Here is a 247,342-nt window from a genome sequence, read left to right as displayed (position 1 = left end):
CAGAAAAAATCACAAACTAGAAATACATGAATATTCATGCATAAAAATGAAAGTTAGCAGAACGATAGTGAAAAGAACTACCCCATTATTAGGGCTGGAAATCCTGCTCTACACAGGCTTTGTATGAATTTAGCCTTTGTGAACAAGAGACTAAGTATGCTTCCTTGTTTTGTAAAGCATGGATACTTGATTACTTCACAGCACTCTGAGGATAAACGATTTAAAGATTAAGATCCTTGTAATGCTGAAATACAAATCTACATAACCATGTAAACGGATGAACTAGGAAACAAATGTAAAAGCTTTGTAGAGTGACTAACCTCACATTCTTCATTAGAACCTTTAGTGATTTAAAAGACTATGTACACTTATAAGCGTAACTCTTGGGGTAGGGTGGGAACAGAAGAAGTAATGACTTATCACAGGAGTCCAGTTTTAAATACCCTTTTCCTTTTTAGCAGCTGCAAAGTGGAGAACATAAGTTCTCAGTTAATACTTTTAGCTCATCAAAAATGTTAATCCATGCTTCTACTTCTATGAATCTTTCACAGAAAGTCTTCAGTACACTGGGAGGATCTCAGTAGTACTACATTAGGCAGACACTGGCAATTGCGCTTTGTTATTGATTCAGGGTTTTGTTTTTAAAAAAAGCACCTCTGTTACTCATTTTTCTTTCCTAAGAGGTTTTCTTTTAAGAGCTTGTGGTAGTTAGAGAAGCTAAAATGATCATAGAGCCATAGCATGCATGTTTATATAAAATACATGTACATGGCTTAATTGCTAAGTATCAAATATAACAAAGCTTCCTTGCTAAATTGTAGAATTCTGACTTCTAAAACCTATGTGTAAGCTCAGTCGTCTTTTTGGGGAAGGAATCCAGCTGCTAAAAAACCTCTCTCCTCACCCCAATATGCTCTAGAGGTTTGTCTCTTCCTTGTGCTGAAGTGCTGTTTGTGGAAATTGCTAATGATTTTTCCACTCAAAAAAAAGTGGCCTGGACAGCAGAGGCTGCTGGGGAAAAAAAACAGGTTGAAGGAAGCTGGATGGTTTGGATTTAATAATGTTCTGATCACATTCTGCCATCTCAGTCATGTAAAAACCTGCCCCATTCTTCAAAGTAAAATTCAGTACTCTGTCAGCCAACCCTAATTAGCTTTTGTACTTTAAATAATCTATGTACTCCTCTCTCTACATCTGCAACCAAACAGTAGTGACAGAGATATTTAGCGAATGAGTTTTGGTTTATCTGTGAATATTTTTGTCCAAGGAGCAATCCTACTTTCAAACCTAAAAGCCTCTCTTACTGACTCTAAACGAATCAAAATTGCAACTACAACCGTCAGACTAATTTTCACAGTGCTTCTAAAAAACTGTTTTTACTGCAGCAGGATGGCATGTTCTGTGTTAGTGCTATGGCACGATGGAAAGAGACCCAGCAAAATAAGCTGCTGCATGGGCAAAATAGAATTTTTTTTTTCCTGTTGCAGTTTGAAAGTCCTTGGCAATGATGAATGTAGTTATTTAAGAATATAAGTACCATTTTTCTTTGAGTTTTCTGAAATATCTGACTGATCAACATAGAAAGAAGTTTGAATAAACCCTAAATAATTCTGAATGCCAGAGCTGTTCAAAGTCCCAATCAGCATTTGATGGCATTGGCTTTTTACTGATAAATTCAGTTCTGTTCACACAGCAGCAAAAGACCTACTGGGGCAGTGAAGGGTGGTGCCTCCTGGAATACTGAAATCTTGAGACCACTGTTCCCACTGCCTACCGTTGGCGGGAGAGGGCAGAAACTCTTGTTTCTCCTTTGGCAAACCCATTACGTCTTTGCTTACAAATTGTTCTTTATAAAAATGCAAGCTCTGTAAAACTGGGAAGAAATATCTGTTCTCACAAGTAGTAAAACAAGTGATCCTCTGTAAAACTCAAGCTGGATAGCCTACCAGACCTCAGATATCAAGCAAAGGAAGGAGTGAACTATGTGCCACACACTGAAAATTAACAGTTCCATCCGCCCCTACTTTCATAGCTGACTTCATGACTGATGGTACCTGTCACTTGAGACTGACTGCAGGTACAGAAGTGCACTTTAGGAGGAAAACAAGATCTCAAATTACACATGGGGGGAAAGCAGCAGCAGTCAATCTAAATTGGCATTTTTTTTCCCAAACTTTGCACAGTTTAAACAAAAAAAATCATTACTTCATCATGCAAGACCATCTTTAGATCTGCCAAGTTAGCTGCCGCCACTGCTCTGTGGCAGAGCGGTGGCTGGTACCAAACAATGCCCATAAAGGAGCAGGAACCCTTCTAATGGGCAATGGCAGGACGAGGTGCAGGCTGTGCTCAGGAGGGGTCGTCGTCACCTGCTGATGTGCTCCTCCTGAACCCTCGGCTCTGCTACTGAAGGACTTGGTGCAGACCAGCTCGTGACAAGAAGGGCCTCGCTTTTCAGTTCGTACAGCAGCAAAAAAAGCCCCTGCCTCATCTCTGACCGTGCACGGGTTCTGGAGAGCTCTCCTGAGGGTGCCGTCTCTCTAATGGCCATTAAGTGTCTACGAAAGACGTAAAGCTGTGATATAAAGGGAAAATCCTTCTACGCTAAATGGTGAGCGAATGTTTATCTAGCCTATTAAGTGACGTCCAGCAGACTTATTGGTGTCAAAGCTTTGCCCATGAAAACAGTCTTTCATATTACCGATAAAAATAGTTCTGTTGAAAGAATCCCTGCACCATATACATCAGCTACTGCTGAAGGATCTTTAAAATAAAATAGAAATACTTATTTGACACAAAGCTGCCCCGGAAGTGCGAAGGCACATGTGGCAAGGAACATTCCCACCAAATAATTTGGTTATTAATATTAAACATGAAAGAACAAACTATGATTTTAATTATTTTCTTCCTATTTTCCACAAAGGTTGCACTTAATGCATTAATCTTCTAAGCGAAGTTTTTACGACCGATTGCCTGCACACTATGAGAAGTTTCTCCATCCATTACTTGCAGGGAAACGGGCCCTGCTGTGTAGGAAAATATTTGTTACATCTTATCAGGGTGACACATAATCTAACAACAATTACAGCAAGCCCATATTTTGTACTATTTCAGTTTCAACGTGAAAAATAGTTCTAATATTAAACCTGGGGTGGGTGGGGGTTATAGTAACCAGTTGAATATTATAAGCTGTGATTTCGTTTCGATGCGGAGCAGTGCCACACTTGGATCCTGCTTTGAGACAGTGGATACACATAAATCCAGTGTACGTGCCTCCTATGCAGATGCCACGGTGTGGTAGCAACTGAAAGCTGATTCCCCGTCTTTATACATACTGAGGTGAGAAATCGCCATGTCTTAGTTCTCATGTGGCCAAAAGCATCTAAAAGGCAATTAACCTTTCTGAGAAAAGTGGGAGATACTCTGAAAACTGACCCAGCTAGGAGACCACTGATGTCAAGAAAACACAAGGTCACCCCCATCCTAAAAACTTGCCATCTCAAAAAACAGTCCAAATCCCCTCTCGCATTGGCCTTTACTGTTTAAAAGCAGGCTACCCGCAAAGAACAGCACCGGGGCGTGCGCAGCAGCTCACAGCAGGGTACGGGCTATGCGGAAGGACAGCAGGCACAAGACAAGCGTGTAACCTTGCTCTAGGGATGCAGGACAGATGGAGGGTGTGCTGGTGTTACATCAGTGGCCTGTTTCAGACCCTGCATCCTCAGCACCATGGCAAGGCCAGCAAAGCGCTCATTTGGGAAACCCTTCCTCTGTGCTGATGCCTGCGCACACACTCGGGGCGTGAGATACGTCAGCGTTCCTCAGGGAACTTCACTCCAGAGAGTGAAGGTGACGATGCTTTTTTCTTGTTTTGGCAGAGGATACCCTGGTAATCAAAAGTCACTACCAGCAGTTTATTTTAAAATAAACTCCACTGTACTCATTCAGCCTCAGAACGCCCAGAAGGAGACATGAGCTTCTCCTGCCTAACATTTTGTTACCTTAAAAAGGAACAAATGCGAGTGCTCAGCTCTGTGTCATTTCTGGGAGCTGGGTATAAATACACTTTAGGCTCTCAGTTCACCGTCCATATATCCTCCGCTGATTAATAGCTTCTGAGCCTGAGCACCATTGTACATATTTTAATTGTGCACTGCAAACAAGTCATTAACAGCAGGCAAAGAGACAGCACCGATATCCCGGGAGTAGGCAAGGTTACAATGGCAGAATTTATTTAGTGGGAAGACTTTGAGAAAGCAAGCAGGCCAGGGAATGAGCAGATTTTTTTCCTTTAAACAATAAAAATTAAGAACCAATTTATTTTTATTACAAACAAAATTTTCAATAACCATGTCTTGGGGTTTTTTGGGGTTCAATTAAAGATCTACGAAGAGGAAAGGACCTAACACTGCTCACTTGACTTTGTAACTGTGCAGCCTGCACGGCTCTGCTGGGGTCCCAGCCCCAGCCCTGGTTTCCAAACCAGGCGCCAGACCCCCAACTCTGCCACTGCCCCTCTCCGCTGGCTGACAGTCCTGTGACTCTGCCAGCAGCCAGCAAAGCTTGTGACAGTTTTCTGGTGTAAAACCAGGGAAAAAGGAAGAAAGAGGGAGGCTTGAGCACGTTTCAGATAGGAAACCAGGCATAGGAAGGGGTGTGGGGATGGCAAGGAAGCAAAGAGCACGCTCACGTCTGCCTCTCGGCATCTGCAGCTGACGCTTTCTTTTTCTTTCCCAAAGAAAGAAATCTCACATTCCTGAGTCTGCAGTGAAAAGCGGGAAATGGCACAACCTGAGATTTTATTGCCCGCTCGCCACGGCCTCTGATCCCATAGCTCTGTCATGGATCCCCTCTCCTGTGGGACGGTGAAGCCACAGGCTGTCGAAGGCAGCTGTGGTAAAGACACATTAGCACCCCAACTTCCAGACGAAGCTCATGCAGCGTGGGAGACCGTCAGCGAGGCTGGCTGTGGGCTCCTATGCTTTGGGCTGAGGGGAGACAGGGCAAGGCAGGAGGTCTGCCCTCATCCACCGCCGGCTGAGCACTGAGCTCCTGGCAGGGGCTGCTGCTGTGTAAGCAGGGAGAGGGAGGTGGCTCTGCCCTCTCTGGCAGCAAAGGCCATTTGCCTATTAAGGACCTTTGTCAAGCGAGCATCGGCAAGGACAAAAGCAACATTCCCAGCACATGCCTGATCCCCTAGACTTGGAGCTCTGTCCCTGCAACTGGCAATTCCCCATTGCACTGAACTCACCTGGCAACAACAAGCTCTGCCTGACTGGGTGCTCAACATGCTTGTGACTGTAATACTTGCATTCTGGGTCAATAATTCATTCACTTGATGCCTAACTTGCCATTTTCTGTCCTGGGCTATTATTGCCCCTCAAAAACAATGGTGGTAACTGGCAGGTATTGAGTGCATTGTTGTCTCAGAAGTCAAAATGGATTTTATTTCCAGGGAAACCTGCAGCTTCCCAGGGACCCCAACTGAATCCACCACTGCAGTCAACAACTGCAAGACCAGAACCACCAGATCACAAAGTACTCCAGGCTCCCTTGCAAAAGCAAAGGCATTGCCCAAGGACAGCAGCAGCTGCCTGTGAAACCACAACATGTAATTATGGGGCTCACACATAAGCATACAGTGCCGCTACAGATGCTGCTTCGTATGTCACAGCTGCCAACCCCATGGAGGCCCAGTGGCAGATGCCTCACCTCAAGGCCCATATTCAGGCAGCTGAACTGAGCCCCAGAGCACTGCAACAAAGATGAAGCATATGAGAAAAGATTTTTAAGGCTGTCTAGTAACCTTGTGTTTGGCCCAAATCGGACATCTGCCAAGCACATGCTGTTTCCTTGATTTGTTTCTTTGCTGTGGCTCCGTTGCCTGGGATGCTGTGTACCCACACAGCAAGGGATGATTTCTGTCCTGGAAAGCTTCCAATCTTTACAGTGAAGTTGGGCAGTGTATTGGTGTCAAATGCAGCTCTTCGCAGGGGACATTCCTGGGGACTGGCTATCACAGCTCCTGAAATGGACCTTCTGAGACTAGAAAATACATTGCATTCTTTGGGGGAAGAAAAAAAACAACTTTGTAGGCTGAAGTATCTTGTTAAAAAAACCCTGTGGTTTCCATGATCTAGTGTCATGCTGACTTCTGCAATAGGCTTCTAGTTCTGACCTCCACCAACCATCCCATGCGGACCGCAAGGAGGTGTGGGAGGTGCTGCTAAGACACTTCCAGTGGGTCTGTGCTGACCTTTGCTGGGGAGGGAAAGCAGGCAAGAGCTCTGGCCAGCTGAATTATTTCAGGTTGGGCCAGCAAAATTCACCCATGGTGAAATTATTTCCCATTGTCTCACGGGGAACTACAGCCCCTCTCCAGCAAGGAGGGAGCAAGAACGGGATCAAGAACACCCCATGGGGCAAATGTGAACACAGGAGTGGTAGTAGCAACCTGCACACAGTTCAGCTACCGCCATGTCAAGAGCCAGAGAGGAGCAAAGATGATCACTTTGGGGTCTCTCATCCCTACCAATGTCCAGGAGATGTGGCAGGGTTCAAGGCGTCCTACTTGCTGCTGGGGAGCAGAGGAAGAATGCTAGTCAGTGCGAGGCAAGGGTGGAGAGGGGCTTGCTATTCTGTGACCTTCAGTGCTTTAAGAAGTTGTAAGAGCCAGAAGATGAGTGTTGTCTATTGGTAAGAGCAGGAGACCAAAGCCTGAGTCATTTCTACACTGTAAATTTAACTACGTTGAGCAGTTTTCCCATTTCATTAAGACGTTTGTGGACAGGACCAAATTGTTCATAATCGTCTTAGTGGAATGGTGCTACAGCAGCCTGCTCGTAACCTGATTTCTTTAAAGTGATTAAAGGACAATTTGATTCCATCAGCAAAAGCAATCAAAATACTGCAATGTATCTGTGCTCTGCCATAACCATAAATATGATGCAAATGTGACCTCATCTCATGTTTAAATGCATCTTGCCCAAGGTGACAACCTCTCTGGTTAGACTTCATGCAGTGTCTAGCTCTTTGGTGCAATACTTCAGAGTTAGAATTAGTAAGAGATTAACCACACGCCAAAAAAAGCACTTTGTTTCATAATTCACCAGGTTTACATTATAAATGGAGTCCTGGCTCCACTTACGTCATTACCAACCTGCACTGATTGCAGTGAGGCTACTGGGGACCTAGACTATGAGGATGGACTTTGTGTAATGTCATCTTGGCCATTTTTGGCTGAGGCCTGGCTCTGCCTCCCACACTCTGTACCTGCCCAAGCAGTGTGGTACAGTATTAAATAACAGCTTCTGAGCATGCAGGTGGCACTGCATGTGTTGCACATCAGCATGATCATATATCCTAGGACTGTAGTTCTGAGACTCGTTCATAACGAGTATCTAGAAGGAGCCCCAGCCTCAGTGAAGCTCAGGCTTTGGTTGTTCAGTTTTCTAACTCAAATGCTTAGGATGAATTTGAGGTCCCTGTTCTTACAGTTCCAGGCCATGGACACACCAGCCTACAGACTGCAGAAAATGTTGCCAGGCAAAAGCATTATTTCCTCATTTTAGCACCAGCTAACTGCATCTGTATCATCTTTGTAGAGGATATATGAAAGGTTTGTCTTTGAGCACCTCCTGATGCTCCTGGCTGGACAGGCCAAGCCAACTGTCCACAACCCATTTCCTCTTCTGTGTGTTTTTGCTAAGCAGGTCTGCACAGAGACCAAAGCTCTGCTTCCCTGCATGAGCTGTGCTTATCCATTCTGGATTCAACTATTCTGTATGGATGAGGGAAATGTTCCTCAAGGACTGTTTTCACCACTACTTATTACCAACACTTATCCCAGCTATATCGTTCACACACCCACCAACTATTGTCTGCAGAAGTTATTGGCTTTCATGGAGAAGGCAGAAAGTAGTCACTGCTCGATTTTTGGAAAGCCTATAGAACAAACTACTACTTTCAGAGATACTGCCTAACCCCCCTTGCTTTCCTTCTGATCCTCCGGGATTTGAGATGATGGACCACAGAGACCAGCAACCCCAGCTTTTACAGAAAAACCTGTTTGATCCAGATCTGTGTATAATCCCTACTTTTATTAGGATAAAGACAAAAAGAGACGCAGATTAGCAAATTGGTTGTAGGTACAAGAGAGCCAATACACAAAATGAAAGAAACAACTGCCAAATGCTAATGCTAAAGAATTCAAGCTCAAGGGCTTCCTCCCAGGGAGGGACTGACAACTGCAGAGCAGAGCCAGGCAGCCTGGAAAGCTACTATAAACCAGAGGACATAACTGCATTTGGGGATATTGCTGCTTATACCTTAAATTAAAATATACATGTTCCTTAAATACACAAGCCCGCTCTGTGCCTCCCACCTGCTGCTCTCCCCAGCCCACTGGTGCAGGGCTACCAGCATCTCTTTTATGCCAGAGGTGGAATATACTCCCCCCAAACTTCCCCAGCTGACCCCCACAGACACAATTGCTCAGAGGGGCTGATGGGTGTGCACAGCACTGGGCAGCTGCAGCGGGAGCCCTCGGGCACCTCCTCTGATGGCCCCAGGCACAGCGATGCAGGACTGGGTGCTGATACACACATGAACAGTGTTTCTGAGCAATGCAATGCTATGACTCGGACCATAACTCAGGGCTTTGGGGAAGTTTCAGGGTTTGAGCTAACACACAAGCATCTTCCATGCAGGGGAACCATCAGAGCGTGATGAGCCAGGGGCTACCCACACCACAGCCTGGAGACAAGGGCATCATGCCCTAGAAGGCAAAACTCCTCCTTTGGGGAAATAGGGCAGTTTCCACACAGCACTGCTGAGGGTGGGGTTGGGGATAGAGTCTGGCTGGGTTCAAAGGATGGAGCCCCAATGACCCAGAGCAGGACACAAGTAGGTCCCCGTTGCAGGGAAACTCACAGGACTGGTAAATAAACACATATTTCTTTCTCCAGGCTGCAGAGGCAAAAAGAGGTGTCTGTCCAATGTAAATCCATTGCACACAACAGAGTTGTGCTGGTTTACACCAAGGACTCCCCGTGCACAGGGCTACTCCCTGGTCCCTCCCACCACAACCAGCTCTGCTGTGCAGGAGGATGGTGGCTTTCAAAGTTGCTGCTCTCTGAGGGTGGGCGAATGATCCCTCTCCCTCCATAGCACTGCAGGCCAGGGAACAAGACAGGAGCTTCAAACCCAACGCTGGCTCCCCACTGGAGGCACATGCGCTTCGAGCAGCCAGCATCACCTCCAGCTTCACTTTTTGATTAATGTTCTTCCAAACTTTCCTTGGCTCCCCGCGCTCCCACTTTCTGTCACCCTTCTCATTACAGATGTATCTTTGCATCAAGGAAAGCAAGAGGAAAAATTGTTCTTTCAGGGTGACAGCTGAGCGAGGGCTATATTATTAAAGGTACCAATCATAGGTGCTGAGCTATCATCGCACGATGAATGCACTTGTCAGGAGTCCATGGCGGCCGGGGGAGAGAGGGAGGGAGAGAGGTGGTGGGACGGCGGCACTCGCTTCCTCGCTCCTCTCCTCCCGCCCCCCACTCTCCCTCTCCTTTAATGTTGGCCACCTCTGCTCGCCTGAACTTGGACCTTCAGTGGCGACAATTTCTCTGGCCTCGACAGCACGATTAATTTCTCCTGCCCTCGGCGGGGCCTCCGAGTGCGGTGGAAGTCCAGCTGGCCTGCTGCTGATAAGATGTACCTTTTGATTTGTTTTGTCTTTGATTGCCTTTTCTGTCACCTACAATGGCTGGCCGCCTGGAGACCTCCACATCGCCTGACTGACGGATCTATTTATCTATAGGCTGCTCCCCAGCTTCTCCTCCCCCTCGCTCCCCTCCTCCCCCAAACCACCACCTTGTACCACTGAAGTCCCAGTCTAATAGAAGCCGTGAAGGCTCATCCACCATAAAACACATCTGCCATCCTCCTTCTCTCCAAGATAAAAGCCTGTCAGTGTTACTTTCCAATTCCAGGCAGCTTGATTAATGGTGAAAAGCCACTGCAAGATCGACTTCTGGTTTTTACAAGCGCTGTCAGCCAGCCCAGGGTTATGCGAAACACACACCCATAGAAAACAAAACAAAATGAGAAAAGGTTGGGTGGGGAGGGAGGAGAGGGATGAGAAGGAGGGGGCGAGGGTAACCAAATCATATTAGGCTCAAGACTAAATAAAATAGGAACCTGGAGCCATCAAATCCCTGTCAACCGGGTACAGAAATACGCTCTGCAGCTCATTGTACCAAGGCAAATTATGGCAATAATAAATCATTGTTGAAGGAAGATTGTTGATAATTTTTTTTTTTTGATGGTGGCATTCAATAGGGGCGCTGGGACACCTGCCACTGGGCTTGGAGCGAGAGCCGGAGCAGGTTATTAGCCTGTCACTCAGCCCTCCTCCCCTCACCCCGCAGGGATCGCAGGCAGCAGGGCTGGAATAAAGAGTCTGGAAAGAGAGATATTAAAATAAAAATAATAAATAGCAGAAATATTCCTACAGAAAAAAAAAGGGGAGGGGGTCAAAAGAATTACAGCACTCTTTGCAATGCTCATTTTTGATAAAAAATAGTTTACAGTGGCCCAGCCTAGTAGTGCTTCAACCATTCCACTTCATCTGTCACTGAGAGGTAGCCATCTCGGGGGTGAGATGCGACTGTCTGATGGAGCAGAGTAGTGCTGCGCACTCTGGAAAAGTCTGGAAAAAACATACAGCCCAGAAAAGAAAGCAGGGAATATTCCTCAGCTACCAGGGCTGGACTTGAATGGTCAGGAACAGGGCTTAGTCCTGTGACAAGCAACACCAGGATATGTGGGGCTGTGAGCGCTGTGATGTTGGATCCCAGCTGACCCACAGCACCTCCCACAGCGCAGGACCCTTACTGCTGTATTGTCCACTTCCAAAAAGAAGGAGGACTGCCCTCAGCTAAATCACTTGCTGCAGCATCTCTGCATCTGCAGCAAGCTTCCTGTCTGAGTTCCTTAACCCCAACATTTCTTGGGTGACAAGGTCTGACTGGATCATGGGAGAAGGTGCAGACTGCCTAACAAAATAAAACCACGTCCCCACTTTCACCACACCAGCGTGGGAAGGGCTCAACTTAGTTTCTTCCAAATGGGAAGATCAGGGTGATTGGCAGATACCATCTTACCTCCAGCAGTGCAAGGAGAAAGCTGGCAAGGTATATATAATTTCCAGTGCGCTCGCACAGGTAACTATTCTGTCATTTGTAGGGGTGGTGTGAAGATTAACACATGGTATTGTGTTAATACCATTTAGAGCATATGAAGTTGCCAACCCAGTTCTCAGAGCCCAGCCCCACGCTATTTGCCCATGACACTGGGCAGCACCTCTGGCCTGGCCATGGTACTGTCATGTGCCTCTGTTTCCTATTAAGAGACCAGCCACAAGGACTAATTTGAATATCATCTGAATCCTTTGATTCATACCTGCAAGCCAACCAGCCAGTATCTGACAGGATAACAGAAGCCAACACCTTATCTTACACAAAGGCAATACCTCAGCTGGATGAGTTTGGCAGGACGATGCTATTTAAGTGGGCAGGAGGGCTCTCTCATGTGCCCCAACCCCGTTCTCCACTATTGCACTGGCTGCTAGGGGTTGTGCAAGTGGAGATTTGCCCTGCAGAGAAATCAACACCCAACTTCTCTAGCCTCTGGTAATGACTCCACAAAGGACCACCGCACTCCTGTCATGTGGGTGGGTCGCTGAATGAGCGAGCAGAGAGCCTGCTGCTCAGCTGCTGCCGAGGAGGAGCCCAAGCAGAGGAGGTCCACAATGGGACAACACGGCAAACCTGTTTGCAGCTTGCTGTCCCCTGAGCTGGGCCATCTCACTTCAGAGATACAGCACTGGGGGGATAAGGAAGTGGCAGAAGGGACTGAAGGAAAGGGGCTGATAAGCAAGGAGCAGACATTGCAAGGGACGTTGGCAAGTCAGCAAGGTAAGAAGAAGAGACCAGAAAGGAAAATTCCCCAAAACAGGAGAAGAAAGAATGAGGAAGAAAATTTAGACAATGGGGAAGAAAACTGGAAAGACAGAGGTATGCTAACAAAAGGCAAGAGAAAGCACAAACAGAGAGGAGGAATGAACCCTCTGTTCAGCAATCCCAGAGAAAGCAAGAGGAGAAGCAAAAGAGAGACGGGGTGTTTGAAAGAAGGCTGTGCATTACAAGGGAACAGAGAAGGGAAAAAGACAGAGGAAGAGCAGAGAGGTGAAATGGAGGAGGCAAAAGAAAGAAAGGACCCCTGAGAGGACACAGCAGGCTCCCTGGCAACGCTCTTCCTGGGAAGCTGATGTCAGTAAAAGAAAAGAAAGAATTGAGTGTTGAATACAGAAGAATATCCACCAAAACCCCAGGCAGAGGTTTTATTCAAGTTATGAATTAAATAATGTATTCATTTTGTAGTAGAGGGATCTCCACAGCCCCACACTTTCCAAATCAGTGTGCACAGCGGACCTCAAATCCTGCACCCCCTTTTATTGTATTGTTTACTCAGACAACTTTGCTCCCCTCAATTATCTTACTAGCCAAAAGCTGTCACAATTCACTCCCACCAAAGCCTCTTTCTGACACCTCATCCGCACATCTGCGGCATCAGACTTGTGACATCCAGCCAACCGACCACTAGGTAGCGGGGATACAGGGCTCTCACTACGGGGAGGCAGGCTTGCTTCCCCAGCCAGGGTGCAGAAATGTGGGTATAATGTCCCCATTGTCAGAGTGCTCCTTGATCTTCCCGATGCACGTATCAACGATGAGAGTGCCTCAGCGAGAGCCGTCAGCAGGGCCTGCGCCCGACCCCGCGCTGCGCAGATGTGAGGGATCGCAAATGAGAGATGACAGAAGAGACATGCAGAGTAGGGCAGAGCGCAGACAGGAGGAAGGAGCCAGAAGGTCGGTGAGCGGCAGCAGGTAGGGCCACCAACATGTGTGTTTGTCATGCAGAGGAAGCCATCGCAGACTCCCTTTGGAGTGGGAGGGAGCACAGGACAATTTTTCCATCTGGGTGAAGTTAATGACTTCCACACTTAACAGACTAGCTGATGAGACTAGCTTATGTGGACATAATCAAAGCCTACAGAGATCACAGGGAGGCACGGGTTCCCGTTCCCACTCCAGTTCTACCTGTAACCAGACACGGGGACTGCACCCAGGCAGCAGCTCTTCCCTGTGCCCAGGTTGGGAGCTCTGCCTTGGCATTGCTCAGGCAACTCCTACCTGCCCACGCTCAGTGGGCAACACTCGCACCCCTATTTCCAAAGCTATCTAGACCCAGCACAGCTGGAGCTTCTGCACCACCAAGTGCAGGGCTGAGTCCCTGGATTCGTCCGGATGACCCCCACACCCATCTTCCTCAATGGCAGGATTGGGAACGGGAGGTGTCAGAAACAGGGCAGACCCAATTTAAAAAAAAAAAAAATTAGGAAAACACCATAACGTCCTTTTGTACATGTTAATTTTCAAAGTGAAAATGTTACTTCTGTAATCTATTACCTGAAAAGAAGAAAAGCTTTCTCTAAAATGAGTAAGTATTTCAATTTGAGTTACTTTAAACAGTAGGTAACTACAATTCCCATTTATTGCTGGCCAATTTTACTGTTAGTCCTTAATATTGCACTCTATTAACCACATTATAATGAATCTATACTGAAATCTCAAATCCTTTCCCCCCCCAGCTAGTTCTTTAAAAGAGAAGTTTCTTGTGTATTTGCATTATTATGTCTGGGTTTAAATTCTACTTCAGAGCCACAAGATCTAGCCTTCTTTGCTGCATGCACGCTAGCAATATTGATGCTTTTTATTTTCAGTATCATATTCCCTCCTATTTTAGGGATGAAAGTATTCTATTTCTCTGTCAGTGCAAGAATCTTTGCATGCAAAACAATTTCATTTCTAACATGGGCTGTATTTTGAATGACACAGTAAAAGAAATAACATGTTTTTAATAAATATTACTAGTTTCCGTACACTCACAATTGTACCAAACGCCATTTTTCATCATTAGAAAAGCAGACGAAGTTTAGCTCAAACAACTACTACGGGAGACGTTTCACTTCTAGGAAACTCAGGGTCTTTCTTCCGGAAAGAAGACGCTCTCCACTCTTTAGTTGCCTCCATTTTAAAAAAAAAATTATAAAATTCAGCATCTTTGTCCATGACGATCTCCCACGCAGGGCTTGAATGCCACGCGCATTCAAACCTGGCAGACTGTTCCCTGCTAAACCAGAACATGGGAGCAAGTTTACCATTGGCTTTGAATTTGGCATAAAATGAGTCAGCCAAGTCTGTCACACTTCACACCATATTCACACAGCAATTCACGTATTCATGCAGCGAGAAAGGAAAAAGGATCTGCCAAGTCTGTACTTGCTACTATTGCACCTTTCTTCCTCCCAGTGCGCGCAACTTGTTGTGCCAGCCTGATGTAGTGCAGCGGCTTTGCAGCGTCACTGCAGCCACAGACTCACTGTCTTGAGAGGCAGACAGAGATGGATGGCAAGAACTGCCTGATCAATGGACCTTTTGTCCAACCCTTTATCACAAACAATAGGAGCTGTAACAATCCAAAATATATTTCGGTAAATACTGGGAACTAGCAAGCCAAACGCTGCCACAGAGGCCAAAGACAACCCTCCGGCACCAGAGAAACATCTCTTCTGAGTCCCAAATGGTGACTGTCAGGACCCCCAGCCCTGCTTCAGCATGTCCCTTCTTTTATTATCCCGAATGCTCTCTGGGTCTGAGAGCTGCATGTAGTTTTCCAGACCATTGACTGCAGAAGTGATGCGCTGAAGCTCAGTATTAATGTAAAGAACTATAGCAGCAGCTTTATTGAATGGCTCCAGCCCCTCTGGACATCTATATTGTACAGCTTGGATACAGGTGATAGGCACCTAAGATTAGAGAGACTGATAACTATATATTCCTAAAGAGTCCTGTCCTTCTGGATAGATTTTTTTCAGAGGATGAATTTGCTTTGTCCAATCCAGAAGGCAGGATCTTGCCAGGAGTATCCACACATATCATCACTTGTCTTCAGAAACACCAGCCACCCTCCCTCACCCAGAACCAGAGCAGGGTAACCCCATCCCACCCAGGCTGGCACAGGAAGTAAGCACTCATCAAATGGCAATTAAAGATCATGGAATATATATGTAGGAGAAAGTGAGAAAATTAAAATCATACATCCAGGAATTGTTAAGCGTTTTAGACAGAAATAAAGCGAAATAGTTTTACATAAAGTCAAGCGCTCTTGCTGCTGTTGTAAGACGAAAACAAATTGTGTGAAGCTCATCTCATGCCCTTTAGAAGGTCACATTGGACAAGCTCACAAAGTTCTTGTGCCCCTGATATGGAGCCAAGGCCATCAGGCTCTTGTGCCTTCCAACAGACATCTGCGTGAGCACAAGACTCATACACAGTGAAGAATGACCATCTCTAACCTCCACTGCCCACCCCTCTGGGCACTCATCCTGCTCTTGAAACCCCTTGGGTCTTCCTACCACTTACAGAGGTATTTGGCAAGAATCACACCACACTCCTGCCAGAGGATTTACAAGAGAAAGGCAGAGCCACCCTGTCAGATCTGCACTATATTGCTGCAGTAATAGCTCTGCTGGGTAATGGAGCAAAGCAGTGTCTTTCTGGATGATAGAAGTACCTGCTGGGAGGGCTCCGGGCTGGGCGATGCCCACTTGAAGCACCTGCATGTGCAGGAAAGCACCAGCCTTATGTGTGAATCCTGGTGGGCAGGGGGAAGAGATGACTTTTTGAGGTCTTTAACATTTAACATGCTTGTGCTTGGCTCTAACAGACTTACAGGCTGTACAATATTCACATACTTTCTGAAAACAACCTGGTAGGCTGCATGTGCTAGCTTAGCTTCCTGTACCTTATGCTTCAGGGCTGTGCTTAGCACAGGCAGTTTTGATCTTGTTGGGTCTCCTCAATGCATTTGTGAGACAGATTACACAGGAAACCCGCAGGCCAGCAGGATGCTATCCACCATTTGAGGTAGCAGGTAACTTAAGTGTTATTAGTAACAGAAACACTCAATGGAAGGAGCTGCAAAATCCATAGAAGTGATTCATTATACACTGCACAGCTCTTCTGTGAATGCCTTTCCCCATACAAATGCTTCAGAGCATTTAACAAATCCTGATATGAGAAAGATGAAATCTAACAGGTAGCCAGAGGGAGATTAACTGATACCCAGCCATAAGGTTGCACAGCGACTCTGCAGCAGGCATAGAACGTGTCCTTGCTCACACTTTTCCCCTCATAACAGCATCTTTCTGTTACTGTAGAAACACCAGGGAACATCAGATGCAGATGGAAATCCCCCAGGCACAAACAGATATCCAGCCAGGTACTTTAAGTCCATCAGTACCTGTCACCCAGAGTCTCACTGCCCCCCCACCCCAAGCAGGGACCAGAGCACAGCCGAGCTCCTCAGGACCAGAGAGATACACCCGTCAGTGTGCTGCATGCAGATGAGAGGGTTTCCCTTCTTATCTCCCCTCCCTCAGTCTCCCATTCAAATGCTAGAAGATGCTAGCTACACCTCAACTCATATCAGGGGTGTCCTGGCAAACTACAATTACAGGAACAAATTCAGTTTTGTCCTATTTAATCCCTCCTTCCTCCCCTGCTTCCCCATCCTCATGGATACAGAGTCCTCTTCAATGTGTTTACCTTTGCTACAGCACATTATCAGGGGGAAATGTGAGGTGTGGATAGTCTAAGGGTCACTTCCACAGAGGGACTGAAGCTCTGACATGAGCAATACCTGTTTAGTGCAAGAACCTCCCAGTACAGACCCACCCATAGAACACAAGAAAGTAGGATGGAGGCTTTTACTCAGATCTTTCAAGTTGTGAGCTGGAGCCCAGGCTAAATTATGATCCTTTCTCCCGATTTGTGGAGGGTGCTTCTCCTTCATTATACTCATTCAAAGCTCCCTGGGTTGCAGCAACGTAGCAGCCTTCAGGCAATTTCATTATTTCTCCAATAACACCTTCTAGAACCCTGACAGCATCAATCTGTCACCTCTGCTTAGGGAGATGATCCAGATTTGAGTTGATTCTATAGCAATTATTTTTAACAACCAAAAACTGAGAAATGGTTTTGTCTTCTCTTATAGTAAATGTAAAGTGTTAAACTTGATGAATTGCAGGCACTCAAAGCTCTGACCATCACCTAATGGACTATGCATAAAGGAAACACTCGCTGGAGAAGTAGAGATATTCTACAAAGATGAAATAACATCAAGGCTGTGATCTCTCAGCAATTCTGCAAGAACAAAGGAAAACATGACCACTCTGGCACATGGACCACTCAATTCTCTGACCCTCTTTTTCCTACAGAAAGCTGACACGTTGATTTTGGGATTAAGGACAGAACGAAGTATACTACTTCATGAATAAGCGGCTCATAGTTACGTTTTAAAGACACCTTCTTTATATCCATGCATGTGTGCAGTTAGGATCTGCATTTCAATTTCTACAGAGTTAATATTTCTTTCTGGCGCTTCAAGAACAGGCAGCATCAATGGAAGAGGTAAGTACAGAGGTGGCATGGTACAGACCCTGTATTTGAGTCAGGACTCTTGCAATGACCAGCCATATAACCAGGGACAAGTCCTGTCCTTCTCTACAGCATTTCCTTTGTTTTTTTTTTAATAAAAAGTTGTTTGTTTTGGTCTTTTATTAATTCAGACTATACAATCTTTGGAGCCAGAAGTGTCTCTCGTGTTGTAATTACAGCCAGTACCCACCAAAAAGGGGGCTCTTATGCAAAACAAGCAACTCCTGCAATAGAAGTTACAGCTGAGAATCCACTCCAGAAAAAATGGAAACCCTTCTAGTTTATTTGCTCTACAACTAGGGCTCTTCTATTTTCACACCTGAGATACCCGATCACCATTCCAGTTTAAAGGATCATGCAAGCTTCCAGCTATCCACTACAAAAAGGTAGATACAAGTGTTTAAAGCTAAAAAAAAGTGACAGCAATGTTGGCTTGCTTCCACTAGCCTGCACTGCTCAAGAAATGGGAGACACTGAGATAACAGGCAGCTCTTTTCCACCTTTCTAAAGTTAAACCCCACCCCCCCAATCTCTCCTTTCAAGAGTTACCTAAAGCAAGAGAGGCCAGGTTAAGAAAAAAAAAAAAATGCTGCTCTTATAACTTGAAGATCACCTGTTCAAGCCCCATCCTCAAACATCTGAGATAAATTAATTCCTTTCCTAAGTGCTTTTAACAAACACAATTCCCTGTTTTACAAGTTTCTACATCTGCAGAATACAAAGAAAGCTTTGCATATTGGAAAGGGAACACCAAGTCAGGCTGTGATACCAAGGCTAAACAAAACATCAGTTTCTATGGTACACACATATTCCGGGCTTTCTTTTACTGGGGAGATCTTGTAGGCGGGTACCCCTTTGCAATTTTAGTCACCATCCCCATCAGCACAACGCACTCACGATTTGTTGTCAGCAGTCATCAAAATCCTGGAGCCCAAGAACATTCTTATATGTGCTCATCTTAACTATAGGCATATCATACCACCACATTCCAGCTTCACAAGGACCCACCCTCTCCCTACCTTGGCTCCTACATTACTTCTTCCCACGCTTCCCTCACAGCCCTATGTCACCACACACCCACCTGTTACTCTCTGCAGCTGAGCTCAGCGATCCCAAATCAGTGTATAAATGATGACATTTGTGGTCATGGTGAGGTCTTGCTCTAGATGCATTAGGCATAGTTCTGCAGCCCTTGGGAATCCAGCAGCAGCAACAATTCCTTGTTCTTGCATTGCCAAAAGATAAAGCTATTTAAACAAAAATAAAATTCACACTTACAAAGTGTTCTGCTCACTGTTTCCTGCTCCCATATGCCTGGAACTGTCTTTTTCTTTTATAAAGCTTCACACCTCAGGTATACAGAAGAGACACATCAGAGCTGTAAGAACTTCAAATGCCTAAAGACACACTGAAGATTAAAGTCGATAATAGTCATCTGAAATTTCAGATAGCTAATATTGCCCCAACAGTGCTCATGCCATTTTTGGAGCCATCTACTTTAGCCTTAATCCATAAAGAAAATCTCGGATTTCATATGTGCCATGTGTCCTGATTTTCTCCAAAGCAATAAAAACCAACTTTCTAAAAATTTATATCCTAACTGTTCTTCTATTTTATTTGTTCCCTCTATTTCAAGCTCTCAGGTATTCATATTGCTGGAAAATTGACTGGCCCAGTCTTCTTGAAATGTCTCAGAGCAGGCACCCCATCTCTGACCTTGACAGCCCACTCTGCGATGACAAAGTATATCATGTCTGCTCTCATTCAGTCTCCAGCCCCTCTGATAGCACTGCCAAAGGAGGTGCCAGTCACCAGGGTATTTCCTTTCTGCCAAGCGCTGCCAGCTTGGCTACCGTCACATTAGCAATAGCCAGAGGACTGCTAGAACCTGGCCCGCAGAAGAGTTTCAATTTTAGCAGATCCATCCAGTAGCATATTAAGAACCAGCAGCTTAAAGTCTAGCTGACTAATTAGGTCCCCATCTTAGAATATTGATTTTGTTTTTAAATACTTTTTTGTCTTCTTTCCAATCCCACAGACTGTCTCAGTCTGGGCTTAAATTGCACAGCAATATCAGCAGACTAAGTGGCTGTAACAGCAACTGCCCCTTGGCACCTAGTGTGCTTGAAAAATATTATAAAGTATTATAAACTCTCTAAAGAGAGAAGATGATAATTTCAAGCATTTCCACTTAAAACAACCTCAATCCTGGCCCTGATTCTAGGAAGTACAAACAAATATTGGCGAACTCTGTTCCCAACTTGTTACACTGGATGACACCCATCAGCGTAGCAGCAAAGGAAAAGAAAGAACACACATTGGAACAGATTTAATACACATTTCACTGATCCAAATTGCCTTGAACCTGGTGCCTTGAATCGCAGTGTAACATTGCCACCAGGCGGGCAAACGCTCTCCTTCGGCGTGCCAGCATCCATCCTTCGAGGGGGGGGCTTGGTGAAGCTGGAGGGCCCCATGTTTCACAGATCCAGGCCCCCCAAAACAAGCGGGCATTGTCTGCACACCTGCACATCTCCCTGCGCAGCCAGGCGGGTGCCCACAGTGCCGCTGGCCGCAGTTCAAACAGTGACCTTTTTAGGCAGGAAGCTGGGGAAGGCTGGGATTTCGTGTCAGAAAGCTGGCAGCGGGAGCAGCAAGAGAAAGGGAGATGGCAGGCTGTCCAAGCCACGTACCAAGGAAAACAGTTTCAGAAATGTCACTGGTCTCCCTCCCCTGCACACTTTTTCTGAAAGCACTCTTCTTTACTGTTGATAACACCCTGCAGCCATCACGTACTTGGAAAGACGTGCACTTGCTGTGGGAAAGACTCGGACGCTCATTCAGCACGCGACAACACATCAGGAAGCAGCTTTAGCATTCCAGGCAGCAAGGGCTGATTGAGGACCTGCCAGCTGTGTCACGCCACATCGGTAAGCACACAACAGCTTACAAAAACCTGTGTGAAACTCCCCAAAGCCATGATAAAATTGAAGGCCTCCTAAAGCTTATTATTCCTTGCTGGAGGAGAGAACAATTAGGAAAAGCAGTTATGAGGCCGCTCGGCTTCCTCCTTTACCAAAAACTGGCCAGGAAATCTATTTCACAAATCAGTCTGTCTAGAGCACAGGGACAGGGCTATCCCTAGAAGAAATCAAGGCAGCACAGCCATGAAACATTTCACAGAGAAAAGCAACAACCTTTATAGTTGCAGCCAAAAGGAATTTTTTTAAAAATAAAAACAAAAAAACCCCCAAGAACAAACAAAATGTTTGATGAACTAGGAAAAAAGGTCCCTTTGTTTGCCATCTCAAACTTACATAGAGATAGGAATAAGTGAACTAGAATAAACCAAATGATTTTTAAGGCTTCCTGAATAATGGCAACAGGGACAAAATCGGACCCGCAGCGCTGAAGTGCTACAGCACAAGCTCCCATAGGAGATGTACAGGGCAGAGAAGGCTACGTGAAGAATTCTGCCCTTAAAATATACCAGCAGAAAGAGGACCTCAGACGTTGCCTCAGTGTTGGTATTTGACCTGGCTGTCTTGCTGATAACTCATCACATCTACAGTGATTTCAATTACTTCTGTGATTGTATGTGTGATGATATGATATTCCTACAGCAACTACAGTACAGTTATCACTGCAAAGTTTCCTGTGGAGGAATAAAAACAGCAAGGGAGAAATCAAGCTGTTGCTTAAAACAACTTCATACACGACCAAAATCTTGGCCGAACTCCTTGCATCCAGTACCAGTACTTTAAAGCAAATTTACTTAAAGTACTAGTATGTTTCTGTTCAAGAGGAAGATAAAATTTTTCCTTACTCCAAGTTACTTTTAAAAACTCAATGTTGCTTTGCCCTCTGAGAATGTTGTTACTATCACGCTACAGAAAAGACTGGCACTTGTATTTCATATGGAAATAGTGTTTTTGTTAAATGGGTAAGTTGTTGCTTCGCTTTCCCACTATTTACTTGTGCAGCACCTTTTCAGTTGCTGCTCTTCTGGAACAGAAAAGCCCAGAAGAATGGTTAAGGTTGTGTTTATTTAGCAACCTATTGTTGAGAGAAGACCTTGAAGCAATTACAATTTGTGTTTTACTCTGACACTAAACAGCTGTTTTGAGAGGGATCACTTTCACAGTCTCGTAGGCAGGTAATTATTCTGCAAGCGTTAGAAATGTAACACTATTCAATGCACCAGAAGCCAAGCATTAGCTCCAAAGATGTACTTTATTTCATTATAAAGCAGACTGTTTCGGCATTATTTCTTTCTGTGAACATCCACTGTATGATCAGCAGGTCCTGCTTTGAGGACATAGCTGCTTGATAATAGACAAAGATTTCACCACTAGACAACAAAAATACAGATGCATAGAACAAGTGCTGCTTAGACGCTGATGAGCTAATGGTCTAAACTGCAACCGGTTCAAAAAGATGATATGACTGAAAATACAAGTACAGCTCCAGCCCAGCCAGAGCTGCGTGCCCAAAAGTGGAGTCCTTTTGATTTCAAAACAAAATTTTTACTGGGCTTCCTGCAAAACCAACAACAAAAAAATCCCCAAAGCAGGACTACCACACCACGTTCCTTCCCTCTCCTTTTAAAGTCATTTTTTAACTGTCCCTCATTTCACATCCAAATTGTGCTGTGGCACACCAGTACTTTATGAAAGACAAAAAAAAAAAAAAATCACTGAACGTAGTGTGAAGTAATAGTGGTGGTTGGTAGTGAGCATTTCATGGATACTTTATCCCAATACTTTTGCTCCTTTTCCAATTATGATCCTCACCCCAGGAGTTTCGCTTTTATTAAGAGGTGTATCTCCTTCCAACTTTGCAGATTTCCCACGCATTTGGTATTTGAGCTCAGTGCATTAACAAGGGCTTCTGAGTGTCATCTGTGCTCCTTGGGTACATAACAGAGTCCCATCACTCCAAGCAGAAACAGTAATTCATATACTGTCAGCCCAACAATCAAAAATGCACAAAAGGCATGCTGACGCAGTGTAGAGAAACATTCCAACATTATAACTCCTCATTCTGGTTTCCACATTGTCCAATACTGATTGAGGAAAAGTGTATTTACAAGACTCATACAAAAATATCTGCATTTGGTCCGAGGCACCTGATTAGTACTGAGAATCTAAATTGAAATGGAAAATCATGCATTATCCTGGTGATTAAAGCCTTTTACTGTAACTTCTCCAATTTGAAGGTGCTATCTTCAAAAAAACAAGGAGGAGTCCCAATACTTTCTGAAAAAGTACTTTTCTACACACCATTCAAGTCAGTGAGGTTATAGGGCGGAAAAGCCTTCTGCATAAGCAACTTACAAGAGTTATCTGACATGGGTCCCATATCTAGATCTATTGAAATAGCCAAGTGACACATACTCTTTTCACACTCCTTTGTGGTAATGAAACTCAAAATTCACTAGATATGAGAAGTCAGATAACATCCTGATTGCTACAAGACCAGCATTTATTATCAATGACAGAAACTTAGCTTTAGCAAAAAAGCACAAGCAGATTTGTGTCTAAGCAGCCATAACATCCGTTTCTTTCAGTGGGCATCAGAACTAGAAGTACTACCACTAATGGCATTGAAAACTAATTAGAAGGTTTTACAAAGCTGCCAGTATGACCAAGTTTCAAAGTTGCAACTCTTAGGCACAGACTGGCAGCATCTAGATTGACCTGAGTTTTCTGCCTATGAAGGAGGGGTGGTTGGAAACAATGCATTCATATCTTGCACAGAAACTTGACAGCTCTCAAGCCAATATTCAACATCTGACAAAGTCTAGCATAGTAATCACAAGACAAAAACGTTTGGAATTAGAGATATCATTTAGTAAAAAGAAACAACTGCCTTCCAAATCTGCCATACTGAAAAAACACAAAACTGAACACATTAAACACTGTTTGTGCTTACAACCATAATTATGGAACTTGAGCATTAGAGGGAGAGATTTTTCTCACCACTACTGCAAAGCAGCTACAAAAACAAGTTAAATGGAAAAAAATCCCTTCCAAACATTCACTTAACAAGCATTTATTAAAACCTGTAAAGGCTTCAGGAATACTAAATTTGAAAGGGGCTCAAAATAATTTCAAGAGTCATTGAACTAAATCCAATTCAGAAAGCTGATTCTCCTAACATATAGTTAAAAAACAATATTCTTAAAAAATTTTTTTTTGCACATTTTTCCTCATCAATTTATAAAATGCAAACAGTATGCTAGAAAAGTTTGAACATAAGGGAATGCGCTTTGGAAACATTATTAAAATATGTGTTCCTGTAGAATGACATTATCAAGTTTACATAACTTCTTTTCACCTGACTGGCTATATTCTGAGAATGTTCCTCCCCTCTTTCCTGGGTCCGTGAGAAGCTAGGTTTAGAAAAGAAGAGCTCCCATACTGCCAACTTCACTCTGTTCCTTTACAAAAATTTCAAAGTACTGATAAATGATAGTGACAGCGAGCAAAATTCCAGTTCCAGACCCAATTGCCCCAAGGAAGTCTGCCAACACAGAGAGGGCACCAATACAGAGACCACCGAATGCAGCAGCTGTAGGGATGTACCTGTAAATCACAAAATGAGAATGGAAGAGGTGCCATTAGAGTTTGCCCAAGATATTAACAAATTTACTAGGGTTAGGGGTATATGGGATCTATGGAAACTATCTAAATCAGAGGCAGTTTTTTATTCTCCTAGAAAACCAATCCAATCGAGAACAGAAAGAATATTACAGAGATAATCCGACCATGTGGTTAAGAAAACAAGAATAAAATGACATGAATGGAAAAAAGTCAGTGGCAGAATGCTCTCTTCTCTCATAGGTCTACAATCCAAGGTAAGGAATGTGCAATAGTGCCAGCTATGCTAGGTAAGGAAACAAAAAGCGCAACCTGACTGGAGGGAAAAAAATATGCTATGCTAAGAAGAGAGGGTATTAGTCTACCATGCAATTAAGCACAAAGATTAAGCTTATGGCTACTAGCTCTTCAAGTCATTTGCAGATAATGGAAATCTAAAATTACGATAACATTTCTGTAATGTGAAGGGTACATAGGTCCTACCCTGTAATTAGAAGACCTAGAGAGACCAATGCCTCTGCACCTAGCAAATTTAAGTAACTACTTGTTTTAGAAGCAAGGTCTGCATGAAAACAGTACTCAAGACATAACACATTAAAAATTACATTAAGAAAATGTTTGTGCATCAGTTTGAAGTAGTAAAGTAGACTCAAATGCTCATTATTAGCTATCCTATAAAAAGTATAAAAGTAAAAAAATATGTAACAGGAAAACAGAAGCTTCAGTATTTAAGGCACATTCTCTGTCAGGCAAGAATATGCTGTGCTGTACTGTACAAGTCTTCCACTAACGAGACAATATTCTATCTCTCAGACATGTAACACAAACTGAAAGAATCTGTGTTCTAGGATCTAGAAAATGGAAGTCAAAGCAAAATTTGCCATGTGTTTCCCCATAACACTTTGCATAAATAGCCTGTGAACTGTGTAGCTCACCTGTTTAGTTCATGTACCATTGAAGTTTCTCTGTGGCCTCGCATTACCATTTGTTGTTCTTTCAATTGTTTGGCAACCTGTATTGAATGAAGGAATGGAAGAAGTAAGTTTAGCGTCATTTGCCAAGGCCACAGAACTTAGTACTACAGGAAAACAGAAGGCAAGATGTTTCAAGTGAATGGTGGTGGGTTTGAGGTTTTGTTTTTTATATTATTAATCTGAGTTTAAAATATCCAATATTTTAACTTCAGATAGATTGCAGTCACAGGCACTTTTCCACACTGTCAATCATGTGAAGCTTTTTGGATAATTCTAGTTCTATTGAAAAAAGGAAAATCTGGAAGTTGGCAGGCTCTCATACACATAATTCAATTCCTGTTTTTCCACCTACCCTTCTCCTGGTTGGGGCTTAGAAGGTGTTAGCAAAACCACCCTATCAAGCATCCGGCCCATTTCAGTTTTCCACATTCAGTTGAGCTAACGCTTTATTTGCGGGGATATATTAGAAACTATAGAACTCGGAAAGAATACCTTATTGAACATTATTCCTAAATTGGATTTCTGCAATTGCATAGGGTTACAGTAGAGCCCTGCAAACACTTTACTAACAACAGAGGGGAACTTCTAGAAGTGCTTGTCACTGAATCTAATGTACTGAGAAAACACACTTTCAGATAATTAAGCTACCAGTTTTTCTACTATATACTGAACATTTAAATAATGATTTATCAATTCCTACTTCTGACTGAACTTAATTTTATTCAGTATCAGTATCAGGAAAGTATATTAAAGTGTTAAAAGCTGTATGTTGGTTTATGCTGAAATACAAATCTAGCTATATGTGGCTGTGAGCGCCTCCCTGCATGCCTGACAACAAGCAGCTAGATGCAAGTCCAAAACAAGAGTGTGCTCATGCTGTTACAGTAACTGTGTAACTATTACATATTTGTTAAAGAACTGATTAAACCATTCCATATGGCTCCCAAACTTTATTTCCTACCCGAAACCACACAATACAAACATACTACAATGACAACTATTTTCCATCTTGTTTTCCAATATCGGAACGATATAGTTGCTGAATATCAAATACCCTGTAGCAAATGGAAATTCTGAGAAGCCAGGCTCAAGTACATTAATGCACTGCACTATATTCTCTGTTTTGAGCGCTGTCAAGTTAAAAAAGTAACAACCTCTAGTTAATCTTCCCCAAAATGAAGTTCAGAACTCTCTGCCAGGCATGGGTGTTCATGCTTTACCTGCAAGCTCTTAAGTGGCAACTGTCCTGCACAAGGTGCATCTGTCATTTGGCTCTGTAAGAGTTTCTGCCTGTCTTGTTACCTTGCCTGCCCTCACACTGATCAGACGTTACACAGCAAATGTTCAAAGTTTCCTAATGCCAATGAAAGCAAATACTTGAGTTATTGATGTTTTTGAAAAATAAGAAAACAGGGAAAAAGCTACTCCCATTCTGTCCTCCTCCTCCCCACTTACAAAAGAGACAGTCACTGTTTATACAAATAATAAACATTACCAAATAAATAGCTATTTCTGAAGAAAGTGTCTCTTATTCTGAAAACAGCCCATCTGTTTTCATCATGTAACGTCACATAATTTATCATCTTCAACTTACATCTTTGGCAGAAGAGCCAGAGACTTCAATCCATGTCTTGGAGAAGAAAGCACAGGAGCCCAACATAAATACAATATATACAACTGCATGTACAGGGTCTTCTAACACTGAAGAAAAGGACTCTGGAGGTGACAGATAATAACAAAGTCCACCAACTGGATAAGCACGAGCAGGGCCTCCAGATGATGTGTCCTAGAAGAAGGAAGCAAGCAGTCACCAACCTTTTCACTATTTCTTAGCCATTAAGCTAATCCTGTGTTTATATCGCCTCCATGTCACTGTTTATCATTACTATTACAGCATCACAGAGATTCAAACTTACTATCACAAGCCATTTCTGAAGTGGAAATGGCATAAAATAAGGAACAGAAAAATACCTAGGGCAGCAAAGAACAGCCCAAGGTAAAAGGTAAATGGAGACATTTAGCATCAACACATCACAGTAGGTCTCATACTCCACCATTAATTTAAACACATTACTAATTTAGGAGTTTCAGTGTACCTGACTGCCTGTAGAAGTATGTGCCTTAATGTTAAAGAGACCATCTCTTCAGCCATTCATTTTAATGGTGCTCTCATCTTGCATACAGCTTTAAGAAGGAATACTCACAGACCAAGTGCCCAGCAGGCTAACCAGTAAGTTGCCACTGAATCGAGCAGAAAGCATCTGGGAGATGACGTACAAGTTTGATACCAGGGCAGACTGAAGAATAATGGGAATGTTGGAAGTATAGAACAGCTTGATAGGGTAGGTGTTGTACTGGCCACGGTAGCGAGCAGATTTGATAGGAAGATCCACTCTGAAGCCCTGAAAAGTTTTCAGAAGAAAGTCCCCCATTACATTTGGACACAAACCCATACCACAGGTCATAAATTGCAAGTACAAGGCCTTAACAGCAACAGAAAAAAAAACCCTCCAATCATTTCGTGCAAGTACATGTACTCTACACAGAGGCCTATCCCCAGGAACATTTTTGCAAAGGGCCTGCAGGGTTGCCTACACTCACACATGTCTACGTTTTTCACACCTACTTACATCAGAAGCAACCTGAAGTTTCAAGAAGACTGAACATAGTGTCTAGGAAAAGAAACATTCAAACTTTCCATATGCTTCAGTTGGCTGCAACAAACAGTTAGAGACATACAGGCTTAAAGACCTCGAAGTATTCTCCAGCAAAAAGCAACAGCATTTGGGTTAGGCAATATTACATGTACACATTCATCTGGTTTTTTGTTTGGGGTTTTTTTTGTGGGTTTTTTTTTTTTCAGAGACCAAAGTAGCTCTCAAGCCTTTTGTGTGGCTACAGTAAGTGTGGAAACTGATTAAAAGAAGCTCTTGTTAACTGAACACCCACATGTTGCAGGTACAAAAGTCTTCTGAAGGGACTAGAAAGTGAAAATATAGTTTCCTGTAGAAGGAGATTAAAGATCTACTTACATACAAACAGTTTTACAGTCCTCTTTATTCCAACTGACCTGGAAATAAATTACAATAGCAAAGACAAAGACGGTGGCAATCAGATTCATAAGGTTGGGGAGATTCTGACGGTAAAAGGCCTCACGAAGAGCTCTGACTTTGTCTGTACGAGTAGCCAGAAGATGGAACAGAGCAATGATGGCTCCCTCAAATTCCATGCCTTGGAAAGGAAAAAACGAAGTTAGGTGTGCTGTAATTACTTCCAAACTTCAGTGTTTTGTCTCATTAGGCATACTTCTGAATTACAAGATTCAGAATGGGACTTCTCCAAGTCTTTTTCATCTTGAGCGTGCTCTCAGATTTTTACTACTGTCACCCTTTTATCAGCTATGTTATTTCGAAGATTTTTTAAAAAAATCTCCCTGTAGTACTGTAAAAACTAAATCACAACCCATAATTGAATGGGATAAATTTATTGGCCTCTAGAAACATTGATGTTCAGCAAGTTCTTTCCCAATTTAATAAAATTAAATGAGGGAGGCAGGATGCTTTCTATTCTCATCCATGGTGAGACACTAGTTATTGTTTGTATTACAGCAAACGTGATAACCTCACTTATGTTTTCTACTATACAACACCAAACAAGGCCACCTCCTGTCAGGTTTGAAGAATAAGGTCTTTGGAGCAAAAAGACAGACATTCAAGGAGCAGAAACAGATAGATGATATTTGTCAGTAAGATGGGCAGCAGCCATAATATAACAGGAGTTGACCATTATTGAGTTCTAATGGAGACACTGTAAGAAATTCAAGTTGAGGAAATATCTTGCAAGATACTACAAAATTAAACAGAAATGTACTTGCACCTTGCACAGGAGCACTTGCTCTATTAGCAAATTCACCACATGGCAACTGCATAGCTAAGATGCTAGTAACAGCATTTGCCACTGAACTTCACATACTGAAAAATAAAAAGATTTTGCCTTTTTGTACAAAATTCAGACTTTTCTGCCACTGACATTTTTATATTTTAAATGACAACTGTACTATTCTATGTAAGAATCTAAAGAACTGTAATTTTAAACTAACATGGGGGGAAGCTACTTGGTTTTTTATGTTCCATCTGATGAATAATTCATCCTAATGCAAGTAAAGAAAAGGAACTATGCCATATTACCTCTCCCTGTATTCACTGTGGTGGGGCTGAATGCCTTCCACACAATAGTCTCACAGATATTGGTAGCAATGAAGAGAGAGATGCCAGAACCAAGACCGTATCCTTTCTGTAGGAGCTCGTCCAACAGCAGAACTATCAATCCAGCAACAAAAAGCTACAGTAAAAAAAAGTACAGCATCAGTCCCATCCCTTTTTAATTTCTGTTGAAAAATTGACTTTTACTAAAACATAAGGAAAATCTATATACATGAGGAAGCAGGCACACTTTGATTTTTTTTCTTTGCATGTGGGGCAGGCAGTCCATAAGGCTGATTTTTTGATTCTTTCAGAGGGGGAATAAGTAGAGAGGACTACAAATTACCTGAATCGTGATAAGCAAGCAGATACCAGCCCCCATCTCAGATGGGTCTCCATACATTCCAGTCATTACATAAACAATAGACTGTCCAATAGTAATGATCATTCCAAACACTGTAGAATACAAAAAAAAAAAGTATGTATTTGTTCTGGAGATTTATGTCAGTAGGCAATTAGAGAAATATAAATCACTCCTTTGTAGAGAGAGTTGGGGAAGAATACATAAATAATGGGATGTTTAAATTCAAGTACAAGTTAAGTTTGTTGTCTGAAATCTGGCACTGAAAATACAAATACACACAGACATTTCAGAAACAAATACACTTAGAAGCAACGGTTTTGATTACCAAAGATTGCTTTAGATATTGAAAACTCTGAGGGCATTAAGATATTACCATAGCAATTTATGATTCTTTTTTTCCAGTAAAAACATCAGTAAGTAGTGTGGTATAGCACAAAATAGCTAAATAGTCAAATTTTTCTAAAAGCCATTTATCAAGTGAGCACAGAGATGTCTTATTGCTGAGAAAGAACCATGCTTGAAACTGCAAGATGAAAACAACTACAACAAACATCTTAATCAGCTTTTTTAGGTTAACACTGACCAGCACAGTTCAAAGGTTGGGTCCCCACAGTCTACATATTGCTTAGTTTATCCGATGAGGTTACAGCAGCAATGCCAATTGCCGATACTTTTCCTTTACAAACCTATCTGAAGCTTAACTTCTAACAAGCCAGAGAGCAGTCAGAAAAAGACTAATGAAGTACAGACACCTGTAGCACAACACAAACACACAGCATGACAAACTCAGATATCTGATTCCAATATTCATCACATGGTAAGTTTACACTTCCTATTGTTAGGGTTAGATATGCTAAAACATCAGCCTTTCATATAAACTGTTACTTACATTTCTGTGCTCCGTTGAAGAGAGCTCTGTCCTTCGGTGTGTCACCAACTTCAATTATCTTGGCACCTGCCAGGAGCTGCATGATGAGCCCAGAAGTGACAATAGGTGAAATACCCAGCTCCATCAACGTACCTGCCAGGCACAGGAAGAAAATGAAAGAAAATAATGGGGTGTGCCATACCAGGCACCTTTGGAGGGCAAAGTTTGTTTTTTCCACCCCTTGCATCATGATGGAGAAGATATAACACTCCAGAATCCCATAAATGCAAAAGGTTTCAATGATAACAGAAGCTTTTTAAAAGCCTGGTAAGTAGTGCAGAACTTCTCAATACCTCAAAAACTACATTTGCTGAAAAAGATCTTTGCTGTCAGGAACAGATTTACTCTGCATAAAACAATGTAGGAATTTGTTTTCTGCCTTTAACAATCAGTCACTTTATTATTTGTAATTCTAAGCAGGAAAACCCAAACTTTTTTCAGGAGTGCACCAAGTTGCATGCCTGCATATATGCACATCTCATTATGAGACAAACTGATAGATAGTCCAAATTATATATATCGACAAAGTGAATTCAGGAAACTGTCACATTCTTAATTCATAGCTGCATTATAAAGCCTCAACAAGAAACTGAAATTTATACAAGCTATCATGAATTTTAATCTTCTGTGAGACAAAGATATCACCGAGAAAACCACAACACACGTATAATATGGTTTGAAACATGAATCAAAAAGCTTGAAATATATACAGAAGATTACAACAGCAGTGATGCAGGTAATTAGGAACTGTCTCTTCCCTAACCCTTTTCCCTCCAAAATGCTGCTTATAGTTTTTGCACCTATAATAGATCGCACACAGCCAACCATAAGCTCATTTTGCCCACAAAGTTGTGGCTTTCCCAATGCCACACTGGTTTATAATTTTACATAATATATAAAAATCACTTTTCCTCCTCTACTGCAGTTTTTACCTTCATTAAAATACATGCAATGTATGAACAAGTCCAAAAATGTTTTGATCCAAGCTAAAAACATTCTCTCCTGAAAAGCCATACCTCTATTTGATGCCAAAATCACTCTCATCCAGTAGAAAGGATCTGCTGAGTCTGATGACATGATACCAAACAAGGGAATCTGCATTTCCAACCAACAGAGGAAAAAAGGGTTAAATTAGAGACTTCATAACATCCTTTAAACATTTCAGCTCTTAAAAACAAGGGAAAGAAACATACCTGACAGCATACTAAAAAGATGAAGAGTGTGATAGCTGTCCATAGTACCTTTTCTTTAAACTGAATCTAAAGGGGGAAAAAACACAAACCACAAAAACAACAAAAGATGATACTGTTGTCAAGATAATAAGATCTAGTCAATCAGGAAAACTTTTACAGTAGCTAAAGCACACTTGATCTTCTTGCAAAGAGACAAAGCACAGGACATCCTAAAGACAATAACTCACTCTTCATCCTTTTCATACTGTATAAGGCCGAAGAAAGTGACAAAGCTTTATTGAAATCTGAATCCAGATAAATAAGCTTACACCAATGGAAGGTAATTCCAGTACTTGCACAGAAATGAATCTTACATTTTCACAAGAAAAAGCTTCTAGTGTTAAAAAAGAAAAATAGAGAAGCTTATCTTAGCAAGTAACCTTAGATTAGAACTTGAGAAGCAAAGATTTTTCAAGTTGCTGTTTTAAACTACTCTAGCTTACACTCCAGTATTTACTTCTTTCAGCTTCTCACGACTCACTGCTGTGGCATAACCATACCTGCACCAGCAAATACGTTCTTGTACAACTACATCTAGGGTACAGGATGTACTAGACAAGCACTCCACTAAAAGCAGATGAGCCTAAAACCTGCCATTCTCCCAACGGGAAAAAAACCCCAAATCCTATAAATGCAAACTAAGCTGTAAACATTCAATACTACACAAATACAGACCTATGAAGAGAATTTTATTAACTTACCTTCCGTTCTGGTTTTTGGATTTCAGGCAAGATAACACAGAAGGGCTTGATTACTTCAAGAAATTTTACTGTATGGAAATTAGTTAAAAGATAAAGTGAACACACAGATGCAAAGAACACTGGGAAAAGCTCAAGTAAAATTGAATTTGGACACATAGTTTATATGTTAAAAGTTCCAGTTAAGGTCAAAGGTTTGGGTTGTTTTTTTTTTTAATTGCATCAAACTCGTATCTGTTCTAAGTATATCTTACTAGCTGAACCTCTCTATAAGTACAATATGGACTGGAAATAAGGGGAAAAAAAGTCAGGAGTTTTCTCCTTCTACCAAGTAGGCTGACAGCACAAAAAACCCTTATAATTGTTTTGTATGATTTTATCGATACACTTGAACATTTATTTAATAATAGATTCTCCCCTATCCTGATATTTCAGAAATGCAACACCCAAGGTAGTTTTAACTCAGGGGTTACTTTTCGGCCATACAGCTTAAGAATCCCCACATAAGCAACAATTCAAGTTACTTTACAGAACACCTCACGCAATGATCACCTAGTCAAAAGGCCACATCCTTAGATCAGAAGAGTGAAAGTTGTCTCAGTCTTAACAAAAAAGCATACAAAAGAAGAGATCTGCAAAGTCACAAGTTCTCCTATGAGCAGAGAGATCTGATTTTGAACAGTTAATGCTAAACTTATGACAAATTTAAGACTGCACGCGTATTTTGGACTGATTTGAACTAAAAGGCATACAACAACGTAGAAGAATTGAAACTACAGGTGGCTTTCTACTTCTTTACAGAAGGCAACAACTTTAGCATCAATTTTGTAACACTTTAAGACCAGCCCATAAAAGCTACTTATTTAACTTCGAACTATTAATTACCTGAAAAGTTACTCTACATAGTAGAGTAGAAAAGTATGTAGAAAAGTATGTCTACAAAACCACACAGACTAAGACGCTTTCCAAGCAGCCCTTCCTCTAGGTAGCAGACTGTCCTCACTCGGATTAATTCTAGACTGCAGATCACTGTCTATGGCTTATTCTGACAGTGTAATTAATTTTTTTTGCTTAAGGCGTTATGGCAAACGACCTCCCCCTGCCTCGCACCGCACCGGGAACACCCCAGTCTAGGACGGCTGGGTTCGGGAGTGCCGGCCCGGGCACCACAGAGCAAGATCTGCCATAACCAGGAAACGGGACCTTTAACAGCGAGAGGGAAAAAAAGAAAAAAATCCAGACGGAGCCTCCAAAGGAGAGGAAGGTGAACCGGCCGCGGAAGGAGCAACGCCGGCGGCGAGCAGCCCCAAGGGTCGCGGGCCCAGCCTAGGGGGTCCTCAGAGCGGCCCCTCAGAGCGGCTCCCCGCCGCCCTGGCCGCCAGCAGCCATGGGGCGGGCGGCGGCGGGAGCGGGCCGCCACACCGCCCGTGAGGAGGGCCCACCCCAAGGTGCCTGTGGGGGGGAGCCGGTGGCCCAGCCGCGGCCCCTCGGCCGTCACACACCCCGCGGGAACCCCCCAGCCGAGACGCCCCGGTACTCACTGCCCATGGCGGCCGCCGGACGGGAGCGAAGAGCGAACGGCAGCGGCGGCCTCCGATGGACACGTCAGGGATTGATCCCGGCCGCCCCCTTCCGCTTCCTGCCACGCGCCGCGTTCGCCGGCCGCCGCCGCGCAGGCGTCATCGCTCGAGCCGTCCCCAAGCGACCACCGCCGGGACCGCAAGGTGCCTACAACTCCCGTCATGCACCACCAGTACAAACCACCCCCCCTCCAAGAAAGGCGGAAAGCCTCTGATGTTTATTGGCTTCCCGCGGGCCTATGCAACCAATCAGAAGGCGAGATGGCGCGCGGCTTGCTGGGAGTTGTGGTCTTGGGTCCCTCGACGGCCATCTTAACGCGATGTAGAGCCGTGCAGGTCCTCCGAGAGGGGCTGTGGCGAGGTGTTGAGGTCGTAGATTATTTTGAGGAACGCATGTTTTATTTACCAGAAATTGTAACGTTGGTTTAAGAGATTTCAGCAGTTAAATACATAAACATTTAAAATTTATTTTCTTCTTTTGTGTTTTTATAATGGAATGTTTCAGGCCTTTCTCTGCAGTGAGAAGCTCCCTGCGCCACCCCCCCCCCCCCCCAAAATGGCAGCCGGTGGTGTCACACGGTCACTGCATGCCTGAGGCTGGGTTTAACACACCCGGATCGAGCTGGGCTTCTAATAAAATTCGAAACGTTGGTGAAAATTAGAAATGTTGTGCCACGTGTCAAAGGAGTTATGGTACATGAACATGTCACTGTATCACCCAGGAGCACCAACAAGTGAAATATGCTCACGCTGGCGTGTTGCTGAAGGTGTTTCTTTCTGAGAGTCACATAATGTCCTGTATGCTTTCCATGCCTTTATCCTCTATCCTCCGGTCTGAAAACAAAAGGTATACAGAAGTTAGAGGAAAGAGAAAAGCAAATAGAAGCATTAATACAAACCAGCTAGAGTCAGCATATTGGCACTATGAAACCCATAACGACGTCTGCAAATCTCTCTGCTATTTTCTAGGTACTTAGGTTCTTTATTTGATTATTTGATCCCCTCTTCTCTGAGATTAACTTTAAAAGACTAGTCCTAATTCCCATTTCCTGTTGTTCTCTTTTTTTTTTTTTTTTTTGATTGGTGGACAGTATATTTGCCCTTCTCCAGGCTTCTGAAACCATGCATCTCCTCTAGGAGTTGTTGAAGACATCTACTAATGGGCCTGAGAATGTTTTAGTCAGTTCTTGTCCAGAGCAGCTTATCTCAAAACATCCAGTTTATCAAAACTGGTTTTAACGCACCAATTTCTAATTAGAGATAAAGCAACTGCTTTCCAACTGACATGTTGTCTTGCAGAGTTGACTTGATAAGATTGTTGTGACTTACTAATGTGGACACTATGCCTGCTTTACCAGAGCTGATAGGTAAAAAAGAAGGAATAACCAGTGTTTTTGTGGAAGTCTGGGCAAGGAAGTGACAGCAGTGATCCAGGGGATTGATGGTAGAAGCATGCAATGAAATGCCAGAATTTGCTGAATTTATTAAAATGAGACAAACTATTGTGAGGGGTTCTGATTACATCACTATGCCAGATCACTACTATGTTAGAAAGGGTAACATGGCTTTATCCTTATCTAAATGGCTCATCTGCTTTTAGCCCTTTAGAGGTCAGGTTGCTGGTTAGGTGTCTACACTCTCTGTGGTCGATGGAGATACAAGTGGACACCTCTGGAGAAATATTCACTCTACCAATCTTATACATCTGTTTTCAGGTTAGATGAATCACCCCACAGAGGGATCTATCTATATTGATTTTAGAGGGAACTGAGGTGACCACTTCAGACTAGATACCTATATTTTAGACATCTGATGTCAGAAGAGATGAATTCCACCCATGAAGACTAAAAGTGTCTTCTCAAATCAGTTATCTCTGAATCAAGCTCGGGCATTTTTGAAAGAGTCTGAGGGGAAGCTTGTCAATCTAATGTTCCTATTGTAATTGCTCTTTTGACAAATAGCTAATGTCAATCTTCTAGGGTCTCAGTCTATTTCCCCTCCACAGTGATAAGTCTATCCTTAAAAACTGGATTTGTGCTTGTAGCCTTTATCTGTGCCGTAAGAATAGGTAAACATATTTAATAGACTGTTATTCTTTGCATGGCCCACCTGTCAGGCTTCTTGAATGCCTGTTGTTTTTTTAAATAATTTTGGACAATAAGAAAATTTGGTTCCCTACTGTAAAGAAATGAATGTTATAATTGCATAGAATTGTCTACTTAGACGTGGAAGGTAAAAACTCACTAGTTTTTGCTTACATCTCTATTTTGTCCATTCTGGGTCTGAAGAACTTTACATTTAGGGTGAAGAGGGAACAGTTCTACAGCTGAAATTTGCCACTGAGGTTCAATTCTAGGTAGAAAAAAAATGGTTGATGAAATCTAGCTTGCTTAGGACCTTACAGCGAAAAAAAACCTGTTTTGCCAACTGAAGTAAAAAAATAGAGAGGAGCCAAGTTCAGCTCCTTTGTATAATCAACTGTCACTCTGCAGAACAGAAGAGCAAAAGAAACTGAAGTTGCAGACTGAGTGACAAAAAAGGAATTTGATACATTAGGGCTGATTTTTACACTGTGTTTGGGAAGCACCTACTACTGCAAGAGGACTGAGTTTGGAGTGGTGCCAGTTGGTACAACTGGAACGATGATGGTGAGGAGGAGGAGGATAGCATGTAATTAATAAACTGCTCTTCAGAGAACAGCAACATCTGAGAGGCAGACGTAGATTTTAAACAGCTTGTTCTTTTCACGCTTTGCTATTCTTCTCTGAACCCAATCAGTCCCTCTTATACATCCAAGCTAATCCTGCTTTGAAAATAGTGTAATTTAGGGCCACTAAAAACATTAACATTCACTTACTGGCTCTGAAGTTTGTTAGTCAACGTGTTCCAGTGTTTCACACAGTGCAAACGTTCAACATTTACTGCAAAATTTTATCTCTCAATATACCTCTATTGCATTAGTACAGAGATAAAGAAGTCATCATCCCGCTCTACTCAGTGCTTGTCAGGCCACACCTGGAGTACTGTGTGCAGTTCTGGTCCCCTCTATACAAAAAGGATGTGGACAGGCTGGAAGGGGTCCAGAGAGGGGCCACCAAGATGATCAAAGGACTGGGAAGCCTGCCATATGTGGATAGGCTGGGAGAACTGGGTTTGTTCAGCCTTGAGAAAAGGAGGCTCAGGGGGGATCTCATCACCATGTACCAGTACTTAAGGGGTAGCTACAAAGAAGATGGAGACTCCCTTTTTACATGGAGTCACGTGGAGAGGACAAGGGGGAATGGACACAAGTTGCTCTTGGGGAGATTCCGCTTGGACACCAGAGGAAAACTTTTCACAGTGAGGACAGTCAACCATTGAAATAATCTCCCCAGGGAAGTGGTTGACTCGGCCACATTGGACACCTCTAAGAGTTGTCTGGACAGTGTGCTGGACCATCTTGTCTAGACTGTGCTCTTCCCAGAAAGGTTGGACTAGATGATCCCTGAGGTCCCTTCCAACCTGGGGTTCTGTGATTCTGTGAATTACTGCTTCTGAAGTTGGGCTTCACTCTGTGGCAACTGACTACAGACACAAAAGCCAATCGTGCTGAACTGCACCCTGTTGCAAACAACATAGATATAGTCTTCAGTATGATTGCTACAATAGCCAAAGGTGAAAAACAGAAAAAGGGCAGAGTAGAAATGGGGACAGAAGCATAGATGAAATTTTCACTGCCTCCAAATGGTTCCTTTCAGTTCTAGTGTTATTGCTCGCAGAAACTGGCTACAACCTCTATTTGAAGAGATCACATTCACATTTTCCACATGTATGTGACGTGCTCACACTCTGTTCCCACATCAGTACATTTTATCTGTGTGTCAAAGCTTGCATGTTGCATTGAATAAAGGCCTATTTTTACCAAGGAGGTTAAAGGAGACAGTCTAGGTGTTGTTATACAAGGTCTCATAGCATCTGTGGGATGGGATCGCTAGAGGGCATTACAAATCTATTTGTTTGTACACCTGTGTATAAGTAGACACAGGCACCCAAACGTTCAGCCTACAAAATAGGGCTGGCTAATATTTGTAGCATTGGTCTGCAGGAGAGGTCCTGTGCTAGCAATAGCCCCTTGTGCGCTGGGTCTGTTTAACAGCAGTATTTGTGTGCAATCTGTGATTTTTGATGTACAAACTCTGTCAGTAGTAGTCTGTCTAACCACAAGGTGGAAGAACTGCTTTGCTTACGATGCCATCTCAGCTTGCATGAAATGTACACGACTGAGTAGGCAAGTTTTATTACTATCTTTATTTAATTGTTATAGTGCATCAATGTCCAAGCGTCCTATTCAGGACCAGAAGTCCTTGTGCTAAGTGTAATAATAGATACAGTCCACAGCCCTGCAAGGAGCTTCCTGCAGATAGATCCCAGTGCCCCATAGTACGTCTATACTGCTAGAGATCCCTTCATTTCAGTGAGGCTCCCCAAAGAGTCTGGCACATGGGGAGCTCCGTGCAATCATGCTCAGATGTAGCAGCTGTATCTCCAATGCTCTGACAGAGCGTTCCAGGGACCAGCCACAACTATGACATGGTCTACCCCCATGCCGCCTCTCAGGCCGTTTGACAGTTGCTTGTCAGATGTCCTTGCTGATTTATTGACCCAGGTAGATGGGCTCTAGAGGCAGTAGCATGTGTGAAACAATTCAGATCACAAGTGGAAGATCATGGTCTGAATGGCAGGTGAGCATGGACAAAAGAATGACCTTCAGGGAACCCTGAGTAGAAAACATTTCAAAACCAAATTGTTTACTATGCTGCTAACCTAAAAAGTCTTAACTTCTAGCTCCTTTAAGGCCAACAGCCAAAATCTATTGATTTCAACAGAGCTAGAGTTTCCCTTGTGGTCTGTACTCAGGAGATAATCTCCCAGCTTGCCTGAGAAACCAGAAGCAGCATGCTAGAGGGCAGATAGGAATCTTCTGTAGTGGGGAGATGTGAGACCTGCATTTCTAGTTGAAGAATCATGGAATAACATTTTCTTACATGGATTTGAACTTTACTTTATTACAGGGTAATGAGAGGTACAGGGCAATGGGACACACCTTGTGAAAAGGTCTTTCTGTCTAATTGAAACAAAGAAATGAGTGAATTATTTTTTTCTAGTCAATCAAACCCTCTGATTCCTTAATAGAAGGAGCTTTAAAAAATGGAAATTCCTTCTAGCCTAGCTGATTACCAGTTGAAGAAAAGCATTCTAAAAGATGAAACCTGCAATTTCTATAAGGTGTGAAATTAATCTTTCCTAAGTCCAGATGGGTAAGAAATGAAAAATATTATCCTATCCTGAAGATCATAGGGTGTTTCATAACTCTGTGTCTTTGCAAAAAATTTCCAATTTAGATATCTAAAATGAGATACCCAAACCACTGATTAAATATAATTGCCCTAGATACATCAAAAATAAGCTTAGCTTCCCCACCAGGCATAAGTCCAATATTGCAATGCACAAAAGAACTTCCAACATCATTATCAGGACATGAGAGGTTAACTGAATGTCTTTGTACTGCTTTGCATGAAATGTTTTGAATCCTGAACTCCTGTTATGACTCACACCCCTATTTCTCCAATTTGTTCTCCCAGGCGCTCTTAGAACATCACTTTATTCCATGCACTTACGGCATTACTTAATAAGGTGTCTATAATACTTTATAATACTGTAACTTTAAACAGCCATGCTCGTAGCTAGCAGTGTTACAGCAGTGCTTTCTCAATAACTAGGATCTTGATTTCTGGCTCTGATAAGACAGACCTTCTATATAACACGCACTTGTGTAACAAAAAGAACCAGTGGCTAACCCTGATCGTGTCAAAGAACAATAACAGAACTTCAACAGGACCAGCGTTTCATCCCATATTTTCAAGCGAAGCCTCAATATTTCAAGTAAAAACAGAATGTAACATGTAGTTTTGCAATGGTAGCAGTGCTATTGATTCAGAAAAAGCTCTGTAATAAAGCTACCTTCTGTTTGCTAAAATGTGCCAGGAGGGGGACAAATTATGGTAAAATTATGCAGATCAGCAAACAAGGTCAGGCAGATACTTGCCACTGTCAGTGCACGCAATATGGGCAGTTGAAACACATGCAAGAAGAATGAAGAGGTTTTACATCCTTCCCCAAGGGATGCAGTGCTGACTACTGCTGGCCACAGAACTCCAGACTAGATTGATAAAGGCTGGTTCTCAACTGACAGCCTACAAATTAAACCAGTTCATGGTGAACCAACAGGTGAATATTTCAGCAGGACTGAAAGGCCCACAGCTAACACAAGGTTGAAGTCTTTTTTTTAACATCTAAATGCTTCCCACATGTTCTCTTCCTGCCTTTTTAAGGTTTTTGAAATCTCCAACATATTTTTTAATGTAAAAAACCCCTACAGAATGGTTATTTTTCATTCCATACTCATTTCACTGTAATTTATCTAACATGATTCTATAAAAAAATATAATAGAGCTAACCCCAAAATGTTCATATTTGCAGGGATTAAGAACTAGCTTTTGCTTATATGATCTGGTTTTTAAGGATCAAACTATTGACCTGGAACCATTGTTTAGAGAAAAAAAAACACACCCAAACAACAATGTTTGGAACATTAAGGAAAAAAGTTCTTCTCTTGGAAATATTGATGCCAATTTCCCCTAAGTGCCTATAGTCTAGTAACCAGATACATATAGTTCTGATAATGGGCTCATTTACGTAAAAATTACTGCCAGCTTGATTGTAACAGTCACCATGTGGACGTTGGCCAGGACAAGAAACCATCACTATTAACCTTCTGAGACAGCCTTTACACCTTTGTGGAGACAGCTTTTGGCACAGACCATTAATTTCATATAGAATTTTATGAAGCATTAGCAAAAATACCGTCCATGCTAAAAAGACATTGGACCTATACTTGGGAATGGAAAAGTAACAATAAGAGGAGGCTGTCTGGTTTTCAAGTCATCAAATCTTAAATGATGCTGGATCCCTTTAGTTCTGCTGGAATGTTCTGACAGTAGTCAAAAAACCAACAACATGGACATTGGACTTCTGCATCTGCACGGGCTGTTGTTTTTCAAGTCAGTGTTTGGATATTGAATTTGAATAACCTCTTGCACACAATGCCATGGAGTTACACTCGTCATTTGTACATGAACAGGTACTGTCGTCACGCACGCAGTGGGGGTGAGCTTTGCTTGTAACTGCATAACTTTTTCATGAAAATGAAACATGTAATACATTTATTTTTGCATGCAGTAATTATCATATGCATGCTTGAAAAGAAAATGCTGTACATGTAAAATTATGCTTTTGATCCTGGAATAGAACGGAATTTGAATGGATATTTGCAGCTTGCTGAATAATTCTTTGAGTCTTTCACTTTTGATCTCTTGACAACATCAGCATTTAAATCGGAACTGTTTGGAAATTACCTTTTGAGCTATTGTCTTTTTCTCTTTTTTGAATTCTGAGCAGCAGCAGAAATTCATCAAATAAATTCTCTTCCTGGCTTTAAAACCAAAGCTGAAATGTGGACTGTTCTGTTTGGTATACAGTGAAGGAGCTTCGATTTGATTTTTATTGATTTTCATTCGAACTTTATTATAAAACATCTCCCAGGGACACTTGCATGAGAAACACTTTGCAAATAAAACCGGCATTGTGTTTCCAGTCTCCCATTTTTAAAGGTTATTATAACATTTTCATCATGCTTGCCTATCCCCACAACATACCACTGTATGGCAGACAGCTGCAGATGTTAGGTAATAGAGCTAGATGTCTCTGTAGGTTTTTCTAATGGATTTTCTTTTCCCGTAATACAAAAGGGTTAACCGTGTCGTTAACCCAGTGGCCAGCACTTCTGCAGTCTGACTGTGGGCAGTCCCCAGGCCACTATATTTACACTGTTCTTTGACGGCAGTTTTGTCTCAACTGTTTTATGGGCATGAAATTTGGTGTAGATTTTTTAACAAATGCCCCTCAAAAACCTACTATATTTTAAATAGAGCAGATAATCTTTGTGGATGGTTCAACAGTGGGGTTTATGTTATGATTTCTATACTGTTATTCCCAATAGTTGGTTCCAATCATATTTTTCAGTGGAACAAGAGTGACTTTCAGCAGCTGGATAATTCCAGGTTTGTGTTCAGGTTGGGCATACAAAATGTTTTCTTGATAACACTTTCCTTCTCAAAATTGCAGTTTAAATCCAAACTAGATATAAATTGCTTACAAGATATAACTTCTTTTTAATAGACCTTTGATTGCTATTTGTCCCTCGATCTCAAAGGAGGCTTTTGTAAATGCTAACAAGATGACAGGCGTGGTTTGATCCTGCTCCTGTTACAGTCATTGGCCAAAAATCCCGCTGGGTCACATCCTCTGAGTGTATCACATCTCTATGGATCTCCTAATGTACTTTATAAAATGTATCCAGTAATAATAATAATACAATAACAACAGATATATGATTAAATACACAGTGCAGAGGCAGTTCCAAAAAAAGCAAGCTACAGCTTCACTTTGAATATTTGCTTATAAAGATTTACTTTCCGTATAAAAGTAACCCATATAAGTCTTTACCAGTATGTACCTATCTCAGCTAGGAAAATAAAACTACAAGTTCATATGTGCAATATCATAGAAGTACAAGAACATTAAAGTTCTCCTTAAATGCAAGTGAGCAGGACCCCGGCCAACTGGAAAGAGCAAGAGAATAGTTAACACCCCTGAATTTTATAGACATGCCAAGTGGCTTAGCAGTCTTTACTGAACATTTCTGCTACAGCAGCTTGCCTGAAATAAGAAAGAGAGAAATCAGATTAAAGCTTGAGCTGCTTAGGACATTAGTAAAGCAAATTTCCTGGCAAGATAACCATTATTTTGTGCATCAGATGATTGCTCCATGCTGCAGCGCTGAGCAGGGGTGGATTCTTAATCCATTTTGAAAAGTACTTAAAGAAAACCTTTACGAAGGTTTTATCAGCTATGAATACTGGAAGGAGGGTGAACTTCCTATCCCATGGTTTTGTTCACATGCTATTTGGCATCTTTGTATAAGAGCATGAGAAGCCATCAAGCAGTAAGCTATTAATGCAAGGCTTTGCAGCAATTATCGATCTTTGTGTAGTCTTTGACTATTTGTCCCCTCAGAGCACACCAGAGAGCAAGCTTTACAGTGGGCTAGCTTCAGAGCTGAGGTGAATGCTGGTGCATTAAGGCACAGTTTGATGAGTGAATTTTCAAGGGGCAGGGCTGGCACAAGCAGCTGCCATAGCACACACCCATTAACGGGCACTTGTTCCTGTCTCTATGCCTCTCTTTGTGCTGTGCCAGTATAGGCAATTTTGTAGCAACACGGACTACGAAATGATCTGGCTGCAAAAGACTTTTTCAAGTTCTGCAGCTGAACTACATATTTAGTCTTTTTCATACTCGTTTAGGAGTTCTCACTGCAACGTGAGTGAATACCTTAGCTTTAGTTGAGACTGCTAATTAATGAGAGCAGTAAGCACGTAACAACTTGGGCTTCAGCATGGGCTGTCCAGCTAGAGATGACACTGAATCGCTAGGGCAGCTGACACCTGGACTATTGAATCTTCATTGCTAATAATTAAATCTGGCTTGGCCACATCTATTCAGCTTAAAATCATGTCTCACAACGGCAGTATGGCTATAGCTTTGCTATCAACGTACACCTAAGTGCAGGTGTGTCTCAGCTGACGGAAGAGAGGAGCTGGAATCTATCAAACACCTTTAAAGGCTACTTTTCTTCTTACTTTTTTATCTTCTTACCTTTCCCTGTGCACTTTGTGTTGTTGTAGACTGTTTAAATAGTTAAGTGGGGAACACAACCTTAAAAGGCGTCATTACTGGAGGATGCTGCAAGGAATAAGCATGTTAAGAACATTACAGGTTATTTAGACCTTGACCTTTCTACTCAGGGTCCCAGCAGGAAGGCCAGCTATGCTAGTGGCTTTATTTTGTTTGTGTGTTTGGTGGGGTTTTTTTAGCAGTTTGATTCTCTGTCCACTAGATATGGGATTGCTATATAGTAACGTGCTTTGCAGTGGTCAGTAGACAGCCATCTACACAGAGTGACTTTCAGCAGCTCTTGACCTGCACTATATCTGACCTTGTGGCTGGAGAGAAAGGTCTAGCTCTCCCTTACCAGTCTCTCCCATCTCATCTTTCACTTTGTTGCCTTTTCATCCTCACCAGAAGGGTGACATCCTAACACCGTGAGCCTCCCTCTGACCAAAAAGAGATTTTCAGGTAGGTCTTAGGTCTGAGCATCGTCTCACACCTTTGTTTCATCACTGACTTAAAAAAGAGTTATACTTGATTTACACTAGTGTGTGTAAGAGAAGGATCTGTCCTATTTTTTATTTTTATTGTGTAACACTCTGAACTGATTTTTTTAAAGGTTGCCAACTAGCTGATGCACGCAGGGTTTCGGTCTAACATATTAAAAGGAAACAAAGCTTTCTGATCAGCGCTCTCCTGCAAAATAACTGCATTTATTTATCTTGGTGTTTTCTTGGGGCTTTTTAACTGCAGGGAAATGCCAGTATATCTCACTGTCTGCTTAGTAACAAATGTTCTCAACTCTGCAAAACTTGTCTGACCCAAAAGAGTTTTGAATCTCAGGCTTTATGTATTATAAATTACCTGTCAGTAAGTACTATAAATTAGTTGTCAGTTCAACTAAGATTATTTACTCATGCACACTGGTGAGGAAGGCAACACAATCCCTAGTATCAATTCAGCAACCCAGCAAGTAGATGCCACATCGTTTACACTTCAGCAATATCCTAAATAATAATATCCCTCTTATGCAAATTCTGTAGGTGATTCATTGGGTGCAACAGTGCCCTTTGGTGGCTGGTTAAATGCATCACAAATTCGTTCTGGGAATCCCCAAGGAGTTGAAGCTTTCCTGTCAAAGCTGTGGTAGATCTAAATTCAGGTGTCACCCAGGAAATCTGCTACAGTTCTGTAAAGCACCTTCTCTTTTTTGCTTCGTAGCAACTGTGGCTATCTAAGCAGCATAATTTATTAAATCAAATCTGCTTTGAGAAAAATACAGTTCACTCATTCTTCTAATTACAACTGTTGAAATTTAGCCCCAGTTAGTGACTTCTCAATTTGCTGAGATTAGTTCTGCCTGTGTAGAAGTGTGACTAGCTATGAAGGCACATGCAATAAGCCTGACATTTCTTTTTCTACTTAATGTATTACACAATTAGATATGTCGTGTTGCTTTCTGTGAAGGAGTAAACAAAATACCCTTGTTAGCTGCACACATCTAGTCTCTCCTTTCCCATGAAGGCTTAGTTTCTGAATGCTGTGGACAACTGTATTACCAAAAATCGGGGAGATGACAGCAATGAAATGATGTTTTTATTCTACCATTGTATACACTTCTTGGTCTCTGGATCTCAACATAATATTACAGACACCTGTGAGCCACCCCCTCTAAAAACACAGCAAGGCAGACCCACAAAATGAGTAGAGATGTATTATTATAACTATTTTACATGGGTAAACCTAGGCACAGAGACCAGATGCTCAAAACTAGTAAACAGAGTAATTGAACTGGAAACAAACCCCAGAGGTTCAAATTTCCAGTCTGTGCTCTAGTTTAAAGACATCTCCCTGTGATCCTCCTCCTCATACTGGAAAGCCTGGAAAAGCCTATTGAATGGGTATCATAGTTTTTTTTATGTTAGGATTCAGCAGTTGTTTCAGCCACATTTGAAAGGAATGAGTCAGGAATTTGTGTATGTGGGAAGTGGTTTCCTCTCACATTACTGTATGTATGTATGAAATACATTTCCTCTACTATGAAGCGGCTGAGTGAGAAAATAAAGTAGTGCAGCTGACTGGCACTTTAGTGGCTGTACTTCAACCCTGATAATGAGAAGCCACGGCCTCAGGAGGCCAGTTTGGATAATGCATTTCATAGAAAAGCTGGTGAAGTCACTTGAATTCTTATAAAGAATGACTAGAAAAGGACAAAGTGGAGAAAAAATACCAATACTAAAACCTGATAAATTAGCGACCAGGTTCTTTAGTGAAACCTGGCCTGACTGGAACTGCAGGAGAAAATCTGGCTTTAAGACTTGAGCTACAATGCACTAATGAAGACATCTCCCTCTGTGCTTCAGAAAGTTTTTGTCACAAATAGTGTTCAGGAATCAGAGATAATGATAATGGCTTGTGTCTGCAATCATTACAGCTATGGCACGCACAGTATGCAAGGCATTTAATGTCAAACTTACCAGCGTCATGCAGCGAGACAGTGACAAGACTAAGTAGAATGCAGGTCACTTGCCTTCCAACCCCAGTTGTAGCCAGAGGACTAGTGACATTGCAGAGCAGGCAGGTTATATTTGCAATGAAACTGAACAACAGAATTAGGGTTGGGGCCAGAACCTGCTCAAAGATGAGTGTCTTCAAATCCAGGAAGCTGGTATGGTCTTCCTTCTGTCCTTCAAATCTGATTTGTTGCGGGAGCAGTAGGCTTCTGAGAAGTCTGGAGCCTGGTGAACACCCCAAGTGGCTGTTCCCATCTTCTGTAGAACTGAACAGGAAAAGACGTGAGTTTGAGGGGTGGTCAGATGAGTGGGCTGAGGCAGAAATGGGGTTAGGGGAAGAGAAACAGAACAGACTTGCACAAAGCTTTCAAGAGGACTCTCAGCTTCTGAGGGGAGCACTACAGCCAGCAAAAAATTGGAGAAGGAAGGAGACATGGGCGAGGACTAAAAGATCTCCCTGGCTGTTCCTTAGCTCTGCAAGGAATTTAAGGTTCTTTTTGACTTGAAGCCTGGAATAGTTCCATATATTTAAAGATCAGCACTTTTTTTGAAGTGATTTGATGAGCTATGCAGAAGACAGAGTTGCCAGGTATGTGTTAAAAAAAGGATCTTACTACTGTCAGTGAAGAACTTCTAAAAATAATGTTATACATATGTATATAAAACACATAGGAGTATACATCCTGGAATACTTAAATGCATTTTCATTTGAAGGTAGTTTCTTATGGCGAGGCAGACCAGCCTGTCAGGAGCCAAAGCTCTGCACCATGCTGGTTTTCTCTGCTCTGGCAGCACAGACACGTAGCCTCAGCATGGCCTACACTGTGGCTGCAATCACAGGTTATTAGTAAATCATTCCATCAGACACCCAGGCAGGGCAGTAAACACAGAGGAGACATTCACCAAGAAAAGAAGGGAAGTGTACTTCCCGGTACATTCTATGTATATTTTAGCCATTTTCCAATATTTCCTTTGCTTTCAACCTCTACATGTCAAATGGTAGTAAACTGCAAATGTACTAGCTCCAGCTGAGCACAACTGGGGGTGAAATAGCTTTTCTTTGAAGCTGAAGCTAAAATCCACTTGAAAAGCTGTAGTGAGCGCCACAGAAATTTGCAAAAGAGTGTCTGAAATTCTGACCTGGTGATTCAAAGCATTGTGATTCATGAAACAAATTTTCAGAGGAGCTACTTAATCCATTAGGCGAGCAGCCTGTGAAAGAGACCATCACTGTAGCTAAAATAGCAATCACCAGATAAACAGCATATTAAAAGAATGTAATTGTCTTCCAGGTCAGCAGAAAACCATTATAGATCTTCATTAATGTATTTTAACATTAAAAAAATTATATTATTTTAGCATTTTTTCATTCCTTTCAAGTGATCAAGGACATCATTACACGTTTCAAGAAGAATAGAGGAAAAATACAAGATGAAGATCCAGGGCCAAATCCTTGTACATCTGAACCCTCCCTAGGAAGAGCTAGGGAGGATTTTTTCACCCCACCTTGGTTCTGCTGCGTGTTGTAACATTCTGGGAGCAGCTGTCATCTCTGTTACCAGTCTCTCAGTTTTGATGCTCCCTCAGCCTCTTACCTGGAGCATATTTGGGAGTGCTGGTAGAGGAGCTGACAGCTCTGTGTGCCCCAAGGCAATTTTCTGTTGGCAAATCAAGGCTTCCTGAGAGGCACAATACAGCTGAAACACAATAGAGAAACTGCCCCACAAATTTCAATATTGCACACATACAGAACATGTGTGTGTGTTTGCCTGGCACAGGCAGGGACTGAGCCACAGGCAGTTACAGTAGTGGTATGTGAGGGTGTGTAATCAGATGCCTGATGGTTTACATAGGCAGGCAGTTCCTATGACCACATGTATGAAAACAGAGATGAGATCTCTACAGGAATCCTTATGAAATCAGTTATACATGGACAATTTCAAAATAAAACATTAGCTGGGGATAAAAAAAGGAGAGCTTCAATTAGCTTTTTATAGGATTTCATTTTTTGCCTGTGTGCCACATGACCAGCTATCTCTCCAACATTTTTCTTCATACTTGGCAACTAGTGATGTACTTCAGTGTTGCAAGTGAAACTGAAGTGTATGCCTTTGCTTAATAATCCCCCCATTCATTTAAATAGTTGGTAGCTTGCCAGCACTGCTTTGTGTGCATTTCAGAATTATGGATGATGTCAAGACAGCCTTGATTAAATACTCAGCTAACTACTGCTCAGATAGAAAGGGGCTGAAGTAAACAATTATTTCAGTGAAACTCACAAGCTTGGAGAATACATATTCTGTGATATTATTTTTTTGCATCAGGATTTGTAATAGAAGAAATTAAGACTCTTAAGGACTTTCCCAGCAATGTGAGACTACCCATGGACATATCAGACATGTAGTATTCATGTAGTCTCAGAAGGATTTTGGCTGAGATCTCTACCTCTAATAAGCGTGCTTTCTGCTTCTTCCTTCCTTCCTCAGTCAAGCTTTCATTTCCAAGTATTGGTTTAGAAATTGTAGTCGCCCCAAGGGCAAACCATGAACTACATGGGGCCCACACAAAATTAAGAAGTTAGTGCCCCCATTCTAGATGTTTAATCCAAAAGAAAACAATTCCCTGCTTGATATATAATGCTAGACATTCAGACTTGGGCAGAAACTGAGAGATATGGACACACAAGAGTCCCCACTGACAGTCAAACCCTGTGGACAACGGGAAACGTGATGCTCAGTGCATGCAAGGGCAGGTCACTTGCCAGTGGTGCACAAAAAAACCAAACTGTTAACTGCCCACTACAGCTCAAGCTAGCTGATTGCAAGGCCAGTATATTAAACATATGCAATTACTCTTCTCGGTTACCAAGACAGACCTTCTTGGAGTATGTACTTTCCTTCCATCCAGCTCATTAAATATCATTCTAAAAAGCAAAACATATGAAGTGGGAAAGAAACAGCCAGCTCGTGATTGGAATAAAAGTTTAATAGAGGAGTCTCAGCTGTGTTCCACAGATATGTTCAAATATGACTAATGAAAGCCTGCCAAAGTCTCCCTTCTCCCCTTGAAATATTCCAAGTAGACTGTCTTTCAGAGAGTGAAATCCAGTAGTTTAATTCAGGCTGTAAACTGCAGGATTTGAATTGTCAGGAATGGACCACAGAGCAGAGACTGAAGAAAAAAAAAAACCCTTTAAAACATTCTTCCTTAAAACAAAAAAGGTGAAAGAGGCAAAATCAGTAGAGTTGCAGAATTTGGAGTGGAGTTTCACAAGGAAACACTTAACTGATGCTCAAGAGCATTGCTTCCAGCTGCCTTGAGAGCTCTGCAGGGAAACTAGAACAAGATTACCTTCACTTTGCAGTAACAAAGAAAGTTAAAAAAAGAGTTTCCAATATTGGATGGTTAATTGAAAGAACTTTCTACTGATTTTGTTTAAAAACATATTGAAGTAGAGTTTGCTTCCTTGATCCTATACCTACAACTACATTTAGCAACCAGAGTGGTTAAGGCTCTAGGAACAGGTCGCTGATTTGTACCACTGACGTTCATGCTTGTCACAACTCTGTTCGAGACAGATGATGACCTACATATGAACAATGGAAAGAAAAAAGAATGACTGGATGATAAGAAATGATACAAACAAAAGAGTATGTGTTTAGGCTGTGCAACTCATTCTGCTTGGGAAACATAAAGGGAGACAAGAGATTAGCTATAAAGCTGATTTTACTGCTTTTCTACGTGTTTTCCCCACCAACTCCCTTATTGTCTGAGCAGTCCTCAGTGTCCTACTACAGTTATCAGGTAAACTTTAGTGACCTTCTGGCTAATTGTTTTTATATGACAGCTTCATATTCCCACTGGATATTTCAAAGAATATTTCATGAATCAGAAACGTCAGAATTGGGGAAGGGCTTTTGGGTCATTCTCTCCATCTCTCTCTGCCATAAGCATTTCAGGCAAGACCCCCACAAAACCAGCTGGCATTTTTGCATCCTAAAACATGATTGCAAAAGAAAATGGAGATGTTCCAAATCCTGCAAGTAACTATGGATAAACTACCTGATAGATTCCCTCATTTCTTTGCCAGTTATTTCATTTCACTTTTGTTGCTGCTATTGTAGCCATTAAAAGGAACTTCTTGCTGACAATGATCATTCTCATACTATATCATAATTTACTCTTGGTGTTTGCCTCTGGCATTCACTCTGCATTGCAGTGTACTCTCATTTGCAATTTTGGCCCAAGAGCACAATTGAGATATCCAGTCCTCTTGTCCATACTGGGCAGGCAGTAACTGACAGATACACTGTAAGGTAGGCACCACAGAACTGATGAATAGTTCTTGGTAATTCAAATGGGATAGCAGTACTGGTAACAATTTTCTCTCTAACCTGCTGTCTCTCCAAGCCCTGTGAAGGCTAACATTGCCTTAAGAAATACTGTTTGAACTATTCCTCTTCCCTGTGATTACAGCCAATTCTGTTGGTAGAGAATTTACATTATGCTACTTCATTAAAGCTACTTATATAAAACCAGCTACTGTTACATAAACATTTATTGTTTAGCACATCTAGCCTTTCCCTGTAGCTGCAGAGCTGATATGCAGATAATACTGGTCTCGTTAATTTTTAGTTTACATCTCCTTCGCCATCTCTCAAAGGAAGAGGGTTTTCTAACTGAGCTTTTAGGTTCAGGCCACACCAGAACTTGTAACAGGCAGCATCTCTGTAAAAATTTAGGATTCTTCTTGTCTTTGGTACAGACTGCTTACTAACCCTCCTGGAAGACTCGCTTGTGACTTACTGCCAAAAGACTAGTTTTCTACTAGCACAGACTCAGCTCTGTTGGCAAAGACAAGATCTTTTGACTGTCCTGTCTGTGGGTTAGATAACGTTTGCAGTAGCTGGTGTACTTGAGTAATGAACCTTGGCTAAAGTTTTTTTGTTTAAACCAAACAAAGGCTCTTCTCTGTTTTCCCTCTGCTCCTGCATCAGTCAAGTACAGCCTGGCCCTTTGGTACAGCTGGACTGGTTTTCATCAGCTGACAATATATTTCTTAGCCTCCTTGGTAGCTTAGTAGAACCAGGTGGGATGAACAGCAAAAGAGGGATTTCCCTGGCTAGAGCTTTCCTTCATATGTCATGCTGTGCTGTGAAATGAGCCATGGGCTACCACTGTGCCTGTGAGGCAAAGGGTCCCAGAAGCCCAGGCTGCACCCAACACTGGAGCTTGCACAGCCAGGTGGAAGATGAAGAGCCACACACAGAGGCTGGGCAACCTCAGCTTTCAATCACAGAAGTCCAGAGTACCAGTACTAGCAAATTAAGCATCATCTGAGAAGCGCAGCTCGAAGGCAATTTTGTCCTTAAGCATGCATTGCTGACTCCCCTCCGTGGGACTCAGCTGTCATCCAGAGCCAATACAGCATTTTTCTCTCCAAATTCTTCAGTTTCTGCAGAATCTGGAAGCACTGAGAGTCACTGAACTTCTATTGGTCCACTAAATCTGGGGGAGGAGGAATAAGATCCCGTGGGTTCAGCCTAGCAACAAGGCAAACATCATAGCTGTCATGCATGAGGACATTGATGGCCACCACATTCCACTGGTTCTCCCATGTATCCAGCTCAAGGATCTCTTTGGTGATAACTTCATGACGAGCTGAAAAAACAGAAGTAAAAACAACAGGCATCAGAAGTCAAGTCAAACAGGATCAAAGATGCTTGTGCAGTTATTATGACCCTTCTGTAAGATGGCAATGAAAAGGTAATATTTGTGGTACTAACAGCTATGCTGTTCGAAGAGCATGTGATTGTCAATGTATAGCAGATGAAATAGTGCAGATGGAGATCTGCACAGTGTATTCAGTCCTCACACTCTGGGCTCCAGGTGCAGCTGCAGGGACAAAAGCATGAAGTGCTCCATTGTGGTGCAAGTATGCAGGTGGCATTTCATTGTGCAATCAATTGTCAAATGCTCATCTTTCTGAGACAGAATATTGCCTATTGTTAATGAGTATGCCTACACGCAGTGTGTTGTCTTTTCTTTGCCCCAGCTAAAATGCAGCGTTCAGGCTCCTGGAAGCACTCCAATGCTACGGCTCTTCTTGGGTGCAAAGTCTGGACATCCTGTGATTTGGGGAGAAATAAAGACAGAAAGAAAACTCCAGGGTTTTAAATGTACTTTAGCTGTTCTGAAGTGCTGAGGAATTTGTCATGAACAGTCAGGTTAGAGGAATGCCATTAAAATCACAGATGATCTCAAGACTAGAAGCTTTTTACTGAGACTAACAAAACATAATGGAAGAATCACCATGCAACAGAGAACCATACTTGTCAACCAGCAGTGCTATATTAAATTTCTTCTAAGAACGCAAAACCTTTCTTTGCTAACAAAAGTCCTGAACTTCCCAGCAATTGTTACTCAAAGCCAAGTCCTCTCCTAAAAATAAAAAGTGCTTTTCATTGCTGCTGATATTTTCTTTTCATGTTAAAGTTGCTTTCTCACAGCAAGTAACCTTAGTCTAAACTTCTTCCTTTGAGATGAGGACATGCACATGCTTTGCTGTCAGCTTCCTTCTGATTAATTTCTGGATAAATTTATTAGAAGGTTGGTCTCCAAGATTTCCAAGCACAGACACTTCACAGGCACCAGGATAAGTAAGAACCATCATAGAAAGAAACATTGAATACTCCACATTGAGTCTTAAAAGGCTGGTGACAGACTAAATTTTACAGGGTCCAGACTGAGGTTCCCATTCAGCTATCCCTTCTAGAAAGCTTTTTTTTTTTTAAACAAACAAAACAACAAAGAACCCTACCCTTCACATCTATCAACTGCACCTCTTTGGACACTGCCCTTCTGTGGAGCCAGCAGCAAAGGACTGAAGAAGGGGAAAGAGTCAAATACAGAAGAGCTTGCAGAAGCATATATTGTTTCTCATGTTGGAAACAGAGACCACATATTTCTCCAGAGGACAGCAACTCTGGGGGTTTAGCACCCCTGAGATAATGCTGTCGTGGTTTAGATTCCATGAAAAAGTAGTGCTGATGTTATGATTACGTAGTGTCATGTGACTTAAAATACCCCTAGGGCTGCTCTGCAAGTAGCTTCAGGATGTGGGGAGGTCAGATGGAATCAAGGCTTCCGCTCCCAGGAGTGGTTTCCTTGCTGAGCTGATTCAGGACAGTTCTGTTTACTGCAGGTTCTGCACATGTACAGGAGTTGTGGATGTCTCAGCTTCATGGCAATTTCTGCACATTTTTGTCATGATATGGAAGGAAATCACTCACCAAACATTCACCATCTCTGCCCCCTCTCTTATCTGATGAAGGAGTGCGGCACAGTGTTTCTACCCCAGAGTCCACAGCCCGTACTCATTTTCCCCCTCAGTTGTATCATAATTAATTGTGGCATAAGTTTGGTTGGTCCAAACCCAGACCCCTGGGATTTTCATAGATCTCTAGGAGCTTGCTTGGGTAAAATTTGGGCAAGATTTCAGGATTTATCCTTATCTGAATAGTCCTTGTTCCATTCCTTTCTGCTGTTCACAGAAAGTGAAACAATAGTCATGATGGGTTGCTTATTGAACTTGGAGATTAAAGGCAAATAATAATAATAATAATATGTAGGAAAGTTGCACCCATCCAATAGAGAAGACAGCAAACTGCTAACAAACCCAGTTAACATGTGAAGAGGGAAGGCATGACTGACAAACTGCAAACAAATAACATGAGCCAGTACCAGCGAAGTGCTCATTTCTGTATGACCCTGCAAGAGTGAACAGGTTTTTCCTAAGAGGCGAATACAAGACACAAACAGACCTAAGCTGTGACATGGGAGGCTCCAGTCCCTGTATTTATTATTAGATCATCTCCTTTATGCAACAAATTTGTATGCCTGAATTTTCTTTGGAATGAATGATGACAAAAATGAGATAATCAGAGGAAAAATCAAACACTGGAACTGAGACATTCTGTGGGTGACTGCAACACTTCAGAAAAAAAAATCGTAATTAAAACATCAAAGGCAGATTCAGCAACCCCTCCTTACAAGACTTGCTGTGCTTTTTCCTGACCCTGGTGACTCCCAACCTTTAGTGTCCCTTGTTTCCCTTTTCTGTGGGGTGCTGTAACTGAGTTTGTTCCACTCTACAATTCTGCTTTCCAGCACATGGGGTGTTAGTTAACTCCTAACCCTTGGGAGATAAGAGTATGTTATTAGAATAAGGGAAGCAATCATTTCTCTAGTCTTATCTTGTTTAATATGAAAGGAAGCAGCAGCCTTTGGATGAGAAAGTTCATGTGAGGAAAAGCGCTGCTCAAAATACAGTCATACTTCAGAAAAAAAATTACATCCCCCCTTTCTTTTTAAAAGAGAAATGAGTTAAAACACTTCAATCCTTAACACCCACCCCCCCTTTTTTTTTTTTTTTTTTTAAATTTTTCTTGCTTAGGACAATAGAAAAGAGAATAGCACCTTTGATTCCAGGCAGTAACATTGGATTTGAGCTTTAATCTCAATCCACATTTTTAAACCTGAAAATGCAAATAATTCCAGATTCTTCCTGATTGGTTCACCTTATTTATTTGTCTTTTTTTTTTTTTAAAGGCAGTATCTTAGCAGCCAGTTTTGATAACAGAAGAAAAACGGGACATCTAAAAAAAAATTGGCTGTTACACAGATTACCTGCTCAAAAAGCCAACCCACGGAACTCCCTGTCATACACCACATTATACTGCATCACTTACCAGACAGCTACCTTACATAATGAAAGGATTTCACTCCTTTCCAAATGCTATCTTTTTTTTTTTTCTACAAAATGAGGCAGTATTTTTCTGCATATTTTTGTTTAGCCATGAGAAGTTTTAAGGAAATTTCTTTACATTATGTTTTTCTGCATAGGAGTTAAACCCCTTTATATTGGAATTATTCAGGTAGTACAAACCTAACCCTAATGCAGATACTTTTCAAGCAGTAAAACAGTGTTTATAGCAGTATGGTTTATACTTATTCAGGAAAGGAAAAGGCTAAACCAGCACAGGGAACATTAATTCCAGCATAAATTTATCCCCGTGAGAAATTGTGGTATGTTAAAAGAAAGTCAGAGCTCTTTTGATACAGTTGTGGCTTTCTGATGTACAAGTGCAGACTGAAGGCTAACACTAAACCTACAAAACCATCTTTTCCCAGTGAAAGAGCTTGAGTTATACCTGAAAATGTTTAATTCATAAATGCTAAAATAATATTTAATATATGCAGATATTGTAGTCTGAAAGCAAAATTACTCTAATCTTTAAATTCTTTTATAATCTGGTCTGTAAACAAAACACTTTCCCACAATTTTTCATATGAATTTTTTCTCTGAATATGCAGAAAAAAAACCCCCAAAATATTAATTTTCAGTAAGTGATTGCCTGCACTTCATATACACAATCATGTTTTCTGTTTAAAATGATTACTTTCAAGTATGAGTCACTCCCCAAATATGACCAGACTTCATTTTATGCTGTAAGTTTTCTCATGTCATTTGAATCAGGACTGACCATAAATCAGGGTGAAGCATTCTTGAAAACACACCCAGTGTGACTGCAGGCAACATAAATATTTAATCTGCCTTTTTTTTTTTTTTAACTGCATTCCATTTGTGATTTGGAGGTTGGGGGGAGGAACAACTTTTCATGCAAATATAGTATTTATTACCACTTTTGGTCTCTTTTTACCTTGCTCTCTCTTTCCTATTTGGAACTGAACATTCAGACACAATTATTAGGTTTTGGATTGGGAGGGTTAAAGGGAGGCAGATGTAGAAGAATTAAGCAACATGCTTAACAGGTAGAAAATCTGTAGGTCATCCAGGACTATGAACCGTGCAGCTATTATGTTTGTAAGCCAATACAAATAAATTAACTCTATTATAAACTGTTTAGTGTCCAGAGCATTGAACTAAAAAAATTCATGCTGAATTTTAGTTCACTGGAGTAAAATCTGTGGCAGGTTTGCTGAAATGTGGTCATTATTTCTTATAGAAGCCCATTGAGACCAGCTGGTGTATTTGCCTCCATCTTATCAATGAGGAAACAGAATTATGGAGATAGCATGTGCCAAGTCACAAGTCACAAGTCACGATGTCTCTGCCCCAGTGCAGGGCAAAGATATTCGAAGTAGTTTTGGACAAGCTCACCTGCCTACTAGCTGTGGCACAGCTACATTGCCATATTGTGGTTTGGCCGGCAGTACCTAAGCTAGTTTATCCAGGGCAGGGCCAGGTACCTCAGCACAGAACAACATTGTGTAGTGGGGGGTGGTCTCAGTGTCACATCTGTCCTTGCCCATGAGCTCTGTGCCCTGGGACGTCATCACAGAGGCTGCTTGCCTGAACTTCTGCTGATGTCTGTTCTCAGGTTGTACACAGCACCTTTTCCTTTCCAGTTCGCAGTTTCCTAATATGGTCTATCTTCTTTCTCCATAAACCAGTTTATAAAAAAAGACACCATACCTCCAGTGGTGTCTTAACTCTCTGCTCTGCTCTTGCCATGGAAAAGAGCACCTGAACATCACAAGGTGCTTGCCAGTTCCCCACAGTCCCCAAAATATTTACTCAGGTGTTTCTTTCACGGTCTACCCCAGGTCTCTTGTCACCTAACAGACAGCCCAGAGCTGCCTTGAAGCAGCTCAGCCTCCACTGCTGGTTTGTACCTGGCTTTGCATGCCATTATCTGTACCAGAGAATGATTTTAAACATATGGGACTACCCTCTGCTACTTATCTTCCTCGCCACTAATAGCTGCTTTCATAATTACATGATGTGGAGTTAGGTGACTTGGGAATTCACATTTGTGTTGCAATGGGATAAAAGTGCATTTAGATCATTACCACCAGATGTCCTGGCTCCTCATTTGCAGTAGGAAAAAGAATAAGTTCATCGAGTCTGTGGCCTTCAATCCCATTTGTGTATGTGAGCTGCCCCCTGTAACTCTACCAGCCTTGCTAGCATAACACAGTGAACAACCCTGTAGGGTCAAGTACATCCATCATCTATGCCTGTGGGCAGAAGCAGGCAGAGAATACACAGGAGAGGAAACTTGGCTTGGCTGTTTAACATGCTGGCCGGGCTTCGTGACGTTAAGTATCAAGACAGTGTATCCCACTAGACACAGAGAAAGCTGGGATGCAGGTTGGGGCTTGAATTTACAAGTGTGGCAGCTTACTGTTTTCAGAGCACCTGCGTGGAGTAAGGTAAGATATTCACTCTCATAGACAGGACCTCTATCCTCTTTCTCTGTGTAATTCTTCAAGGCCATAGTTTCATGATCCACCCATTCACTCACAAATTAATAACTATTATAATTTAAAAAAATATATATGTAAAGAATGGGATGGTCGGTAGGAAGGAACTTCTAATTCAGTTACTTCAACTGTTTTTCTTGGGGTTGATCCCGCTACTTCAGCTTTTAAAATCTTTCCAGATTTTGCCTGTTGTTCATAGGCAAGACCTCTTTCAGACATAATCTTACAAGCACTGGTCCTGCGTGCGCTGCAGGTGATAGCAGGGTCCCAGATTACAGTGGCAGCAGGATCAGTGCCCTTGAAGTCAATGCACCATTCATAAGTAAAAACTGCAAGATCAGAATAAGAATTACTGGTCTCAGACCATCCTCAGACACTGCTTCTAAATGCCTTACAATGTGTTAATACATTATTAATAGAGGATATAGCGCATGTTTAGACTGTATGCGTGACAGGCAGTTATGAACACAATAGAAGATGTCACGCATGGCTACAAGCCATGTTTCTAAACAACCTATTGACCTCTTTGGCAATTAATTAAAATGCATTAAAATATCTATTAATCATTCATTAACCCTTTATAAACTATAAATGAACCTTAGCAAGAGGCACGGCTGAATTACCAATACTATGCTGTCAGCTATTGGGTCAAATTTAGATCTGAAACAAGCAGTTGCTGCTCCCCAGCAATTCCCGTGACCTGTATTGGCCTTATGTATGGTAGCGAGTTTCTAGCTAATGAGCGGGGGATAAATGGGCAGCCCTCGCTGGGAAGGCAGCAAGCCGAGGAGGTCTCTCCCGCACACCCTTTCCCAACAGCAGCCCGGCAGCTCATGCTGGTGCTGGGGAGAATTAGGCAAAAGGTCAAGTAGCATTTTTCGGGGTGGACCTGGTGCACAGGCGGGAGAGATGCGGCAGTGCCTGCGGTGCAGCGGGCGGCTGCAAGCAGATTGCTATGCTGAGCGAAGTGCAGGGACCCTGAATCCCTTTCATTGGTGGGAATATTTATTCAAATGATAACAACTGTGGGCAGGAGAACTTTAATTATTCATCGCTGCCCAGTAAATTCTAAGAGAGAAAAAAACAGTGCTGCAGATAGGCAGCCCGGGGTTTGCCCCTTACTTTATTTAGCTGGGAACATGGGAAGGTGCTGGAGAAATAGGTTTTGTTCCAATCCCTCAACGCCCAAACTTCACAAGTGCAATATTTACTGGGCCAGACTTCTTAATATGTCTAAATTTAATTTGATTCCAGTAATGTTCCGTAACCGCTATAATAAAAAACAAGCACTAGAATGATTCTCCATCTAAATCACATAATGGAAGAGACTAGGGGGAACAGCCTTTATGGGAGATTAGTCAAAATAAATAACTATTAAGCTAGTCCACTGTCAGGAGAGGATGTCGTGGAGATACAAACTCATTAGCTCAGCTGGAATACAGTAATTACTAGACAGTTCTGCATTGCCGCAAGCAGCGCTGCTTCTATTCCAATGTATGGATTAGAGTTTATGTAAATGAGGAAGAAGAGTCTAGAAAATGAATCTAGGGTAAGCACATATCTTTTTTTAATTTTTTCTTTTTTTTTTTTTTTTAGAATTAGAATTACACATCTGGTAAGACTTGGTGTCACTATTACCTATTTTGGCTAACAGCTGAAAACAAAAAATTGAGATTCTGGCATTCCAAGTTCGTAGATATTTTTTCCCTTTCCCCTTCCTCTGACTGTAACACCACTTAAGTGAAAAATTAATTTCTACTTGGTTACCAGTAAGTAAATAACAGAACTGGGTTGAGCAGTTCTGGTGCTACTCATGATGCTAAACACATTACAGAATTTTTCAACATACATAGTAGGGAAGCAGTACATACATCTTCTCTGCTATGAACTACATTGGAGATGGCAAAACTGCCAGTTCAGAGAAAGACAGTTCTACATCAAGTGTGCTATTAGCTGATGAAATCACAAGACATTTTAAGTTATGTGTGCTGCTAATAGCAGACCTGTTAAACATTTTGTTATTTGCAGTGAGGTGGTTGACCCTTTGCCTTGCACGTGAGCTGATGTCACATGCGTATACAGTAAAGATGGCATTCTAATTAAAATCAAGTTAAAAAATCAACTTTCTTTTAATTTATTAGTTCAAACCTGTGAGACAGGCAGTTGGACCAACATCTATAATCTGAAACTAAAGCTACAATCCCCAGCCCCCAGAAACAGGCTATGAGATCTGTATTTGTGCAGCAACAATGCAAAGTCAACAAACATGTGCCTGCCCGAGCTGACAGTGACAGCAGATATCAGAGTCCCAGCAAACAGGCACTCACACTTGCCTTCATTATTTTCTCCAGAAAAAAAAGTATTTATAATACTCGGCAGCAGTCAGAAAGAAAGGGAGCCCAATCTGGCAGGCATTTTATAAGCACGTAATGCTGCATACCTGAAGAGCTGCTTACCACCTCCTTTGGTGAGGCAGACTAATGAGGCTGCTTCTGCCATGCATGGGCTGACCTTAATAGCTGTCAGCCTGTGCAGGTGGCAGGTTTTAGTTCTATGTAAAGGCAAAGGAATTAAAACATGTCAACAAGAACATTGTACAGTCAAGTTGCAAAGGCTGGTTTAAAATCCAGTAACCAGTAAATGCGGCGACATATTTTAACAATTAGTAGAAAGCCGGCTGGCTAATGCGCATTGAGTCCTTCTCAGTATTCATACTGTGGCTAATGTTTTAACTCTATGCAGAACTATAAACTAATGGACAAAACCAACCATTTTAAACATTTCTGAAAATCTTGAAGAATGCTATAATATTGCTGACGAATGGCAGGCTACATGAGCTGGAGCTGTGTCAGAGACAAGCAGATTAATGGTTCGTATTTGCCATAATAGTTTTAGGAGAAAATGAGCTGATTTGTAAAAACTACTGGCCAACAGATGAATTTTTGCAAATTTTGCTAAGAAGGAAAAATTCAAAACAAGCAGAAGTGATTTTTTTGGGTACTATCATGATCATAAGAACATACAATATTTTTCAGCTAGTGATACAACACTCGGGTCTCAGAGTGGTTTGTACCATCTAACCATAGACACCAAGCCCCTGATGTGCTTGCCTTAGGGAAGCCAGGCTAGAATCCCTCATACCCTGATTGAAACACGGAGCATTAAGAGTCAAGAGAGGTCCTCAGGGTTCTGAATTGCCTTCTGGTCTTTCAGAGCAAATTTAAATCACCAAGGACTTGAATCTCCCTCTGGAAGTGCCTGTGCTTCTCCATATACTGCAGGGAGCCTGAGGTCACTAAGGTCTTACTGTAGGCACTCCACATAAGTGTCTAGGCTTCAGCTGAATTAATCCCCTTTCTCCTTTCATGGCCAGGCCTTGAGCAAGCTTCTACCTAGAGGAAGCGTCAGCAGGGGAAGTCTTACAAGGTGTGTTTACCAACACAGCTCAACACTGAAGGCCATTACTTGCAGTACAGAGGAAGCTTTCTCTTGATGAAGCTTGGACACACTTTGGAGTCCACTGATCCTTTAGAGAGACTGTTCTCTGCATTGTTCAAACTCTACTCTCAGCTGGCCAAGCTGACTCCCCTCTGGAGATTCTAAGTAGATGTAATTTCTCTTCCTCTGCTCCTGGGGATGCTGTTAGGGCTACACCACTTGTCCTCCTTCAAGCAGACAAAGATTTGTGAGAGGCAATACGTATGGGGTGGGAATCCTGCCATCATAAAACTTGGAGTGTCATACGGGACTTAAAAGCCATGATAGCTGATCAGTACTTACCTTTTCTCCAAATTTAAGGCCCTTTGAGCAGTTGACAGCTGCTTTTCAGCTTTGTGTTTGTGTACAACATCTCTGGTCTCTAATTATCCATTTAGGTCAATACTTGTGCAGAAAGGTATACAGAGCATGGCACATACACAAGGGAAAATAAGATGCACCAATGCAACAACATTCTTAGTAGTTCAACTTGCTGAATAAAGAGTGAGTTTAAGGAAATATAAAGACAAGCTGAGGCTAGGGAGTCGGGGACAGATCTATAATATATAGGGAGCTGGTTGCAGCCCCTTATGTACATTGGCTAAGACTTTCCATTGCAGCAGTGCTTTTGGCTTTTCTTTTTTCTGAGAAGCACTTATTCTCAAATGTTGACAGCAGCACTTTAGTGTTCAGCAGGCAGAAAACCCAGAGACTACAGCTGTGCCTCCAGCTTGTTCCAAAAACTCCACTTGGGTTCAACTAAATTACAATGTTTTGTAAAATTGGAATATCCTCTCTTGGTTGCATCCCTCACAAAAATCGAAGTGGCATGCCAAGAAACCCAAAAGACTAAAACCAAACAAGCACATTCTAAAATAACCCTATCTGCTACTAAAGCAGCAGCAGCACATGCTGTTCTGTGAATATCTTGAAGCTGCTGAGCAGCTGTAATTGTGAGGAAGCAGAGTCAAGGCACCCTCTCCATGTTCCCGTATGACAGTAATAACTCCCTTACTCCACCCTTCAACATCAAAGAGCAGATCAGGCAAGAGCTTTTCCCAGCATGCAGAGAAGACAGGGCCAGGGAGAGAGGCCACCTAGAGAAGCTCTTCTGGTCCAGCATATGGACTCCACCCATCTTTTTCTTGATGATGGTAGCTGGAAGTTTTTACTGTTATGAAGATTTAGAAAGCCCTTTGCTTTCAGTATCTTGAAAGTCATATTAAGAAGCTCATCTTTAAGGCACAGCTTCCTCTCAACTCCTCAAACATTTGGATACATCTGATTTACAACTGAGAGCGAGACTCTTATTTTGTCTCTGTTGTTAATAGACATCATAACATCTAACAACACAATCACATACTATTTCTTTGCTGGCATACAAAATGCACTCTTAGGAGGTCAGAATTCAGGTTGTGCAGGTAACTACAAAACTGGCATTTTCTAACTCTGACTTCTTGTTTTCCAATCTAAATAACATTTAGTGCAGGGGAGTTCTATACATAATTATACAGATTGCAACAGTACAGTCAGGAGTTAGGACCCCATTGACCTGGATTATACAAACATACAAAAGACGGCCGCCTTGAAATCCACTGGGGGACCTTCAACCTCTCCCAGTACTACCACTTTTTATACATGACTCACTGACAGAACATGGTGGTATTGTACAGAGGGTGTTTTTTATGGCTCTGAAGCTACCTTATTCAGAAAAAATCATACTCATCTGTTAGTCATCTTGAATGAAATTGATTCATATGCCAGTGCAAATGATGAGCCTTTTGAGATTTGCATCCTCTAACTTCAGGCTTTTTCCTAATACTGCTCAGAAAAAGACAAATATGATGGCACAATGTTTGCTATGGAAACACAGTGATGTATCATAACCTTAACTGCTCTGAGGTCATAGAACTTCCATCATAGATGACAGGAGAACATGCCTGTTAGAGAGCTACCGTATAGTTGTTTTCAGGAAGCAGCTTCCTCAAACAGTAGCAAATGAAGGGAGGGGAAGGTGAGTTGTGAACTAATGATGAAAATCATCATTCTAAAATAACAGCAGCTTTAAGTTTAGAGTTTGTTAAACAAGTAAAAGTTGAAGCAACTAGAGTCAGTGTAATGTGAAGAACATGTCACCCAGTGATACTACATGGCCATTCCTGGGCAACAGTGAGCCTGACATGACATTTATAAGCAGTGGATAATGCATCTGTACTATTGCTTTCTCCTAGAAAGGAAATTGGGGTAGCAGCTGCTGTGTAGCAGGAGAGTTTAAGTGTGCATGTTTTGAGAGACTCTTTGCATTTATAATCAAAAAAATAATGGTTAGCAGTACTGAAGATTTAGATAGAGCACAGTTGGGAGGAGGAAGACTTAAAGGAGAAGGGTGGCCGCAGGGCTAGGATTATTTGAAATCACCAGATCTGGAATTTGAGTCTCTTTGTATGCCATTAGATACTCAAGCTTTTTCAACACTGGTTACAAAAAGCATGTAAATAAATAGGCAGAGCCAGATAGCTTTGCTAAGGACAGATGGATAGTGCCTTAATCTTCAACAAATATGTCCAAGTTCTTTAATGTCCATAACACACTAAGCTACTGATCTCAGTAGCTCTGGATGTAGATTTGGACAGGTTTAGTGCAGATCAGAAATATCCTTAATTTTTCATGTTTTGTTAAGAAAAAAAGCAATGGATAAACAGAACACAATTCATATTGACTTTAGGAGCCAACAGTCCAAAGGGCTGAATCAGCTCTGTGGTTCCAGGCCATGCCAGTGCCATGTGATAAAGTTGGTCGGTCAACAGGTCAGTCTGCGTACAGTGAAACTGATTTCAACTATGTAAAGAATGTCAGACTCATTTTAGTACCTGCTCCACGAAATCCTCCGCAGAGGTACAGCTTCCCTTCCACAGAGCCTGCGCTGGTAGAGTTTGTTCGTAATGAGAGGAGGGGAGAAGGCATGGGAGGTCCATCTCTCCAGAAGTCTCCATCAGGGTTATAGATCTCCACTGCATCAAGACATTTCCGTGTCTGTCCCCTGTCATGACCAAGGCACCCAATTCCTCCTGCAAAAGATATGTAGGACAAATGTAGCAGTCCAATGTTCAGCTGAAAAATGCATCACTGGCTATGTAATTTTTTTGTTTACATGTCCTCATGTCCCTCCCTTTCTTTTCCCTTTTGCAGCTCCAGAAATTTGTTAGATAGTAAACTCAAAGCAGAGGCTACTGCACGTTATCTACAGACACCGAAGCAAGATCCTTTCTGAAGTCTTTTATCAAAGGAAGGACAAGCAGCATGTCTTCAAAACACAAAGGTATTTTGTCTTGTTTTCTGCCTATATAGTAGAAATTGTCATAATTACTTGTTCTGCATGCTGGACAAATTGCTTTATTATTAAGTTGCAATGGATCAAAAGTTATTCTCCAATTAGTGTTAGTGGATTTGACTGTCACACTTGTTAATCAAGGATCAGTTGGATTTTTTGGGCATCTTTTCTAATAAAAGGAATAGATTACACCTATTTCTTAAGGGAAATCCACTTCCAGAAACAAGCCCATCCACTCTGCAGGAATGCCAGTTGAGTTACTTGTGACAAAGCCCTACTGTTGAAGGGTTAATTGGGATGCCTGCAGTTGATGTGCAGGATTGAAATAGATCCTGGTTTTAATTTGCTGGGAAGTCCTGCAACAGGCTTCAGATGTACCTGAGATCTCAATGCATGCTGCAAACACTGTACACTGAAATCACAGTGTAAACACTGCCTTTCCAAATCCTTTCCAGTGATCAAATCCAGATTTTGAATTTGCAGCCTTGAGAATTAATATGCTGACTTACTTGCAGGTTTTCCATCTCTGCCAATGGACACAGTACCCTGCAATGAGCATTGATGGCATGCTGAAGCAGTTCTTTTGTGCATATGTGTGTATGTGACCACTTTTAAATATAAAATGACTGCAATATGTAAGCAATTTCCACATGAAGAATAGCTTTCCAGATACACATGTAGGACTGCTCAGTTGTGCAAATCCAAAATGCATTGTATGGCATGTAATTATGCTCTTGCATATACAAGGGGAAAGAACTGCAAGAATAACATGTGCAAGGTCGATGAGGCTGCTTTTAAAATATATTGCCCCAGTGCTGTTAAGCCGGTCTGCCAGAGAAATGAGCCCCCAGAGCTCAACGTTTTATTTGCATATGGTTTTCCATCTACCTCTTAATATGGACTGTTACTTTTTCAACCTTCTGTGCATTCTCCAAAGGTATTTGCAAGAGGCAGAGACATGTATATGGGAACTGTAATGCTTCAGATTTGCTACCACTGTATTCCTGATCTGTATTTTAGAGTCAGGTAAAGACAAGATGAATTATGCCTGTATCAGAGCAGCAAAATTAGAACCAAATTCAGTGTCCATTATCATCAGCAGGAAGTTTTCCTCCAGCTGAACTTAGCAGCATTTGGCTCAGTTCAATATTTGAATTTGAAAACCTTCACTGGGTTTGATTTTCAGTTCCTTTTCCATGCACAGCAAATCTTTACTAATACCTACAACAAGGTCCTAGAAGTTTGTATCAGGCTCCCCTCAACGTGTGCTTAAAGAAGGCTAGCATCCAAATGTTTTCATTACTAGTTTAACAGCCTCAGCTAAGCAGCGTTTGCTCTGATGGGCTCCTCCCCTGAAGTTCACCTAAGAGAGCTGAGGTAGGGAGTAATTGTGGTCATGGAATTTTGCTAATCATTTCCATGCCAAAGAGGGGGTTGCATGCATCGTCATGCTGAGCCTTTCTCACAGTGGAGTCTCACTGAGCTATTCCTTAGGGCTATTTGGAAGCAAGAATACGTTTCAGAATTTGAACATTTACTATTGTATTGTTTTTTATGCCAGGAGCGTTACCCACTTCTATGCGGTATTCTCCACTATCCTTAATGGCTTATAAGAGAGGTGACACTCTAGGGAGAGGACGCTATTCCCCTAGATTTATAAATAAAAGTTTTAAGGGCTAATAATTTTTTTTTTAACTCATAAAGCTATTTAATTGATAGCCTATCAGTCTTCCTGATTCTATAGCATCCTTCAGTAGAATCAGAGCACAGCATGCAAGACAATTTGGTACCAGGGTATGTACAGCCTACAGAGTGCAGTGTAATGCAGAAAGAGATACTCAAGCCAGTTTCAACTGGGAACCAATAATATTAAAGCTCCCCACAGACTAATCTGATCTGTTCACAAGAAAGCTTTTTGGTGCCAAAGGCAGACTGCTGCTGGTTATCAAGCTATCTTTTTTTAAAATTAGCCCAGGTGTTACTGTACACCACTGAAGAGTATGCACTCACCCAAGGGAAAAAGTCTTCATCAGAAGAATGGAAGAGCATCTTGTTCAATCAGAGGAATGAATGGTACCAGTTAGGGAATGCATGTGGCATGTCAGAGTCTAACAATAGCTTTGCTGATTGCCTCAATATTTCAAGGGGGGCAGTGAACAAAGTGCCCCAGAACTCTTCTAGAAGTGTAATTGCTGTTTATTTCTTAGCGCATATTTATTGTAATTTTCTAATCTGAGTAACTGTAGGGCATGGTATCTTCAGAAAGAACAGAAATAATCAGATACAAAACTGATATAGCACAGTCAGTGACTTTTTGCAAAAAATCACAACCATTACCAGTTAATGAAGACATTCAGCTGCCAATCCATGTGAACCACCTCCAAACATTTTCCTGTAGAGTTATCAGGAAAATAATCTTCCATGACCTATTGGAGCATCTTTTCAAGAGTTTAAAGGCTACCACGTATTTTCAAGGATTTATGAAACCTTCGTTGGATAGTTGAGCAACTTAAATTTAACCTCCTTTACTACTGTCATTATCAGACACAGTCCTGAAGGTATAAAAATATGTCCATTATTTACAGTCTCCACAGCTATTTCAGATAAATTCAATTTGATGTTCAATTTACAACAAGGGCAAAGCTAAGTTCTCAGCAAATAGAAAGTAAGAAGGAAAAATCAGAGGGGAGTAAAAGTTTAATTTTCAAGCTTAGAAGGATAGTATTCTGAAAAACAAGGAATCAAGATTTTCAATCTCCTCTTCTAAAGCAATGCTAACATTGAAATATTGCTAACAAAGGAATCTGAGGATATTAGACTGTACCAGCACTGCTTTGCTGTGTTCCTAGATGTGGTAGTTGAGAAACACTCCTGGGAGGCAATACTCTTTTTCCTCTATGTAGACTGATGTCTCAGGCCTCTTCCAAAGAACTATATACACAAATCAACTAAAAAGGTTCTCAAACTTAAATCAGTTCACATCTGCAACCGAGTGGAGGCATCTCACGTTAACCAGGCTATCCATCATCCACAATGTGTATACCATGCAAGACTTCAAACTGGCAGAAAAAAGAAACTTGCTGTGTCAGGCAATTCAGGCTGCTTTGTGCTCCGCCACTCACGGCTCCAGATCATCATGTCCCACAGTCTTCTTCATTCAGGTTTATTAAAACATTAGGAATATAAGTGCAGACATATGGAATTACAGTTAAGACCATGAAGATTGTCTTTATTTCATGTTCTCTGAGTAGAGCAGCTGAGTAACTGAGTTCCTGCTCTGCTTCTACAGGAGCCTCTACATAAAATAGAGAAAACCTTAAAAAGGCTAAGGGAGAGTGCAGTAAAGAGGGTAGAAAGTTGTAGGTCATTTGGGGGAGTCTCTTGTGCCAAGTGACCCACGACCAGCGCGTGGATCTGTACTTGTCATTGTACCTTAAACACCCAGATTTATAGATGGGGTCATTAAAACACACATGCTGTGGTCACAGCCTCCCCAGAGTCCCAACAGGTGTGCAGAAGGGCAGCAATTGTGATTTCAGTGCCCACAGACTGGAATGGATGCTGAGGAGGATCCTTCATTAACACACATTTACCTATCTCATCACAAGCAAAGCAGGCAAATTCGACACCACCTGGCTTAGTTCTCTGCATAAAGTGCAATTATATGTCCTTTGTGCAGGGAGAGATGGATTTCTCACTGGCAGTTTTGAGTGTTTCTGTCATTTTCACATTCATCACACATTAGGATTTAATCCCAGAATCCAGTCTTTCTCCCACCCCCCCTTACAAATACACCCTTTCAACACATTAGGCTTTTTACAATATGTACTTTCCCTAGGAGATATTTCAGATGCCACTGAAGGACTAAAAAAGCCAGTGAAGCCACCTTTGTGTTCCCAAACCCATTAAAGCTTGAGAGCTTTCCATATCACGCTTGGATGATTCTGCAATCAAACGTACTTTTCAAGGGCACTCCATAAGCAGTGGTTCTAATGGACTTTAAATTTAACATGAAGTTCCATTAGTAAAATAAATATATAAATAAAATACATTATCTTTATTAAGAAATCAGGATAGAGAAGACAAGCCTTTGATGCAAGAAGGCAAAGCAGGCTAGGTGATTAGCAAGTCTTCAGAATTTCAATGAGGTGCAGTTCTGTGCCTTGCTATACCTACACACTGCTCATAGCCAGCTGAAGGCAAAGCATATTCCTTTGGCTGAGGCCAGCTGCCTTCCTCTTACCCTGTGCTCATCTGAGAAGACTGAATGGAATTTCAGTTACATCAGTTGTAATAACAGAACACCCTTCCAGCACTTGAGGGGGAATTTCTGTAACAGCAATGGAGTGGTAGAGTCAATAGTAATAATTAGTTCACCAAGTGCAAAGGAACTAAGTGCCTTAGATATATCTGTGTATTTCTGTAGGAGTGACACGGACATGCAGTTTTGTTTCAAGCGATAGGGAACACTCCTACCTACATGTACCCAGTGACTTCACCCATGTAACTGATACTTGTAAAAGCAGACACTGGTGCAGAGCAATTGCACTTCCAAGTCTTACCCACACCAAACTCTTACGCAGCTAAATTTGCCAGGCAGCTGAGTCCAACATGGACAATTTTTTCCCCCCAGGATAGTCACCCAGATCCAAGTCTAGATTGTTTATTGCACAGACAGGATAGGTGACCAAAATGACACCTACAAGGTGGTTGGTGGTCCAGACAGGACTGAAAAGAGCTTACATACTCCCCTGAGAGTGCCAGGGTGATGGGGACCTCTGAATTTCAGACATCCTACCATTTCATTTGATTCCCCCACTAGCAGACACCTGAAATTAGACATGAACAGCAGTCTCTCAGCCAGGGCAGTATATCAGGGAGCAACAAGAGCAGAGCTGCTTCCAAAGGGAAGATGACCCATGTAATAAACGCACTGTTGGGGGGTGGGGGGGCAGCTCCACAGGTCCAGTGGCAGGTGAATGCAAAAGATCCTACCAGCAGTTGTCAGGCAAAGGCAAAGTGTCAAGAAGGTACTAATGTGCCAGGCCTGTGTTTAAATGATGCTCCTGGGCCTATGGACAGAGGGTGTGGGTGGAGGCCGCAGGTGATGCTGGTCAGGATGATCAAGACCCATTAGTGCCCTCAGCACACTGACACTGTAATTCTTTATCACATAATTAAGTCCTCAGATCACAATACTGAGCAACATATATTCTTACTTGTGCCTCTGAATATTTAACAAAGGGAAATGGGTGACAAAAAAGGAGTAATTCTCCAAAAAGCAAGTGAAATCTAAGCTTTGCCTCCCATAAAATTCACTATTGAATTGATCTCTGGAATGCACAATGGATTTAATAGTGCTAATCTCTTACATAACATTTCCCATCATTACTCTTCAAGAGCTCTAATCTGAGAGTTTCAGCACTTAGGTTTCTCTCTCACTCTGCAAAGCAGGGCTGCATAGTGGTTTCTCAGAGAAATAAGGGATCAAGAAAGCTAGCCCTGGCAGGCACTTCTGAAGATGAAACTGAGGAGCACTGTCACTCTCTTCTAAAACAGAGCAAAGCAGATGACGTAACGCAGGTTGCAGAAGACATGAGGGCAAAAGATTGATTAGAAGCAGGGCTGAAGAAACAGATAATTGTCTTTCTAAACATGGTCAACACTTCAGTTCCAGCTCATTCTTTTCTCCTGTAATGCCTTGTTCGCATTTCCTTTGATAATCCTTAAGTGAATAGGAGGCATTTCTGATCTCATGTATCAGACCAAATTTTGCCTTTTTTGTGCCTCCCGGCGCAGAGGCACTACGGAGGCTGTCGCACAGGTACAACAGAGCAGAATCAGGCCCATAAGCTGCTATTGTCAGAAGTCCAAAGCATATTTATAAATAGACGTGTTTATTTTAGAAGAAGGTGTTATTCAAATGCACAGTTAATACTCCAGCATGAAAGCTAAAATATCTCCTTCCAGCCCCTCCTACACATGCTTTCCTTTCCAGAGAGACCCCAAAGTACATATTCAAATAAGTATTTTATGACCGAGGCATTCAAAGTTTAATTGAACCTCATTCAACTGCTTAAAACTTTTAAAAGAAGCTCTCGGCAAGAACTCGGAGGAAAAAAAACAAATTGTAAGAGGTGGGTTGCCAGGCTAAGGAGGATAAACAAGAATTCTTTGATTCCTAAATCTTCCCTAATAGGATTTCTCATTTAAGCCCTTCTATATGTTCTTATTTATAAAGCAGGAATTATATAACATAAAAGCAACACATGGTTAAAGCTGTCATGGTGATACAACATTTTTTACCAGTGACCTGTACTTCAGAGACAGTTGTTCTACTGAATGTGTTTTAACATAAGCTAATGAATATGGTATTCAAATGGGTTCATTTGGATAAATTTTCCTAATTTGTCTGTTGGCTGTAATGAGTTTTCAGAGACTTAGCTGGAAAGAATATTTTTTTTTTTAAGAAAGAGATTAAAATGCATGACCTTAAATAAAGCCCTCCCATCTGGTCTTCTTCCAAAAGTGTCTCAATTGCCTCTGTCATTAAGAACACAATACTGCTCTTTCTTGGGCTTTCCAATGAATATAGTTATGTTCCTGGGAAAATATGGAGAGAAAGAGCTAAGACCAATCAAATGGGATGAATAGGAGAAAGGATTTTGAGCCTTAGGAAATGCTGTTCATTTACTTTTGAGGATTATGTACACTGTATAAATAGCATAAGATTCTCTAGGAACATTACACAACAAACAGAAAATTACATTACAGGACTGGTGATTAAGGCACATGGTACAGGTTCCTGAACAATGCTATTACTCAGACCAAAAACTCTAATCTATTCCTCATTTTCCTCTCATCAGTGTGACTCTAGAATCATTCCGTTTAAGTCATTAGGGTTTTACATGCTGGAGCTGGCAATTAGGCTGCGAAGAGTTTTTGGACAGTGACTGTGTACTCTCTGTTCTGTGCCAATAGGACTTTTCAGAAATTAACACTTCAAAGGCAAAGCGTCAGAGTCTGATCTGGGTTAGAACAAAATGAGTCTGACACAACATAACTGCGATCAGCAGACTACTTACTACAGATTTACACCTGCATGGTTGAGAGCAAAAATTAGACTTGTATATCAAAGGGTCCGCTACAGCATCTTATTCAAAGATAGTGCTCCATCTATGCTTTTTACTTCATATTTATGATAGAAATTGCATTCACACATCAGAGACATTAGAGAGGATCAACTTTTAGTGCAGTGATTTTTCATTTTTGCTCTAGAGTCCCACCTAATCCCGAATGTGCTGACACCTGTATGAACTGTACAGGAAGTCAGAGATCCTGCCTGAAAGAGCTGACAAACTTACTTTGTTTAAGGACTTTGTTTTCAAGAGTTGCTTGAAAGACGTTTCATCTTTCTGCAACACTACTTTGTATACCCAGCTACAGTTATATATTTCTTTATTTCATGTTTTTATTTCTGGAAGAGGGTCTTGGTTCTCATGGCATACAGAAGAAATCTTACACTTACCTTTTTCCACCTTGCCTCCCTCCCTCCCCTTCCTCTGACCCCAGCAGCCCCCAGTGGATCTTCTTAGATGTGTGCAGACTACAGGAAGCCCATGGAGACAGTGCACCACATAAGGAACAAGTATGATATGAAAAGCGGATGATGCTGTGGGAATCCAAGCACTGACATCAAGCATGCTTTGAATTGCCCCTTCACTGAGTGTCCTATGACTGGGGCTCCATGGGAGCCTGTTAGATGTTCAAGTTCTGTGCACACACACTTCACCATGGGGAACCCCTATTTGAAGTGAGAAGGGTATAAATGGCAATAGTAGAGACTCCACGGAAGTTTCTCTCTTATCTGTAGCACGAAAGCTTAGTCATTATGCCTGAGCATAGATGTCTCCGAGGTCACTACAGGAGGACAACCTACAAGCTGTGATCCTCTTCAGAATGTCGTTTTGCACAAATGGCCCTTGACAGCATAGTTCTAGACTTGCATAGTGCCCCACATTCCTCGTGATGCAGGGTGATGTCTGAGGGATCCATGGCTTTGATCAGCCTTAAGTGGTTTTACTATCCTCATGGCAGTTGCTATTCTTTGGTCTGTCAACATCAGCTTCCATCCTTCCATTCCCATTCTCTCATGAATTTCATCTGCATGATCAAGTACCACATCAGCCAGATTAAGAGTGCTTTCACTGTCTTCCTTTCAATGCCATGAATTGCCCATTCACCCCACCAGGGTTACCATCGCAATTGTTTCCAAAGGAAAACTGTACGCACCTCACAGCCCAACAGCCTAAGAACTCACAAGGTAACAAGAACCTGTCACCACAAATGAACAGTGGAAGGTAGCTTTTCTGTGTGAGGTTTTAATTACAGCTGACAAGTGGGAGTTTACAGCTGGACATGAGGCCACATGTGGTATCAGCAGAATAAGATGCCAATATCAGTGATTGTATCACTGTTTCCAAACAGAACTCCTTTGGAAATTGCTTCATCATTTTGAGAGGTCTTGGAAAATGCTTTGATCTCTTCCACAGAGTTTCGAGACCACGATGATTAACATTTACCAACCACATTGTCTTCTCAATTTTAACAGATAAATCTTCATTTCCACCCATACAGCTAAAGGTGGATTTAAAGCAGCATATTCAAAGATCGAATTTGTTGAAAAATAATTTTTGGCTTAGTGTCAGGTTTTCCTTTCAATTAAAAACAATTAGCTCTAATATTATTTGATTTCCTAAGGAAACAAGACTCATGCAGTTACCCTACCTTCATGTGTGTTCTGTATCTGTGTTTACATTATTTTGTCTGCCTTTCATAGCTTTTGTACCTGTTGGCCAGTTTCAACCAAATTTTACAGATTTATGGACATTAAAGTCCTTGCAAGGTTGGTGAAAATAGGCAATCAGGAGTTTGTGAAAACAGCTCAGACCTAGGTCAAAATGTCTCCCCTGCAACTGATATTCTTCCTACCTGATGGTAATTCATTCATGTCTACACTTGCTGCAGTTACACCTTGAGTGGACTGAACATCAGAAAGGAGGCAGGCTGGGAAACACGATGGTAAAAATAGCACAGTCTTTGTCAAAAATCCCCTCCCTGGAGCAGAGAGTGAGCTTATACCTTTGGTATAAATTACAGGCAAGTTTGTTACAGTGAAATTACCCCAGATTTACACTGTCAAAACTGAGAACAAACATCGCTTTTATGTGTATTCAGTTACGTTTAGTGGCAAGAGTGAAGGGTCCAGTGCAGAAAATTGTTAATCACAGGATTAAGTGTGTTGGTTCCCTCAGGACTGCTTGAATAAGGACTACTCATGGGAAGGTGCGTGGACCAACAAGAGCGATGGAGACAGAGCAAGAGCTTGTTCTGGCCCACACGCTGATCTGATTGTTAACAAAGGTTTTCTCACAAAAAAAGGTTATTGGTACTGGCTGACATGTAAGAAAGAATTCAAGTATTCAGCTCCCTGACTACTGCAGCACTGGCAACTATACATAATAAAATGACGCTTTTTATATTTTAACGTTAGCAAAATCCTTGTGAAGGTCTGTGAGACCATGAACTTTCCTCAATGCCATTTAAACAGGCATTTCTCAGATTTAATACTGTGCTTTCTGTTCAATCTGTACATTTCTCTCCTGTAATCACTGAGATATTCTTTCTTTGTGAGATTTTGAGGGAAGAAAATGGATGCACTTTTCCTTATTAGCCACTCCTTTTCCTTGTCTCGGTGTCAGGCTTGCTGTGAAGAAGACTGTCAATTGGTTTTATCACATACATCCCAAGGCAGCTCCTTTTTTTTTCATCCTGACCCTCTTGTGTCATCGCAGCATTTGTGGTTTTGATCTCGGAATGCTTCTTACCGAAATGTATGAATACAGCTTTCTCTTCCCAACCCTTACAGCTGCTTTTGGTGCCCCATTACATCATCAGTGTCAGTATAAATAATTATATATATATAACCTTTTACAAAGGATGGAGTTTCCACATTTTTGAAGCACCATTGAACCTGGGAGCCAACACTCTTGTTATTTAACAGCATACTGATGTTCTCTATCACTAACCTTTGACAATAATGAAATTATTTCCTGTTTGCAAAACTCTCTTTTCCATATAGGTTTCTTTCCCCCTCTTCTGGTTGTGACTATGAGCCTGTCTCAAGCCACCTTAGAGAAAGAAGTTTCTCTAAAAGAAGACAAATGCAGTGTTAAAGCCATTTTCCTCTTCTACTTTAAAGACACCTTTCTTAAATACACCCCCTGCAAAATGCTTTCTGTATTACATGCCAGGAACAAACGCTCCTTTATCCATGGTATGTAACAACCCATACAAAACCAGAATGACCCTTATACAGGAGATGTATAAGTTGGAAAGACCATACTTTTTTTTTGTGTTCATTTTGATAAGATTGTAAGCAGGAGTATTTTGAAGCAGAAGGGATTGAAAGGTTCTGAGGAACTGATGTGGCTGCTACCTTCTTCTTCTTTGATGCTGCCCACAGGATATTGGGAGCATGGAAGGGCACGGATAACGCACAGCCCACCTGTGGATTAATTGACTGTATGAAATTTTTTCACCACTTCTTCAAGTACTTTCCAGTTATACACCTATCTATAATCCTGCTTTATTTTCATTTGGTCACCTTTCTGGCTCCTATTCTCCTTTCAAGATGCTCCTTCAACATTTTCCCCATATCATTCCCAATGCCAACAATGCTTTTCTTCTCCATCTGCCTTTTCCTGCCTTACATCACCATTTTCTCTTCCAGAAAATCCCTTGCTTGCCACCTTCTGATGTGTTTGCTAGTGTTCAGAAACAGGTGATGTTCTTTCTGTTGGCTTGGACAGAGGTTGGGTTGGGACCATGAATGATGGTCTTTAGGAAGAGTCATGTTACAGATGAACTGTAGAACTGGGGATATGGATGGGGATCATTTTGGGACAGAAGATTTTGGGGTAGGAGATTATTGAACTCTTTCACACAAGTCTTAAAACTTCTGGTCAAAATACTGTTTTGAAACAAAAACCTGAAAAGATTCAATTAAAAAATTACAAAATTAAAAGTTTTGATCTTCAAAAAAATGCACTGTGTTGAGGTGGGTGGAAGAGAATGAATCGTTTAATTTTTTCAGAATCCACAAATAATGTTGGTTTTGACTGGGAGATCCAAATTCTTTTTTCCCTATGCCATTCCTTGATGGTGCTGGGTATGTTCTTTAGCTTTTCACAGCTCACCTGTGAAACGGTGCTAACAAGGCTTCTTTACCCACCTTTTAAAATTCATTATTTATAGCACACTCTGATAATCCAGGAAAAGTAGTTTAAAAAGCAAAGTATCTTTGTTACATAAATCCAGAACACTAAACATTCACTTAATTTAATCTACATAAATTAAGGGAGGAAGAAACGATGCGGGGAAAAAATAATTCTAGAAAAATACTATCCATTTAGTCCGACATACTTTGTCCTGTGTACATAGCAAAGGGTGAGATATTTCACTTCACAGAGGCAAACTACTGTAAAGAAGAAAAAGTCATGGTACTATCTGTTAAAAATCTGTTTCCTCTTACCCAAGACATAAATCTCGCTGTTGACTACGGCTGTGCTGAAGCGGTATTTGGAGTACTTCATTGGTGCGCCTTCTGTCCATTTGTCTTGGCCTGGGTCATACCGAAATGTTCTGTTACTTAATCGATCCGGCTCATCGTCAGGCAGATCCATCTGTATGAAATATGACAGCCATATAATAATACAACATTTGGAGCCCTCTGCACATGCCTGCATGCAATTAATCACAGCAGACAGCTGAGCAGATAAATAACATAAACACATCAATTATAGCTGCAAAGTGATTCGTACTCACTAGGGTTTAACAGCACCCATGACTTGTGGCTGGGAGTACACTGTAGAAGGCAAATGAATAAGAATGTATCTATATTCTGCAGCAATAAAGCTGAGGATTTGGGTAGTAACAATACATTCACAGGCCCAGCTCTGGCAGGCTGTACCTCATTCACAAGGCTGCTGTAAAGTGCTAGTAATAATAGAGAGAAAACCAGTGCCCAGGGCATGCTTTTTCTTCATCATAAGTATGAAACACTGAAAGAGGGATAAGGTGTATTTTTAACACAGAGTAAGCATATACTTAGGAGCAGACAGAATTTGACATACTGTAAATTCACATCCTACCTCATTTTTGTGGTAATGTTCACCTCAGAGTGCACAGTGTGCCCTTTATGTACAGAAAACATAAGATCCAGCAGCCCTTCTATCTGTCTCAAGGGTCTGAAACCTTCCTCTCAGCCTCACCAAATGCTGCCTCCCATTTTAAGAGCCCCCAGTTACCAAGGCTGGAGTTGCTTAGGTTTTTAACTCTTCTAGCATCAGTGAGGCTAGACCAATGCTGAGACTGAGCAATGCTTCTGTGAGTTGAGTCTTTGCCCTCCTAAGATGTCATTTTATGTCCTGGCTTGACTTTGTCTTGCCTTGTTTCAATTGCAAAGCCTGAGTGGGAAGGGAACATGTATTTATCTCTGTTCTGTAATGGACACATACATTTACAGCACTCTATCAATGCTGCGTTGTTAGTATTTGTTCAGGATTGACAGAACATTCAGTGCTGCTTGAGCATAGGGACAACTCCTGGCTTGATGAACTCATTTGCTTTCACAGTGCAGCTGTGGTAGCCCCACATAAACAACCACCACATCTGACAGGTGAGTGTAGGAGTTATATGGTACCAGAAGAATTCAGAACTCTGCAGTGCTGGTCTGAAGGCACTTTTTTGAGAGCTTCAGCTAATTTGCCTTTATCTGTTCAGGTACACCCTAATCTGACAAATCTATGGGTTTTAATCAAGTACTGTTAATCTGCTCATGTCAAGTCTATTTATATGTAAACTCAGACTTCCATATATTGCTACAATAGTACTGGTTGGCAGGTATCTACCTCAGGTGTTTCCAAGGTGCCTGTGTTTTTTTTAAAACCATTCTTGGCTCAATATTCCTGACTTGTGCTTCTAAGCCACAATCTGTTCTGGAGAACTATTAAGAGAGACAAAGCTGGTTGTCTGACTTCAACATCTGTCTTTGTGATATAACATATCTTTCAGTTCAAGTATTTCTAAAGACAGATTGTTTCTACTTTTTTTTCCTATTTTAATTCTTTAAACAGTGAGGTATCCTTGCTCAGTTTTTCAGTATCAGAAATACTCTCCGATTGTTCCGTTGTCTCCTTTGGGGACTCCTGCACTCAAAATACCCAAAAAGGAGGAAATCTTGTTTGGTGAGTGCATCTCACTTTTAAATACTTTAAACAGTAATTTATTTCAGAACACAAACCACTAAGATGTGATGACAGTCTGAACATATTGCTATTGGCAATAAGAATTACAGATGCTCTACTTCATTGTCAAGTAAATGTGGGGCTTTATCTTGAATGCTCAAATTTAAACTGCAGCAAGCAGTAAATAAGAATGGGCTACGCTCCTAAAAAAGATCTTTCGTAGTGGGAGCAACTTGAGAGAGCAAGCACTGTCCCTGACATCCATCTTCCCTATAGCACAGTTCTGTATATTCCCGTACTGCTGAACATGGCATCTGTGGTCATGCTGAAAATTCCCATTAAAACTACATGGCCAAGAAAGGCAACTGAAACATAAATGGATTGATTAAAGGAATTTGTTTTCCATAGAATGCTTTGACTTTTCATTTAAACTATAATTTAATGAAAATCAAAAAAATGAATTTTGGTTAACCAAGAAAGTTTCCTGAGAAATTGAGGTGAACTTTATGTTTCAGATATAAATATGTCCCTTAAATTTACCTGTGTACACACTTTCTGAAGACAGGGCTCAGTTAAGGGCCTGTGTATGATTTAAATACAGCAGTGTGCCCAGGTGGCCAAGAAGGCCAATGGCATCCTGGCGTGTATCAGGAATAGTGTGGCCAGCAGGAGCAGGGAGGTGATCGTGCCCCTGTACTCGGCACTGGTGAGGCCGCACCTCGAGTACTGGGTTCAGTTTTGGGCCCCTCACTACAAGAAGGACATCGAGGTGCTCGAGTGTGTCCAGAGAAGGGCAACGAAGCTGGTGAAGGGTCTGGAGAGCAGGTCATATGAGGAGTGGCTGAGGGAACTGGGGTTGTTTAGTCCAGAGAAGAAGAGGCTGAGGGGAGACCTTATCGCTCTCTACCACTACCTGAAAGGAGGTTGTAGTGAGGTGGGTGTTGGTCTCTTCTCCCAGGTCACTAGTGATAGAACAAGAGGAAACGGCTTCAAGCTGCATCAGGGGAGGTTTAGATTGGATATTAGGAAGAATTTCTTTACTGAGAGAGTGGTCAGTCACTGGAACAGGCTGCTCAGAGAGGTGGTCGAGTCGCCATCCCTGGAGGTGTTAAAAAACGTGTAGACATGGCATTTCAGGTCATGGTTTAGGAGGCCTGGGGGTGTTGGGTTGATAGTTGGACTTGATGATCCCAGAGGTCTTTCCCAACCTTAATAATTCTGTGATTCTATGAGTCTATAAATACCATTATTTACTGATACCTGGAAAAATTAATTGGACAGTATATAAGGGAAAGAAGGCTGAAGTTAATCATAGCCTTTTTTCATAGTGTATGATGACAAAAAAGTGCCAAATAAGTACTAACTATCATCTTAGTTATTTCAACTCAAGGTCTGGGGTTTTTTGTGTGGGTTTTTTTTTTTTTTTAATGAGGTGTTTAACACAGTAGCTATTTCAAATGAACCAATGTTGACACAGGAGATGTATTTTAAACTCCTGCTCACTGTGCACATCTCTATGAAAGAACTGCCTTCCCTAAAGTTGGTATTTTACAGTGAGGATGGCATAAGATGGATATTATTCCTCTTCACCCTGTTTGATTTTCCTACAAAAGATGTTTAATCAGAGGAATGTGAGCATTTTATTCTTCTGTTATCACTGATGTACTTTTCCTATGCAAGAAGCACCATAAAATTACACATCATATGCACCAACAATAGCTCTGCTTGTTAGTAAACAAACAAAACAAAATAACTGGCACATTTCTTAACCTGTGGTGTCCAGCCACCCAGCACATAGAGCTTATTCTTCACTGTCACCACTACATGGCAGGCAAGTGGTACTGGAAGAGGTGCTGTGCTTCTCCAAGTGCCTTGCTCCATGGAATACTTCTCCACACAGTTTGTGACCAGATACTGATTTTTCACTTTCATTTGCCCTCCTATTACATAGAGATCATTATGGATAGTGCCCAATGCATAGAGTTCACGGAACTGAGTGGTGCATAGGCTGTGCCAAAACTGGTTTCCTCGCTGGTGGTATCTGTAGGAAAATGCAAAATGGTAAATGCTCTGGTTCACTGAGGTCCCATCAGCTTGCTTTGAAATGTCACCCCCCTTCACCATCAATGTTTATTCAGACAATGGTATGATGACAAAAGGAGCTTTCTCCTTCACAGAGAAGTTATTAAATTGAGGCCAATATTTGCAATATCAAACATTTTTAGTATGAAGGATCCTAATTTTAGGCATCCTTTCAAAGATATTTGACCCTAATTAAGGTAAGGAATCCCTTATTTTTGCATGTGCTGTTCAATCACAGTTCCCACTGAAGTTAGTGGAAAGATTAAGAGCTCAGCACTGCTGAAAATAAGGCTACTTCATCCGTCTCAGTATGGATTTACTTCCTTAAATTTAGGCATCTATATTTGAAAATGCTGTCACCAGTTTTTAATTTTGTCTTTAATCCAGAAAATGTCTGATTTTCTTTAAAATAGGTGCTTCTGAGAAAGACATTGGTAAAAACAGAATGAGGGTTTAAAGCTATCAATCATTATCCTTTAATATCTGAAGTACTATCATCACCATCAACAGAGGAGAGTGTTATCTCTGTCTTACTGGACTCCTTGGGTTATTTGCTTGACTCATGCCCCCCTGCTAATGACCTACAAAAAACATTTTCCTGGGATGCTCGAGATTTGAGTAAGGAGAATCCACATACATTGATGTAGGATCTAATCAAGCTCATCTACCCAGAGATGCCACTACAGTAATTCTTCCTTCTTTCAGGAGAAAAGGCATCAGGATTTGCTGGTGTATATGTAATTCATTGTGCCATAGAAATCAATTGTGGCAAATTGATTAGAGTAATCGAAACCTCTGGGAAAACTTTCAAGGAAAGAATGCTTTGTTTAATGGTCTTCTTTAGTCCCCAGAACCATTATTTGGATTTTAAAATTTTAAATAATCAGGGATTTTTCCCACAGAGGGTACACACCTATAAATTTCGATGTTCCTGGTCTTTTGTCTAGACATTTTGACAGCACTTGCCTCTCCTGCCACAATAATATCATTATTCTCAGTGACAACACCAGTGCAAACACATCCTAAACCCTCTCCATATTTTGGAGAGGAAATGAAGTAAGTCTTTTGTGTCGCAGGAGCATAACAAAAACTGGCATCTGCATAGCTACCATGTCTTGACCTAATGCCAAGAGAATTGTTGCCGATGCAGAGTAAGAGATCAGTAGTCTCCATGCCGTATCGCAGGCTGAGAGAAGGGTGGCTGGATAGCTTGATAGTTTCCAGTGCTTCCTCAAACATATCATTGCATTCTGAATTGCACAGGATCATGGTGTTCCTTTTCCGGGCTTCCATGAGAAAGGAAGGGCTGACAAGTACCAGTCTCACTTGCTTCAGGAGCTCAATAAGGTGCTCTAGACGTGACTTTCTGCTGTGCTTGACCCATCTAATGACAAGGTCCAGAATGCTCTCCTCCCTGGAAATATTCAGATCATCTGATTTTATGAGAGTCAACAGCTGCTGGAATTCAATCTCTAATATTTCTTCCTGTAAGCTCACCTCAGCAAAATGCTGATATAAGTATTTCCTTGCTTGATCAGATAAATCTTCTGCCCCAATATGGTTTGCAAAGTAGTAGATGCCCACACAGTTGGAAACATCCATATGGCCCATCATGTACTTCTGACACATACTGAAAACTTCTTCCATCTGCATGAAATATGCAGCAAGCGCAACAGTCTGCACATTCTGGTTAGTGAGGTGCAAATCTGCACTGTACATGTAATTGAGTATTACGGACATGCTCTCTGCAGAGATGTCATACAGTACCACTTCCCTTTGTGTGCATTCAACCAAGCCACAGGTGAACATGGCTCTGAAATAGGGACTGAAGGCAGCCAGCACCACCTTATGGCAGGGGAATTTCTCACCTTCTGCAACTAGCACAACATCAATTATCTCTGTTGATTCTTTCATTCTCTTCACTTGTTCCAATAAAGTCAAGCTATGGCACTGCTTTCTTTTGTCCTCAGCCTTATGATCCATGGTTTATTTCCAAACTTCCTGTTTTTAAATCTCCTCAGAATTCAAGGTCTTCATCAGAAATGTTTCTAGAGGTAGAAGCATAACGTTGTCCAATAAGAACAAATTATTGGGCAAATGAGTATTGCTATTAATATCTAAAGCTAGTTATTCTATAGGATGTGATATAAATCAGCAATGCATAAAAAGTACATAAAATTATGGTGAGGTCTCAGGGTCAAGGTCTCCAAGACACAAGAAAATAAAATCAACACTTCAAGTCATCTTCAATATTCAATACCTGCCCCCCCCCCCCCCGCCCCAAGTTTGGTGATTAAACTTGTAATTAAAGAACATTACAGCCTTCCTTTCAAACCAACCTTTTCCAGCTGCCTTCTCCCTCCTTTCCCTGGTCTTGATCCAGAGCCTGTTAAAACTGAGGGAAAGTTTTCCACTGACTTTAATAAACTCCAGGTCAGGCCCTTAGTCCCTTGGCTATTCAAGTTTTGTCTCTCACATGCACCTGAAGGACATTAGTCCTTGCTTAGATGCTGAAAGTACCTTATATTTTCAACAGCCCCTTAGGTTAGACAGCTAGAATGGCAAAGTGCCTTTTCCGTGCTCACAGCTTCTCTCAAACTAGGAGTTATGCCTAAGTAGAGACTTCAGAAAAGGGTTTTACAAGACTAAAAAAGTGGAAAAACATTAGACTTGCTTCTCATTAGTTTTTACAGTGATCTATACCTCCTGCAAAGTGGGTGGGAAATAAAGCCACTAGTACAACCCAGTTCACTGGCATTTTAGAGGCATAAGTGTACTTGTGGATATTTAATACTCTGCCTTACCACCAGACTTGGCTACCAGTTTGCAGAATGGTTTCGATTCAGAAGCCCTGTGCATACACTCTTGCAAAGCAGTTGGGAAGCTGCCATCTTGTCACTCTACCGATGGATTTGTCTCTGCCCCATCTCCCCCCACTTTACCAGTAGCTCTTTCCCCAGGATTCAAGCTGAGAGAGTCAAGACAATGTTGTGGGCAGAGACAGCTTCCACCCCTGAAGTATGGTGGCAGAGCTGGCAGGAAGCTACTTGGTCTAATTGGCCAGATTCTTTACTCTTTCACACCAGAGTGTAGGTCACTTGTTTTTACAGAGTTCCTACTGGTTTGCTTTGGGATAAATAAAGGATTAGTAAGTAGGGGCCAGCTTTCAAACTGTCCTGCCACTTATCAGCAGGATGCTTACGCGCTGCAGATTCACAGAGTTTTGGTTCCACTTACAGTAACTTCAAATGGGATTTTTAATTAATTAGTAATTATTCACATACTCCCTCTACTTTTATTTATGGGGAACAGAGAAGGAACTTCATGGTCCCATTTCTGGGTTTTTTTGGGGGGGCGCCCTTTACAGAACCGCTCAGGCTCTCCGATCAGCAAGCTGCAGAATGTGAGGTACAGCGGTAGAGCTGTCAATGGGAGAGTGACATTTACCCATCGCTTGAAGGATACCAGTCCTTAACACAGTTTTTGTCTCTAATGTGGCACTGAGACAGTTCTTTTGTGGAAGTGCATTAAGGACTCATGTCTTGAATCACCAATACACAGACAAGCTCCTAAAGCTGTGGTATAACCATGTTTGAAACACATTGTAAATATCCTATGAATTGCTTAATGGGACTATTCAAAGAGTAACATTCCTCAGCAGCTTAATTATTTTCAGGATCAGGGTGATGTACAACAGATTGAACTGGTTTTCTCAAATTCTGGAAGCACAAATAGTAGTCTTAGTTTCATTAAAGAAATGTATCAACATAAAAATTGAGTATATTAAATACTTTGAAATCCATCTAAAGGTATTTTCACAAACAGTCCAGATTTCTCTAAAGATCTTGCTAAATGGATTTTTTTAAAAAAATATTATAGTTGTTTCCCAGGTGAAAAGGAAATCTACAGCTATATCAGCAATCTCAGACCTACTCTTTTAGCTGTTCGGTTGTTTTTGGAAGTAGTCATCACTCTGGTTTAGCAAATTACATAGATTCCTCACTTTGGGTGCTAAATTAAAAGCCAGGCATGCTTGAAGACTAGCATTTCCTTGATTTTATCAATTCTTTCCATATTCCAAATCTGGAACTAGAAGCAACACATCTGAGAAATGAATCTGGGTTATTACCAGATTTTAAAAATGGATTTGGAAGACAAAACATTAACTTCATAGTCTGAATGTGAGCCAAGCTCTGAGCTCTTCTTATGGTGCTTCTAAAAATCAATCAAAGGCAGTAAGTTTAGTACAAAAAAAAATAAAGTGATGATATTTCCAAAATCTAGATCTTTTTTTTCTGGCTACATTGAAATGAAATACTGCATTTGAGAAAATGTAGGTCTTAATCCTGCATTGACTGCCTCTGGAGCAGTCTTTCCAGTCAGTAGAAGAGATAGGAATCGTTCTTTTTTTAATCCTGCATGATAATTAGATGGCCAGTTTAATGTTTTCCCCTCGTGCTATTTTATCACCTTGTAATATTTGATCTTCACTGCATTTTGATAAAGGAACCATACAATATCTCAAAGATCATGTATTATAAGCACACATATCTTTAAGCAGATGAGCTGTAGTGTCTGTAACCAGGTTCTTCCCTCTCCAAATGGATGAAAGTGTTAATTACTACCAACAAGACCCCAATCCTGTTAGCAATATGACTAACCAGGGTTTTTCCTCCAAAATTATCAGCTTCTCTCTTCCTCTTTTGTGATGTCAGAGCTTCACACATCCTCCAGCTTTTCCATAATGGACAAAATGTGCATTTTTAATGTGAAGAACAAGTGAGATGATTAATCATCATCATCTTTCCCAGACTTTTGTACAGATCAGGAAGAAGCAGCATGTAGAACTGAGTTATGATTTCACTTCCTTTGCTGGTCACCTTTAAGTTTTCTTTCACTGTTAATTTAGCTTTCTTAAGAGCAACACTTTGTCTTTGATTACATCGTTCATCAGATTTGTGGATTTTATGTGTTCATTCACCAGTGATTAGGATATCTGGCACAACAGGCTCACAGCCGTTTTCTCCTCTCTTTCATCATTAAGACATTAGCAATAGGAATCTTAAAGCACGGTGTAGCTCATGCCATTTATGCACTACTTCAGGCACAAATTATCTGATGGATAACTCCTACACCCACTACCCAGATGTTGAAGGGCACTGCCTATCGGCACCCAGTGCAGGGCGGTCTCCTCTGCCACCCACAAAGCTGGTGGATCATCTCTGGGCATCCTCCCCGGCAGCAACAGCAGAGCTACATACAGCCTGTGAGCGGTGGATGGGGTGGCCTCCTCTTCTGGAGCTGGTCCACACCCAATCATCACATCATCCTTGGGCTGAACTGTGCAAGGAGCCTCCTCCTTGCCATCAGGATCATCTGCAACCCTCCAACCTCCTCTTCACCCACCTCACTGAGCTCTGCAGCCAGAGCTATAGGCAGGCTTGGTTACCTGACACTTTAAAGAAGACAGTATTTGCCTTTCCTCCTAAGAATGCACCTTCTGCACCTCCTTGCTTTCATAGCACACCAAGCTCCTGACTGAACTGTACTCAGTAAAATTGTGCTCTTGATTTGTATTAAGTCTCCTTTCTCCATCCTACAGCTGAGGAAACTGAAGCTAAAAGGTTAAAAAGAAAGCAGGATTAAAACCCACGGGTAAAATCCTTTCATTAACTTCAGAAATTCATCCCTGTGCATTAGCTACAAACTTGTCACTCCATTCCTGGCTTTTAGCAGCGTTTAGGTGAGGTCATTGGAAGGATATTAATATTCTCCTTTATATCGCTGGAAAGACTATTAAAGGGTAATAATGAAATGGTGCTGCTTTGCTTTCCCCTCTGGGTTACGGAGGAAAAAAGATGGCACATTGATATTAAAAGAAAGGATAAATGTGATACAAATATAATTTGCAGTGAGACACTATACTGAGATTGTGCCAGAGGCTGGGCTGTCATTATAAAAACCTCCAGTGCAAGGCTCACATCCTTTGTAATGTCACCACGAGCTGAAATCAGAGTTATTGCCTTATTCAGAGTTCTTGGATATTTTTTTCTTCTGTTGTGAAAAATGGATTCAGGTGCAAATCTTCATTTGATGTTACTTTATTTCAGAGCCATGCTGTTAATTTTCCTCTGGTTGTGGCTGCTACTTTTATTTTTATATCAGCTGTTTTGTTAGTCTAATTTAACTTTTTTTTTTTTTTTTTTGTCTTCCTGTCATGAACCTTATGAAGAGTCATATGTAATTTTATGCAGGAGCTACAGCATACGTTTTGCACGGCAGTAGGGTGCTGCATGAGCAGTTCAAAACATAAATAAGCGCACTGCTGTGAGCTCAGCTCTACAGCTTTTATGAGGCTATCAAACTATAAATAAATGCTGTCCTCAATTCTCAGTTACACTGCAGCCTCTCTGAACTGCCCCAGCGCAAAGGGACTGTAAACCAGATGGAAGTATCTCATCAGGAATTTCCCTTAACCTCTGAAATAAAAAAAGCTACCTTGTAATTAGAGACATTATTTTGTCTGCATTTTTGTCTGGGACAAAGATTTTTCTTGTCTTTTCCCCCAGTCCCAAGGAATCTGCTCTTTCCCGCGCCATGGTGGGAGGGTGGGAGCTGTGGGACCTGGCCCAGAAGAGGTCACAGCACCCAGCGTGGGGCACCCCCTGCATCCTCCTCTTCCTCCTCTGCTTTTTTTTTTTTTTCTCCTCTGCCTTAATGAGGCTGCCCTGACTTCAGGCTGCCTCCCTTCAGGTGCTGAAAGGATCAGGGTTCAGTCACATCAAAGAACCAGTGCCTCTGCCTATGAATTATTTGTGCTTCCTTTGTTATTGGTAAGCTGAGAAGCAAATCTGTTAATTGTATGCATTATGACATTTGGCTGACAGCCACAGCGAGGCAGAAATCAGTATCCAGATGACAATAATGTTATAATCTTGGGGTTTAATGATGAAGGCTGTGCTGGCATTTAAGACCAAGATTTTAAACCGTGCAAAAGATCCCGCAGTGCTTGAGAAGGGCAAATAATAACATTAATCTTGATATAAGGAAAAGATAGAATAAGCTATAGAAAGGAAGCTTCCAGGGAATTATAGATGTTCCTATATGTATAGGATAATAGGAACTATTATCCTAATCCTGATACCTGGAAAGATGCCGGAAGAAATTATTACATGATTGAATTATAAGAATTTAGAGGGCAATAAGGTGATAAAAGAACATATTTGTCAAGAACAAATTGTGTGAATCCAATCTAATTTTCTCAATTTTTTCAAGGATAATAGGGGAAGAATCAGATACTTTATCCAGAATGAAGTTACTGATACGGTCCTACGTTATATCATTAGAAACATATACTGATGAAATCAACTGACAAAATCAACTGTTAGATGCCCAACTAGCTGAAAAAACACATTCAAAGAACAGTTATCAGTGGTCAGGCTGGGAAGCATGTCTAGTCTGTGCCTAGAGATCTGTCCTGAAAATGTCACTCACAGTTTCAGGGAACACTTACCTTCTTGCTTTGACTTAGATATAATTTCTTGAATTAACCTCATGTATTCTGTCCAGATAAAATATACAGACTTGTGGCAGAGCATTGTGTGTGAGAACACCCAATTCTTTTTATGAAATTTAAGTCTATATGGTTTGAGAGGGCATACAGGTAAGTGTCTCTAATAAATGGCTCTCTGTGACAATTAGACATTTAGCTTTTGGATGTGTCGCAAGTTTCACCATAACTACTAGCAGCCAGGGTACCTCTTCTGAAGTTTTCCATATTCTCTCAATTGCCAGTTCCTTAGTGATTTAGGATTTTCAGGCTTTCAAATGCATCTAATTAAGTTAAAACTCCAGGTCCTACTTAAGCTTACTGTGCAATTTAGGAACTGAAGTGTCTGCACCACTTCTAAAGGTAAAACTTCAGCCCCAAATTGTGTAGGCAGTTTTAAAAGGTTTGCCAGATGACGTGGTCTCCTTCCTATTAAAGTCAGAGAAAGAACTCTCCTTACTCAGCCCTATCGATGTCCCACAGCAGGTACATTTCAGGTGATCTGAACTGATTTATTGATGGAAGGGAAGAAGGAATTGTAAGGTTTTGAAACTATGAACACGACGAATCCAAGTATGTCATTGGCCTATATAAGACGAAGTACGACAGTGCTTCTGAGAGACATTTTCACTGTTTTTCTCCCTCAGTCACTGTGGCACCTTGTTTATTTTCACATGCCGTCTAATACTGAGCAGCCTGAGTCAGGGCAGTCTGGGGTCTCATGCCATCCAGGCATGGCCCAGCTGCTGCTGGAACATGTGCTGCTAGGCATGCTCATGGGAGCTTTCTTAGCCAGTTACAGTCTGCAGGTGGTGGGAAAGGAAGCTCTCAGCCTGCTGACCTGCAAGCAGCAAAGGTAACTGTAGATGTAGACAGTTGTGGTAGTGCTGTGTTCCCCTGTGTGTGTCTCTGCACCCCTGCTGCTGTAAGCATTCCACTGCCAGCAGAGACTGGAGTCATCTCCACACAGACTGCTATATAAAACACAGCCTGTCCTTTCTACAGTAGCTTATTTGGCTTTTTAATTTAAAATAAAAATAAAATGGGACTTAACAAGGCTCTTTGGGCTAGGAGAAGCTTGACACCTAACAGTAAGATTTTAAGCAGCCTGCAAAACTTCAGAAGCCATGTTTGGGAGCATGGTTGACCATCGGAGACCTGAAGGTGCTTTGATCAGTTTTCAAAGCCTTTGGGTAGTTTATGATTCTGGAAAGATGTGACAGTTTGAGCTCTGTTTACTGCCAAGACAGAGGCCTAGATGTGGGATTGGATTAATATTGATCCTATCTCAGCAAATACTAGGTATACTCTTTTTTTCTTTAAACTGTTATAGATTCATGAAAAAAATCAAAGAAGCTGAAAATGAAAGACCCTGTGGGCTATCTTTTCAAATATGCCTTCACCTGACCTTAATCTTACTCTGATTCAAAGCTCAGTGAAGTCAGTCAAAGGAACCCCACAATTTAAGTAGAAAATGGATGTGGCTCTGTTCACAAACAAATGCCTATAAACAAATCCCAGTCTGAGCCAATTATGTGCATTAATTGCATCAGCGGAAGCTAAATATATACATACAGAACCCATTTCTTTTACAGTTCACATGTGCAGATCATTTTTCTTACATATCAAAACTAATTGAAATGGCAAAGTGCTCATTCACAGAAGGATGCACAAGTTTTTTACACATCCAACAACAGATGCCAGTGGAAGGAAAATGTATTTCTAAAATGTATATTTCAGTAGCTCTTTAAGCAGCCTGGTAAAGGTCTTAGAGGTTTCTCTTCTTGCATTTTTCTAAACATACTGGTGAAAGGCTTACTTTCTGGAACAATTAAATTGTACAGTGTAAATTGGACTGTAACACAATTAAAAGAAAAGTAATTTAATAACTTGGTGCAAACTAGGATCTATTTGAATTTTTATAACAGATAAGATTGTGAACTCTAATTGCTAATGTTTACATAAAACTGAAGTATATATCCATTTGGTGAGCAAATGTTAGTATGTAAAAGCTTTAACATCCCTGTCATTCAGCAATGAAATTAAAATAAATTGCAAGTTGTAAACCCTTATAACTTGACATCCATGTTCCATTAGTTACTGTTGGAATCCAGCCTCCCCCATAAATTTCTCTAGTTTCCATTTCAATCACTACCACACAAATACCTGGGTATGTCCATACCCACAGAAAAGAAATCTCATAGCAACCCATGGCAACAACACAGCACCACCTCCAAAATGCCCCTGCACTAATACACGTTATTTGATACCTACTAAATCTGCAATCCCTGCTGAATCCTCATATTAAAAATGTTCAGCCTCTCGATGGTAAGGATCAGTCCCAGGCACATATAGATAGCCTGATGGGAGAAGTAAGAGTTTCTCTGAGCTTTCTTGCTGGAAGCAAGTCTAGATGTCTGCAGGCTTGTGGAGGGTGTGGAGCCCCCCCCGTACACAGATCTCAGACACTGAAATTTGTGCATCCACAGGCTCACCCTATTTCCACACTGCTGGCAAACCCCATATAACTGCAAACAGACCCCAGGTTTGATATTGTTTGGGAGTTCCCATCCTAACTTTGTAGTTAATCTCTTACATTTCCTTTATGAACTGAACAGCAGGCACTGTAAAAACCGAGAGGGCTTAAATTTTGGCACTGACCGATATTAAACAAGGGCCCTACAGCCTCTCTGCCACACAGCTGCCTTGCAGCAGACCCTGCATTGCTATGTATAGGCCCCCTCTGCAGCATCTGTAAGGGTTCCCCAAGCCATACATTCAAGTACCCCTGCCCACAAATTTCACATGCACCCAGCAGCAACCCAAAGCAGCCTGGCCCTGGCATTTCCACATTGCCCATCTGTCTCAGCACCAAACTCCCTTCTCTTTCCTGCTCTGAGTGGGGAAAGGATTTAAATGTACCTTTCTGACGCCAGGAGCGGCAGGCGTCTGTGAGAGTGCGTGGGAGAGGGAACCAGAGATCTCATACAGCAGCACAGAGCTTCTGGTGAGCAGCGAGGTGCCAGGGCTATAAATAGCCCATGCTGGGCTCCTGGCTGGGATGAGGAGCTGCTTTAATGTTATGCACAGGGGCATATTAGGACGCAGCCGACTAGCACCAGTGCCGCTCTCCTTTCCCCCTGCCCATATGCTGCCTGGCCCACCACCTGCCAGACTCAGTGCTAGAAAGCAGCAGGCTCCTCTGCGGGGTGGCACAGCCACCGCTTGTGTCAGTGGCCCGCCTGAAGAATTATGTCCCCCTACCAGGCCTTGCCATGGGCACATGACTGGGCACAGCTCAGGCGCAGTAGTTTCTGGGAGGCTGCAGCAGTTCCAGCACAGGTGATGATCAGACTGACTCCCACCTATCACTGAGGGCTGGGTACCAAACCAGAGGAGATGCTGTTGCTCATTGACCCTATCCAAGTCACTCTTGAAACCAAGGCCACAGTCTCGACAGCTGAGAGGAACTTCCCCAAACTGCTTTGCCTGCCCTCACTAGATCACTAAGAGATGAAGTTGTGCATAAAATAAGGATTCCTGACCGAATCCATGTGTTATCTGTATATTTTTAATCAGACTAAGGCCTGACTATGTTCTTGTTTGTGTTGATGTAAATCAGAAACAGATCCACTAAATTGGTCCAGAATAATGGGGCCACACTGATTTACATCTGCTGCAGATCTTGTACTCTGCGAATTAAAGGGGAAGATAGAGGGCCATAATAGACTATTTATATCTCCATATATTTAAGCAAAGATGGAAAAAAGATTAAGCAAAAGTTAGGGTTATAAAATTGATTTATGTTAAGTCTATACTTTCAGTTGAGAAAGATATTAAGGGGGTTTTGGAATGTTATTTTTTAAATGGCATTAATTTATTTATTTGTTGTACTAATTGGCTGATTGATCATAATAGCTTCTGAGAAAATTGAAAATGAAATGTATTTCCTTATCTAGATTTTTAGTTTGATGGTTTTATTACAGAGTTTTTCCAAAAGCCATGGAGGGATTGTTCAGGAATGTTCAACTGCTGATAGTGGTTTGTTGTTTTTAGGGGAAAAATTAAGATGTACATAATTTTAAAAAGCATATTTCATATCATTTGTGAACAAAAGCAGGGGAAAAAAAAAGTGATTAAAGTTTACTCATGTCAGAAAATTCGATAGATCAGATTACAAAGATATATATTGTCTAAACTCCCAGATTGTTCTTATTAAAAGTTCAGCTTTATCTTCGAAATAAAAATACCCGATCTGATACTATAGCTTTCACAGAATCCAAGATGGAACAGTGAACTGATGAAATGCCACAGCTGTCATAAAAATGGACCATATCCCCTAAAGTGGCTTGTTCTCCTGTTATGTGGGACAATTTATAGTATTGTGATGGTTAACATGGGGTGTTTATGTAATACATTTTATTTATATGAAACTGCTTCGCTACGATAATAATAAACATTTCCTTTATGGGTGTGTTTTTTCAGCTAATTTCTATAACGAGCCTGTTTCACAAAACCACTAAGTAATGCTTGTAAAACAAATTCCTTTTTATTGCTCATGAAATTCTGAATATTTTTCTTGCACTTCGCTGAATTAACCAGGACACCCCATCTTGCAGCAGGGCAACCGCTGGGCGGTTCTCAGCTGCACTTAATAATTACACAAATGGAGTAACACCACGGTGAATCAGGCCCACGGTATTTTTGGTAGAATTAAAAGCTTTCTCTGCTGTAAGCCAACCCTGTTTTCACCTTCTTCATGTAATTAAGTCGTAATCCTTTTGTCCTGATATCATTATGTGTTGTCATGGTGATTTTAATTATAAAAATGAATGGCTGAGGAGTGGGTGAAGACAAAAGTTTTTGCTGAACTTCGTTAAGTTAATGGCAAAGGGAAAAATATCTGTCATATACAACAAATGCCTGATATTTTAGCACAGTGTATTTTAAAACTATGATAAGAAGTAGGTGTCAGAGACGGAAGAGACACATTTGATGTGAATATTTCAGTGTTTAGGAAATATGTGTTGAATTTAATGTTTTAGAACAATTTTTGCATGGCTCCGGTCATACAGTCCCTTCTGGCATTGCATGAACAAAGAAATTCCCTTCAAACTTTCAGCTGCTAGTGGTTAACCTGTTAGAAAAACATCCCCTTTTTAGGCAAAAGTCTGATCAGTTTCCAAGAGTATGTTTTTCAGAGTAAAGTCTTGGGGAACAGATATGCAACATTTACAGTTCATCTGAAAGAAGAAAACCCGTTATGCGGGGTGGGTGCATGCAAATTGTCCATAGGTGGAGCTACACCATGGCTTGCAACGAGCAGATCCACAGCCACAGACAGTTACAGCTGAACTTTAGAAGACACCTACATCAGCTCAGTTAAACTCTGGGTGGTGTCAGGACGTGGTTTTTCTTTGCTGCCACTGAAGCATTGCAACCAATCTGCTGAACTCATCTCCTCTGTCACTCTTGCCTGGTTCTGCAGTTTCACATTGTAGCTCAGAGGAGGAGAGCCTCACGCTCAGCTCCATACCCACGGGTGACTCCCCAGCGTGGCCACCGCTCTTCGCTCCTCCCGGCTCAGAAATTCCCCAGGACCCCTCAGCCTCTTTTCCTGGCTAGTGAGGCAGCCTCTGATTTGGGGACTAGTACCTCACATTTGCTTTACCTCCCGCACGTGAGTAATTCCGTGATGTCCGTTCATCCACTTGGCATTGGCTGGGTGTGGAAGCACCTCTAGGCTGGCTGCAGCGGTGATGGCAGTGGCCCTGCTCGCCGCCACAGCTGCTGCCTCCTCCCGGCATGTCCCACGTGGGCAGCTTTGGCATCTTCCTGCTCGAGCAGAGAGCTGGAGCGCATTCAGGCCCTGATGGTGGGTTTGACCACAGTTCACTAGGTGCTCTGCAAATGGTGATTATTCTGTTGGTATTATGTTGGGACCAGTAATGATATTTTGGGTATCATATCCCTATATATAGTGCCAGTTTGGGTACATAGGGAGAGAAAAAACAGAAACAGAGATTTCTAGTTTAATCCTGTCATCGGTTCTCTTATGTCAGTGTAACTACAACATTGATTTTTTTTTTTCTTAGGGTAAGTGTTGACCTTTAGAGCAAACCAAGGGCAATCTTGAGCTCGCCTGTGACCACCAGTCCGGGGGGCAGCACCCCTGCCGTCCCTCTGAATTGAAATCTCTTTCTGGCTCTGTCAACCTGATTCCCAGGTTGCCTGACAGATAATGTGGCATGCCAGCCACCCGCTGCTTTTTCATTTAAATAAATGAGAAAGTTGCAGCTAAATTAACACTGCAGCGGAGGTAATAAGGACCGACTCAGCAGCTGCCATGATGTATGCAAATTGCAGTTTCACACATTAGGAGCTAGATGTTGCTTAATTTGTAGGTCTTTCTGTCTTTTAAATGAAAGAGCCTCCCTCAAATTCAGGCAATCTTAAAACAAAAAGGCAAAAGAAAGCCCCCAAAGTCAACTACTCACCAGTGCTTCTAACTGCACGTACAGTCTTTCTGCTGGGGTTTCCCCCCGATCCTCCGACAAGCAGTTATTACTGAGTTATACTGCACTGCTGGATGCTTTTAGGTGAAATATCTGCTGATTCCAATGAACACAAAGCCTGATTAAGGAGGTACTGCCGACCCTTTGGTATAAACAGAAACCTGGGGTTTTTTGGCAGTGATGCCACAATCCAGGAGCTCAGTATCTATCAGGTTTTTTTTCCTCTGGAAATGAAACTGTAATAGTGCAAAGACAGACCTGTGTTCACCACCAGTTAATCAGACAGAAGGAATGGGCTGATAGGAGAGTACTTTTTCTCCCTGTAGATAAGTAGAGATAGGAGTGGGGATGCAAAGAAGTGTGTAACTCAAAGGGGTTTGTGGAAATGCTGTTCTGTGCATTAGTTTTAGCACTTTTTAATCTCTCTAAGAAAATTCTGGATGTAACTGTGTTAGAGTCAAAAAGATTTCTAAATGAGCACCAAAACTGAAACTCAGGAAGGGAAGCGCATACTCAGAATAGCAGAACTTGGAGCCATTATGGCCACAGAAAGTAGAAATAACTATAATGTCTCTCAGGGTATGTACTGCAAGAGGAAGCAAAACATTTAAAACATTCTAAACCAGATTTTAGCTGGCTCAGAAATGCTGCAGCCAGAGGATATAAGGCTAAAAAATGCTCCAGACTCACCTGATCTTTCCCAGATTCTATTCAGAAAGGCAGAGGTTTCATTCTAAAGTAAATGCCATTCAAATGATTCAATGTTTGCCTATCTTTTTTTGCTGCCCTGTCCTACATGGTCAGCCCTCAAGAGCTATTGCCACAGGTCTTTGAATTCCTTTGGAGGCAATGTTCTTTCCTCCGCTCTGGTCACTAATTTCTCCATGCTCAATTCCTGTTCCTGGATGTCACCTTCTTAGTCTTCACTTAGCCCTTTCATAACCTAGAGATACCGTAGAGACACCCGGCATGCAGTTAGCAAAGAAATAATAGGAACTTGCCCTGTCTAGTCATTATTTGGCTGCATGTGTTGAAACAATCTGTCACACGAAAATGCAAGTGAAAAAGCCACCGTGAATTTGTGGACAAGAAACACTCAGACTATAACCAAAACGCAGGGTCTGAGAGTGCTCCCCAATTCCCAGAAATAAATGCATACCCAGGCTGGTTTCCAGCTCCCTGATGAAGGCAGAGCTGGAATATGCCTCCTCTCCGTTGCTCCTACTCCTCAAAGAAGGGGAACCTGAGCACTTGTGTAGGACAAGAGCTGCAGCCTGCCCTGAACTGAGCTATTGGGAACAAGGATCGAGGGAAAAGCCCCAGAGTACCTCCATCCTGCTGTTCAGATGCAATCTTGGCAAACTTGGGTGATTTACTATTCAGGACACCAAAGAAGATCATAATTCTGGCTGCTGTGACTTTATCTGTCACTCAATACAAGCCCCTGCAACTCTCTTTTGGTTGTTGTCCCTCATCGCTAAACCACAATGATGATGCTTTCCTACTGGTCAGAGATTAATTAGATTTCACTAAGCTGCAGGGCCTGTGTGCCAATTGTGCAAATTAAGAATGGTATACAGGTTTGTGTATTCCAATGAATTCTGCATTTGCTGCAGCCCCCCCAACCTGGCACACAACTGTGTCACAAAAAAATGCATTAAGAAAACCTTTCTTACACAACAGTTATTGTGAATGAATTACCAAATATGAAGCAAACTGTGCATCACTTTTATGACAGAGGCAATAACTCTGAGAGACACGGTCTTCTCCCATCATGGGCATGAAGCATCTGTCCTAGAGTGGTATGAAGATGATGCTGGTTCATACATGTTCAGTGCTGATCATTAAGCTGGAGGTTGCTCCTCTTTCCCATTCCCCTGCTGCCCCAACTGTGGCTGGCATTTGTAGCATAGTGCTGGAGCACAAATCCACACAATGAAACTCTGTCCCAGAGGCAGACAGACATCCTGAACTGTCCATCCATCCATGGGTGTCAAGGTGATGAGGAGACAGATAGTCATAAGGAGCAAGGATGGACCACCTAGCAGGGCCTTATCATCAAAGACCTCAGTAAATGGCACACATCCTGACTCAGGCCAGGCACCAGATAGCCTCTTTCACCCCATGATCTGAGTGACCAGACTGTAGCTTTGTGAGTTCACCTGCGAGGGATGTCATGAATTAGGAGGTAAAAACTTGGAAAGATCTGCAGTACTGTTCATCCTTTTAATTGCCCATCTACAGTTGCCCATAAACATGCAGCTGATTTTGCTCAAACCTTGCAACTGAGCATAGTGGTTTATTCTAGAACAGCAGTATATCATAGCAAATGAACAGGAATTAGGATCCTTAAAAAAAAAAAAAATTGCTTCTACTTCTGTCCACAAAAAAAGGATGAAGAAATGTAGCGTCTTCCAATTTACACCCCATGTGGCAGTCTTCCAAACCTCTTTCCATATGTTCCTAAGTGTCGAAAGCCCAAATGTTCCATATCTTGCTGCCAAATTCTCTGGCTCAGTCCCCACAGCTCTTACAATACAGTTGGGTATTGTCTAGTGAAAAAAATAAATCACCTCAGATTGATAATTAAAAATATATTTGATCATCAGATAGATATGAATGGCCAAGGGATGCTGTGCTGCATGAATCATTCAGGCTCACAGATTTCAAAGCAGCAGAAGGATATCTTTCTGATGTTACTGAAGTTGCCCCAGAAATCTTTGTTTGTTGCAGAACATGTTACTGAAGCAATTTGAAACTGGGGGCAGAGATGGAGGCAGCTGAGCCATGTCAGAGAGCTATACTGCTGGGGTGCAGTGTGGGGTACATGTCTGAAATGGACTGCAGAGGAAGGTTTTGGACTCCAGCAGGCATTGCTGAATTGGTTTCACCCGTCTCATTTCAGAATGAGCCCCACAAAAATCAAAGGCTAGGAGTTTATCCTTGTTTTAAACCAAAGCGTAGATGCTGCTGTAATCCCATCCCTGCAGGTGCTGAGGTGCTGGGCACAGGTCTCTGGATGGGACTGAGGGCACAGGCATTGCTCAGCGTGTCTCACACAGGAAGGGAAGAGATGCTTTGTGCTCTCTGGCTCAGGTGCTGTATGTTGCAGCCTTCCTTCTGCTGTCCTTTTCCTCAAAATCTCCCAAAGTCTGGGAATGATGGAGTTTCATGCAGATATCTACATCCAGGAGCTGAGTGTTTCCTCTTCTGCCTGAAAGGGTAGCATCTCCAAACCTCATATTTCCATTTTAAAAGCTACTGTAACTCCAGAGAAGATTCAGTAATGTGCTAGGAAGTCAACAATTAAAAATAATCAACAGATGCAGGTATCAAAGCATAGTGCTGTGAACTGGAAGGTTCCTATGCACAGGAGTTCAGGAAGCCCCATCAACAGATCTGTAACAGGAATCTGAACTGACATTATCAGGCCACAGCAACTGGGGATGCTCGTGACTCCAAAGCACAAACAAAACCACAGATACCTTTGCTACATGAGAATCAATGGCTGTGGCCAAGATCTAATAGATATCTTGTGTTGGGGGAAACAGGATGAGGGTTGGGCCGTGAACTTTCAGATACCGTAGCTCAGGACATTCTATGGTTCTACGATTTTGATGTTATTAACAGCACATGCTGCTAATTTACAATAATATCAAATACAAAGGGGGTTAAAAGGCCTTGAGGATAGAGGATGTCAATTTCTAAAGCACATGAGGCTCTGGTAACAATCTTCTGTTGTCCTGAGATATAGTATTGTCACCTTATATAGGAAATACTCTAGCCCATGGATGCTTTGTCCCCTTTTTCACTACAATGCTCCTAATTTGACATTGCCTTTATCTAAGTGTACTTCTGGGTTAATTATTACATGCATTAATTCAGCCTAAGATGAAAAACAGGGAGTGTGTTTTCCTGCACTATAAGGTATAAAGTAAATTGTAGCAGATACTGTAAAAATTAAATAACTGGGAGGGAACAGTTATGAACCACATGCAAACAGTAGTGAATGTGGTGCTTAGTACAGAATAAGCCACATGTGAGTTCACGGTATTAGGGTGCAACACTGAGCACAACTGAGCCGTAATTTTGTTGGCCGCTTTGTGCTACCACAGTATATATAAAGGAGTGAGCAGTGTATTTGGTATAAGGTTTCTGTAAGACATGAGGATACTGCCTAACACCTATACCAGGATGGCAGAGTATCTGCTAGAGTTCTTTTGTTGTTCCAAACCATAATTCTTACTTTTTCTCCAATATGCATTTTGCACCACGGATATTCTTTATTTTCTCCAGTACTACTCCTGATTTACCTCAGCGTGGGCAAGAGCAGAATCAGGCCTCCAGTTAAATAACTAATGCAGCTGTTTTGCTGAACCAGCTTCCTGGCTGGGAACGAATCCAGTCAGCTGTGGATAACAAACCCTAGTAATAGAGATTTCAAAGATTTCATTTTTTCTTTTTTTTTTTCTTAATATTTGCAGAGTTACTTTTCTTACAAAATGTGTTAGGCAGATGTTAGGAAGTAATTACTGTACATGAATCAGAAAGAAAATGCACGTCTTATACTGAACGTGTGTGAGTGGATTGAGTAAAGAAGCCAAAGATAAATGAGAAAAAAAGCGCTAAAATATATCTGAGCAGAATCTGCCAGAATTTACCATGAGAAGAAAGACATGGGAAGAAACAGCACCAGGCAAACTGTTCTTATGAGCCATGCGTTCATTGTATATCTAAAACAACAAGCCTGCTACCTTTTCTCACAACAGCAAAATTACACGCACCATTTATGGATAGAAGATGAAGTTTGCGCTGGCTGGGCAGGTGCATCAACATCTAAGAGCCTTTCAGGCAACTACATCAGTAACCAATACGTTCGACAGGACCAAAACGTTGCTACATACACCCTCATGCTCAAATATCCCGAAGTATCCTTGGATCATGGCACACATAGATGTAAATAGGACTGATCATATGAGCTAAAGGTCTTGCCTCCATGTACAGAGTTATTGTAATTTTATACATAAATACAACCAATCTTCAAGTCATGGAGATCCAGGAAATTAGGATAGAGAGCAAAATTGGAGGGAAAATTTTGCCCTGAAGAACGTAGTTATCCAGGCTGTGGGTTTGTCTGGGACACAATATTCCCAATACTTGCAAGTCTGGATAATCTTTAACAACGGAAAAAGTTACTGCTTCAGTTGTTCACAATACTCTGGTGGATAGATTTCAATATGAGATTGGTGTTAGCAACAGTATAACTGGGTAAACAAAATCAGGAACATTAAGAATGGATTTTGCCCTCAGCTTGCCTCCAGCATCAAGACCTACTTTGATTCCCCCCCGTCAGAAATTTTGTCCTTCCTTTCCAAAGTACTTTGAAATTTCAAAGTACTAAATTAGAGTTAAATAAAATATCTCAGTAACTACTAATAAAAATACCATGTGTGTTTTACAGCATTTTCTATCACTAGCAGTTAATGCACTTCGTAGACAGGGTTGGTATAATTACCTTTACACTGCAGTGTGGCTGGACCAAATGAGGCCAAGTAAGGAAATGATTCACCTGTACCACGAAAGCTCCCTTAAGGTACCTTTTAGGAGCATAAAGTAGACCTCCAGATTGTGCTGATTTTCACATATAAAATCAATTTAATTCAAAAAATAAATTGCACATCAGTAACTATGGCCCTCTAAAATTCCATCCCAGTGTTTATGAACCTATAAACACTATAAAAAGAAATGTTACAAAAGAAACCTTTAAAATTACAAACCAGCCAGTATGTTGAATATTTCAAGTCTAAATTACAATATAAAACCTCATTTTGAGAAATGCTATGAAAGCATCGGGGTTGGGCGCATTTTAGAACAGCATTTTTCATAAAAAAGAGCTTGAACATTTGGGTTGCCAAGGCAGAAACAAGCACCACAGACACATTTTACCCTTATGGGGATTCATCAAGGTTGTGCAGTGCAGCTGTTGTCTTAGTAAAAGAAAGTATCGGCCCCTGGCTGGAAGAAACAGAAACATAATTATGTTATGATGAGCTGGAAAACATGCAAAGAAAAATTGGAATGCAAAGCATGATAAATGATGCTTTGTCAATTGCAAAGCAGCAAGAAAACCAGGCGGCACAATAATAACTCTTCCCCAGTCAATGCTTCCAGTTTGGCTACCAAAATAAAGCACCACTCTAACCATGACAGAATAGCTCTATCTTTTGGCTGTATTATTTAGCCCTGATACAATGATGCTGGGTTTGTACAGAGGATTATGCAGCCATCCTTAGTAACAGAAATGAGAATAGGAATGGTCAGGTACTTCTCAAAATTGAGACCATAATTCCATCCAGAAAGAATTTAGAACGTTGTCTTATTCTGATTTTTATGCATATTAAAATTCAAAGCTTAGAACCTTTTCCTTTAAGATGCCTTTTAATTATACCTTCTGCCATAAAAACCCTGTTTCTACCAAGGTGACCAACATTTTATCAATAGTAATATGGCTGCATGTAGTCATATCGCAGTAAAATAGGAAATGCCATCCTGCAACAGACTCGTTACTCTGTCTGTCCTCACAGTGACAAGGACAGGATTTCCCTTCAAGTGCTGCAGCAATGTGCTTGTCCAGCAAATAAACCACTGAAGTTTATTCTCATTATGTGAGTGAAGGAAAATTGGACTAATTATATACCAGCACAGGAAACTTTTATTTAGAAACAATACTGGGCTGTAGAGATAAAAAGAGGCAAATGTTTAAAGAAAACTTTCTCATGATAAAAAGCAAAATTATTTTTAAAGTAATAATAATTCGTGAGGAAGGGGAACTTGGCAGGGCTAACCCGTCCACACGCTGCCAGGGCACGGAGAAGCTGTGGCTGTGCCCTCTAGTGCCCGAGACCTGCAATACTCACCTGCGATGCCTATAAACCAGGGGCTTGTGCACCTGAGAGCACCCACCAGTGAGCTGTTCTCTGCAGCACCCAGTGCGGATCAGCTCCCTTGGCGGGACACCGCTAAGGTTACACAACTCTTATAAAAACCATATTTATTTCCAAGGCAGAGTTATTCTCAAGCAAGAGGGTTGCTAGAATAACTCTATCAACTTCCCCTCTACAGACAAAACTTTAGGGTAGAATCTCCACCTTCCATTTTGAATTTCTCACCTTTGGGGGATGTCTTTTATATATCTCCTACTAAGAATGTCTCAGAATCCGGTATTAATATTCTTGTGCGTTTTTTAAATTAAAAAATCAAATGAACTCCCAAACAAAACGTGTACTGCTTCTGTAATTAAAAACAACCAGCTCTTAAATTAGCATCTATGTAGGATGGGTCATCTTATATACATCAGTTTAAAGGACTGAAACCTATATCCAAAGAGTGTATTTTCAAGTGTGTACTTTTGGTCCTGTCAAATAAGCACAGGCAAGATACTAATCACTTCACTCATATGCTACTGTTTGTAGTCATCGCTTTGTGACTTCTAATGACAGTATGATTTGCAGCATTTTTATTACCTACAAAAAAATTAGGACTATTTTTACCACTAATTATTTTCATTTACATCGTAAAAATACTTTATTACTTGACTGTAGTTTGCATCTAGGGGTATTAAACCACTTGTAGCTTAATTTAATAATTCTATTCCCACTGATTAGGGAAAGTGAAATTACTGATGGGCAACAAATCAGTGGAAGCCTGCGAACAATCTATGTCGTACTCAGATATCCCTGCGCTAACCCTTCAACCTTTCTCCATTTCACTTGGCAATAATTTGTGAAGAGGTACGTGACACTGCAGAATTGCAGACCAATGCCAAGGTAGTTATCATTTCTCCTGATATTGTTAAGCTTAACCTGATCAAAAGAATACTGTCCTTTAACATTTTCTTCCTCAGTCCAGTTTGCCTGACACCAAGTTTATTTTTTGGCTGCAAGGCATTAAAATAGGTATTTTATAGGAAAACGAGAGCAGTTTATCCCAGCCCCCACTCCTGTCTCCTCCCCGTACATGTCTTATTCAGGAATACCAGCAGGTGAGCAAAGGCAGACCACACAAATAGTAAAGCTGAATGCCTGGACTCCAGCTAGGGATAAATAAAAATATAGCCAAAGAGAAGGGTAAATCCAAAATAATGACTCCAAACTGACAGCTTTAGTGGCATTGGTTTCTTTGCTTTTCACTGGATTTTTCCTCTTCATGCTTCATCTCCCACTGTTTCCCATGTGCTCTCTTGCTTGTGCTGTCTGTTGCTCTCCTCCAGCTGCTCCCTGACTACTGTAACTTCAAGCATTTTTCTGTTGGAGCAGATTCTTCCATAACTGCATACTGCTTAAATATTTCATTATTGCATCCTCTTTCTCTATTATTTGTTCCTCCTTCTTGTCGGCAAAAGTTCTCTTTGTGTCCTGGTGAGCAGAGTCCCAAATGGTTTAGCACCCATACCCCATAAAATCCACTTCTCAAATGAAAATACTCCTTATCGATTTTAAGAGTATGGTATCGTCAACCAGAGCAGAAGGATCTCATAATGTCTATTTACCACTGCATGACAAGAGGATATGTTCCATTAAAAATCCATTTTGTGAATGAAAGACTAATGACAAAGAAAACCCTAACTCATTCCCTTACCCCACCATCAGAATTACACACCAGCCTGCCATGCTGCCTCCCATCCGTCCTACTCTCTCCCTTCTTTTCTCTCTAGCCCATTCTCTCTCCCCCCTTCTGTTATAACAAGTTTTCATTATATGTGTTTTGTCTATCATTTCAGCAATTGATTCTTTTCCTAAAATTTACCTTATTTGAGGGCGTAATCCTTTTCTCTATACTCCTGTGGGTATCTTGGGAGTCAATGGAGGCGCTTAAACTAAGCAGGGCTCAGCCTTTAATAAACCAAACACCTTCCCCTACAAGGCTTAAGCAATTACTGAGTTAGTTTAAAGATTCACCAAGTGTATTTCTATTTTTTATTAAGAAGTTGATTTAGCTTAAACTGTATTTCCAAAATGTATTTCACTCCACAGAGACAAGAGAAGATGTTACAGTCTCATAAATACTGCATGTGTAGACGCCCCTTTGATTTCTCACAGGGAGCCAGCATGCAATAATTGCTCTGCGAAAGCCCTGTATATTGTTTGGATATCAGCTAGGTGAATTCTTCAGACCCAATCCAGTTTTCTCAGGTGGCTTTTCATTCACAGCTTAAACTCTACAAAATAATATGGTAACTAGTCAGCTGTTGCTTCTCATTCATTTTCATGATGTTATCATGAGATGGGGGAGGATGTGCTACATAGGAGAAGAAATGTCCTCGAATTCCTGGGGGCTCAGGGAAGCTGGGGAGAGGGGAAGGAGGGGTTGGCTGATCCTCTGCTCCTGTGCAATGGTGAGAATCCAGGCCTGGCAGAGAGCGTAGGTTGGACCAGCGTCCTGCTGCCTCCAATATTAGCTACACGGAGGTTAACAGGGTATCAAGGGAATCATGTATCTGGACTGACCAGGGCAGGCTTGCAAAGATAGGATCTCACCCTTGTGTCCCAACAAAGGTCATTTGCTTTGACACGCTATTTTTATCCTGAATTTTAGAGAGAAATTTTTTTCCTTGTCTCCCCCCACTTCTCTTTGGCCCTGGGAACTCAGATATTTCCAGCGCCACAGCAGGAGAGGACCCTGTTCCTGGCATCAGGTTTCATGGATGGCTGTAGGGAAGCAGTAAAGTGTTCCTGGCAGATAAACTGTGTTAGCAGGGGAAGAGGCTTCTTTCCTTCTTTCTTTTCTTCTTAATCCAGTTATTATCTGATCTGTAGCCTTCAAATAAATATATATGTCCTTGCTTCTTCCAACTCTGAAGCTGGTTTGCGATAGCTCTTTAATTCCACCCATCCGTGCTTAGACAGTAGCTGGCCTAGCAAATAGTACACTTCCAAGTACAGCTCCCAGGGCTCTGGTTAAGACCCCATCTGACCTAAATCTCACTCATTATAAACAACCATGAATGTTGGTTTGGTTTTTTTTTTCCAAACAACAGCAGTTAGAGGAATATGTAATTTTGCTTTTGCCATTTATAACTATACCCCCCACCCCCACAGGCATTTAATATAATTGGCACTGAAAGAGGAAAAAAATCTGTTTTTTATTTTCTTTTTCTTTTTATATGGGTCATCTCTGAGGTTTTGCATTTATTGTTATTATTGTTAGCATATATTTCTTTCCTTCCTGCAGCCTTTGTTCCCAGGTTTGGCCTCAGTGAGCACACTGCCTAGATTTAAAAAAGCATCTAAGTATATGTAGGCATGTAAAAATTGAAGTTTATAATATTATCATAATGAGGCATAAAATGCCTGAATCTGTGCCCTTAATATAAACAATTTAAAAGTGCTCAATAAATGCTAAGCACTTACTATCAGTATTAAATGGCAAAACTCAGCACTGGCATGCCTTAAGGCTGGGAAGCTATTTTAACTTCGGGGAACCTTGCTGTGACAATTGTTATAAGCAAGTATCACATACCATCAAAGAGATCTGAAATTACAGAGATGCAACACATGTATTGCATATAATCTATGGTGATTAGGTGCACTATTAGAGTATGTGCATATAGACTGTATGGTGTATTTATAAATTGTCTCTACTGTGAATGAAGGCGCAAAGGAAAGGGCTTGGGTGCTCCTCTCAACTGAAACTCATACTCTGAAAGGCTCAATCCTTCCGGAGTGGCTTCAAAGTCTGAAGAGCCGCACTTACAAACAGTGAGGTTTGGATTTGGGACTACCAAGAGCGGTTCAGACCTGGGAAGCCCAGAAGGCAGCAGGACTTCAGAGTCTCCCCGCTCTGAATTCGGCGCACAAAAGCCTCCCACGCTCCCGGGCTGTCACTCGTGGCCCCCCGAGCCCGCCCGCAGTCGGCGGAGCGGCCGCTCCCACGGCGAGAGCCCGGTGTTCGGGCTTGCCGGGCAGCGCTGCGGGGAGGCAGCCGGAGCCTCGGCGGGTGGGCACCCACCCGCGGGCACCCACCCACCCGCCGGGGGGAGGGAAGGGGGGCGGTCGCTTGTCCCCCCTCCCCGCAGCCAAGCGGCTCGGGGCGCACCGGGGGGCTCTGCCCGCCGCTCGCTCGGCCCGGCCCGGCCCGGCCCCGCCGGGGGGGCAGCGCCGCCCCCCCCTTCCGCCGCCGCCGCCCCCCCGGGAGCCGCCGGTGCGCAGCGTGCGGCGGAGCCACCCGGTTTCCCCTGCGCTGGGGAGGATGCGTGTGCGGGGCTTGCGACCTGCGAGCGCGGCGGTGCCTGGATCCCTCCTCCTCTTCTTCCTCCTCCCCTCCCTCCCTCCCGCTCCCCGGCTGGCAGCGAGGGGCTGGGGAAGCCGCGCTTACACGCGAGATGGCTTCGCAGCGGGGATCGCTTTGAGAAAAAGGTCTCCCCCTCCCTCGCCTCCCCCCGTCGCCGCGGCCTCCGAACAGTAAGTGGCAGGAAGGAAGTAAAGTTGCAAACAACCTGCAGCGGCAGGAACTTTCAGAGCTGCTCCAGCTGCATGTGTTCAAGGTGCCTTTGATGTGCGTGCAGCAGCTTCTGGAAAGTGGACTGCAGCTTTCCCACTCGGCGGCCCTCCCTCTCCCCCACCCTTCCCAGCCTCCCCTCCCACCACCGCCACTTCAGCCCACACACGCAATTTGTTTGAGAAGGGGGGGGGGGTGGAAAAGTGGTGAAATGAACAAGAAGTGGTGAATTACCCAAGCGACTTTCCTCAAAGAGCGAGCGAGCCGGGGAGAGGAGCGGCGGCGAGCCCCGCGCAGCCCGCCCGCCGCACCGGAGCTGCCCGGGAGGGACCCGCTGGGCACCCACCCGGGGCCGTGGGGGCTGCGTGCTGGGCGGGGTGTGAACGCATCTCCGCAGCGAGATGCAAAAAGCCTTATCTGCTTGCCTTTGACTTGCGATGCCGGCTCCTCACTAGAATGCAAACCCTTGCACAGGATGAAAACAGGTTTGTTGCAAATTCTCCTGGAAATGTTTCGTTCCCCACCGCTGCCACCTTCCCGTTTGAGATGTCAGAGAAGATCCTAATGATGACACGGTGGCAGATACCTCTGCTGTTCTTTGGAGATCTTAAGGCAGACCTAAGTCTTTTATGCAGCTGTCTTTTCATATCGGTAGCTGTTGCTGCACAATCCGCACTTGATTGCAGCTAAAATACTCTTTTTAGGATCCGTTTCACAAAATGATGCAAAATAAACACAGATGGCAGAAGTGGGGGAGAGAAAGCTCTAATGAAGTAGTGATGGTGGATTGATCTCCCCTCCTTCCCCCCCTTCTAATGCCCTCCCCCAAAATGTGACCCTTTTCTGAACGTAAAATGCTACATTTCTGTTTTAAAGCAGTAAACATTTTGGGGGCTTTTTGGCTGAGGTTATGGAGGGAGACTTCCAGCAGCAGTGCTTGCCTTACTGACTGACTTTCTTGAATGCCTGTGGCTACTAAGCCCATCAGCCTCTGTCTTCTCACCTGCTTTAAAGTATGTCTTGTTTCTTCCGACACCTTGCAGGTCATTCTTCCAGAATGCCAGAGGAAAGTTCACCAAAGCGGAGTCCTCAAAACATCCCGTACAAAGACCTGCCCCATATCATCAACGCTGATGGGCAGTATCTCTTCTGCAGGTATTGGAAGCCAGCAGCAGCTCCCAGGTGAGCACTTTCAAGCAAATGTCCTTTTTTACTACCAGTAAATAAGACTCTATTTGTGTAATTCTTATTTGTAGTTTGACTGACGTTACAGGGCTGTGTGCATGGAGCTTTACAGAGCTTTAAGAGGGATTTCTCTCATCTGAGAGAGACCCTTCTGTAAAGACTGTATTCTCCAAACCTTTACTCACTCAAGATGGCCATACAGATGTAAAACATGGAGTTACTGTCATTTCATACACAGCTGGCTTGGTTGGCAATTCACTGTGCTACCAGGTGGCACATGCAGGTGCCTGATGCCTATCAGCAATTAACAACTAACTTCAACTAATAGCACAGGCAATCAGGGAGGGGTGGGATACAGGTTTAGGGATGTCTACTCTTTCCGATCTCCTCAGCGTCAACAAATTAAACATCAGTATCTGACTTCAGTTTCAACAGTAGCAGCTGAAATCTCAGGGCAACAGAGAGAATATGGTTTGACTCCATTGCTTTTTGATTGTTGTTTGGGGTTTTTAAAAATTATTTATAGTTAGTGAATTATTTAGGGAGCTCTTTCATTGGCAACTGCAACTTCAAAACTGACCTCGGTAAAAAACATGGGCAAGGAACAGATAGAGAAATTTCTCTAATGTTTTTGTCATAATTTAAATAATCCTTCTACTGTAATAGTTTTCTGTGCTGATGGTGTGCTGATTATGATCTGCTATAGAAAACTATCTCTGTTCCTTCCATAGTTGTGATCTCTTCTTCTTCCTCCCAGTGTCTGCCGGCTTGGCGTGTATTTATGCTACCACTAGTTATATAGGTATCCACTTCATAAAAACCTGGATATTGTTTTAGTATCTTTTTTTTCCTGCAAGCCAACAGGAAAAGCTATGTTGATTTTATAGAGCTAAATAACAGTCACAGGAAAAGGTTACTCAAGCTGTAGTAGGGAGTTAAACTTCTTCATTGATGACCCAACAGGTTAAACATCATCCTGTGTCCAGATCCGCCTGCAACCGTGCAAAGAGGTGGATGTGGGTCCAAGTTAGCTGGCCTTGGGTTTTATGCCTGCCAAACTAAGGGGTAATGGGAATAAGATAGAGCTGGGAGGTGGGCAAGCACCAAAGTACACTCTCTGCAGAGAGGAGGACAGTGCAGCCACCCCACTATAGCTCCATTGCACTGGTTGGGCTGCAGGACATGGGTCTTGGCTTAAGATCACCTGGTCCACAGAGATTTTGTAGTTGCTTCTGCTCACTGCCTTTCAGAAACAAGGAAAGCTTTTGGCACTGATGCTTTACATAGTCTTTGTGCCAACCTGAAGATTTCCTCTGTAGAAAAAAAATGCTATCAAAAGAAGCTTCTACCGTCTTGTATTCTAACGCTAATTAATCATTAACTGCCCACAAGGTTCTTCACCTATTTGTGGAATTGCTTTCTTTTTTCATGTTTAATTTCTTAGCAAATTAGTAGTGAGTGGATGGGTCTTTGATCCAGAAATGAAAGGATGATAAAGAGCTGAGAGTTAAAACTTGGTGTCTAAGTCCTCTGGGTCATTTAGGGTTTTTTTAGGGCTCTGTGCACCAAGCAGTTAATTGAGAGCGAGCTTGTGTTAGGTAGTTTTGTGACAACAAAAGTGGATGGGATCAGTGTTGCTCATTTACAAGTGGTTCCTAAGTGCGTGCATGTCTATGTGTGTGTTTGCACTTGTGTGTTTGTGTATAAGGAGGGGGCGTACTGTTTATTATTAGCTCTTTTTGCATTGTTATGTATGAGAGAGATGGTGACTGAATAACAAGTTAGTGCCTGGATCCTACAGTCAAGAATGCTCTTGAAGTGCTTTGATAGGCAAATCAAAAATACATACTTTTTTTTTCCCTTCTCGCTTTTCATAAGTAGCTCAGCTTTTTCTGCTTCATATGTAGAGGCTCAGCAACTTTCATCTAATTTTAAATGTTCAGCAAAAGTGATATATATATATATATGTATGTATGGGGAGAGAAAGAGAGACACCTCAGGCGACTTTTACAGGCCTGTTACAATTTATTCTATTTCAAATACTGAAGGCAATTCTTTCTATCTTCTAACTCAATTGTTGATTCAGGTTCAAATCTTAACGCTAATGAATGACGCTATAACCGTTGAACGGTGGGATCTTTCATTGATCCATTATGCATCTAATCCTAGCTAGGGCTATAGAAATACCTCTTCACTGCAGATGCCCAAAGATTATCATTGACTGGTCTTCTATTAGAATAGAACTTATCATCTTGATCCCTCCCCCAGGGAGGGGAAAAAACAGGATAAAAATTAAAAACTAGTCCTAGCCTGGGGTTGAAGAGCAAACAATGGCTAGGCAGCCTCTGAGAGTGGGGCCGACTGACAAGACATTGCCCCTTGGAGCTGGCGCTTCTCTTTTATCTCCTCAAACAGCCCCACAAAGATATATAAAGGCTGTGGCAGATTAATGTGTAGCATATGTTTTATTAAAAAATTATTTGTCAGGAAGATGGGGGAATTTTGTAAGGCTTTTTTGCTTCACGCTCACAAATATGCAGGCTCTGATCCTGTGTGCTGTTGATCTGACTGCTCAGCCCATACTGGTGCACATATGGAAGCTTTGTTAGAAGTGCCACCGAGGCCAAGGTTGTCCTGTGAGTGAAAGGCACCTATTGTGAGTTCCTCAGCAGGGTCCGCTTTGTTTTCAAGGGGGATTTAGGTGATTACTTCACAGGAAGCTGACACACAAAGGCACTCAGATGTCATAATGATTAGATGGGGTAGATAGAGTAGGTAGTAATGGGACTAAGGAAGGAGGGCAACAGTGTTTTCCACTTGGCTTTTGGGTGGGAAGTCACTACCAGCAGCAGAGCTGGGAACTGGAAACCGGGTGTCTTGATGTCCTCCAGCAGCCCAACTTGTTGAGCCAGTTTCATCTTCAGATGTAATTAAGTGGTCTTGTTGAAGGCAGCAGGGAAGAAAAAGCAGTATGTTCTGGTGGTGGTTTCATGTATTATGCCAATAGCAGGATTTGTGGAGCATGAAAACAGGTAACTCTTTGGCCCTGTTTTCAGGACTGTGTAGTGTTGTTTGGAGGAAAAAATTGTTGGTACCAAACTAAACTGACCTTGTGCCCATAGTGTGTCCCAGGAGCTGAGGAAATCCTACTTAATGGGACAGCAGTCTTTGTGAAAACAAAAACAATGGCTCCATGCAAGGTTAAAACCTCTGCCACCACCCTGAGCAGTCTGAGTCAAAATATGAGGTAACAGGAGGTGAGGAATTAAGAAACCATGCTCTGTTCCCAGCTCTTGGACAAAGATACTAAGAATAGAGGTGGGATGAGGAAGGGGAAGGAAAGTTGGGAGGAGAAGTCAAGACATTTCCTTTGAGGCCCCTAAAGGGCCTGGAGAAGTTCAGAGATGACCTTCTTTTCTCTCTGTTCTGTAGCCCTGTAGCCTTTTCTGGATGCTTCAGCTGTTCCTGTCACTGCCTAGATAAGCAGAAACAGTTTGTTCTGGGGCACTTTCAGCCTCTCTGCTTGACCTCAGATAAATCCTGTGAAATTTATTGACCCAGAGTAGTTTTTTCAAAGGTGCTAATAACCTGCAGCCACCATTGACTTCAGATAGAGAAAACTCTCCCTGTAGATCAGCCGCTCTAGGTTGGACGCGTGAAGCTTGAGACACTTGTAGTTAGAGGACGCTTTTGAAAATACAGTTTCCTGAAATCCTTGTGTTTGAGCTTCCTCATCTATCAAACAGGAATCATTATCTGGCTAGTTAGCGTGATGCTTGTGTCTCTCTCCACGTAGTGGTCTCTAGGTGCACTTAAATGATTGCCAGCAACTGAAGTGGTCTGTCTGAGGAGGCTGCCTGAAGCTGAGACACGTGTGGGTCACAGATGCGTTCCTTGTTGATTGTTAATGTACACTAAAATGGGTTGGCTCAACTTTAGACATCATGACCATGGTTTAAGTAATCAGAGTCGCAATTGTCTGAGTAAACAGTGTCTTTGTAGGGGTTCTTTCAGTTCTATACCTGACAAGTGTGATTAAAAATACAAAATTAAACAGAAAGCACCCACTTTTCTATTTACTTTTTAACTTTGTTTTACTCTTTCAAAAATGCCTGTCATTCATTCTGACTTGTCAGCAACAAAAGGCCAAGCCAATAAGGGGAAAATATATTTCTCTCTTCCCCAAGGTCTTTGCAGAAGTGCCTGTGGTGCAGAAATACAAACTGCCTTTATGTTTGAACTGGCCCTTAAATTGTGAATATTGTTTGCTGATTTTGGCACCTCATTACCATAATTTCCATGGCATTTCCAGAAGAACAGCACAGCTCCCAGCATGAGCAGATGACAAAGTTGTATTTGACTTTCAAACCCTTCCAAAATGAATAAATAAATAAATAAACCAAAGTGAAGTCAAAGCAAAGTGAATCAAATCACTAATTATAATGTCTTTAATTATACCGTGTGGTGTTAGTCTCTAGAAATACTTACAGGAATTTCTAATTGTGTCACTCTTGAAGAATACTTTTGTTTGTACTAATGAGGTCAACTTCAAACTAACGCACAGGGCCAGATTTGTATGGTGCAAAGTGACTGATGTCAGCACAGTTTGTCATAAGATGAATTCAGCTCCATCTCTGTGTCTGATCACATTGTACAAAGTGCAAAGGGGAAATAACAATTATCATTGTCGAATCAACATTCCAAGCTTTGCTGTTGCCTGAGTTTCTAAAGCCTCTCTTCTATTAATCAGCCATATATCCATTCCGTTAATGCCCGTGTTCTCTTTGCTCCATGTGACTGCTTTATTCACTGTGAATGGGAGCATCCTTTTATTTCATATCCACTTCAAGAGGATGGGCAGATTAGCAAACCAGCTTCACATGAGAGGGACTCTGACAGACAGGAGAGCAGCTTTGATTCTTGCTGTAGATATTTCCAACAGGCTTTTTTAGTAGGATAATTTTTCTCGGTCCCAAAGGAATGTTCAACAGAAGCAAATCTGCCTTTTATTCCACAGAACCCAAGGAAAAAGGCAAATAACAAGGGGAATAATAATTGTAATTAAACTGTCCCTTTTGCTCACTGCATTGTTAGGATCAACTTCTGAGCACAAGTGTGCAAATTTGTGACATTGGTGTGTGGGAACAAGGTGACTTTAGGAGTTCCCTGGTATGAATCTCAAAGCAGTAAAATTTCATACTGGTCCTGAAACAGCAGCAAAGGAAGCAAAATCAGTGTTGGTTCTCAGTGTGCTACCTGATAAACTCTTGCAAACACTGCTGTCCAACACGGTGAATATCAGAGGCAGAGATAGAAATAAGAGAAAAGAAGAAAAATGGTCTTGAGATTGTGTTGTAAAACTCAGTTTCTGCTCATGACTCTGACAGAGACTGAAGGCTAAGCAAATCTTGCTTCTCTCATGCAAATAGTTGTTTTCCTTTTAATGGGATTACAAGTGTGATGATCAGTATTGGCTTTGTACCATGACCCTGATGGATCCTCTAGCTGGTCACTTAGCAGCTAGAGCCCTGCCTGTCGCTCCAGGTCTCTATCCTGAGCAGGCCCTGCACTGGCTCTCCTCTCAGGCTCTGGCACATAGGTTTTCTTCAGCTCATCAAACTGGGAGCACTCTAAACCTGTTGTTTGTTGACAGCAACACAATAGTTTAAGCAGACAAACTCATCAACTTTATCAGGGTTCCAGATGCAAGAGCACTTTACTTCACTAGCACAAGAAATGTGTAGGTTTAGACAAAATAATAAAACCATCTGCACAGAGTTCCCTGCCTCAATTTCTTCAGCACTCTTGAACATCCCTTGGGAACACACAGCAGCTCTTTTAGATCACCATGAATACATCTGCAGAAGACTTGGCTGGTATAGTCGTACTGGCTAGAAGAGGGTATTTTTTTCTAGATGCCTGTTGGAGAGGAGTTGGCCTGTGTTTCCTTGGAAGTTCCCTTCAAGCTGCTGTGGCTTTGTGCTTTTCAGAGCCAGGATGAACATCTGATCTCTTTGTTCTTCTAGGGAAATTGCACTGTTCTAAGAGCTGTCCCTGCAGATGCATTTGGCTGAGCTGCCTTCCCTAGGTTTAGGCATGCCGTTGTCCTAATGTGCTTCCACTAGAATGGAAGCTATTGGTGTTTAACAACCCTCTATTGTCCCTTATCCAAGACATGTGACACAGCCCTTATAGCAAATGGCTGATTCTCCTAAGTATCCAAGGAGATAGTACTGCATCCTGCCCATTAGACTCCTTAAGATATGCTTAGGCAGGTCTCTTACCTCATCACACCCCAGTTATATCCTTATCTATAACCCTACATCCCTGCCCTGACTCTACCAGTATAGACAGGGCTATACTGGTATCAGTATGGCTTGTTATCTTGTAGGAAGGAAATTAGCAGCACCAGGGTGTTTTTTCAACATCATTAAAACTCTGTCTCTCTCCTAGGGATTCTTCTTGAAGACCAACAAAATCTAACTCATGTTAACTGGAAGAGAAATACTGGTACAACAATCCCAAATACCAACCTTGGGCTAGTCCTGACCACAAACATCATCTAAAGCAACCAGACCTGGAGCAGTTACTGGGTGGTGGTGTCTGGAAGGTGTCTCAAAGCTGTCCAGGTGCACTGTCCAGACAGTGGTATCAAAGTGTGGCCTTGGGACAGGCAGGGAGCAGCCAGTGGGAGCAGTCCTGGTGACCAGAGCTCTGCAGTCAGATTTGTCTGCATCCAAGCAGACTCCTACGGGCTGTCCACAAACAGCTAGGAACAGGAGAGGGGATGTATCTTGGAGTGTGCTCTACTTGGGGATGAGTTAGTTTCTCCTAGACCGATGCAGTATATTTGTGACCAAAGGGATTCATTATTTTTGCAGTAGGAGCCATATAGCCATTTTCAATGTCCCAAGACCTTGAGTAACACCAAACTTCAAGAGTACTTCCACTGGAATGAAAGAGGCTCCCCTTCTGCATGACAGGTGCTTGCTCTCCAGCCAGGAGCTATCTTCACTTCTGCCTGGCAGGTGCTCACGTTGTGATGGGAGCCTTTGAATCCTCCTTTACTAAGTGACAGCAAAAGCAGCTTGCTAGACCTAGAAAATTTAGTTTCAGAAAACAGAATAAAGAAGTCAGTGAGGAGCAGAGAACCGGCAAAACATGTGATCAGGACAGTCATTAGGCAGTGACACGATGACCAGTGATTTACAGAATCGGACCCTTAATTTCTTTGTGCTTTTGTTTCCTCATCTAAAATCGGGTGTAATCATCCAGGCAAGTGATATAAATTGGGTCCTAGATGAAAGTTGCTAGAGAATGTAAGTTTTTCCTTGAGGTTTTGGTGGTTGAAGAGTGCTTGATGTTTGAAGAGAGATTTTTTTAAAGAAGTTTTAAGTGATGCATTAGTTGTTCTCTGCTGTTCAGCTACAATTGTCTCAGCAGCAATCCATTAAAAGAAAGGAGAGAGAAAAAGAAAAAAGGAAACAAAATATTGACACCTGAGCTAAATATAATGAATGATTACAAATAGCACAATAATCATTTGCTCCAGTATTGTGTATGTAGATGGGTCGGGAGAAAATGTACAAACTACTGTAGTTTTGGTAAGCAGGAAAGATCACTGATCTTTTTCAGCCATCTAGCTGACCTATGATAAAAAGGGCTTTCTTTGTGTGTTTTCTTTTTCCCTTGATCAAGCTTGAAGAATGAGGGGATAAAATTTTGGCTTTTTTTTAAGAGCAGAAAGTTCATTTAATTTGCTGTAGGTGTCAGCAGGTTAGCTAGTTCACTGGCTGGCAAGATGAGATTATTTTTATAATTTTTGGACATATTTTAAACTTTTATTTTTCAAAACTATCTCAGGTTTCAAATTCAACTGTAAAATTCCATAAATCTGCAGCGGCTTAATTTGCTGGGCTAAAGTCATGAGGAGTGATGAGGAAGCAGTAATTAAATTGCTGTAAAGATAACACCTAGCTGGCTTAATGGTTAAGCTTTTTCTTCATTTTTCAATTTTGTGTGAGAGCTGGTTTACAATATTTGGAGAATTAAAAACTGTATTCCAAGCATCATTCATAATCTCATTTTATTAAAAGGATATGCAAGCGATCAGCATTCAGTCATCCTCTGGCCCTCTGCAAATGGTGTTAGCAAGGAGCACCAAGCATCTCAGCCCAGGTTGTCCTGAAAATGCACAGATCACCTCTCTGACATTATTAGCTGCCCACAAGTTCATTAGGACAGAGAGCTTTTTAAAAATTGACTACTTTCCAGGTTCACTGTGGCCCCATGCACATAGCACAGGGCTGGAGCTCAGTGTACCCATGGTGACATTTTGACTCTGCTGTTAAACTCCTGCCGATTGCTGTAGGATCAGGTTTTGCCTCACACTGTGTGTCCATCCTTGCCTCTGGCATGCGGTCTTGCCACGCAGAAGGCTTTGTACCTCTTGGGCTTCTGTTTACATGGCAGTGGGGGGAAGGGTAGTGGATCAGAGGACCTCTTGAGGTCCCATTCATCTCTGTGTTATGTGACTCTACAACAAGCCTAGTTGCATCCTTTGTAAAGCATCTTTGTTTTTGTCAATGAGGAGTGTTGTACAAAAGCCAGCTGTTGTTATTATTTATGCTGTTTATTTACTGGTCACATTCCTCGAGCTGGGGAATGGAGAAAAAAATAAATCAGCAGATTCACTTTGTTTATATTTCATTTCACTTTCAGTGTTTGGGGAATGTTGATTTGTTAAACCTGCTCCTTCCCCTAAAGCCTCTAGTTTTACATAGTCGGTAGAAACACTGTGCCATTCTTACATATAGGTATACATTTCTCTTTTGAAGCATCATTTAAGGGTTCTGACAATAAAAGGTTTGCTTCCTGCTGTGCGTGTTTTCCTGTTGCTTTAGGAGAGGTGGTCAGATACCTCAGCACAGCTAAATGTAGCATCAAGGCTTCTTTACATTTTGCTAAGCCCAGGACATTTTCAGATGTCCCTGCTCAAGCCACTCTGTAGCTCTGCAGGCAGTTAGCAAACCTCTCTCTCGCCCTGTACGCCCACACTGGCTCTCGGGCACCACGCAAGGCACAGGCATGGGCACTCCAGTGCTCCCAACCCCATCCCCATCTCACAGCAACAGAACTGAGGTGTCTTTTCCTCCCTGTGTCCCACACAGCATGTGCAATGGTTCAGCCCTCATCTGACACCTCTGTGGCTCCAGTGCTATTAGCAGCCCTGGTGTTGTGCTGTAGAGATAGAGCTGATGAAGCTCTTCCCTTTCCCATTCCTGTTGCAGGCTGTGACAGATGCACCCCTCACATGTGATCCAACAAATGGTGTCTTGTAAGTTGGCAGAAGAGAAACTCAGGAGGAAATAAAAAACATCTTCCCTGCTGCTAGTTCACACATCAGCTCTGACTCTTTCCTTGCCAGCAATCGGAGAAGTCAGAGCCGGCCTGGCAGTGGTGGGGTTAATAATTGTGGTATTGAAAGTATTTGCTCTTGATATTGCTGAGGCTTTTTAAAAATGCTCAGAAATATGTGGTAATTCTCAGTTGCTGATGAAGCGCTCCACATAAAACACAGCGTTCCTGCAGCAGAATAACAGCTTGTGGTTTAAATAAATGCTGTTATTTCTGCTCTGCTGTAGGTGTACATGTATGTTTTGGTTCAGTGACTGCCAGATACTGTAAATGAGTATTGATTTCCTTTTCTATTTCAAGCTTTTCTGCAGAAAAGGCATCCCACATGCCTTTAACTTTCTTTGCCTGTACCTAAAGTGATTGCAGCCAAGGATTTATCTAACTAAATACTCTTTTTATTTTATTGTGACCACTCATCCGTATTCTAGTAGTTGCACCACAAGTTGGTCAGGTCCCCATGCACCTTTTGGAGTTTAAAGCTTTTATGTCTAGCCGATTTTGAGAGCAAATCAAGACAATGTTTAAAATTTGTGGCAAGTTGTTCCTCATTTAGCCTAGCGTGGCAGCCCCCCCGCCATAGGTGAAGCTGCCTTGGTGCTAGAGATGAAAGAACGTTTTAGGAAGCAAGCCTGCCATAGCTAAAGTCTTTGGACAGCCAGACTAGCTCAGTGTGACCAAGAAATAACACAGACCTGGATTTGGCAACCACAGGCAGTCTCTATCCATTTTTTAACTATTAAATCATCTGTAGGTAAATCAGCTGCGGTTCAAATTTACTTTGGTTCAAAACATGAATAAACATTTCAGCCTTTAAAGCACATGTTGCAGTGATCACTATCTTAGCAGGATTCCTGTGCCTCATGTTTAACTGCTCACATTCAACTTTCTCTCCTACCTCAGGTCTACAGCAAACATGGAATAGTAAATTAATTGGAACATGCTCAAAGTCTTGGCAAATGCTTTGCCTGTGACATTACTGATTTCCCAGAGGAATAGCTGCTGATATTGATTTTGACAGAGCCTGTAATGCCTCTCGCTGCAAAGATTCCTCTCATAGCTGGGCAGGGCTGAAGTGCAGCTCTGGGATGTGCAGAGACAGGATTATTCATTGCAAATTAATATGCTTAATCTCAATGTATGTTAAAACATACATAAGTGCTTAATGATTAAGAAATCAATCCCTGAGTTTCTGTCTCTAGGTTTATGGGATAATTCCTCCCTGGCTTTTGGAAAATCACGCAGAAAAAGATTGGCTAATTGGAGACTCATGTTGTCTCAGACATCTAAACTTTTTATCAGTTTGTTAGTTTGTTACAGATAACCAATTAAGATCTCTGCCAACACAGAGGACCGCAGACAAAATTGGATCAGAAAGGTAAAAGTAAGGATGGGTAATGGACTCAGTGCAGGAAGCAATTGAGTTCCACATTACTGGTGGAATTGCCTGCTTACAAACCATACTATCAGATCTAAGTATTTCAAGGAATTAAAGTTTTATGTTTTGCTTTAAAACATTGCCATACAATTGGGAACTGCACAGTCAGTGCTTTATTAAAAACTAATAATATCATACTGCCTTGAGTTCACAGAACAAGTAAAGTGTCATCCCCTTTTTTGCTCCTTACTTATTCCCAACTCTCTTCCAAGCTAGTGAAGATTTGGCCATGTAAGCCCAAAACGCCTGATCAAAGTACTTCAGTTGTGCAGTTTTTATTGCGAGGAATGGCTTGGAAATGCTCTGACCCCCTTGTGCCAGGTGTGCACTTTTCAGCTTCTTCCCTGCTGCTCAGGTGCTGGGGTGATGAGCTCAATTCTTCCTTTAATAACTTTTTCAATATTGCTTGTCATGAGTTGTCTGCATCATCCACTCCCTGAAATAACAGCTTGAGGCTGGAGATGATCAGAGCCATGGCTAGAGTCTAAAACTTGGACAATCCCATTTTTAAGAACATTGATGTTTTGGGAAGAACGCCTGGTGAGCCCAGGTTCAGACCACTAGTGATGTGCAGCTCTTGCATGAAAAATACCTTGTGAAAAAAGCAGAGTCAGAAAAAGTCTGCAAACTTGTCTTAGAGGACTTTAGGAAACACTGCTTAACATTTAGATGTAGTGTCCTCTGGACCAGTTCACGATTTGCCTCAAACTATAAGCACTTCTTAGCAAACACTTGAAAATAACTGAGCAAGCAAGCATGTTAGTAAGGGCTTAGAAGTCACCAAGTACTTGTGTGGATCTAACCAGAGGGGTGGCTTTACTAAGTACAGTAATTTCCATCATTTGAAGCCTATGGAGACACAACTAGTACTCCTCACCTCAACACAGGGACACTGCCGTCTAATTCCAGCCTCTGTGCTATGCAGAGAGGCGAGATTAAATGGTCAAATGGGACCAGGGTGCCATGTAGGGAGCATTCTTGCATGGCTTGAGCTGATCCCTTAATGAAGCATACCTTGTCCCTTTCTAGGAAGCCTGCTCGGTCTTTTAGGGTTGAGTTGGGTTTGTCAAGCTATGAACTTACAGCAGCAATAAGTAGTGACTTGTCCCTGTAACAGGTACCAGTGCTCTGAATATGCCAAGACTGCAAGTGAACTCAGTAAGAAGGGACTGTTTTTGCACAGCTACTTTGAAACAGAGACATACTTTTATAGAAAAAAAAACTTCTTTGTTCAGTGAACACTTTTAGTCTTGAACTAGTGAGCAGTACTGAGTTTAAGCAATAGTAACTGTGCAGAAGAAAGCTTCTGGCCCTTTAATTGCAGCTTTTTCGTGCTTTGAAAGGACAGTCCATCTAATTACACAAGCCTTTCTTCTTCCAAGGCTTTGGCTCACCAGGCAGTGCCTGCATTTTGATTTCAAGAAGAAACTGCTACACGACTGGCTAAACGGTAATTTTTCTCCCCTTGGAAATCATTAGAGGTTCAGTGCCAGTCCATGAAAGAGGAGGGGGAGGTGTGCAAAAACTGCTCTTGGTCTTACTACCCTTCTGCTGGTTCTCCTATGTGAATTGTGGTCTTGCAGCCATCTTATTTCTGTGGTGGCTTTGCTTCCAAGTGTAAATTAATTTTTAATAAAATTGACAAGAAGTATCTTATTTTTTTCTGTTTTTCAAGGGGGTCTACACCAGAAACTCTTCTGCTTCTTCAGATATTCTCCCTCTACACCTTGAAGCTAATCTAAAAATTTTGGGTGTGATTTCAGATCAACTTGAATTTTTCAGCTGATGTCTACTATTTAAATAATGTTTTGCACAGTTTTCTTAGAAAGACACTGACTGTTCTGTGCATTCATCCTTGTAGCTCCCCCTGGGAGATATGACCTCCATTTTATCTCTTTTGTAACCCTTGTACTGAGGAAGGGCTGAAGCAGAGCAAAGTACAGAACTGGGATGTCCAATTCCAGCCTTATTCCCGGCCAGACTGACAGGCAGTTCTGCCCAAGCTCCCTCCACGTCATCCCTTCCTCAGTCCTGTGTGTGTGAGCAATGCCTACACCTTGCCTCTGGAAATACAAGTCATAATTCTTCTTTCAAGGATTCCTGTGCTGTGTAGAAGGGCAGCAGCAAGAGGAAAGTGCGGCTCCAAACCCTGAGCCGCCCATGTCTCCAGAGTGCATGTCTGCCTTGCAGTTTCAGAGCAGCAAGTCTGGCAGTCAGTTCTGCCAAGGAAAATCCCATCTCTGATATCAAAGTGAAGGAGTGTCTCCCCGAGGCAGTCCGTGTAACCCTAGAATCCCTTCTCTTCAGGTTTATCCAAGAGAGGGGTGGGAAGATCTGGCCCATGAATTTTAAGCTACACGCCGCACGTTTCACCTCTGATCTCAGGCATGCGTCCCCTAAAATACTACTTCAAAGCTTCCTTGAAATAAAATGCAGCTGATCTCAAATGTTAACTTTGCAGAGATTTGTCTAGAGCTATGCGGTTGCCAGGTTCCAGTAATTCCTTCCCTCCACCCCCACCTGAAGTTTCCTTCCTCTCTTTTCTCTGTATTAGACCACGCATGAGTTATTCTCAGTGAGGGCTTGCTTTTGGAAGAGCTACAATAAATCAGCATAAGCTGTTTCTCCACATTGTTCTGTGCTGGCTCTAGCTAGATCCTGTTGAACTTTTTGTTTTGAAATATATCTGTACTACCCAGTTCTGTCTCTGCCCCATTGATTTATGGTGTCTACGCTTTCTGATGTTGTTCAATAACCTACCCACGTTACTGCTCTTGGAGGTCATGGCAGTTCTCAAATGTCCTGCTAAATCTATGCCGATGAGGGATTGTTGTCTTTTTAAGATGTATGATGAGACGAAGCTTGCAGACATGTTGCAAGAGAGTTGCGCATGGAAGAAAGTGCAGATTTTAAGACTGAGCCCTAAGTCTCTGTCATGTTAGGCCATAGGATGCTGCCGCTTTGGACAGGCTTGAAAGGGAATTTCAAAGCCTGAGTAAATGGGGGAAGAAAGTAGGAAGCAGAGTTCGCTGGAGGGGTTTATTTTTTAATTGCCAGTTTAGGATCTGGACAGGAATGAAGCTAGTGATTCTACTAGACTAGACCAAACCACATCAAACACAAATGTGCAGAATTCCAAATTCCCACAAGCTCTATAAAATCAAGCAGAAATTAGGTAGTGTGAGCATAGTGCACAGTGTTTTGGCATATTCTGTGGTGCTCAAAGGTTTTTCACAGGCTAAACTACTACAGTCTTGAACTACTACTTACCTCAGTCTATCTGGAAGAGGTGAATTCCTCCAGATTTGGAGCTCTGTGAGACATCCATGCTGATGCTACATGGTCTGTGATATTGAGAGAAAGCAGGCTCTTGCTGCTCTGACTTGCTGCTTCTCCTGAGTTGGGAAAAATAGCCATAGAACTGCTAGTTTAACATACTATTGTTCAACATCAATGACAGCTGAAAACAAGAGGTGGCTACCCAGATCATGGACCTACATGACAAAGCTGAGCATGTATGGGCTAGTAGAGCAGAGGCTAAGAATGCATTTCTCAAAAAATATGAGCAAGAGAGCAAGCAAAGCTCCTTGAAACATGGATTGGAGTTGGGAGCAAAGTCATTGTGCCTTCAGAAGGACATAACTCTGCATGTTTCCTAGAGACAGAAGGGCAGTGTGAAGGGACACACCTGATTCCACCATAAATTTTCCTGTCTGACTGGTCACCAGGCTGAACTCTTGGCTAACTGCATAGGTCATGAGCATGCGCAACATGAGAGGACCATAACTATTTGTATTCCTTGCCCATGGCCCAAGTTTTGTCAGGGTTGTGTCAGGGCACAAATCACCTCAGGAGGAAAAAAAAGTGCAAAAACTGACTCAAAAAACAGATACAGAGACATCCCTCTTGCAAACTTCATGTCTTACACCCAAAACAAAAGGCTCAAGAGCCCTCCAGAGAAAAGGTCACCAACGTCTGTTACAGTCAACAAAACAATTCATTCTTCATTACTTGCTCTTGGAAATGATTAGCTGGAGATTTAAAAAAAAAAAGGTAATCTTTAATCAAATACCAATGGTAGAAAATAGGAATGACAGTTAAAGCCTGACAAAGTTAACAAGCTGCTTAATGCATAATCTTATTATGTGAAAGATAACTAATCTTCATAATCGACAAGGGCCACTAACCCAGCTAACACAATAATGCATACCTTTAATTGATTTTCCATTATAATATACTTTGGACGCAAAATACACATACATGAAATTACGTTCTTAACAAGTTAAAAAGGTTTGTGACCAACTATCCTGTTGCTTGTCCAAAAATGCCACCAGAGAAATGTTTTTGATAATTAAAGGTTAATTGTTCAGACTCAGGCTGATGATAAGACTCAGGCTGATGCCAGCCACAAAGGAACTGATAAATCAGCTCAAACAACACAATAAAATGTAATGCTTAATTTCAGGAAGCCAGTTATTTTTCTGGATGCCTAGCTAGCTCAGAGCTTTCCTGTCAGTTTTTTAAAATTACTTTAGGAATTTAGTGTCATGTATTCAAAACTGCTCAAGTCAGATGTTCTTCATTAAGGTTGATCTGGTTCTGGTAAAAGCATACATAATACCAAATGAAAAGCATAGTTGCCTTACGTAGAATAACATTATATTAGCTTAAGTTGCAAGGGCTTGATTCAGGAAATCACCTCTGCATGTGATTAAATCAGTCCTTATTCAGGACAGCATTTATAAATCCTTTTTTAACTTTTGTCTTGTACTTTGTAAGTCCTATTGACTTTCATGAGTTGAAGAAAGTTTCCTGAGCTTAAGCAAGTACTTAAATATTGTTCTGAAGAGGGATGCTTTTGAATGGAGTGGGAAAAATTGCATTTTTCATATATGCAGTCATAGGAAGCTTGTCTTCAGTTCTTTGGACTAGTCCCAGTGTTTTAGGTTATTTTATGGCAATAAAAGAGTATGCACAGGGGCCCACAGAAGTCCCTCTGTCCCCAGAGGACACAAAATATTAAAATTATACCATCCCATTCACAACCTTTCTCATCTAGTTCAGTTTCAATATGGTTTTTGTTGAAAATAAAGCAAGAACATGGGTCTTACACCCAGCAGGACCCAAGTCTTGAGTTGCACCAGATTTCATAGCACAGCAGATTTCTGAGTGTTGTTTCAAGGTATGTTTCTTCTAATGACAGAGCCCTGGTTTAAGAGGACTCTTGCTCATTTGCATAAGCCCAGTGCTGCAGTTTATTTTCCCTGCAATTCTTCTGCAACTGATTGTGGAATTGCATCTCTAAACAATTGTACTGGCATGGCAGAGGGGGCAGAGGTGGCAGCGATAAAGGTGGGAACCTCTAAAACTGGTTCTGCTCTTACACCTAAAGCTGAATTCCTGCCCTGCAAAGCTGCTCCCCACCCAAGTGAGCTATTAGAGGATGTGAAGTTAGAGTGAGAAATATGGAAGGGTTGCATCAGCTAAAGCTTAGATCAGCTGGTGACCTCTCCGAGAGGCAGGACAGAAAGGCAATGTGTTCATATTTGTGAGGGTGACAGAGCAGTTGAACAGGCTGCCCAGGGAGACATTCAAAACCCACCTGGATACGTCCCTGTGCCTCCTGCTCTAGGTGTCCCTGCTCAAGCAGGGGGGTTGGACAAGATGATCTCCAGAGGTCCCTTCCAACCCCTATCATTCTGTGATTCTGTGATATGGGTTTGTGCACATGGACTTTGCATTGCAGCCTGGCGTCTACCGCTCCCAGCCTCCCTGATTCAGGAAAGGATGTTTGCATATGCCTTATACCAACTGCACATGCAGCGTCGCTGTGCATTGCTTACTTAGCAAGCTACAGCTGCAACACAGGAGGGACTGATGCCAGTCATGGGTGACCAGCACAGTGGAGGTGTGGGAGCAGGGACTGGTCACTGGTCTATACCATCACCTCCTGATGGGAGATAAGTAAACACAGCCAGTAGTTGATTTGAACAGTAAAGACTAATATTGTCCTGCCCTCTTGTTGTAATAAGTAACCGCATCTATTCGCCAAGCTGTGCAGTGCCAGGAGGCAGAAACCTGCAGTGGGGAGGGAGGAGGTGGTGGTGAAGTCTATGGGAAGGGCAAGGATCTGTGAAAACTGTTGCTTTTGCAAACAGCAGTCAAGAAACTGGTTTCCTTTAATAGCCGTAATAGTTGCAGTAGTTAGGTGAGAGCAAGCGCGTGGATGCTTACTCATGCTCAGCTCACACCTTGGCTTTGTGTGGAGACACACCTGCCAAGTGTGGGGAAATCATGCTGTTGTGTGATTAGGTGCTTTCTTGAGCAGATGTCAAAGCAATGCCATTTCAAGATGTTCGGCAATTACAGTTTTACCAGTCAAAGCCAGCTGAAGCATCTGACGATACATGAGGTTTCCCAGCCTGTGGTTAGAGAGACCAGAGTTAGTGTGGGTTCAGGCACAGGTCAGTCTCCACCAGAAAGCTTTGCAGGCTGTGCACAACGTTTTCTACCCGAGATGTGCCCATTTCCAAGGATTTCACCAGTGCAATTGCAAAAGATGGAGGTGAAGAAATTTCTCCCCGGGATCAGTTTGATACATGGTCAGTAAGCAAACCTTGTTTAAACAAAACTTCAATTGAGGTGCACACAGAGGCACTGCAGCCCTACAAAATCTTAAAGCCTGCAAGGGTTTCTGTATTAATTTTAAGCGACTCTGTTGAAAGCAGTCTCTGATATTGTTATTCCAGCCATTACAGTAGGAAAGAGCAGGCTATGATTTGAGAGCAGGGATGTCTGCAAAACTGTTTACATACAGTAAAGAACTGCTGACAGTCAATCTAATCACTCGCTGTATTTTCATGCCAGCTTGCCAGTGAAAATATGTTGCATCATGTATTTGTTATACTGCCTTCAGGTATTATTTGCCAAATCTAAACTTGTTCTGTAATGGAAATGTGAGATTAGGTGAAGGACCCAAATCCTTCAATTCTTGCCCAGATGATACTCATATTAATTTCAAATTTTCAAGCTGTTGTGTTTAATGTATGACCCCTGTGCTTACACCCAAAAGCTGGAGCTAAAGAGCTGTGTAGAAGTGACCTAGTTTTTAGTCAGTAAAGCCACTCTCACTTTTTATTTAACAACAAAATGAGCTACTTCTGTTTTGACATAGCAATTTGGAAATTTTACTCCTTGTTTATGACTATTGATAGGACAAAACTTTCAAAAGTATCTAAGTCTTCTCAACAGCTATTGCCATTAAGGCTCTTAAGACACAGCGAGTCTCAGGAATTTTATTCAGTATTTTGTAGACAAATAATAACCCAGGTCTCTTCCCTGTGGTGTCCAAAGGCTGAGTTCTGCAACACCTGGAAATTGTTGTGCTACATGAGAGGAGAGGTTGTGGGAACACCTTGCCTCTCTGAAGCACTGAGGGTTTTTTTTTCTTACTGGTTTCACCAAAGATGAGGGGGCTGAACATCTAGCAGGATGCTGTCAGGCAAAGTATTCGTGCTGCATCAGTGTGAATGAAAGCAAAATTAGGGCTTTGCTGTCAGGGGCATGAAATAACAGCAAGAATTTCCTAGCAGAGATCTCTCTGCCAGCTTCCCATTAGGTTTCATTTACTTGATGCATTTCAGTGCATGCATTCAAATAATATGTCTCTGAGAATGAAGGGCTGTATTCAGTCAGCCGAGCTGCACCTTAATCTCTGTGCCTAGTCAGCAGAAGAAAAGGTAGGTCCTCTGAAGACTAACTGAGGGTTTAAGTAAGACACTGAGCAGGGAAGCTGTCAAGAGCCAGGTAATAGGACGTATATGGCAGAGAGACTTAGCCTGGCCGAGTCTGTTGGATATCAAGGTGATGGGTACACAGGAATTTTCTCTCACGTTTCCTTAGTTTCTGCATTGGAGTCCTGTGCATGCAGTGCCACTGCTTGCCGTACCACAGAGCCCAGAGCACGTGCAGTAAACAGCCTGGCTTTGCTTCACCCTCAGCCCCAACACTGTATTTCTGAATGTTTGACAGATCTGCCAGCCCAGACTTGGGGACTGTGATGTGTGGTCTCTTTAGGTGACCCGGGACCAGGGCTGAAATACCAGATCATTATGTGTAGGTGGAGGCAGAGGCATTTGGATGGTACCTCCAATTTTCAGGGGTATGTATAGAATAACGACTCACTATTCCAGCACTGGACACAGTGTCTCTGCTGGGCTGCCTCTGTCTGGGAGAGGCAGGACACAAAGCTGTGATGCCTCTGCTGCAGAAAGTTAATATTCCCTGCCGTGGAATGAGCAGTCCCTCCATTTCTTCAGTATTTGGAGCTATAATAATAGACCTTGCACTCTGAAAATCAGGCTGTCTTGCAAGTGAATTGGTAACTTGACAAATCTATTGACTGAGGAAGATGACAAAGGAAGAAATGATTGCCCCACACTAATAATTTTGAAACCTTCAGTGATACTAAAGAGCATTTCAAAGGCATGGCAAGTTAAATATGCTGTACGACCTAACCTTACCCTTGCTAATTAGTATTAGATACCAGAGCATCTTTGCTGCTTTTGCGCGTTTGCTGTGTGCTCTGTAAAATCCTTCTGGTTTCGATGGATGCTCTTTCAAGTTGTCTAGCATGAGCAAATACTTTGAAGCAGGTGCTAATCAAAGAGCTAGAGCAGGATTTTCTACACCATCCAACATCTTTTTAAAATTTAAATATATTGAGATCAAAGCAGTTTATTGCAGTGAATACACTGTCTAAAAATGTATTCAAAACCTCAGTCAAAATAAAGTTGAGGAATTCACTAGCTGTAAACTGCTGTCATTATTTTATGTTGTCAGTTCATTTAGTATTTCACTGTTAATGTACTGAAAATGTCTAACTTGTAGCCTTCAAACTGTTTTGTAGTTGCTGATGTTGCAGTGACAGATGGTACTTTTAAACAAACAAGTTATGCTTATATTGCTAAAGCTGGATTTTAAATAGTCACCTGTCAAATTCAGCAAAACTTCTGTAATTTCATTGCTGCTTCTGCTATAGTTCTAGTCTAATTCTGTACAAACTTTGACCAGTAAAAACACTGGGAAGGTACATTCAACTTAAGTCACTTTCACTTGATATCATTCCAGTAAAAGTAAAGCATCATTGGTAAAAATGGAATCTTCAAAGACAGTATTTGCATGTCTTTCAGAAAGAAGTTTCTATCAGACTTTTTTTTATGATCCTTCTCTGTAGTTGTACAGTGGCTATGTATGAGTCACTTTAATCACCAAAGTGAAGCAACTGTTTTGGGGCAGAAACTAGAATGATAAAATTACCAGAATTGGGGTCAAAAGATAAAATTCCAAACTCCAACCAAAGTTCTGGATGCTACTTCAGACCTATTCTTTAGCTGAAATTTCATCTTTAAGTGTCCTCTGTAGCATTAGACAGTGTTGCAAGGTATAAAGTTAAGGACAATATTTGTATTTGAATCCATGGAGAAATACCAATCCCAAAAGAAATCAATGGCAACACTTCCACTATAGGAGCAATGTAGACACCTCAAGCCCAAGACGTAGTTGTCCAGACGAAGGTTTGATGCTGATATCCATCTGCATCTTCAATTTGCAGCAGACCATGGTGGGAGACAAACAGGAAAGAGCAGTGTCTGTCCCATGAGCAGCTGGCATCCATGTGGTCTGTCCTACTAGCACTTAATGAAGACCAGGTTGATGGCAGGTCAAGATGGCAATCGGTTCTGCTCTGTTAAACCCACCTCAGCCATTATATACTTGCCTTGTATTTGCTGATGTCTGAAATGCTGTTGCTAAATTGAATATGCTGTTTTTACTTGCAGCTCTGAAGCATTTGTGGGTTGATTGCCAAGTTAATGATTTATACCTTAATGCTCCATTTAGGGCCCTCGTGTTTATCGCTCATGGCGCTGGGGAACACTGCGGCCGCTATGATGACTTGGCCCAGAGGCTGACAGGACTTAACTTGTTTGTTTTTGCCCATGACCATGGTGAGTAGCCTGAAACAGTACTTGATTTACAGCATCTCAGGACTTTACTGAAGCAAATGCCATTAAAGATACTCAGCAGTGAGAGAAGAGTTAATAAAATATTTACACCTCAGCATAAATGAGAAAGGGATCATCTGTTGCTTTGTAAAGGTCTGCATACTGAATCTGTAAAGAAGCTATCCCTGTTCCTTGAGTTTTCCTCAGCCTTGTCATTGATATTACTGTTGGTGCTATTTTAACCTCTGTCTAAAGGATTATTTCTCTTTCACCTACCTCTTGGGGGGTAAGAGTTACTAGCCACTGCAGAGGTGGGACTAGGAGCTGTCTCTGATGGATCCATGCTCATCCTAAATGATCCCAGAGGAGAGGCTGAAATGACAGCATAGCTTTCATACACCAATACAACTAGACAGCTGCACCCTTGGGACATGGACAGGCATGGGAGACATCACAGACCTTGCTTTGAACACATCTCCACAGTCCAGCAGAGGCACTGGCGCTGGCTGTACACACCTCAGCCCTGATGAGGAAGCAGCTTGAATGCATACAAGGTTATGATAACACAGCAACACCACTTCAGCCCTCAGCCAGTAGGTCTGGGCAATGGCTATGCCGTGTAGACTTACTGTCCCAGCCTCTTCTGGCTTGAAGACCTCTGCTCTGTGCTCTGTTCTGTGACGCAGATGCTGGGTATCACCAGATCTCCTGCAGCACATGAACTGGGACACCCCGGAAACATATTTGAATCATCTAACCTGGTCCTTTGGTGGTCTTCTGTCGCACCTGACTCTTGCAACTTCATGACTTCCTTGTGCTTGGAAGCCTGCTTTGTTTTTATCATTGCAGATCACTGCCTCCCTGCAAGAGTCACTCTAGATATTAGCAAAATAAATCAGTGGGATTAATGATGGCAGTGGATAAAAGGCAAGGCCAAATTCTGAGCTGACAGGTTGAAAAGGGATGAATCTCAGTGTAAATCTGATCTCCTGGCAGATCCTCCCCTGACACTGGAAAGTGTACTCCAACACTTTGGAAAGCATACTGCAATTTACTTAGCTGAAGCTGAGTCTCAGACCTGCCTCTAGATCTCCTCAAAGACAGGACTGCTTAAGTTGAGCTTGAAGATCCCAAATGCAGTAGAAGTTAGAGCATGTGAGACACTGCACCATTTAGTCTGTGAGAGGAAAGGTAAAACCTTACTGAGTCCAGGTGACCAAGACTTCCCCTTGCACTTGCTCTCAAGACTCCCTTTCAATCACAGCACTGCACTCATATGCAAAAGTTAGCCCTATATTTTCCCTGAAAAAGAGAATGCCTATTCCTCAGGACAGCTTGCAGGAAAATAAATAAAAAGTGTGATTTTTCTGGACAATTGATCATACCCTATATTCAGGGCTGGCTTTACAAGGACAGTTGACCCATGCAGAAGTATTGTTGCTGACCACATGAGTCTGTTGCTCCCTTTAAAGGCACAAGATTTCTAAGTGCTGATTCATTCATTTCGATATACTTCCTTCTGAGTTGGACATAGGCTAGCAGAAGTCTGCAGTAATCCCAGCAGAAATTGTCTCCGTTCCTGTTTATCTCTATGGCATAAAGTTCGTGAGAAAGGCAATAGAACAGGCCATATGCTGTCCACTCTGCAGCTGCTGTGAGTAGGCCACAGGCAATATATAAAAAGTTACTGAAGTCTGGGACACACAAGCAATTTGTTCAGGGCCACCATGGGCCTATGTGAGACTGCTGTTGCTCACTGTGCATGCTTAATGCCATGCCTTAGTTCCTCTTTCCCTTAAAACTTGATAAAGGTTTTAAGAAGTAGAGTTAAAATAACAATATTTGAAGCAGCAAACCTAGAAGAAAGGATAAAATGTTGTACTTATGGCATGGATTTGATACGGAGAATGCCTTTTCTGTTGATGGAGAAGGGCCTCTGAGGTGAAGGTTCCTGTCGGGCATTTTTGTGCTGTATAAAGAGGCAGTTATCTGCACTCTTTTTCCTTGAATATCTTTTTGACTAGAGAAGCATAAATATTTCATGTTTTTTTTTCTGTAGACTAATGTTGCTGGATTAATTAGTTCACTTCAATTAATACAAATCTGGTTGCTCAGGTCAGTTAGCAGCTTCATTCTCCCTGTCAAACTTACAGTTTTCTTTGTAAATTCAGTCTGGTGTTTCTTCATCAGTAATGGGGAGAGGGTAAAGAGGAACCTGAAAGCAGAACGATGGAAACGCAGTTGTGTTACACAAAGGCTTAATTGGACTGAGCCTAGATTAAGTTAGAAAGGCAATTAACATATATTAGGCTCTGTAAAATAATCTTGGCACCTAAAGTGGTAAGTGGTGAGGATAAACTTTGTTTGATGGAATACAGGCTAGAGCCTGAGCTGGATGCCAGCGAGAGCTGAAGGACATAAACACCTTCATTGCCGAATTTGCTCAGATCAGACTGGGAAGTTCATAGCCTTCCTCCACCATTTTATCTATTCCAAATCACTTCACCTGTGTGTTCCCCCCGGTGTCCTGTCCTTTGGATATCTTTGGGTAACATTAGTTATTAAATTGTGTTAGCAAAATAATTGCTTTCTGTTCCCCATCTCTTACAGTGGTTCTTAGTCTCATGAGCTTGGCGTAGATTTCATGACCTGGACATTTATTCTGGTTCTGGTATTCTCATGGATAAAATTCCCAATATAGACACATTATCTGTGAGATTATGCAGTTCCACAGCGTGGGTAGCATGATTTCCCAAATGAGATGGGAAGTTACTAGGGCTGTAGTATGCATGACTTGACTGATTTATATTGTGTCTATCCTTCAGTCAAAAGAAAGAAATTAATTTCCATTTATATTGGTGAGGCTGTAGGAGCTTACACACTGGCTCTAAATCTTGCCAAAGGCTGCTCTGCCCCGCTGTTTTCTGTTATGCAAGGCTTCAGCAAAAAGGTTGGCACTTCATGGAGTAATGGTATTCACCAAAATTTGTGTCTTAGTATTGCCCCGTATAAGGTATCACAGGCTCAGTTCTCTTAGTATGTCAGGATTTGTGCATTTACTCTTTGGGGTATTTCATGTAATCCCAAGACTGCTGGATCTCACAGATATATAGTAGAACTTTTCCATGGTGGTGGTAAAAATTTAATTCCAGAAGACCTCTGAACCCTACCTCGCATCTAACATTGTTAAATTGCTTTGTTTTATATCAACCCAATGAAAGAGGAAAATGGTATTTCTTTGTAATACAGCATTTTTTTTCTGTGGTCTCCTATATGGTCTTTTTAATAGGCAGGTAACAGTTTCCCATGATTTCTGGGGTGCTTGGCAGGAAGCTTCATGAAGGCAGAGTTAAAGCTGCTGGGATGACCTTGCTATACAGTTCTGCAAGCTTTAGGTATTTTGAAACATCATCTCACTTTTCAATTTCCTTTCTGTATTACTGTTATTTCATTATGGCAATTTTCTGATGACAGAAAAAAGAGACAGACAAGCATATTAGATTATTGGCAATCAATTTAGGAAAGCCCCCTTAGAAGGAATACCCATAGGAAATTCATCAAACTGGAGTGATATTATAATTCTTCAGTCAGTCACAGGCGGATTGCAGCTCCCTTAGTTATAATGCAGTATTTTTAGGGATCTGTAAAGCTGAGGGCCAAGGAAAATGAGAATAAAGGATTGAGAATGTGGCTTTGTTTTCTCATACCAAGCATTTTCAGTTGGTAAAGCACATGATGTTCCAGCTATCCTCATCTCTCTTCCTATAACATCTCATTTGCTGAGATCTTATTCTCTGTGGTTGTATTACATGGCCAGAGACCAGAACAACCGCCATTTCACCTTCCAAAGTACATATCAACTAATAGCAGTTACAAAAGCATTTCCAAGATGCAGGGGCCACAAAAATGTATCTACTTCTCTCTTACACTTTTTGACAGTACTGGCTCTGGTCCTCTTTCTCACTTGGACTTGCTAGTGCTTCTTATCATTAATGTGGCTGTCTTACATGAAGATGAGGAAGGTGAAATACTTAGCCCTAATGTGGCAGCAGTTCCTAGCCCTTAGATTTGCTTGAGGACAGCCCCTCCAACCTCCCTCTCTCTCCAGGCAGAATAAACACTCTACCTTTCCTGGTACATGGAGACCTCCAACTCTCTGACCCTCTTTGAAGCCATTGAACTTCATACTTTTGAGTTATGTGTAGGGTCAGATCAAAGCAAAGGAAAGGTTGCAGCTTTAACAGCTTATTCATATGCCTTAGATGCTTCTAACTGAAGTTCAGCTTTCTTTTTCAGCCCCACTGCTACTTTGTGTGTAGTGAGCATTTCTGATGGGTCACCAGGTCCCTTTCAGACACCTACTGCTGCTTGTGCTCCCCATTAATTTTCTTACTGTTTTCTCTATTTAACAGAGCACTTATTTCTAAAAAGTAGAAAATAGCTGGAATGGAGATTTTTAAATACATCAAATATTAGCCACTTTGGTTTTGGTTTGTTTTTTTTTTTTCCCAAGTGATTGCTGTGTTGTTCTTGCAACTGTTAAAAGACCATTTTGTTGATGAGAACAGAAGGCTTTTATTTATTCATAGTGCTGGGAAGGATTGATCTACACAGAAAGGTTAAAAAAGAACTAAACATGGTCAAACTGGGAGGGGGGGAAATCACTAAGAAGGATGTCAGCATTAATAAGAGTGAGAATTAGGGTAGCACTGCGAGTGGGAAGTAACAGCTCATGCACACCAGCACAAGGGGATGTTCCTGGAAAGCAGCACTCCCTGTGATGTGATCAGGCAGGCTTCAGGGCGATCTCCAGGGATGGAGTCAGGAAAGCCTTGGCAAGGGCTGTTTGGAGCTGGTTTGCTCACAGAGCAGCACAACCATTCCTTGGTGACTGTTAGCAAGGCTGGGTGTGGGCCTGCTTACCCATAGCAACCTGTGCTCTTTCTGCTTCCTCTGATTGTGTCTACCTCACTAGAGCAGGAAAAGTTTAAACTGCTTTTTTGCAGAGACATAGAGAAGAATGGCACTCATTGTTTGCATTTCCTTTGACAGGAGGCTTACAATGGGCTGTGGGCATATTTTTATTTTCTAGAGGAGGGCTCCTGGCTTTCAGCATAATACTTAGATGTCGCTGGAAATAAAATCTTCAACATGCAGTACTGGAAATAGCCATGGGTCTGGACACATTAGTATTTGCAGGAGTGCAAAATTATTGTTTTCCCCATTAATTCTGTTCTTGTTCATGCCCCTGCACCAGGGAGAGCCTCACACAGAGCTGGGACTTGATTTCACACAAAGTTGCACTACCTGAACCATACCAGCAGCCATACTCTGAGCAGCTGAATTGCTGCTGATGCACTCATCCTCAGACAGATGCTCTCCTTGGCTAGGATAGAAAATATAGCACTAGCTGTGTACCTGTATTAATGCATCCTCTTTTGGGCTTTTTCTGAAGCCATGCAAGTTATTCTCCTAGGAGAAATTCATAGTGCTACCCAGCTCCCTGCATAAATACAGGTCCTGAACCTACTGCATGCTGTAGGCAGAGCTCTCGCAGTAGGGTAGCATGGCTGGCAGGCAGCGATATCTGCAGTTGTGCAAAACCAGTTTTCTACACACAAGTGTCGTGCAGGGGTGGAAAATGCTGTTACAGTTCACAGACTGGAGTGGTGACTGCAAGGGCAGGAAGAGAGTCCAAACCCAGCTCTCAGTGTGAGTTCCCCTGTCTCTGTTTGTATTTCCTCTGCACAAAACCCTGCTCTTCAAGAGTCATGAAAGTGCTTTCTTTTAATATTTTTATGGTTCCAATCTGAAGACTCCAAGCCTGTTCACGTTTGTCAGATAGGGACTGCTGCGGGGGCATTTACTGCTGACAGTTCGTTAGGATTGTCAAGCAAAGAAGGAAGTTTTTCAGAGCTTCAGATTCAACTTTGCAAGTACATTCCCTATGGGGAAATTAGCCCTTTTGTTCTTCAAATTATCTCAACTTGTCTGTCTTTCAGTCTTTTATGATAATTCGCTTGGAGTGGAAAGAGAGCTGCTAAGGGGTGATTAATCTGTCCCACCATGATACGAGTGTATGGACATAAATCTTTGTGCATATAGCTCTGGAAACTGCTAGATTGCAAGCTCATGACAGAGCAAAACCAACAGGAATATAAGGGGACATTTAAATGGTTCTTTGACCCTTGATCCATGTTAAGTGTCATATAGATCCGTGAGCCCTGTCTGGAATTCATCCATTCTCCCCTCCTAACCCAGGGGAAGACTGAGTCATAAACACGGCTGCAACGTCAAAAGCAGGCAGTGATGTCTGCTGCATGGCGTGTGGGCAGAGATGGAAACTGAGGGGATATACCAAAGAGTCATCCTGGTCTGCCCCACCTCTCATGCTCTCTTCTAAGCATCCTCTGTAGGTTCGTCTTACCAGGCGGATCCCAGATGAGATGGCTCTTTGGCCTGGCTGGCAGAGCACTGCCAGTGCCATTTTATCCCTGTTTTGACTCCGTGTTCAGTACGGTCCCAAGTCAGCATAGCTCTCCCTAGCCATTCCTTCTCCAGATGTTGAATGAAGGTAGCAGTCAGGCTTATCTGCCTTTCAGGGCAGCGGTGAGGAATGCTTAGCATGTGTGAGGCATGCAGGGGATGAAACCACAGAGCATAATTACAGGGTGAGAGTTCAGATACTGCAGTACACCATGTAATTCCTTAGGCAGTGAGTAAACTCTAAGAACCTGGAGCAAAGTCCTCCTATAAAACGAAGAGCTACTGAGTAAACTTACTTCTGCTACCCATTGCTAACTCCAATTTGGTTGTGGGGATTCTCATGTAAAGTGGGGCTACAGTGTGTGCTTCTCCCAACACACATGTGAATTCTGAACTTGAAGACCAAAAAGCAAGATTAACTCGAGATTAACACAGACACCAGCCTGCCCACCACTGATGAGCTCCAGCCAAAGTGAAACCAGTCACTTCTCACCTGCAGCTCTTTTGGAGTGATGGCTGGTCTTGTAGCACTGTATCTCAGAGCAGCAGTGACAGCTTGCTAAGGAAAACAGGTCATTCAGTTTGAGCCTCTTTGAAATTATAAGCAAAATGATTCATACTGCTAAGAGACACAACTTTCCTCATGCATTGGACAAGCTCTTGAACTCACTTTTTCAGCTGGGTAGTCTATTTTCTCTTGCTTTCTCCCACACTGCTGCATGGAGTTCGGCTCTGTTGGTGGTCGTGAGATAGTACCTCCCAGAGGGGCCACGTACCTTGTGTAGGAAAAAGTGGTCTGAATACACCTCTTAAAATACAATGATGCTGAAATGTGTCTATAATTGTATCAGAATACAGCGTAGCCCAACCTCAGGGAAGTATCCTATAGCACAACAGGCAATTGTAAGTACTTTGGCTTTATTAAATAGAGATGTGCACGCTATTATTGTTATTTTTGAGAAGCTCATTACAGACTTCTGCAGCCCGGTCTTGCTCTGGTGAAGTCATCTCAGCAGTGATTCTGTCACTTTAGCAATCACCCTTCATTCAGACCAGAATCATACAGTCCCTAATCTGCCTGCACCACATGACATCTTTCAGGGTAGTAAGCAGCGCTTCCGTTCACTGAGAGCAACTACACAACAGCAAGAAAACACTAGGTGAATCATGAAAGCAAATAACCTACAGTGTCTCATGCTCTAGCACAAGCTGGGACCTGGAAATACAAGTGCAGCTTTTATTTTGTTTGTCCTATGAAGGCAGATGAAACAACACTGTCGAGCCGGGAAGCAGCTAGACCACAGCAAGCTGAAACTAAAAAGACAGTGAGGCTGCACACAGCTGATGTATCTGACAGTGCACACATAAGCCACGGTGGAGTGTGCTCAGGGGATGAGACTTTCTTTGTTTCATTGACTTCCCAAGAGTAATACTGGAGCCATGCTGAACTGGGGGGAATGGAATGGGGAAAACATGGTCCTGCATCTATCTTTTAGGCAAGGGGGTTTGGGAATTGTGAGGACTGGATACACATTTAGCACAGACACACAGAAGCAAGAGCACCTGAAATCACACGTGTAGTGTCATCTAATGTATGCTATAAAAGCATGCCAAAGCAAACCTGGCTACTCAAAGCAACCTATTTGTTTATCTGACCAATTCTTTTTTTAAGTCAGATTTAATTGTGGTATAATCAGTGATATAAGACAGGCAGATGAATTCTGTGCTATAACCCAGAGCTGGACGCAGGCATGTTTGGATGGGGGGAGGGGAGGCAATGCAGATGCTCCTTCATTACTGCCCCATATGTGCCTGTCACTAGATGATAATGTTGGACTGCAGTAAAGATTGCAAAATAATGGTTATGGTTTCCTCAATTCCCCCAATTACTCTGCTCCTTCCAACCGCTCAGCCATTTCCTCACTGCTGTAGATGCACGCTATAACAATAGATTATTCAGTTGAACAGGATCCTTGGCTCAAGCGCTGGCTGAGCTGAGCTTGCTCTTGATGCAGTAGGGGTGTGGGTTTGAGTTCTGAGTGAAGTGGAGCTGAGAAACCCTATACTCCAGCCTTCCCCCATCCACCTGGCATGAGCTGTTCTCTTTCCTCGTTCCATCAGGTGATGAGAAGAAGGTGATACAGAGCCAGTTTTTGCTGGCTTTGCTGCAAGCCTGCTTTATGAGGGAATCCCTTTTGGGGCACGCTGGGATCTGAGGAGCTGGCTTTTTACTCTGAAAGCAGTGGGCCGTGCAATCTGCCCTATTTCTCCTAATTATTCACTGCTTACTAATGAGCAGAGGGAGAAATGTCAGTGGGTCATTCCATGAGATAGTACATCTTCTCAGCAGCTGCTTCTTGAACAAAGCCTCGCTGTTGGCCTTCACACAAGGAGGCGTGAGGCTGTAACAACGGCCCTAGTGAGAGGGGACACAGCGACAGAAGGAACAGAGTGCTCCCTTTTGAACACAACTTTGACTGTGGAACAGTCAGCACTGGCCACCTTCCAGACCATGCTCCTCAACCTGTCACTGTTAACTGTTAACAGACAGACAGCATGATGGAGGAAAGACATGTCATTCATTTGGGAAACTTAAAAGGCTTCCTTCTTTCCTTGAGGGTTGGGTCCTTCTGGCTTCCTTTCTGCAATTCTGCCTCTCAGATGAGAGATACCCTCCATGATAAAGAGGAGTGGGCCACTAAATTTGTGTGAGGTGCCTATAATGTTGGGACTACGTGACAGGATTTTTGGACAAGTGGTCCTGATAATCAGGAATAAAACATCCTTTATTTGGACAAAGGGTTCGCTTTGGTGAATAAGGGAAACTAAAGAGGAAATAGCCTTGACTGAACTGAGCTCATTTCATTTTACAACCTGTTGTTTTGCTGTCTCAGATATCTGTGCAATTATCATCTGTACTCAGTTTTAACACATATAATCAGTCCCCACATCAAGGGTCAAATTCTGCTTTCACAGCTTCTCAGGTAAATCCAGGATAACTCTGTCACCATGTCAGAAAGCAGGTTCAGGCATGTAACTTTTAAGTGCATTTCCTATTAGTGAGGGAGGGTTGGCAACCTCATGTAATGTTTTCAACAGCTTACTTGCTTTCCCATAACCAGCTTTGCTAGCTATAGGAGTATGTCTGCATGCAAGATGGTTGAGGGTGGAAGGACAAGGACCAGATGGTTATTAAAGAGCTAAGGCTGAGAGAACAGATTATTTTATGTTGCTAGTTATGTCTGTTATCTGGGGCTATTGGACAGACATCAAACTTGCTTCAAACTTCGTTCCAGGGGTCATTTCCTTTACTGACATCCATGGCAGAACATCAGTTCATATCAGCAAGGACTTTGGCCTCAAGAAGTATAATAATAATAAGCAGACATTGCATATGCCATCAGTGAACCTTTTTCATTAGTGTGGATGATGGGATGGAGAACACTGTCAGCCAGTGTACAGAGGTACCAAATTGTGGAAAGTGAGCATATGCTGGAAGGCTGCTATTCACAGGGACCTTGACAGGCTGAAGAAATGGACTGGCAGGGACCTTATGAAGTTTTAACAAAGGCGCTTGTGAAGCTCTGCATCTGGGGTGGAGTAACTCCATTCAACATTAAAGGTTGGGCACTGAATGAATAGAAAGCAGCTTCGCAGAAAAGGACCTGGGGATCCTTGCAGACAAGCTGAACATGGGTGAACAGTGTGACCTTGTGGTGAAGAAGGCCACCACATACTGAGCCGTATTGGAAAGATTATAGCCAGCAACTCAAGAGTAGTGATTATTCTCTTCCATTCAGCATTTGTGAGACCACATCTGAAGCGCCGGGTCCAATTTGCTCCCCAGTAAAAGGAAAACATTGACATACTGGAGCAAGGCCAGAGGAAGGCTGTCAAAACAATTAGAGTACTGGAGAACAAAATGTACAAGGAGAGGCTGATAAAACTGGGATTATTTAGCCTTAGAAGGGAAGGCTAAGAGGAGATCTTATTGCTGTCTGCAAGTCCCCAGTGGGAGGGTGTGGAGACAGCAGAGCCAGACTCTTCCTGGAGGTGCATGGTGGTGGGATGGGAGTGAACTGGCACAAGTTACAGCATGAGAAATCCCAGTTAGATACAAGGAAGAATGTTTTCACTGTGAGGGCAGTCAAATGCTGGAGCAGGACCCAGAGAGGTGGGGAAATGTCTAGTCTTGGGTGTATTTTAAGCTCAACTCAACAAGGCCCTAACAACCTGATCGAAAGGGAAACACTTTGAGTAGGGGTTTGAACTAGATAATCTCTGTATGTCCCTTCCAGCCTCAATTATTCTTTATGAACTAAAGAGCATCCTAGCTGCTAGCATTTGGGATGTTGCTTCCAAAATTGAAGCACAGGACGTTTTGAAGTGACCGTCTTAAAAGCAGGCTTTAATGGTATCTATAATTAGGAACAGCTTCATCTTCAGGGAGATGCTTTTTGATGTCTTTGCACAAGAACAAAAAGGAAGTGTGTTTATTTTCACCTTCACAGGGACAATTTTTCCATAGCAACAGCATTTCATTAACGTGACTAGCTTTCCTATTGTTTACTTTTCAGATATGTCTAATTTGGAGGAGGTTGTTTCAGAAGCTAATTGCTGATGATTCCTCACCTATAAATGCATCTTCATACAGATGTGGTGTTTGTCATCCTATTGAGTTACAAATGACTGTTCCAAGTTACTGAACAGCATTTGAAAATATAGGAGAAAATGTATTTTGTGTATGTTACTCCAATTGGCTTAAAACATAGTCTGACTTCTTTCAGTACCTTTTTAGATAGATAACAAGAGTCAAAGGAGCACAGTCCATCTCAGGTTAGTGTCTGGTTCAGCACTATCCTGAAGGAACAGCCGTATTAAGGAGCGTGGTATTCAAAGAGAGCTCTTTGCACTGAACAAAGGCAAAAGACAGGCACCTTTACAAAGAGAAGTAAAACATAGCCAGTCAATAAATGGCCTAAACCTGCCATTATATCTTCATTTTTAACACTCTTTGTGCCCTACCTGCATTGGAAACCCTGAATAAAATTGGTCTTGCCTAACAGCTATGGTATCAGGGGAAATTATTCACTACAGCAAGAAAAACTTCCAACACTTCGAATGAGAGGATTGATTTTCCTTACAACATAAGTACTGGTCTGAAGTCATGGGAAGGCTCACTTAAGCTCCATGCATTTGTGTGCTTTGATCAAAACTGGCAGTCTCATTCTATTTTTCACCAAATCTTGCTGTCAACAGATTCCCTGGGCCTGCCCCAAACAAACCTACTGCACCATGTTTGTTAGTGCGTTGTAAAATGCCATGAGCTATTACAGGGTCTAAACCAGCAACAGGTTCCTTGCAAGTGAGGTATCAACCCCCTCCCAACTTCAGTCTTCAGTGGATTACCCTTAATGGCCCACCCTCGTAGATCATGTTGAGGGTTGGGGCCAGAGTTACACTTGCCAAAACAGAGAGGCAGAAGCAGCCCGTATGCTGGTTTTTATACTTTGTAGTTCTAATATTCATTGTTTGATTGCTTATTCACTCATTCATAAAACATGGCATGTTGTTACAGAGCTTGTATGCCTGATTCAAATTGGTGGATGTCCTCCAGAAATCACTAGCCCTGTTAATTTTCCTGGGGGTGGCTATATTTGTTGCAGACCATGAGCCCTCTTAAGGGACTGTGTCACAAGTCCTAAAACTAATAGACATCCTTCTTACTACAAAGATGCAGAGATTTCTTTTAAAAAAACAGAATGTTCGCTAGCAGTGACTGCAAAAAAGACATTGAGTATTACAGCAACAAGCCCCAGAAGCAAAACCAGACAATGAACGAAGGGAAAATTCATCCTTTTTTGATTCACATATTCAGATTCTTCCGTCTTAAATCAGTCTGAGTGTTGCAGAAAAATATACTTGGTTACAGTGTCTGAGTTTTTCAGTCAATTGTGTTCCTCCTATTGCACATTCATGCTGAATGTGAAACAGGACATTTCTTTGTTTATTAAAACATACTCTTATTAGGAGCAGAGACAGGAAGGCACTCCCTGGATTAGCTAGGCTTTTGTTCCTGCAAAGAGCTTCCCTGTGTCTTTTTCACAAATGGTCAAAGCTCAGTTTTTAACCAAGTTTGGTTGCTAGCACACACTCTTCCAGCTGATCAGGCTGTTCCAGGGTCCTGCTTCTCTGATTCTTAGAAACTTTTCACTTTTTGTCCCAGTGTATTTCTGCCCACTTTAGGGCTATATATTTCAGTGCCAATGTTTTTTTCTTCTCCATCTATTAGTTACCCACAGCATGTTAGTTAAGAGCATTTCTCCTTTGGTCTCACACTTTGCCTGCAGAACCTGACAGAGCATTGAAGTTAACTGATGTCTCTCACTTACATACCATATAGCCCTTGAACCTTTCCTGGTTCTGCCTCTCCTTCCACCTTTGAGACATCGGGTTGATCTTGTATGTGCCAGATACCTTCAGCTTTGCCTCTTGCTCCTTCAGGGATGGTGCCAATGTGTATGCTCCCAGCTCATCACTGCAGCTTCTCTTTAATTTCAGAATGCCTTTAATTTAAAACCATGTTTATAATGTGATTCTTACATGGTTTTGGGGTTTATTTCTTAATTTCTTGAGCTTTACTTCTCTACACACAGAATACATGCTTGCACGCCCTGAAGGCAGTAGCCAAATGTTACTAACTTACTTCAGTGGGGCTAGAATTTGACTTACGGGTTTTAAGGTTGCTTTTCTTATTTTAGTAAGAAGCTAACATGTCTTGGACTCTTACTTTAGAGAAGAAAAGATCATTTTAGCTGTTAAAGGTGTGTACAGGGAACTATGAAAATCATGGTTGGTGATTTGGGAAAATTATTTCAGAATTTTAAAAAATTAATCTTCATAATTGAAAGCCTCTGACAGTGTGATCCTCTTAATTTCGAAGTCCAATAGTAAAGCAGAACATCTGGTTAGCCTCTAGTTTGGTCTCCAACTCAGATGAGATTTTCCAGCACCACAGTAGCATTCCTTTCAGCCTTGAGCACCTTCCTTCTTTATAATAACAAAATGAGGATTGCAAAAAGATCTCACAAAACCTAAGGCCAGTTGGAAGAAGTCTTACCTGAAGGTGTGTGTGGAGCCCACTATGAAGCCTTCTGTGCAGTCTGGCAGTCAGGGAGCCAGTTGCAGTGAAGGTGGTTTGGTTTCGTAATGCATTAAGACATCAAATGACAACTCATCAACCTATTTCCGTAAGCAACAACCGCTCCTCAGATGATAGTGTATCTTGGTCTGTGCCAGCTGTGGCAAAATTTTAGTGACCTGAACTGGAAAAGCTCTCTCACTTGGTATTCCAAAGACTTCCCTGGATTTCCCATAGGTTTAGGTCTGGCACGGTCTGTTACGTTTCAATGGAGCAGCAGTTTTAGTAGCCATAGATATCTCTTGCAGGTAGTCCTTCCCATTAATCATATGACCGATCCTGTATGATTTCAGATCAGGATGCAGCTCATTCTGTATTGCAGTAGTAGACTATGCAGGAAGGCGTTTGGAAACCCCCACTTGGCTCTGCCACAGATTTGTCGTGGATCTGAGGAAAAACACTTCACCTCACTATATCTCAGGTTACTCATGGCAAATCTAAACATGATACAAACCCACTCCCAGAGAGCTTGCAGACAAAAAGCCTGAGATCCAAGAATGCAAATCTGCTACTGTGAATGGCTCTTCACAAGCTGAGAGGAAGATGCAGCCAGTAAAGGGAGCAGCTTAGAATAAAATATCTCACCAATATTTAAGGGGATGAGGCAGAAAAATAACAAAGGTTAAATTGCAACTGTATAGTGTTTCCTTATGTCCAAATGCTAAGCATTTGCTTTTGGAACTGCTAAGGAATGGGGTTGTGGGTGGAAAACAAACAATCATGTGCCAGATAATTGCATGCTGGTTGACTGGTTTGGTAGTTAGATGTCCTTTGACTGAATTTGTATTCAGGATTGTACCTGGAAACTTGACCACTTCACAAAAAATGCAGAAAAGTTAGTCTGTACCAGCTAAGCCTGTGCCTTACTCCACTATCTGTCAGTATTGCCCAATGAATGGGAATAATCTGTTTTAACCACAAGGTGAGGTTTCCAAAGGCATTAAAACTGATGCCACAGAGCCTATTGTGTGGCACTTGGGGGTTAATTTCTCTGAAGATACCATCTGAAGATTCAATTCATGGGGAAAGCTGTTATACCCACAGCATCTCTAATGCTGGGCTTTATTCAGGGCTTGGCAGTACTCTCCAATTTGAGAATCCTTGTTTAGCTTCAAAAATTTAAAAAAATGGTGCTGAATTGTACATAGTACAGAGACTAATCTCAACCCCAATCCTTTAAAACTGATGTTCTCCACACTGCATTTGTTTTCTGGTTCTGAATTTATCAAAGACAAAGCATGCTGGGACACCCTGGCAGTTTGGCTAATGCTAAGGAGGATGCAGCCTGATCCATAGTGGTGCCAAGTTCATGCTCAGTACAGCGGAGGGCTGGGGAAAGGGAGAGGAGGCTGGGGACTCTTCTGAACTGCCTGATACGACCTGTTCTTTTGACTCCAGGCCCATGCCCTTTCATGAATGTTGGACCTATCCTGCCCAGATTTTGAAGGGAGCTTTCTCTGAGCTGCAAATACGCCCTCGCTGACTGATTGCAAAGTAGTTTGCACAGCCCAAAAGCAACATACAGGTCCGTAACCTTCAAAATCTCAACACGTGTACCTGTGTGTTGTTTACTGAAGTGCAGACCTGCCAGCTAGTATTCATTGTCTACTGTCAACCAGCCATGGTCTGAAATGAGTAATAGAGCACAGAAAGCAATAACCTGCCTGTTGGATCCTGGCTTGTTTGGTAAATATGTATGTAGTGAGGATTTCAGAGTTGCAGGGAGAAAAGTTACAAAGTGCCTCAAGTGCTAAAAAGCAGCTTAAACAATAACACTGAAATTAATCTCTACCAAGAAAGGACAAGAGCTTTGCTGCAAGACAAATTTAGTAGAGCTATTTTCTGCCATACTGCTTTCTCGGTGACTTTCCCTGTGCACTATCTAAATACCACCCAGCCATGAGCCAACTGGCAGCTGTGGGACTCTGCTCTGGCACACTGGGCAGGGTTGCCCCACCCAGGAGTGCTCCCTGCCAGACCTGCTTAATCAGAAGGTTTTATTTTTAATTGTATTGCTGGGAAAAGCAGGTTCCGGTTAGGTCTGGTAGGGGTTGAGTGAGCTGTAGCTCTGTGCAGATGTACCCTGTTAAAAAAACAACCAAAAAAAGCCTACCCTTATTTCAAATAATCCACCTGCTGCTCACGCTGCTCACCCATTGAGCTTGTGCAAAGTGGGTAAAAAAAAGCTGTCAGCTCTGGAAGAGTGGTATTTCCTTCATGCCTTGTCAAGAACAGGGACAAATCCACTCTAATGAGGGTGGCACTGCCATGTGGCAATGCAAAGGAGTGAAGCCAAAAACGAAAAGCTCTTTAGCTCTGTGGGAAAGCTCCCTTCGGACAGGTTGATTGAGAACTGGAAGTGCAGCCCATGGGGAGAACTGACCCTGAATGCAGGAGTTTGGGAGCTCCGGTTTACTAATGAACTTTTGGCAGATTAATTGGTAGAACACCTTGCTGGTGTCTCAGAACATGACTCCCACCTTTTAGAAGAATTAGTGTTATTCATTTGCTGGTTGCTGAAAAAATTATATAACAAAAAAATCTATGCCAAGATTGCTTTGGAGTAGAGAAATGCTGTACTCCAGCGCCAAGAATCTCACAGACTAAACAGAACCCACCGGGAGCCCTTGCTCTATATGGGAACTCATGTTTATTTTAACATGTAAATAAATTGGGTGAAAAATGGCTCTTTTAAATATTTTTTTTTTGTTATTGATGTGGGTTCCCAATGGGTGGTCTGCATGGGGAGGAACCTTTTGAAGTTAGCTTGAAAGGAAGTTGTGCCTGTCCCCCAAGACATTCGTCAACAGCATGGAAGGAGTTGCTACATGATCCAGCTTTCATCTTCCTTTTTCTTCCTGATGCCTAATCTACTGTTAGCAGGGAAGAATTAGGACTGTCCTTCCTGAGATTAATTGATTCGATTGTTTTCTTAAGCATAAAGATATTCAAGGCACATGTATGGATTTTGCAATGTAACTAACTCGCGTGATCATGCTGCAGTGTGCTGGGCAAGGCTCCCTGCTCAGAGATCAAGAGGTGGGTCATTAACTTGCAGCACTGTTTGGAGGGGAACAATCAGGCGGGTTGTGCAAACTCTCAGGCAGGGCAAATGAAACCGTCTTTAAGCAAATAGAAGAGCAAGAAATGAATGGCCTTTGTTAAGGAAAAAATGGAAATGTTTTCTAGTTAAACAAGCTGTCATTTAGACTTAATAGCGTGTGCGTGTTGGAGAGCCAACCCACATGCCAGCCGTGCTTTGGAATAAATGGGCAGGGAAGGGGAAGGGGAGTGTGCAGTTCCACTCCAGAGCTGGCTTTTTCATTGAAAACTGACATTTTGAATTGGTGCCCCAGCTGTTTCAAAGCTGGAACTTGGATCAGAAAGTTAATGCAAGCGGACTTTCGTCTTTGTTTTCATCTGGGAAAAAATAAAGTTTGCACTGTTTTTTTAAATTATTTTATGGTACTAAAACAAGAGAAGAAAATTATATATTTGTTTTTAAAGCTAAATTAAAATAGCAGAGAGATTGTCCTTGGCTGCTATCCTCTTCCAGTGAGTATGAAATTAACTACCATAAGTAGTATCTTATGTGGAGAGCAGAAAAAAGGCCCTTTTCTGTTCTTAAAAGGTCAGCAGCATATAGGTCGAGTGAACTAGTGAGACCCTGCATTAACTCCAGCAAAGCCCATGGCATTTTTTCTGCAGTATCTGAGCACTGATACTCGTTCTATGTCACACCAGAATAAGTCTTTGAAGACCAACTCTGATGCTAAATAAAGTCACCTCAATGATACTTCAGGAAATTATCTGCTCCTCCTGAAAGAGGGCAAAATCTCAGTGCAATACTGCAAGAATAACAGTAAAGAATTATTATAGGGCCTTAAATAAAATCACTTAGTGCCAGATTATAAGACTCCTTAGAGGCACCATAAGTCGTGTCTCACTGGTTATATATCTTACATTTGTATGATGTGATTTTTCATGCCATAGGAAAAGAGATTAGATAGGAATCTCTTCACCAATCGCCAGAAGAAACTCTTTTGCAGAGGAGCTCAACAGCTGTTCAATGATCTACACCAGCTTTGTGCAGCATTTTCAAATCATTGATCCCAGCAGCCTGGTAGAGAAGGGCATTCCCTTCAGCTGTCTTTTGCTTTAATATTCTTGAGGGCTGACCTTGGAGGTGGCATTGTAGAAGGGGCTGAGGAAGAGAGTAGAATACTGGTGTGTATGAGCTTTGTGGAGAAAGAACCAGGCTCCATTTGCCTGGCTCCATACATGTGCCTTTCACAGGCCTTAGCTTCCACGAGCCACTCAGCAGCAGCATACTGATTTTGTGATAAGAATGACAAAGCTACCTAATCCCAGTAGTTTAGGAAGTGGCTATGGTATGTGCAGGTTTTCATACTGTCTTGCCCTCTTTCATTACATGACGTCCCAGGAGACACTTATATTTCTAGTCTGGCCACAGTGGCTGCTGTTTGTAAATACAGCTTATGAAGAACTCATTATTTTTCAACACAAACAGTCAGATGGTTTTTTTTTCAGTGTGTTTTCATGAGCAACATGATGTTCCAGGAAGACTTTTAAGGAACTGTAATTCAGAGCCAAATTCAGCAACAGCATAAGAAATGGGCAAGTCTTCTAAATCCAAAAGAGCCATGATTGTATCCATTAGAGATGAATTGGCTCTTAACATTGGCAGAAACAGCTTTTGCCTTGTTGGACAGAATTAATGACTGCTCTGATATGTACCAGGTCATTTTGTTTATCATCTCTGGAGTACAGAAATTTTAAATGGCTTCAGCAAGATGACTAGTTCTCTGCTCCCCAGCAATAAGGCAAAAATAATTTTAGTATAGAAAATTGCCTGTTTCTTTTTTTTTCCCCCAACAAAGACAACAAACAATATAACTCTGTGTGTGCACTATTCTAAAAATATCTCAGCTCAGAAAATGTGTCTCTGATGTGGGAGTAGAAGGCTTTCAGTTTGCTGCACTCTTTGTGTGAGGCAAGTGAAGAAAAACTATCCAGCAAATGCTGAAAGAAAAATTATTTTCCTAACCTCGAGAAGGAATCAGGAAGCTGACAGACTTGTACGTTTAGGGGAAGACTCCCTTTTGTCAAGAGAGAGGCAGAATCCATCTGTAATTCTTAGGTACATGCTCTATACATAAAACACCAAGGGTGGAGAGATACTTCTGTTGGGTACCATATCTAATGGCTTTATAATGTGCCTATTGCCATAGAAAACCCAGTGTAATCACTGTATCTATACAGGCGGTGTGAAAGAAGGGCTGCTGAGGACTAGACAGACAGAGAAGAGCTGTCAAAAGTTACTAACGTTAAGCATGTGTTGAGCTGTATTTCAGATCTTTGAGGAACATAAAGATGGAACCAGTGGTGAGCATGAACCCTGTCCTTTTGGTTCCTGTTGCTTCCCTTCTGACGTGGAAGTAGTCCTCCTGGAAAAGCCTTAGACCGTAGACTTGTATCAAATACTCACAGTGTAAAGCTTGTCAATACTGCAGAGCAGGTACTCTGCACTGCGCCCCACGGTCCTGTCTCCTGGTGGTCCAGATCATAGGCTTAGCTGGAGCACTCCACTGCTCCCTTCCAGCCTAAGCACTTTTTGTTCTTGTGGAAACCAGAGCTGTGGGAGAGGGTGAGAGAGATGGTGCACAGCTGAGGTTCAGTCAGATGGACACTGAAAAGCTCACCTCCAAGGTTCAGCTGCAAAATACACTGCAGCACAGCAGCTGACCAGAGTCAAATGGAAAATCCTAGGACAGCTTACCCTGCTTCTCAAGCAGCTCAGGTGTCTCTGTCCTGCCTTTTCTCTCCATCTGCGTGCAAAATGAAGAGTGCATACATACGGAGGGCAGACACTACTGAAAGCCTGCCATGCACCAGACTTGATTTCATTGGGGAATGGAAAAAGATAGGGGAAATAAAACCAGAACAGGCTCTCTTCCTGTGATAAGTCTGTTTTCAGGGCAACGAAGCCGCTTTGTTGAGTAGGGATCTGCACGATGCACTTGGAGGTGCTTCCTGTGTGTATTTGTTCTGCCAGTGGAATTAGCTTTACATGTTAGTGTCAACACAGGCAGTCTGTTGACTTTTCCAGATGTTCATTGTCCTGCTTTGAAGCTTCTTCCTGTTGTCTTAGTTGGTTTTGTGTCTGAATGGTAGATTAGATGTACTGCTTGTTAAACAAATAATTAAACATTGGGAGCTTTGAAAACCAGTATGTTTAATTAATGAGCTTTGTTCACTTGATGAAAAGGATGTGTACTTGATTCATTACAAAGCAAGTATAGGGTTTTTTTAGTAGTGAACTGTTATGACAATTTGAAGTGTTTACTAGTTCATTAATTTTTTTTTTCATTAAACCTTAAAAACACCCAGGCAGAAAATCAAGGCTGCACACAGCATTTGCTATGTAAACCCATTATTAGTGTCGTCTTGTGTATTGTGCTTTCTCCCATCTCCTCCTCTGCAAAACTGTGCTGCCTTACCGTCTGGGATTAGAATTAATTATTCCTTTTAGATCTTGCAGTACCTTGGACCAAGGTCTGTGGTGATGCCCTGTGGTGCTGGGTGATGTACAAGTGCAAAAAAAGCAGTCCTTGCTCAGACGAATTTCAATAGATCTCATAAATACAGGCATCAGCCATACTGCCTTGTGACACCACTTAATTAACTGCTGCACTGACTTCCAAAGCTGAAACACTCCCAAAAACTCTCTCTGCTTCATCTTGTGCTTTAAGTAGAAGTTTTACCCCCAAGTCTGAATGCATTTTGTGTAGGGCAGAGAGGAAAGCAGAGGCAGACAAGAGAGAGACTGGCTGTCTCCCAGTCCATAGGGGTTGGATGTTAAAATGAGCTACTGAAGTGGTCCCTTCCCATAGCAGCGGGATCGCAGGGTAGGTTGTGGACCACCACAGTGAGGTCCCCACCTGAGCAAGCTGCCACAAGCTCAGGAAGATTGCAGGAGAGGGTTTAGGTTGGCACATTTGCCCCTTGTGCACCAGGAGAGCCATCCAAAATCTCCCTCCCACAGGCTTGAGACCTGGCATTTCTCTTCTGTGTGGGCCACCTGCAGAGTGAAAGCATCTATGAGTTCTTTTAATTATATATTTTTTCCTAACCCAGACAGTTCGGCTGCAGGGAGGACATACTACTTTCATGTATATGGAGGGGTGGGAGGGTGAGAACAAAAAAGGGTGGGGGATAGGTGGGCTGACTATCCTGCATGCTGCAGTGTCCAGCACCAGTGAGGAGAACATCCCGTCTCCAATTTGGGGCAGAAAACAGAGGCAGAGGCCTTCAGAAATAAAATTAATCTTTCAGAAAGCTAATAAACACATAATAGTCACGTAAATACCTCCTTTTCCAAAAGTCATTTAGGCATTTGCTTCAAATGGACTTGTCAGACTCCAATAAGCTTATTGATGAAGGAGGCAGTTGAAGAAGAGGGTCTTCAGCCTGAGCTTGGCGTGGGCTCTAACATAAGTCCTTCCTTTGCATACCACTGCCTGCACAGTAACGTGCTGCTGCCTGCTGCTACTGCAGAGGCAGTGCTGAGGCAGTAAAATCACCTTTTCTGGCCTCCAATGGCTCCTTTGGGAATTGAATTGCACCCATGCTCCAGCTTATTAAATCAGACACTACAGTACTGAGCATTGCCAACGGCCCCCTCTGACATAATTAAGAAGCATCCTTTTGATGTGGGACTCTGTGGTACAGGAGCAGCTCCTTGGCTGTGGCTGTTTAATCATTGACTTTGCAGTGGTGACAGTTCTCACTTTTAACTACTTCTGAAAACTCTTGGTGCTCCTGTGTTAGTGCCATCGCAAGTCCAAATGTATTTATGCTCAGGGAGTGGTAAGCCTGGAGTGCCTGACCATCTCCTAATTATCCCTGTTCTTGGTTCTCCCACTTCAAAATCTTAGAGTTACATATGTAGCAAGGAAAACAAACACACAGTGCGTTGGATCCCAAGGCAGGACTCAAGCCCTGCATCCCTCCTGACTGTTTCTACCATCAGTTGGTCAGGGAGAACATTTCACCCCACAGATGCCTGCAATAGCGTCCTCACTACAATAAAAATGGATCCAAACCATCCCCTTTTCCCCAAAGTTGAAAGCTTCAAAGTATGTGAAAAGTCAAGATCCAGATTCTGTCTGGACAATTACTGCTCCCCAGGCAGATTTCTCATGTCCTCTCTCTCTGTTTTATGTTTTTTTTTTTCCATAATAAATAGGGAGCAAGGGCTGAAAAAACAACATGGCTCATAATTTCTGCTCTCCCATGACTGTAAGCTTTAAGGCACACCACTGAAATTGGTTGATTTACAGCAGCATAGCTTAAGTCATCATCTGACCCTGCATTTCCCCGTCACCTTATCTTCCGTAGCAAAACGTTCCTGCTAAAGCTCTGAAGAGTGATTCAGTCCACACCTGAGTGTGCAGGGTTGGACTGTGCCCTTGTCAGGAGGGTTTGACACTAGGAAAGAGAAAGAAATATTTAGTGTGTGGTTTATATAAAAGTTGGTGTTTAGAAAAAAAATTGTGCAATTACCTGAGGGTGGACAAGGTGTGCTGCTGCGCTAATCCATCCCCACAGTGCCTTGGAGGGCTGGGTGCTAATGTGCCCTAGGGTGTGCGGAGACAGGCACTGCCAGCCTCTCCTCTTTGCCTAATGCTCTGTTGGTCTTATTTAGTGATTTTAAGGATGTATTTCTTCAGCTATGATGTGGTCCCATAGCATCAGCAAACAAGCATCATGCTGGGAATTAATCCCCAGCAAGCCACCGCTACGGCAGAGCGGCAGGCGGGGCACCCATCACAGCTCCTGTCTGAATGAATCTGCCCAGCAAGTTCAGAGCTGGGGTACTTGTTTCTTCAGGCAGTTCCCATTTGGTGGTTTCTGAAGGGAAGGGAGGGTTGAGTTGCACTGTGCTTTTTTTTTACATTTTTTTCAGTATATCCCAAATCTGACCAGGATGTTTTTCTGAGGCATGTGAGCCAATGCCAGCTGAAGATTCTGGCTGCTTTGGAGTGGTTTTCAAAAGCAAGCCCCACAGCACAAGAGGATATGGGATTTGACGAATGTAGGGACTTGTAGAAGTATGCATTTGCAGGGCCACGGGAGCCATTATGCTGGCAGAGTAATTCTTACATGACGATAATGCACTCCCCAGAGCCCTCAGACCCTCAAATGTTACATCACTGAACTCTCAGCTTTGTCTTCCTGTGTAGCCAGTCAGTATTACTCCATCCAGAGAGGTGTGTAGCTTTGGAGCATCTGTAATCATAGGTGAGATCATGCTCTGATGTCATGCTTTCCAACAGGATTGACTGATCATCAGTTACTACAGTGGTAGAGCTGCAGTCTGAGCAAGCTTATGCAGAAAATACAGAGCGCAGAACTTAAAAGCTATTCCATATTGAGCCAGATCATTGCAGCTTTTATTCAGACTTTGAGCAAAGTATGTTATTTTGCAGTGGTGTGTTTGGTTGGAAATGGAGGCTTAGACCTCCTAATTCTAGATTTGCAATTTGAAAAGATGTGTTTTAGTTTCTTGTTTTTAAAGGCTTACATCCAGGAAAGGGTGCCCACAATTATCTCAGTACACATAGCCCAAAATGATCTATCACTGAGCCACTGCACATACACAATACTAACAGTGAACCACACAAGCTGGATGTAAAGCCCGCTAGATATGAAACGTATTCGACAGATTTTGAAAACCAAGCGTGTCGTGTGGGTGTACACTGGCAATCACCACAACTCTTTACAGATGAGCATCTCATGGTTATAACCTCACATTTCCCTCTTGAAACCAGGGGCCCCAGAGGGACCACTGAGGAGTTAATGGAGCTGTGGTTCTCATGACATTTCTCTGTTGTCTTCCTTGGCTGTTGCGTCACTTGGGTGTGGAGCAGTCTCTGGTTAGTTCCAGTTCCCAGGCACAGGCAGTTCCCCTCCTCCCACACCCACTGTCTTGCCATTGGCATTACTGAAGCACTACCTCAGACTAATTCCCAGCAAAACCCAAAGCAAATAGCTTTACATCAAGCATGAACCTGACCTTTCATTCTTAATAGCTCTGAAGGCAAAAGATCAGAGAAAAACCTGTCAATATCCTTGAGTGTATTGGTGTTTGGCTGTGCACATGTCTTCCATCTAATAGAAAAGGTCTTAGTTCCTCACCCTGAAGCTTTCTCAGCTGGGAGATTCAAACTTGCAATAAACTCATTCTCTGGTGGAGTAAGTTTGGTTTCTTGGAGGGGAAGAGAGAAAAATAGTAAAATAAAAGAACCCAACTTAGCAATACCATCCGGCTAACCTTGTGCAAGGGGCAGGGATAGTATCAAAACAAAGACTTGCGTGGCCTTCCTTTACCTTACATGCAGACAAACTGCTCTTCAAGCATCGCTCTGTGCCATCTGAGTTCAGCAGTTAAAAGCGGTGTCAAAAGGTGGGTTCATTAAAGTATTAATAAAAAACCCCAAACCCTGCAGAAATCCAATGAGATGCTTGTTACAGCTATTGCATGGGTATTTCTTGGCTTCCACAATCATAACTCTGACTGTTATGATCAGTTTCACTGTTACGTGTTAGGACCAGGGGATTTTGTCCACGCTGAGGACCAAGGAGGCTTTCCAGACCTGCCTCTGTCTTATCCAAAAATAGAGCAAAGCCTCACAGCCCCATAACAGGGAGTCATGGGCCATATACAGACCTGGGCCACAGGGGCTTGCTATTTCTGCTTGCTCAGCCATCTTACATGGACACTGTAGAGAAACAGATACTAGAAGCAAGTGCAAACAGCACTGGAGAAAAAAGAAGTGGAAGTGCAGAGCTCTGCTAAGACAAAATTTTCCTCTCTCTGGATTATTCAGCTCATACTAGGTTGCTAAATTTGAAGTTTAAATACTAGGCAGATAGCGCATTTGAGGTCCATAAAGTGAGTGGACTGGACATGTGTAAAAGTTGGGAAAAGCTCACTTCCCATCTGTAATAAAAATCAGTTTAAAGTTAATAGAACCACTAGCCACACACATGGCTTCACATCTGTAGATTATTGCAACTTGTATTTTAATTGGCTCTTTGATTTGTTTCTGGTCACTGATCCACGGAGAATGCTTGCTATATCATATTTTGGCAGGAATTGGAATGTGTGCATGGAAAGCAGATCTGGTAATACGTTATTTAGAATTGACCAGCATGACATCTATGGGTTTATCTGGCAGACAGCATGGCTGATTGCAGTGTTCACGGCTGAGAGACCCGGCTCTGGAGAGTACCTGGCAGGACAAAAGAAGAGCAAGTTTGGGGTTCAGTTTTTCTTAGATGGAGTATATTTAGTCCAGCTTTTTATTAGAAGGTCTGCCTAATTTGGAAGGTCATTTTTTGGATGGCTCGCAAGAAAATTAAGTTTAGACATACTGATTTATTCTGGTATGACTATTGCCAGCAAATCTAACTGAAAAACCTTTACCTTTCCAGCTGGGTAGGCAATGCTTTTCTTTGCTGATCACTAGAGGGGCTGCCATCCAGCATGCAAATAATCATCACAGAATCATAGAATATCTTGAGTTGGATCATCAAGTCCAACTCCCTGCTCCTTGCAGGACTACCTAAAACTAAACCGTATGACTAAGAGCATCTTCCTAAGAGATTTGTGTTGCTAGAAGTGCTGCAAACCTGGCTTCTGGCTAATAGCACTGAAAAATTATAGAATCATAGAATAATAGAATCGTTAAGGTTGGAAAAGACCCTGAAGATCATCGAGTCCAACTGCTAACCTATCACTGCCAAGTCCACCACTAAACCATATCCTCAAGTACCGCGTCTACCCTTCTTTTAAATACCTCCAAGGATGGAGACTCCACCACTTCCCTGGGTAGCCTGTTCCAATGCGTGACAACCCTTTCAGTGAAGAAGTTTCTCCTAATATCCAACCTAAACTTCCCCTGGCACAGCTTGAGGCCATTTCCTCTCATCCTATCACTTGTTACTAGGGAGAAGAGACCAACCCCTGCCTCGCTACAGCCTCCTTTCAGGTAGTTGCAGAGAGCGATAAGGTCTCCCCTCAGCCTCCTCTTCTCCAGGCTAAACAACCCCAGCTCCCTCAGCCACTCCTCATAAGACTTGTTCTCTAGACCCTTCACAAATTGCGTTGCCCTTCTCTGGACACACTGCAGAACCTCAATGTCCCTCTTGTAGTGAGGGGCCCAAAACTGAACACAGTACTCGAGGTGCGGCCTCACAAGTGCTGAGAACAGGGGCACGATCACTTCCCTGGTCCTCCTGGCCACACTATTCCTGATACAAGCCGGGATGCCATTGGCCTTCTTGGCCACCTGATCACACTGCTGGCTCATGTTCAGGCGGCTGTCAACCAACACCCCAGGTCCTTTTCCTCCAGGCAGCTCTCCAGCCGCTCCTCCCCAAGCCTGTAGCGTTGCATGAGGTTGTTGTGACCGAAGTGCAGAACCCAGCACTTGGCCTTGTGGAATCTCACAATATGAACTCCATATTATTCTACAGAGAAAGCACATGCACAATAAAACTTAAGGTGAAACAAGTAATTTTCTTCTCATTTGAAAATAAATCTCAGCATATAATTAATTGGAATTGAGGCTCATGAGCAGGTTTGAACTACTGTAGCTCTGTGACCATCAGTGTGGGCTGATGGATGTACACCCCTTTGAACCCAGCCAAATGATCTTAGTCAAGCCCTGCAAAATACTTTATCTCATATCAGAACCACAAAGACTGTTACCAGCCTTCAGACATTGCTGCATGGTAATATTTGTATAGTTGTAGCTATGGCTTTTAAGGATTCTTCAGTCTAAGTCATAATCTTGGCCTGGAATTAGGTAATAAAGTTTTTATTTTTATATATATGAAAACACTATAACCTAATAGCAAGATAATCAGGCACTTCACATCCTTGGACAAGTGTGCCTAAGTGCCCACTGGAGAATGCCTACGGAGACACACAGCAGGAGGGAGATATTGTCTAAGACTCCCTATACCCTATCCCATATGGATGGGATGTACTTTTCCCCTTCACAGTTTTCCTTAACAACCTGCACGGAACAGAAACAAGCAAGGAGCCTGTTCTTAAGGAAGAATCCTGTTTGTGATAGATAATAACACATATATGTGGTCAGGTAAACATGCAAACTAGTTCCCCAAGGTGGTATTAATTTGAAGCCTTTGCAAGCTCAAAATTGCCTGGGGCTGTGTTTGTGGTGTTGTTGGCTCCACCTCTGCCAGGGATGCCGCTGTTCCCATAGCAACTCACCATCTCCCGTTTTAGTCTTTCCCTTCACTTTGATCAGGCAAGATAATTCACAGATAGAGAGCTAACAGCGTTCAGATGCAGTAGAGTTTGCATTAGCATTTGCTTAGGAGGAGCATGCCACTTGATACTTCCCCACTGCAGGCTGTTGCAACCATCACTTGGCCTCCTCTGCTGAGAGTGCTTCACCTCATGGCTGGGAAGGCTTCCAGCCCACCCAGTACTCCAGGGTAGCAGTGAGAAAAGGCAGGACTCCGCAAAGCTCATGCACACCCAGGCACTGGAAGAGGCTGTGTCCATCGTCCATTCAGTTTATAGCGGCCATCTCTAGTCTTCAGGATTTTTCTTTTTCTAGCCAAGACTCTACACAGCAGTTGGCTCAGTACAGTGAGCCATCAGACCCCAGTGGCTATGATCCCTGGGGCAAAAACTGATTTCCCAGAATGCAGTGACCTCCCATCGCTACAGTAAGGCAAGACAGCCCTTCCGCCCTCCTCACCCTGAAGTTGAAGGCTGCAAGAGATTAGATCAGGACTTTCAGTTTTGAAGTGCAGGTAGAAACCCAGGGGAATATAATTTTTTTAAAATCAGCTCATGGGCAGTATGGCACTTTTTAATTGTTCTTTGTGGCTTCCTTTGTATTGCTGCAGCACTCTGTGTTGAGAGATGACTGCAGGAGAAGGTCAAGTTAGGACAGTAACAGTCTAACAGGCATGTTTCTGCTAAAGCCTTTCTCGATTGCAAACACTGCTTCAAATGACTTAAACGCATGCTCTCCTTTTCCTCTACAGTTGGCCATGGGCAGAGCGAGGGTGATCGTATGGTTGTCTCAGATTTCCACGTCTTCATCAGGGACAGCTTGCAGCACATTGACCTCATGAAGAAAGAGCACCCCGAGCTGCCCATTCTCATTCTGGGGCACTCCATGGTAAGCGCCATCCTCTACCCCACCTGGTAGCACGCAGGACACGTGCCGCAACATGGTGGTACTCTCGCGGATGGCAGGAAATAACTGAGCTCACAGCAGGAAAAACAAAGCTTCCGCTTCAGACACAGACTGAGTTGCCAACATGCCTTAGCCCAGAAGATCAGAGTATAGTCAGTCCTTAACTTTTCTAGCCGGATCATGCCCTAATTAGTGCCATTTGTAACAATGGGCCTATTTTTTAATAGGACCATTCATTCACACCAGGTACATGATAAGTCCCACCGCCGCCCTGCAGCATTGGGCTTCTCCTTTCATTTTAACGAGTAAGCGGGAGGTTAAGTCCTCCAAAGCTTTGTGAGCAGCTAGGGGATGAAGCACGAAAATACCCTGTAGCCTCATTCTGTTAAACTACCTAACAGGAAAATGTACCAGGGATTAGGGCTGCAAAAACAAAGGCCGTGATTTGGTGAACAGATCTGAAGTCTGATTCTGACAGCACGGGCCAAATCCCTTTATTCAAGCTAGCAATATTCCCACTGATGTCATTGATCTGCTTTCCCTGCCTTCCTGGAGGAGATGAAAATGAATAAGTACTTTGGGATTCAGGCCATGCTCAGCTAAACAAGTGTTTTTGCATAAGAAGGCATAGCATGCTCTGAAGTGCTCACTGCGCTCCAAAGCTGCTGTAACAAGGAGCTAATTTCTCAGTGAGGTCTTTGAGATGCTTCTCGCTGCTGCTCCATTTAACAAGCCTATGGCTCTTCAGCGGTGTGGAAGTTGACCAAATATTTCCCTTAGCAACTAATCCTCTGCAAACTTTCCCGAGCAAGCCAGCCAGGTCCCTTCTGTCCCCCACCCCTCACGCCACCAACCACTGTTCTTGTGCAGGAGTACTATGCCTGGCTGGCGTTCAGCTCTAAACCATGGACTGGGTGTTCACTGTCAGGCCCTGGGCACAACACTGCGGAGCTGGAGGGGCTGGGGATGCTGAAGAGGAGAAAATTTAGCTTCCAGTAATTAGTGAAGATTTTCGCATGCCGGATGGCAGCAGCGCGTTGCCCAGGTTACCAGTGCCACAAGCACGGAGCAAGCCTGGCTTCACAGCATCTTGCTGATGCATTGCCAGTCTGTCATGCTGACAGAGCCTCAACTTATTTTTCAAGTCCCACCTAAACTATCATTTCAGACATTTTCTTCTTAGTCCTTTTAACTGAGCAGGACACAAGGCATCCTAGGGAGCTGACAGACATTGCACGGAGAGTTGAGTTCAGTGTAATGCAAGGATTTACAGCATGAGAGCAGAAAACAGGTCTCTTCTCCCCCATAAAAAACAGACACTAGTGCCCCTGCTCCTCCAGCCTTCCTCACTGGCCACACTGCACTCTCACTGGGGTATAAATAATCTGCTTGTTTGGACTAAAACCCTTCCAGTAATAGGATTACTATACAAACAAGATGTTGACACCTGTATTAAGCTGTGGGCTGTTATTTTGCATTGCAGGGGGGAGCCATCTCCATTCTGACAGCTAGTGAGAGACCCAGTGAGTTTTCAGGCATGCTGTTAATCTCTCCTTTAGTGGTAGCCAGCCCAGAAGTCGCCACTCCCATCAAGGTAAGAGCAAACCCACATTGTACCTAGTCACCTTGCTCTTCCACTGAAGGAAACACATTAAGACCTCTAGCCTTAAAATGCAAACCCCCACTGAGATCTGTGCCACCTGGATGCCAGTCAATACTTCTCTTCTAAGTGCCTCCCCCACGGTCCCACCTACTTTCAGAGGGGAAGCGAATCCTGAACTCGTCCAGAAAAACTTATTTAAATGAGAGTCGGAGACCGACACTACCTTGGGAGGTGGTAGCAGACTGGGCTTTCTTCACCACACCCTGTGGCAGCCCACACAGTGCCATCCTTTCCCTTCCTCTCCGACAGTTTTCTTCCTGACTCATACAGAGTCTGGTATAGTTGCAACACAGGCTGCTGGCTAAGTCAGGCCAGGGTTATTTTTGGCATTTGGGGGATGACCAATTTCTAAACAAAACTAGAGCTCTTGAGTCCCAGGAATCCTTTATAAGCCTCAAAGAAGGCTTCCAGCTAAAGCATCACTGCCCCAGCAACATCCCATTTGGCTTGGTACCAAGGCTGGTTCTTGTCCAGACCATCTCCTTTGGTTTGTATTTAGGCTTTATGCCCTCTTCCATTCACCTCTCCCTTCCAGAGCTATTTCTGATCCAAATTTGCACTGCCTGCTCTGCGCTTCCCCAGGGAGTCTCTGCAAGGCAACTGACCCTCAGCTTTCCTCTCCTGTCTGAATCTTTAAAAGAATAAACAACAATCCTAAAAGAAGCTGGAAGCAAATGGAAGGACCAGCAAAGCCAGCAGGAGCAATGGAGTATCTCATTCCTTTATCCTTTCTCCCTAGACTGTTCTAGGCCTTGCTTCTTGTTTTAATCTACTTCTAAGCTATTTTTCCTGGCTTTTTTTTCTTCTAAGAGAAAGGAAACAGATTCCTTCAGCTTTCAGAATAATCCTGTTCCACCTTCAACTGTAGCCAAAGCCATCTACTGACCCCACAAATCATTACAAGCACCAAAGGGTGTTTTTTAATCCCCTCACTCTGCCACTGAAGGAAACACATCAAGACCTCTAGCCTTAAAATGCAAAACCCCGCTGAGATCTGTGCCACCTGGATGCCAGTCAATATTTTCCTTCTAAGTGCCTCCCCCACAGTTCACCTACTTTTCAGAGGGGAAGTGAATCCTGAAGTCATCCCATCCAGGAAACTTATTTAAATAGGAGTCAGAGCACCAAAGGGTGCTTTTAAGAGGCTGGTAGCTGATTCTTCACAGACGAGGCTATACCTGACTCAGCATAAGGGTCCTGTGAGTACCAGTGCTCCTGTTTTTCCTTCCTTTGGAAAGGGAAAAAGAACAAATATTAAGAAAAAAAAGTATAGAGTCTGAATCTGAGAGACACTGTCAGCCTTCTATTTCCAATCGAGTCAAGGAAAATATGGAAAGATTTTCCTTCTAGAGCTATAACTTTTGCTGGATGCTAAACCCCTCCTGAAATAAGGACTCACCAGTCCTGTGGGAACTAATAGTACTGTAGTCTGGTTTCTTGCAGATCTGTACCAGATTGTTGCTTTATTTCACCATAGGAAATCCTAACCTCTAACTGAAGTATTTTGGAGATGTTTGTACAGTCTCTTTCCTACAGTCTCTTGCATGCAGTAATACAAATGCACAGTGAGCTTCTTTGTCTTTCAAATCTATTGTTGCATCTCAAAACTGATTAAAAATTAATTATTCCTGAAATAATCTCTGCTCTGTTTTCAAGAGGAAGAAGTGAAAACAGGCAGAGTATTCCTGTGTAAGCCACGTTTTCCCATAAAGCTGAGCTGAAAACACTTGTGTGTTTCTTTTTCTTCTGAGAGCCAAAAACCATTTCCTTGGTGTTTGTGCCTCTGAGACATAAAGGCTTTGGTTTTCCCTTGAAACTGGTACGATTTCTCGGCCCTGGGCCATTTCCCAAGGACCATTGCATTCATCCCTTTGCTGGGGAAGTTTCCAACTGAGCAAGAATTTACCTTGGCCTAAACAAACGAGGGCTCAAGGCAACAATAACAGTGGGCCAGCTTACACACTGGGTCCTTCAGTCTGTGTTGGAAATACCTTCCCTTGCTGCCGAACCATCCCTGGCAGCAGCAGAAACACAGGGGGTTTGCAGACTATGTGCAGGAAAATAAAATTCTGCTTTTTGCAGAAACACCATTTCATCAATGCCCTATAAATCCTGTGTCCTGATAGAAGCATTGACCTACTTGTTGCAAATCCAGTGAAGAGGGAGGGATCTTGCTGCCTTTCCCCTTTTCTTCTCAACTAATCTGGACAAAATTCAGCTCTGAATCTCCAAAATTTCAAAGGATGTAAAAGAGACAAGAGTCACATACGCTGGCAAAGAAGAGAGTGAGGGTAAAAGAGTATCTCCCACTATGTTTCTGCTATTAAATGCTTTGAAATCGAATGGGCAGGACAACCCCTTAGGAAATATTCCTTAATGATTAAGTCTATGCTAACCCTCAGCCTATGACTTAAAGACTAAGTACACAATATTCTGTCTTTGCTTTTTGTGGTTTCCATTTGGCATCCTACTGATCTATTGCTTTCCAACCCAAGTGGACATCACATTGTTCCAGTACCTGAGGGTCTCCCTGTCATTCAGGCTGAATCTGCACCTGGTAACATTGTGGAGGACTCTTTTTAAAGATATAGTCAAACTAGAAGAAAGTATTATATTAAAAACTCTTATTTTGGCTTTGCTCTGGTCTGTCCAGTTTAGCAGAGATGTTAGTCATGAGGTTCAGACAAACAGATGTAAGGTGGCTTGGTATCCAGGTATGGAGATATCTTATCTGAGATCGCCTTGATCGTACCATATCAAATCATATCCCTGATAACACAGTTCAGTTGCTTTCAGCCTGGTCTCTGTAGCTCATCACAGTGTGATGAGCTTCCAGGCACTTTTCAGCTCAGTCAAATGAGCCTGGCTAGTTTAACCAGTTCAAACACCACATTTCTTAAATCCAGCTCATTTGGAGGTGAAATGAACTAAAAGGCATTCACATGAGCCATTTGTCAAGCAGAGATCATGGGAGAGAGAAATAAGCACATTGACATGTGCAGGGAACAGGGATTGTTCCATCAGAAGAAAAGTGTCTACATCGCAAAGCACCTGTATAGTTAAACTAATGCAAAAAAACATGAAAACATGTTTAAGTTATGCTTCCAGTCAAGAGGCAATGTTCAGCCATTTCAATCTTATTCTGAGATCTTTCTCACAGAGAGGGAAGGGCTGGATTTGAACACCGTTAGTATTTCACACACCTACAGTGGCCTTGAGCAGCTCTAATAACCACTGCTCTGTAGTGTCGTCCTCATCCCAACCAGTAATACCTCCATCCTTCCACTACCCGTTCTTTATTATTGGGAGCTATTCTCTCAAGAACCGACATTGCTACTTTGAGCCAACAGGGTGATAAACTTTCATGTATCAAATATAGCCAGCACTTCAACAACATGGCTTTTAATTAACATTGGGCATGTCACAAACTGTATCACAGTGCTCACAAAGTCAGTGAAGGCCCAGGGGAACCTTCTGAATTTTTTTGTCATAACATGACACTTGATTTTTCTGTCCATGACCTTTCCTCCAAGAATCATCAAAATTACATCTGAATTTTGAGGGTGTACTACATGTTGGAGGGAATGGAGCATTCCCTGCAGATCTGAAGACCATTTGAAGGATAGTGGCAGAGTCCTTTCACAGTCAGTCCTATAGACCAAGGTTAGTTCTGTCTGTGCATAAAGAAGAGATTTTGTGCACGCAGGGAGTATATATGTATGTGTGTATAAGTACATCTGACAGGTCTATGTACAGGGCCTGGTGCTTCTCTTGTACAGCTGAATACCAGAAATTACTTCACTGATATCACCAACCCAGGACGGTATGTGCTGCTATACTTGTGGTCAGAAGCCAGCCCTATCTCTGAGCCAGTTTAGCAGTCAGCTTGTGACTCAGTTTGGCAAAACTCCAGATACAAACAAAAACTTCAAGAACATTTCCAAAGCATGTCACGGAGGCGAGGCCATCAGTAAGCAGTGAGGTTGGGATGATAAGCATATATCATTTGAACAGAAAAGTGGCCATGCTGAATCTGACAAAAGCCTGTGTAGCCTGTCTCCAACAAGGAATAGCCTGAGAAAGAGCATATATGTAGTTCTCCTGTCCTTGTCACACCTTCCCCACCTTCAGTGTATCGTTAGGCTGGTGTATTGTTGCTCATATGAGAAGAAGCTCCAAATCCATGCTATTGCTGCAAACTCCCTATTGCAGATCCATGGGAATACAAATATTCACATATGCACCAAGCAGAGACAGAGCAGAATCCCCATTAAACTCACGTCTTATTCTGGAATTTGAGGGTATGTCAACTGACTTCCTTCTTCAGCCAAATTTAAAAGTAAGCAAAGCCCCCATCTTCCAAAAACCCTGCCATCTTTTACTCTTTCATGTGTCATCTTGGACCTAAACATCTGTGGCCTTAATACCAACGTATTGATCTTGTGGCCAATGCTCTAAATGGATATCAAGAGACCATCAGCTAACTTCTCATGCCAAGGTACTTCCTCCTGAATCAGCAATCTTTAGGCATAAGAACTCAGCCTTGCACTTAACTCAGGCTCCAATTTTAAGGCAGCCTAATCACCTTAGTTGTCATTATAGTCTTTGGAAACAGCCGCTTCCAGACCATTATTTGGATCTTACTGATGTTCTGGGAGGTGTTTCTCTCACTCCCCATACTCTGTAAACAATACCTAGGACAATTACACTTGTTCTAAGTTAGATACCTCAACCAGGTACCTAAAGTTACTCGGCATATATCTGGGTCATCTTAGGTGGTATCAGAGAAGCAAAACTGTTACTAGTGTTGTCAGTGAACAGAGTCTATAACTTGCCTAGGACTCATGAAGATACATTCCTCAAATCATCGCTGCCTGGAGTTAACACAAAACAAAGAAAACCCCATTCCTGCTTGTTTGCATCATAAGCTCATACCTGTGTTGGTGTGAATATGTTATTTTACAGTTTAACTCCAGAGACCTCAGTAGAAATTAATTTTGCTGACACAATGTCATAGCCAGTGAGGGGCTTGATATACTGGTAGACAGTGACACTGGTTCCCAGTCATATCCACCCCAAGGTACACACGTGTTCTCAGATCTGCTGTGAGTCTTTACTGCCTTTCACTCCTGGATGACTTTGACTTCAACCTTGTGTTATTCCTCTAATATCGTAATTACTCTGTCATGTATCAGCTGACATCTGAAATGTCAGGGAGTGCTTCAGAACTGATCACTCATCAGCAGAAACAGAGAAAATAAGTGGCAGTCTACCTGCAAGTGTTAGCTGTGAACACAAAAGAGCCATAAAAGAGACAACAAACACTAATTGCATGTTTTCTGACTTAAGTGGTGATCACTTAATTAAAGACAGCTATCAAAGGTCAGAGCAGAACCCTGGTATCAACGTGCTTGTAGTGCTATTGAAATGAAAGATGTGTTACCCTTTCTTCTGCCAGCAGTTTCGAGCTGGGCTGCTGAATGCTTTTGTGTTTCCTTCCCAGGAGACAAGTGAGCAATGGATTTCCTTAGCCACTGCATGCACATTTTGCTGTTGTTTATTTACGGGTTCCCCAGAGAATATGCTTATCAAAAAGAGTGCAGCCTAGGCAACTGCTGAAAATTGCACCAAACATCACTTATGCACTGCAGCCTGAAATCAAAGCTGTGGCAGCAAGGGAAGGGCAGTAAAACAACAAAACCCAGCCCTTCTGAGGGCTGGAAATGGCTTTTCCTATCAAAGTGCTTAACTGAGGCCTTTTTAGAAATTAACCTGAGAATGAGAAAAAGGCAAAGTACAATGAAATGATGTTGCATGTGGATGGGCAGCTGATGGCATTTCACACTAGCAGACCCACTCCTGATCCCAGGAGTAGCTTGAACACTTTCCCTTTAAGAGAAATGTTTTAAATATAGGACAGCTCTTTCTCCAGTGTCGGTTGACATTTCTCAACTATTTAACTTCCGTGCTGATTCCCATCAGCTCAGGATTTGGTCCTCTATGTTATCTCTCTTGCTCTAACTAGCTCTTTAACTGCTTGCTTTCCTCTCCCACAGGTTTTTGCAGCGAAAGTGCTCAACTTTGTTCTCCCAAACCTGTCACTGGGATCGATAGATCCAAATGCAATTTCCCGGAACAAGAAGGAGGTGAGAACTTTAATGCCATTTAAAGTTATTACATAGCCAGTATCTCGTCCCAGTCCTGCCAATTCTCTTTAAGAAAAAACCCCAAGTGTTTCGCTAAATCATGAGGGCAAGATCTATGCTGGTATAGAGAGGTGAAACATCTCTGAAGTCAGTCGAACTGACTGCACATAGCACAAAACTGTGGGGAATCAGCTGTTCATCCCTTTGGTCGTCTTGCATATATATATATACACAATGTGTGTATATATATATACACACACACAATGTATAACAGAGACCTCTGCTATAGTTGTGGTAGAAAGCACATGGGAACCATGTTTGTATCTGCTGCACCACCACCGCTCGTTACAGTGGGAAAAACAACTCATGCAGGTTGAAAACACACTCCTAAAGTCAACTTTTCCACCCCTGCTCTTTGCAGTGAAACCGTGCCAAACCCTGCAGTCCTGGAGATTTGTTTTCCTGCTTGCAAACCAGGATTGTGTTGTGCAGAATGCATTCAAACAGAGGAAAAGAGCGTGCTTGCCCCAAAGACCTTGCCACAAGGTCGTCTGGATTACACACTGGCTCTGCTAGAACCTTTCTGAACAAATGATGTATTCTTGTGCCCGAGAATAATACTTAAACGAGCTGCAATTGAAGCCGTCGTTCTAACAACCCAATTCCAGCTCCACTGCTGCAACTGTGCATGGAGCTGTTCCAGGGTGAAATTTTTGTAGTGTCACCATTGCCTGGGACTCTTCTCCCATTCATCCCCACTCCTAGTAGTAACTGTTGCAGCCTGTTCATGCCGTCGCTGGCAAAACCAGGTATCATTGCAACTGCTGCAACAACACATAACAGGTTTTTTTTCCTTCTCACTGTTGTGGGACAAGTGAAAGGAGGAGTCACGAACTGTAAGTGAACGAAGGTGCTTTGCCTGGACCCAGAACTTGGTGCATCACAGAAATCAACTTGCATGAAAGCAAATGGCACCCAAGGGTGTGTCAAAAGCAGGAGAGCTTCGCTGGTGTAGTGGTCAGTTGTTCCTGTGCTCCCACATCAGCTCGCGTCTCGCTGACAGATGCTCTCATTTTTCCTGCTGTTCATGCAATGGTTCATATCTTAAGTAGAAGTTAATAAACTGCCTTCTTCTGGGGAGGCAGCTTGACCAGCATTGGAATGAAGCTTAAAGGGTCAGGAGCAAAGACGTCAGCAGCTGTGTGAGTGCAATGCATTCGATCTCGCATATCCCACTTCTCTGACTCACCCGTTCAGTAAACTGGAAGGCATAGTCTCCCACAATAGTCACAAGGTGTTCAGGGTTGTTTCTTGGCTCTGCCGAAGAGTTTTTTGGTCAAATAACCTTCAGTTTACTTACCTGTGAACTGAGCATAACATTTTACTGGGCTGAAGTCAGGAAGATTCAAGGAGCTGAGAAAAGGAAGACAAAATAGGTCCTAGGAAACTGTCAGGATGAGTATGGAGCAAGTTCATCTGCACCCACTGATGCACTGATGCACTGTATGGCATATGTTCTTAAGTACCATATGAGGCTGCACAAAACCTGGGAAGAAGGATGATTCCAGTCAAGCTGTAGAAACCTGTTCTGAACTACATTCAGCTACCGTAACTCATTGCATATAATTCAGATAAAAGGTTTAAATTAGAGAAGTAACTAACTAAAATCATATGGAAGAAAGTTTTCACTTCTGCATTTGTATTTTGAGGATAAAAGCAATCAGTGCTCTGGAGGAGGAGAGGAATTTGAGAGTGTGACCCCCTACCTGAAGAGTGAGTGTGGCTGGGACACGTGGGTCTTTGCCTGCTTCTGCACTGATTTGTTGTGTGGCACTTGAACTCTGTGCCGCAGCTGGTCCTTAAGGGTAGCAGTTTTAAACACATCCACCTCCAACAGTTGGATCCTTTGCTGAAAGATGTTAAGGCTGCACTAAATAGCTTTATAGGAGAAAAATGCTGATGGGGGAGATATCCTGAATAATAATACATTTAGAAAACTGTCAGTGAGCTCCCTTAATTTGGTGCACAATATTGACCAAGCATTTCAATGTTGGGGTGATGTTAGGAATCGCCACAACAACCACTGGACATAAATGCTATTGTGTTGTCTTTCTGCTCAAATAATTGCTGCTCCCACTGCTCTATGATGTTCTAAGTCTCAAGAGCTTCCTTTGAGCATTGTTGTTTTTCCTCTGCCCTTTCCCTTTCCGTGGAGCAAGGGGAAGCCTTTTGCAGTGGATAAAAATATAGGTCTGCTTCATTAGAGTCTGTTTACAATGGAGTAGTCTTCAAAATGAGACAAGCCCCTCCTTGCTGTGCTGCCTGCACACCTGCAAGTGAACACACAGCTGACATAGCAGCTGTGGATTGCAATGCAAAGTGCTTTTCCGACCATCTTCAAACATGGGAATTTGAGGCTGTAGGCACTTACTGAAGACAACACAGCACCTCGGTCCTCTGGCTGCCTCTAATGCACACTCCACCCTCCTTTTGGACTCAAGACACGCAGCTTCAAAGCACACAATGTGCTGGAAAGGTCCATTATTTATATGTTAAACATATTCTCCTGACAGACCAACTTTCTATTCTCTAGAAATATTTTTGGGACATCATCCAAGAATTTCCTGATGAGTTTGTGTTCCCAGCAGGCTGTCCTCAGGGTGTAGGGACTGAGATGCAGGATGGTGTGGAGATGTTTGTTTGATCTGCTTGCTATATCAAACGCAAGAGACACAAAAGAGAGCAAGAAGCAACCTTAAAAACACAGTCTTGTTATTCCAAGGAGGAATAATGTCACAGCAGCAGGCACCCCTTTACCCCATTAGTTTTTGTTAGCTGTCATTTAATTCAGTGGAACAATCCCACTGACTTTAGTCTTGTTCCTGCAGAGTCCACATAGGATGAGGCTGTAATTACCTTATAATGAATTTATTGCTTCATAAAATGCAAAGGGAAGATACAGACCTCTAAGCAGGGCAACATATTGCAGCAGGAGCCCTGATGGTGCTTCTGTCTTAGTATTACATAAAGAGAAAAAAAGAGGTGTTGTGACGGACTGTGCAGAGCCTTCACTGAACAATGACTGGAAGCAATCGCAGGGTCTCCTGGGGACACCCTTACTCGCTTACCCCCAGTGTCCCAGAGCTCAGTGCGCCAACGGGAGCTCTAGGCTTGCAGGGTTTGCAGTTTATAGCTTGTAGAATATACAACCCATTCCCTATCTTTCCCTCTTTCCTCAGCAAACTGCTCCTCTGCACTTGCCCCATGCACTGAACGTTAACTCTGACAAGGACTCCTGTTCATTGACTGGGAACAGGATCCTCCCCCTGTAGTCCTGATTGATCTGGTTAAGATTGGGTTATTATTTTTTTCCCTCCCATCATCTAAACAAAAATATTTGTTGGCTGCTCAGTAGCTAAAAAAACCCTGTTCTTTCAGAAAAGAACACAAGAAAGAAATAAACCCATTAGGTCATTCTCTTAGTGTGCATGGGGCTGGGGAGTTGGCCAGCTCACAGGAATTTGTCAACATTGTTTTACTCCATGGGAAGGGAACTTCTGTCAATCCATCCACCCACCCCTTCTGATTCCCCCTCCCCTGCGAGATCCCTTATTTGTTGCCTCCAATTAAAAAAAAAAAAAAAAAAAAAAAAGAAAAGAAAAGAAAAGAAAAGAAAAGAAACCCATCTCCAAGCTGTGCTGCTTTGGCGCAGCTCTGTGACATAGATCCAGACAAGTAACTCCCAGATTAGGCTGCAGCCAGTTGCTACGTAGCCAGTGCAATGTGGTGTTTTTTGCTCAAAATGCTGATGAAGAGTCAACACATTTGGCTGAAAATATCAGGGTACACCCAGCTATCAGTGAGAGAGCTAGCAACCCCACAGCAGGCAGCTGGTGATTTTAAAGTCAAAGCTGAACTTTTCCAGGAGCACATTCACATGAGGACACTTCTTTCTAAACACAGGCAGCTCCTTGCTCTTTTGAAGCACTTTGCAGAGCACGGAAGGTAGGGCAGGCAGACAGGCTGAGAGGCATAGGGGGTGGAGGATGCAGGTGGCAGTTTCTGCACCAACAAGCTGGTTGGGAACTGGGAGGGTCCATGCAGAGCCAAAAACAGACCACATGCTGTTCAACCCTTCTGCTTCCTAGGGCCTTTAGTAGGAGCAGAGGATGCTCAGCCTGTCTTAAGAGTGGATCCTTTTACCTTAACTGCAATCTCATCTTTGCAGTGGTCTCTTACAAACAGTGTTTTCCAAACCCTCAGTGTTCATGGGCACTTGCTTCTTTGAACAGGAGATACCATAGATAAGATCCTAATATTAGGAGCTGTGATGAGAGACCTCTATTTTTGTCTCCCTGCTAAAAACTACCCCTCACTCCAGAGTAGCCATGGTCTTGCACAGAGGCCAAAACACAACAATGGCCCTAATCAAATACTGGCAATGTCTGCTGAATCCAAGGGTCCCTAAATGAGTGCTACAGCAACTCGAATTTCTTTGGTCCAACTCCAGCACAAGTTAGAGTAGCTCTGTCATTCTCACCCCCTTGACCATCTTCAGCACTGTGGGCTGGGACTGAGGGGTGCCAGCCGCTAATAGTCCCAAATTCCCTCCCACTCCTTCCCCTTGCTGCACTCAGGGATAGGAACCACATGTTCAAGTAGCAGGAGATAGTGGGGACTGGAAGAAAGAAGGGGGTAGGGAAAGACTTGTGGGCACCAGCGTGCCTCACGGCCAGCTCCATTTCCAGTGCTTTGTGCCCCAACACGTTTGAGGCAATGAGGAGGGAAACTGGCTTTATCCCCTCCGGAAAATTAATCCCCCCAGATGGGAAACCCCACCATGTAATGTCCTTCTGCCACCCTGATAATCTCATCTCACAGGGAGATGAATGGAGAATCCACCCCAAAGCTTTTCTGGCTTCTTGGTGGGGACCAGGCAGGCCACGCTGTCCTGCTGCTGTGCCTACGCATAGCTACATGTCCCTGGGGTGGCTTTGTGGGTCACCTCCCACCCGTGGTCCCCTCAGAGCAGTCACATGCAGCAGGAAGAGGGCTTCACATTTCTGCAAAGCAAGGGAGAATTTGAACAGACCCTACTGCCTGCGAGAAGAGGAGCCTGTTTTCGGCTAACCTATAAATAACCATAATTTCTATAAACATCTGCCAGGGTTGCGAGAAACTGGAGGCTGTGCCAGAGACCAGCCCATAATCAAAGCATTCTGGCAAATATTGAGATGGCAGTGGCTGTGTGGGCCGTCTCCATGTACAGTATACAAATATTTACTGTAGATTTGCCTGCTGTGGTAACTACTCGTTCCTAGCAACTTTCTGCACCAGCTCTTGTACATTTTTATCCTCTCATAGTATGGCTGAGCAAGTTGTTGACTTTTTTTTTTGCCTACCCCCAATACTGTCATTTGCTGCCTTGTCTGTGCACACTTTGCACCCAGAGAGGACTCCTCAGTGTAAGAGTGCTTGGCAGTCAGGTGTGTCGGTTGTCTGTAGATATATGTCACGACCCTCATCACCAGAGAAGGAAGATGGAAGAAGAGAACATCTGAGCCCTCAGCAGAGGGGACAAGGACCTGGACAATATCAGCTTTCAAGTAATGCAGCCTGAAGAACCCTCAACAGAAAAGACTGTCACCTTTGAGTGACAGAAGAACATGAAAGAGGAGAAAAATGCAGACAGGTGCCCCCATGGGAACAGTCTTTGTCCAACACTGGTTGTTTGCCTGCAGAAAGAACTTTGGCTTGAATATTTTCTAGTCATATAAGAGAGAAACACACAGTGTGGGGTAGGCCAGGTTTTGTGAGCACTTCTGGGTAGCCATGGTAAAGATCCTGACCTTGACTCTAATGGCAGGATGTCCTGACAGACTAGGAAATCACTGTGCAAGCCAAGGGAAGAGACTGTTCACTGCCAGGCTGATCTGCTTTGTCTTTTCTGCATGAAATATTGCTAACCTTAAATTACCTATTCCTCCCTGCCAGATGGAGTCTTATACATCTGATCCCTTGGTCTACCATGGTGGTATGAAGGTCTCCTTCGTCATCCAGCTGATGAATGCCATTGCCAGAATTGAGCGAGCTCTGCCGAAGCTGACTTTGCCCATCCTGGTGCTACACGGCTCTTCTGACAAGCTCTGTGATATCAAAGGGTCCTATTTACTGATGGACACAGTGCAGAGTCAGGACAAAACACTCAAGGTCATCTTACTTTCTTGATTTTTAGGGTATTTTCCTGTCAGTGTTGGCCTAAGAACAAGTGACCATAAGGGGTAGGGAGTCTGCTGAGCTCCAGAGAGCTTGAGGTAAAGCAGGGCTGATGTATTGGTGAGACCAAGCACGTTACAGGCCCTTGCGGCAGGAAGTAGCCCAAGCGTAGCCCTTCCCTGCACAGTGTGGTGGCCTTTCACCAGCTAGAGCCAGGCTGTGGGCAAGGGGTGATCTCAAGACCAGACCCAGGGGTGTCTACCTAGAGGGTCCCCTGGGTATAAGCAACTTGGTGTAGAAGTAGAGTGAGGCTCATAAGCAGGTAAAGTGCTGACCCCAAAAGCCTTTCTGAACAATGCCAACTGTGTGAGCACCAACCTTACCTCATGTCCCAGCATGTAAAGGTACAGGGGGCCCTTTCCAAAGCACCACACAACAAAAGCCACTTCACATCTGCTCATTTCAAGAGAGCCACAGCTGATTAACCAATTGTTAGCACATGAATGAGCCTGAAAGAGAGACAAGGAGACCAAGGGAAGGCTTTTGTCATTGGAAAAATAACTGGATAGTTTGGGTATAAAAGAAGTAAAATTGCACAAGGCATGATGGGAACATCCCCCATTGTCCTTTAAACTCCAAGGGCATGATAAGTATTTCTTCCTTCTTAGTGGGATGGGAAGCCAGAAATCCATGGAGTTGGGACATGCATTATCTTCCTAAAGGGCAGCAGGGTGCTCGGGTGATGTGCAGATGTCAAGCTGCAATGCCAATGCCTTCCTGCTTGCAGAGGGCCAGTACCACCAATGGCATCTCTTTGATTTCATAACCTGCCACATCTAGGGAAAAAAACCAGACAAGGTGTGGGCAGGACATGTTGGACCTGTGGGTATTGATGAGAGGGGACTGAAGGCTACTTTGTTCATGCAGATTTTCTTTTCTGTGCTAATCTCCACTCTCTCCCTGGTTGCAGGTATATGAGGAAGCCTATCATGCCCTTCACAAAGAGCTGCCTGAGGTCTCTACCTCTGTCTTCACAGAAATACTAACATGGATTGGCCAGAAGGTCTCAGCAGCTGGGGAAGCCAGCCATACTTAAGAGCAATTGTTTGTGCAGCTCTTACTGGGGTTTTCTGGGAATAGATGCTTTTCTTAAGTCATGGAAGTCTCTATGAGAAAGATCTAATGTGGAGGGACTCTTGAGATGTTTTATTATGCATAGTGTAAGGGAGGGTGGGGGGAGAGGCACAGGGTGGGGCATAATTTGCTGATGTAAATGGCCGTTGCCCTAATCTGAGGAAGAATTGATAGCTGCGGGAGCAGCTGTCGAAGCTTTCCAGGTTGGGTGACTTTACTGAAATGCCCCTCACCCACCAAACTTCCCCCATCACTTCCCCTTCTCTGCTTTCGCTGGGATGACAGAGGTGTATCTATACTGCAATAATTTTTGGTATGTTAAAGAAGTCAGCATCTTCCACTTCATGGTTTTGATTCCAGGTGCATATAGTCCCTTCCCTGTCCCCACCATCCAGTACCTTAAAAGCCCTGGTCCTTGAGAGGAGAGCAGTAATGAAGGTGCTGGGTAATGAGAAGAGGCTAAAGATGGAGCTGACAGCTCCCTGAAAGTGAAAGGCTGGTTTTCAAGGTCAGGCCCCTTTGGATACTGCCTTTATAAGGCCAGGCAAGGGGAGAGCTTAAAGACAGCCTCCCCCACCGCCCTGCACATCCTCTGCGACTTTGCCCTCGGGGAAGCGTGTTGAACAGCTCTTTAGTTTTTGTCATCAGTGCAGGATCCCAGAGGGGAGAGGAGGAATGTGGAATCAAACCCACTTAGCACGTTCAAAAACCATGCTTTTCACAATGCCAAACCCCATCTCTCCTCTGCAAGATGAACCATTCTGTAAATATTCCTATGAGCTGCTTTTTTTCCTTCCTTCCATTTTTTTTTTTCTCTTTTGGAATTAATCACTTGTGCTACTGAAACTGAAAAAGCAAAGTCAAAGTTATAAGTTAATATAGTAATATAATATATTATGTATATAGAGGTGGCTGGGATCTGGGAAAGAAATGGGAGGAGAGTCTAAAGAAGGGGTTAATTGTTCCTTCTCTTGGCAAGGAATAATGTTGTCCTACTGGGATCCAGTCCTCTCACCATAACTTTACAGTCATAATCTGTTGTTTTCCTTCATCAATTGGAAAATAGCCTGAAAATAGTGCTAGAGAGAAGCGTAGAGCATCTGGTGGGTGGGGATTAGCAGTGGGTGTCCTCATGGTCCACCGGTTTAGCAGGAGACCCACAGAGTGAACAGAGATCCTGTCCAAGCTCATCCCAATCTCCTCCTAACCAGCACAGCCACCTCTGGGGCAGATCACAGAGCAGAGGGGCTGAGCTCACCCCTTTAGGCAACATGGGGAGATGGAAGCAGAGTACAGGGTGCGATCACCCAACATCTGCCTTGCTGCACTGGTGGTGCCCGGGGGCATTGGTGTACAAGCTGCCACGGAGGAGCTTGTGGACTGGCCCAGTGGTGCAGGCAAGCCAAACCCTAGAGCTGCCTGGGTCTCTGGTAGCAGCAGGGCTAAACAAAAGACTTTTTACACCCAGTTATGGAGCAGAGGCATTGTACTGATATAGCAAAAGCTGCATAGTGATCACAGCATGGCTGTGTGGGTCGGTTTGTCCAGAGTGATGGCCCTAATTATGACTACACTTCTTGGCACTAGCCGAAGCGAAGGGGTTTAACTGCACCTCTCCCTCCAGTTTTGCAAGAAAATGCCTGCAAATGTTGCACAATGAAGGAGTGGGGCATCTCCCCCAGTGATGAACCAGCGCCCATATTGCCTTCCCTGACAGCAGTGGGAACCATTGCTATGTCTGGGCTGGATCCCACCTGCAACAGTTGCGGGGGTCACCCACCTCTTCTTCCTTTGAAGCCAGTTCTGGCAAGATTCAGGAAAGGGACCTCTGTGCAATAACAGTCAGAATCAGGGCTCGGTCCTATTCAGTCCCAGCAGCGTGGATGGATGAAGAATGTGTGGATGCAGGTTATGTTCCTGTAATTGCCCTAAGGGGCCCAAATCAGGAAAGCTCTTTTCTACAGGCTGGTCAAGGCACTTTCACATCTGTATTTTCCTGCCTCTAAAGAGAGGAATGAGCTGTAGTTGAACCAGCAACACCAGCTTTTGGTTCAAATATTATTCCAGTGCAATCAGCTGTTCCCACCTTCCCCTGCTAAACCTCTGATGACACTTGCTGTGGGAAGGAGGCGATGCACAGGTTGCCTGCTCTGCATCTTCCAGCAGCCTGGCTTGTTGCAACCTTTTTCCCCTGAGCAAGATCCCTCCTTGCCAGATGCTGCTGGGGAAAGAGAGCAAGAAGAGACATGCTACAGCAGTGATAAACCTCACCTGCTTCTTCAGCAGGAAGGGGAATCAAGTAGGCGTGATCCAGTGGTGACTGACATTGCGGGGGTAGTAGCAAGATGATGATTTAAGGATGGGACTTTTGAAAGCACTTCTCCTGAGGAAGTCAGGAGGAGCAAATCAATGTCTACATTCTTTACATCCCTTCCCAAACTGACAAGCACTTTGGGGGGTGGGGAAGTGACCCTCCAGCATGAAGGTCAGAGCTCGCCTGCTCCCTCCAATCTGGCTTCAGGCAGAGGAAGGTCCGTGGTCAGTGCCTTTGATAAAATGTGTCCTTTCAGCCAAGAAACATCTGCAGCTCAGCAGAAATAAAAGGAAACCAATTACGTTGATCTGGGGAAGGCTTGTCCCTCCGTTGAGCTAAGCTCAGCAATGGCATGTGGCCTGGGGAAGCTGTGCTTGAAAATCAGGTTAATAAACAAAAAGTTGAAAGAACAACAAACAAAAAAGCCAAATAAGCCCCTGGCACAGCAGGGGTTACTGCCACCCTCAGCCAATTTACTGAAGAATTATCTTCTGAGGAAATTAACACAAGGAAACCTACCCAAAAAAAGCCCCAAAGGCTGCCTACCCCAGCAGCGCGCACCTCTAGGCAGGCTGCTGGGCTGCTGAGCGGAGAGGGAGCAGCCCATTTGCAGGTGGGGAAATGAGTGCAAAGGGAAGGAGCCAGGAGCAAATCGGCGTCTCAACAGACCCAGGCTGATTTGCACCAGCTGCAGCTCAGCCTGAACATTTCACTCCTCACTGCTGTTGCTGATCCCTTACCCTGCCTGTAAGCTACTTTACATTGACCCAGTTAGGTTTCACCATGCCCCGGAGGAGTTCTTCCTTTGCTGACCAGATTAGTAACGAGCAGAGCTGCTGCCAAGGGAAATGTAATTAAACTCTATTTTCAAATGGCAGGTACCATTTGCAGGGAGCACAGCCGGCCTTATGAACGTTGCTGTGCAGAGCCACACCAGAGACCGGTCTGCCTTTGAGAATAGGTGGCACTCATGACTGAGCAATAGCAATGTATAACTACTGTATATATCACCACCTGTAGCACTGAGAGACCATTCCCCACTGCCTAACCCATCATATTTTCTATTTAGCCTGTTCTTTTTATACTACTCAGCACACTGCCAGCACAAACCCATTGAGATCACACTTACTTTTCCGAGTTATTTCTGAGCTTGTCTCTCTTGTTCCGTTGTGTTCCAGTTCAATAAAATGCATTTATATATATATATATAAACATATATACATACACATGTATTTTCAGTGGGAAAAACAATATACAAATTTAGGATTCTTAAAGGAATACAATGTATATTGCAACTAATAATAAAGCTATGTTTTCTGAACAGAGTGTGTTTGAGGGCATCATGGGTGACTGCCATCCAGCCAGAGGGTGAGAAGGGAAAGGCAGAGAGATATTAAACAGCCATTCAGCTTGTGGAGCAGGGGGCTGCAGCCCCCGGTGCTGCCAAATTGCCAGCATGGCCAGCACCTGCTCCCCAGGCACTGCAGACCCGGGGTCTGGGGGCAGCCCAGTCTCATGGAGGCCTGAGGTTCCCTTTCTGCCTGAAATCCGTGGCCTCACGCCACTATTCGCTATAGCCTAGAGCAGCACAATAAAAAGATTAGTTTGGGGCACTGCAGGTGTAAGCTGTCTTTACAGCTAACTTTGACCTAACAAGGCTGGCTGTCTGGGTAGTCTCAAGGAAAACCAGCACTACCTTCCTCAGAGTCAAAGCTTTCTTTTTTTTAAATTGTAGCTGAGGTTCTAACTTTAAAAAAAAAAAAAAAATCCCCTGGCCCAGGTGCTTCCCCACCCCAGACAAAACAGCAGTCTGGAGCTGGTGGAGGAGCCTGGACTAACAGGCAAGCTCAGCCTGCTTCAAGACCTGGTTCCCACACTTTTACAAGCCCATTAAAATATTATGTTGGTCCTGAACCATACCTAATTCAAACAGGAAGCATCTGCACCGTGGCCAGGAGCAGCAGCCACTTAAATCCTACCTTTTGCCCCCAGCTGTGGCTCCAGAGGGGGCTGGGGAGCAGGGTTTGCTGCGCTCTCAGCTCCCAGGCAAAGCCCGGGTGCTGTAAGAGCCATTGGTTCATCCAAACCCAGGGTTGGTGCCATCAGGGTGCCCCGTGCTGTGGAAATGCGTGTCCTGCCCAGAGAGCGGGGCTGGGGCACAGCCACGCGCAGGGTCCCCTCTTGCCTCCCTCCCCTGCAGATTTCAGGATAAGCTGCTGCATTTGCAAGGGCTCCCCAGCCACTCACTTGCAGCCCAAGTGCCAACTGCTGCTGCCGCAGCAGGAGACAGACAGGACAGTGCCTCCAAGTCCCTGGCCTCCGGCTGGGGTCAATAGCAGCACCAGACCCAACCTGCAACCTCTGGCAACTGATTTCATCCTCCTCACACCTCTACTCGCTAAATCAAGAGAAAAATATTCTCTTTCTGCAGCCCCACGTGGGCTGTATTTCTGATCACACCCAGCTCGCCAGGTCAGAAACTCTGGCCATTGACTTTGATGCACATCAGTACAGAGAGCAGAGCCGGGGCTTTTTGCCGAGCCAGTGGGCGCACTGTGGCAGAAGGGAACACTATTAGTAACAAGACTTGTTTTCATACCGGCAGGTCCCCAGCCCTTTTGCTTAGTATTTTCGTGGCTCATTAAGCTGCTTGCAGCTCTGAGGGCTGCCAGAGGGTGCACGCCATGGTGCTGGGAGACGGACCAAGCCCATGAGGGAGGGGACAGTCTGGTGTGAGGCTGGGAGCAGTGCTGGGGTGAAGGTGCTTTTGGCAATACAGTTTTTCCTGGCATCACCACCCAGTGCCCGGCAAGCTGTCACGGCTGTAGGTGGCCTTTATATTTTTAACATGTGCTTCTAGACTGATCCTGTGAGTCTGCAGGAGCCCTGGAGCTTTTTGCCCATTTCTCTTCTCCCAGCCTGTGCTCGGTCTTATGTTATCCAGAGCTGGCAGTTTCTCTCGGGGTTGGTGAAGGTGCAGATCAGCTGATAGTAAAGCAGAAGCCAGAGCAGTGCCATGGTGTGTGCGGGAGAGAGCTCCTAAGGACTCCTTTCCAGCCACCCTGGCAGGGCTGGGCAGCCTGCCCTGGTAGCAGGGCATGGGATGAGAGGTGTCACACTAGGTCATGTTGCTGCAGGGACCGTGCCTCTGTCAGATGTCTGGGACGACACAGCCCATCACTTGGGCCAGGCTCAGGCATTGAAGAGCCAAATGCTGCAGCATCAGTGAGTGGTAGGGGATTTTAATTCAAAAGGTCTGCTCAGCATATAAACCTGCAGCACTTCGGTCACATTTTCTACTGGCAAATGGTTAAGCATGGGATTTATAAACCATTGGAGAAGGAGAGAGAAGCGGAGGTGTAATTCGCTCCAAAGCTGCTGGTGGTGGTGAGCAGGGACTTGCACCTCTCCAGCTGCTGCCATCCCTGCCCAGCCTCAGAAAGACCTCCATCACAGGGACGGGATGGAGCCAACGGGACCATGCAGGTACCACCATACCATCAGAGACCACCACTACCGCACACTGTGCTGGCAGCCTCACTCTTGCTGCTGCTGCCCCTGCTCACTGCAGGCTCTCAAAAGTGGTTTATTTGGGGCCACTGTTTGCTCTCCTCTCCACATAATGAGCACAAGTCGTCCCCTTGGCACACAGAAACAGGGCAATGCTCTCCCAGCTTATCAGTCTGGGATGTTCTCTTTCTCATCGGATGTGGAGCTACAACTCATCTTCCGGCTGCTCTCCTAACGATTGCTTTATTAAACCAAACAGCCACATCCATGAGCAAACACTGCAGAGCCCGCGTGTCCCAACAGGAGCAAGCTAAACAGCTGTCCTTCCTGTGGCCACTGCTCCTTGGAAAGGAGGGACATGGGATCAATTTCCCTTCCCTCCGGAGGAAGTGCTTCAGAGTCCAGGAACATTCCAGGAATTCAGATGAAAATCAAATCCTAAGAGATCAATCAAAAGTTTTAGATCGCATGATACGCCTTGATGTCTAAACAGGGGAAACTTGGCAAAGAAAGCTGTTTGGCCTGGGGGGCAGCCGAGGGGAGGGCAAGATGTCCAGCATAGCAAGTGCTTGTCTTGTAAGAAAACATGCAGCAATGAGAACACCAAAGGTGAAGCAACGGCAGCTCAGGTGCAAAGGATGGGGGGTACCTTCCCTGCGTCAGTTTAGGAAGGGTCCATGACCAAAGGCAAGCAAGCTCCTGCCAGACCATGATAAACCATGCCATGAGCCAGAGCCCAAAAAAAAGCAGGGCTTTCCAGCCTTCCCTAGGTCAGCAGCCTTCATATCAGTCGTGCCTTCACTTAGATGAAAAATGATGCAATGGCAACACCAGCAAAGCTCTCCTCAGGCCAGCAGAGTGAATCCTGGAGCAGGAGGGATCCACATGCCCAAAACACACAACTCTTGTTCCCCAACCAGAGAAAAAAACCCAGCTTTTCCCCTCACACTGGACAGCAGAGTCAGCTTCATGCTGCAGCAATGGCAACAAGCTGCCTGCCCACAGCACAGGGCAGCCCTTGTGTTATCCATATCAAAAGCCCCGACAGCACTGAGCTTCCAGGGCTCACCCCATGCACTTTTAAGACCGAGCCCTCTCTTCCCATGAGAGCATAAGCACACCCCACACTGCAGCTGCTCTGCACCAAAACCCAGCCTGGGGGCACTTGCATGACTGGCCAGTCCTGGATGCCCAGCAAACACTGAACTTCACACGCCAGACTGATCTGCTCTGTTACCACAGTTGGCAGAGCAGGAGAAAGGCTTTCCTCTCGTGTGCTTTCAGACCTGGAAGACTTTTGTTTAATTGCATGCATGATTGGAAAAGGTCACATAAAATCAGGAAACAAGAAACACCATCTCCCCTGGCCCCAGTAAGCGAAGGAGCATTCACCCAGGAGCAGCGTGGCCAGAGCCAGCGCCTTGAATGACTTTGAAGATGCTGTGCCCAACAGGCACTCAGACCAGAGAAGCAGCATGGCAGAAAAAAGCTTTCTGGACAATTCGCCTGAAGCATTTTCAACTTCTCAGTGACAGCCTTTGGGAAAGGGAGAGAGATTAAACTTGCCGCCAACAAAATTCTTTTAAAACTCCTGGATAAAAGTTCAGTTTTAGATCTGAGGAGGGGGGTGGAAGGAGTTCTGGAGAGCAGATTGCTGGCTCCCATTATGGAAGCAAGCTTAATAAAATTCATAGAAATATTGGTGGTTCTGCTATGCTGTGCCAAGAATGTGTTAGAATAAAACCTTCTGAGCAGAAGGGAGAGATATAATGTCATCTTAGCCTTGATATGAAAGATCAGCATTCATCTCCTAAAGCATAGCTCAAGGAGCAGTAACTAACACATTTACTTGCCTTCCCTCCAGAGCAGGTCTCTGCACAGCCTCACTCGCACAGTTCATCACTGCCGCAGCCTTGTACAAATGGTACTGGGATGACCCTGGCTTGCAAAGAAGTGGTATGATAAAATAATAAAGAGGGAGGCATTTTATCTTACTGGGGTTTTAACGACATCCCAGTGCAACACAGACCATTTTCCTCATGGGACCTCTGTTTCCTCCATGGGAAAGCTACATCAAGTTATTCTGGATTTCTTTAAAAAGACCAACCCCACCCTACCCTGAGCCCATGAACCAATGCATTTGGCCACACCATAGCACTCCCCCCACCTCCCTCTTTCCTAACACCGTGCCAAAGCAACGGCCTCGTGCTTTGCCGTACCAGCTAACAGAGCAGGGCGCAAAGCAGACCGACTGGCAGAGAGCTGCAGTCAGGAGGGAGCAGATCGCACTTTCCAGTCCTGCTCCCTTTCCCCTCAAGCTTGCTGTGACAGTAACAGGAGGAGGGAGACAAAAGCTCTAACACTTATTTCTCAGAGCTTATTTTGGGAACCAATCAGCCAGACCCTTGGGACCACAGCTAGCTCTTTGCATGGGTACTGATCCTCTTCCAAGGCTTTCTTTAGTCTCCTGAAGTGCCCTTCAAACCTTGTCCCACACTTGTAGGCGTACGAAGTTAACCACAACTAGGAAAAGTGAAAGGTGTGTGCATGCCTGCCCCCTTCCCCAGATGCTGACTGCACGTAGCTTGAAGCTTGTAGCTTGGCTTTGGCCTTAAGGGTCTGCATGTCCGTAGCTGCACCCAAATGTGGCTGCTGTTCCCCAATTAATACTCTGCCTCTCTGCAGCCCTTGCCTTGGTTATTGCCAATAACCCACATCCAATTTCCAGCCTAAAACTCTATAAACCATTTGCAAGTCTAGAAAAGGAGTTCTCTGCCCTTCTCCCTCAGTACTTTTTCAAGGCAGGCAGCACAGCCAGCACCTTCATTCAAAATAGGCCCCAGCTCTAACAAATGGTTTGCCAGTGTGGCATCTCTTATATTAATAAATTTGTTATGTCAAACCTGTTTTTAGCTTAGAAGGTAAAAAAAAAACCTGCTCTGCCAGCACACCCCCTGCGAGCAGAGAACCCAGCCAAGCCTTTGTTTCCCATCACCAGCCCTAGCTAGGTTCATTCATCCCTGGGAGCTGAGCACAGACAGATGCAACCCCTCTCCCCAGGCTAGGGCAGGCTTCGCCAGGCTGCCCACAGCAAGAGAGAGGAAAACTCAGCATCACCCTGAACAGACAAGTCTGTCAACACACCCCGCCTGTGAGCCGCTACATGGGAAGGTGCTATCTCCAGTTTGGCCATGACCACCAACGCGAACAGCTCAAGCTTCTTAAAGAGGCTTAGTGTTAACTCCAGGCTCTCACAGCACAGTGATACTCCTTGTAAGCACCGTTTATCAAATCCCAAAAGCCCGATTAGTGCTTGAACTTTTCCAAACCCGGTCTCTCCCTTCAAAAACATTACTCATTCAGATGCTATTAGTATCCCTTCCAAAACACGCTCCTACATGGAGCCACATGGACAGGCTTGGATCCTCTTTCCCTTAATGCCAGTCACGCTGTGAAGTCAACAGGGGCTGCAGACAGCTCAGTTCTTGCTACTGAGACACACAGACAAAAGAGAAAATAAGCATCCGTATCCTCAAAGAGAGAGGAAGGACTGCCCAGGCACTTCAGCAGACTTGAGGTTTTGGAGAAAACACATGCTTCAGAGGGCCTGTAAGTACACTGAACAAGCCATAGTTAAGCACAGAGGCTGAAAAATCTCCATCCGTGGATTTAAAGGACAGTCAGCAATGACAGAGGCACAGGCCAACAAGAAGAGAGGGAAGGACAACTTACCTGTCAGGGGCTGCCCAGATCAGCTTTCTGAGAGAAGTATCACCTCTCTGACACACCACCACCATAGTGACCGAGCCTGTGCCACAGTGCTGCTAATGAAACAGGATAATCCTTGGAGAAAGGAGCTACTAAAAAAAAGTTGGTGCTTTATGCCCCTGTTCTGGCAGGACTGTACAAATGGGTCACCAAGGGAGGAGAGCAGAGTCACACTTTCCTCACTGCTTGGAAGCCAGGCAGTGCAGAGCCAGTCCTTGGCCCAGGTGTGGGAGAATAAGCTGAAGCCCACCAAGTCCTTTCAGAAATAAAGCCACGCTGATGTCAGTTGGTAACAAAGAGGCCACAGGAGGAACAGATATAGTGAAATATACTATTTTATTGCTGCACACATGCTTACACATTTTTTCTTAAATATATTACTGCTGCTCTGATAAATTTTACAATCTTCTTAATTCAACAAGTGGCTACTAGTAAATAAAAAGGACAGAGGCAACAGAACACAATAAGGACACTGGCAACAGAAGAAAAATTAAAAGGTTTTTATTTTGTGATAAAATTATTTGCAGCAAGAATAAAGTGAATTCAAATCTAAGTTTGGACCTGGCTCATCTTTATTAGAGAGCTTGCCTGCATGCTGACCATCTGCTTATGCATGCTTTTTGATAGCCCTATTTCACCAGAAGGGATGGGAGGGGGGCTAAAGGACCCCGAGTAATTGGACAATCTGGCAGATCTCACAGATGTGACCACTAAGTGCACACAGACAGATGAGGCATTTGCTTGGCAGCCCGTGTGGAGCTGCACTACTGGGGAGGCAGATCAAAAGGCCATGCTGCCCTTTCCTCCCACGTGTACAACTGCAGTCTCACTTGCTCCACGCTTAAGGATGCAGGAACGGAATTATTCCAGAGCAGCCATATGGAAAATGCTTCCCAGCACCACTGCTCCTCCTCTGCCTTCCTCCTGCTTTGCCCACCAGTGTCCATTTTGCTTTAGCAGCTGAGGCATCTGCAGAGAAAAGCATTAGCACATTCCTCAGTAATCCTGTTTCTGCATCTCTTTCAGTGCAAACAGAAGGCAAAGTCCATGTTCTGGTCTCTGGTGGCTCTGTGCAAGCCTGGTGCAGGGCTGTCACAACCACTGCTGTGGAAAGCCGACTACTAAGATGTCAGGTACGGAACTTATGCAGGAGGAACAGAGGGGATGTGATAAACGAAACATACTGCTTACATGTTCAGTATCATCTTCAGCTATACAGGGAAGCGAAATGCAGGGGAACTGAACCAGCTGGGTCAAGCTGTCAGTTGTTTCTGTAGCAGGCTTTCATGAGCCTGACACTCTACTGAGCAAGAGAACAGGCAGTTCTGCTTCCACCTGTCTTTCTCCAAAATATATGGGACTTCATATTAAAGCTTTCCTAATAGCTCTTCCCCTCCTCACGTCCACTGAGATGCCTTTATCTGTTCAAGCTGTGCTGGGGTCTTTGGTGGTCCTGTCAAAGCCACACCAAGCTTAGAGATGGACATGGAGGTACGTTCCACAAATCACACAACAAACACACCACTCCCCTCCATGTCACCACCCCGAACAGAAGCACACTACTGCTATTCCCTGCTTCCATACAGCAACACACCCCTGCAGGGACACATCCTCTTCCCTCACCCTAATATAGCTCCAGAAAACAAACCACAAGAACTCCTTGCACTTTCTCACAAGCATTTTGAAACAGAAGAATTGAAGAATGTCCTGCTTGAATAGCCCTGCAGCCACAGTCCCAAGCCCCAAAGAAACTGTTCTGCAAGAGAAACCAGTTAAACACAGGTGGCAAAGTGCAAAAGCATCTGGGGTCTAGTTAAGTCAATGCACCTCATTCCTGCCCCACCAGCTTTCTCCCCACCTTCTCTTAGTGCAACTCAATCCTGACATGTGATTTTACCGAAGTCCAGCTTCTCTTGAGTATGATGGCCAAACCCCAGTGCTCCTTCCTCACTGCAACCAAACCCAGCCTGCCCAGTGCAAGTGGTGACCAAAGCCTGCCCATGTACATGCAAACAGCTTCAATGCATGCCAGATACAGGCAGCTGCTCCGAGCAGGGCAGCGAGGCTGCCATTCTCACATGGTGTGGGAGCATCAATCTCTTACCTGGTGAGATGAGCAAAGAAAAGAAACCCATCCTCCCAATACATCTACACCTGAAGCAAGTCCCTGCCAAATGCTGGATGTCCAAACCCTTTCCTTATCCATGTGAAGCACCACTACCATTAGAGAAAACAACACCCTGAAGCTGTGGGGGATCCGTGGCCAGTTCCCACCCCAAACACTAAAAGCACACCTGACATGGTTTATTTCAAGCTCCTGCCTCATAAAGTGACCAAAATGACAATGTGCGTCATGGAAGCCCACCGCCTGTGCAAGATTTTCTGTGTGCTTCACACAACACCTCCCTCCCAACTCACAGCACAGCAAAGAGTGCCTGGCCTGTGCCTTGGCAACCCAAGACTCTCACAACCTGCCATTCTGGAGATATACAGTTCTGAGGGCAGCTTATTTGGCAAGGCAAGCTTTATGCAGGGGTATTGCCTGCTAATTGCTGCCAAGGAGAAAGAACATCACCACCCTCATTAGGAGTCTAGGGAGAAAACACAAGATAACATGACCTACTGCAGAACACATATTCAAAAACATTCATTAGTACAAACACTGAATTTCCTCGAGAACAATAAAGCTACAGGGCTCAAGGCTGAGCAAAGCCAGAAAGTCGACAAGTGGGACAGCTGCCCTGCAAGAGACCCAAAAGGTCCCTTTTCCTTTTAAAAAAGATTTCCAGTGACCCCTCTTCCCTAACCCACTAAGCAAATCAGTTTCGCTCTACCACAATGGACAAAAAGAAAGGGAAAAGTAGTTTTGAATAAGGTTTCCTTCCCCTATTAGGAAGAAAAAGGATGCTCTCCCTTTTTTATGCATTGAAAGCTACTGCTTTCTAAGAACAGAAGGACCCTGGTCTCTACTGTATTCCCAAAGACGTTTGCTCAGAAAGCAAAGCTTTTAAATTCTGAGCACTTCAAAGCAATGAAAAGCTAGGGAAGACCTGGAAATCACTGGGTTTCTTTATTGAAGAACTAGAATAGCAGGTGAAGACAGTGCCTTCCACATAGCCAAGTTTTCCTGTGTCCCTGTTAGGGAAGCACTGCCCACCTCTGCCAATCTTACAATGCTGACAGTGAAGGAACGGCCACCTCCTTTCCAATATATACTTATTTGGAGAGTTTAACCCAATTTTCCTCCTCTGCTGGTGGCAATTCAACAAATATCCTGGCATGAACCAGTTTCAGAGGTGTGTTGTTGGGCAACAGAATAGGATGGGTCCTAACACCAGGCAGCAGCAAGTCCCCCAGAACACCTCCCTTACCACCCCCAACAGCTTGCAGCCTCCTAACCACATTGTATTGTACAAAGCAGCAGCTACTGATTTGGGCTGAGCTTTGGGAGCTACTTCTAAAAGGAGAAACAAAAACCAAAATAAAACCAAACACAAACCAGATATGCAAATGTCCAGACACAAATAAATTAAAAAGAAACCATGCCTGAAAGTAGATGGGAAGGAGGACAAAGGAGGGGAAGAGACATTCAGACACGCAGATGTTCTTGCACTCCAAGCCAACCCACTGGGGGCTACGCAGGCTGCATAGGACAGGCAGGGGTTGCACACATCAGCACTCAAGCCCTATACTGGCCAGGAGGTTTTCCAGAGCTTCAAGTTTCTGGTTGGCTTCCTCGATGGCACTGTAAGTCTGCACATTGCTGGTGATGTGGAAGCGGATGTCATCAACCAGAGGAATGGAGTCAGTCTCCTGCCGTTCCTCCACAGCCTCTGCATTCTCCTTCACAGCGGCCACAAACTCCTCCAACTCCACCAGCTGGACAGGGTGGAAAAGAAAACCATTAGGAAAACAAGATGACAGGTAAAGGGATGTAAAGGGGTGGGATAATGTGTTCAGCCCCTGTTGAGGGATCCCACAGAAGAAAAAGGGTACATGGACGCCCAAATCTTCCTGTGTCTCCTACTGACACCACTTGGAGATCCTGCCACTCATCATAAGCAGGCAGTAATACTCCAGCAATAAATGGTCACAACTGTAAGCAATCTGCACCTCAAACAGCTCACTGTAAGACTCACTAACTAAATATCCTTAGTTCTGGTAGTGGGGCACATGAATATACAAAATACCCCCTCCAGAAAGGCTCCTCAGCAGGAACCAGGGGATGCTGTCAGACACTTTTGGGAAATGACTTGCAACAGGCAAGACAGTGAGTGCTTGTGCCCAGTTCAGAACCAAGAGCCACAGATGACTATCCCCACCATGGCTCTCAGCCCCACCACCAATAGCCGACCAGCAGATCACAGCAAGGCAGCTGCTCTGTTCTGCACCCAACCTGACAGAATCAGGTCACCCATGAATGATTTTTGCATCAAGTTCCCCAGGAACATGTGGTGTGCTGAAGGGTGAGAGGCAGCTTCCGTCTGTCTACGCTACCAAACTGTGTCTGGGCACGGCAGGTTGCTGAGCCCTGCTCTATGCTACACACACTGCCAAATTCTCTCCCTGTTGCCATCATCAGTTCATCTCCACAAGATGCTGGCAGCTGCTGATGTTTGAACAGCTGGGGTGGCTCCATTTGTGCCAACACCCTTAGGAAGGCAGTTTGCCAATCCTGGGTCGAAGGACTCCCATTCAGGCTAGAGAAGGGGGATGCAAGAGGAACACACAAGCAAAGCCCTACCTTGCCCAATTACTACTTGGGATATTCATTCAGCTGCCAAACCAAATCTCTTTTTCAGAAGCCAGAATCTGGGTGCGTGCTGATATGTCTATCATCCCCAAGCTATACACTGAAGAAAGTAACAGCCCCGGAATAATTTCCTTCACTGTTTCCATATGCCAAAAAGAATCTCACACCTTTCAAGCTGAAGGTGAAAATGTTACATTCCCATGTGAACTGTTCAAGCCATTTATAAAGATCTGCATCAGGACAAGAACACCCCATAGATTCTAGTTTATCCTTCCATATGGCAACTTTCTCCATGAGTCCTGAAATTTCAAGCTATTATCAGTCAGGATTACACTTAAATGGAGCCCCATAAAGAAAACTTCAGTGTTAGATTCATTACTTCTGGCTGTTCAACGACCAAATTTCCCCTGTGGAAACCCCTGCTGTTAAATTTGTCATCCTGGAGGAGAGTAGAGATCACACTGATTACTCATTTCTATAGTATTATACCAGGAAGAACTCCCTCCAGCAAATGCCGAAAAGAATTTCCAGCACAGAGCTTCCCTGCACACCCTGTTGGGTTCCAGGCTGCAGCTGGTGTATTCAGGCAACACCGCTGTTGCTCTGGCCACAGTGGCTGAAAGCTTGGCAAGAGTCACCTGCCGAACTTTTTTGGGCAGATTTTTCACCCCACAGTCCACAGGAATGTACTAGACAGCCACCAGCATCTGGCTTACTACAGCAACATCAGGTACTGCCACACTCCTCATCCTCTGTCCTAACCCACCATATGCTTTCCTACTTAACCCCTGCTCTTTTCCAGGAAGCACACTAAACCAGAGAGGGCAACCATTTATTACAGACCAAAGTGCAACCATTAAACCTGTTGTATCTATGGCTCACGCCGTGCAGTTAGATTGACAGGCACATGTGGTAAGTGCAGTGGGGAGTGTTTCTGCTACCTTCTCGATGATCTTTGCCATGTACTCTGTGCACTGGTCCTCCAGCCGGGTCAGCTGGAACAGCTTTGCAATCCTCCAGATGCTGACAATGTTGTCCTCATCGAGGATCTGAGCCAAGGTCCTGCCACAAAGGCGCTTCAGCCCAGGCAGCAGGTACATGTCTGCCACGCACAGCACGTCGTAGGCGTTTTCCGGGGACAGCTGGCAATGGAAAGAGGTGAATTACTGCCTAATCCTGCCCACTTCACTTGTCTCTGGCAAACTGCCTACTTCTCTTGGGTCTTAGCAGAGATTCTCTGAAGTGTTGTTTGGTCCATTACTGGACAAGTGTTAATAGTACTACGGAGAGACAGGAGCTCAGTCTTTCAGGGCTAGGTCTCCACTCAGTTACCACAGAAGAGTTTAAAATGCTGCAGTGGCAGCTTGCTCACCACAAAGCAAGAATTTTCCCATGCTGCAGCTAACCCCTCTAGCTAACCACAAAGCAATGCTGGAACACCGAATTACAGCCAAATGCTGGCTGATGAAAAGTGCTCAGTGTGGCAGTGGAAGGAGGTAGCTTTTACCAGAGGTACTGAAAGCCCTTCAAACAGAACAGACTGGCAGAGCAGGGCACCTTGTCCCCACTAGGGCTTTTCCTCCCATTTTGTACTGCTGGACTTGCATTTATTGAAAAACATGCCAAATTCTCTTAAGTTCCTCCTCAAACTGGCTCCCTGTGACAGCACAACCTCCCTGGCACAGGGATACATCCAAGGACAGAAAATTGCACCCCAAATAAACTATAGGTGATGCCCAACTGGGTAAGGAACAGACTCTGCACATCAAGTACTACTGGAGATTTAACAGGCATTCAAACCTAACTAAATTCATGCACCAGATGCTCAAGTTTACACTGTTGTGCATGGCCTTTAACATTTTCAGTCTCTCAAGCTCGAGAACCACCCTCCCATTTCCTTCTTGGGTACTTCTGCTCTTTGCTAGTGATCTGAGGATAAAAAAAATGCTGTAGATAATGCTGGAGACACCACCTCCAGCTTCACTCAGTTTCTTCCCCCTGGTTGGGCAAATCCTATTTTAGTCAGCCATCTGCGTCACTAACCTGGAACTAGAGCCTCTCTCTGCACAGTTCTGTTCCTGCTAATGTGAAGTGCAAAGAGTGCAGTTACCCACGTCCATTTTAACAGCAAATCTGCAGGATGCAGCATACCCTGGCTGTGGAGGAGTCAAGATGATTTGCACTAGAGAGCAAGCCACACTGGTCTAGACTGAGGAATGATAACTCTGGTACAGTGTGATCCACTGCCCTGATAACTGGTCAGCAGCAAAACCATTGCTGTCCACATCTACAGATGTGGTTGCTCACTGACAACTGCAAAACACTGATTATTTCTTCCCCTACAGCTGTCCACACCAGCGTTTGGAGAGACTACTCACAGAAAATGTCTCAGCTGTATAACATCCTGCAACAGCTGTGCAGAAGGATGCAAGATATATCAGAGGCATGGCACAAATGCCATAGTGCCACAGTGGGGTAAAAAGTGCTGCTTTGTCCTTTCATAAGTTCCAGGAACCTCATGAGTTGGAGGCATTTGAATCAGTACTATTGATGGCAGCAGCGCCCAACTGCTTGATCAAGGACAAACCTGGCAAATGTTCCTCCAAAAGCTCCTCTTGAGGCCACACAAGTATTCTGATCAGCAACTTCTCTTTCTGCCTAGAACCCTTTCTGTCCTGTGCAAACACTCTTCCCTCCAACTGCAAAAATTGTCACTGCTACGTGGGAGAGAGACATATAAATCCTTTGGAAAAAGAAACATGGAATTGGGAGTGCTGACACTGGGCTGGAGAAGCCAAGTTTTCCTGACCATTTTTCCTGGTAGTTTTTCATGACAGATGAGCTCTCTGCAGAAGCTCATATCTTGGCTGCTCAGTATGAAATCCGAGCTAGTTTCTGTGATGGCACCATTCTGCATAGAAAATATACAAGCAAGACTCTTTCAACTCCCTGTTGTTGGTCTGTCCTCCTGCTCCAAGTCCCAGGCAGGGCAGCTGAGACACCACTTGGAAAGGAATGGCTGCTTGGGAAACATCCTTCCTGTGAGCCATCACGAGGAGGGCAGGCAGACAGGAGAGATGCAAGGGAACAGGGTCACGCTGCAGTGCGGTCCCAAGATCAGGAGGGTCTTCACAACCCCAACATGCTTCTTTGCCCCCCACCTGCCCTTTCAGCACATGGCTGAGGGAAGAGTGCAGACAAGTGAAGCATCTGCTCTCTGGCATACCAATGGCAATCCTGCCCTCGCTGCCTGCTAAATACATCTCTCCCTACTGCACATTCCCTGTTGCCACCCAGAGGTGAACAGATCAGCAGAAATAAGGTCACAGCTGCGTGCACTCTCTGTATGTGGCACCTAACCCAGAGCACAAATACTGCTTGGGAGAAGTGACACTGGCAGGTGCAGCAGCATCTCTGATCACTGCCCTAATGCCAGAATGTGTTCTGGCATCTTGCAGCTAGACCTGCTAAAAGCATTTGCCACAAAACCAAGGCAGGAAGCTGCTTAAACGCTGAAATTTGCAGCACCTTCCATTAGGCTGAAAACTAGATGGGTTAGGGCCATTTTGTTACTGCTTATGATACCGAGCACAGCAAGGCGTTGGTCTCCCAGTGGAAGCTTTGCCCACCCCAACAATAAACAACAGTGGAAATAATGACTTGCTACAAATGGAAAAGTGGGCTACGATGCCAAGAGTAAATAAGCAGAATCTCTCAACCTTTCCACATCTCCAAATGTGTTCAATCTGCCATCTACTGGCAGTTGCTCACCTTATCCTTCAACAGAGCTCAAGAGGGAAATCCGCAAAGCCCTACATTTGTCACACCAACATACAACGTGCAACCTAATTTCCAAATTTTTATTATGGGATAAAAGACTAGCTGTTTGCTTCCTGAATGTCATGCACATAAACTAGATCCCTGCCTGGCTAACATCAAGTCCCAGTATGTGGGTTCCTGAGACAAAAGTGAGGTAGCAGAGTAGGGCAATGGGATTTAAGAAATCACATGCACACACACCCCTCCAGATGCTGCAGGAAAACACAGCAGTGAACACCTCAAGAATTAACCAGCACGGGAGGAAAGGATCCATGGCTGGCCTCACCTCTGTATCGTCACTGTAGATGTAGTAGAGGACCCGAATGAAGATGTCTTCTGAGATGTTGTGGAGAGTCACCACAGGGATACTGGGCTGCGTCTGCAGCTCCTCACTCTCACTGAAATGGTCTTCAAGAAGGGCTTTGAAATAATCACTGCGCCCACAGAAAAAAGCCTGGAGAGGGAAGAAAGGCCAAAACACTAGCATCTTTCTCATTGCACCAAGTCAAACAGCACTACCAATCAGCTGTCAGAGCAGCTCAAAGATATCTCGGAAGTTCAGACTCTGTAACTCTGACTCTTCCTATATTTTGAAACTGCATCTCCAACGTTTTTCCATACCTTATTTCTATCCATGCCTACCCTCAGAACAAAAAAACACAATTGTAAACTTAGGAGATTCAAAAGTAGCATAACATTAGGGCAGGAGTTTGAGTTGAGGTTGGATCTCAAAATCCATTCTTACTGCTGTTTACTTGCAGAGCAAACATTCCCCTCTCCAGATACTGAACTCACAAAATAGCAGTAGGAGATTTTGCAGCTGTGAATGTTGCAGCTGAATCCATAAATTTATCTCCTCGCCTCTGCAAGAAAGGTGGGGTTTGCTGTTTTGTTAAATATTTTAAATATAGTTTCCAGCTGCAATAAGGCATTTGGCTTTCCAGCTGATGAGGCAATCCTGCTTCTGCAGTTTATATCCAGCACTGGATGAGTAGGGGAGACAGGTACATTAGACTCATGGCAGAAAGGGAGGAGAATGAAGTATAGCACAAGCACATACCTTATGGCACAAAAAGTTGTAATCTGCCACCCGGAAACACACGTCAGGACAACTGTTAAAGTTGTCAGTGCTGTCAAATGGCAACTCCCCAAAACCAACCTACGAAGAGAAACCAGAAAACCCTACCTTTAACATTTGTGCTTTAAACACACTCAGGGTCCCAAGTTTGGACGACTTGGTCTTCCCAGAAGCAACCATCCATCCATTCCATCACCACAGACCAGAGCACCAGAGATACTCTGAACACAAATTTCAATGGGAGGATGGAATCCTTGCACTCCTGATAGAGATATTCCTGGTACAAGTTACAGCTGCCTCCCTTGTCCATGGAAACTCCCTGACACCACATACACATCTGGAAAGCATTTCTGTGCCACCTAACAAGGCAGATAACCAAGTGGAGGTGAAGTTTACTTCATGTAGTGGGTATTATAAGCATACTAGAGCTTAGGACTAGCCCTTTACTGTGTAGATGTACAGGCAGATGTAGTAATGTATAGATTACATAGATACATACATCAGTTTGAAATGGTTTGGCTACAATTACTGCCTCACTTGAGTAATCCAACATTGCTAAAGCACATTTTAAATTTTTCATTTGATTTGCAGCCAAAGATAGCATTGTTGCAGTATTAGTAGTCTAGTGAATTATTTTAACACCAACACACCTCCTCCCAATCCCACATGCCAACAAAGACAGCACACACACACACACACACACACACCCCCGAAAAAAAAATAATCTGTTGGTCTTACGTTATTTTAAAGTGACACTTCCAAATATTTTCACTTACACCTTATCTTATATACAGGGTATTTCAATTGTAGACAAAAGTTTGTATTCACAGTCATCTAACCAAGACAATCTCTAGAACAAAAGTTTCCCCTGGTTCTCACTTTACAAACGCATACCCCTGAGCTACCTAAGCCAAGGAGCTTACTACTGCCGTCTCTCATCCAAGAAAGTTACATCCCAAGTTTGCACCTGGGAAAACCCTGGGCTGACCGTGAAGATCAGTCTCCCAGTTGCAGATCACCTAAGCACCATTTCCAACAAGGCTGCCTTGATCTTAACGGAAAGCAACTGACTTTCAGCTGTACTGAGGAGCCAGATGACCCCTCCCTCCCTAACTAAACAAAGACACAGCCTGCAACACGCTGGGTTGGTGCTCAGCCAAGCTCAGCTCGAATGCAGCGGGGTTTCTCTCATAAAACAGGTTCTAGGATGTGGCAAGGTACCAAGCTGGCAAAAGCTCACAACAATCTGGACCTATTTGCCAGGCTCTTTGTCCACAACAACATTTGGCAGCTTCTGGTTCCTAATCACAGGAGAGTAAGCCCAGTGGCATTCAAATTGTGCACATGGCTGTCACAGTAATGACGCCCCTCCGTAACACCTCCCTCCTGTGAGTCCTTCCCCATCAGGGAACTCCTCTCCCAGAGGAGATGCAGCAATTCAAGGAACGCTCCCCAACTGATCTGTTACCTGCTTTTTATACAGCTATAACACAATGAGCACATCCAGCATCAAAGATCAGATCAAATTGTCCCCATTGCAGATTCCCCAGGCTGCTATTTTGCTGTTGTCTGTGTCGCATGTTTCAAGGCAGCAAACAAACAGTGGTCTGGGATCTGCAGCCACATGCCCTGTGGCATCCCATTATAAATGCTAGTAGTCATGATCCAACTTCTCACCCTGTTTCCCCACCCTATGCCCACAGCTTCCATGTCCTCTCCTAGAAATTCTGACATCACTTTCCAGGCTACAACTTCGCAGGCACATTCCAGGTAAAACAAACCTAGAAGCAGGCTTTGATAAGATGCCGCTTTTTGTGGCACACGGGTTTTAAACGAGACATAACCTCCACATCTCCTACATGCATCCCTTCTTTGCTCCCCTTTCATTGTCCAAAGGTAAATCTTTAAACAGAATCCATCCCTCTGGAATGGACATGGAGTTTTATTTGCCAGAGTTTGTCTCCTGAATTACAAACTCCTCCACGTTCACCATACAGAAATACTCTCAACACCTCTTAGCATAAGGCTGCTTGAACATTCACAGTATCTTCCAGCCCTCACATGCGGAGGACCACATCTTTGCTGCTACCAGTTTGCTATTAGCACTTACATAGAAGTGTTGCTGGAGGCAAAAACATACAAAATAAATCAGTGGCAGCAATTTGTACCTTGGCCAGATTATCTCAGCAAGAAAATTGTAACTAAATTGCAACACAAGATACAGGCGTTAGTGATCCAAAAGAAGATCAGCCCATAACCAGATGCAAGTAGATTAGATTAAAAAAAAGCATGCTGTAAATAGTTCAGTTAACCTGCTTCTGCCAAATGGGCAAAGCAAAGCACAGGAATAACTGCCATGGACAACCACACTACACAGGCGTGGGGACAGACAAGATGGAACCCATCTACTTGTTTCCCACTGTTTTTTCTATGCATTACAAGATTTAGCTTTACCAGAAACGTGACAAATGGTCACATTTTTTTTGCAGCCACACCAAATGTCAATACAGATGGAAAGAACAGTATTTATTTCATGGCAAACTCTGATCCTTTTAAGTCTGATTTCATCTTGGTTTGGAAAATAAGATTTCAGTTAAAAGGTAATGAAAAACCAGCTACAAGGAAACGTTGTGCCTACAGACTCATATACTGGAAGCCCTGGAGTCTCTAACTCAGAGGGCACCTGGCAGACACGAGATGAATAGCTAGGCAGACAGACAACGGAAAGCCAGAGGGTTTTTGACAGTTGCCTGGCTTTTGAATGTATTTTACTTAAATCTGTCATTGCTAAATTTTATTGCAACTAACCAAAGAAGCTGTTGTGGTCAGAAAAATTCTGGCGATTACTAGTTTAAAACAAAACAGACAAACAACCACACTTTTAAAAACAAACACTGCAAGAGAAAAGGCTTTCAAGTATAAACAGGAATGAGAAACAAGATTATAAATGTGTTTCAGAGTTCAAAGAATAGATTATTCTCACTAAAAGCTAATAATGAACCATGAGTGGATAGCAAATGTTAATTATTGTTTTAGTCATATAACATATTACTGAACTATGAAATTGGGATGCATAGAGTTTTCTGCATCATTCAAGATCAAAAACTTTACACGCAAATTATTTGCTTATAGTGAAAGATGTATACATCTCCATTTCATGTAATATGGCATATGACATGCAGCAGCTCAGAATGCCTCTTGCCAAATTCTGGAAATGCTGGCTTTTATTCAGAAGCTGAGTACCTATTTTGTTCTGCATAGACTGGGGAAAAAAAGGTAGGTTTCTCTCAAGAACACAGATGTTTGTATGCGACTATTCAGCTGTCCCTGACATTTTAGGTTACATAGTTTGTATACTATTCCTTGTACGACATCAAACCCTGTAAAAATGAGGATATGCAATTCCTCTGTCCCAGAAAAAATGATGCTTAATTCACAGAATTTAAAAATTTGGAAACATTAGTATGACATATAAACGGCAATCAGATGAAGGGCTTTGTTCATATATTCTTTGTAAGTTAACAAAATAATTTTAAAAAAAGAACTAGAGAAAGAAAAACTGGATTCTTTTAGAATTTTTTCAGGCTTAAACAAAGCACCCATGTATGTGCATGATATACAAGTTCTATAGTGAACAGGCACGTGCCCATGACTCTTCACCTTTACAGCCATACCAAGTCTAAGGCTGCTGTAACTGCCTTTGTCCCGATTTATGAACACAGCAAGAAAAACACAGCTTACATAGGCATTCACAGCACTGTCAGATGATTATATTATTGATTTTCATATTTTCCTTCCCAGCTCCTATTCTGCCTGAAAGAAATAAAATGGAAGTGTTTCTAGCCCTTGAGAAGAAAAGCTTAACCTGACAGGAGCATGCCATCAAGGTGTGGGAACAAGCAATCAAACAGAAAGCTCTCCTTTTATTTGTGAAAGTACTTAAAATTTATGTAAATCTCACTGTTTTGGGGGCCACATGCCTTATTTTAATTCTTGGAAAGGTAAATCTGAGATTTATAGTATCACTTCCCTTTAAAGCCTGCAAACATATAGAAAAGCCACAAATAAACACACAGTTATTTGGGGGAGGCAGGTTATGTAGGAAAGATTTCTGCACTGGTAGATGGAAACTTGATGGAGAAAAACTCCCTCTATAAAGTGCTCAGTACTCAGAGAAAGATGTCTGCCAAAAGACAGCACAAAACACACTGGCTTATTACAGGTAAGAAACCACATCCATGCAAAAGCACACACATACGTTCTCTGCACCAAACAGGTCTATTTGGTAGGGGACAAAAAGAAAAAAGGCAACAAACTTCGCTGCATCACTCAGTCATACAATCTCTGGGCACAGCCGCCACCCAAAATGAGTTCATGTTATTAAATCCAGTGGTTTGTATGAGAGAGAGGGGGGAAAAAAAAAGGACAAAAGAGCAAAGTGAAGCTGCTGATATTACAGAAAACAACAGATGCAGGGAGAATGAAGACCACTAATATTTATCCTGTTCTCCTGCAATTGGGAGTGAAGATCCACATATATGAGCCTAACTAATAATACTGATGGTATTTTAACATAGCGATCATCAACCTGTGGTCTGTGGGCTATTTCTAAGAGTCAACAAGACGTAGTTATGAAAAGCAAATCTATTGCCAGTCAAGTTAAATTCACTTCAGAGGGACTCACATTTCTGCTGGAAATATTTTCAGAGTTTGAAAGCACCTCTCCACTGCAGAGTGTCAGTTCCTAGCAAGCAAGCCCAGCAAGCCATCTTCCATCTATATGTCCCTTCGGGTACCAACGCCTGCTGATAAAACATTTCTGATACTCAAGAAGGACAGCAGGGAGAAGGAAAAACTGGTGGGGGCCAACTTTTGTTCCATTGTTGTCAATGGGGAAATCCCCACTAACCACATGGCAAGAGTTTTGTTTACAGAGGTCCCTGCTGGAGGGAAAATCCAAAGGAAAGGACCAGCACCCACAGCCTCATTAAACAATTTTACAGCATTTCCAAGTAATAAAAAGCTTTCAGCATCTGGAGCACCAACAAACAGGCAAGCACTAAACTCAAATGGAAAAAATGTGACTGAACACATGTGAACACATACCACAGCCCCATGGAGACCAGAAGTAGTATAAATGCTCCCTACCCGCAGTTCAGCTGGCAGGGCGCAGTCTGCTAGGAGAGCCAGATCTTCCTGCAGCCGGCAGTTACCTGTGGGCTCAATCGTCAGCACTTTCACACATGTCCCTGGCTTGGAAGAAACTGGAAGAAGCAAAAAACAAAACAGCAGAGATGCCTAAATTCCTCTACAAACATTCTCTCCCATTTAGAGAAAAGAAAGGCACTCCAGGAAAAATCAGTGTAATTGCTGTTTAGCTTTTACTGCAAAACACACGTGATTCCTCTATGTAAACACACATACGGCAACCCTCAGTACAGCTGGTGAGCAGGGCTGGAAGGGAATGCCTGTATTGTTGTCTCTCCTAAAACCTCCACTTAATTACTTGTGCTAGAATATCAAGCATGGCAAACAAAGTTGTCACAGGCATATTTCAAGCCCAACTTGCTCTCTGCAAATCCTTGTCAACAATTATAGTTGAGGACCGTTCATCAGGTTGCCCCTGATCCCTGTAGGAGCCACTCGTACAATGCCTTCCCCAGCTGACCAACCCTACCACTGACAGCATCACCTAAGTTGAAGCCTATGCCAGGGAGTATTTAGTTAAAACAAAGCTGCTTCCATGCCCCTCTGCTTGGCCACGTGCTCTCATGGGTCCCATTTCAGCTGCACCATGCTAACTTCAATCGAGGGGAAAAAGGGATTTATTCTTGTTTAGGTAATAAGTTCTGTGCACCCACGTCTGTCCTCTACTCTCTACCTGTAGATCCCCAAAGCACAAAGACCCCCAAAACACCCAGATTCCTCAGTGTGCCTGTGTTGTCTGCAAACATTAGATAAGCATTGCTACCACCACCAAAGAGATCAAATAAACCACCCAGAGATGGCAACTCCACTTGCCTTTTTCAGACCTAGTGTGTCTTCCTGTCTTGCCCTACCAGCCTGCACAATTAAGCAGCCTGATAATGGGGAAGCAAAACACATGATCATACTTTTGTGGTCCTGTTATGACCAAAGCTGCTGTGGAGCTCACTGAAGCCAACCCCCTAACTTCAAACAAGGGCAGCCCAAGGTACGCCCAGCTATTGTGTTACAATACTGCTGCCATCGCAGCCTTTCCTCTTTCCGGCCACCGCCCTCACTCAGTTCACTACCCCAGGTTTGTTTTCAGCTCAGCATGCTTTGGGGTGAGGACTGGAGTAAGAAAGACGTGAGTCCCTGGCATACAGGGAAGCAGGTGAAAAAACATGAAGCACCCCTGGAAAATGCAAAGTTGCAGTGAGGAAGGTTCGAGATGCTGTTTGGAGCAAGAGAGATGCAGAGTTAACTCTCAAGGACAAAAGAGTTAGGCAGCCCCACGCTGAATTGTTCAGAAGGATTTCTGACAGGAATGATTCACTGCATTAAAACCCCTCACAGGTGAATCACGCCACCTTGAGACCTCATTTTTCCTGACGTTTTGCACAGCATTACATGAGCTTCATCAGATGACTCCATTGGGTCGTGGGCGAAACAAGACCACGATGTGCCACAAAACAAGTTCTCCACCCCCTCCATGTTACTGCTGCAGTCTTCAGATATGCCACCACTGTACCTCAGAAAGGCTGAACATCCCAGAAAGACACTGGAAAGTGAAGGATAATTCACCAATACAAGCCAGCCAGGTACCGTCATTGCTACACACAGAGCTACACCAGCAAGGAGACAGGCTGCTCTATCAGCGCTAAATGGTACCTTCAGATAGATGACTTCCAGGGTAAATAAGCCAAGAGGAGACCTGGCACAAACACAAACAAGACTGAGTGAATTTTCTCAGAGAGCCCTGTCTACTTACAGGCCAGCATGAGAGAAGGAAATTTCTCACTGTGCAATTAGAAATTCTTCATGGCAAAGAGAATCATTTATACTTGTGCAGTGCTTATTATAACAGTTGCCAAATCAATCAGGCTCTGTAAGCGCTAATGGACCCAGCAAGTTTTAAGCAGCAGTCAACCGAAAGAGTTTTCCTGGGATCTGCAAAGCCTCTGGACACTTTCATAGCGACATGAAAGAACAGTGATTTGTCTGACAAGCACATCTATCACGAGACATTTCAGACAACGCATGTCTCAAATCCACAACAACAGCATTTGGTATCACAAGCAACTCTCCTAACAGAGACAACAAAAATCAAGGTCACAGATCAGGAATAAGCTGTTGGCTGCAAGCAAGCAGCAAGGACCACCACCTTCTTGCAAGAAATAGGAATGAAGGGCTTTCTGAAAAAAGTAACATAAACAATGCAAGGAGCTGGAAGGAATAACCCAGCTACAGCTTAGAACGGAGGATTTTGTCTTTCTTCCCAGTCTAGCCCAGCTGTACAGCACTGAACGTCACCTACCAATTCATCAGCTGCCTTTGTTTCCACTGCTCAATAGTTCTTTGTAGTCTTTTTTTTTTTTTCAGTTGAGCCAATGCACCGCAAAAAATAAAAGCCACAAAAAACTCCACCAAATTCCCAAACCTTTCCAAAATGATGCCACGCTCAAAATACGTGTCTTATACATCCTCTTCCCAATGCCACAACTAGGTGCAACCACAGGTTCTACACACCCAGTGCCTCCACTATGAAGATGAGCATCACAAACCTTGCTCTCAACCTTTTTGCCCTAAAACTTGTAGAAATAACTGCAGAACATTTATTTTCAAATACCTCCACTTCCAAAGGAAGGATTATGGCTTAATCTGGACAAACCCTGTCTGAGCTCTTCCAAACACTGCAAGAGTTTTTTCTTGTTATAGCCAAAATACACGTGGGGGAAAATATGCAAGCATTCACACTGACGTCTATCTCAGGTGCAACAGAAGGCACTGGGTCGTCCTCTCCAGGGTTTCCCTAAACTACCGTGTGCTTTTGAAATGCTGCTTAACTCAAGATAATGAGATTGCAGAAAGTGCAATTATCCACTGGAGCTGCAGAGGCTTGAGTTCATGTTGCTTTATTAGGCACCCTTCAACTTTACAATACAGATGCAAGACACGACCCTGCTCTGCAGACCTGAATCAGCTGTCTATCCCACACAAAGCACTTTGAACAAGCAGAGATACCTAACTCACTAGAGGGAACAGCAATGCTTTGTCAAGTGCCAGACATGATGTGATTTAAGATCTTTCCCAATTTCTAACTTCTGTAATTCTTACATGTATTATTTTCTAGAGAACCAAGTTTTCCTGGCTTCCACATGAGATCTGATATGAGAAAGAAACATTTAACAGATCTATCTGCAGTTCTGTCTATTCACTTGAATCCAACCTGTCATAAATAAAATCAAGTCTAGTACTTCCATCAGTGCTTTTCACCACCCATTGATTATGTCTTCTGTCAGACCTCAGAAATGAAGCACAACTGTTCCCTACCAAAGAACACAGAAATTAAACAATTTGTCCGGTGCCACCCTGAAGTTTGTATCACCATGTTTGCAAGTGGAGCTTGTTTCTGAAACTCCCAACCAACCTGAAACATTGGTTAACTATTTTCCATTTTTGAACTCCACCAAGAAGTCAGCGTTTTTGCAGTTCATGAATTTAACCACTGGATTTCACAATCCTTACATTGCCAGTGACATATTATGCAGTGGCTTCAGACAGCTAGCAAACTGTCCACCTTATTTTCTTCCCACAATCTAATAGGGGATTTTAACTTGATATACTAAGGTGGGGGTCTCAGCTAGACCCTGGGAGGAAAAAAAAGAAAAAAGGAAAAAAGCAGGGGGGAGGGAAGATGTCCAGCATCTCACTGGATTGATATCAATAGATGCCACAAGATAATTTTGTTACCCGATTGTCTGAGTAGTTTTTATTTTCTAATGATGGTATTCACCACCACTTCCCTTTTCCATGACTTATTAAATACACAAACTGATATATTACGCTACTTGTAGCAAGAAAAAAAAAAGTGCCTTTCTGATCTCTTCAGATTCATGCTAACATTTGTGCTTACACAGCTGAGGTAAGACTTATGATACAGCTTCCACAATATAAGGACTTCTACCCTGGGCTACATGGGAACAACTGTACTGTGGTAACCTTGTACCCTACCACCAAACAATTGCACATGCCTAAGGGAAGACACACATCTGGTAATATCTTCCATGTGATTTGCAGATGACGAATTTCTTCAGCCAGAAGTATTGCCTCTATCTGTTAAGCCCTGAAACTTCAGGAGGTTGAATAATCAGAACTTGTAATTCAAAAGGGAAAGGTGGAACAGCTACACCCTCACCTCTCAGATCAAGGAAAAAGATGCTATTGATTTAAAAGCTACAGATTAGATTACTTCAGTCAAGTTAATTTTGGCTTGAGAAGAGAAAGGAGTTAACTCAGATCATGAAATGAGAATCAGATGCTTTCAGCCTGAAGGTTTTGTTACCAGATTATTTTTTCTTTACTTAATGACTAACACCGCTTTGCCCTACTTGCGCTGTTTTGATTCTTCTTCATGTGTCCTTTAACTCGAACTCAGGAGATGAATGATAAACTCCAACTGTCAGTTTTCATGCAATAAGCTGATGTCATGATTAGATCACAAGCTCTTTGGATAACAAAAAGCCCTTAAATAGAGGATCGTGACATTTAAGGTTTGGCACATACATGTGTTACAAACACACACACACTTTCAGAAATACTTCTCTGCTCTTAAAAAAAAAGTGTTATATCTCTGCATTCATTTTGAGGCAATTAGCAAATGTTTTACTTTTGTTAGGGGTCAGATAAATGCAGAAAGGGACTTCTAATTGTACATATTATATCTCCCCAGGGATTTAAACAAGTTCTCTGCTGAAGGGCACTTCCCAATATACCCCACAGTGCTCCACTGAACGTCTGTCAACGACAGCAAAGTCCTGCTGCCATGGCTGCTCTACTATAAAGAAAGCATTCAATATAAATGAGAAATATGCATGTATCAGAAACCACTACAGCTGCCCTACAGAGAGTCCACAACTGAAAACTATCATGCAAACATGGGAATTCCACAACAGAATAATTTTCTGGAAGCCCCAAGAGCACCATGAAACTTTCCTCTGTCTCCCTGAAAGGACACACAAGCACAACAGAGACAACAGCAAGTAAAATGCTTACCAAATTCATAGACTTTTTTACATTTGGTCTCCAAGTCGTCTATGAGGTCCTGCAGCCGACACTGCTTGGCTAACCTCTTGCAATCATTTACATACTCTACGTCGATATCAAGACGACCTGCCAAGAAGAAATGCAGCCAGCTCTTTTAACCCATTCCACTTTGGTGTAAAAATGGCAAAATCAAGGACTTAAGATTTGATGGCACAAAAATTCGGTAATCAGACACACTGCCTCACTTCTCAGCATCCAGTTACAACTCAGTCCAAGAAGGTAAAACTTGGTACCCTGCTACCCATCACTTCAATGAATCTCAGTCTGGCATCTGATACACATTTCCACCTTCCAGTATCTACCCTCACAACTTCATTCAAGAGGCCAAAAAGCAAAAAGGCTTATACAAAAGATGTCTAATTCTCTCAGAAAAGAACAAAAGAGCAGTACATCAGCAGGATGCATGACTGCCACCATTGGCTATCTGGCTTAGGGTAAGAAAAGACTTTAGGCTCACGAGGTGTCATCCCAGATCTTTTACCATCACTGAAAACGTGGCGAGGAACATTTCTGAAAACACTGGACTGGGGAAGGAGAGCCGTGAAGATAAAGGTATTTTCTGGCACCACCTCCTGGCCTGAAATAGTGCAGCAGTTAGCATGCCTACAATACAACATTTGGCATTTTCATAGAAGGTTTAGGATCAACTTTTGTTCAGAAAAAAAATATTAGAAAGTAGTCAAATCATTCAGAGCACACTGCTCAGGTCTGCCAGACTGAAAATGTACTACATGGGAACATGGCTTTCCACCAGCTTAGGGGACTCTTATCCCAAACGACAGATTTACCTTCCTTAAGTTAAAAATACATTCTCCACATCCATCCAACCAATCAACCCAAGCTGGTTTTCTTTTTAATTGACTGTATAGTTATTGGCAGGACAACAACTGACAAAAGGCACAAATAACTTGGAAGAGATGGGGATTGCTCACGTTCTCCTTTTCTGCCAGGAGAGAGGATGTGTTGGCGACTCATGCACCCAAACACAGCTGTCTGCAAGCCTGTGCCACCAGAACAGTGCTATAGCAGAGGCATAGACAGCTGCCCACCAGCCATGAATATATACACTAAACAGTACAAAATTTACCTGTGTACAGATACTGCAGAAGAGAGCCAAAGGCTGCTGGATTAATCTACAATAAAACGTAAGAAAGTTACCTTTAGAATTCCCAGGAACTTAATAACAAGCCTGAATACAAACATGACCCTGAACAAGCAATTCACACACTGCACCCAATTTACTTGCTCCTCAGCTCTTTAAATATATCAGCTGATACTAATCCATGTGCCTAGGGGGACAGGACCTGACTAATGGAGGTGCTCCAAAGACACAGTTTTAATACAGGCTCTGTACAAACATTTTCGACTCTTCTTAATTTGAGAGGAAAGCCATGTTCTTGTACAAAGAGAAAGGAGAGACATTAAGCAATGTCCTGAGAAACTGGAAGTATGTTTGTCACGAAAGGTTTTGCACAGCCACAATCAAGCTATAGAAACGTATGCCAGAGTACTGGTGATTAATGGATGGAACGCACTTATGGCCTATTTAGTTCTTGCTGCAAAGGCAACAAAAGGGACTCAATTAGTGCCAATTATGGAGGTGGTGGACCACCTGTCCACCAGGAATTAGACAGGCTCAACTCATCCCACAGAGGACTCGTGATGCAGCTGGCAGATGGTAACAGCTACCTGCTACTGCAATTAAGATGTGTTTGAGCCCATGACAGAGGGAACAAAGGGGAAGTACACAGTCTACAGCCTTTCATTATCCGAATAAGATGCTATTTTACTACATAAAGTGCCTCCTCAAGCCCCTCTCCTTGACTAGGGTCATTCTGAGCTCCAGGAGCTATTCACTGTGGAAATTAACCCTCAAACTGTTCCTCCTACTTGCTCTTCTCACACAGTTGAAACAGGAAAAGGAAGGAAAGAGCTGGAAGTACAGCCTTGCTCACCAGTGGATGTTTCAACACTATCATGTTCTTTCCCTTCCATTTGGTCTCAAACATTTCTGCAAAGTAGGCGCTGCGAGCACTGAGAATGCAGCGGTGGGCACAGAAGGATTTGCCGTGAACAATGAAAACAATGTCGCTTTGGTAACCCTGCTCCAGCAACCTGTAAGGAACAAAGAGGGGAAAATCACTGCAGAATGAGAAAGGAGAGAATGGAGTAAAGCTAGCGGGGGGACATGGTACAATTAGGTCTAAATGAACAAATACCTCTGGACATTGCAGTCTCTCCCTGCCCAGTTAGGCGGCCAGCACAGGGACTGGACTGCATATACTAGTCTGGGGTCTCTCACTCTCTTCCATGACTCAAAGATGTTTTGTTAGTGCAAGAGGAAGGCTGGAGAATGAAACCTTCCTGATTCAGGTGAAGCCCTGAACACAGGGAACAGATTTTAAAGAGGAACCAGCTGCCCCAAACACATCTCTAAAGGTCAATCCTGCTTTTAATTGTCAGATGACAAAAAGCCCTACAGAAGCACACACTTTCAAAAATAATTACTCCACTACAAAGTAAGGTGCAACTTCCCGGCTCTCTGGGCACTGTTAGTGTACATGCTTTAACCATGCAGCAAATAGGAGCTGTCACCCACCCTCAGGAGAAGGAAGGATGTTACAGCATGAAGTGCAGGCAATTACCACATCAGAGACGAAGCCTTGTTTATGATTGCATGCCCACACCCACATTCTTTAAAAGGAAAAAAACTGAGATCGCTAATTCTAGAGTTTACAGCAACTGTCATCGATGTTTCCTAATGCCCATCACCCTTTGTGTATGTATCCTCACAAACACCCCCAAGAGGTCAAATCAGGCGGACACCAGGTATCACACTCCTAGTGAGCAGGACTGGTGTGCAGAAAGGTGTGAGGTTACACAAAGAGATGATGACAGAGCTGGGTCTTGAATGTTGATCTCAATCTCCCGCCACTAGAGCGTCCTTCCTACTAGTGTCTTGCCCAAAACAAAAAGCAGTTAGGTGTTTATTTTTTGCCTCCTACTGTTGCCCCTTGTTTCAATCTTAATGCAAGGTCTGTTTGGAATGAGAAGCAGAAAACGGTACATTTTAGTTTTCATGTGCACTCAACCCTGCATCATCTGAGCCACAAACTCACCAGGGGAGTGATAAATCTCCCTGCAAAATTCTACTTCCCTGAAAGGCAGAACCTGATATTACTCAGACACATGAGTGTTCTTCCTCCCCTCTTTCCGCACAGCTTCAGAAATTGGGACTCTGTAGTAATGTGAGATCTTTCTAGGCCTTATTTGCTCTCCAGTTTTGAAGATGCAGATGGTAAAACCTTGTTGGGGTGTTTTTTAAGTCAGTCCAATGGGAAGGGAGAAAAAAAAAACAAAACAAACCAATAAAAAAAACAACCAAAAAAACCCAAGTCTGTAACAACATCAGAACTACCAGGGTAGAAAAAGAGCAAGACAAAAAGATTGACATGATTCCTCTACTCCTAAAGCAAGTAACGCTTCTTCTCAAGCTCTAGGCTAAGACTATAAAGTGTGACAGGCAACTTTCAGAAACATCTTAAAATTAACCCGTTTTAATGAACAAAAAGAAAGAACTGACCACTGTCCCCGTAAGTCAGAGCACCTTAAGGAGTCTCAAACGGTCTCAGAAATGAGACATCTCTAATCGCTGTTGGAAACCTCAGCTCGCAGGCTATAGCGCTTCAGGCCTGAAAATTAATTTCAGTTGCCATGTTATCCCAAATCACTGATGTAGTTTTAGTGGTCTGATTTTGGTTTGACACTCAAGGATGACAGTCTTATGCTTCTGCATTATACAGACCAGCTTTCTGTTGGCTATGGAGTCTGTACCTAAGTCACTGGAGGCTGTATTTTAAATGTACACGTATCTGGAAGTTGTCCCTTAGGGCACAAACGAACATCCCTTAGGAAGCTCTACATGCCCAGGGGTGAGACAGGGTACTGATCTGTTGCCTTCCAAATCTGCCCTTAACAGACAGCTTGAATATCCAGGTTAACAGCTAGGGAAGGACGACAGAATGCATCGCACATGAAGCTGCCTCATCTGCTTACCGCTGTAGGAAGACATCATAGTAGTCTCTCTTCATGCACTTTGCTGTGATCTGTTTGTACTCCTTCAGCAGACGTCGGATGGCATCACTCAAAGCTCCATACAAACAACGTTCCCCATCAAAAGTGTTTGCCTCACATTTTGCTCCTGCAAAATGATCACAGGTACATGCCAGATGGCAGAGTTACATCTTTCCCTGACAAGTGTCCCTAAACGGTCGCTAAATGACTATGACTTTTGGCTGGTGACATGTTTCACTGTGATCCCCTATGCTGCTGAGCATATTTACAAAAACTAAGCTCCCCTTACACATGTATAATCTAAAACTGTTCTCCCACAGCAAAATCCCTTTCTGAAGAAGCCATGACTCATTTAAACTGACCCTAGTAATAAGCCTCTCGGCAAGGCTCCAGCATGCTGCTTTTGGGAATAAGAATCTCACTGTACAAAGAGTACCATCACTTATTGGACTTTTAACAGCTCCTCCTAAAAAGCATTTCTGCCTTGCATAAGGCAAGTGATGCCTCGTTAGCTTAGATTCTGCTAGAAATTTGGAGTGTACTTGCATTTTGTTATTTTAGAATTACACACGTGGTTGATTAAGATGCTCTGAATGCAGTGGAAGAGACAAGCCTTTTGAGATCTGCCTCTGCACTGATTCCTCTGCCAGAACATGAACATCACATCACCACTACCTAAGGGAATTTGGGTGCTGGGAACCAAATGGGTGCTTTGCCTGGAGAGTTTGTCTTGCTTTGTTTTAGGTTAGTAAGAACCCTTGCATTTCACCTTTAAGTCCTGTTTATAAAGCAGGTCTATCAGAAGACTACAAGAAAGTTTTACACAGACAGTTCTTCAGATGGAGCACAATTCTTATATCAGCATACTCCCAACAGCAATGCACCCTCGCAGAACATCAGCTGTGATTTCAGAAAGTCATGGTGCCTTGAGTCATCACAGAAAGCTTCTCTGTAGCAAACTCAAGCAGCAAATGGCCTGCAAAAGGGACGATGAAAGTGTGTCCAGGGCTCCCACTCCAGCCTGAGGTCACTGATCGAAGTTTCCACAGGGACAGCCAGAAGGATATACAATCCCTACAGACCAATATGGAAACAGATATAGCACACATAACCAGGACACTTTTGCTCACCATTGGCTAGAAGATAGCGTACAAGCTCCTCATGTCCACAGAGGCAAGCATAATACCTGACAATAGCAAAAGAAAGAAAATTAGAGATACAGTGTTTGGGCACACCACGGCATGCAGACCTCAGGACCGAGCCACCCCCGGTAAGCTTAGAAAATGAATCCTCGTGTGAGGAATTGATACCAAATAGCACAGAAGTCTGACCCCAGCAATAGACTAAGCAGGATCTGTTCCCAGCACTCCCAGGCACTGCTGTCCTGCAAGTAGATCTCAAGGTCCCAATCTGGTTTCAGCATCTTCTGTTGCACCATCAGCTGCCAAACCCATCCTCATTTTAATGGATTTCATTTCATGGGCACTCAGCAATTCTACTAAATTCTCAAAAATACTCCTTGCTCCTTCTGTTGTCAGTCTGACTGCTGCATGCAATGATAACGAGGGAACAGCACCCTCACTGGATGTACAGCAAATCCACTCCTCAAAGTCCTACTTACAATGAGTTTTGTTCTCTCTTTCACAATCTAAGCCTTTCATGATTCTCTTTCACACGGACCTCAAACTGTCCTACAAACTGGAAAATCCTGTAACATGCATTGCAGCAGGCAAATGTTACTCTACCTTTATTTCAGGAAGTTATTCCATATTCTAAATACATTGCAATGTCTAAATGCACTTTGGAATTGGTATGCGGGGAGGTAAAAGGCTCACAACACCCTCCTCAGCACCAGCATGGAGATTCCTCACTACCTACTGCACGCTCACACCCTTGCCAGACAGACTGATTCCACAGTCTCTTTGCATTTCACCAAGCCAAGCCTTCACCTGAAAAGACATGCTAGAATGCCATAGACTTTGAGGGGGGAAAAAGCCTAATTAGGCCAAGAACAGACTGCTTAATCCAGGTAATTTGGTCACAAAATTAACCACCCTTCTGAGCACTACTACAGCAACTGTCAGTCAGATGGGGAGACAAAGACATATTCAGCACAGGACCCGCAGAGAAGAGAAGCAGAAATATGTAGCCAAATCTTCCAAAAAGCAGAACCTGAGACGTTTTGTAACAGTGCTCCTAGCTCCTGATGCAGACAGAGCAGAAGAGCTCTGAAAGCCCTCCCCTCCCGCCCAGCCAGCACTCTAGGCTGCAGGACTCACAGAGGTGTACTGTCCCATTTATCACGGACATTAATTTCCACATCTCGCTGTTCAAGAAGGTATCTGTAAGAAAAGAGAGAGCAACGTTATAACTTCATGCAGCTACTCACTCAGTCACATTCTCCTCTTTCAAAAGATGTAACTTTGAGTTACAGCTACAGCTTCTTCAAGTTGTAGCTACAAAGAAGATGGAGACTCCCTTTTTACAGGGAGTCACGTGGAGAGGACAAGGGGGAATGGACACAAGTTGCTCTTGGGGAGATTCTGATTGGACACGAGAGGGAAATTTTTCACATTGAGGACAGTCACCATTGGAATGATCTCCCCAGGGAAGTGGTTGACTCGGCCACACTGGACACTTTCAAGAGTCAGCTGGACAGGGTGCTGGGCCATCTTGTCTAGACTGTGCTCTTCCCACAAAGGTTGGACTAGATGATCCCTGAGGTCCCTTCCAACCTGGGATTCTGTGAGTTTACACAGTAACTTCCCAAGGTATGACAAGATCTCGCACCTGACTTGGGGAGCTGTTAGCTATGATTGAAAGGGTATCACTCAAACTCTCAACCCAAAGAACAGCTGCTGCATGGCTTCGCAGCTCCCTTCAATCTTAAGTGGTGCACGTGGGGAAAGAGGGGAATCAAATCCACCTCCTGCTGACCCCTAACATGGCAGCAATCACAAAAGCAGCCTGAGCACCTCAGCACCTCCCAACGACACTCACAGCCTGGATGCTTACAAGTAAGCGGCCAAGTTTACAAGGCCAAGGCTGGACTCCTCTGCTGCTTGTGGCTTTTCTTGCCACAGGTAAAAACATCAGTGCCACTCCAGACTGCTGTTAATCCCTGCCACTTCCTTGCCCTGCACATTTAGGCTATATCAAATGCTGCCAACACTTCCTCTTTGGCACCTCTAGAAACCAGACTTTGCTTTGCACACAAACCTACATGGCCTGGCTCTTGCTACAGCCTGCGCCAACTACTGCAACAACCACCTCTCCTAACCACATGTAAAAGCTCTTCTCAGCCTTCACAAATATTCTCAAGTTTGTTGTTTTTTTTTCTTGCTCAACACATCTCTCCTGCCTTTCACTACCTCCATCTTTGCTGTCTCAAACATCAGGTTCCTCTGACCACATTCAAATCCCCAAGCAACTCAGCTCCCTTCTACTCAGCCCCATGTGGTCAATTTGTCCTCTCTGCTGTGGCAGCATTCCCAGACAGATAATTTCTCCACGATCGCTTCTGTGCTGGTCATCTTAAACCCCTGCAAGGCCACCTGCAGGTCCCCACCTTCTACAGTAAACCTGCAATCTACCGCTTGCAATTAATTAATCTAACATGAATACACAACTAATAACAATGTTCCCCAGACCTCATTAATCTGCCTATTTATCCTTAGTTAGCGAGCACCTTAAAACAGAGAGGCTCCTTTCGGTTATCTGGGAAGATCCACATGTTGGGAGCTAGAAGAACGAAGCAGGATCAAGAGGTAAAGAGTATTCTTAGTCTCAAACCATAAGCAGAAGAGTCTGTTGTAAACTCTGGGCCTTTGTGTCACAACATCCATTCACCCTGCAGACAACAAGCCCACCTGACCCCTGATCTGATCACTGGAGCTCAGCCGTGCTGCTTCGATATGGGCATGGGCAAGGAGACTCGACCTGAAATACAGCAGCCTGGTATTTCTCAGAGATGCTACACAGCCTACAGCACACGTGATGACTGCCTTCCAGAGATCTAGCTTCCTACCAATACAAATACAGTTTCCAACACTACAGAAATAGGAACTGAAGAGATGAGGCTTTTGCAAGGGCATCTGCCACAGACGGCGTTCGTACCAGTGAAGGATGCAAGAACCGCCTGACACTCAGACGCCTGAATTTTAAGAAAACGGGGAAACCTCACAGAGACGGAAGAACACTGGCAAAGCCTCAGCGTACACCCAGCTCCCTTGGGGGAGAAGCTAACTCTCCTTCTCACACCTCGGATCTCCCCTGGCACGGCGACTGCCCCAGGGAGACTCCCGGCTGCGAGGGGCCGCCGCTCTGGCGGCCAGGGCAAAGCCGGCCAGGGCTCCCGGTAAGCGCGGCGCGGCGCGTCCCGTAAGGGCGACACGACCAGGCGGGCCCGGCCCGGCCCCGCTTCCCCCGCCCCGGGGGGGGTTAAAGTGGTTAAAGGCAGCGGCGCGACGGGAGCTGCGCTCCGCTCCCCCCCGGCCCGCCTCACCGCACACGGCTCACGTCCCCCTTCTTGCAGCTGGTGAACAGGTCGCTGGTGTCCATGGCCGGGGCAGGCCGCGGAGCGGCGGCGCCGCATTGACGCGGAGAGCGGAGGGCAGCCGCACGGGAGAGGCCGGGCCGGGCCGGGGAAGGGGCCGGAGGGGCAGCGGCTGCGGGGCGGAAGCGGCGGCGGATGTAAACACGGCGGCGGGCGGGGCGGGGGGAGCGGCCCCGCGCCGCGGCCCGCAGCGCCCCCTTGCGGGCTGGAGGAACAACCACCGCCCGGAGCCCCGGGTGGGAGTGGGGCTGCCGAGGGGCAGGCGTGGATCACGCGAAGCGTCTGTTCCAGGACAAGCATGGAGGGTGTGCTTCGGCACACACCTGAGGGGGACCTGGCCAGAACGTGGGTGGGAGGGGGGCTCTGGACCACGTGCAGCTGCATGGGCTCCAGCTCTGGAGCAGATGTGGGATGCTGGGGAGCTGATTATATACAGTCCCCTTTCCAGTACTTAAAGGCAGACTATAGGAAGGATGGAGGCAGTATCTTTAGCAAGGCCTATTGTGACAGGACAAGGGGTAATGGTTTTAAACTAGAGGGTATATTTAGACTGGCTATAAGGAAAAAAAATCTTTACATTGAGGGTGGTGAAACACTGGGACAGGTTGCCCACAGAGGCGGTCGATGCCCCATCCCTGGAAACATTCAAGGTCAGGTTGGATGAGGCTCTGAGCAACCTGATCTAGTTTGGGATGTCCCTGCTCACTGCAGGGGAGGTTAGCCTAGATGACCTCTAAAGGTCCCTTCCAACCCAAACCAGTCTATGACTGGAGAGCACCTGCCCTGGGACACACATGGCACAGGGCTGTGCGAACATGTAGGGGCTCCGTTCTGGAGCAGAGACCGGTGCTCAACCACCCTAGCAGGGAGCAGGGGTCCTGGGCTGGTCCTGTGGGGATGGGGCAGCCCACAGGACCAGGAGCATCACCCCACAGCAGGGAGCCAATTTCCCACAGCCCAGGGCTTCTGCAGCAGTGTGCGGGGACAGAGGGACCCTGGCCAACACTGCACTAACAGATGGGGCAGACATGAATTGAGGCAGCTGCAACCAAGCCAAGGACCCTGCTCAGGTTAGTGTTTGGACACCCAGGAGGTGCGTTTTATTGCAAAGAAAACAAAACCACAACCCTGTTGGTCCCAGGGCCAGACGCGAGTGTTTAAGTGTTCTCCGGCAGCAATGCCGAGCAGTGGCCAGGGCTTGCAGACAGTTTAGTTCCAGCAGGAATGAGGGTGTTGAGAAGAACAGCTGGGAGCCTGGCTGTCAGCCGAGACGAGCCCACGAGGCTCTCATAAGCCAGCATGGATGAAGGTACTTATTGTCTCCGACTGTCGAGCTGCCCCAAACCGTCTGCAAAGAAGAGGTGCTCCTATGTGGCTGCAAAGGTGGACAGGACCAGATGAGCTGCTGATGGCAGTGGCTGCAGTGGGATCCTGCTGTGATGCTCTACGGTCATACAGCAATAATCCATACAACAATGTACCTCCATTTCACACAGCATCCTTTGCCTGGAGGGATCCTTAAGGTGGTATCTTGGACTGTATTCTCAACCTGCATTACATACTCCACAGCACAGTTACTGTGTCACTTCTCATTGTTTTCTTTACACCCTATATACCATGAGGTGGTCTGCAGGATGCAAAGTCCTAGTACCTCTTGGACTTGACATTATAGACGCTGATCTAGATGTCTGGGCAACATCTGGGAGTAATCTGCAGTTGATCTGGCCACCGTCCCACAGCAATGGAGAGCCACTCTGATCTTGACCATGCATCCAGCCAATGCCATTGCTGGCGTTCCCCAAGGTGCAGAGCTCCTCACACTACCACCTGATGCTCTCTCTGAAGAAACACCTCCATTCCAAGCCAGAGCCTCTGCTTTCTGGCTCTGGTCCCTGGGAGGAGAGGGGGCAGGTGGAGAAGAAAGCAGGGAGATAGAGCTGAGACCCTGTATTACTACCCAGAGCCTCTAGACCGGTGACTCCAGGGAATGTCCTCACACAAACCATCCCGTATGTGCCTGCTGTAAGCCCCTCTGCTCACAGGCGAGTCCAGCAGCCCCTCATGAAAAAAGCAGGTGTCCTAAGCAAGTCACAGGAAACATACCCAGAGCTAAGAGGGGGAAAGTCCTTTTTTTGTTTATTGTTTTTCATCTCCACCACCCAGCAGCCACCAGGTGTCAGTGCGATCAAACGTCTGGCAGACGGGACTACAGTGAACTCCGAGTAGGTGGGAAAGAGTTTTCCAGGAATCCCATTCTCTCCCACATCTGCTCTGCTGCCTGGCACACCGCTCTGAGAAGTCCAGCTTTGACAGTTTTTGTTAAAAAGAAGTTTAACTACATTAAGGTGATAGAAAAGCTTCCTGTTACAAATGCTAAGACAAAGTTTCTCTTCCTCTTTATATCCTCCCTGCACAGAGCTGGAAACCCAAGCACTGAACAACAGAGTAAGTGGGCTATCAATAGCCTCTCTACAGTGCTCCCCAGCCCACAGGTCCCCAGAGATGACCCGTGTGTGCAAGGCTGTTGGGAGAGGGACAACAGTGCAATCGACTTAACAAGATCAGCCTAGTGCAAAAAAATTATACAGAGAAAAACAAATGGCAAAGGTATAAAAAGTATTACCAGACTAAAGTGAAACGCTATTAACCAGTAGATTTCTGGAGCTAAACTGAGATAATACAGCCAGGTGCACCCTGTCAGAGACAGCAGAAAATTGTTTTCAGCCTTGTGATGGCCACCCTTAGACACTCTCAAAATAGCCTGGATGCTTTGGATGCAGAAGAGAGCTCTACAGTCAGTGGAAAACCCTCAGGCCATAAGAAGCCATAAGAGCAAATCAGGAGAACTTGCTAGCTTATTAATAAGCCTGCATAGCCCCCTTGGTTTCTTTAAAATTTGAAGACTTTACATTAGATCAGCAGATGCAAAGCCTAGCCAGAAGCACTGCTTTATCAGCACCTAGTTCTTTCTCTGAATTAGAAAAGTGGAGAGAAAACAGGGCAGCAAAGCAGCTCCCAGCAATGAAGTGGAACAAGGAAGTGTTTTGTGGGTGAACTGATTCACACCTGACTGGTGGCGTTATCATTTTAACAGCCACTGGGCATTAAAAACATATTTAATGAGGATTATTGGACCCAGAAACATTTATATTGTGAAACTGCCTAAAGGCCCCCGGCCATGCCAGGCCCCGTTATGCTAAGTGCTATACAAACTCAAATTTTAACTCCGTGCTTTAATTTACTCACCATACGGTAACAACAACTTGCATTTAATCCTGTGAGTCCCAAAGTGCCATCAACACAGCCACTGAACTTCTGCAGTTTCACTGCACAGACCCATCAAACTCAGCAGGAGGCATCATCAAGAGGTGGTCAAAGAGCCACATGTGGCTGTCCACATACATGGATTGTCCCCCATTATCAACTGCTGGGGCAGGAGAGGGAACTCCTCTAAGCATCTCTGCAACCCTACTGACAAGATACAAATGGAACCGACAGTCACCACCTCCTACATAGCATGAGGAAAAGTATGGAGGCAAGATAAAAACACTGAAAATTGGAATCTGGATAGGAAACCGAAGGCTGTTACCTTCCTTGAATCCCTAATAGACTGATAGCAACGTGGTCCTACATCGAGTTGATCTGTGATTCAGTTTGTATGCAAAGCGCTATGCAAAATGAAACCACAGACTCTGGTACCTCGATTTTAGGCACTCGCATCAGGGATGAACATGCTAATAATATCTATACATACAGGGTTAGATTTACAGGTTCGGCATCAGGCTGCATATCTGGGGTCTTTCTGTACAAAGCTTCCCTTAAAGGCCAAATACGAAGCTGCATCTTGCAGTAAGTGTCCATGCAGATCCCCCTAACGGAGAGGAATACTGTTGCCTCTGACTGAAGCAAGTCCCTCAATCCATCGATGACAGAAGAAACAAATGTTCTGGGATTTCAGGCTTGACAGTAGTTCTGAGTCTTGGTTTAGGCAGGGCTCAGAGAGCAATTATGTATATTCATGTGCCTTTTATCACACCTATTCAGGGAGCTGGAGCCTCAAAGTTGCCTAAGGCATGCCTGAGACGTTCACTGGGGAGCTCTTAGATCTGATTCTCATCTCATCTGAACTGGCTTTTATGCTTGCTTAAATGCAGTGATTTTAAAGATGTTACCCCAATTTACACCTACGGGACATTAAACACTTCCCCCCCTCAGGGCAGGATGCTGAAAAGGAAACAAAAGGACCAGAAAATTATCTCCTTCTGAGTTTTTACTTTTCTCCCTGTTTAAGAAGTCTCACATACTCTCTACATTTACCTGAAAAAGACCAACTGAAACCAAACTATCCTGGAAAATAGAACAGGAGTGGAGAAGGCCTACCAGTCTAAAACTGAGACTTAAGACAAGGGATACTTCACTGCTGATTTCACAGGCGTTTGCATGAAAGAGGCAGGTAAATGTTCTTTTTGAGCAACTGTCCAACCTAAAGCAAATTTGTAGCACCATGGCACCGAATTCTCTGCAATCAGCCCAGCAAGGGTAAAGTGCTCAAACTTTGCAAACTCAGCTTGGAGCTGTGGAGCTAAAAAAGGGAGTGGGGCTGTTTGTGGTTCAAGGAGGGAAATGAGATGACAGAGGGATGTTTTCTCCAGCTGTAAACATCAGCCCATCTAATTAGCAGCTGAATGCTAGAGCACTTAAAGTCTCTTTTCACACGTGGAATTCAAACTCTGCCCAGGACATTGACTGAGTCTTGCCTCCCCTCCATCCAGAATGCACAGGTTTTACTCTACCTGCAGGGACTGAACATGATCTCAGGGTCAGGATCTGGCTGCTGTAGCTCTAGCTGGACTCCCAAAGCAAATTTACTCCCCAAAGCTGGACTCTTGGTGGCAGACTTAGCCTCACCGCCTTGCTTCTCAAGCCCAGCCACTCTCAGCCACTACCAGAGAGCTACAGTAAGTGCATTTAAAGGTGATGAAAGCATTGGTGCTACTGATAGGAATACACACAGAGACCTACACACCCACCCCTCCCACTTCCCTCTGTTTGGTGATCCTCCTGGCTCCAAGCCTCAGACACGCGCTCAGGACTTCTATCAGGAAAATCTGCCCAAAGACTTGCCCTGTCTCAAGCCTTTAAGAAGTTCCTGAGAAGCCACCTGATCCTGTGGTCCATCAGTCAAGACAGGAGAGAGACGAGTGCATTTAAGGGGGTGGTTCCCTCCCTTCTTTTTCTAAAGATGCGTGTCTTCCTCAAACACATCCACATCCTCGTTTGCCTGCTTATTGATCAGGACATCCCAGCTGTCAGGGCCGTTGATGGTGTTTCCACCATTCACGCTTGGCGGTTTCTCCTGCATTTCCGACTGGCTGTCACTGGCCACATCCAAGGTGGGGTTGTCATGGCAGCCATTCTCAACAAAGCGCAGCTCCTCACCGTGTGACTGCAGAGGAAAGGAACACAAATGGAGACAAAGGAGGACAGATCTTAAGGCTGCTGAGAAGCACAATCAGACCAGGCTATAAGGGTCACCAAGGACTTTACAGAGTCTGTGGGAAAAGGTAAATTTACTCCTAGCCCAGCCCTTGCATTCGAAACAAGCTGTCCTGAGCGCAAGAGACAGGTTTGCAACTCTTTTATGCCTGAATAGGCTCCCTTGCTGCTCCAGCAGTGTATCCAGCTATGTCCAGTAAGGGGACAGGGGAAAACAATCTGTCTTAACTTTCCAAACCCCTCCATCCCCAGGACTAAGAGTTCAGCCACCTTCTCCACCCATACAGTGCTCACCATGTTCTTCATCTTGGGCAGGCGTCTCTGCCAGCAGTTGTATATGAGCCCCAATACAATGATGATGGCACAGATGGAGCCGATGATCACCAGCACCACAAAGAGTTTTCCATAATCGCTGCGTGTCTGGTTCGGGTGTGACTGGCAGCTTGTGGTGGTTGAGTAGTTCTGGATACCAATCTAGAAGGAAGAAAGGGGTACACTAAATCCCCTGGCCTGCAATCAGATGGGATCCTGTTCAGACTTTCCAGGGTCCAAGTATAGGACCATCACTGTGGGCAGAGGAACTAAAAGTCCGGGTTAGGGAGTCAGGATGTACACTGTCTTACGTTACTAGAAGGCACATAACTAAATATAACACCATCTTCCATGAAAGTTGACACATCAGCAGATGACAGTAGGCATAATCTTATCTTGATCGCCTGCACAAGGATCACACCTACGTCCCTAGGCGGCTTTCATGGGAGAAACTGCCCAAGATAAATAGTTCCTGAGACAAACTATGGAGCACTGATGGGTGCTGAAGTTTTGGTGACTGACAGAGAATGTAACCATAATAATTAGGTTTCCATAGAAGCTCTGGTCTTAAGCAAGCATAGCGGTCTTTCCGACATCTTAAAACCAGACAGCTGCCTGCTGATCCAAAGAGCTTAGGAATGGTTTGCCAGAGCTTAGGGCCCAGTGGTTGTCAGCAAACAAAGCCCAACATCAGTCCCAGGGACTTGGCAGGTTCATATCAAACAGGTTACATATCAATTCAATAGTAAGTATCACGGGTGTAAGAGAATATCCTCCCTCCTCCTTCCAAGCTCGTGCTAGCACAAGGTCAGTGCTATGAGTAGTGTTTTATTATTGATAGAGCAGAGAGTTGGAAGCAGGTGGCAAGGCTGCTCTGGTAGGATGCACGTTAACATAGGGTCACAGTTGCACAAAGAATTCAAACCTTACACCAACACAAACCCTTCTTTCTGGATAGTTCTAGCTGCCGTTACTTCAGTCACACAATTTCTACAGGTTTGGCTTTTTGCACTTCCTCTGGTATAAGCCAATCAAAACAGGACTGAGCACTTAATTTGCTTTGTCTAACTGCACCAGTTTGTTAGGTCAGGGAAAAGCCTGACAGAAAACAGCCAGCAAGGCAGTGGCCCAACTCTGCTGCTAAAGTCAGCAGAATTACTCCAGTAGCGTAGAAAACACAAGCAGAATCAGGCCCTCAGTGCCTGCATATCCCATAGGCCTACAGAGCAAAGTCAGAGATCATGGGACCGATTTCTACTCTCATCTCTACCCTCTTCCAAGCTGTCCAGGGTCAGCAGGGCTTATATAAGGGCTAGAGGCAGCTGGCAGTGGAGTCTGGCATCTATTGCCTCGGGAGTCTCAGGTCCTCAGCCTGCCCTTGTGTAGGCAGCTGTCTGAAGGAGCGAAACACAGACCCTGGAATTGCAGGAAGGTGTGTGAACATGTCCCATCTAGCACAGGCACCTCTCCCACCTCCTTCAGTAAAGCCGGCGTACGTAAATCAGCTGCAGGTTGAGCAGGGCTAAATCTGGGACTCTGCAGCACCCACATTGCCACAGGCAATAGTGTAGAAGGGATGAGACCAAGCATCCCAGGAAAATGAATGTGTGAAACACAGGTTCACAACCAAGCCAGAAAAGCAGGGGGGGAATAACCCACAGTTACTCTCTTAATGGGAGCAGACATTTGATGGCCTGGCAACTACCAGAGAGAGGAGAGGGGAGTTTGCCAAGTGTCTGACTCATCTGTTTGCCTGCTGTAGGTTCAGCACTCGGTTAGACTGAGATATGGTTCCAGCTTTCAAGGTGCTTATTTTAATTGATAGCTAGTCTTAACAAATGGATGCAGACAGACAGGCTCTTACCTCAGCTAAGCTCCTCTTAACATCCCCCAGTGCCATGAGAACATCTTTTGTAGGGATGACACCTGTAAAGAAGGAAAGGGAGAGATTAGTGCTGCTCTCAGCTCAGGTTAGCTCAGATAGATGTAGTCATCACTGTAAAATCCCCAACAGAATGGAGGCAGGGGAATGCACATTTTGTTCATTGGTACTTTATGTTAAGAGGCTGAAAGAACACTAGGACCACAACCAAGGGTACCTCCAAATGTTCTTTAAAGGGATAGGGGGGGAATCCAGGCATGTACTGACACCAGAGACACCTAGGTGCCCGTCCCAGAGCCACAGAAGCTCTCAGGTTCTATGTCTGCTCTGAGAGCAATCAGTGACACCCAAGCAGTCATGGAGGCAGGTGCCTATGCTGCCTGATCCAGCCTTCCTGTCCAGTGCAACTTGATCTTGAGCTGCAGCACTCAAGATGTTCCCACTGAACTTCATGCTCACCTATCACAACCTTTAGCAGCTGTGTTTTACTCTGCAGGACACCCTGGCAAGGTAGTGTGCCTGGCACAACAGCAGAGGCTGCAGGAGATGTGCTGCAACAGCTCTACTCCCAGCAGGAGACCGATTTAGCCAGCGAGCCACCAGCCCACACTGAGGCACCCCCTCCTAGGACCCTCCTTCCCTTACAGTTTCCAGGATGCTCTCCATACCAGGAGAACAGCAGCAGTCAGAGAGGATATAGAGGCTGAGGCCCATTTCTCCCTTCACTTGCACAGCAGTGAAAAGAAGACCTGAACAAAAGGTAGATTATTCAAGAAGAAAATATTTTGGTCCCTGAGGTTTCTAAACTCAGGTATATCTCCCAGCTTGGATATGCTTCTGGAGTTCAGACATGTCTTCTTCTCCAGGAAGGGGGATGTCCCCTCTCATGATGGCATGAAGGTTTTAATTTAGAAGACCAAATGCTCACCAAAGCCTTTTCACTGGCACATGCTCCAGCCCAGGGGCTTAGGAGAGATGCAGTGATTTAAGGCATCAATACAGCAAATACCACTTAATTGTTATATCTTTTTTCCTATCACTGTGGGCCATTTTAGAATACTGTTGGGTTTTTTTTCCCCATATAGGCCATAACATCAACATTAGAGGCCTCTGTCATAGCAGGAAGCAAAAGCAGTACAGGAAAAGCACCCCCCTCGCAAAGGGGATTAAAGAGATGACAAATGTTCCAGCCCAGCCCACCTTTCACTGTCAGCTTTTGTTTCTTTGGGGATGTGGGAGAGGCACTGTCAGGCCTGGCCCAGTTCAGACAAGACTTAATAACTGTTAAGAAGTGAACTAAGAGCAGGCTGTCACATTTTGCCATTGCAGTGGCTTGCCCATGGAGGAGAGTAAGTAAGTACCGGGATAAAGCTGATGGATGCTCAAGTGAAGGCAATCCAGGGGAGGAGCAAAGCAGGAGGTAAAGTGCAGAAGATGGAGCTTCATGCAAGTGGTGAGGGACAAGCCAGAAGGCAGATGTGAAGAAAAAGGGTCTGATGTCCTCAGTCCCCCTCCATCCCTCAAGTCCAGTTAAAACGGAGAACTGGTGGGATTAAAATGGAGTAGAGAGCAAAAGCTCCTTCCAACATGGCTGAGCACCTCCTTTTGAGGGCCCCTTAAATACAACCCCCCAACATGGGAAGGCTCCTTCTCCCAGCACTTACCCTGTTCCCCTGACAGTGTCATTAGCAAATGCTTGTCATTCTCATTGGGTTTGCTCAGAGAGATCAGCCAGCGGTCCTGTGGTCCATCCGCTTGTCTGGAGAAGGCATCCTCCACCAGTGCCAACAGCTGGGGACCCCTCTCCAGCCGAAACTCCTCCTGCCACAGGAAAGGGACTTTGGTGAGCACATGGAGGGAACAGGGCAGATGTAGCACTGCAGGGCTGGCGTGGGTGTGTGGCCAAGACCCCTGAAGCAGGCATGCCCAAAAGCCAGCAATGCTAAACCTGGTGCAACACTCCCCTGCACATCCCCAGTGCCCCAGGCTAAACCCACATACATCGCCTGACACACCAACTCTCTTCCTCTACTCCTGCAGCTACCATATGCCCCATACCATGCCAAGCCCAGCTCCCCTGGTACATAGGGATCCTGAAGCGACATTATTGTTTCAGGCAAGAAGGAATCAGCCAGGCTCTTCCCCGCAGCCAGCGCTGGGTCAGCGGGTGCTGCTCAGCCTGACATGCTCCAGCCATCCCTGGGCAGGCTCCTTTGCTGCTTTCTCACTCCTGTGTTTCTATTCTTATCTCCAGTTGCCATGCCAACCTGAAGGCCACATAGATGATTAATAAAATGGAGAGCTCTTGTTGCCATGGCAATGTGAAGCGCTCAGGGCAGGCATAGGCCTGTGCCGAAAACGGACTAATTGGAAAAGACACCGATGACTGGGGCCTGAATCGCAAAGGCCTGCCAGTGCCTCATCTCATCAGGTTATGGGTTTCGGCATGGGAGGCAGGAGGAGCAGCGCCAGGATGCAGCACCACGCTGCTCAGCTGCAGCTCTGGCTCATGGCCCCGCTGCCAGCCTGCAGCTCTGTTTTGGGGGATGAGGAGGTGCCCAGAGAGAGACTGAAGTGACTGCCTTGCCCAGAGCCCATTAGAAAGATAAATGGGCTGCCAGCTTAACCCAGCAATACAGACATCATCCCTGCTGCAGGTAAAAGCCTGGCACTATGAAGAATATTAAAACTCAAGGAGCAGCCCTCTGGAAGGGGCTACGCAACCTCCATGTCCCTCGGCTTTCCAGAGGGACTTGGTACCACACCAGATCAGGGCACAAACATAGGAAATATGTGATGAAACCCCATTCACAGTAATTTAAACTACAGCACTTGCAACGTGGGCTCTCCCTCACAACTTTGGAACTCCAAACACCACAGGGCTCAGATACAGAAACCAGAAAACGGACAGGCAGAGGGTAGGTGAGTTGCCCAAACTGAGCAAATTACCATGGGTAGGAAACAAACTGCATCAACATCAGCGGAAATGAGAAAAGCTTGATTCCAGCTTCAGCCATGCAAAGTCGTAATGGGAGGCAGGAAACAAAGCAATGTTCATGTTAAATATGTATGCTGAGAAGTGTCCCTTTGAATAAGGGGGAGGACAGCACAAATCATTCGCTGGGAAATGTTTTGAAACATGAAATCAAGTAGAAAAACAGTTCAGTCCTGCCTATCCCCAGGGTACTGTCTTCTTTCAGCAAGGCAGAACTGAGGGTTCAACAGTAACGGCATGGTTTGGTCAAGAGACATCTGCACATCTGCTTTTCAGTTCTCACTCTTCCAGTGGTTTGAACAACACAAGTGCAAGTGACCACAGGAAGGAAGATACTATGTGTTACAAAATTAACTAGTATTTAAACTCCAGACGTGGAAGAAAGAGCAAAGGGGACTAGGACGTAGAAGAAACAGGGCAGCAGGGCTCTGGTTTTCAAGGGCTGATTTTCTGAGTTGCAATTGTGAACTGTAGCAGAGATACTTAAAACCCTCCAAAGAGAAAACTGGTTTGCCTAAATCAAGAGGAAAGAGACTGACTTTTCATGTACCCTTAAAGCAGTCAGCATGCTTTATTGTGTACAGGAATTCCTCTGTTTTCCCTGTCCCTAAAAAGTTTACCTTGAAAAAAAAATAAAAAAAAAAATCCCCCCCCCAAACAACTCACCAGTAGTGGAAATTGGTCAGTGCCACAGAGCCACCCTGCAATAACAAAACCAGCCAGTTCTGCCCAGAGCAGGAGCCACAGCAAGAGAGTGTGGACACCTGAGGCCAGAACTCAGTTCCCTGATGAAACATTTTGGTCTCAGCCTGTCAGGCTGGTAATAATTTCTTAGAATTATGAAAGGCACCTTGACCCCAGGCCTTTCATAACTGCTTTTAAAGTGCCTGATAAAAGGCCCAGCAGAGGTGAATGAGCCCTTTACCAGGGATCCACAAGGGGCTCTGGTGTCATGAATTAACTGCAGCTTTATGGGGATGGACGGACAGGCATTGGATTAGCAGAGCATGGCTGGTTAACAGACCCAGATAACACACAAGATAACAGGGTAGGGAGAAGAAGCACTTAAGAAAGATTTAGTGACAGCTGCTTGACACTGAACCATTCACACTGCAAACGGGAAGTCCCTATTCCTCTGAGCCATCAGAGGAACATTACTATATCCTGGAAGAGGAGGAAGGAAAAGGCAGAGAGGGAAGGAGACTCACACCTCAATCCTGCCACGTTTCCTACCAGTAAGGGGTGCAATGCTAGAAGTTCTCATGTCTCATGACAATCCACGTACTGACTGGCACAGACTAGCAGCCAGAAGTTAGTCAAAATCCAATATGGGACTGACATGTGCTAGACTTTAGGCAAACTCCTCTCGCTCCACCTACTCTTTCCCCATTTCGAGAACAGGAATATTTCTGTCCTAACTCCCCTCCTCTCCACAGCCTCTATAAGGACTTCAAGAGTTAGTGCTTTTAAAATGCTTTGCAGTGATAGCAGACAGCAAGAGCTGTGCCTGCCTGCACATCTCTAAGCACTATTCCCCCCATGCCATCAAATCTGTTTCGACTGACTTACACAGTCAATGTTATCTGACATATTCAGGATGATGTAGTTTTTCCCCGCAAGGTTGCTCCAGTCTTTGCAGATCACCTGGAGAGACAAGACAAAGACAGCTGGGTTTGGGTAGCAAATGCATCTCTCCTGCTGAAAGCACGGGGTACAAAAGGGACAGGAGCAGGGGGCTGTGCCCTACCCCAGAGAAGGGCTTCTCAAAGGAAGTAACTGTCCTCTAATTCTCTGGAATAAGGAGGAAACGCTATTTCAGTGCTAGCACATGGGGTATGGAAAAGGTACTGTGCCAGCTTGCCACAGCTCAGCTTACCTTCCACCTGTATCTACACATCAGGATGACTCAGATACTCAGTGGAAAGCTCTCTAGCCTGCAACCTTACCTTGCACATGATCAGCACTTAACACAAAACCTAACTAGGAGCCTCTGTGGTTCTTAAACAAACTGGTGAGACAGGGCAGCACTTTGCAGGCAGGATTGGATACACAGAGGGACTAAGCCACTTGCTTAGGGCGCCGAGTTCCATGGGGAAGAAAGCAAAATGAAAAGCTTTCCCTGGTATTTTCTCACCAGCCAGCTGCTGCTACCTACCTTCTCTTAACCAGCTGCCAGTTTGCTGTATTCAGGAACTGCAGTTCACCTCGTATTTCCTCTACCACAGACTCTCCTAGACTAAAATCACCACAGATCTCTGTATCCTGCTCCAACTGCTCTGCATCTGGTCACTGCAGGCAGCAGCAGCAGCAAAAATAGCACTTCCTTCTCACTCCCTTTCCAGAAATCCTTGGGGCTGTTTTTGTCCTGACACTTCCAATAATGCAGGCTGAAGAAACAAGGAGCTTTTGCTGCCGTGCATGCCCCAGGGGGCAGGTGTTATTTAGAAGCAGGATTTTGTGCAGGAGTTCGCTGGGGAAGATGTTAGTGGGCAGGACTTTCACCAAAGATGATGGATACCCTTAAGAAGTGCTGTGAAAAACATCCCCCAAAATTCAGTTTTGGCTGAGTGAACAAAAGAAAAAGCTACTTCCACCAGTCAGACTTCAGGAGATGGGTAAGGTTAAGGGGTTAAACAACCACCCAGAGAGATGTACCCAAGTATCTCCACTGCAACCTCTCACCCACACCCTCTTCCCAGTGCTACCTGTGCTGAGTCCCAGGGCAGCTCTGTTGGCAGCATGGCCATGCGGGTGTCCCCAGCTTGCGGTGACAAGCTCCTCTCTGCTGCCACAGTTTCAGTGGCAGACTCGGTGTCATTCCAAATGGGATCCAGCGCAGGCTCATCAACCCTGTTCCACGGAGACACAGAAGTGGTGGGGGGCTGCTCACTGCCAGAAAGAGTCTGGATGCCTGGGGAGCTGCCTCCAGGAGAGGGTGTCCCCACAGGCATTTCTGCGGTCTGCTCCATTTCTGTTAGCACCGTGGGCTCCAGCATCTCCCACCCCAGCGTAGTCTCTGAGACCTCCTCTCTGGCTGAATGCTCTTCCCCACCAGCCTCCACCGTGGTGTCTGCAAGCTCTGCTCTTGTGGTAGTCACAGTCAGCTCCAAATCTGCTCCCCCAACAGCCCATGTGTCCCCAGCTGTCACCTCAAAGGTCTCTTCTGAAACACTGGGAGACCTCACAGCAGTAGTAGTAGAAAAAATAGAGGACACAGGCAGAAGACCTGGTCCCATGCTGCTCCCAAGGTCTAAGCCTGGAGGAACAGAGTCCTCTTCTTGCCATCCTGCGGCTGCCTCAGTCACAACACCTGGCCTGGCAGAGGCTGTGGAAAACAGAAGGGAGGAGTCATCTTGGCCCACTGGCTCAGATGATGTAATCTCTGGCCCAGAGGTCTGGAGGCTCTCCACTCCTCCTTTTGAGTGGTCTATAGGGAGCAGCCCCTCCTCTTCCTCCAGCGTGCTGGAGAAAGGCGTCTGCAAGTCAGGCTCAACAAATTCTGCTGGTGGCTGGACAGTGGCTGTTTCCCAGTTGTCTTTCACCTGTGTCCCATTCCCTTTCAGCAGGGCCTTCTGAGATGCAGCAGGAAAGCTGTAATCTAAAGAGAGATCCAAAAGACTTCATGTCACATCCCAAGTAACCATGAACTCTGAAAGGCAGAGAGCTGGCTTTCCCATAGAGCCATTATATGTGTCTACCCACAGACGGGCTCAAAGGGCAGAGACCCTCTAAGAGCAGGTAGCCTGCCACTGAAAAGAACAATCCCATCTGACAAGTGCAGTGCAACCTTCTGCTCTTCCCCACCTCCCTATCCCATCCCAGCAAACAACCTTCCCTAAGGATAATTCACATATTAATTTTCCAATTCCTTTCTGTCCTGGAGGCGTTTTCACAGACTTGCTAGCCAGGAGATCTGCAAATAACAACTTTGAAAACCTCACCTTGGAGATGCAAGGTATGAGTGTTAATAATTAAGCTGGGACCCAGGGATTAATTTCACATGGGATTCAGAAAGATATGGGTGGTAGCAGCCACTGGTAGAAGCCAGAAACAGGAGCCAAATCTAACTCTCCTCCCTCCAACTTCAGCCCCTGGTTATTCTGTGGCTCTGACCATAAATGCATGTGACATTGCTAGACAAATGTAGATGCTGAAGGAGAAAGATGCACCTCACAAAGGCAAGGTCAGAGCAGGCAGTGGCTTCTTCTGGAAGCCCAGCAAGGAGGTGGGATCCCAGGATAAGGAAAGCATCTGTAAGATCCGACACATTAAGCTCAGAGTGGCAGGCATAAATCAGCCTTCAACTTTTTGAGAAATTGCCTGTACCCAAGGAGCTCTGTTTCAGGAGTTTGCATCCCAGTTAACTCCCTTTCTCCACAAGACAAGCACAGCACTTATTCCGAATGAGAAAGGGAAGGAAGAGCATCCCTCCGCAGCCAGAAAGGAGCGCCCTGCCCTGTCTATGGTTACCATTAAGTGAGTGAAATCCCCAAGGCCCCCATCTCCTCTCCTGCCTGCCAAAGCAGATGCTCCACTGAGCATAGTAGGCAGCAGCTGTCTGGATGCCTTACTGAGGAGACCTGCACAAGGAATCTCCATGCATCCCTGACTCCAATCCATTACTTGCTGCTGCCAGAGCAGGGCAGGTTTGAGCTCCCAGGCAGGGAGGGCCATATCAGCAAACACATCCATTGCCTTGGATATTCCCTGGCAACCAGGACTGCTCAATGCTGCTCCTGCATGCTCCTCCCCATTCCTCCCGAGCAAAGAACGACGCTGCTCCCTCCACCCTGAGCAGGAGATGCAAAGATGCTCCTGTTCAGGTGGGAAGTAGCTTCCCTAATGCACAAATCATTCCCTTCATGCTGTCAGCAGCTCCCTCCAGATGCTGCCCAAAGATGAGTGTGATCCAGCTGCTGACCCTGGGGGTTGTTATGTGGTGACTGTCTCCCAGTTCTGGCTGCAAACAGGCCACTGAGACCTACTGACCACTGCAGGCAGAAGCAATGTCTGCTTTGCCACTGTGTTTCAATAGAGAGCGCCCATCCTGGCTGAGATTCTACCCAAGGAGCTTTAGAATTAAAAGATTACTGCTACCCAACAGTCTACCTAGTGATGCTCCCTCAGAGGCCAAGGAGGCTGGTAAGAACAATCAGCTGCAGCACAAACAAAAGCCATCTCCCCTCCACAGCCTGGCACTGGTCTTCCCAAAGGCCCATACCAACAGATACACTTCCCAGTGTCTGCAGACACAATTGCTGCCTTACTGGGTGGGTGGTAGTTAATGGTAGGAATAGCCATAGACCATGGGATTGAGGACATTAGGTTGGGACTCTCTTCAGACAGATGGTGAAGGTTTAGTGCATCTCCCAGGGCTCCAATGCTCCTCTTGCTGCGGGGATACTCAGGGTTTACACCAAGATCACTAACCTCTGCAGGAAGCCTGTCTGCCCTGATGTGCTGTGGGTAAAAATTCAGGGGTTTGCCCCTTAAAAAAAGGCCCTGTCAGATGTGATGTTATTTGCAAGAGTCAGTGATCCAAACTGCCATCTCCTTTGCCTAAAGACACTCTCAGCTATTCTCGACTCCTCTGCACCTCCTCTCTTCCCTGCCCCTCTTCCCACCTGGAGGAAAGCAAGAACTGGCAGATGGGCACAGCAGAAAAACAAACCAGGAAAAAGCAGGGTGACATTTACCCCACAGGAGCTAGAAATGCTCTTGGCCTGTCAGCTCTCCTTTGAAGTCATACATTCATCCTTTCCTTAAGGTGCTCTGTCACAGATCAGCTAGCTCCCATGGGGTAAAGCCCCATGTAGTGCAGCTATGCCACCTTTCCACCAACCAACAAGATCTAAGGATGCCAGAGGGACTGCCGCCTCTGCCATCTCTCCAGGGCAATGGAAGCTCAGGGAGAACCCATTGCACTCTCTCCCAGCAGGCTTCTGTCTTACAAGGCAGCCAAAGATAGAAACCTGAGACGCTTCTCTGGGCCAACAAATCAACAAGGCAGAAGCAGACACGGGAATCTGCACACTCGCTGCTGATTGCATTAACGTTCCCACTTGCCACCAGTCTCTCCACTACCCTGCATGCTAAGTTGGGAGCATCCTTCTCCTGACTGGTTCATAAGACCCCATTGATTAAAACCTCCACTCCCCTCAAATCTTGCAAGGGCTGATATTCAGATTTGCATGGACAACAGTGAAACTCGAGGCATTTTGGTCAGAGCTGAGCTGGTTTGTGTCCCTTAAAACAAGGAGCTCCCCATACAACCCAGTTCCCAAAGGGGTTCAATCACTTTCCAGGTTCAGAGCTTCAGTGCGTCAATCCTTCCTTCCAGACTTTCCAGCTAGACACTCAGTTCCTGTCCGGAATCATCTCCTACTGTCTCACTACCAAGGGTGTCTGTCCACTTCTCAAGATCAGGTCTCCAAGGCGCTCAAATTTTCTTTTCTTCTATGATTTGAAGGAATTTTTGCATCCATCCGTCTCCTTGGTATGATCCCAGCCACTAAGCTGGTTCCTGCACCTTCTTCCCAAGGCTCCTTCAAGCTGGTTTCTGTCACTTATCTGTGTAATGCAGAGCTAAGAGCTTCTCCACTGGAAGAGTCTTCTCAGCATTTGCCTTCATTCTCCTTCTCCCCAGCCCTAAGGGAACTCAAAGAGTATCAACCATTTTTAGCGGCTCCTTCCAACATTTGGCTAACAGTTCCCCTTCAGCAAGTGGTCTTCTAGATGCTGCAACCCACTGGCCCACCTGGTTGCGCTCTCCCTTCAGTAGACTCTCTCTACCTGGCTCCCATGCCTTGGGAACATGGAAGTGCACCCACAGACCTTCCCACCTACCTATGCCAGTGCTATCCACTCCCATTCCCACTAGCTTTTGTGGTGAGAAACAGCAACCGCTGAACAGGCAGGCCAGACAGAGACTCAAGTGACCTGTGCTCCTGCTGCAGAAGTGGGGCAAAGTTTTCTGTTGAAGGAGACAGGTATTATGGAGCTGGCTGCAGTACCAGATTCATCTGGCTAGTTTATCAGTTCAAACTTCAGTGAGGAAGCAGAGCACTGCCAAAGCAAAGGGTGCCTGTGAAAGGAGGTAGTAACTGCACATACCATCAGCTCCTTCCAGGCCAAGGTCTGCTTTGTAAGTCTTCCACCCAGATTAGCAGTACTTTGGAGGACAAGAGGAACTTGTGGCCACACGCAGAGGTTGCATGTGCCACATACCCCTTCCAGCCACGAACAAGAGCAGCCAAGCTGTGATGGAGCCAGCCTGATCACTGAGGGGGACAGCTCACTGGAGCCACAACACTGTCCCAGCATCTCTAGCCAAACAGTCTAGCAGGGATAGACTTGACAAGTGTTAGCAGGCAGCCACAGCTCCATGTCACGTTCTCTCCTAGAGCTTCTCATTCATACCATACCCTTGGGAGTCTGGTTCACCGATATGAAATTCCACACCTCCACCTCACCTCCTTGCCACCACATCCTTAGCTACACCCCTTAATGCTTTCTGTCAGTAGTGATATTATTCACATTGCAGCATCCAGCTGTCTTCGCCTCCCACAGCCCCCTCCAGTTTTTATCTTCCAAGATCTCTTGCAAAGACCCTCAGGCACTATTTTCTAAAGAAAAGATCTTGCACAGCCCTCCAGCTACTCAAAGACCTGCCCTTTGCAGCTCCCAGCAGACCTAGGTCTGAGTCACAGAGATAATTTTCTTTGCCTGGGGAGACGATTTGCCCTGGGAGAGGTGAGCATGAGCTCCAAACCTCTGCAAAAGCCACCATTTAGGTGACATCCTGCTTCCCCTGCAGTCAATACCGAAATTTCCCTGACACCAGATGGGCCAACACTTGGCACTGTGCCAAAGCATGATTCCCCTGCCAGACACTTAATTCATTACATTTCTGCTTCTCCATTCAGAAGAGCTGGTCTCCATTACTGCCCTAACTGTTTAAAGCAACTGTGACAGCTCAGAAAAAGGGTGACCCTCATTGTTTTTAGCACACATAACCTGCCCATAAGGTCTTTATTGGATTAAACTGGAAGATCATGTTAACCAGTGATTGAATTACTGATAACTAGAATGCACTGTAATAAAGACAAGAACACTCCTGGGCTCCCACCACAACGACGCAGCCTGATAGCACCATTCACACTAAAGCACCTGCCAACTTCAGGAAGTGCAAGGTGCACTCTACTCGCTGCTTAAAACCCAGCCAGCTCTGAGGTAGCATACGGAGAACAGCAAGCAGTATAGAGCAGTGAGGTTTACTGCAAAAAGGCATACTCCATCTGATTGAAACTGCAGGGGGATTTCAGAGAGGCAAAATATAATTACTGGTGCTGGAATTGAGCCAGCTGGGGCTAATATCCTTATCTTCCAGAAGAGATAGGAGAAGTTAGTATCTGCAACTCCAGGACAGGTCCACACACACAAAAAGAGATCATAATTAAGGGAGACCCAGGGTAGGAAAGTGGTTAGGTCTCATTATGCTTGGAACTTGCTTCAGGTAGAGACTGGGCACCAAGTGCTACAGCTGTTCCCAAAGAGCCCCATGTCTTTTTCCTGCTCCATGTATGAGCTGCATTAAGACAACAATAAGCCACCCTCACCCAAACAGAGTTGGTCAGGGATAGCTGCACCAGAATAACACTATGCACAGAGAAACCCTCTTTGTCACAGGTCAGCCTTTGTCTGCGGTGTCTTAGTCGAGATGGCTTGTCCCAAGATAGATCACGTAACATGTCAGTGTACACTAAACCAGGCCATAAACAAGAGACATCCTGGTAGCTGAGCTCAGGCAGGGGGCTGCTCAGTGCTAAGCTTCTTATGTAGACAGTCTTTACCAGGTGCTTCATTTCATTAATGCTTGGGTTGAAGATGGTATTAAGAACTGCAGATTTGCTGTCAGTCTGGATGAAGAGGCAGCAGACTTCAGTAAGGCTGAGAGATACTGGGATCTCTCTGGCCAGAGGCAAGTGATTCATCATGGAAGGAAGCGAACCTCACTATCAGAGAGGAGTTGGGGATGGAAGATATTTTATCCCATTAGCTGGTCAGAAAACTTATTTTTCTTTGAATACAGTCCTTCTAACTCATCTGTCCTGCTATTCCTCATCCTAGCCCTCCTGGGAACCCCTTCTGCTAATTACTATGAAAAGATTACAATTTGCCCCCGCCCAAAGCACCTCGTGCCATCCTAGTGAATCACCAACCTATAAAGTCTAGATTTTATAGCTCCCAGCACAGTCATGCCTTGGTCTTCAAAGGCACAACCTTGGAGCTAAAAGAGCAGACCCTGGCTGTAATGAAGCGAGCTTCATGCCAGCCCACCATCACACTGGGAGATGTGATGATGCACTGCAATCCTTGGAGGCTCACCGGTTAGGCAAGGGAAGAGGGGGACTAAGTGCCTTCATCCACCAGACATTCACAAGTCTTGCAATAGTTTTTGGAAGCCCACACTTCCCAGCAATTAAGGATTAGGCTGCTTCAACCTAAAGCCTTCACTAGAAGTGAAACACATGGGGCACTGTGTTCTGAGCCAAAGGAGAACACAGAGAGGTGCAAACCAGGGAGCACTCCAGGATAGATATGCCACCATATAACTCTTTCACTAAAGATCAGGGACTCAAAGGGACCTGCAGCCCCTAAAGCTAGAAAAGTTGTTGTGTCTGTTGCCCAGGAAATCCAGTGTGACAACAGGAAACATGGGGGATTGGAAGCTTCCAGGCAAAACAAGATGGGGAAGGTGGGAAGAAGGGAAAGGAAGACAAGAAGGGCCAGACGCAAATCCCTGCAGGTCCACTCTATCCTCAGGACTGACCTGTGCCTCAGGCCAATTTGATACCAAAGGTGAAACAAAGCAGCCAAACCCAAGCTACAACCTGAGAAGCTTTGGAGTTCCCTAGAAGCCTGCAGGCAGTGAGATGCAAAAGTAACAGGTTCACAACTCCCCTGACTTGCCTCTTGGCTGAAGTATAAGTCACATGCTGCTTCTTCCCGTAAGGATATGGCATCCACGTTCCCATCAGACTTAATCCATCTCTTCCAGATGCAGCTCCACTGGGTAGCAGCTGTGCATGGGTTAGCACACATGCAAGCGCACACTTCCATGCACACTCGGAACGAGACAAATCTCAGGGTCCTTCCACAGGCTGGCACTCACTGATGTCAATATAGACTTACTGTTCCATGGCATAAATCAGCAAAAGCACATTATTCAGGAGAATCAGAGCCCCAGGCTGAGCTGTGCCGTGCCAGTGGGAGTTTGTTCTCACTTTCTAATGGACTAACAGGTGGCCCTAGTTGCCACATGTTTTCCAGAAATATTTTAAAGGATGTTCAAGTGCACTTAAAAAGAGCAGCAGCTGCAGATTTTTATTACTTTTTATCTCTTGCAGCCTCAAAGTTGCACAAAGGCAGAAGTCTCTCCACACAGACTTCAGAAGGACATGTTGTTAAAAAAAAAAAAAAAAAAGGAGATGACTAACACAGCTTTGAAATCTCAGGAGATCTGGCCTATCTGCAACAAGACCACCAATTCCAGGCCCAGTATATTTACACCAAACATCGAAAGAAGCCAGCACAGGTCTCCTTTCACAGTAGGGAATTTTCTCTCTCCAGTGGTACAACAATTCTGTTTTGAGCCTTCATTGATACAGGGCCTCAAATCTGTGCCTAGGACAGAGCTACCAACTATGCCAGGCTACACTTTATTGTCATTTGGAGAGAAATCCCACAAAAGGAAAACTTATACAATAAACTTTTCTTAAACAGCAGCTGTTTGAAACTGGTTAATGGATTTGTACATTGAAAATTACCTAACAGATGTCATCACACAGTTCCACAAAGTATCACATGGCATCTGTCACACATACAGAACATAAGATCCATTGGTTGTGTGCACCTCTCATGCACAGGCTTTGCATGACAGGAGAAGGCTGCCCAACTTAGGGATGCTATTACAATATCCTTTATTGTAAAATGACACACAGCAGGTTTCTAATTAAATTTTAAGCAGAAACGCGCTCCCAGCTCTTGAATAATTCAAACTGTTCTATTAACCAAGGTTCTGAAATGCCACCAAGACACATGCTCTGGACACAGCAATGGCCAGTGGAAACAGCAGTGCTTGGAAGCACGGAAGTGGTTAGCTGGGCAGTGGATAGGGCAAATTACGCATAAAGGACAGCTGAAAGAGCACATCTGTTCATGGAGGAAAGCACTGCAGGCAAGAACAGAAGGAGAGAGGAACGTGTTCTGCATACAAATGGGGCAAGGCACGTGCGAGAGGCAAGTCTGGGTTTGGTACCCACTGCATCTCGCTTTCAATGCACAAGCACATGCTGTTCTCCAAGTCACGTCCAGATCTATGAGTACATGCAGGTGCCTGCTGGCACCCAAATAAAAGCGCCGCTGAGCACACTGCCAGTGTGTGAGAGCCGCTAAGCCAGAGCATGTCCCAAGGATGTGCTCGTAGGAACACGCACCATCTGCCCCCCAGCATCACTGCAGAGGCAGCATCTGCACAGCTTCCCCACAGCCAGGCCTGCAAGTGCCCTGGGGACCACATGAGCCGCAGGGCAGCAAGAGCATGGCCAGATGAGTTTAGCAGCAATGTTAGTGAGCAAAGGGCTTTGGAGACCTAAGCTGGGATGGCCCTTGCCCCATGTAGCGTGCACTGTGCCCCAGCGGGCAGTCTGAGCCATAGCACTGCAGCAGCCCTCAGCCCTGTGTGAACAGAGGTCTTTTTTTAAGGTCACAGAAATAGGAGTGAAGATAAAACAAGACTTGTGCTTTCTAATTGCAGACCTCAGTCAGACCTGCTGAGAGGGAGGCAGTGATAGCGGATAAGGTAGAAGGGATAAGGCTGAAGTCTGGACCCCGGGTAACACTTAATACATTCTCCACATGACGCTGAAGAGCAGGAGCATGTGAAATAATCTAAGATACTGGAAAACCTACAACATTCCTCCTCCTTCCTCCCATCCTTCTCCCTGAGAGCATCTCAAAGCCAGTGAGGGGCTCATGGGGAGACCACTGAGGGGACTCAATGGTCTCCGAAAACACTCCACAAAGGAAAGCAAGCTCAAATGCTAAGGAAACTCATTTTGGCCACAACTCCTCAGGAAGCAGGCAGGTCAGGGAAGGCAACAGGACAGCTCCCCAAGGGAGAAAAACCTGCTGTCTTCTCTCAGGCCAAAACCCCACTGAAGTCACAGACTGAGGAATCCCGAATTTGACCCAGGAAACCCAGCTTTGACTCAAACCCCAAGATGGCCTTGATCTCCAAGCTAGGGTCTTGAGAACTTGAGGTTGTGCTTAATTGACAGCAACAGAAAGAAGGGAGAGATAAGAGAGCATAAAAGGGGGAAGGGGAGGGAGGAAGAAGGGCACAAGGCAATGAGAAACTAGGTGGAGGCAATACTTCTCCCAGCTCATAGCAGCTCAGGAATAAAGACTCAGCTATAACTTGGTTTCTAAAGCCTGTGCTTGCTCAGGGTTCACCGGGGACACATCAGGCACTGAGGTGAGAAAATAGAGCTGACATTTAATCTCAGGCCCTCTTAGCAAGAGTCAAGTCAAAGCAGGAAGACAGATCCCAACATCCTTCCACCTCCCCAGCGTCCCTGCAGAGTGGGGAGGAAGAATGGGGTAAAAATAACCTACCTGTTGCAGGTCCCAAGTCCAGGCTGGAGTCGTTGAGCTCTCCCCCATCTTCCCAGAAGTACTGCGGGGGCTGTAAGATCTTGGATTCCTCATTCTCCTCACTGGCAAAGCCCGATCCTGGGGCAGCATGCAGAGAGCTAGGGGCAAGATCAGGCTCCGCAGCCTCTGGGATGGTTTGCTCATGGGAATTCATGGCCTCCAGGTGGGACATCATGGCAAACTCCAGCAGGGAAGTTGATGTCAGGCCATCAGCAGTTGGCTCCTCTGAAGAGGCAAGGCAGAGGCACAAGATCCCTGTATAATGACAATAAACCTGTGTCAGAGATAGGACTGACACCCATTGGGCCTGTCTTCTCCTTGCAGCCTGCTCCTGCCAAACCAACCTGCTGCACACACCTGCCTTTGGGGTAACCTGCCCTTTGGATGGGCTGCGCTCTCAGCTGATGAGGAAAATCAGGGTATTTTGGGAAACATCCACAAACATGCAGAGGAGCATTCACATACAGGAGGAGTCAGTGCCAAGCAGCCATCCTCCTGGGGCACCTCTCTTCAAGGGGGCAACAATGGTTCACCCTCTCTGAGGTTTTTTGCCTCTATGAAAGGATGGGGTGACTTGTTAGTTGCCTATCCTGGAGAGGAGGTGGAATGTCTCATACTTAAGCCGTGAAATTCTGACCCTGTGAAGTCAATGACAGTTTCCTATGTGACTCTCACCCAGGCAAGATTTCACCCTAGTGTTCCTGATCTGCAGCTATATTATATGCAGGGGGACTGATTTAAACCAAAATTATTTACATCACCAATACTAATCATGTTTTAAATCAGCAGTCTGGAAATCTATTTTTAAGTCATCAATTTGAACTTCATTGTGCATTCACATTTTTTGTTTTCATAAAGAAGGGCTAACTGTCACAGGTAAGAATTAAAATATACCAACAGCAAACATGTACCTAACGCTAAGCAGGGAAGCGGGTTGCATTTTACACTTTTCTTTCAACAATTATATCCTTATTTCCATTTTATCTATTAGAAGGTTTGACTGACACTTCTTGATTCCTAGATGAGACTGTAATTGCTATTTTGTGTCAAGGTACATTCGCATGCATACTGAACTTCAATCAAAATGCAAGAAAACAGCACCTGGAACCTGGCTTTATTCAACCGATAAATACCACAAGTATGGAGACATACAGAAAAAAATGAGATTACCAAAACATGTTTTACATTTAAAACAGTTTTGTTAAGCAAGCAAAGTAACTAATTTGGGTGAACTGAACCAATTGCTTCCTAGCCCTCCCTTCTTCAGCACATTAAAACTAGAAGATCTCATCCTCTCACAGCTGATTTTTATTCATAGATTAGAAGAAAAAAGGACAAGTTTTCCCGCTTTCTCAGCTCATACTCAATTTCTCAATCCTTAATGAACCAGTCACTGAACTGAACTAATTGAATAAGCTGAAATGAAGACTAATTTGGTATTTTTCTTTGATAACTGATTTTCTAGGCAAGAGAAATGCAGCAGATCTAATCCATCTGGACTCCAGTAAAATATCTGATACAGTGCCTCATGCAGAATTATAAGAGAGGCAAGAAAAGACACTGATTAGCAGGGTAACTGTAAGGCAACTGTTATACAAAAAATGACAGAGGCTTGTGCCGGAGGGAGGCTATTAGTGGAATTCCTCAAGGTCTGTCCTTGGATCTGCTGCTTTTTAACATTTTCCTAAGTGACCTTGGAACAAAAATTAGGAACAAGGACACAAAGCGAGGAAACATCCTCACTGCACAGAAAGACTGTAGGTACAGCTAGGTGATCTTGAGAATGGAAATAACAGAAATATTATGAAAAGGAATAGCACAAAGTGATAAATTACTACATTGAGAACTAGCACCAAGCATTTCTGATACAAGACAGGAAACTACCCATTAGAAATGTCTTAAGAGGAAAAATTTCTTTATTAGCAACAGCTCTGAGATATCACTGTAATGCAGGTGTGAAAATGCTTGCACAGTCCTGAAGTATTAGAAATAGAGAGATTTTACAAAGGACTGCTGAGACATCACCTGGATGCTGCATGCAGATCTGGATACACGTGGCCTGAAATGATTTAAGCAGAGCTGAACTGCCTTCAGGCAAGGGCACAGACTAGGCAACTTCCCGAGGTTCCTTCCTACCACTATGTATGTCCCAATACTCCACATCCCAGAAGGACAAATTCAAATGAGGGCAAGCGCCAAGATGAGCCATAGGACAATGGCAGATGGGCTGGCCCTGGTGCTTTCACTGAAAATGTTAGCTTGCTACCACAAAAAGTTTGGGAGTTGCTGCTCACTTGCCAGTCTGATTACTAAACCTGTCCTGGGAACACTGGAAGCCAGAAATGTGTTTCTCAAGCCTTCTGCCTGCTCTGACCCTCTCCACCTTCCTCCACAGTTCTCTGAACTGCACAAAATCCAATATTGGTTACTCTTTCCCATATATACTTGGGCCAGGCTTACAGCACTTCTCAATCCTGTTTAGTTTGTTCTATTGATCTAAGGCAAGATCGGCTGAGGCCAGCACAGCAACAAAAAGTGAACGGCAGAGGCAGAGTAATCAAAGGGGAAGAAAGCTACTGCAGAATCACGGAGCCAGCCAAAGTGCTTCTGGGCATCCCTGGGGATGGGTCAGCTCCCTCTGAGCTGTGCACGCACAGCAAAGTCCACAGCTGGAAATGAGAGTTTGCACATCTCTCATGCATGAGCCCAGATCTGGAGAGACCTGGCCAGGCCAGCCCCTGTGCCAATTCAGTGGTGCTTACCAGGAGGCTTCAACATGATGGTGCCTAGACTGGGCTTCCCCAGACTGACACAAGACACCTACATCACTAACAGAGAACACTGCTGAGCCTCATGCAGCCCAGTGGAGAGAGCACTTGTCTTGAGGAGCTTACAGTTTAAGCAAACATGACAGAGAGCAGTGAGGGGGCTGAAGGGAACATTATTGCCAAAGTTGTCCAGAAAAGGGGAGCAGAAGGATGGGGAGAGAGCACAGCAGGTCCAAGGCCGTGTGGAAAATTTGCTGTAGTTGGGACTGCAACTGACTGCCTGGACCCTACATAGCTCTTTACCCACCCCAATGCCTCAGTTTCCCCCAGCTCCCATTAGCAGAGACATGGCTGACATGGGGCCTTGGCTTTCTAGCCACACTACAATACACATCTTCCCAGCTGGTCTCCCAGCCAGCTAGGCAAAGCCTCAAAACGTAACTCTAAGCCAGCTCCAAAGACTGGATCAGGCCTTTCTTCTTCCATCAGTTACACCCTGTTTGGGCTGCCTCAACAGCTCATCCACAGCCCATCTCACCACCTCTACAACAGACCTCTCATGGTAGTTGAACCTGAGCACCCAAAGAGCTAATCCCATCCATGAGGGAAGCTCAGATCCCAGGAGTTTGTTTACCCTCACTTAACTCTGAAGTGTTTACCCAGTTAAAACCCTCTAAGCTGCATTATCTTGTTTACTGGGAAGCTCTGCTCTCCTCAGCCCAAGATAAAACTACACCACCTCATCCCTAAGAATGAGTCATTAATAGGCACACCCTGAGCAAGCCAGATTTCTCCTGGGGTGGATTTGGAGTAGGACACCTTGGGGCCTGATGCACAGGCATGGAATGCAGAGGCTGGCCTGGGGGGACCCCCCATGCCAGCACCAGCCTGAATGCCACAGGGCTAACAGCACTGTTGCACCAGTGTACAAATCAGTACCTCTCCAGACAACATCCTGACACCACTTCATACCTTTTGCACCAGCAGCAAAAACCCAAAGGCTTGGGATGCCAAACAGCAGACCCAAGATTTGCCACCTTCCCTCTCTCTTCCAATCACCTCATAAAGAAGCTCAATGCAGCTGTCAACTCCAAGGCAAAGAAAGAATCAAAGCACGAGCTGAGCTGGAAGAGCAGAGGAACACAGCTGAAAGGAAATATAACTCCCAGGGTGTCAGTGGCTAGTTATTTTCCTCCTAGGATGGGGAACAGGGATTAGATGACTTCTACCAGCCATCAGTCTCACAATTTTGTATTCTAAAAGGCAGATCAAGCGATAGGAATAAAGAAACAGAAATGAATAAAGCCCTGGAACTGTAGATGGGAGGGAGCAGGGAACGGAGCCAGGGCTCGCCAGCTGCTTCAATGGGGTGTTTGTGTCTCATTTCTATTTTTGCAGCACCTCTGCGTAACCTGGAGGAGATGAGGCTCTGCATGCTAAAGAGGGCAGCCAGCCTTTGGGGAAAACGGCAGGGCTGTGAGCTTGGGAGGGAAAACCCTCCCCAGATCAGACAGAGGAGGGGCAAGAAAGGAGAGACAGTGGGAGAGGTAGGTGGAGGGGGGAGAGGGAACAAAGGCAGAGAGAGAGCACCAAAACCAGCATGGGAGCTCCCACACTGGCTGTGAGCTCTCCAGCTGCTAGCATCCACAAAGGTGACACATGGAGGTAATGATGACCTTGCAAAAGATGCTTCACCTCTGCAAGGAGCAGAATGGGTGATTTCAACAACAGGGAATAATACTGCAGCATTACCTTTCCAAGGCCAGCCAGGAGGATACACGGATGAAATGAGTTTGCTAGTGGCTGACCCCACTGGATCCTCAGAAAACAATTCCAAGTCAAAGTGGAGAAGCTTGCTCTGTTCAGCTTAGCAGGCGATTTGCTGCAACAGCCCCGGACAATGCAGATTGAGGAGTTTCACTCAACAGCAGGAAAAAAAAATAAATCTGAGGGAAGAACATATGCTATCTCTCTCCCAAACTGTTGTGAATATGAGCAGTTTCCCATGTCTAAACAGTTCTAAATGAACCCCAAAGAATTTTCTACATTAGCTGCCCAAGAACCACTTTATCCCTTTGCCACAAGGCAAGCCACCTCTCCACAGGACAGGGCAACTGTTTAAAAGCTCCCAGCTGACCTACTGAATAGGAGAAGAAGAGAAAGAGGAAATAAGTTGTTTCTGTATCCAGCTGAAATGAGAGGAGGGATTTGGGGAGATGAAATGGAATCTGGCTGTGACTGTGTCAAACAGCCTTCAAAATTTTCTTGCCTTTTAATTAACAAGTAAACCGCAATTTCCTCTCCAAGGAAACACACAAACATCCCTTAAGATGTCATCATATCGACTTGACCTATCGAGGGGCTGGGGTGCCCTTCAGTTTACCCAACTGAAGGTCAATTTCACCTCTCCTTCCTGGGTGCTGTGGCTACACCACGCTGCCACAGAAGCAGTGTGCTCAGCCTGCTGAAGGGAAGACCCCTCCCCTAAACACATGCTCTGACTTACCTGTCTCTCCCCACCAACTGGCAGAGCCAGTACAACACCACCCAAGTGCAGCTTACACAATGGGTACCAGGGTGGGCGGTCAGAGCATCTCAGTATTGCCAAAGCAGCAGCTGCAACAGTGTCCATCTGGCCCTGCTACTGTTGACCTTCCTTTCTAGCCCACCCCAAACCCAGGAGTTACCAACAATGTTATTTCCTAGGACAGCTGGGTCAGGAATAGGTCATCTACTGATAATCGGTTAGGACAGAAACACAATGACCAAATGAGGGAAGCATCTGCCAGGGATATTCCCTCCCTCAGACCACCGTGCCTGGAAAAGCCAAGGAGCAAGGCCCAAGGGCAGAGAGGGGAGAGGCCCCAGGCCAGACAGCCAATGGCACAAACCACTTCCAGAACATAACAAAACACAGAGTAATTTAAATAATAAAAGAGGATCCCAACCACAGACAGTGGAGGAAGAGAAGAAAATGTTGTTCAGCTGAGGAATGTCCAAGCCTATTCCCCCATGCTCACCTGGAGTCTCTGCACCCCAGCCCCTAAATAGCTTGCACAGGGAAGCATATGGTACAACCACATATCAGCCTAAGTCCTTTTGATGCTAAATCAGAGTTACAGACCGTACCTGAGCTGGGATGCTCCACCTAAGAGACCTCTCCCAGTCCAGCTCCCACACAGCCTTATTGCCGCTCTCCCACGCTGCACTAGACCAATTACAAATCCAGCCAGGTGCCTAATCTCTGAGATCATTTCCAGTTAGGGCTTCAAGATCAGACTGCCATCCTCCTCCGGTATTGCCAGCAACCAGGTCCCTCACCAAGTGTCCCTCTAAAACCATCCACTTTCCCATGGCCCTGGTACATTTTACAAATCAATGGGAAAAGCACTCGGGTCTGCTGAGAACACATATGCTTACCAACCTGCGTGAACAAGAGGGATGAGGCACAAATGAAGCAGCCCTTGCAATTGGACAACTCTTTAGAGGGAGATGCGAGAGCACACAGTAGCTGTACCAGCATCTTTCAGCTTTTACAGATCTTTACAGCTAGCATAATCAGAGAGCTCAAACACCAGGCTACAGTGTGTGCATGCCTGCACGTACTGAGTGGGCGCTACCTTGGAAAGGACTGCCAACATTTCCTCTCTTGGCATTTCAGCAGAGAATATCTACAGCACACAGGCCCAGGTATATCCACAAGAAATGGCAAGGCAATGCTAGAAGATGCATCTGCTTTTGCAGATAATTGCAGATGTGCCCTTTTCAGCACACATGCACCAGGGGCCTGAGCTCCAGGGATGCCAGCCTCCTCAGCCCAGCGCTGAGAAGAGTCAGGTCTCCTGTCATTATGATCAGTAACTGCTCTAAACACCACCACCCATCTCCACAGAAGTGTATCCATGCAAGCAGGTCACAGCAACTCAGACCAGCCTGCTTGTCCTTCCTACTTCGCTCAACCATTCATGCCAGGAGGCACAATCTTGCTTGGTTTCAGTCTCCCAGACTGTTTGCCTTCACTCCCTCCCCAGATCGTCTCGTAGCCTTCACACCTCCCTCCTCTGCTGCTGCAATGTCTGCTCTCCTCCGCGCTTCTCGCTATCCACAGTGGCAGCTCCCAGCTCAGGGCGGGGGCGGGGAGATGCAGCCCCTGGGGAAATAGCATCGGGTAGACAGTTGTATACAGCAGAAGTGAATTTTCTTTCCTTGGTTACCTTTCATAGGCCTCCTCAAAGAAGCCCACAGGCCCCCAGGGGTTAACAGACCACAGGATGAAAGCCACTGATCTAAAAGAAAAACCACAGCCCATAGACTCCTCTGCCCTCTCACAGGCCCAAAGCATTTCATCTATCTGCTAAAAATCACCTTGCCAGGCCTGTGCTTCCTCTTCTCTCTCCCAACCTGGACCACATACCCTGCAGCACTCGGTCTGATTTCCAGCACACCAAATAAAGGCTCAGGGCTGCTTCATCTTCAAAGCCTCCCTGCCTGGGCAGAGCAAGCACTACTGCAGACACAGAAGGGACTTCCCTCGGGACACGGTCACCCATCAAAACGTAACAGAAGCCTTTTAGACCCCAAACGGTCCTTAAAGCTCACTGGGCACAACACTGAGCAGAAAATGGTTACACTCTGCTCCAGCCCCTGCAGCATGCCAGCATGCTGCACAGCAGTCTCACCCCCAAGAGGCTCCACTTTCCAATCAGCCTCATGCATCCTAGGCAAAAAAGCTCATGAAAGGTTTCGTAGTCCTGGGGCACATGTACAGGTCCTGACTACCTTCACAACACATCAGGAAGGATAAGAAGAGCCAAAAATGATTGCATTTGTCATTAGAGGGAGGGCTGCAAAGCTGGCTCCCCAACAATAAAAAATTATCCTCAAAACAAGAACATACATCCAAACCCTGGTAACCACAATGGGGCTTAACCAGGTATGGGGACAGCGGGGGGCTGATTTGAACCTGAACAGGGCAATCTTCCTTGCCAGCATCCCTGGTCCTCTGAACAAACCAACACACACATTTGCTTTGCCTCTGTGCAGGCTGCACTTGTGTGGCTGACAAATCACCTCTCTCCATTCTTTTGGGATTATGTGTTTCAACAGCCAGTGAGAACTGGAAGCAAGTTTACCCGACCACCAGCTGTGGGCCATGATATACCTTCCCTGCAGCCCCTCTCCCCCTGGCCCTGCAACAGGGTGGCCGTTGCTGCTACTGCTGGTCACTCAGGTACCCAGAAAATGCCAGAGATTCTTCCCACGCTAAGCGAGTAGAAAAACTTTTGTGCACTCTGATCCACAGCTCGCCACTGGCAGCTTCCCCTTGAGGGCTTAATGTAGTTATTTCTACCCCGATGCCTATAATTAAATGAACATTTCCTTATGGCACTGAAGAGGCCAAGGCAAAACTGACTACAGGGAATTTTCATCCATCCTGATTTATATTCCCTCAGCTCAGGCTTGTTCACACGATGCTAACAAGGAATCTTCTAAAAAGGGGGGGGGGGGGGGGGGGGGGGGGGGCGGGGCAGGGGGAAAGCTTAAATAGCACCCTTGCAGACAAGCACCTGGGGAGACAACAAGAGGGAAGAGACACATTCCCTCCCTTCTCCCTCTGTTTTTAACCACATCATTTTCCTACTTCAAAAGCAAAGAGGCTCAGATATGCTAGAGCCCGGAGGGATGCTTCCACATTCTGCCAGCAGACCCGTGCTGCCCAGCAGTTTGATAGGACCCTGGTGAGGCATAGGTCCCATTTCAGCCCATCCTGCAGGTCTGCGGAGGCTCCCGATCCTGGGAGGCACGCTGCAGGAAGCATGCCTTCCCCCCAGCATCAAGGCATCTCAATCAGTCCCTCCAGCTCTCTCAGGTTTTAACTATTCCTGTCCTGAAGGACTGGAGGAACAAGGCTGGAGTGCAGTGAATTATTCCAGACTGGAATAGCTGAGCAAAGCTACTAACCACAATAGAGCTTGATTTATAAATTCCCAGCAATCTGCATTTCCACTTCTGACCTCCCATCTAGGTAGGACTCCAGGTGTCTGGAGATGCCTGGCCAACTGAGTCCAGCCCCCAAGAGCTGCCAAAACCCACCAGGATTAACAGTTTCACTAGATTAGGAACTGAGCTGTCCCTCAGAGCTACTGCCCACCACCCACCCCTACACCTCTCCCTGTAGGACAGCAGAGAGAATCACAGGGAAAGCCAAGCACCCAAACCCTCCCCATCATCACCAGCTGGACAGCAACACTAGAAAGTTTCCAGCAGCCTCAGCAGAACAAGAAACACACCCTCCCCTCAGCACAGCAGTTTCAGCTGTGGTCCTTTGAGCCACCAGATTTTTTAAATCACCATGAGGCCAGTCTCCTTCCTCTACACAGCAACTGTAGCTTTCAAGCGATGGGGATGGGGCCAACCCTTGCCAGCAGGTTGGCGGGGTGGGAATATGGCAGCTCCCTACCATGTACCTTGCCCTCCTCTGGGAGAAGGCGGAGGTCTGGCTGAATTTGGGACATGGGTCTCCTGCTGAGACACAGCTAAAGGACCTTTGCCAGCCATGCCCGAGGTCTTCACTGATGTGGACAACCTGCCTGGAGGAAACCACAAAACTGGCTCCCTGCTCAGCTCTGGAAAGGCTTATTGCTTCTGTGCCACGGAGTATTGGCACAAAACCCCAACAGGTTTTCTGATCCATTTTGCTCTTTAAGCTCACTATTGTTTGCAAACCTAAAAGGCTTTATCCCTTCTCTTTAGGGAGCTCCAGACGACAGGGGCGAGGCACTGTACATACAGCTCATGGACAGAGCAGCTCCACAGATGACATATTCCCCCATGAACATTTTTAGGAGAATGGGGTAATAAGAGAGATGTGCCAGGGGGCTGGATGTCACTGTATCACAGCTCCGTTGTGCTGGAAGACAGCGACTGATTGGGAAATCAGCCCTTCCCTCCCTGCCAGAATGACTCAAGACAAAGACTCCCCCACTCTTTAAACGTCCCTGTTCAAAACTCCTGTTCCACACTAACCAGATTTCTGTACAAAAAGGATGGGGGGGAGGGAGAGGGCAATCTCAGCCTCACGGGTCTTTAGGGGGATCCCTTTGTTGGGAAATTTCCCCGGACTATTTAAAAATAGAAGCAGAGCCTTCGTAACTATTTCATGTATATTATTCCTGCACTTAATTGCCTTTCCTTGGCACCCTACCTCTCCTCCAAATTTCAAGAGGAGGCTCTTGGGGGAACGCAGAGCAATTTGTGGTTCCTCCTTCCTTTGTGCCAGTTTCGCGGTAGTTAGTAAAATTACCACGACGCCAAAAGAAACCATCAATACCGGAGAACGCGGTTTTGGGGCAGCCCTGCCATAACAGGGTCTATCCTGCCGAAGCGCCGCGGCGGGGAGCGCGCCCCGTCCAGGGCAACGTCCGTCCGCTCCCCGCACCGCGAGTGCTGGCGGTGCTGGCCACCGGGGACCGCCGCTGCGCGCCCCGGGAGACCCCGGGTGAGCCCCCATCCCCTCAGGGGGAAACCCCCCTGCATTCAGCCCCCCGCGCTGGCACCCCAGGGGTTCTCTGTTATCCCCCGGGGGTCCCGAGGCAGAGACCGGCCACTCCAGAGGACTCTGATGGCCGGGGAGGGGGCGGAGCCCGCTACCCAGGGAGAGCTCCGGGATGGGGAACGGGGACCGACACAGGTCCCGGTACCGGGGAACCAACGGTGCTTGCGGGGAGGGGGGAGATGGGGACATGCCTATCGCAGAGGTCCCCGCGTCCCGGGGAATTGGACCCGCCGTAGTTTCCCGGGGGAGGGGGGGGAGGGGGGCGGGGCTGACCCGCACCCCACCGGGGATCCCGGTGCTCGGGGCGCTCTGGTGCCCGGTGAGGGGACCGACACCCGCCCGCCGCCCAGCCCCGCCGCAGGGGGGCGGTCGGCCCGCCTCATCCCACAGGGATGGCGGCGACCCCCACCCCACCAGCCTTCACTCACCGGCGGACAGAAGCAGCAGCAACGCCGGGGCCCGGTGCAACGGCTGCATGGCGGCGGCCGCTGCCCTGCCGCGCCGCCTCTTCACGGGGAGCAGGGCCGCCCCGCCGCCCGCCGGGCTCTGCCCCTCGCCGCCGCGCCCGCCCGCCGCCCGGCCCCGCACTGCATCCCGCCGCCCGGCGCCGCCTCCTCCCGACCGCCGCTGCCCGCCGCTCCGGGGGCGGGGGGAACGGGAGGGGTCCTAACTGCCCGCCGGGTGCGCAGACGGAGCGGCCGGGGCAGAGGCGGGGCGCAGGCGGTGGTTTGCACCTAATTTCTGGCCGCGGAGCCGCCGCCGCCGCCCCCCGGCCCGGCCCGGCCGCCCCTGGCTGCAGAGCCCGGCACGCCGCCGCCCCCGGGCGCCCACAACGAGTGCCGGCGGCGCGGCTGCATGCGCCGGTGGTGGGTGATCAGCCCCCACGGCGGGAACGCAGGAGCCGCCGAACCGCGCCGGCGACACCCCCCTCCGCCGGGCGAGGCGGGGGCAGGAGCAAAGCCCCGGCGGGAAGGCAGCGCCCTGTCAGCCGAGACAGCGGGGCCCTGTCAGCGGGGCCCTGACAGGAGCGGTCCGCAGACCAGACCCTAACACCCATCTTCTGACCTTTCTGCAGTTACCCATGGCCCACAGAGCCACCGCGCCTCCCTCACCCCTCAGCGACCACCCCACTTCATAACCTGGAAAAAACTTCTCCATCAGAGCAACTTCATTTCCCCACCTCTGGAGGTCATCTGGTCCAACCTCCCTGCTCAAGCAGGCTACCTGCAGCCAGTTGCCCAGGCCCATGACCAGATTGCTTTTGAGTATCTATCTCCAAGGTTGGAGACTCCACAACCTCTCTGGGCAACCTGCGCCAGTCATCCTCACAGTAAAAAAATGTTTCCTGATGTTCAGAAGGAACTTCCTGTGTTTCCGTTTGTGCCACTGCCTCTGGTCCTGTCACTGCAAACAGCAAGTGACCATTGCAAAGAGCCTGGCCCCATCTTCTTTGCACTTTCCCTTCAAGTATTTATATACACTGATGAGATCCCCCTTGAGCTTTCTCTTCTCCATGCTAAAAACCAGTCCCAGCTCTCCCAGCCTTTTCTCATATGTGAGATGTTCTACTCCATTAATCATCTTTGTGGCTTCACTGGACTCTGTCCAATATGTCCATGTCCCTCTCACTGGGGAGCCCAGCACTGGACACAGCACTTCAGGTGTGGCCTCACCAGTGCTGAGCAGAGGGGAAGGATCACCTTCCTCAACCTGCTGGCAATACTTTGCCTAGTGCAGCCCAGGGTACCATTAGCCTTCTTTGTGGCAAACACACATGGCTGGCTCACGTTCAATTTGGCGTCCACCAAGACCTCTAGGTCCTTTTCTGCCAAGCTGCCTTCTAGCTGGGTGGCCCCCAGCACATACTGTTGCATGAGATTTTTCCTCTCCAGGAGCAGCACTTCAGAGGTCTGTTGAACTTCATGAAGTTCCTGTCAACCCATTTCTCCAGCCTGTCAAGTTCCCTCTGGATGGCAGCTTGACCTTCTGGTTTATCAGCCATTCCTCCCAGTTTTGTGTCATCAGCAAACTAGCTGAGGGTACACTCTGCCCCATCATCTAGAGCATTAATTAAGATGTTTAACAGGGCTGGACTCGATATTGGCCCCTGGGGTACACCGCTAGATGCCAGCCTCCAGCTAGATTTTGTGCCACCATGCTCTGGGCCCAGGCATTCAGCCAGTTTTCAATCCACTGTCTGCTCATCCAGCCCATACTTCAACATCTTGTCTATGAGGATGTTGTGGGACACAGTGTCAAAGGCCTTCCTGGAGTTCAGGTAGACAATATCCACTGCTCTCCCCTCATCTACCAAGCCAGTTATATCATTGTAGAAATTTATCAGGTTGGTCAAGCATGGTTTCCCCTTGGTGAAGCCATGCTGACTATTCCTGTTCATTATCTTGTTGTTTGTGTGATTGGAAATAGTTTCCAGAATTAGATGCTCCAACACCTTCCTTCCAGGTGAGGCTGACTGGCCTCTAGTTCCCTGTGTCCTCCCTCTTGCCACTCTTGAAGATAGGAGTGACATTTGCTTTCCTTCAGTCCTTCACCACTTCTCCCAGGTGCCATGATTGATCAAAGATTATTGAGAGTGGTGTTGCAATGACACTTGCCAGCTCTCTCTCAGCATTCCTGGGGACTCTGAAGAGCCAAAGGTCTTTGAAGAGGCTGAAGTGTGCTCTCTTGAAGACCAGGGTTGTGGGCTTGGTTTTGACACTCACCCTCCTTCCTCCCCTCAGGATCCTGAACTCCACCATCTCATGGTCACTGCAGCGAAGCCTACCTTTGACTTTCATGTCCCCAGTGAGCCCCTCGTTGGTGAGTATGAGGTCCAGCAGAGCATCTCTTCTTGACAGCTGCTTTATTGCTTGGAGGAGGAAGTTACTGTCAATACGCTTCAGGAACCTCCTGGATTGCTTATGTCCTGCTGTGTTTTCCCTCCAGCATATATTGGGGTGGAGCACATCTGGCTCCTCTTCAACTGAGACTGGTGAACTTATTTTGTAGTTGTAAGTCCTTAGGGGAAACAGGATCCTTCCTCTTGGTGTCAGAAGCTTCCATCCTTCACCTTCTCAGAGGTTGCACTTACCTTAGTATTGGGTTGGACGCTGCCTGCTTCTCTACTTTAGGTAGGGTTGGAGGCTTTTCAAGCTGTTTTGTCTCAGAGAATTGTCTCAGATTCTGTCTATCTCCCTTTGATCTTCTGTGCAGCAGGATACTGTGCAGCCTGCTCAATTCCTCCTGTAACTCCTCTATGTGGTGGCACAGCTCCTCCAAGAGAGCATACCTTCTTCAGGGCAGAGGGCCATTTCTCCTGGTGCCAGAGATGCCCCAGGCACTCGCTGCAGCCTGGAGCTTGGAGGGCTGCATCCCTTATCTGAAGCTGGGTCTGTGTTGGAGCCTCAGCCCTAGAGGGACAGGTGCTCCAACACCCACTGGGGAAACCATTCTGTGGTGTGTCACCACCATATCTGAGACTGTCATGGTGATACTAATTCAGCTGATGCCCCCTTCTTTGTACCCTTCTGTGCAAACTGCTGTGTCTGTTAAAAAAAAAATAATTATAGTGCCACAGTTCTTAGATTTGAAGCTCTTAGAGCAGTTCTATGCTTTGGTGGATAGCACAGCAAAGAAACAGGCTGAATATCATGCCAAAATCATTACTAGAGCAACAAGAACTCCAAATACTCCAATTATATTCTATTTCAAATTAAACACATCTTTAATGGCCTCAGGGCATAGCATTACAGTAAATGATGCAGGCAAGGCCTTTGTCAGACAGGTGTCCAAGAAATAAGACTCAGCAGGTCCTGTAATACCACAGTGGTTGAGAAGGAGAGAAGGAACACCCGCCAGCTCCCTGTGCTTTGGCCCCTATTGCCAACTGGATGAGCCATAGCCTTCCCACTTCCCTCCACAGCTGCCACCTCAGAGGAACCGTTCAGGTCTGGGTCCAGCCCTGGCCAAGCATCCGAGACCTGGTCAAGCCCTGAGCATAAAAGGCTGCAAACATGGTCTGACTCCAAGTTGGAGGACCCAAAAACATATTGGTCCCTTTCTATTAGGTATCCAGCTGTTTTCAAGATTTCCTCAACAGCAGTATCTGGAAGTCTTTTTCTTTGGTTTCAAAACAATTTTCTTCAGTAGGGCAAGAGATGATAAAATCCAAATTGCAAGCTTTGAGTGAGGAGACAACCACACTGTCATGGCCTCACCAAGTGTCTTTGCACTTGCAATGCTTGCACCAGGTGCCCAGTGCTCTGCGTCTCCCATATGGAATGTCACTGAGACAACAGGATGTAGGTCTGAAAGTGATCATGATTTTAAATTCAAATGCTTTTATCCCACAAGTAAGCGTTCGTTAAAAATATTTTTGAGCTTTTTTTCCCTGAACCTTTTTATGGTTGAAGAGTGAATCTCCTGAAAAAAATAATGATGGTGAACTTGCTAGTTTTCAAGAACTAAAGAAAGGCGTCATGTGCCAAAGACCGCTTAACCCTCTAGAGAATCAAACAACCACCAGAGGGTAGTTGGTGTTATTGATAGTGACCTTTACAGCTTCTACCACACCAACACTGGCACACGTCACTCTTTTGTGCAATTGCCTGCATCTTACCAGCTCCTTCTTTCCATCATCTGCTACCATGCAGCAGCTAACCCAAGTGTGACAAGGGCAGGTAACAGATGGGCTGTATCCATTACC

The 247,342-nt window shown here is 44.3% G+C and overlaps 5 protein-coding genes across 14 annotated transcripts; 1 reads left to right on the top strand and 4 right to left on the bottom strand.

Annotated features, from left to right (window-relative positions):
• Positions 1-21,841: 21,841 nt before the first annotated feature.
• On the bottom strand, positions 21,842-34,306 carry SEC61A1 (SEC61 translocon subunit alpha 1). The gene is made up of 12 exons (XM_064453768.1): positions 34,169-34,306; positions 32,631-32,698; positions 31,891-31,956; positions 31,714-31,792; positions 30,659-30,790; positions 29,752-29,861; positions 29,391-29,544; positions 28,274-28,434; positions 27,408-27,605; positions 26,798-26,989; positions 25,165-25,241; positions 21,842-24,214 (listed from the first exon to the last, which is right to left on the bottom strand). The coding sequence occupies exons 1-12, from the start codon at positions 34,173-34,175 to the stop codon at positions 24,028-24,030; spliced, it is 1,431 nt and encodes a 476-aa protein (XP_064309838.1). The 5' UTR covers positions 34,176-34,306; the 3' UTR covers positions 21,842-24,027.
• Positions 34,307-49,515: 15,209 nt separating this feature from the next.
• KBTBD12 (kelch repeat and BTB domain containing 12) lies at positions 49,516-82,078 on the bottom strand. The gene is made up of 5 exons (XM_009514073.2): positions 80,948-82,078; positions 79,723-79,993; positions 76,239-76,389; positions 64,185-64,382; positions 49,516-52,209 (listed from the first exon to the last, which is right to left on the bottom strand). Exons 1-5 carry the CDS (start codon positions 82,015-82,017, stop codon positions 52,040-52,042), a joined length of 1,860 nt encoding a protein of 619 aa, XP_009512368.1. The 5' UTR covers positions 82,018-82,078; the 3' UTR covers positions 49,516-52,039.
• On the top strand, positions 64,128-174,386 carry MGLL (monoglyceride lipase). 7 transcript variants are annotated; one of them, XM_064453764.1, is made up of 9 exons: positions 64,128-64,209; positions 64,504-64,633; positions 106,638-106,776; positions 127,532-127,638; positions 155,438-155,574; positions 157,076-157,186; positions 163,312-163,401; positions 169,396-169,611; positions 170,588-174,386. In XM_064453764.1, the coding sequence occupies exons 2-9, from the start codon at positions 64,615-64,617 to the stop codon at positions 170,711-170,713; spliced, it is 945 nt and encodes a 314-aa protein (XP_064309834.1). In that variant the 5' UTR covers positions 64,128-64,209; positions 64,504-64,614; the 3' UTR covers positions 170,714-174,386. The 7 variants fall into 7 exon arrangements, with proteins under 7 accessions (XP_064309834.1, XP_064309833.1, XP_064309836.1 ...); XM_064453763.1 differs by lacking the exon at positions 64,128-64,209 and adding an exon at positions 64,306-64,395; XM_064453766.1 differs by lacking the exon at positions 64,128-64,209 and adding an exon at positions 72,221-72,293 and having other exon boundaries at positions 64,377-64,633.
• Positions 174,387-180,660: 6,274 nt separating this feature from the next.
• ABTB1 (ankyrin repeat and BTB domain containing 1) lies at positions 180,661-209,052 on the bottom strand. 3 transcript variants are annotated; one of them, XM_064453758.1, is made up of 12 exons: positions 208,862-209,052; positions 206,637-206,699; positions 205,488-205,543; positions 204,340-204,484; positions 202,239-202,398; positions 201,371-201,416; positions 200,233-200,349; positions 195,142-195,257; positions 189,976-190,074; positions 189,202-189,369; positions 186,038-186,238; positions 180,661-184,222 (listed from the first exon to the last, which is right to left on the bottom strand). In XM_064453758.1, exons 1-12 carry the CDS (start codon positions 208,915-208,917, stop codon positions 184,016-184,018), a joined length of 1,434 nt encoding a protein of 477 aa, XP_064309828.1. In that variant the 5' UTR covers positions 208,918-209,052; the 3' UTR covers positions 180,661-184,015. The 3 variants fall into 3 exon arrangements, with proteins under 3 accessions (XP_064309828.1, XP_064309830.1, XP_064309829.1); XM_064453760.1 differs by lacking the exon at positions 186,038-186,238; XM_064453759.1 differs by lacking the exon at positions 200,233-200,349.
• Positions 209,053-209,985: 933 nt separating this feature from the next.
• PODXL2 (podocalyxin like 2) lies at positions 209,986-243,460 on the bottom strand. 2 transcript variants are annotated; one of them, XM_064453756.1, is made up of 8 exons: positions 243,066-243,460; positions 232,276-232,569; positions 222,303-223,195; positions 221,167-221,241; positions 218,267-218,423; positions 216,585-216,646; positions 214,703-214,882; positions 209,986-214,358 (listed from the first exon to the last, which is right to left on the bottom strand). In XM_064453756.1, the coding sequence occupies exons 1-8, from the start codon at positions 243,112-243,114 to the stop codon at positions 214,149-214,151; spliced, it is 1,920 nt and encodes a 639-aa protein (XP_064309826.1). In that variant the 5' UTR covers positions 243,115-243,460; the 3' UTR covers positions 209,986-214,148. The 2 variants fall into 2 exon arrangements, with proteins under 2 accessions (XP_064309826.1, XP_064309827.1); XM_064453757.1 differs by lacking the exon at positions 221,167-221,241.
• Positions 243,461-247,342: the final 3,882 nt, after the last annotated feature.

This window comes from Phalacrocorax carbo, chromosome 6 (assembly GCF_963921805.1).
Source record: "Phalacrocorax carbo chromosome 6, bPhaCar2.1, whole genome shotgun sequence".
In the NCBI taxonomy this organism is placed as follows: Eukaryota; Metazoa; Chordata; class Aves; order Suliformes; family Phalacrocoracidae; genus Phalacrocorax; species Phalacrocorax carbo.
This window is presented reverse-complemented; position numbering and strand designations above follow the sequence as displayed.

Coding starts and splice junctions, on each gene's coding strand:
- KBTBD12 (XM_009514073.2), bottom strand. CDS start 82,017: ATGGATCATAAGGCTGAGGACAAAAGAAAGCAGTGCCATAGCTTGACT. Junction 76,390..79,722: donor TGGGTGGCTGGACACCACAG/GTTAAGAAATGT, acceptor TATTTCATACAG/ATGGATCTGCCTGACGATGA. Junction 64,383..76,238: donor CAGCGAGATTTATGTCTTGG/GTAAGAGGAAAC, acceptor TATCTTTTGCAG/GAGGAATTGGGTGCCTTGGT.
- ABTB1 (XM_064453758.1), bottom strand. CDS start 208,917: ATGGACACCAGCGACCTGTTCACCAGCTGCAAGAAGGGGGACGTGAGC. Junction 206,700..208,861: donor GGGGACGTGAGCCGTGTGCG/GTGAGGCGGGCC, acceptor CTTTTCTTACAG/ATACCTTCTTGAACAGCGAG. Junction 204,485..205,487: donor ACGCTATCTTCTAGCCAATG/GTGAGCAAAAGT, acceptor ATCATTTTGCAG/GAGCAAAATGTGAGGCAAAC.
- PODXL2 (XM_064453756.1), bottom strand. CDS start 243,114: ATGCAGCCGTTGCACCGGGCCCCGGCGTTGCTGCTGCTTCTGTCCGCC. Junction 232,570..243,065: donor GCTGCTGCTTCTGTCCGCCG/GTGAGTGAAGGC, acceptor GTCATTATACAG/GGATCTTGTGCCTCTGCCTT. Junction 214,359..214,702: donor TGCCCAAGATGAAGAACATG/GTGAGCACTGTA, acceptor TTTCCTCTGCAG/TCACACGGTGAGGAGCTGCG.
- MGLL (XM_064453764.1), top strand. Junction 163,402..169,395: donor TTTCCCGGAACAAGAAGGAG/GTGAGAACTTTA, acceptor CCTCCCTGCCAG/ATGGAGTCTTATACATCTGA. Junction 169,612..170,587: donor GTCAGGACAAAACACTCAAG/GTCATCTTACTT, acceptor CCCTGGTTGCAG/GTATATGAGGAAGCCTATCA.
- SEC61A1 (XM_064453768.1), bottom strand. Junction 31,793..31,890: donor TCTTTTTAGTATGCTGTCAG/GTATGTTTCTTT, acceptor TTGGAAATGCAG/ATTCCCTTGTTTGGTATCAT. Junction 24,215..25,164: donor ATGGTACATGAACTAAACAG/GTGAGCTACACA, acceptor TGTGATTTACAG/GTACATCCCTACAGCTGCTG.